The 288,358-nt window shown below is 39.2% G+C and overlaps 7 protein-coding genes, 1 long non-coding RNA gene and 1 other non-coding gene across 16 annotated transcripts; 6 read left to right on the forward strand and 3 right to left on the reverse strand.

Annotated features, from left to right (window-relative positions):
- Positions 1-837: 837 nt before the first annotated feature.
- dnajb14 (DnaJ heat shock protein family (Hsp40) member B14) lies at positions 838-47,065 on the forward strand (the record flags this gene model as incomplete). Its single annotated transcript, XM_052598865.1, has 7 exons — positions 838-1,037; positions 18,252-18,397; positions 18,483-18,671; positions 34,009-34,094; positions 38,949-39,058; positions 42,007-42,179; positions 46,873-47,065. Coding segments are annotated over 7 exons (1,029 nt in total), but the record flags the coding sequence as incomplete, so codon positions are not given.
- A 5,587-nt stretch (positions 47,066-52,652) lies between these two features.
- LOC128015250 (uncharacterized) lies at positions 52,653-141,711 on the reverse strand. Its single transcript, XR_008183853.1, has 2 exons — positions 141,476-141,711; positions 52,653-53,270 (listed from the first exon to the last, which is right to left on the reverse strand). It is a non-coding gene; the product is annotated as an uncharacterized LOC128015250 (long non-coding RNA).
- Positions 65,629-74,099, reverse strand: LOC128015180 (60S ribosomal protein L24). 2 transcript variants are annotated; one of them, XM_052598859.1, is made up of 6 exons: positions 74,021-74,098; positions 73,820-73,895; positions 71,938-72,048; positions 69,124-69,260; positions 66,036-66,099; positions 65,629-65,755 (listed from the first exon to the last, which is right to left on the reverse strand). In XM_052598859.1, the coding sequence occupies exons 1-6, from the start codon at positions 74,023-74,025 to the stop codon at positions 65,675-65,677; spliced, it is 474 nt and encodes a 157-aa protein (XP_052454819.1). In that variant the 5' UTR covers positions 74,026-74,098; the 3' UTR covers positions 65,629-65,674. The 2 variants fall into 2 exon arrangements, with proteins under 2 accessions (XP_052454819.1, XP_052454817.1); XM_052598857.1 differs by lacking the exon at positions 65,629-65,755 and having other exon boundaries at positions 66,058-66,703; positions 74,021-74,099.
- LOC128021306 (small nucleolar RNA SNORA17) lies at positions 65,838-65,972 on the reverse strand. Its single transcript, XR_008185516.1, has one exon. It is a non-coding gene; the product is annotated as a small nucleolar RNA SNORA17 (small nucleolar RNA).
- Positions 73,975-131,161, forward strand: LOC128015112 (centrosomal protein of 97 kDa). 5 transcript variants are annotated; one of them, XM_052598805.1, is made up of 12 exons: positions 73,975-74,064; positions 74,189-74,306; positions 75,083-75,228; positions 75,327-75,485; positions 75,593-75,694; positions 75,855-75,968; positions 95,194-95,360; positions 96,754-96,918; positions 97,003-97,121; positions 126,732-126,826; positions 126,933-127,657; positions 130,039-131,161. In XM_052598805.1, exons 1-7 carry the CDS (start codon positions 73,990-73,992, stop codon positions 95,356-95,358), a joined length of 879 nt encoding a protein of 292 aa, XP_052454765.1. In that variant the 5' UTR covers positions 73,975-73,989; the 3' UTR covers positions 95,359-95,360; positions 96,754-96,918; positions 97,003-97,121; positions 126,732-126,826; positions 126,933-127,657; positions 130,039-131,161. The 5 variants fall into 5 exon arrangements, with proteins under 5 accessions (XP_052454765.1, XP_052454779.1, XP_052454773.1 ...); XM_052598819.1 differs by lacking the exon at positions 126,732-126,826 and having other exon boundaries at positions 127,582-127,657; XM_052598813.1 differs by lacking the exons at positions 96,754-96,918; positions 97,003-97,121.
- LOC128014958 (NF-kappa-B inhibitor zeta) lies at positions 132,306-140,504 on the forward strand. Of its 3 annotated transcripts, none has more exons than XM_052598745.1 (12): positions 132,306-132,568; positions 132,808-132,905; positions 133,033-133,066; positions 133,156-133,250; positions 133,740-134,101; positions 134,253-134,358; positions 134,523-134,669; positions 137,837-137,900; positions 138,014-138,183; positions 138,262-138,372; positions 138,458-138,625; positions 139,441-140,504. In XM_052598745.1, exons 1-12 carry the CDS (start codon positions 132,373-132,375, stop codon positions 139,483-139,485), a joined length of 1,596 nt encoding a protein of 531 aa, XP_052454705.1. In that variant the 5' UTR covers positions 132,306-132,372; the 3' UTR covers positions 139,486-140,504. The 3 variants fall into 3 exon arrangements, with proteins under 3 accessions (XP_052454705.1, XP_052454708.1, XP_052454711.1); XM_052598751.1 differs by having other exon boundaries at positions 132,423-132,568; positions 132,793-132,905; XM_052598748.1 differs by lacking the exons at positions 133,033-133,066; positions 133,156-133,250.
- Positions 141,712-191,058: 49,347 nt separating the features above from the next.
- Positions 191,059-193,521, forward strand: LOC128014942 (uncharacterized). The gene is made up of 2 exons (XM_052598731.1): positions 191,059-193,175; positions 193,264-193,521. Exon 1 carries the CDS (start codon positions 191,241-191,243, stop codon positions 193,050-193,052), a length of 1,812 nt encoding a protein of 603 aa, XP_052454691.1. The 5' UTR covers positions 191,059-191,240; the 3' UTR covers positions 193,053-193,175; positions 193,264-193,521.
- Positions 193,522-227,604: 34,083 nt separating this feature from the next.
- LOC128015060 (polycomb protein eed) lies at positions 227,605-231,292 on the forward strand. The gene is made up of 12 exons (XM_052598780.1): positions 227,605-227,773; positions 228,247-228,399; positions 228,694-228,786; positions 228,873-228,938; positions 229,080-229,205; positions 229,351-229,432; positions 229,506-229,597; positions 230,115-230,248; positions 230,341-230,446; positions 230,554-230,712; positions 230,839-230,912; positions 231,024-231,292. Exons 1-12 carry the CDS (start codon positions 227,657-227,659, stop codon positions 231,148-231,150), a joined length of 1,329 nt encoding a protein of 442 aa, XP_052454740.1. The 5' UTR covers positions 227,605-227,656; the 3' UTR covers positions 231,151-231,292.
- Positions 231,293-256,229: 24,937 nt separating this feature from the next.
- On the forward strand, positions 256,230-271,847 carry LOC128017616 (coiled-coil domain-containing protein 81-like). Its single transcript, XM_052603065.1, has 14 exons — positions 256,230-256,299; positions 256,417-256,478; positions 256,637-256,790; positions 256,974-257,227; positions 257,304-257,478; positions 257,861-257,942; positions 258,778-258,886; positions 258,983-259,129; positions 259,295-259,402; positions 259,495-259,664; positions 259,757-259,835; positions 270,982-271,202; positions 271,401-271,526; positions 271,672-271,847. The coding sequence occupies exons 1-14, from the start codon at positions 256,230-256,232 to the stop codon at positions 271,808-271,810; spliced, it is 1,896 nt and encodes a 631-aa protein (XP_052459025.1). The 3' UTR covers positions 271,811-271,847.
- Positions 271,848-288,358: the final 16,511 nt, after the last annotated feature.

Here is a 288,358-nt window from a genome sequence, read left to right on the forward strand (position 1 = left end):
TTTTTGGACATTCGGCGCGTTCTTTTGGGAAAGTATGCTTGAATTTGAAATATTCGATATTCCCGATATATTCAAATTTTACATCGTCGTCAAAATTATTCAGATTCTTTCGCTAATATTCGATATATCGCATAGCTCTAGTCTCCAGATTGTTGATTTAGGTTTATTGTTAGTGTAGATGGATAAAAGTACAGGAGAGTGGTTCTGATGTCATCATTTCAATTAATTGTTTTTAAAATACCCAGTAGCTCCCAGGTAGTGCATATGTTAATAATAGTGACCAGTAAGCCATCAATTATCCCCTTGACCAATAAGTATCGACCTTCTTTATCTGTCTTTTCAGATAGGTGCTCATAGCGGGTTTAGTGGGAAATTAGGATTGCCACCCCCCTTCGATATCCTAACTGGTAAAATGAGGAGAATACATGCTTATATGGGCATCTCTTTCATTTTTTGTGCTCCTCGTCCAATAAGTTTGTCTCCTGTAGCAGGGCTACATGAGCCTTTTCCTTTGTCAATTTAGACAATATTTTGGTTCTCTTTTGTGGATTTACCACCCGATTTACATTAAAGGAGAAGATGTTCAATAATTGATTAGTGTCTGTCATTATTCTGTGAAATATGGTAGGTCATTTTCAGGGGAATTTTTACTTTACAAATGACAGACATGGCCAATTCAATTGGAATTAAGATCAAAGACAACCTCCTCAATTATTACAAATGATACTAATCCCGTGCGAATATTTGAAAATGAAAATGTATGGAAACATGAATTTATTTAAATACTAAGAAGTGAAAAAATGTGGATTCATATCTACTATTAGTGTATTTAGTTAATTGTGTTTTTCATTGACAGTATTGTTGGAAGCCTTGCTGAGGAATGGTACTTCGACCGGGAACAGCACTGCATTTTGTAGGAAGGCATCAAATGAAACTGACCCCAGATCCCAAACCCGACATGAGACACAGAAACAGGACTCAGCAGCTGCAGACTTAACAAAAGGATTTACCAAGGAGCAAGCAGAAGGAGTACAGAGGCAAGTGATCTTGTGCATAAATTATTGGTGCCCAAGCACAGAAAGTACGATGATGGTACCTAATATTTTCCCAATGATTGTTATTTTCTTTTATTTTTTCAAGGTTTTGGGGCATTAGGGACCTTTAACTGCCTTAGGGACCTTAAAGCAGTTTAAAGCAAAGTCATTATTCTGTCATTATTTACTCAGTCACATTGTCCCAAACCTGTATTAATTTATTTCTTCTGCTCAACACAAAAGAAGATATTTTGAAAAATGTGGGTAATTTGGTTTGTGCCGATAGACGATAGAATCATGTATCGACATAAGCAGATGTCTCTGTCGATAGTCAAGACGATATTAGGCTCATTCTCCTATTAATGTATTAAATAATAATAATAACTATTATATATATATATATATATATATATATATATATATATATATATATATATATATATATTAGGGCTGTCAAATGATAAAAAATTTTAATCAAATTAATCAGAATTTTCAGTGGATTAATCATGATTAATCACTATTTGCAACTACACCTGAATCCTAACCATTTTTTTTTTCTGAAATGCATACCAAAAGATAAATAACAGGACACAGATACATAATTTTCATGTATTGTTTCATCATGTGGTTCTTTTTTTCTGAATTTCAAAATAACATTTACTTAGATCAAATTTCCCTGAGCACTATATCAAACCATGCCCTTTAACTACAGATAGTGTAAGAGTTTTAGGTGAACCAGTGGTTAAATATAGCCACATATACCACAATCTCTGCCACAATACTTCACGCCACAAGGCTTCAAGTGCCAGTAAAACCAAGTAAAAATGCATATGCTTTTCCAAACAGCTGTAATTTTCGCTGCATTGCATGTAGGAGTTCTGCGCATGCACAGTGTGAAACACAGGACGCTATAACACAGTGAGCCTCAAATCTGGCTCGCGAGATCCACTTTCCTGCGAAGTTTAGCTCTAACTCTAATCAAACACGCATGAGTTTGCTAATCAGTGTCTTTAGGATCATTAGTAAATCACAGGCAGGTGTGTTTAATTGGAGTCTGAGCTAAACTCTGCAAGAAACTGGATCTCGCGAGCCAGATTTGAGGATCACTGCTATAACAGGAAGAAGAAGCTCCAGCGTATCAACTACCAAAGTCGTCTCTGTTTATCGAGCTTGGCATGAATGTATTTGAGAGTAACTGGGGTAAAACCTTAAGCTTCTTCTGTGTTTTCGTTGCGGCGCTCGCCGCTGTTTTTTACTATCTTGAGAATTCAGAGATCGACGAGACTTTCCTGTAGTGATGTGTCGTTCTTGAACGATTCGTTCATTTTGAACGAATCTTTAATGTGACTCGGGAAGAACGAGTCGTCTCGGGGAGTGATTCGTTCAGTCGCGCATGCGCATTATTCTATGGGTTCTGTTCTAGTAGTAGTAATTCACCTGTCAGTCAATGCAGTCTTGAGGCGGAAAGAGAATTGATTAGTTCATAGTTCGGGTCTATCGGGTTTTTGACTCGTTCCTTGATCACGTGACAGCCCAATACGTTAAACCCAATGCAGCATGAGCCGGAAAGAGAATTGATTAGTTCATAGTTCGGGTCTATCGGGTTTTTGACTCGTTCCTCAATCCCGTGACAGCCCAATACGTTTAACCCAATGCAATATGAGCCGGAAAGAGAATTGATTAGTTCATCTCATGAGTCTTCGGGTCGAGTCGTTCTTAATCACGTGACAGACCCATACGCTAAAACCATAGACACTGACAGTAAAAGAATGCAGAGAATTGAATAGTTCATCTTTCGGTTCTTCGGGTTTTACGTTCTTTTGTACTGTGATGTGACAACATTGGCTAGATTAATTAGTTCATTTACAACTTTCCTTACAAAATGGGTGCGTAGTACTTATTTATTATTAGTATTATTTACTCTTACAGTAAAGTGATGCATTTCTGGTTTCAAATTGTTGTTTTTAATTTCTGTCATGGTGGTACTTTTCCATAACACTGAATGTGGAAATAAAGAGTTGGTTATGCTTAAAATGTTGATCTTTTTTCTGTCTGTTTGTTTGTTTTTGTTTAGTTGTGCAGTTATTAAATCAGATTGTCTGTTTAAACCATACTTTTGTAACATATGACACTTTATAAACATTAAAAACACTGTACATACTTTTGAATAGTTGTTTATTGTTTATTACAGAAAAGCTTTGTAACAAAAAGGACAACTATTCCAAAATAAATTAAAATAATAAAAATGTAAATAATTAAAAATTAAATTAAATTTAAAAGATAATAAAGCCACAGGGTCTAATAACCTTAACAAATGAACTTTAAAAGTACAATATAAAAAAAGAAAAACTAAATATTACACAACAAGTTATTCCCAAAATAATTTTAAACCATTTGAATAAAAAATAAATGAAAATTAAGAGATACTAAAGCTACGGAGCCTTATAACAATAACAAATTACCTTTTAAAATCACAACAACAAAAATATTGCACAACAAGCTAGTCTTTTTCTAAATAAATAAAAATAAATAAGCTTTAAAATAATTAACTATATTTTAAGTTAATTTAAACTATATTTGAAGTTAATTTAAATCTATATTTGTGGCTATATTTTTAGGACTTGCTTTAAGGCATGTTTACATTATTAAAAAAAAAAACAAGCTTGGATGGGCTGAGTCTGTGAGTTCTTCTATCTGAGATAATCTGCCCAGTTTTAGAAAAAAAAATTCAGATGGCACGGATGTGGCCACAATGCAAAGTTTTGTCTTTGTGACTTCAGAAAGGCTTGTGTATACTGGTGAACATCTCCTCCACCAGGCCAGAGGGTCTGATGTGCGGGGTAAGAGTGGCTCTGCAAGGTTGGCCATCATAGCATCTGAGGTCTTAGAAGAGGTAGCAGAAGGCCTCAAGCTTGCTACCCTCTCGTCAAAGTCTTCCCAAAACATGGCCCCTGCACTGGCAGTGCACCAGGATCTGAAACTCCTCACTCTGAGCTAGTTTAAAACTGTTAAAGCTGAAGTTATCATAACCTTAATGTCTTTAACATTTGTCTTTAACATTAATAATTCAAATTCAAAATGTTATTTGCTTTTAATGTATGTCATTATGTCCTTTTTTGAGCAATCTTCTTATACATATATTACACCAATATGTCAAGTCTGCCTAGGAAAAGCAATTATTATACCAGCAAACTCAAAATTGGAGTAAAAATGAACAAACTAGTCTATAAATACTTTTTATTGTAAGCTTGGATTATTATATTATTATATAGCCTAGTGTTTATTTACCGATAGACAGTCAAGAAGACAAATTAATCAAAATTGTATTTATAACAGGGTTTTATTTATTTATAAAATAATAACAAACCACAGATCCTCAACAAACAGTAACAAAAACACAGTGACAGAAATGTCAGAAATAGCGCATGGGGCTGTCACGTTATTAAGGAACGACTCAAACTCGACCCGAAAGACTCATGAGATGAACTAATCAATTCTCTTTCCGGCTCAAGACTGCGTTAGTTTTGCGTATGGGGCTGTCACGTGATTAAGGAACGAGTCAAACTTGACCCGAAAGACTCATGCGATGAACTAATCAATTCTCTTTCCGGCTCGAGACTGCGTTAGTTTTGCGTATGGGGCTGTCACGTGATTAAGGAACGAGTCAAACTCGACCCGAGACCCGAAAGACTCATGAGATGAACTAATCAATTCTCTTTCCGGCTCGAGACCGCGTTGGTTTCGCGTATGGGGCTGTCACGTGATTAAGGAACGAGTCAAACTCGACCCGAAAGACTCATGAGATGAACTAATCAATTCTCTTTCCGGCTCAAGACCGCGTTAGTTTTGCGTATGGGGCTGTCACGTGATTAAGGAACGAGTCAAACTCGACCCGAAAGACTCATGAGATGAACTAATCAATTCTCTTTCCGGCTCAAGACCGCGTTAGTTTTGCTAACGTCAAGGAATGACTTAAACCCGAAGACTTCTTGTCAGATAAGAGGTGAGATGAGCTAATCACAGACTGAAGACCCAGGTAAAGAATGAGTATTTTTTCTTTATCTCATAGCATTTTAGTTTTGTATTGTTTGTAGTGTGATCAACGTTTGCGTAAGTACTAGATGTGTTGGGGAGGTAGCACTTAATATTTTAATAACATTTTGCTAAAATGAACGATATGAACGAAATGACTCGAAAAAAGATTCGTTCATTTTGCTGAACGAGACTCAAAAGTCCGAGTCGGTAAAATGATCCGAACTTCCCATCACTACTTTCCTGACCTGCATAATTTGTCACACTGCGCATGCGTGAAATGCGTTAAAAAATTTGACGTAATTAACGACAAACAACTAATTAACGTTGTTAACGCGCTATTTTTGACAGCCCTAATATATATATATCTATCTATATATATATATATATATATATATATATATATATATAGATAGATATATATATATTAGATGTATATATTAGGCAGCCTTTTATAATTCGGCTATCAAACTGCCCGGCTATTTCACTTCAGCACTGCATTTCGTGAAAGAGGATAGTCGCTGAAGAAGTTGTAACGCTTTGACTCTGATAACTCGTTAAATCCATGAAATGAAAGAGATAGAAAATGAGGAGTTGGTGTCCCACACATTTAATGTCTGGTACACGGCAACATGCTCTTCTCATGCATGAGAGATTAACCCTTTCTTGGTGTTACAAATAAAGTAAAGACAAAATAACAAGGCGGCGGAGTGAACTTATCATCCATAGTGGGAATCATATTTTTTTCCTAAATTTCTTTTTATATATATTTTTCTAGACACGCAATAAACAATGAGAAATAGATAAGTTCAGTCTTCAAAAAAAACGGAGCAAACGGAAAGAGCGATCTATATTATAGCTTCATAAATTAAGCATACAGACAGTAGAAAGACAAAACATTTTGATGAAAATGCACCATATACAATTAATTATGTACATTAACAAAGATTCGTGTGAATATAATGTAATTTAAAAACTGTGAATGGCCCTTTGTGGCAGGGCAGGGTTTCTGTCAGCTACATTTAACCCTTTCGAGTCGATTAACGCATATATGTGTTTTGAGTCACTTTCTCCTGATAACCCCGAAAAGAACTTAAATTACACTCTCAGTTTTAATCGTACAGATAAGAGCAATACATCAATCGAATCTGTAAAGGGTCTAGTTTTTTTTTTTGATACAGACATAATAACAAAAAACCTTTGTGCACTTATAAATGCATTTCACATATTATTATAGCCAAGTTTGTGCTGATTACAGTTATATTAGACTTTACCCATTTAGATATTTATAAGAAACTGAAAAAAGCACAAATATCAGGGCATGACAAAACTTCTCCAGGCCCCAAAAATACCCTTAGACTCCAGAGGGTTAAATCTGGGTCTGAAGTTTCTTGCTCTTTTCAGCGTGCATCATCACATGTCTAAACCATGTACTGTAAAAAAAATTAACAAATGGACGTAGTGTCCGTGACGTCACCAGTAGACTCCTGAAGTGCGTTTTTGAAGCTTACTGTGCATTCACACCACCGGCTGTTGCCACTCTGCTCACAATGCTGCAGAAAGATTTGTAAGCGCTCAGACGCTCTGACGTAGATCAAATGCTTATTTTGTATTTAAAGCGGCCGCAAAGCAAACAAGCTTGTTGATCTCATGTAGACTAACCAAAAGGAGGGTAATGTTATAAGTTAACCTCATTAAATACTGTTGTGGACGAAGTATTAAAATCCTTTACCTAATAATGTATAAAGCACTGTAAAAATACTCTGATGCAAGTAAAAGTCTTGCATTGAAAATGCTACTTAAGTAAATATAATCCAGTATAAACATTACTTAATGTAAGTATAATCAGGGAAATTTGTTTAAAAGTAAACTGGGACTACAGTACTATTATTTATTATATCATTAGATTATTATTCCTATAACGTTACTGCACATCAGCAACTCACCAGTAAAATGAACAATCTCAGACACCTTGGTCCACGTATCACTTTTAATTATTTTTTTTTTTTTTATGTCCCTGTATGCAAACAGGGACACATCATAGATTATTGCAAACCCGGAACAGCAATAATCAACCTGTCCCCCATTGTGCTTGGGAACTAATTAGTGATGGCTGATTCGTGAACAAATCGCTCAATTTAACCGGTTCTTCTTAGTGAACCGGATGAACCAGTTCACCAAATCGAACTGAATCGTTTGGAATGGTTCACGTCTCCAATAAGCATTAATCCACAAATTACTTAAACTGTTAACTTTTTTAACGTGACTGACACTCCCTCTGAGTCCGAATAAACCAATATCCCAGAGTAATTCATTTACTCAAACAGTACACTGACTGAACTGCTGTGAAGACCAAACTGAAGATGAACGCCGAGCCGAGCCAAATAATGAACGAACACGCCCACTGCTGGAGCAGTTCTCGTTCTCGAGTCAAGAACCGGTTGCTTCGGTTTTCGGATCACCAGTACACTCAACTGAGAGTCGTTTCTGTCGGACACGTCCGAATTGAAAACCGATGAGCTGTTCTCGTTCTCGAGTCAAGAACCGGTTGCTTCGGTTTTCGGATCACCAGTACACTCAACAGAGTCGTTTCTGTCGGACGCGTCCGTATTGAGAACCGATGAGCTGATTCTCGTTCTCGAGTCATGAACCGGTTGCTTCGGTTTTTGGATCACCAGTACACTCAACCGAGAATCATTTCTGTCGGACGCGTCCGATTTGAAGTATTTTGTTAAACATCTGAAGTTGTGATAAAATAACTATATATATATATATATATATATATATATATATATATATATATATATATATATATATATATATATATATATATATATATATATATTTTAGATGAATGTTTCCAATCTGTATATTGTATATAATGTATAGGCTAAATGGGTTTTCAGGGAAGTTGGACAATAGTTAAGACTCTAAAGACTCTTGTGTTTAATAGGAATAAGGGATGATTTATGAAATATCTGTACTGTATTTATAGTTAATGATGACACATTCACAAATTGAGTTTGTAGTAAACAGAACATGGACACGAGTAGAGCAAGAACCGGTTGCATCGGTTTTTCGGATAATCAGTACACTGAACCGAAAACCTTTTCTTTCGGACACGTCCGATTCTAAAACCGAGGAGCTGATTATACTGCGCATGCGCGATTCAGCATGAAGCCAACTGACTCACAGCATGTCTGAACCGAAGTGATTCTTTTGGTGATTGAGTCTGATTCTGTGCTAATGTTATGAGCGCGGGTAATCTGAGGGCTTGGATGAAGGGAAATCTGGCAAAATGGATTATGTTTAGTAAGTGGGTCATGGTTTCTCCGCTGATGACACCTAATTTACTTTATATCTTCAAGACTTAAATCCTCATATGCACATTATTGCTGTTACTGTATTTGGGTGTTGTTGCAAAACTCAAATGTAAACCTTTCATGATTATGAGGTTTTTAACTGAATAAAGTTATGATTACTGACTTTATATATTTGAATGTTTGATAGACATGACGCCATTATGTAGTGCGTAAAAGAAACGCTGAACCGTTTTTTTCAACCGGTTTATTGAATTGAACCGTCCGAAAGAACCGGTTTGCGGAAAAGAATCGAACTTCCCATCACTAGAACTAATGTGGTCAGAGCTGCGTTCTCTGTAATCCTTTCAAGTGGTGGAATTCTACGTTCCGATTGGTTGCTGCCCAACCTTGTCATAGCTCATTACCATAAAGTTGCCCTGATTTCAACTCTCCTCGATGCTCTCAACGGCCAGGTCGCGTCGAGCAGCGGCGAGGAGCGGCACGGCGTGACTTGGTCGTTGAGAGCGTCGAGGAGAGTTGAAATCAGGCTTACATTGAAAATGAATGACTTCCGGCCACTTTGAGGCTCTCGACGCCGGCGGTGTGAACGCACAGTTAAAGTGTGCAGAGTGAGCCTTCGCCATCTTGGAATTACAGTTTTAGTCACTTCCTTGTTGGCTTCAGGAGAGAAAGCAGGAGATTAGTGCTCGGTCTAAAACCACTAGAGGCCGCTCTCACACAGTGTAATGAAAACAGACCTTTCTTAGCCACTACAGCAATGGACGGAAACTAGATCAACATGGATTTTTGCCATTACCCCAATTGTTCCAGCAATCAACTATCAGTGCCATAGTAAATGTTGAAATTACCACAGTCTAATAGCAAGTGTAATTTATTAAAATCATAAAACTTAAACCTTTCCACATCAATTTAATAAAAGTTTAACTTGTCTATGAAATGTTTTTTTCACACCATATTTTTTATTGTTACCAAATTCTGTGTTTTAGCATGTCTAATTATTTGAATGCATAAAACAACTCAAATAATTTTTTTCTTAAAGAAGCCTTTTTCCCCCTCAAAAATTCTGTGTGTATGTTTAATTTTTATTGTTATCAAGTCAAGGCATGAAATATACATTTAATTTCTTTTAATTACTGAAAATTAAGTTTTAAAATTAACTTTTTTGGCAAATAAAGGGGATTTACTGTTAAAATTAAAACATGGAAGAAATGTTGTGTGATTATTCCTTACAAAATAATTTGTTTCATTTTAGTAGTAGGAGTAGGCTATGTACATTCTACTAAAAATAGACTTCAAAACAAACCAGACTTTTTTGATGGGTTGCCATGAATACCTTTACAATGTTGTCACAATACCAAAATTATCGCTTCGATACCGATACCTAGTCAAGAATTGCAATTTCAATACTTTTTTTTCCTGAAAGGGGAAAATACACTCTCAAATATCATTGCTATGCTTTATTTTAAAACAGGGACAACATTCTAATCATATAACATGAACATATGAACAGCATATATGTTAAACATTTGAACAAAATATGAAATATCAAAATATTAAAAATAATTTAGAGCAATGACATTCAAGGTAAAGAAAGAATAAATTTAGCAGCATTGTCTCAGTTATCATAAAAAACAATAGTAATAAATTTATCTTGATTCTGAACTTTGAATAGAAATATGAACAGCGATTATATTAAACAATGTTTCTGAACTCAGAAGATTAAATGTTAAAAGATAAATATCAATTTAAGCAATGGCATTCAAGTAAAAAAAAAAAAAAGCAAATAAAATTTAGCAGCAATATTTCAGATATTGTTACTTATTCTGTCAGTTGTGCAACCTTTTCTTTCAGAGGAGAAAACTCAGCCAGTGAGCTTTAATAAGTGTAATCTTTTTCTGACAGTTGTGGACCGGCGGCCAAAGTATCACTTAGCCTAGTGATGCGCGGGTCCGTTTTTTTTCCAACCCGCAGGTCCCGCTTTTATGAAATGATTTGGCCCGCCCCAGCCCGCAAATAAAGTAAAATTTCTTTACCCACCCCGACCCGCGCATCAGGGACATCACGGAAGATATGTTGCTACTTAGACCTTCGTATTGTAACCTTATCAAAGAACCTAATAAAATCTGAAAATATATATTCCAAATATTTAAAATAGGCTATATGAAATTGCACTAGTGATCATTCGTCCGTGAACTAATCTTTTAGGTGAATGAATCGTTCTCGTTCACGGAACCCACTGACTTATATTTCTCGTTCACTAAAGTTCCTCCCTCCACAGCAGCTCGCGCGAGCGCAGCGCTATAGCAGCGCATGCGCAGCTCGTGAACAGCTCTGTGAAAGGTTTCATCCTGTCAAAGAGTTACTCAAGATGTGACGGAGCATGTGATTTGTTGAATGTAGTGAACGAATCCGCCCTTCACTGAACGAGATCGAGAGATCTTCTCATTCGTGAATGAGTTTAATGAACTGATACATCTCGTTTATGAACGAAATGAATGAGTATACAGGGTCAGTGAGCCAAGCATGTAAATCTCGATCAGCAATCGGCAGATACAAAGTGCAGTTATAGGTGCTGTGCAGATACGCTCGTTTTCATATTTGGCATACAGAACATAACTCCACGTTTAATCCCAGATTAATGTGAATATTATATATGAACTGTCTGACCAAACAATGTTAATTATGCAAGAAAACCATGTGCTTTGTTCATCTGAACAACTTATTTAAACTATTTAATGCGATTATGCACACATTTAAGTAAAGTCAAATCAGTTTAGTAAAGCCACTAATGCAGCCATCTCGCTTTAGTGCTTTTTTGCTGCTTGCGTGAGGAGAAAAAACAGACGTCCATAGGGAGGCACTAGAAGCAGGCGTTGCACACACCAACATAAAATACTTATCTTACAAATCTGGAACGCAGTCATTCTTTGAAGTATCGATACTAATAAATTTAGGAGTCGTGACGTTGCTCATTTTCCTATTAATTTATTAGATTAGAAAAATAACTATCAGAAACGGTTCTTGACTCGTGAACGAGTCAGTCTATTGTTCATTATTTGGCTCGGCTCGGTGTTCCTCTTCAGTTCTCTCTTCACAGCAGTTCAGTCAGTGTACTGTTTGAGTACATGAATTACTCCGGGATATTGGTCTGTTTTAACTCAGAGGGAGTGTCAGCCACATTAAAAAGTTAACCGCTTAAGTCATCTGTGGATTAATGCTTATTGGAGATGCGAACAGTTTCAAATGATTCAGTTCGATTTGGTGAACTGGTTCAAAAAGATCTGGTTACATCAAATGATTCATTCGCGAACCGGATATCACAAACTGCTTTGTTTTTAACTCTCTCTCACAACAGACATGGAAGAGAAGACAATGCTGAATAAAGTCATAGTTTTTGCTATTTTTGGACCAAAATGTATTTTCAATGCTTCAAAAAATTCTAAATGACCCTCTGATGTCACATGGATTACTTTTATGATGTTTTTCTTACCTTTCTGGACATGGACAGTAGACGTACACACAGCTTCAATGGAGGGTCTGAGAGCTCTCCGACTAAATCTAAAATATCTTAAATGGAGGTCTCACGGGTTTGGAACGACATGAGAGTGAGATATTAATTACATAATTATGATTTTTGGGTGAACAATCACTTTAAAGTACTATCTAAAAGCAAGCAAGTTGGTTAAACGAATATCAAAAAAAAAAAACTATGAATTTAAGCTTTAAAATTGCTCTTAAGTTATTTGCATTTTTAAAACACAGATTTATAGCACGCCAAGCAAACATAAGCACATAAATTTAAAAGAAGTTAAAAGAAGAAAATACATCTTTGAGACGAAAACACACAAGCTTATCTTATACGGTTACATTTGTTTTAAAAAAAATTATTTATACACTTATAACTTAAATAACCTTATTCAAAACTCAAAGGCACCCACACAACTGTACAAAATGAACATATTATAAACAAATAAAGAAAACTCAATATCCTTAACAATAATTAAATCTCTTTATTTAATATGATATAAAACATTGCTTACCTAAGTCATGATACTGTCTGGAAAAAAAAAACCACCGAATGACTAAAAGACTTCTCGAAGACGAAGCAGGAGAGGTTGAACTGACCAGTTTGGAGCCACCTAAGCAGCTGTACAGAAGCACATATTATGAACAAATACCATTCAGACCTTACGGTTAATTATTCTCATAGCCTGCATAGAACATTACCTGCCAGAGCGATTGCACTGTAGAGAGAAAAAAAAAACCTTGCGCTCGTCTGACACTTCTCATGCAACTCGAAGACGAAGCAGGAACACTGAACTGACCAGTTTGAAACCATCCAACCAGCTGTACAGAAGCACATATTGTGAACAAATACATTCAGACCCTACTGTTAATTATTCTCACAGCCTGCATATAACATTAAGTTAACTTACCTGCCAGAGCGATTGCACTGTCGAGGAAAAAAAAAAACTTGCGCTCGTCTGACACTTCTCATGCACCTCGAAGACGAAGTATGAAAACTGAAATGACCAGTTTGGAGCCACCTAAGCAGCTGTACAGAAGCACATATTGTAAACAAATACCATTCAGACCTTACTGTTAACTATTCTCATAGCCTGCATAGAACATTACCTGCCAGAGCGATTGCACTGTCGAGGAAAAAAAAACTTGCACTCGCCTGACACTTCTCAGGCAACTCGAAGACAAAGCATGAAATCTGAAATGACTAACTTGCCGCCACCTACACCTTTGTAAACATGTGCATATTGTGAACAAATTTCATTTAAATCATGGCTTAAATTGATACACAAAGAACCACCGATTACCGGAGTGATAACAATGACGGACCAACGTTAACTGGGCGCCGCCTGAGGCAACTCTAAAACGGCGTACAAAATCACATATTTAGAACAAACACATTTAAACTCTTATGGTAAATATTATATAAAGAACAGCACCTACCGGAGAGATTAATTTACACTGTCAGGCAGAAAAAATAGGCGACGTCTGACCTGAGGCAACAATAAGACCAGGCGGGAAAATTTAACTGACTAACTTGCTGCCACCTACAGTATTGTTCAAAATAATAGCAGTACAATGTGACTAACCAGAATAATCAAGGTTTTTAGTATATTTTTTTATTGCTACGTGGCAAACAAGTTACCAGTAGGTTCAGTAGATTCTCAGAAAACAAATGAGACCCAGCATTCATGATATGCACGCTCTTAAGGCTGTGCAATTGGGCAATTAGTTGAATTAGTTGAAAGGGGTGTGTTCAAAAAAATAGCAGTGTGGCATTCAATCACTGAGGTCATCAATTTTGTGAAGAAACAGGTGTGAATCAGGTGGCCCCTATTTAAGGATGAAGCCAACACTTGTTGAACATGCATTTGAAAGCTGAGGAAAATGGGTCGTTCAAGACATTGTTCAGAAGAACAGCGTACTTTGATTAAAAAGTTGATTAGAGAGGGGAAAACCTATAAAGAGGTGCAAAAAATGATAGGCTGTTCAGCTAAAATGATCTCCAATGCCTTAAAATGGAGAGCAAAACCAGAGAGACGTGGAAGAAAACGGAAGACAACCATCAAAATGGATAGAAGAATAACCAGAATGGCAAAGGCTCAGCCAATGATCACCTCCAGGATGATCAAATACAGTCTGGAGTTACCTGTAAGTACTGTGACAGTTAGAAGACGTCTGTGTGAAGCTAATCTATTTTCAAGAATCCCCCGCAAAGTCCCTCTGTTAAAAAAAAGGCATGTGCAGAAGAGGTTACAATTTGCCAAAGAACACATCAACTGGCCTAAAGAGAAATGGAGGAACATTTTGTGGACTGATGAGAGTAAAATTGTTCTTTTTGGGTCCAAGGGCCACAAGCAGTTTGTGAGACGACCCCCAAACTCTGAATTCAAGCCACAGTACACCGTGAAGACAGTGAAGCATGGAGGTGCAAGCATCATGATATGGGCATGTTTCTCCTACTATGGTGTTGGGCCTATTTATCGCATACCAGGGATCATGGATCAGTTTGCATATGTTAAAATACTTGAAGAGGTCATGTTGCCCTATGCTGAAGAGGACATGCCCTTGAAATGGTTGTTTCAACAAGACAATGACCCAAAACACACTAGTAAACGGGCAAAGTCTTGGTTCCAAACCAACAAAATTAATGTTATGGAGTGGCCAGCCCAATCTCCAGACCTTAATCCAATTGAGAACTTGTGGGGTGATATCAAAAATGCTGTTTCTGAAGCAAAACCAAGAAATGTGAATGAATTGTGGAATGTTGTTAAAGAATCATGGCGTGGAATAACAGCTGAGAGGTGCCACAAGTTGGTTGACTCCATGCCACACAGATGTCAAGCAGTTTTAAAAAACTGTGGTCATACAACTAAATATTAGTTTAGTGATTCACAGGATTGCTAAATCCCAGAAAAAAAAAATGTTTGTACAAAATAGTTTTGAGTTTGTACAGTCAAAGGTAGACACTGCTATTTTTTTGAACACACCCCTTTCAACTAATTGCCCAATTGCACAGCCTTAAGAGCGTGCATATCATGAATGCTGGGTCTTGTTTGTTTTCTGACAATCTACTGAACCTACTGGTAACTTGTTTGCCACGTAGCAATAAAAAATATACTAAAAACCTTGATTATTCTGGTTAGTCACATTGTACTGCTATTATTTTGAACAATACTGTATGTTGTACAAAAGCGCATATTGTGAATAAACTTCATTTAAATCATATCGTGAATTGATACACACAGAACTACACTTACCAGAGCGATCACAATGAGGGAATAAACAGAGGCCGCTTAAGGTGACTCGAAAATGAAACAGGAGAAAGTAAAATGGCGTTGTTTAAAAAAGCATTCGAACTACGCATGCTCATCATCCTTTGTTGGCAATACTAATAACCAACTTAAAGTTGTTAGTTGTTCTAACTTGAAATATTAATTTGGTGTAACAAATTGATCTAAATTCCAATTCAACTTACATTTCTGTGTTATCTCAACTTTTTTAGTGTTAAATTGTTGAATTAACTTTAAAAACTGAGTTTAAGTTGGAATTTTTACAGTGTGGTTCTCACGTAGTCCTTCTCTTAAAGACTGATCACTTAACTTATAACACACACTATGTGGTGATGATGTAGAATGATGTGAGAACCACTATGGATGATAAGTTCACTCTGCCGCCTTGTTATTATTTTCATGCACTCCGCACTATAATGTGATGCATGCAAAATACATAGTTTTGACCGATACAAAGTCTTCATCCACAAACAGACATACATCGTCCGCAGATATAAGGTATTTCATTGCACTTTAACAAGTAATCTGAACGGCATATATATGTGCAATATTTATTTATGTAAACGAACCCTCACTAACTGAGTTTAATGCCAGTTATGTTAGAATGCATCTCTTTCTTGTTTCTGTGGCGGTGCGTCGGTCTCGTTCTGTGGAGGCGCGGGGTCCGGAGCGCTGTATGACTGATGCATTAGTTCAGTACAACTTTACTCCAAATTTATGAACTTACCTGTTTTCAATGTTTTATATTTAACGTGTTCGTTTATGTCCAATATTAGTGTTAAACTGCTGGACTTCTAACTGGGAATCTACTATTGATTTTCATCACTGACTGATTTTGCAAACATTTAAACTGATACCTTCTGTGCGCAGATGCGTCAAATTTGTCACAGGACGCATGATATGACCGCACATATGACTATATTTGAACTAGCTGTTTTAAATATATGGAATTACATTTGCTTCAATAAAAATGAACGAAACTTTATAAAACCGTACGTAACTTTTTCAGAAACTATCAAAAATATGCCATTACAAAAGAAGAAAAACACAATGAAAATGAAAAAAATTAACATAGTTTCACAAATGTAACAGGCTCTTCAAATATGCTTCATTTTTGCTGAGCTTTTGAGTGACAGGTGCTCTCTGACCAGGAAGTACAGACGCCACTCAGTGGCGCCAGAGAGTGGCATGCATATTGGAAAGATCTTGCATTGATTTGTATTACTAAATATGTAAATAGTATTTGACATTCGATCGTCTCAGTCTGTAAAGATGAGATCTTGTCCTTCAAGGCAGCTTGAAGTAAGCTTGTGTTACTGAATGACAGTAATAACCCGCAACAACCTGTACCACACTGTAACATGAAAAACTTGTATCGATGTAATTGGGTACTTCAGTAACATAAGCTTACTTACCTGTGTATGAGCTTAATATAAATTTTTTGCCGTAGAGACCAGATTTAATCACCACGAAAGCTTTCAATATGCGCGGCACGCGCCACTGAGTGACGTCTGTACTTCCTGCAAGAGCACCTGTCCATCAAAAGCTCACTATCCAATCAGAGTAGATCACTGTTAACCCCGCCCCCACGAGAGGTTTGTGTCAAAACTCCAAACGAAAAAACGGCGAAGCAAAAGCAAAACCTGTGGCAATGCATACCGAATCCACGATCAGCGAAAACAAATCTTTGAAAAACATCAACAAAAATGAAGCATACTTGAAGGTCCGTGTATATTTTGGTCATTTGATTTTCTATTTAAAAATAAATAAAGATAAATGAGAAACGGTTTGATTTTCGAATTTTCGTTTTGTTTAAGAAACGGAAAACTAAAATTTAGCTGGATTTTTCGTATTTTTGTTTGTGGGTAAAAAATGAGATTATGCCTTAATATTTGTTTGAATGTGTGGGCGGCGCTGAATCGCCCCTTTCATCCTTTCTGTACTGCACCGACAAGCGGCAACCGCAAGCTCAGTTTATTAATCCTGCGGCTTCTTTGCTAGTGGTGCTTGCAAGCTTTATATATATATATATATATATATATATATATATATAATTTTTTTTTTTTTTTTGACCAAACAGAAATTAATTTATTCAATGACATTTTAACTTTACCGTAGGCCTATGATATACAATGACATGAAATATGCAGATTTTTAGCCTACTAATTTTATTCTATGCCTATTTAAGAAAAACCTCACAGGTAGCCTAACATGTTTTCATTTGCTATTACAAACAACAGCAACTGAAGCTTTATCTTGTAGAGTGTAGTCTGCTGCACTTCTCCGATCGGCGGATCCCGATCCACACCTTCCATCCCGATAACGGGAAAGAGCTTCAGCTCCGTCAGTTTGGGTCGTAAGACAGCCTACATAACATGAAAACCTTAGAGGTGCAGTGTTTCCCATCTGCACCTGCGCGGTTTAAAACAACAAATAGTTATGCTATGACAAGAACAGAGAGTCGCTGTCTTGCTCCACACATGCACGATAATATTGTGTATCGTTGATCTCATGGGTTGACGATATGACGATTTGAAAAATGACCATATCGCCCAACAATACTGTGCATGTTATATGATGCTAGTTTTACTCAAATAAAATGGTAAATTGCTCATGATGTGACTCTCAGAGCAGTTCTGGAGTTTTCATCCTCATTTAATGAATCAAGTGAATGAGAACTTAGTTTGGTACTCACATGCTGTGACAGACACTTTCTCTACGTGCACGCTCAGAAAACTGTTTATCAGAAGTTTAAACTAATAAAGTTTAAAAATGCATGATTTAAGCCCAATGAACATGATAATCAGAACCAAAATAGATATAATTTAATAATTTTAGCAGGTACGAGCTGTAATGACGCAGCCAGTGTTGCAAAGAATTGGGCTACTGTAACACTGTTGAAAATTCAAAGACACATTCTGGGGACACCAGAGACTTATTACATATTGTAAAAAGGGGCATAATATGTCTTTTTTTTTAAGATAAAATAAGATAAAATAGTTTCCCTCATAAGATTAACCATTTAAACTGCTTTTTGTTGTCTGTAGGATAAAGAAGTGTAAGAATTACTATGAGGTACTGGGTATCAGAAAAGATGCCAGCGATGAGGAACTGAAAAAGGCCTACAGAAAACTTGCTTTGAAATTCCACCCTGACAAAAACCATGCACCAGGAGCAACTGAGGCTTTTAAAAGTAACGCTGCCTTGAAACACTATATCCAATACATTGATGTACATAAAATATAAAACAACAAATGCTGTTTTTTTTCTTTCTCCAGAGATTGGAAATGCTTATACAGTGCTTAGTAACCCAGACATGAAGAGGCAGTATGATGTCAGTGGAGCAGAGGATCCCAACAGTTCAAGTTACAATACTCATGGAGGATTTGATTTCCACAGAGGTTTTGAGTCTGATATTACACCTGAAGAACTCTTTAACATGTTCTTTGGTGGAGGCTTCCCCTCATGTAAGCACTTTTGTATAGATCATAAGCAGATACGCATACTTTGCACTAGGGCTGTCAAAATTGCTCAAAAATGATGTTTGAATATTCCCTCTAAAAAATACAGGAATATTCGAACTATTCGAACATCTGGTTGCGCATGTTGTAAATAGGGTTGGGAATCTTCCGATTCCGGTTCCGGTTCCACCTAACGGTTCCGGTTCTTATTTCGGTTCCAAATCATTAAACAATTATTAAGAAATAGTGGTAAGGAAAATGCACAATACTCAACTACTCAATGCTCAATACTGTTTATTACTTACTGTCAACTTAAATTAAAGGTTGGTAATGTCAAAATGCAACATATATTACAGTGTAAAGATCTTCATAAGTAGGGTGGGATATTTTTTTGACATTTTCTGGTTCGGCTTCTGGTTTCATTTAAATGAACTATGTTTTTTACTATTTTACCTTCACTGAATGTAGCATTGCTGGAAGGTAGTAGGTAATGTTTAGTAATGCTAGTCCATCAATCAGCATGTGTTTCAAAGTTGTTGTTTTTTACAATATCAATAACATTTTGCTTTTCAAGCAGGAATAAGCGCCTAAATAGTCCCTTGAGGGCTGAGACACTTGTTAATTTCTCTTAATTAATGAATTATAAACGGTTAAATATTATAAACGTGTATACACACTCTCCATAAAGTCCCTATTTTACAAATAATAATGCAGTCAGGAGATGCTGTGATGCCATGAGTGGTTTCCACATTTTTAAACATTTAAAATGCATTAAAATAAATATTTCCTATCACTTTGTTTACCAGTCTTGAAATGACCTGTACACTAAATAATCTAACCCTCATACTTTCATAACAATAGCAGTCTATTTATTTAGTGGTCCAAGTTGAAGCCAGTATGTATATGAATGACAATATGGGACAAATATAATGTAATTTAGTGGCGGCACGTGCAGCGCGCTGCTGTTAGATGTACAGTCAGGCCGGTGACACACTGGCTGCGTTGTGTTTCTGTTGCGTGGCGCCTGCTTCGCTTTTTCTGTGTCTTTACACACCAGAATCGTGCCTGGCGCGCTGCTGCTACTGTGGGTGACATAGAGGGAGACAGCCGACAGACCTGGCTCTTGTCTTCATGACAAAAATATAAATATATATACGCGTTTTCCGCGCGGCTCGAGTGTGGCTGAGACTCGCGTCTCACGCAGGCAGTCTGCAAGCTCTAACCTGTTAACATGGGAGCCGAATTCAAAACGGACACGCCACGCAGCTGAGACGCTTGCGCCACGCATCCAGTGTATCGCCGGCGTCAGACAAAACGATGTGCAGTTATCAAAGGCGCGAGTGCACATATAGTCGTGGGAAACAATGTGTTCGGCAATTAAAGACGCGACAGCGCAACGAGTCTGTGGAATGTGCGTTATTGGAATCAATGTGCTCAGTAATTAAAGAGGCAGAGAGGTGTGTCTGTCATTAGGTTCGTGAAATTCTTTACGGGAAACGCCGAATATTCAGAACAGCGGCGCAAGGCTGCTCACAGCAATAGTATGTTCCTGCACAACCGGAGGCTGCAGATTCAGGACCGCAGATCTGGGCCGCAGTTCTAGGACCCTAGTTTTTCCTGACAGCGCCACCTTCCGTACTGGCCAATATAGCGATGGCTGCAGTTTCAGAAACGCAGTTCTAGTATCCTGTTGGTTTAGTTTGCAGTCACGTTACTTTGTATATAGCATCAATATATTAATCTCAGTAGCATGTTTTTAAATGTGATTTTTTTATTCAAAATGCAGCAGAGTTAAATTACTAAGTGTGCTTTGAGTCACAATTTTGTAAAATTGATGTATATCAATGTTAAAACAATTGTAAAAAATGAAGAACCTTAAAAGTCTTGAACTGTCTCTTGAATTATACAGTATATTGATTCACTTCCTTAAGGTGAATTAGCTCATTACCAGGTAAGTTAAAGTTGGAATCAGCATATGGAGTCACTAAATAACTGCCAATATTTTAAAAGTTGTTGAGAGGCAAGACAAGACACAAGAATGATTCAAGAATGTTTATATACATATACACACACACACACACACACACACACATATATATATATATATATATATATATATATATATATATATATATTATAGTTCAGACCAAAAGTTTGGACACACCTTCTCATTCAAAGAGTTTTCTTTATTTTCATTACTATGAAAATTGTAGAATCACACTGAAGGCATCAAGGTCTATTTGACCAAGAAGGAGAGTGATGGGGTGCTGCGGCAGATGACCTGGCCTCCACAGTCACTGGACCTGAACCCAATCGAGATAGTTTAGGGGTGAGCTGGACTGCAGACAGAAGGCAAAAGGTCCAACAAGTGCTAAGCATCTCTCGGGGAACTCCTTCAAGACTGTTGGAAGACCATTTCAGGTGACTACCTCTTGAAGCTAATCAAGAGAATGCCAAGAGTGTGCAAAGCAGTAATCAAAGCAAAAGGTGGCTACTTTGAAGAACCTAGAATATGACATATTTTCAGTTGTTTCACACTTTTTTGTTATGTATATAATTCCATATATAATTCCACATGTGTTAATTCATAGTTTTGATGCCTTCAGTGTGAATCTACAATTTTCATAGTCATGAAAATAAAGAAAACTCTTTGAATGAGAAGGTGTGTCCCAACTCTTGGTCTGTACAGTATATACATGTCATTTTTGTGACAACATCACAACAGCACCAAAGTGAACCCCTTTTCCATCAGTTGCTGCATGGATAGAATGGCTGTAGGCTTCAACTCTAGAGAAAGAGAGAGCGAGAGACAGAGAGAGATAAATAAGAAACATCTGTTTAACATATTCAACTGGAATATATATATATATATATATATATATATATATGTATATGTATATGTATGAAAAGTGAAAGTCCTTGCAGCATGTGGTGCATCTCTTCAATTCGGGCAGGGATTTCCCTTTTTGGATTGTTATATCTATCTTGAAAAAGAGAGAGTGTACTTGTTAGAATATTTTGAGATCATGAAAATATCCCTAGTGCCTTTTTTAATCATCTGTCCTACAATGAGCCTAATTAAATCCATAAAATCACTTCATATTGGCCATGCAAAACATGACAGAAACTAACACATGATAGCAATGTATAACTGTATGTGGAGTAGACCTGCAGATTAGGCCAAATTGTAACAAACTATTAAAATTGCCAAATGCCTAATTTATCATTGCAAAACAATGCCAAAACAACAGGCTAACACATACTGCAACTAGGCAGTCAGTGCAGTTTAATTATGAAATATATTTTATACATAAATATGGTAAAACAACGACTATTAAGCCAGTATTCACACTACTACATTAAGCTGCATGTAAATCTTACAAACCTTACAACAACCATGCTCTTGTCATCTGATATTTTAATTAATGTGCAGGCTAGATTCACTTATAATACTTCGTCATTAAAACACAATTAGGACTTATGAAATCATAGCCACGAATTAACGTCGTAGTACTTAATAAAAAATAGCTCACAAATTCTTAATTTGGTGGGAATTAATTATTAATTCATAGGTAGCAGTTCTCACTATGTAAACTTTGCACCGTTTAAACGTTATAAAATAAAACTTAATTAAATATCGATACTCACCGTCTGGTTGCTGTCCACGTCATCCTTCTTTAATTAGTGTTGATTCAGTACAGTAGGTGGCGCTGTCACAAAAATACTAGGGTCCTAAAGCTGCGGTCACAGAATTGCGGTCCTGTAACTGCAGCCTCCGGTTGTGCAGGAATACCCTTCTCGCTCACAGCGCTTGGTCACGTGTTGCACAAGAACCGTTTTTAGAACCGAAACTTAGAAAATGCTCACGGTTCTGGTTCTTTTCAAAGAACAAAACCGGTTCCGAATAAGAACCGGTTTTCGGTTCCCATCCCTAGTTGTAAATGACGCGCATTACGTCAATAACAGGCCAAAATAATAGAAAGAGACATATATACTTGTAAAGATAGTCTATTTACGTTTAAACATATATGACAACGTATTAACTACACAAAAACCAGGAAATCAACTAATGTCCAAGACTGTAGACCTCAAGCTCTCTCACCCTCACGTTCTCTGCGCATAATGGTTTAAATGAACAAACAAATTTTTGTGCAAGCAATTTAAGGTCGCAACTGTTGTCCCAAATATAGCAGGCTTCATTCAGTGATTGAAACAAATATTATTAATATTAATTGAAGCTTTACAGCATATAGAACTGACATTGAATGCTCAGAGTGAGCTGTGCTGTGTTAAACATGGAACTTTTCCTTGATATGAAACGATAAATAATCAAACCTCGGATCCATTGCTTGACAGAACTCCCCGAAGTGTGCCCCATCCATGATACTGATCGGTCTCATGTCCTTACAAATGAACTAAATTATTTTATCCGTTATGGCCTCTTGTCGTGTTCTAGACAAAGAGCTTGCGGCGGGCGATGCAAAGTAACGTTAAGTGTCAAGACGTGCCTGTTTAGCTGGAGTTCCACCCATTATGCCATGCTCATTTGGGTGCACATTTTTGAGATGTGAGGCTGTGATCTGTCCCTGAACCCTCAGGCGTGCTAGCGCGCCCACTTGCAAAACAGACAACAACGCTTCTACTACCGCAGGCCTTTTTTCCTTATTTTTTTTTTTTATTCGAATATTAATTTTCACCTTCGAAATTCGTTTTTTTTTTAACTATTCGAATACATATTCGAATTTAGAATATTCGTTGACAGCCCTACTTTGCACATATATATTTTCTTCACACAGATGGAGAAATCTGCACAACATTCACTTCTAAAAATTCTGGTTGGTAGGAGGGACTGTCAAGTCAAGTCACCTTTATTTATATAGCGCTTTAAACAAAATACATTGCGTCAAAGAAACTGAACAACATTCATTAGGAAAACAGTGCGTCAATAATGCAAAATGACAGTTAAAGGCAGTTCATCATTGAATTCAGTGATGTCATCTCTGTTCAGTTTAAATAGTGTCTGTGCATTTATTTGCAATCAAGTCAATGATATCGCTGTAGATGAAGTGACCCTAACTAAGCAAGCCAGGGGCAACAGTGGCAAGGAACCAAAACTCCATCGGTGACAGAATGGAGAAAAAACCTTGGGAGAAACCAGGCTCAGTTGGGGGGCCAGTTCTCCTCTGACCAGACAAAACCAGCAGTTCAATTCCAGGCTGCAGCAAAGTCAGATTGTGCAGAAGAATCATCTGTTTCTTGTGTTCTTGTCCTGGTGGTCGTCTGAGACAATGTCTTTACAGGGGACCTGTATCTGGGGCTCTAGTTGTCCTGGTCTCCGCTGTCTTTCAGGGATGTAGAGGTCCTTTCTAGGTGCTGATCCACCATATGGTCTGGATACGTACTGGATCCGGGTGACTGCAGTGACATTCTGATCTGGATACAGACTGGATCTGGTGGCTATGGTGACCTCGGAATAAGACAGAAACAGACTAATATTAGCGTAGATGCCATTCTTCTAATTATGTAGCAAGTACATTGGGTGTTATGGGAAGTGTTCCTGGTTGCGGTTTAGCTAATTAATGCAGCCTAAAAATCTTTTAACAGATTTGGATATTAAAAGCATATTAGTATGTTATGTGTAAGCCAGGTTAAAGAGATGGGTCTTTAATCTAGATTTAAACTGCAAGAGTGTGTCTGCCTCCCGAACAATGTTAGGTAGGTTATTCCAGAGTTTAGGCGTCAAATAGGAAAATGATCTTCCTCCCGCAGTTGATTTTGATATTCTAGGTATTATCAAAATGCCTGAGTTTTGAGAACGTAGTGGACGTAAAGGATTATAATGTAAAAGGAGCTCATTCAAATACTGAGGTGCTAAACCATTCAGGGCCATTCATATAAAATCTATACGATGTTTGAAGCTTTGATTGTGTTTACAGTGTGCAATATAACGTGTTCATGTTTCACGTGAAAAAAAACACTGTATTTTTCACACAATTCACCTATCTGTATACCGCTGTTTTCACTGTCATAAAAACGGGCTGATGACTTCCTTGTTCTTTAAGTCCCTCCTTCAGAAATACGTTATGAGTTCTGATTGTGCCAGTGGTTCCTGTGTTGTGATTCGACACCAGCTTAGCGCACGCGGCCCTCCTGGAAATGTGATTGGGCTGGTTTTGAGAAGCAAGTGGGCAGGAACATGTGCTGGAGATGTACTTATAATCACAGGAGATCGCATTCAATTTTTTTGCACAGCCCTAACATCTAGTTAACAAAGCTAAACAGTGTTGCCCTTTGTGAAATAAGTTACAAAAACTGTGGCGCACCAATTTAAATAATAAAATACACTTACCGGTTGTGGTCCATAAACAATGCCTTCTCCAGACAAAGAGGGAACTGCTCCATCTTTTAGGAATAATCTTTCTGCGAATCCGGCATTAAACTGATTGAGATTGAGAAAGCTGTCTTCAGCAAGCTGTCCTCAGAAAAATGTGCTTCACATAGTTTTACATTTGGATTATAATTTTCGGGAACCGAGTTAAACATAAATTGTAACCATTAATCTCCAAGTACAGCGTCCCTGGGAAGGCCAAACAAAGATGATTGGACTCCGAGATGAAAATAACAGCGTTTCGACGACATGGCAACAAACACAAAGGCAGCTCTTCCTCTTCTCTGTCGGAGCGCAACAAGGCCATGCCCCCCTGTTTGTGTATTCATGTGGGTGGAGGTTAGTCAAAAAACTGTTTTAGTGACATCATTACTGCAGGAACTAGAGGGATGTAGTCCAAACAGGTTGTTTTTTGTAGGCGAATTATGTTAAATAAAATATCTTGTTTGGCATTGAACTTATTGATATTATTTATACTCTAACAACAACATTACACTCTAACTAAAGTTTAAAACATGGGATCATGCAGAACGGGACCTTTAACATTTCTGCATTTGACATTGAGAGCATAGGCCGTAATTTAGATATATTTTTTAGATGGAAAAATGCAGTTTTACAAATGCTAGAAACATGGCTTTCTAAGGAAAGATTGCGATCAAATAGCACACCTAGGTTCCTAACTGATGACCAAGAATTGACAAAGCAGCCATCAAGACTTAGACAGTGTTCTAGGTTTTTACATGAAAAGTTTTTAGGTCCTATAATTAACACCTCTGTTTTTTCAGAATTTAGCAGTAAGAAATTATTTGTCATCCAGTTTTTTATATCCACTATGCATTCCATTAGTTTTTCAAATTGGTGTGTTTCACCGGGCCGCAAATAAATATAGAGCAGAGTATCATCAGCATTACAGTGAAAGCTAACACCATGTTTCCTGGTGATATCTCCCAAGGGTAACATATAAAGCGTGAAGAGTAGCGGCCCTAGTACTGAGCCTTGAGGTACTCCATACTGCACTTGTGATCGATATGATACCTCTTCATTCACTGCTACGAACTGATGGCGGTCATATAAGTATGATTTAAACCATGCTAATGCACTTCCATTAATGCCAACAAAGTGTTCAAGTCTATGCAAAAGAATGTTGTGGTCAATTGTGTCAAACGCAGCACTAAGATCCAATAGAACTAATAGAGATATACAACCATGATCAGATAATAATAAGGAGAGCAGTCTCAGTACTATGATACGGTCTAAATCCTGTCTGGAAATCCTCACATATACCATTTTTCTCTAAGAAGGAATATAATTGTGAGGATACCACCTCTTCTAGTATCTTGGACAGAAAAGGGAGATTCGACATTGGTCTATAATTTACTAGTTCTTTGGGGTCAAGTTGTGTTTTTTTTTTTAATGAGAGGCTTAATAACAGCCAGTTTGAAGGATTTGGGGACATATCCTAATGACAATGAGGAATTAATAATAGTCCGAAGAGGATCTATGTCTTTTGGAAGCACCTCTTTTAGGAGCTTAGATGGTATAGGGTCTAACATACATGTTGGTTTAGATGATTTAACAAGTTTATACAATTCTTTCTCTCCTATGGTAGAGAATGAGAGGAACTGTTCCTCAGGGGGTCTATAGTGCACTGTCTGATGCAATACTGTAGCTGACGCTGAATGGTTGCAATTTTATCTCTAATAGTATCGATTTTAGAAGTAGTTCATAAAGTCATTACTGCTGTGATGTTGGGAAATTTCAACACTTGTTGAGGCTTTATTTTTCGTTAATTTAGCCACTGTATTGAATAAATACCTGGGGTTATGTTTGTTTTCTTCTAAAAGAGAAGAAAAGTAATCGGATCTAGCAGTTTTTAATGCTTTTCTGTAGGATAGGTTACTTTACCGCCAAGCAATACGAAATACCTCTAGTTTTGTTTTCCTCGAGCTGCGCTCCATTTTTCGGGCTGCTCTCTTTAGGGTGCAAGTATGCTCATTATATCATGCTGTCATACTGGTTTCCTTAACCTTCCTTGAGCGTAAAGGAGCAACTGTATTTAAAATGCTAGAAAAAGAGAGAGTCCATAGTTTCTGTTACATCATCAAGTTGTTCTGAGGTTTTGGATATGCTAAGGAATTTGGGAATACATCAGGAAGATAACTTAAAAAGCAGTCTTTTGTGGTAGAAGTGATGGTTCTTCCATACTTGTAACAAGAAGTAGAATTTACAATTTTGGCTATATGAAGTTTGCACAAAACTAAATGATGATCTGAGATATCATCACTTGGCTGCGTAATTTCAACACTATCAACATCAATTCCATGTGACAGTATTAAATCTAGTGTATGATTTCGACAATGAGTAGGTCCTGAAACATGTGTTGTCTAACCCCAATAGAGTTCAGAATGTCTATAAATGCTGATCCCAGTGCATCTTTGTTATATGAAGCACCATTACTTCAAACGAGTTATACTTGAAGCTTTCCCTCTGAGAAATCCTGAAAGCGTTGTTATAAATTGAAGCAACACTTCCCCCTTTGCCTTTTTGACATGGCTCATGTTTATAACAGTAATCTTGGGGGATGGACTCATAATGTAATCATCAGGTTTTAGCCAGGTTTCTGTCAAACAGAGCACATTGTAGCAACAATCACTTTCTGGGGAATAATTAACTCAAATGAAGTGAATATTCATGAGTCTATGAATATAACATGCTTATTGCTTACAAATATTAAATTACCCAAAGAGGGAATATTTAATCATTTAAAGGTAACCTTTACTAGAATTAATTTAAGTTACTCTAGACAATCTGTTCGTCCAGCGAACTGGAAGCTAGACTTCCTTATCAAAATTCAATAAAAATACCCTTCTTACAAACTCCAAGAAATATTAATCTTCTGATCAGGAAAAAACAATATTTTCTTTGTCTGTACTACTAAGATTACTGAAATTAATTCATATAAAACAAAGCTCGTAGCATAGATCACACGATTCAGGGACTTCGATCTCAATGAGCAATAAAACAATTCAATTCAAGCAAATTATAGGATTTAATAAAAACAGACTAAAGAGTACATAACTACAATTCACATATGAGTATATAGCAAAACGAAAATACAATTTAAACAAGGTAAACGAACAAGAATAATAATGAGATAAATTAGAGAGAGAGATAGAGGGAGAGAAAGTGAAAGTGAAAACCAATCTCAGCGTGGCAATTTCAAACAGTTAACTTTGCAAGAGACCCCAAGTCATTGAATAATTTCACAAACATGGAATAGCCTAGACAACCTTAAACAGCAATTTTAGTTGCGATATAAGAAAGTACTTGCTTTGATCTGGCTCTTGTGTGTAGCTGCGCTCAAATTGTCCGTCCGTGCGGCCTCACCGCGGTTCTTTCCAGAGCAGATGATGCGTGAGCTTGATGGTTAACGCGAAGGTAAACTTTGCCAAAAGATGATTAGACTTAAGTTCGTTTGGCTCGTGAAGACAATTGAACGAAGACAAATATCCGAAGACAATAAAGAAAAACTAAAATGAAACGAAAAGTAAAGAAGAATAAATGGAGAACTTCTTGAAGTCCGGTTGCAAAGCTGGGAATCCTCTTTTCACTCTGGCGGAATGCCCAGAATACAGGTTTCCCTGAGCTTTTACGTAAAACCAGGTTTACACCTATTTTTCAGTATGAGCCAATGAAGTGTAAACAAACTGAGGCGGGAAAAATCTTCTTTGTTTGCTGATCTCCGCCCACTGGTCTAATTTATGGCAATGACAAAATTAAACATTTTTCTTAAGCAAGATCGTTCCTCTGAAACAATGCGTCCTTTTGTAATTTGCTATCAAGATTTGTTACAGTCGTGTTTTTATGATTATACAGACACCAAGAACTATGATTTTACCAATGAAGTATACAGAGATACAGAGTTATTCTTAACTAAATGCATATAAAGTTTGCATTAAACACACAGTAACATTTGTATATACCACTATGCCGCATACATACATTTGAGCACAAAAAGGGAGACATTAAAATACATTTAGATGTAGTTTTATTGGAAAAGGTCCATGGGCTAGTCAAAAATGCTTGTGCCTGTTTTTGAATGTGTGTGTGTCTGTTTCACTGGATTGTGTGATCGCTGCGAGTAAAAAGGGCGGGTGTTGGTCTTCCCTTTGAAGTTCGATATTGTATCTCTGGATAGTCTCCAAGGTGTTATAACTCTCATCCACGCCAGGACGTTGCCGTCATGGCGGCGCCCAGGGTGGTGAGTTATGTTGTAAGAGGGTTGTAAAACGAAGGTCCTTGTTTTTTCTTTAACTCACATTCTGGTCTTTGAGCGTAGAATGTGTCAAAGGGTCAGGATTCATTAATATGGAACAGATGGTTGAATACCATCCGCTCATTGGTGTTACGACATCTAGATTATGATCAGTGATCATATTATTTACAAAAAGTGTATTGGGATTAAAGAGGGCTGGGTGTTATAAAGTGGTGCATTGCACTCAATACACCTGTAGAAATTTGAAAACTGGTATAAATTTTGGATTATTACCTCAACCATGGTTATACATAGGTGATGTTGCAGTAATTAGAGATGTTCCGATACCCTTTTTCTCTCTCCGATACCGATTCCGATACCTGGGCTCAGGGTATCGGCCGATACCGAGTACTGATCCGATACCTGGGTGTGTATCTGTATATACAGCTGTATATATACTACTAACCCTGTGTAAATTGCTAGAATTATTTTATGGTGTGCTTCAGACTTATCCCTTAATAAAACATGAACAAATACATGGTGAACTACTGTATTTATTACAGTATTTTTATTATCTGACATGAATTTGACAGTAATATAATTTATTTTCTTAAGCGAAAAAGAACTTCAAATGTAGCCAAAAATCTAACCTCGGAAACTAAAAAAGGTATTTTAGTTTTACAATATAACTGTATATAAAACTGCAACAATTAAGTCTAGGAATATAAAAAAATGATATATTAAACAGATCTCTTTACAACAAAACAAGTAAAAATCAAGCAACCATCTAGGCATACTTATTATTATTAATAGAGACATATTATTATTACTATATAGATACATAGCTAAATTTACTGTAGGCTACAACAGTAGCTTAATATATTGTCAATTTACTCACATTAAACTGAACATTTATTTTGATGGGTTGCCATGAAGATATTTCAGTGTCTGTGTTTATGACAGTTTTCTCAAATGAAATGGTAAATTCTCATTAAGTGATGGTTTATGCGTTCGTGTCCTCATATAGTGACACACGGCAGAGGCTACAAAACAGTGAGCTCCCGCACATCTGCGCCCTTCACCCACAGAGATGTAGAATTTGCAGGAGTAATATTTAAATGGTATTTTGCAGTTTAATATTCACAGACACCAGTATATATTCGGCTACAGTCTGGAGCCCTGCACTTAGACTAACACGGAAGCGCCTGAACGCAGCTGCGGGTACCGAATATACTTGATATCAGCATCTCTGTAGTACCGGTAGTAAGTTCATCACATTTTTTAATTTTCAGCACCAATTTTTTGGTGAAGTACTTGTGGCATCCCTAGTTGCCGTTTTACTGTCTGGTTGGTCCAGTCTGAAATACTGCTAAACATCAGACATACTGCTTACCTCTGATCTTCACGGTCTGTTGGCAGTTTAGAATGCGATGAGCGATCCAGTCATATATAGATAAGTGCTGCTAACGAGCTTTAATTTCTGAAGATGAATTGAATCTAGGGATGTCCCAAGCCTATCTCAAGGATCATTATTTTAACTGATTAATTGGCTCTCCTAAACCTGCTCTTTATTTGACATTAGCTATCATGCAGGTGTTGCGTAGTAGGTTGTGTTATGCACCTTTAAGTGGGTTTGAAAACCACCATTAAAAGGAAAACAAAAAGCTCAAATTTGCATGTGTGACGTGAGAACCAGTGAGGTCTGTTGTAGAGCATTACACGTTTGAGCTTCTGTGTTCAGTATATTTGATGCAAACTTTTGTAACGATCACTCTTTAATGTATTGCTTACTTTTATCTGACATCTTATTATCTGAGATATTATAACACAAAGCATTTTTGGCAACTGTACATAATGTAAAAACTGCACATAATGTGATAAAAGTATTACATTATTAAGTAAAATGTTCATAATGTAATAATTTTCTCAAAACGTAATAAAAACTTGAGTCCATAATGTAATAATCATTTTTAAATGTAATAACAAATGTTCACATAATGTAATAGGTTATTCTATGATAAATTATTTGATTATGAAAAACTGTGGTAATTTATAATGTAATAACAGTTTATAAGGTACCAGCACATAATTTAAAACATTATTATGTTTACAATATCATAATTATCTTACAATATAATAAATTTAAGCACAAAACAATAATAGTTAAAAAAAATAAAAAAGAAACAAAATTAGGCTTATTAGGCTACATTGTGAACTTTTTTTTATAAAAAGCTTACTAATTTTGTGATTACGACATGCTTAATTTTTGAGACATCAGGCTTTTATACTGATGATTTCCCTGGTTAAAACCACTTATAGGCACAGATTTAATGCATGATTGTAAGATGTACTTTATTGGGTGGTTGTTCTGCAAGCTTAATGTAGCTCTTGTATGGGCTCTTCTGATCGCCCTGCCTCCTTCTCGCAAACTCTAACCCATCTACCTTGATGGCATACATATTTTATGGGGCTATTAACTAATTTACTCTCAGGCCGGTGACACACTGGCTGCGTGGCGTGAGCGTCGAGTGTCTGAAGCGTCCCAGAAGCATAGTGGCTGCCTTGCGTTTTCTGTGTCTTTACACACCAGAACCGTGCCTGGCGCGCTGCTGCTGTAGAGGGAGACCGTTGACAGACCAGGCTCTTGTTTTCATGACAACAATATCAACTTTTTTTTACACACCTACGCCTACTGATAAAGGACACCGTCAAAAGTATTGACGGCAAAATAGATTGTTTGACAGGTGCAATATTTGAAAATCGATAATTATTTATTTATCTTTTTAAATTACATTTATATCTTAATTTATGTCAACCTATAGACTTTCAAATATCAAAATATCATGAATTCATATGTATTTGTGTACAAAATGACATATAAACACATTTTCCTATTTTATTTTGTCTGGAAACGCTTCCAACACACGCGCGTGTCGCGGTAAAAATAGACGTCGGTTCTATTTCTAGCATGCACGCGTTTTACGCGTGTCACACGCAGGCGGTCTGTAAGCTCTAACCTGTTAACATGGGAGCCGAATTAAAAACCGACACGCCACGTGGCTGAGACGCTTGCGCCTCAGGCTGCAGTGTGTCGCCGGCCTCAGGCTGCTGTCCAATACCTCTTTAGCTTCTTTTGGGGGAGTTTAGGCTATATTCCAAGCATGGAGCCCTCCTTCGGTACAGCACACCAAAAATGCTTACTGTTTGCTCAATCCAATTTTATATACAGTAAGTGCAAACTTGTTAAGATGCTTTTATTAGTAATTTTAGAAAACAAACATAAAGCCAATTTTCAGTGTACCCAAACTCTTGGTGTACACATCAGCAGCATTTACATATGATGCCTCTTTGTCACTTGTCTAAGCAAAATCTTTGGTGCAATAAACGGTTTATTTTGATTAAATGACAGTATTTGTCTGTTCAAACTGTCATGAACATACCAATGCTAGTGTTTCCATTGCACTGTGCATGAAAATGGCTGGCCATTCAGATGTGCTCTTAGGTATGTTCCCAGAAATGCTGTGACTTGGTGGCACTGATGCACTGACTATTTTGCCAGTGACAGTGAATAGAAGAAAAAGAATCCAGACCTGGCTCTCTTACTCTATACTATTTTAATGGGTATTTGTGGCGAGTGGGGCGGGGCCGAGAGGCGTGGGAACGAGGAGTGAGGCCAGGTGTAGTGATTGGAGATGAGCTACACCTGCGCCCCACCGCCAGTATCGAGTCCCACGTAGGAGATGGAAGGATATAAAACTGGAGCGACGACCGTGAAGGACGAGAGAGGACCAGGCCTGGGACATTATTTTATGTGTTTGCTTTTTATTTGTGAGATTTGGCTGTTTTGTTTATTTTCGAATATTAAAATGATTTTTGATTGTGCGCCGGTTCCCGCCTCCTTCTTCCCGATGATTAAGAAGTTCATATCGTTACAGTATTGTTTGAAAATCATCATAGCAGATTGTTTGGCCTAATTCACTTTCCTTGACAATGGGTGTCAGAAATCATAATTAGGGTTATTATGACAAATAAGTAAAATGCAAATCAAATAATGAGACAAAAATGGGAATATTAATAAAAAAAGGGATATCAGCATTTTGGTAAGCAAATAGCATATTATACCACTCATTGTGAAAGTGAAAAGTGAAGTGAAATTGAAGTGACATTAAGCCAAGTATGGTGACCCATACTCAGAATTTGTGCTCTGCATTTAACCCATCCGAAATGCACACACACAGAGCAGTGAACACACACACACACACTGTGAGCACACACCCGGAGCAGTGGGCAGCCATTTATGCTGCGGCGCCCGGGGAGCAGTTGGGGGTTCGATGCCTTGAGCACCTAAGTCGTGGGATTGAAGGTGGAGAGAGAACTGTACATGCATTCCCCCCACCCACAATTCCGTCCGGCCCGAGACTAGAACTCACAACCCTTCGATTTGGAGTCCTACCCTCTAACCAGTAGGCCACGACTTCCCTCAGAAGTATTCCTGTGCACCGCAGTATTCCTGCTTTTGCATGAGCACCACCTACTGTCAGAATGTAATCCCCACAGGGACCCTAAACTACAGTAGTACCAGAAGCCAGTGGTGGAAATAGAGAAAAAAAATCTGATTAATTTGGAAAAAATATATATATATTTTATCACGTCTGGTTAGGTGTGTATGGAACTAAATATGGGATTTTGTGTTTCTTCAGCGAACACACATGAATTCACTAATGGCCGAACATCCAGTCACCATACGGATGAAACCAGAAGAGCGAGAGCAGAGGAGAGTGGAGATGTATGTATTTTTTTTTCTTGCTCAATCTTCATGAAAAAAATTTAATCTGAGCAATATTGTCAATAGTGCTGATATTTTTTGTATTAGTATGAGTGACTGTATTCACAGAAATTACAGCAAAGCTGTATCCATGAACCCCCCAGAATCGGCCGGGACATCTGGCTATATTTGAGTGAATGATTGCATTCCCTTTTGATACTTTACTCGTACTGCGTCGCTGAAATGCTATGGGGAACTAGCACAATTATGCTGTGCTGTGGTAGAGGAATGACTTGTTTGTAAACTTTCCTTAAGCACCCAAGGGGCTCGGAGGGACAAATATATAGTAGGCTAAGCCCTTTATGTGGCAACGGGTAAAACTCAGAGGTCAAGCCCGTCCTGGGCAATTGTTCCAACAAAAACTCCTACAGCATCGGCGCATTGGGAGGGCAGACAGCGTACAAGAAGTAAAGCTGTTCTAGTGAGTTTGAGTGTGTTATGGCCAAACTCTACTCAAAGCTAGTCCTGCCTTCTTGCAGGTGCATGCCAACTATGCAGAAAAGACCCTAGCCTGTAGCCTCCTAGCCTCCTGGAACCCATCATAAAGCAGACAACCAAGTTTGTCCTGCCCACCAGCTGGCCAGCTATACTGTAGGTGCGTGAAAAGCTGCTAAAGCTGCTACATAGACTTTGAGAGTGGATGGGAAACAACCCTTATCCAGCAACTCTTGGAGAAAGGACAGTATCAATGATATGTCACAGGAATATGAGGTGGCCGAACATTTAAGTGTTTAGACATCTTGTAGATGGGGCCCTAGCCTGAGAAATTATATTTAGAATGCTCTTATCAAGAGGCCAAAGGTGCAGAGCCCAAAGCTCAGGCACAGGTTGCCATAGCATTGTGTTCACCTGAGAGAGGAGGTCCTATCTCAGGGGAATGGGCCATTAGATTAGATTAGATTACATTGACTTTATTGTCATTGCACATGTAAGGTACAAGGTAACAAAATGCAGTTAGCATCTAACCAGAAATGCAAAAGCAGTAAGTTACGGATATACATTGTCTATAGTATATTACAAATGTAGAATAAAGATACAGATAAGGCTATGGACATAATTTAAAGATTTTTAAATACTATCAGCATGATATACAGATACTTGTACTTTGAACATTCAGATGGAATATATAATAAGTGTATGTAGACTATAAGCAGAAACTATGAACATCATTTACACTAGTGCAATGGACAGTAATAAAAAGTGCATAGAAAAATATTCCATGGAGCTGTAAAGAGCAGCCAAGGCAGCTCCTTGTATCAATGTTGGTTCCTCCAGAGCCAGGCCACTAGGAAAAATTTGTGAGCATGTCTGCTCCTTGGTTCAACCTGCCCAGCACATGCGTTGCTCTTAGAGAACACAAGTTGAGCTGTGCCCATTCCAAAAGGTGCCCCACCAGAATGAAGTGGTGCTTTGAGGAAAGCCCTCTAATATGAGCCCGTCATCGAGGTAATTTAGAATGCAAATTCCCATCTGTCTCAGAGGGGAAGGACCCACATCCATGTGCTTTGTAAAAGTGTGAGGAGCCAGGGACAGTCCGAATGGAAGGACCGTATATTGATATGCCTATCTGGATGTGAGTCTTTTAGATCCAAAGAAAATAACCAATCCCCTGGGCATATCTGTGAGAGGATATGTTTCATTGTAGTCATCCTAAATAGAGATCCTTTTTGGGGATGAGGAAGTAATAGCTTTAAAGCCTGACTCACTCTGGGTTGGAGGGAACATCTCAGCGGTTCCTTTTGCCAGTAAAATCATCACCTTGGAGTGCAGGACATGTGTGCCTTTGCTCTGTACCGAGGTGGTAAGCAGAGCAATATATTTGGCCTGGAGCCCTGATGCTTAGGAAATGGGTAGCACTGTCGAGACTCAGGCTTTGGTGGAGGATGCGTCATAGGAGGCACAGGCTTCAGGGATGGCTGATTCGACGCTGCTGGAGCTCTTTGGCAGGAAATGTGTTAGGGCTGTGCAAAAAATCGAATGAGATTTTCATGCACATCTCATCAATAAAGACGCTCCTTTAATTAGAAGTATATCTCCAGCACGTGTGTTCAGATCAGGGTTGCCATGTTTTCACAACAAATCCTTCCCTGTTGCTTCTCAAAACTAGTCCAAAACTAATCGCGATTCCAGGAGGTTCCCAGATAAAAAATTGTTTCCCGGGATTAAAATATAAGGGTTTTTTTTGGCATGGTTGTCTTGGTAAAATTCGCATTTTAGGGGCTAAATATCACGTTATTGGTATTGGGGTTGCTTCAAACCGCGGACATGAAAAACAACCACAGACTTGGCAACACTGGTTCAGGTGCAGCGGCAGTTACTACACAGAGCCGTAGTCTACCGACAACTAACACAAAATCGCTTTCAAAATCGACAAAGAATCGCCTGCGATTTTAACATCGATTTTGTGTAAATTGTCAGTGAATTACGTCTCTGTGTAGTAAATGCCAACCAGTGTTGCCAAGTCTGTGGTTTTTCGTGTCCGCGGGTCGAAGCGACAATATGAATAACATGATATTTAGCCCCTAAAATGCAAATTTTACCAAGGCAACCATGCCATAAAACTTAAATTTTAACCCCGGAAAGCTATTTTTATCGGGGAACCTCCTGGAAACGCGATTCGGCTAGTTTTGGACTAGTTTTGAGAAGCAACTTCGCAGGATTTGTTGTGAAAACCTGGCAACCCTGATCTGAACGCACGTGCTGGAGATATACTTCTAATTACAGGAGTCTTTACTGATGAGATGTGCATGAAAATCGCATTAGATTTTTTGCACAGCGCTAAAATGTGTGCTGCGCAGCAGTGAAGCGTTTAGCAAAGCCTTCGACTGCACATCCAAACAGGCCAGTAAGACAGACTGGGAAGTCAAGGAAGGGGACTTTATCCGTGTCTTTAATCTCTGACAAGGTCAACCATAAGTAGAGCTCAAGCACCACCATCAATCTGGTGATTGAACTGCCAATTGCCTTAGCTGTGGTCTTTGTGCCGCATAGGGCTAAGTCAGTCGCACTGAGCTGTTCCTTGAAAACTGTGGAATCTGGCCCAGACTCATCCAAGACCTGGAGGACCGCCACTGAATAAAGTGTGGAGGCCATCTGACTAGCAAATGCGTACGCTAATCCAGCAGCGATAGGAAATGTTTTCCTGCACAGTTTGGAGGGATGAGTGGCTTTTCGCTTTCCATCTGATGGCCATGGGCAGGGAGAGTTGCGTAGCCACACACTTGTCCAAGGGAGGCAGCTTCTTGTAACCTCTTGCTTCAGCACCATCTACGGAGTGAGGGCAGATGAAGTTGAAGTTTGCAGGTGGGCTGAGTAGGAGGCGCACCACAATCTGGTGACCTCATCATGGACCTCCAGGAAAAACGGAAAGGTTTGCTGATGAGGGGCTTGATGGTGCCCTGGTAGGAACCATTTGTCCAGGCAGCTGCGAGTGGGCTCTTCCAGATGGCCAATGGGGAAAAACCTTGACCACTGCTGCTGCAATGCTAAAGGCAGTGGGAAGAAGCGGCAAATCTGCTAAACAGAAAGGTTGCTGGCCAGCTTTATGTCTTGTATATCAGCAAAGAATGTCGTTGTCACTGAAAGTGAAGAAATCTGAGGATCCTATGCCAGAATGCCCACTTATATAGCCAGATGACCCCACCTATTCTGGCAGGTTTCATGGCCATAGGCTTGTGCAGCTCCGCTGCGCCATTGTTTTTTTTTTTTTTTTTTTTTTTTCAATGGCCGTGCAGTTACACTGTTATTAAAAAAGGCTTTAGTAAACTGAGAAAAATATAAGTTTTCTCCATAGCTTCTTAGTGACGCAGTTTGAGTGAAGTATCGAAAGGCAATGATTGTTTAAACAAAATACAGGGGTTTTATGACTAATGACACGTCATTATGAGGCACCCATTCTTCAGTTTTTGATTAAGTGTCTATTGGTGAGCACCTAGCCACATTGTTTCACACTGCACATGTTTGTCAGTAAGGTTTCAGAACCCTTGTTAAAAGTGTTGCTAACAACCTATCTAAATTACAAGTGTGAAACATTTCTCCACCTGGGGTTAAAAGCAGGGTTTAGAACAACAATAACTTGGTCTAAAGGGTTGTGTGAAAAGCCTACTTACTGTAGAATAATTTTATTATTATTATTATTAAAAACTATTTATCATGCTAGGGTTTGTTTGAGTTGCTTGATATAAGGGTTTGGGTATTAATACGCATTTCCTAATTCAATTCAATTCCATTTCAAACTTTTTGTATATATTTCAGTGTCCAATATGACTACAGATGGACAAATTCTCTTTCTGCTTACACTGTAAATATCCCAGGATAGTGTTTAAGACCTATTCAAACCAGTAACTCATTTTAATACTCATTAAATAACCAACTTAAAAGAGTAATTTAAGAAATTGGATTATACGATTACATTGTTTTCTTTTGTGTATACAATTTTTTATCATGTCACTGAAGATTTAGTTCTGCTTAGAAACTTCAAAAAAATTATAAACAGAACCTTATAACATTATGAAAGCATAAAAAAATAAATGAACAGCACAGCCTATCCACAAGTAAGTTAGCTAAGCAGTATGAAGGAATATCTGCAGGGCATAAAGTGTTGTTGAAAAATATTTTCACACAGCCATTGATAATAGCCATAAAGTAAAATGTTGACCTTGGGATTTTTGATTTCTGTATTAGAATATTTAAATAAAAGGTTCAATTAAATAAAGATCACAATTAAGCTGAAAATCTGTATTTTTTACACAGTCCTATATGAATTTTCATTCTGCTATTCTTGTGTAATGACTGATGCTGGTGTCTGTTCTTTAGGGTGGGTTCTCCATGTTTATTCAACTTATGCCAATCGTTGTGCTGGTCTTGGTCTCAATCCTCAGCCAGCTGCTGGTGTCCACACCACCTTATAGCCTGTACTCCAGACCGTATGTCATAATAACTTATTATACATGCCTCACAATACCTTACAGTTTACACTTTAGATAATGGGTAATTATGCCTTATGTTATATGCCTAACAATTTGCTGAATTTCACATGATCACAAATAACTTATAATGTAAGTCATTACAGTTTATGGCCTTCACCTGCCTGTATGCACTCCTGACAATGCTAGACATGCTCCTGACAATGCTAGACATGCTCCTGACAAGATAGCAGATGTTGTCCTTGGGATCTCCTGTCAGACCTGGATCAGGGCATCAGTGAGACCCTGGACAAGTCTCTACCTCTAGGCTTCAGGTGCTCCGTTACATAACATCCCAAAAGTTTTAAATTGGATTTAGGTTTGGGGAATGTGAGGGCCAGTCAATGGCATAAATGTCTTTATCATCCAGAAACTGCCTACACACTCTGACCAGATGAGAACGGGGATTGTCATGCACAAGGAGGAATCCAGGGCCTGCTGCACCAGTCTAAGTTCTGACAGTGGCTCTGAGGATTTTAACCCGGTGCATGACAGCTGTAAGGGTACTGTTGGCTAGTATGTGGTGGTCTGTGTGATCCTCCAAGGATATTCCTCCCTAGACCATTAGTAATCCACTGCCAAACCGGTCATGCTGGATGATGTTGCAGGCAGCTAAATGTTCCCCATGGAATCTTGAGACTGTTCACATCTGTCACATGCTGTGTTGAACCTGCTCACATCTGTGAAGAGAATGGGGCACCCATATCGGACCTGCCAATTCAGGTGTTCTCAGGCAATGGTAATGGAGTTGCACAGTTCTGGGGCTGTGAAAACAGGTCCCACAAGAGCAGGGCTTCGTTAACAGCTATTAATTAATTATAATTAGATCATAGATTTAAATAAATAAATAAAAATCTTATATTAAAAAGTGTAATTTATCATGTTTATAAGCGCAGCACTGTTTCTGCTGTTCCTAAAGTACCACCTAACCAGCTCAATTTAACAATACTGTAACAATAACTGTGATTATTTTGATCACTATAATCATGATATGTAATTTACATGCAGCTTTATCACTAATAACAGTAGCTATGTAAAAAGTATTCTGATAAAAACTTCAAAACGGATAAAAAAAGAAAGTGGTTACACTTTATCCTAAGGTCCAAAAGCGGTGGGGGTCATGTTCTAAAAAGACTAGAATCCTTAAAAAAAAAAACTTAAAGGATGTTGGGCCCCTGTGTCTGTTTCTGACATTGTGGTCAAAAACATGCACACCAGTACCCTGTTGGAGGTCATTTTAAAGGGCTCTGGTAGAACTCCACTTGTTCCTCCTCACAAAAAGTCCTGGTGCTGGTTTGTTGCCCTTTTATGGCCCATCTCCCAATATCACCTCTATGGTTTTGAAACAGCGGGGAGACACAACAAACCTTCTTGCAACGGCACATATGGAAACTCCATCCTGCATAAGCTGGACTACCTATGCAGCCAGATTAGGTTGCAGATACTGTCTCGTGCCACAAGTAGGGACAAGGACCCTAACAAAACACAAAACTAGAGACAAATCAGGATAAGGAAAGAGCTATTGCCTGTGACCTGCAAAACCATTCCCTTTTTGGGGGGTTGTCTGGCTATAGCCTCTGTAGTAACCTTTGTTGCCACTTTCATTTGCCCCAAAGCAGGAGAAACTGATACACAATCACTTATGCATTCTAACAGAATCATATCCCTGAAGTTTAACTGACTTTGTGTTATACAGTGCTGATTAGGTGTTCCTTTAATTTTTTTTTTGCAGTGTTTATATATATCTGTGTGTGTGTGTGTGTGTGTGTGTGTGTGTGTGTGTGTGTGTGTGTGTGTGTGTGTGTGTGTGTGTGTGTGTGTGTGTGTGTGTGTGTGTGTGTGTGTGTGTGTGTGTGTGTGTGTGTGTGTGTGTGTGTGTGTGTAGTGTTATATAGTGTTCCTGTAGCTCAATTGGTAGAGCGTTGCATTATCAAACGTAATGTTGGGGGTTTGATTCCCCTGGAACACATGATAGGTAAAAATTGATAGCCTGAATGCACTGTAAGTCGCTTTGGATAAAAGCGTCTGCTAAATGCATACATATATACATTTATTTATTCATGTATTTATTTATATATATATATATATGTGTGTGTGTATGTATGTATGTATATGTATATATGTGTGTATATGTATATATGTGTCAAGATGAAACCCATATTTTCTGTTTCAAACTGTCAATTAGCATCTTTAGGTTATAATAACATAAAACAATTCAAATCCAGATTTAGATTTTCAGAGATTTATTATAAAACACTTTCCCTAAATACGTCAATTTTACAAATTCAGTTATTTTGTCTTGTGTAGTATTTCTTTTTTTCATGATCCCTCTTATTTATGAACATTTAGCATATTCTGTAAGGGGTATGTAAATTTATGTGCACAATTGTGTATTTACAGGTGCTGGCCATATAATTATATACCATCAAAAAGTTGATTTATTTCACTAATTCCTTTCAAAAAGTGAAACTTGTATATTCATTAATTACACACAGACTGATATAGTTCAAATGTTTCATTTCTTTTAATTTTGATGATTATAATTGAGAACTAAGGAAAATCAAAAATTCAGTATCTCAGAAAATTTGAATATTGTGAAAAGGTTCAATATTGAAGACGTGGTACAGCACTCAAATCAGCTAATTAACTCAAAACACCTGCAAACACAGTATATATATGTGTGTGTGTGTGTGTGTCTTAAATATTATTATCTTTTGGCCCCTAATAAAAATAATCCTAACAAATACAATAGGTTTTCAACAGTGGGGCTTGGCCCACAAATAATAATATTAAAAAAAGAAAATCTGACTAATAAAATGAGGTTCTAGTGCTTTTAAATTCCAGAGTGTTTTTTCATACTGTGTATTAAAACTGTGTAATAGATGTAATCTCTGCTCCTTCACATCCAGGTCCACAGGACAGACTGTTAAAAGGCAAACAGAGAACCTGCATGTGGACTATTTTGTCACCAGAGATTTCAAATCAGAATATAAGGGATCAGCTTTGCTAAAGATTGAGAAGAGTGTAGAAGAGGATTATGTTTCTAATATACGAAACAACTGCTGGAGGGAAAGACAGACAAGTATGTGCCATTATTTCATCTTTATCATTACATTGTTCTATTGGCTGTTTATTTACACACATTAAAAGATGGATATGCTTGAATATGTTCGAGGTCCTAATTAAAAGTATTTTAAAACGATGTTTCATATAAACTCAGCAAAAAAAAAAAAAGCCATGCTGGATATTAGGTTTTGGGCCAAAGTTGTTTTGGGAGTTGTCTGGCCATAGATCCTACATTTCAATGTAATGATATTAGAGCCACTTCTTTATCAATCTTGCTTTGTGACATGGTCCTCCATCATGCTGGAAAATGCACAGATCATCATTCCAGATTGCTCATGGATAGTGGGAAGAAGTCACTCTTGCAGGGCATTTTGATAACATTCTTTATTCATGGCAGTAATTTTGGGTGGAGACCAAAGAGCCCACTCCCTTATTTAAAAATCAACCTCACACGGATGGTCTCAGGATGCTTCACTGTTGGCACAACACTGGACTCATGGTACCATTCACTTTCTCCGAACAATCGATTTACAGATGTCCCATACAGTCGGAAGGTAGCTTCATCACAGAAAATAACTTTGCATCAGTCTTCTGCTGTCAAGTTCTTGTACTTCCTGCAGAATTTCAGTTCGTCCTTGATGTTTTTCTTGGAGATAAGTGGCCTCTCTGCTGCCCTTCTTGACACCAGGCCATTGTACAAATGTCTTTGCCTCACTGTGCATGCAGATGCTCTCACACAAACCTGCTGCCATGCCTGGGCTAGCTCTGCACTGGTGGTGACACGATTCCATAGCTGAATTTTCAGGAGGAGATGATCCCTGGCACTTGCTGGTAGAGCTGTGCAATTAATCACATGTGATTGTCATACACAACTAATAAATACTACTAATCATGAAACCGGCTTTACTGACGAGATGCGCATGACAATCACATGCGATTAATTGCTCAGCCCTACTTGCTCGACACTCTTCCTGAGACTTCTTCACTCAAGTCGAACCTCTCTCCTTGAAGTTCTTGAGGATCCGGTAAATGGTTCCTTTAGGTGCAATATTCTTTGTAGCAATTCTCTTGCATGTGAGACCATTTGATGCAAAGCGATGATGGCTGCATTTTAAATAAAATGATGATGGCTGTCTTTTTGGAGGTAACCATTGCTAACAAAAACATGATTGAAAGCACTTCTTCCCTTCTTATATCGCAATCAGTATGCTCTTATAATCTAATTATATGATTTTTTTAGTTTTTTCCAATGAAGCTTTTAGCAATTATTAAAAAAGGCATCTGATCACTCTACACAATGATTTATAAACTTTGTGAATGAACACCACAACTGTTTAAGCAGCAAACTTTGCAAAACATAAAATTTATGTCACTGGCAAAACTTTTGACCAAATTCTCCATCACTAAAATGGATTTCTGTTAATTGCAGTGAGTCTGCGATGGTTATCTGTCAACTGGAAATTAGGGGAACAGAAACATTCTGCCAGCACACCAAAAATCACCCCCGACATGGCTGAAGCTTCTCTGTGACAACATATGCCGTTCACATCATTTACAGTCGGGTTATTAACAGAGAACACAGAGCAGGAGTCAGATTTTGGTGAATGATTGCGGCTGTTAATAATAATTCTACTCATTCCCGCAGGTTCTGTGCTTAGAACACGATGACAGAAGATGGAGTGTATCATTTGCAAGTGCTTTTGAGTCTTGAGGACTCACTCACACATTTTTATATGTTATATTTATATATATATATATATATACAGTACAGACCAAAAGTTCCGAAACATTACTGTTTTTAATGTTTTTGAAAGAAGTTTCTTCTGCTCATCAAGCCTGCATTTATTTGATCAAAAATACAGAAAAAAATTTAATATTGTGATATATTATTACAATTTAAAAGAATTGTTTTTAAATGTATTATACTTTAAATTATCATTTATTTCTGTGATACAAAACTGAATTTTTAGGATCATTATCACATGATCCGTTAGAAATCATTCTAATATGATGATTCATTATCAAAGTTGGAAACAGTTCTGCTGCTTAATATTTTTTCAGAACATGTGATACTTTTTTAGGATACTTTGATGAATAAAAAGTAAAAAAAAAAAAAAAAAAAAAAAAAAAGAAGAAACAATGATTTTAAAATATAAATATTTTGGAATAACAATATACACTACTGGTCAGTAATTTTTTTTTCTTTCTTTTTAAAAAAATAAATAAAATCAATACTTTTATTCAGCAAGGATGTGTTAAATTGATAAAAGTGATAGTAAAGAAAATATATTATTAGAATATATATTATTATACTTTTTTTAATAAATGCAGTTCTTTTTAACCTTTTATTCATCAAATATTTTAGACAGCAGAATTGTTTGCAACACTCATAATAAATCAGAATATTAGAATGATTTCTAAATGATCATGTGATAGACTGGATGTTACATGTGACACTGAAGGCTGGAGTAATGAAGCTGAAAATTCAGCTTTGCATCACAGGAATAATTTTTTTTTTAAGTATATTCAAATATAAAACTATTATTTTAAGTTGTAATAATATTTCACAATATTACAGTTTTTTTCTGTATTTTTGATCAAATAAATGCAGGCTTGATGAGCAGAAGAAACTTATTTCAAAAACAACAAAAATAGTAATGTTTCCAAACTTTTGGTCTGTACTGTATATACATATAGATTTTACAGGTGTTTCTCATGCTCATCAAAGCTGCATTTATTTCATAAAAAATAAAGGAAAACGTTTAATATTTTGAAATATTATGATGAAAAATATTTTTTTTCTAATTTATTACACATGACAAGATTACAGATTTATTCCTGTGATGCAAAGCTGAATTTTCAGCATCATTACTCCAGTCTTTAATGTGACATGATCCTTCAGGTGATTTATTATAAGTGATGTAAGTGATGTGTATCAGTGGTTTTTTTTATTTATTTTTTTTAACCTTTATTTTACAAGGAAGTCTCATTGAGATCAAAAATCTCTTTTACAAGAGAGACCTGGCCAAGGTAGCAGCCATACATAAACAACATATTAAAATGCTACATACAAGGTAGCAACCATACATAACACAACAAAGCTAAAAACATACACACATCCAATCATTCAAAAATCATTCAAATACAAAGACCTCTAAAGAAAAACAACTACATGTCTCCATCACATTTTTTAAGATGGTCTTAAATGCATTAATTGATATACACGTTTCTAGTTTAAGATCTTTTTGGAAATTATTCCATGCCCATGGTGCATAGTATGAAGCAACGTTCCCACGGTGTATATATGTATACACGTGTATATATGTATACACGTGTATATATATATATATATATATATATATATATATATATATATATATATATATATATGTGTATTGATATATATATATATATATATATGATACTGTATTTTAAAAATCCAGATAAGCTTTACAGATCTTTATGGAATGGAATTAAATAATTTTCATACAATTATTGCACATGCACCTATGTAAAAGACACTTACGGTTTACAGGCAATAAGCAAGTAAAGTCACATTTACAATACCTATAGTAAAAAGACCTTTCACACTGAAAAACAGTAGAATTAAGAATAGCCCTGCTGCTGTGAGGCGTGAGGATTGCAGATGTGGCCAGAGTAATAAATTTCAAAGTCTATAAATATAACAGCTGCAGGGAGACAGGAAGGTAATCTGATCATAATTGCAGTATCAAACCACCTGTAACGATGTGTCCACCCCAGCCATGTTTGAGAACTTGCCTTGATGGAGGAGAGTGATAATATCTCTCAGCAAGAACTGGCAAATATCTTGCAGTCTATGAGGACGAGATGCATTGTATTACATAAAGCAGCTGGTAGACACTGCACACACAAGATACTTGACTGTGACTTTTGATATTGACATCCACCCCACCTTTGTTAAGGGACCCATTGTTCCATTTCAGTGTGATAAATCCCTTTAAGACGTGTTCAGTTTATGTCTCAGTTGTTTTAACTTTTTATGTTAAAACCAATATGTACACGTTGTACACATGCAGCTGAAAGTAGAGGGCATTTTTTTTTTTTTTTTTTTTTTTTTTTTTTTTGCTGAGTTTATATGGGAAACCATTGTTTAAAAGAGTAAATAAAGTACATTAAATGGCCAGTTTATACTTTTTCAGCATATAAAAGTCGACTTTAAAAAATCAGATATCGTTCAACCCCTAGTAAGGACATTGTTAAAATTGTCCATGTAGCATCTGTGGTTCAACCGTAATTTTATGAAGCTATGAGAATACTTTTTGTGCACAAACAAAACAAAAATAAACACGTTTACGAGCGTACAACAACCTTCTGCTCGAAAACAAGGTGCAGTTACTCAGGAAGGTACTCTCATGAGTGCCAGAAGGTAGACTGACACGGAAGAGAAGAAATTGCTGAATAAAGGTGTTATTTTTGTTTGCACAAAAAAGCATTCTTGTAGTTTCATAAAATAACGGTTGAGTCACTGATGTCACATGTCAATAGACTATTTTAGCAATGTCCTTACTACCTTTCTCTTCAAAAATATCTTAATTTGTGTTCCGAAGATGAGTATTCGGAACAACATGAGGGTAAGTAATTAACGATAGAATTTAAATTTTTATATGAACTATCCCTTTAATGTACATGTAAATGTAATATTTTGTTCACCATGTCATCATTTTCAGAAACAGACCTACTGTATGCTGCTAAGGTTTACAGAGACGAAAGATTACAGCGGAAGGCTGAGCTCATGACCATGGAGAACTGCAAAGAGCTGGATAGATTAAATGATCTGTTCCGTGGAGGATAAACCTGAAACTAAAATTAATGGACATTTATGAAAACAAAATACCATAGGTATAAATGTAATATATATATATATATATATATATATAATATATATATATATATATATATATAATTTTTTTTTTTTTTTTTTTTTTTTTTTGTGGCTTTTTCTATTCTTACAGAAAAGAAAACATTTGACTAATGAGAGAGTTTAAAAGTCCCTCATCTTCCACTGGAATATACTTTGCTTCAAGGTTTTTCAAATCAACTGAGAAAAAAAATATAATTTTTACCTAGCAATCCATTTTTAATCTGTTTTTCTTTTATGCCAGACTAATTCGTGAAAAATGATCTTAGATGCTCTACACTTGAAAATAACCTTTTTTTCTTTCTTTCTTCATGACTTCTTGAACCCAAACATTTGAATTTTATTGCCTATGTTTCATTGTAGCTCTCCTTGTTAAGATCTTAAGTGCTACTAACTTGAAGTGACCACTATTTTGAATCTTGATGAAACTTAAATTGTACAAATAAAATAAAAACATTTAAACAGAGGACTACTCTTGTTTCTCTTTGGAACACAAATAAAGGTATTTTTAATATTCTCCTAGTTTTGTCCATCAACTGGAACAATAAACAAAACACCAATACACAGCAACCACAATAGTCTTATGCTTACACTGCAAGGTTTTAGGAAAGCACCCCTAAAAATAATCTGATAATTTATCAAACATGGACTTGAATATTTTACATCAAAATTAAACAGCAACAATGATTTGTTTATTAAGTATTTCCTTCTCAAATTCTGGATAAACTTTACTCACTTACGTGTGCCACTTTAAATGTACTGCAGTGTCAATGTGAGAATTGCTTTGACCTTGAAATGGTTAAAAATATAGTAGTGTTCTAGTGTAGTAAAGTCACAAGTCACATTTTGATAAATATGCATGATTATATTTTTTAATTAAACTGTGTAGTCAACCTGTAACGATTTCTTCATTAGGCTATGTAAGATATTTTAAGACGGGGCTATTCAATTAGTTTCATTTGAGGGCTGAATTATTGAATAAAACATTTGAAGGGGGCCAATTGGTGGTTGGGAGCCATTTCAATTTCTTTATGGGGGATCTATAAAATAATGAATTAAAATTAAATGCATATTCAGGAGTAAAATTTATTAATTTACTTACAGCAATGTCTATGAAAGGTTAACATTTGTGCTGTCTGTCAATAATAATAATTAAAAAAAATTAATCGCACATTTTCTTTAATCGTGACTGATTATTAATATATTGTCATAATTTCACACTGAACCTCCAAATGAATGTAGAAACAACATAAAAATTTAATATTTTAAATAAATGTTTAATGACATCTCTTTACCAAGTTTTTATTAAAAATTTTGATAATACTGCTGATGATGTCTCTATTAAACCCCTCTTCCTCTCAATTTTAGCCATTAATTATAGCCTTCCAACATTACAGTATAATTGAAAAGTGTTATTTTACATTTACAGTATGTAGGCTTTGAAAAAAATGTATCAACTATTAATTTAAGTAAATGTAAAACAATCTTCACATAAGCTATAAATTGTATATGCATAAACTATATAGATTAATCTTTATTCAAGCTACAAAAGTCAATCAGTGACTAGAACAGTCGAGTGATTTCTCTTTTTCATTTCCGTGACTTTCATCAATGACATATTTCAGCAAGTTTCACTTTAAAAGCAGCACTGTCTCTTTAAAATCTGACGCGCACGATCCATATCTGACACATATGTGTTTTCCTTTCTCGAGGTGGTACCTCAACATTACGTCAGCTTTGACATATATGGGAACTCCTCCCTGCTTCACTTTTGCTGAAATCTTATGGGGACAGCTGGCCAATACGGCTTGGGCATCGTGACATCATTACTTGGCGTGGCTGCCATGTTGATTGCCTCCTTTACTGCTACTCGGGCTACTGCGCAGTGTTTAGACGTACTCGCTCTTATCCGTGTGTCTTAATTTGATTAGTTAAAAATCTATTTCAACCATGGTGAACTGTTGCTGTATTGTCGGGTGTAATAGCTCAAAACATCGCCATGGGGAAAAAATGAGAATGGATTAACTTTCCACTGCTTTCCTGCTTGGAAGCATGACCACTGAGACCATAACATCTGAATATTAATTTATATAGCCTAAGTCAACATTGAAAATAAGGGAAATTTTCCGGGTTACTCATCCAAAATAGGGGAAATTTCAACATTCATCTTTCTGTTGCTATCCCTCTGCTGACAGCAAAAATTCATACTACTACAAAACTGCTGCATTAACTAACATTAAGCGATTTGTAAAGCTAGGTCTAACGTGACTTTGCTTACAGATTGGCATGAAATCGTGCTCTCACAACAACCAAGCTATCTTAAAAAAAGGCCAACACGCTAAGGTTGCTTTCAAGTAAGCAAAATTATGCTTTGAAAACATCTGTTTCACTGGAAGGGCAAGGGGGTAGCAACAGGACAACAGTACAGAGAGTGACAGGTCCGATGGAAGGGCTCACGGGATATTTTACAGGAAAATACTAAAATGGGAAGACAGTGGGAAAAGAACTCAAATACGTAAGAACCCCTCAAAAAACGGGAGGGTTTACAACTACTAACTATACTTTTGAAACACATAGTTAAAAGTCCATGTGTGAATGGTTAGCACTAATGGTTACTAAACTAGTAGCTAGGAGGAGCACAGCTTACCTTTGTCCATGTTACTGTATAATGTTTGCCGGTTCTATGATTTGCAGCTCCTGAATCCATCCATTTGTGAACTGCACATGAGACTCCAATGATTTGTAGCTTCGGAACTATTCTGAAGTGTAGGTACTCACAAAACAAACAAGGTAGCCGAAGATATCTGTAATGCAAAAGTGCGGCAGCAAGTCGTCGTTGGTGCTCCACTCTTTGTTGGGAATTTCATGTGGATCCAAACCGTTAATAGTGCCGTTGGCCGCCACGTCCCAGGATGCAACGCGGCACCCAAGTCCTATGCAAATACTGACAGATCAGCGGGCAGTATAAAATGCATGGGCATGAAAATGACATCTCTGGGTCTCACTTGCCAAGCACCTGATGAGCCTGTTAAAAGTAGCTGGACTCGTGGCTCCTCCAGTCGAGCTACTGCCAGGCCGCATCGAGCCATGCAGCATTTCTCCAAGACGCAGAAAGTGTGCCAAGGTGATGAGCCATGTGATGCACTGTCGCTCACTCCAGTCATCATCTGCGAGGTTCCACTCTTCTGCCCCTCGCCAGGCTCTAAGACCATAGACAGTAAAAGAAATGGACACAGCGACCCCATTGGAACTCAATTGAAAGCCCATTTTTAGCAATTTTTAGCACTTCCGTTTCTGACGCGCAGACTCAAACTAAGCCTGATGACGTCAGCAACCTGTCTGACAGATGTAGATCTTCTAGTAGCTGTGCGTGCAAACTGCCATCGTTAATCTTGCAGAGACGGCGAACTTGAGCGGGGAGTTCTTTGGCGTGAGTGAGCAGGAGTAAGTATTCTGATTAATTATTTTGTATAGTATTTTAAAATGTAACGCCAGTACGCCATATTAAGTTAATTGCCTGCGAGCTTCTCCTCCTGTCTGTACAGTAATTTCTCTACTATGCAACAGAGAGTCGAGTGGTTATGACGCAATCGTTAGCTTATTTTTACAAAAACTATTTCTACGGGGCCATAATGTAACATAGAAGGTAATGGAGCCCTTTATACATTGTCGTGTATCTTTAGAAATAAATAATGGACAAATGGAGTCTTTAAACGCCTCAGATGTAAAGTTATTAGCTTTCAAAGTGACGCCAAAATGAATGCAAAGTCAATGGGATGCTAACGCAAGTGAAGTTCTGCTACAAGATGGCAGCTCGTGGCCGACTTCAACTTCCAGTCGACTTCCTTGCCGCCTGTCTAAGACCGGCTAGACAGCCCGCCGTGGCACCCTGCTCCAAACCGGATGTTTACACGAGCTCAAGTAAAACATTCATGTCACATCTATAGTATTTTTATGCAATACCTTAAATCAAGCAGCATTACTTTGGATCAAATACATGCAGGCTTGATGAGCAAGAAGATACTTCTTTAAAAACAATGTTACTGTTCAGAAATGTTTGACTGGTAGTGTATATTGTGAATAAAATGGTTTATCCAAAAATAAAACATCTAATCACTTAACTTTATTTTGTTTCTTATCCATATTATACATTTACGAAAGGAGATGTTATGCAAAATTGTGTCCTTCAGTTAATTTTCATATAGTAACTTAATGGTAAATAAGGTTTCTCTATCATCTCATTTTGTGTCAAATATATTTATTTGTATAAATTAATTGTAATTACATAATATTATTTCCTGAACCTGAAGTGATTAGAATATCTTTTATTTATTTGTAATGTAAAACATTATTTTAACTAATTGCAAGAGCTGAATAAACAATCAAATTCTGTTGATTAATCAGCAAATTAATCTATGATTAGTCGATTAATAGACTATCAAAATAATCGTTTGTTGCAGCCCTGTCCTCGGCCACCGAGCCGTCTCCCTGATGGACCGATAAAGTGGAAGAGAAAGCGCGGGAGGCCCTGCCCCCAAGCGCCATGTTCAAATGCATCATGGCCCCCATGTTTCTACGGGCGATGATTGCTATGTGTGTTTAAATGCTGTTTGTGTGAGTTCCACAATAGGGCTTGGGCGCCACGGTGCATTCTGGGACATGGCGGCCATGTTGATGCGATTATGTGTTGCGCTATTACACCCCACAATACAGCAATGGTTTACCATAGTTGAAATAGATTTTTAATTAATCAAATTAAGACACACGGCTGAGAGGGAGTTCATCTAAACACTGCGCAGTAGTCCGAGTAGCAGTAAAGGAGGCCATAAACATGACGGCCATGCCAAGTAATGACGTCACTACGCCCAAGCCCTATAGAGGCATGTATACAATCAACAAAAGAGCTTTTTCTTCCTCTTGCACACACTGTGTCACTCGCCCTGTCTCAAAGCAGCGCAGAGCCACAACCCATGATTATAATGGCCTCTCGAGGTTGCGAGAGTGCCAACACTACAAAACACGGTGTCACTCGCCCTGTTCAAATGCATCATGTCCCCCGTGTTCCTACGGCCGACGATTGCTGTGTGTTTAAATGCTGTTTGTGTGAGTTTCACAATAGAAACATGTATCCAAATTCATCAAGAGTTTTTCCTTCCTCCTGCACCCAGCACTGTGTCACTCGCCCTGATTAAGAGCAGCGCAGAGCCACAACCCATGATTATAATGGCCTCTCGAGGGTGCAAGAGTGCCACACCATACAATGCCCACCGCCAACCGCCCTCCCGCCAGTGCTTCTAGCTTCATGGGGTCGGGGCCCCGGTCAAAACAAGCCATCAATGGCTATGGTGGCCTTAGAGCTAACGCCTCCGCTGTCTCATTTCATGGATGCTAGGAGGGCTTTCCTGGGCATTTTCAACATGGATCCTGGGATTAATTCGCCATTGTTGTAAAACCCCTGGTTTTTCATTAAAACTAAAATTGAAACAATATTTGACATAGCCTTGTCTATATTTTTTATCAAAGTATGGCGCTGCCGCTCCCATAAAAAGTTACTTCAAATTAGATGTGCGTCTGAAAATACACTCAAAGTCAAAAGTCAAAGTCACCTTTATTTATATAGCGCTTTAAACAAAATACATTGCGTCAAAGCAACTGAACAACATTCATTTGGAAAACAGTGTCTCAATAATGCAAAATGATAGCTAAAGGCAGTTCATCATTGAATTCAGTTATGTCATCTCTGTTCAGTTAAATAGTGTATGTGCATTTATTTGCAACCAAGTCAACGATATCGCTGTAGATGAAGTGACCCCAACTAAGCAAGCCAGAGGCGACAGCGGCAAGGAACCGAAACTCCATCGGTGACGGAATGGAGAAAAAAACCTTGGGAGAAACCAGGCTCAGTTGGGGGGCCAGTTCTCCTCTGACCAGACGAAACCAGTATTTCAATTCCAGGCTGCAGCAAAGTCAGATTGTGCAGAAGAATCATCTGTTTCCTGTGGTCTTGTCCTGGTGGTCCTCTGAGACAAGGCCTTTACAGGGGATCTGTATCTGGGGCTCTAGTTGTCCTGGTCTCCGCTGTCTTTCAGGGCAGTAGAGGTCCTTTCTAGGTGCTGATCCACCATCTGGTCTGGATACGTACTGGATCCGGGTGACTGCAGTGATCCTCTGATCTGGACACAGACTGGATCTGGTGGCCACGGTGACCTCGGAACAAGAAAGAAACAGACAAATATAGATGCAATTCTTCTAATGATGTAGCAAGTACATAGGGTGTTATGTGAAGTGTTTCCGGTTCCGGCACAGCAGCGAGGAACAGGTGGCAGATCAGCGCTGGAGAGCCGAAGCGTCCGAAGACAATGCACAGGTGAGTCGAGACAGCCGCCTGGTTGATGTGGACTACGGAGTACGAGAGGCAAAGCAGGGGGGGGGGGGGACAAAAAAAGAACAGCAGGTCGACTAGATAGAGAAAAGACACAAAAACCGGAGTCAGGCAAACTATGACAAGCAGCAAGAAGCTTACTTTAGCAACGCTTACGGACTGACACAAGATAGCAAACACAAGGGTATGATAAAGGGAAGATAATCAGAGTAAGACAGGGTGCAGGTGAGGGAGAAAACGTTAACAGGGATAACAAGAGGGGCGGAGAAAACATAAGTCAATAGTGAAACACCTGGCGAGCCAGCAAAACCCAAATCATGTGCTCCAGGACAGAAAAGGCCTCAGCCCCCACTGAGATCATGACAGGTTCTAGTAAGAACTTTAAAGCGCTCAAGTGCGCCACACACTGTTTTCTGAAGGAATTTACAGACTGCGGGCGCGACGTCGCTGTGTGATTGGCTGGCAGAGTGATCCTTCCTCATTATTTTACCTCACGATGATGGTAAGATAATATTTCTTTGTTTTATGATTGTTTGGTGCACCTAATTTACTGCTACTGAATAAGTGTTTATCTTAGAATTGGACAGTCACTTTTATTATAATCTTGGTCTGTCAATAGTTGTTTTTTTTAATAGAGGGTTTTCACCGACGTCACGTTCTGGGCGGTAACCCGGATGTGCGGCCATTGTGGAGGTACTCGGTGTAAAAAACTGAACGGAGTGCAATGGAGTATTGTGTGCTTTGGATACTCTAAGTGAATGTAGCCATGTCTAAACAACCGAAGAGTTCAACAAAATGTACCCAAGATGCAAAGGCATGTAGGGAAGGACTTGGACCACAAGAAAAGGCGCGATATTTCGAGAAATTACGATTTATTGGCGGTGCAGATCCCTACGAGTTAGCTCCCTCTTCTTGGATCCGTGACGACCCGGTGATTCTTCCTTCATATTCATATTCTTCCTTGCATATCCCGATATAGTCAACTACCTGGTTTTCTCGCCGAGCCCATACACAGCGGAAGACCTTAAATCCTACAAGGGTTTGGAGGCTTATAACCAGATGGTGTGTGGATGGGTGAGGGAGACGCAGTACCAAGTTATCAACAACCGTTTTGTTGTAAAGGCCAAAGTAAGTAATGCAATAACGTCTTTAATCAACCTATACTTAACTGTATGATATCATTGCGATACTCAAGGTGTAGCCAAGTGACTCTCAATCATGTTTTTTTTTTTTTTTTTTCATTTCCAAAGACTCCCAGTTTGCTATCTACACTGTACACTGAGTTAGTTTCATAGTATTTTATTCTATCATATAAATGCACATGTACAATCTGACACCCCAAAAAAACCACACACTATTATTCTTGAGCTGTCTTATTAGTACAACCTGAAACACGGCAATAATTAACCATTTTCCTTGACGACGTTCGGGATATACTTCAGTGCCAGTGCTTTGTTGTGATGTGGAGTGCCTCCAACATGGCCGACTTCCAGTCTGATGACTCGCCGTGAAAACCCTCTATCTTATGATGCTAGCTCACTATCGTATTGTTAGTTGTAAATTAGCCATGTAAAGTAGTTCTGAGAAAAAATGCTAGCTTTTGTTGTTCTGTATCATAGCAACCAAAGCGTTTCAACCACTGATCTATAATATAGATATCATATATAGATCAGTGGTCTCAACTGAAAAAAAACGGAGCCCACAAAAAGCGTTCTCAAGCGTTCACACGTGGGTATTTTCAGCAGAGCGCCTGGCTTTTTCAGCTGCCTAAAAACGCTTTGGTGGACACGGGGCCTAACTGCTCAAAAACAGTGTTAATTTAATTAAGGACATTATTACTGATGAACATGTTCACCAGGTGAAGGCTTTTTTGTGTCAACGATGACAAAGCAGGGTTGCTAACCCTCACAAATTGTGCGTTAGACACACATGCATTGATTATTACGCCGTAGATAAACATGCAGATCAACCGTTTTTGTTATGAATTGTATCCTATTTTCCGTTATTATGTATTATTTAAGTATTAATGTATTATTTAAGGCTAAATGGAGAAAAAGAGCTCCTCCAAGAGGAAAGAGCAAGAGGGGGCCTCCAAGAGCTTTGACACCATTCGAACACTGTCACCTCTGATATTCTCTCCAGTTCAAACGCAGACCTCCCCGCTTCAATGGCATGGTCCCGTCAATAACTTTGCCCCAAAACCTTCCTGTTCTGAGACAGGAAGTTGTCAGTTTGCCTAAGAAGGGAGCGATAGAGCGAAATCTCCCCTCAGATCGAGCATAATGCGCATCTTGAATTATCTGGACGACTGGCTGATTTTAGCCCACTCAAGAGATGTGCTAATCAGTCACGTGGAAACAATGCTTCACCATTTGGATACGCTGGGACTGGATGTGAATATGCAGAAGAGCGTTTTTTTACAGAGTCAGACTATAACATATCTGGGAATATGTTTGGACTCGATGGCGATGCGAGCCCATCTCTCTCTAGAGCGTATAGAGGCAATTTCATCAACTCCGTGTCGTTTTCAGACCGGGCAGGTCATTTTCACTGAGGGAATTTCAGAGGCTTCTGGGACTGATGGCACGTGTACTTTCGGTGAGTAAAGTTTTATTCATAATGTTATAAACAGTTAAACAGTAGTTACCATGTCTGTTAACTCTGTGTTTTGGTTTATAAGGTTTATGCAGTTGTCACCACAAACGCTGTTGACTCTGTGTTTAACTTTCATGCTTGAGTGCTTTATTGCATTGTGTCTGCCCTGTTCAGGGCAGCCTTTGAGTTATTGCATGAAGATATGCTAATTTTGTTAGGGTCGGAGCAGATCTCATTGGTCTAGTTCCGCCTATCAGATGCTAGCACTCTTAGCGACACGGCCATTGGCAAGAACTGTCTTGCTTATGTGTGGGGGTGATTGACCCCGTTCAGGGCTTATCTCACTGCTCTCACGGCGGGATTGAATACAGTTCCCATATACGTCATAGCTGACATAATGTCGAGTTACCGCCTCTAGAAGGGAACATCTCTGGTTACTATCGTAACCTTGGTTCCCTGAGAGGCGGGAATGAGACATTACATTAGCCACCGTGGTCGCTGTTTGACCAGCTGTGCTAGCGTTCAGCCTGATTCTGACGTAATTTTCACGCCCATGCATTTCATACTGCCAGCTGACCTGTCAGTATTTGCATGCTTTGCCTCAATTGGCTAGCTGTCCCCAGCTGGTGTTAGCCCATAAGATTTCAGCAAAAGTGAAGAAGGGAGGAGTCCCCATATACGTTGTTAATGGAGATGATGATTTTGCAATTGTACTGTCTTGATTAATGCTTAATTTGCTATAAACAGATATACTGTAACCTAAGTAATAATAATGCTTTTGCTTAAGTACAAAGATGTAACCCTGTGATTAATGCTAAATGGAAAATGTATTGTGTAACTTCACTAACATTAAGAAAACTGCTTACTTTCATGAAATGTATGTAGTGACTGATTTAGAGTAGAAACACTTATGTATTAGAAATAGTTTTTATGATAAATGGACAATATAGTAGTTAAGGTGTATTTCACAGATGGTTGAGAGGAAAAAGAAGAGGAAAAGGACTAAAGCAATGCGAAGTTAACAACTGAAAGTCTCGGCAGAGGAGTTGGCAGCACTCCAGGTGATAACATCAGAAGAACCAGCGTTTGACGTCTGGGTATAAAAGACTGAGAGAGAGACTCGACGGACGGATACTGAAGAAGCACAGTATCCCTCGACGCCTGATACCAGCTGATTATACCTTGATTTTGTAACTTTACTATTGTACGTTGATATAACTTTTGTTAACTTGTATTTTATTATTGACAAGTTATGGTCTGCAAGAGTAGTAATTTAAGATCCGTAAGCAAGAACTGACCACAGGGAAGTCTACTGAGCAAGTTGTAAGTATTTTTGAAATGCTTATAGGTTTGTCCAGGGTCGACTTTCCTTACCTACCTGAGAATAATAAAGAAACAGGTAAAAGGTGTATAGATAAAGGAGACACCATAAAACAACGTCATAGCTGACGTAATGTCTCATTCCTGCCTCCCAGGGAACCGAGTTTACGATAGTAACTGTAGACATTTTTTTCTACCAACTCTTTGCAATTGTTTTGAACTTTATAACTAATTTAAGGCCGTGCTTACAAAATCACTCACCAGTGCTCAACTCAACAGTGCATTTTGACCAGGAGCGTCATTAGGCCCTTTTTAGGGGGGCTTAAAAAATATTTTTGAATAATTAATTTGTGATCACTTAAGTCCCCTTTAAAAACTCATTTGATATGGTGGCAAGTTCCGGCTCCTCACCTGATCTGAGTCTGCATGGATTCAGTGCATTTTTCAATCCGCAGGGGTGCCGAGCAGAGTGAACATCAGAGAGTACAAGGTGTGTGCATTTATTGATAGATTGCTATGATATGACATCTTCATCTGTGAATACACGTTTCGGTTTCTCATCCAATTCCAATACATCTTCGTTGCGTTCACCTTCAGCCCTTATCACAGTGTTGTTTTTTCTTCCAACAAAATTGAAGCGATTAACACCCATGAAAACATACATTAGAAAAAGATCATGATTTATTTTAATTGACTTTTTAAAATTTAAAACATATTGTGTATTTTGGCATTACATTATGCAACCATGCATGGAAATGATTAAAGACACATTGTCTGAAAGCACTAAATGGCACAGAGAGAGAAACATCATGTGGAGTTATTTTGTTTTGTATTATTAAATATAAAATAATTAATCATTAGTGTATCATGATACATATAATTGAGTTTTATTTTTTTAAACCCTTGTGCGTTGTTCAAATTCACTACCCTTTCGTAATGTTCGGAATGAATTTGCCCAGTGTATTGTTGAGTTTTTTAAAATATGTGTCAAAATGAGATTTGTCACCAAAAATCATTCCATTTGTTGAAACACAAAGTAAGTTGTGGCCAAAATAAGACTCAACTTTACCCCCTATTGGACGAAAATGTCCCCAAAAAAGGGGGACGTAACATAACATATAACATAAGGGTTAAAAGGATAGTTCAACCAAAAATTAAAATGATGTCATTAATGACTCACCCTCATGTTGTTCCAAACCCGTGAGACCTCCTTTCATCTTCAGAACAGTTTAAGATATTTTAGATTTAGTCCGAGAGCTTTCAGTCCCTCCATTGAAACTGTGTGTACGGTATACTGTCCATGTCCAGTTGAAAACAGATGAGAGAAAAGAGAGGTCTTCATCCCTCTTGGGGTGGTGTAACCTTTCTGTCTAGAAATACTGCACATAGTTTAGTTTCTGCTAGCCGCAGAATGGCATCTACGATAATATTAGTCTGTTTCTCTCTTATTCTGAGGTCACTATATCAGATGGTCACTGCAGTCACCCAGATCCAGTACCGTAATTTTCGGACTATAAGTTGCACCGAAGTATAAGTCGCATTTATTTAGAACCAAGAACCAAGAAATAACATTACGCTCTATGTTTTCAGGGAGAGGCTACAGGAGCACTGAGCAGCATAGAGCGCCCATTCGCGGCTGTAGACGGTAATGTTTTCTCTTGGTTTATGTCAAATTAATTTTGATAAATAAGTCGCACCTGACTATAAGGGCAGGACAAGCCAAACTATGAAAAAAAGTGCGACTTATAGTCGGTACATATTCATTAGGGCTGCTCCGATCACGATCGGCCGATCGTTATGCGCATCTCGTCAGTTAAGCCGGTTCTCTAATCAGCGGTAAATTCCATCAGGTGCGTAATTTCACATAGAGCAGCTGTTACTACACAGAGCCAATGTTAACTGAGAAGCTGCGCTGTCGGGTCTCGGGACTAATCACCTGCCTTTTTGGTGTGTGTGTGTGTTTGTATCACTTGTCAGCTCACCGCGTCTACCTGTTTGAGTTTTCCCCGCCCTCCTTGTTTCTGTGTTGTGAACCTTAATTGCTCGCCACATGTTTTCTATGTTCTTCTAATTTTTTCCCTTTATCATTCCCTGTGTTTCTCTGTCTATTGTCAGACTGTTGTTACTCGTTTCAATAGCTCCGATCTTCTAGCTGTTCTTGGCACTCACCTTTGTCGTGTCTTGTCCTCAGGCTCCAGTGTGTTTAGCTGATTTCTCTGCCCCCTGTTCTTACAAAGCGCAGAGCTCTTGGAGGCTTCCTGTCCTCATCACTCCGGTCTCAGCGGTCATACGAATTACCGTGGAGCGTTACTCATCGGCTGTGATTCATATGCTTCGACTATTCATTCAGTCACTACGAGTAATCCAGTGAACGTGACTCATCTGCTCTGACTCCTCTGCTTTAAATAAAGCCTTGTGTAAACCCGCATTTGAATCCTGCCCATTTCTCCTGACACTGCGCAAATCCACATTCATTTTCAGCGTTTATCTGCGCATCTTCTTAGTTAACAACGGCTCTGTGTAGTAACAGCTGCTCTATGTGAAATCACGCACCTGATGGAATTTATCGCTGATTAGAGAACCGGCTTTACTGACGAGATGCGCATTAATGATCGGCCGATCATGATTGGAGCAGCCCTAATATTCAGCCCTGATGGATCAGGACCTAGAATGCCCTAAATGTCAGCGAACACCAGAACAACTAGATGAGCCACAGAGACAAATCCACAGTCAAAACCTTGTCTCCTAGACGGCAACAGATGATTCTTCTGCACAATCTGACTTTGCTGCAGCATGGAATTGAACTGCTGGTTTCGTCTGGGCAGAGAAGAACTGGCTCCCTGACTGAGCCTGGTTTCTCCCAAGGTTTTTTCAGGAAGTGAATGCTTTACGCTGCAATGAACTGCAATTGTCCAAGATGGCGGCAAGCAGGTGTTATGTGCAAATAGTTCTCCTACTTATCAGTGTTTTTTTTTTTATCTTATTTTATTGTGAGAAGGAATCTACTGAAGGACATTTTAAATTTTGGATGCAAGAAAGTGGAAACGTAAAAAAGTTTTTCGGTTTTGGCTCAAATATTGTTTATTATACGTTCATTTGCCACTCGTGGTCAGTTCCGTGTATGAGGAAGAGTGGAGCAAATAGAAATCGGAGATATAAGGGGACTATTATATTCCTGGGTTTACTTCTGTCCGGTGATATACATCAATGTCCCGGTCCCATCTTGAGAGATAATCAACAGCGAAGCCTTGTCAATTCTAAGTCTTATTTGGATGTGCTGAGTGCGTCCGGCCAGGAGGATCGACGATCTGGGGCTATTGTGGGTTGGAATTATATTGCTGAACATTGGGAGAATTTAACTTCTCTGCATGGTGATTCTAGAGATGTGTCACGGCAGGAGGTGATTCATCATGTTGCTGGAACTGAGGCCTGCAGGTTGGTTGATGCATTTTCATGCCCGGAGCACGAGGACTACCAGCTGTATGAACAGGTTTTGTTAAAGCAACACAAGCATCTGGATGAGCCAGTTAGCTCATTTCGGGAGGATGTTGCTTATGGTATTGACTTAAGGAAGACCTCAAATGGTCTAATTATTGCTCATTTAAATGTTAGGAGCTTACTTCCAAAGATCTCTGAGATATGACTGCTATGTTCTCAGCTCAAGTTGTCGGTACTAGGGTGTAGTGAAACTTGGTTGGACGGTTCGATTCTGGATTCTGAAATTGAAATAAATTACAATTTGATAAGAAGAGATAGAAATCGTAAAGGTGCCGGTGTTTGTGTATTTGTCAGATTGGATTTGACGTTTAATAATAGAAATTATTTGGTCAGTGCTGCTATTGAGGCCGTGTGGGTGGACATTTTATTACCTAAGAGTAAGCCCATTTTAGTTTGGTCATTTTATCGTCCTCCGGATCAGAGGGATTTTTATGAATTGTTGGAGGGGGTCTTAAATTATTGTTTGAAACACCATGATTCCAAAGTTATAATTTGTGGTGATTTAAATACAGATATGTTAAAAAGTGACTCTTTAATGTATAAGTCTTTTAAAAAAATGTTTTAATTTTTTTTTGTTTTGAAACAAATAATTTCAATGCCAACTAGAATTACACCAAAAACTAAGTCTGTTATTGATGTGATATTACTATCTGACACACAGAAGATAGGCAGTAGTGGTGTTATGGACTGTTGTATAAGTGATCATTCTTATATATATAGTGCAGAAGACAAAATACCCCAAAGCTATGGGGTGTGCTAAAGAATTTAGGTTATTCAAATGATTCTAAGGAAAAGTCTCCAAATACAGGGTTCCCACTCTTTCATAAACACCAGATTCAAGGACTTTCAAAGACTTTTTAAAGCACCATTTTATTAAATCAAGCTCCTTTGAAATTCACACCCCCGGCGCATAACATCATGAAAGAACTTACTGTACTTACACTTAATATTTACATTAAGAAATGTCAGAGTAATAATGATTTTTTTAATGTGAAGGTTTTATAAAATTAAACCGTTTTAGACAGTCGTGTTTAAAGGACTTGAAATCCATTAAATTCAATACTGGTAATATTCAAATGCAGTTTCTGATATATTGATTAAAAAATGAATTACACTAGTTTTTAAAGAGTTTTTAAATTAAGAATTAATTTATCTCAGCTTTTTTATATATATAAAAAGCTGTTAAATGTTTAATAATATAGTAAAACCTGGTAACATTAAAAATTTGTACATTCACTTGTTATAGACGTGCAGGGGCGTAGCCATCTTTTCAGAGGGGGACAGAAATTACACACACACACACACTACAATATAAAACATTACAATATAACATTTCTGTAATCAATATAGCCTACCAGTCTATAGATTTTGAATAGTAAGATTTTTTATGTTTTTAAAGAAGTCTCTTCTGCTCACCAAACCTGCATTTATTTGATCCAAAGTACAGCAAAAGCAATTGTGAAATATTTTTACAATTTAAAATAACTGTTTTCTATTTGAATTTATTGTAAATTGTAATTTATTCCTGTGATCAAAGCTGAATTTTCAGCATCATTACTCCAGTCTTCAGTGTCATATCCTTCAGAAATCAGTCTAATATGATGATTTGCTGATGATCAAGATTTAAAACAGATGAGTAAATTTTCAGTATTCTTTGATGAATAGAAGGATCCAAATTCAGCATTTATGTGAAAAAAAAAAAGCTTTCGCAACATTATACACTATACCATTCAAAAGCTTAGAGTCTGTTTTTTGTCTTTTGTGTTTTTTGGAAAATAAATTATAGAAATGAATACTTTTATTTAAAAAGGTTTTAAAAACAAAAGTGATGATAAAGACATCATTTTACAAAAGATTTCTATTTCAGATAGAAATTTTCTATTCATCAAAGAAACCTTAAAAAAATTATACTCCGTTCTTTTCAAAATTATCATAAGTGTTTTTTAGCAGCAAATCAGAATATAATATAAAATATATAATAGTAATATAAAGTGGTGGGACATGTCCCCGCATAATCTAAGCCCCTGGAGACGTGTTAAAATTATTTTGTAAATCTTTTTTTATTGTAAATCCTATTGAATTTGCACTTTCCCGGCATTGAGGCTGATAGGCTAATTATAACTGCTTCTCCATAGGTTAATGCGCTAGACTTTGGGATTGGGTTCCCGCAGGATGCAAAACTCGCGGTTAGGGTTATATGTTTTTGACAGAAGCACATATCGGACAAAAAAAATATATCGGATAAAAAAAATAGCAGCACAAACAAAACTGATTTCATATAAATAATTCAAGCACTTTCAAGGACCTATGTTGGTTTTCAAGTACTTTCCAGGCCTTGAATCCATATGTCTGAAATTCAAGTACTTTCAAGAAGCGTGGGAACCCTGCAAATATCAACCTAAAGGTGGAGGTTTTCATTTCTAATCCAAAGGAGGTTGCTGAAACTTTTAATCATTATTTCACATCATTAGCTAATAAACTATATAACCAACTTCCAAAGAGGCCTGATTTTTATAACAAGACACAAGTGAAATTTTTTTATGGGAAGCGTGGAATTATTCAAGATTATTTTAAGTTGAAACCAGTAAATTAAGTGAGGTTTTTAAATGTTTAAATGAAATAAAAACAAATAAAGCTTCTGGGATTGATAATATTCCTGCAAAATTTTGATGAGAATTCTCTTAGGTGGGTTCAGTCCTACCTTGATGATAGATGCCAGAGGGTAGACATTAAAGGTATTTTGTCTAGTCCTTTATTTATTAACTGTGGAGTTCCTCAAGGGAGTATTTTAGGTCCCTTATTTTTTCTTTTATATATAAATGATCTTAAAGCAGCATGCTCAGAGGAACTTATTCTGTATGCAGATGATGCAGCGGTTTTAATATCTCATCAGGATGAGGGGGTCATTGAAGAAAAGATGACTTTGCAGCTAGAGGTGATGTCTAAATGGTTTTTAGTTAATAAACTATCCCTTACATGCAGGAAAGACTGAGGCCATTCTTTTTGCATCTAAAGTGAAATTAAAAAAGGATGACACCTTTTTAATTTAGATAAATGGTAAGGCCATAGAGGTAAAATCTGTAGTAAACTATTTGGGCTGTTTAATAGATAATAAATTAACAGGTGATTTGATGGCTAGAAAGGCATTTATAAAAATGTGGTAAAATTAAGTTTTTAGCGAGGCAAGCCAGTTTATTAGACATTCACTCTTTACCATTATTAGCAGGTGCCTTGATTCAACCTCATTTTGATTATGCTTCCTCCTTTTGGTATAATAGTTGTTCCCAAGTTTTGAAGAATAAATTGCAAAAGGCTCAAAATAAATTAGTTCGGATAATTTTAAAAGTACATTCTAAAGTGATGTGACATTCAGCCAAGTATGGTGACCCATACTCAGAATTTGTGCTCTGCATTTAACCCATCCGACGTGCACACACACAGAGCAGTGAACACACACACACACACTGTGAACACACACCCGGAGCAGTGGGCAGCCATTTATGCTGCGGTGCTCGGGGAGCAGTTGGGGGTACGATGCCTTGCTCAAGGGCAACTAAGTCGTGGTATTGAGGATGGCGAGAGAACTGTACATGCACTCCCCCCACCCACAATTCCTGCTGGCCCGAGACTCGAACTCACAACCCTTCGATTGTGAGTCTGACTCTCTAACCATTAGGCCACGACTTCCCACGAATGCCCCCCTAGGGCGCATTTACATAGTGAAAGTTTTAAGGAGTTGGGGATATTGACTGAGGAAAAAAGGGTGATATTTAAAAAAATGGGTCTGACAGATAGGATTGTCAATAATGTGGTTCCAAGTCATTAAAAAAAAAAAAAAGTTTTATATGGTGAGTCAGCAGCATTCATATAAAACTAGTGGTAGAGATTTTAATATTTGTCCATGTAAATTTAACAGGTTGTTGTTGAAAAATAATTTTTTATATACGAGTGCTATAGCATGGAATAAATTACCAGTTTCAATAAAGGGAGTAAGATTTTTTGAGTTGTAAAAGAATGGTAAAAAGTTGGCTGTTTGGTGAGGGTAGTTAGTGTTTTGTGGTGATTTTATTGTAAATTGTGTCATTTTTTTGGGATGTTTATTGTCAGTTGTGATTTGTATTTTTTGGTGAATTATCTCTACTATATTGTTAAAAATTATTTTTTTTATTGAGGTGATAAATTACAATTAGGAGATACTGTTGTTCTGTCTATTCTGCACGTACACATAACCTTTATATTAACATCGAGGGCCGCAATGGAAACAAGCCAAGGGCTTAATTATGTTTTTATCCTCAACAGTTTTTTCTAAAGTGAATGGAATACTTGTATTTTGTACAAATTTATAAACTTGTCAAATAAATTTCAATTCAATTCTCCATTCTGTCATTGGAGTTTTGGTCCTTAGTCCAGATGTGCAATAATTCTGGACAATTGCTTGTTGTTGCGGAGCAGACAATCAGCGTCCCCTTCCGGTAGTATAAATATTTCATAAGTCCGGATTGTTCAGACAAAGTTTAACAGGCTTTAAGGCGAAAGTTTACTTCGGCCGTCCGTGTCAGTGAACAAGTCTTCACTTTTGACACAGGCTTCACTACAGCATCAGACTCAAGAGTATTTACACTGGAAGCCCATGTACAGCGGCTCCAAAGCAACATTTCTTCACAAGGACCAAATATAAATTTGTTTTTAGAGTCAGTCAGTTTAGTTATAAACATGAAAGTTTTAAAGTCTTTAAAAGAACATTGAAATCAATACTTCAAAAACTCAAGGTTTATAGTAAAACTTTTATTAATACACAAAACACTAAATCATTAACTTAGCGCTTGCCACCAACACGAGGAGCGCTGACCTTCATGGGCTTGGCAATTTTCTGTTTGGATGCAGCTTTAACAGGGGCCTAAAAACAACACAAACATGTTACTGACTATGAATTCAATGACTAGATATTCAAACAAGGATTTTTATTCGTTTTGCAATCATGTGTAGGACTATAAATGACACTGAGCACTCATTATTAAAAGGGTACTAGTTGTAGACTTAGTCCTTCTACTCTATGCCACCTTATGACACAGAAGCAACAGAATCAGTCACACTGCAACGCCTCAAGGGGCAAAGAACAAACACACCTAGCTCATAGACTTATGGTTTTGAATTTTTGTACAAAACCCTCATCTTACCTTGGCGCTCTGGGTGGGTTGTTTCTTAGTTGCCTGCTTAGCTTTCTTGGCCTCTTTTGCAGCTCTGAAAGATCAGATCAAAAATACAGTTAGAAAGAAAATGTTCAGTTTTTGTTGCACTTGTCTCAATTTGTAACATGTTACAATGCTGTTTAAGGCTGAAATTAGGGCTGGCCGATAATCTGATAGTGATAATTTTCACAATATAATTTTCTTTGATAAAACGATTTGAGGAGTTAGATGTTTGATAATGTTTATGCACCAAAAACCGAACAAAACGGAACTCCTTTGAATCACTCCACATGGACCGTTTATCTGCTCAGATTATATTTCAAACTACTTCGCTACACAAGCTTACTAGAGAAGGTGCATTTACTTGGTCATGCAACACTAATGGTGCATTTCCACTACACCGTATCAGCTCACCTTGACGCGACTCGGTTCTGAGCGAGCTGAGGCGATACTAAAATGTAACATGAAAACACAGCAGACTGCTGATTGGTCAGAAAGAATAGTCACTATTCACTGCGTCATCATTGCATGCGCCAGACAGAGTATCCTGGATAACCAGCCAGCAGGGTTTCGTTTTGCTGCCCTCTGCCTCTCCAGAAACGTTTGTCTTCTTGCTGTGAGAAACGGCCACATCCCAAGTTTTTCCGGAAGTGCGCCTGCGTACACAAACTACATTGTAATCATTCGCTGTCATGTAATTTGTGTGGAAGTATTTCGAAATCTGTGCGCAGGACATGGACAGCCATTCAGCACTAGAAGTGCAGACCTACAAGTCTAAGGCACAGATTGCAGGAAGCGAACAGCCGACTGCACAAAATAAGAGCTCACTGCGTGAGCATACTGTACCTGTCCACGCCTCCATAAGCGGAGACAGTGAAGGGATGTTTAGCTCAACTTCTCGCGTGTTGGATGAGAAACGAAGCAGACTAAACTGTGACACAACTGAAATGCTTTTTTTTTTTTTTGTATAAAGTAAAACTTGCATACACGTTTGAAAAGCCAGAAGTAAACGTCAGTTCTGTATAGAATTCATATTTTTATTTTACCTTATAATTACATCAACTTAATTTTATTTAAAAATCACCTTGTGCAGCACAATGAAAAAGTGTTTCATTCTTCCAATTTAAACATTTTAGAGCAATGATTCACATCTAAATTATTTACTTGAGCCAAAGTTAAAAAAAATATATAGATGTGAATCATTGCCCTATTTTTTTTTTATTATTATTATTATTGGACGTATGAAACACTTTTCTTCTTTTATTCGTACCAACATTATTTGATCTTAACATTTTGGAATAATTTTGTTTTTGTTTCCATGTATGAATTGTTTTTTTTAATATGACAATGAACAAGCTGCATTGTCAAAGTAGCAAAGCTTAACCCTGTGTGAGCATGCAGTGGCAGCGCAGTCACTTGACACCCCCCCCCCCAAAAAACAAAAATCAAACGAGCAACATCAATTCAGTATCTACTATTTCCTGAATATTATTAAATTTGATATGGCCGCCCCCGATGACATCATAATGTGTAAACTAAAAGAATATACTTACACCCCACATAAACATTTGGCAAACATTTTCCTAATTTACAGTAAACCTCCATTTTTAAGCCCTTTCAAGCCACAAGCTTTTGAAATCTTGATGTCAAAATCCAGCATTTTTTCCAAAACAAAACCTGGCGCCTAAAGGGTTAAACTTGAAAAATAAATATTTGACATTTTACGTGAAATAATCTTAAGAATTTTAGGTCTTCTAAAATTTAATAACTGATTGAAAAGTTTTTGATTTTGAATTCTACAGCCAAAACCCTTTTGTAACTTACACATGACCCCACAATGAAATCTGAAGAGTGTAAAAAAAACAACAACAACAACTTGAAATTAAAGGGGGGGGGGTGAAATGCTCGTTTTCACTCAATATCATGTTAATCTTGAGTACCTATAGAGTAGTACTGCATCCTTCATAACTCCAAAAAGTCTTTAGTTTTATTATATTCATAAGAGAAAGATAGTCTGTACCGATTTTTCCCAGAAAAACACGACCGGCTGGAGGCGTGACGTGTGGGCGGAGCTAAAGAATCACGAGCGCCAGTAGGCTTTTGCGTTGAGAGCGTTTGGAAGTTGTGCCATTACCGTGAGGAAAAAAAACTGTCATCCAAAATAAACCATGGCTAACAGTCAGATTCAGCCGTTTATTTATGATCCAGAATCAGATCCTGAGGCTGAAACTGAACGAGACCAGCAGCAGCAACAACTCGCTCCGAGCGGGGCTCGAACCCGGGTCTCCGGCATGGGAGGCGGACGCACTAACAAGGAGGCAGAGATATTTCAAGCAGTTTTACTCCCCGCCTGCGGTTCCAACACACGTTTTCATTGGGATTGCATCATCCTTAAGAAATAAACGATACGCAAAACCGTCGTCAAACTGGGCCTTGTTTGTAAAACAAGCATCTTCGAAATGCAGGGAACAAACAAAAACACTTGCACAACTCCGTTGATGCTCTGTAAAAATAAACTACATCCACTGGTCCCTTAATGCTGTTTTTTTTTTTGGTAATCTGTGCAGGGTTGTCTTGCCCTGGCAACCAAAAACACACTTCTTTTGTGACTTTTCGCGATGCTCTCGCTCTGATCAGTGAATGAATGTCTGTGCTCAGCCTCTCAGTGCTCTGCTATACGGGAGCGCGCGCTCTTCCGGGAGACGTGCCCTTAGGACCCATACAAGGAAATTCCGCTCCATCCAATGTCACACAGAGCCATACTCGAAAAAAACTTTCCTAAACTTGTGACAAACCGGAAGGAGTATTTTTGGAACAAAAATACTCCTTCAAACGTACAACTTAATTTTTGAAACTTTGTCCATGTTTAGCATGGGAATCCAACTCGTTAACAGTGTAAAAAACTCAGTATGCATGAAATAGCATTTCACCCCCCCTTTAACATATTACATTTGAAAAATCTTTAAAAGTTAATAGAAAGTAATTTCACTGAAAGGTTATAAAAAAAAAAAAAAAAATTGTACCCTGGTGGTCCAGGGTCCTCAAATAAAGGAAGGGCAGAGAAAAACTTGATCACCTGATGGCCTGCTCCCTCTGCGCTTTACGCACTTCTGGCTTCTGGTTCCTCTTGGCCAGAATCTCAGCCAGTGAGGCACCAGTGATGGCCCGCTGGAACTTAACTGCACGACGGGAGCGCTTCTTAGCCACCTCTTCCTAAAGTAGCAAAAAGACATTGGAAAATGTTCAATTAAATGTAATTTATGAGTGATATAAATGACTGCTGCACATATGAAAGAACAGAGAACTCCTCCCCACACACTCTCTAGGTCTCCAAGCAAAGCACTCTTTCCTCCCCCCTCCCTCGGACATATGAATAAAAATCAACTAAAATGATGGTTTAAGGTCAGAAGGCTGAATCCTTATTTCATGTGGTGGATTTGGAGAATGTTCTTCCCGAATTCTCTCAAAAAACCTTTTCTTCTGATAAACATTCTTTGTGACCATTTTTAAGACTTGCACAAATAAAATACCATATGAGCAGGGTAGGGCAATGTCTATTATTAAACCGTAAAATTCCATATTAAACCGTAAAATTACCGTAAAAAACATTTACAGTTTAGATACAAGTTTTAAAATAAACTTTACATTTCAGCCTTTAAACCACTGTTAAGAAAATGGATGAGTCAAAAGTATTCATTATTATATTAATTTAAACTATTATCATCAATAATCATATCAATTAAATTTGGGTTGTGCAATATTGACAAAAATATAATATTTTGGGATTTTATCAATAACGATAATTAAAAAATATTTTGCTGAGTGTGTTATTGTGCTGATATCTCAAAGGAACACTCCACTTTTGTTGTAAATAGGCGAGTTGAAAATGAGCCTAGTGTTATACAGTTTGAGTTTTACTGTTTTTGAATCCATTCAGGCAATCACCGGGTCTGGCAGTAGCACTTTTAGCTTAGCATAGATCATTGAATGTGATTAGACTGTTCGCATTTCGCTCAAAAATGACCAAAGAGTTTCTATACATTTCTTTTTCTATTTGAAACTTGACTCTTCTTTAGTTAAATCGTGAACAAAGACAGACAAAAAATAAAAAGTTGTGATTTTCCAGGCCGATAGGTTCAGGAATTATACTCTCATTCTGGCGTAATATCAAGGACTTTTGCTGCCAAACCACGTGTTAGTCCCTATAGGACTATTCTTGTCTATTTTTTTAATGGTTTAATAAGTAGTTTAAGTTAAAAAAAAAGTTAAAAAATAATAGATTTTGCTTTTATTTAAAATTTATTGCCAGTATTGGGCTCACAGATAATGTTGGTAGGATACTTTTTACTGTGTGTGTATGAATGACTGTCAGCCACCACCGAAGACCATCTTTGACCCATGAAAACTCTGAAGCATAAAACCATTGTCTTCAAAGTTAAGGAATCAAGCCATGTCCTAGTTCAATTTCATTCATAGGAGTTTGAGATGCCTTCACCTAGGATGTTACTGAGGGCTAATAGATGTTTCCCTGCATTACCTATTAGATCCCACAACCAGGCACATGTACTTGGTGGAATCAATAAAAGTTACATCTGAATGAGCGGCTGAAAGTTAATTTATAAGAGAATAACCACTGTATTCATTAAATATTTACCTGTCTGTCTCTAAAATCTCTAAAGCTCAAAAATTGTATCATTAGACACAAGATACCATTAACACTGCCAGTAATTGAACTCTTCTGACAGGATGCAATATGTGACGCTTTGCTGAAGGGTTAGAGAAGCATATATTAAGCCGCGTTTCCACCGCAGGAACTTTACCCAGGAGCTAGGGACTTTGGCCTGGTACTCTGTGTGTTTCCAACGCAGGAACCAGGAACTAAAAGTTCCAGGTAAAAAAAATGCCCCTCAGAAAGTCCCTGCTGGCGAGGTGGTACTTTTACAAAGTTCCGGAACTTTCGGGGGAGGGACTTTGGCGCTAAACATCCTGATTGGTTGAGTTCATGCAGCATTGGTTGAGTTCAACCACCATTTATTCGGATCAATATTTTCAAAATATTACTGATATTGTTTCATGAAATGTAATTTTAAAAGTATTTCAGGCGAGAATGTAGTTGTTTAAAACTCAAATCTATGGTTTATTTATGAAGACAGCGCCTATTTAAAAATGTGTTTCGCCGATCTCGTAGACAGTGAGCTCCACTCGATCAGCGGGAGCTCAGTCCTCATGTATCCGCAGAGAGCAGCTTCATCTCGGCTAGACCTTCTGATATGTGCCGCTGGCTCTGATGTGTCTTTAGGGGTTAAACAAAATATAATTCAGCTGCGGGTTGAATCTAACAGGTTTTCTTTGGTCTGTATTCAATTTATCTAGATGTTAAAATGAAAATAAAAAAGGCAAATTTATATAATATTTCGTTTCATTGTAATGGCTGCATATACACATATCCCTGAACCAAGTACATTTCTGCAGCTGTTATTATGCTTAAATGAAAACCAAAGGAGGCAGTGGTATTTGATATCCTATTTCGTTTTATTGTACATATACAGTAAGGAAAATTGCAGTATCCAAGACGAGCTGACTGAGGTTATCAAGTAAGCTGCTGTTTATAGATTTGTCGTGGACATCACACTCCTGAGACAAATACACAAAGTCTGAACTAACTACCGAGGATGCACGTCCAAAATCAGCGTACTTTTTTTTTTTTTTAATCAGCGTACTTTGTATTGAGAAACGCACGCAGACCTACGTCACCAGTCTATTTGTCTAATCTTCCCGGTACTTTACACCGCGGTGGAAACGCAGAAAGCAACAGGTCTGGGGGGAATAAAGTTCCTGGTACAAATGTCCCGGGTAATTTCGGTGGAAACGCGGCATTAGGCAAACTTACAGACTGGCCCTTCTTGTGTTTGCGCCGGTACAGAACAGTCCAATTGATCTGTCTGGGGTTCCTCTTGGACAGGAAAGCAGACTCACATTTAGCATTCAGGAACTGGAAAACCTGCAGAAGAAGAGGATTTACATGAATCAACATTAATACAATAATAAAACCACACTGACATTAGATTTATTCAGTTTATACAGTCAAATATGTGACCCTGGAACACAGAACCAGTCTTAAGTCGCTGGGGTATATTTTTAAGCAATAGCCAAAAATACATTGTGTCAAAATTACAGATTTTTCTTTTATGCCAAAAATCATTAGGATATCAAGTAAAGATCATGTTTCCATAAAGATATTTTGTAAATTTCCTTCCGTAAATGTTAACTTCTGATTAGTAATATGTATTGCTAAGAATTCAGAAGCTCTAGATGTTAAAATGAAAATAAAAAAGGCAAATTTATATAATATTTCGTTTCATTGTAATGGCTGCATATACACATATCCCTGAACCAAGTACATTTCTGCAGCTGTTATTATGCTTAAATGAAAACCAAAGGAGGCAGTGGTATTTGATATCCTATTTCGTTTTATTGTACATATACAGTAAGGAAAATTGCAGTATCCAAGACGAGCTGACTGAGGTTATCAAGTAAGCTGCTGTTTATAAATTTGTCGTGGACATCACACTCCTGAGACGAATACACAAAGTCTGAACTAACTACCGAGGATGCACGTCCAAAATCAGCGTACTTTTTTTTTTTTTTTTTTTAAATCAGCGGTACTTTGTATTGAGAAACGCGCGCAGTTTGAGAGTAAAGGTAGACATTTATATGCAATACAAAAGAAAGTGGGAAAGGGTAGAAAAAGAGGAAGAAATAGAAGGGAGGAAAGTATAATTACAAGACTAAGGGTGGGACATACCGGTTTGAATAAAACATTACATTTAATATCTAAGCATCCAACGGGTTTGTGTGAGAAATGTGGACAAAGTGAAACTGTACAACATGTGTTTATTAATTGTAATGGTTATGATGAAGAAAGAGAAGTGCTAAGAGAAGAATTATGGAAGAATGAAGGGAAAGAGTTAACATTAAAGAATATATTAGACTCAGATATAGGAAATAGTATGGTTAATGTGTTGTTTCAGTTTTTAAATAATACTGGTTTAATGAAGAGAATGTAGGATTAATATGTATCTAGGCTTATAGAGAGAGGTAGAAGATGTGGATGAAGTATAGTGTGAGACAGTGTAAGTAAAACTGGAGGTAAATAAGGTTGCGGATGGGTAGTGGGAGTTAAAGGGAAGTGGGGTGGAAGCTGGAGGAGCTGAACATGCAGCGCCAGTGGGTTTTTTTTCATTTTATCTTATTATTATTTATTTTTTTGAGGGGGGAGGGGGGGGGAGGGGTGTGCTTATAAATGTTAAGAGATAGGAATGTTTCTGATCCAAGCTACCGGATGATGGCAATAATGCACTGTTAAGTGCGGTTGCCAATAAAAACGAAAGAAGAAGAAGTTGAAAGTGATGTGTATCTAATTATGGTGTCCAGTATTCAGAATTTGTGCTCTGCGATTAACCCATAGAAATACATAGACACAGCAGTGATCAGTGAACAAATACCCGGAGAAGTGGGCATCTATTTTTGCTGTGGAGCCAGGGGAGCAGTTGAGGATCCAGTGCCTTTGCTTAGTCGTAGTATTGAAGGTGGAAGAGAGAGCAGTACAAACACTCCGTCCTCTAACCATTAGGCCAAGACTGTCCCCGTAAATAAACAAACAGACGATTGCCGGACATAAATGTTCACATCGCAACAGGTTGTAAGGAACCCATACAACGATCGACACAGAATAGCAGTAAAATAAAATACACCTAACGTTATAGTTTTACCTTTCCGTCGATCCTGGCGTACCGCCGACCATGGCCGGGATAGATTTTATATCCACTAAAACTGCACAGCTCGACCCTACACGTCAAAAATAACAGTTATTATATATACATCATATTTATTATTAACACGTGAAGACTTTAACAAGCGCTTTCCCCAGATAACTTCTAAGATGTTTATGGATGGACAGAGACTACACTCACTTCATGGCGGCGTTTCTGACAGGGAAGAGAAAAAGGAATTGTGGGTAAGCGGTTTATAAAGGAACTAGTTTTCCAAATGCAAACTATTTTTTCAAGCTAAACACAGACTTCATATAGCAATACAACCAGCGTTCTTGTAAAAATATATTAAATTATTATAATTTCCAGATTATTTTATCCAATCAAATAGACGATTGTTGCCTGGCGGTGATACAAGCGGGAACTATAGCGGCGTCTGACGAAGATCACATCGCTGATCCATTGTTCCAGATGTCAAATTACGAAGGTATGCTCAATAAAACCCGATTATTCCAAACGACTGATTTGATGGACATCTTACACTGAAATATTTAAATTGCAGACATACACCATGTTGCCGTTGTGTGTGCGGATTGTATTTTTTTAACATGCAGGGTGTAATGTTGAGCTCGTGACGAACTTGACAGCTTATCTGTCCTAATGTGCAGACATCTGCTGTCATATCACTGATTAGCTGACATGATTTCATTTACAAATCTGCTCTTTATAAGACCTGACCTGTCAATATGGTGTTTATTCGTACTGGAATCTGTGAATGCGCGTTATTCTGTCTGTCAAGATAAGCTCAGATCCAGGTTCTAGTAGACAAAAGCAGATTTGAGTTAATACACAGAAAGGTAAGTCACCCTGTCTCTTTAATACGTATAACTGACATTAATAAACCTCTGTACATTTTATTTGACTCTTCCTTTGGTTTCTTTTACATTTAAAGTGTGTTGTAAGTGCAGATATCTCTTGTTCATGTAACTTAAAGGGTAAGTTCACCCAGATAGCAAAATTATGTCATTAATAACATACCCTCATGTTGTTCCAAACCCGTAAGACCTCTTTTTATAATGGAGAGACTGAGAGTTCTTGGACTAAATCTAAAATATCTTAAACTGTGTTCCGAAGATAAAAGGAGGTCTTACGGGTTTGGAACAACATGAGGGTATGTTATTAATGACATAATTTTGCTATCTGGGTGAACCAACCCTTTAACGTGAGCATATTTTTGTTTTGTTCCTTGCTGTTATTATTCAGGTCCAGGTTTATTAGACCTTTCCAGTCAGAGCCTCCACAAACTGGATCCGAAGTTTTTCAGTCACGGGGAGTCACACACTCTTATTCTGGACCAAAACAACATTATTAAGCTGGAGCACCTAGAGTGTAATCAAGTTCTTAAGCAGGTATGTTGGATTCACGCCTACAACAACACCACAACTTACACCTCTCATTAGTATAAATGTTTTCTGTGAAATGTCTGTAACCAACTGTCTTTCAACAGCTGTCTGTGGCAAGCAACCGTCTGGTACGCATGATGGGTGTTTCAAAGCTGATTCATTTACAAACTCTGAATCTCCCAAACAACAGTATCGGCTATATTGAGGGACTGAAGGACATGGTTAATCTGAAATGGCTCAATCTAGCTGGAAATAACATAAAGGTGATTTTCACAGTACATGCATTTATCATATATTTAATTGAAAATGAGGCTGACAATGTTTCCTGGCCTCTTCTGACTCCGTTTCACAAATGTGTGTGTTTGTCCAGGTCATTGGGCAGCTCAACAATTGTGTTTCCCTTCAACATCTTGATATGTCAGATAATAATATTGCTCACATAGGAGACCTCACAAAGCTCTCAGCATTAAAGGTATTTGCCATTTGTCTTGAAAACAATTCATTTGTAAGTCTCTCTATATGTTATTTATAAGTTTAAATGTAATGTGTAAATTTATAAGATTGCTGACCCAACTTACAGAAAATAATCTTATCCTGTGATTGATATTTAAGTCCTGTCTCACCCTTTTCAGACTCTTCTTCTTCATGGAAACATCATCACGACTCTACGTACTGTTCCTGCCCACCTGCCAGCAAACGTAACTGTCCTGTCGCTAGCAGAGAATGAGATCAGAGACCTGGCTGAGGTAAAGTGCAACAGAAAGACAATGGAAACAACTTAACAATTGTGCTAGCAAAGTACTAGCAACACAAACCACCCTACATTTTCTTTCTTTTTCAAGAAGCCTTTTTACTTGGATATATATATATATATATATATATATATATATATATATATATATATGGAAGAAATTATCATTTAATGTCTAATTTATTTTGTGTAATTTTTTTTTGTATATTAAAATGTATTTTAAAATGTTCACGATTAATCATGACCATTTGTGTAAATCCACACATAAATTATTTTCATGAGAATCAAAGCAATTTAAGAAACCACCTTTATATTTCTGAAGCACAGTACTACCATGTGTTCTTCAGATTCAGATTCTACTTGCAGGAAGAACAGGATGAGTTAAGGTGGGCGTACACGATGCAATTCTGAAACTCAGAACGTTGTGAGCCCTTGCACATGTCACGATTAAGTTTATCCGAAAATCATACGGGGGCAGTCACACATGACACAAAATTACTATGATTTTACAAATGCTGACATCAGCATTACGTTTCACACCATTCATAAAAATATGGATTCTGAGGATGAAATAGTTTTCTTTGTGGCAGCTATGGCTTGTGACGTCCAAAAACAAGAAACAAAGACATGGATAAAGACAAAGAGAATGGCTGAAAAGCATCGACTCTCTGTTCTTCATAAACAACTCGAGGTTAGAAGGCTATTTCTGAATTTCTGCTTGTTTTGCGGAAATACGACAGGTATATCACTCATAAAGCTGAACAGCAAATTTTGCACAATTTGAAATAACAAATAAAAAATAGAGCTGTATAATTAACAAAAAATTCTATATACATTATTTTTTGTCATCTTCTGATTGGTCAACTTCAGATGGATCACCAAATCATCTCGTTCAACCGTACATACGGCACATACGTTTTTTTTTGACATGTTTGAAAATTATCGTGAGGTTTGGAGGTGCTCGTAACGTTCTAGGATCGACCCATAATTTCACACAGTACGAGCCGTGACCATGTTGTCACGGTTGGTAACCGTGGCCTCAGGCTTTGCACTATGTGGGTGGAGTTTGTGTGTGTCTCGAGTCAGCACTGAATGTTTCTTGTGGGCGTCTCTGTTAATTGTTCATCTACACCAGCTGCTACTCATTACCCGATCCCTATATTGCCCTGTCTTTCGTCTTGTGTTTGTCAGAGCATTGTTTGCAGTCCCTGTGTTTATGCCTGGTCTCTCGTTCCTGTTCTCTGTGTTCTTCTCGTCGTTGGATCGTCTTTGTCTTCAGAACCCCGTCCACTCCTGCCTCGGATATCACCCTTCACCTCCACGACTCGCTCATCTCAGTCCCTGTGTCACGCTGTCCTGCTGCCTCTCCTCACCGCCACTTCCTGGATCACCATCGGACATTGTCACTCCCCGGATTGCTATTAGACTTCACCGCACCTACCTATCATCCTGTTTTATGTTACTTGTTTGTTTGATTGCTTCATTAAATACTATTGACTTGCTCCCCTTCTTCAGACGTTACAGAATGCTCTGACCCAACATGGAAGCAGCAAGTTCCACATCACTCTCGGATTTTATTCACCACAGCGTCACCTGCCAGGATCAGCAGCAGGAAAGCATCGTCAACACCGGATGCACTTATGTTCCTGCATGGGTTGGTCGACCGTGTTCACAAGGAGATCTTCCTTCTCGAGTTGCCAGCCGGCCTCAACAGACTCATCAACTTGGCGCTCCGTGTGGATGCTCGTATTGACCGACTGGGGGCACAGGCATGTCACATATGTATTCCAGGCACCCCTGAGACTGGCAACTCGAGCAGGGAGATCATGGCTGGTCCCATTGTCGATCACGAACCAATGCAGGTGGGTAGAGCTTGACTGACCCGGGAGAAGAGTACGTATCCAGACCAGATGGTGGATCAGCACCTAGAAAGGACCTCTACTGCCCTGAAAGACAGCGGAGACCAGGACAACTAGAGCCCCAGATACAGATCCCCTGTAAAGACCTTGTCTCAGAGGACCACCAGGACAAGACCACAGGAAACAGATGATTCTTCTGCACAATCTGACTTTGCTGCAGCCTGGAATTGAACTACTGGTTTCGTCTGGTCAGAGGACAACTGGCCCCCCAACTGAGCCTGGTTTCTCCCAAGGTTTTTTTCTCCATTCTGTCACCGATGGAGTTTCGGTTCCTTGCCGCTGTCGCCTCTGGCTTGCTTAGTTGGGGTCACTTCATCTACAGCGATATCATTGACTTGATTGCAAATAAAAACAGACACTATTTAAACTGAACAGAGATGACATAACTGAATTCAATGATGAACTGCCTTTAACTATCATTTTGCATTATTGAGACACTGTTTTCCAAATGAATGTTGTTCAGTGCTTTGACGCAATGTATTTTGTTTAAAGCACTATATAAATAAAGGTGATTGATTGATTGATTGATTGAGAGAGAGAGGCGGAGGTCCCGAAGACTATGCCTGTATTGCGGTGGCTCTGGACATCTGCTTTCCTGCCCGGTAAAAGAGTCAGGCCGGTAGTAAGATTGAGGCTACTATCGGGTGGGATCTCTACTGGGTAGTCCTCAACATCATCAACTCTCCTTCCGGTGAAACTGAGGTGGGCCAACAATACTCACACCTGTCACACCTTTCTGGACTCAGGAGCCACTATCACTTTCACACCAGATTACCGTCAGCGCACTCAATGGCCAGGAACTGCCTCACATCACCCACACCACAGGACCCATAACTCTCCTCACCTCTGGCAACCACACCGAAACCCTCCCTTCCTCCTCACGGACTCCCCTGTGGCACCCATCATCTTTGTGGAGTGAACATTGTCATGAGTCTTGTCTGGTTTCTGCTTGTCCTGCTGTGTCTGTTTCTGCTTTTCAGAAGGAGGGTACTGTTCTGTCAAACGTGCCCACAGAGTACCTGGACCTGAAGGAAGTGTTCAGTAAGTCCCGCGCTGCTTCTCTCCCTCCGCATCGTCCCTATGACTGTGCCATAGAGTTAGTTCCAGGTAAGTCCCCGCCTAAAGGCAAGCTTTACTCTCTTTCCATTCCGGAGAGGGAGGCCATGGAGAAATATATTTCTGATTCTCTAGCATCGAGGTTCATCTGCCCTTCCTCTTCTCAAGCGGAGGCGGGATTTTTTTTTTTTGGTAAGAAGGATGGTTCCCTGTGACCTTCTATTGATTACCGAGAGCTCAACAACATCACAGTAAAGAATACGTATCCTTTGACGTTGATGTCTTCAGCATTCGAGAGGTTACATGAAGCATCCGTCTTCAAAAAACTGGATTTACGCAATGCTTATCATTTCAAATGATTTGATCCGCATTAGGAAGGGGGAAGAGTGGAAAACCGCTTTTAACCACCCTAGAGGGCACTATGAATACTTGTTGATGCCGTTTGGGCTCTCCAACTCGCCAGGGGTTTTCCAAGCACTCGTTAATGACGTGATGAGAGACATGGTGGATCAGTTCATATGTTTACCTGGATGACATACTGATTTTTTCCTCGTCTCTCCAGGAACACGTGCAACACGTGAGACGAGTGCTCTAGAGATTACTAGAAAATGGGCTTTTTGTCAAGGCGGAGAAATGACCTCCCCCAGTACTGTGTTCAGGTGGACTAATACAGCCGAAACTGTATTTTCCAACCTCAAGAGCTGCTTCGTTTCGGCTCCCATCTTAGTAGCCCCTGATCCCAACGTCAGTTCGTGGTGGAGGTCGACGCATCACATGTAGGAGTAGATGAAGTTTTTTCCTAACGCGCTGCCTCAGACGACAAGATGCATCCGTGTGTGTTCTTTTCTCATAATTTATCTCCTGCCAAACGTAATTATGAAGTGGTTACAGAGAGTTGTTTGCCGTCAAATTAGCATTGGAGGAGTGGTGTTATTGGTTGGAGGGGTCAGGGTACCTTTCATTGTCTGGAATGATCACAAGAACTTAGAATATATTAGAACTGCGAAAAGACTCAACTCCAGGCAGGCTCGGTGGGCACTTTTTTTCGGTCGCTTTGATTTTTCCCTATCGTACCGCTCAGTTTCCTATAACGTCAAACCTGATTATTTGTCACTTCTTTTTATCCTTCCGAATGCTCGGTGACTCCCGAGTGTATTTTACCTGAGAGTACAGTCATCTCATCACTCATATGGGAGGTCGAGTCGAAGGTCAAGACCGCCTTAGAAGGGGTAACGCCTCCGCCCAGGGGCCCACTGAATCGGTTGTTCGCCCTCCCGCCCTCTTATGGCATGACAGTCGGTTTGACCGTAGTGGACAGACAGAAGTTACTGTAATTGATCACTTCTTCCGGGTACATGGCCTCCTGGTAGACTTGGTTTCCCAATTTGTGTCCAAGTTTTGGAAAGAGCTTTGTAAATTATTAGGAGCGATGGTTAGTCTGTCTTCGGGTTATCATCTACAGAGCAACGGTCCGTCTGAGCGGGCCAACCAATATTTGGAGAGAACGTTGCGATGTTTAGTCTCCAAGAATCCTTCTTCCTGGAGTCAACAACTCTATGGTTGAGTACGCATATAACTCGCTACCAGTGTCAGCTATTGTCCCCTCTGCCCATGCTTTTGTCCAGAGGTGCCACCGCACGTGGTGAGAGTGAGGGTGCGCACCAAGGCCAAGGCCAATCGCCACAGGTCTAAGCCTCCTCTATACATTGTGGGTCAAAAAAAGTGGCGCATTCTACCAACAACATTTCGCTACGTTCCGTCTCTAATAAGTTAGCTCCCAAATTTATTGGCCCTTTCCTGTCACCAAGATTATTAGTCCAGTGACAGTCAAACCTCTGTTTTATTGACAAATTAACCCACCCACCCCGGTTCCCCTATGTCCGCGACTTGTAGATGGGGAACCCACCTATTTGGTCAATCGTATTCTGGACTCGAGGCAGAGGGGGCAAGGATTCCAGTACTTGGTGGACTGGGAGTGTTAAGGTCCGGAGGAGAGGAGTTGGGTACCTGTTAGGGCCATACTGGATCACTCCCTGACTGATGATTACAATCGTCAGGTAGGGTTGTCTGGGAATGCCAGGAGGCGTTCCTAGAGGTGAGGGTACTGTCACGGCTGATAACCGTGGCCTCGGGCTTGAGTTTGTGTGTCTCGCGTCAGCACTGATTGTTTCTTGTGGGCGTCTCCATTAATTGTTCATCTACACCAGCTGCTACTCATTATCCAATCCCTACTTATTGCCCTTTCTTTCGTCTTGTGAGTGTCTGAGCATTGTTTGCAGTCCCTGTGTTTATGCCTGGTCTCTCGTTCCTGTTTTCTGTGTTGTTCTTGTCGTTGGATCGTCTTTGTCTTCGGAAACCCATCCACTCCTCACCTGTAACGCATATCATCCTTCACCTCCACGACTCGCCCATCTCAGTCCCTGTGTCATGCTCTCATGCTGCCTCTCCTCACCGCCACTTCCTGGATCACCATCGGACATTGTCACTCCCCGGATTGCTATCAGACTTCGCCGCACCTACCTATCATCCTGTTTTATGTTACTTGTTTGTTTGATTGCTTCATTAAATACTATTGACTTGCACTTGCTTCCTCACCTTCTTCCGACATTACACATGTGAACATCTGTGATTTTCACCAGAGATAAAAAAAATTGTCTGCGAACTCGAACCTCAGCAAAAATCGCACCATGTTCGCCTGCCTTAAAAGGAATAGACAAGCAGTTAGGATTTTTTTATTTAACCCCACTTAAAATTATCAGTTGTACCAGAATTTTTTTTTATTTCATCCAGTAATATTATTAGAGAAAAAAAACTTCACAGGATAGATATTTGCTGGAAAACAGTGCCATATGAGAAAAAAACATAATTGATAACCCTCACATTAATAGATACTATGAGCAGAGATGTATAGTAACGAAGTAGAACTACTTCACTACTGTACTTAAGTACTAAAAGGCGGTATCTGTACTTTACTAGAGTATTATTTTTTGCTCCTACTTCCACTTTTACTTCAGTACATATTTTCGCTGAGTTTAATACTTTTACTCCGATATTTTTTTTTATGTGCTGCATCGTTACTCGTTACAATTATAAAAATGTTACGAATCATTCCATTACAAACCACTGCCAGAACTGTAGATGGCATGGCAGGTTTGATGAAGCTGGCACATCATTGAGCGAATCAAGCGATTTAAGGAGACTGCGCATGCTGACTGAACTGCTGTGAAGAGAGAAATGATCACCGAGCCGAGCCAGATAATGACTCGTTCACGAGTCAAGAACCGGTTGCATCGGTTCTCGGATGACCGGTAACGTTAGTTCTTTCTGACAGTTCGATTCAATAAACCAGTTGAAGAAAACAGTTCACCGATTCTTTTGCGCTCGACGCAATGGCGTCATTGGCGTTGACTGCACATGGGCTCATAACATTAACACAGAATTAGTTCAGAATCAATCACCAAAAGAATCAGTTCGGTTCAGACGCTCTGTGTGTCGGTTTGTTTCACGCTAAATCACACATGCGCAGTATCATCAGCTCCTCGGTTCACGAATCGGACGCGTCTGACAGAAACGGTTCTTGACTCGTGAACAAGTCATTATCTGGCTCGGCTCGGTGTTCATCTTCAGTTCTCTCTTCACAGCAGTTCAGTCAGTGTACTGTTTGAGTCAATGAATTACTCCTGTATATTGGTTTGTTTTAACTCAGAGGGAGTGTCAGACACATTAAACAAGTTAACAGCTTAATTCATCTGTGGATTAATGCGTATTGGAGACGTGAACCGTTTAAAACGATTCAGTTCGATTTGATGAACTGTTTCAAAAAGATCCGGTTACATTCGTTCGCGAACTGGATATCACAAACTGCTTTGTTGTCTTACAACAGACACGGAAGAGAAGACAATGCTGAATAAAGTCGTAGTTTTCGCTATTTTTGGACCAAAATGTATTTTCGATGCTTCAAAAAATTCTAAATGACCCTCTGATGTCTTATGGGTTTGAAACAACATGAGGGTAAGTTATTAATGACATAATTTTGCAAATTGGGCTAACTGACCCTAGTAACCGTTTTTTGTTTACGAGAAGTTACAGTCAAAGGAATTGTGGTTGTCCTTTAGGTTAATCATTTGAAATAGTAAAAACAATATGTTCAAACTTTTGACTACTTTCTTTAATAGCTACATAACACAATACTTCTACTTTTACTTTCAGTACTTGAGTAGTACATTTTAAAATAGACTACTTGCAATACTTAAGTACAAAAAATGTTGAATACTTTAGTACTTCTACTTAAGTGTGGTGCTTAAAGAGCACTTCAACTTCTACTCAAGTCACTTTTTTGATAGAGCACTTGTACTTTTACTCAAGTATGGGTCTCTAGTACTTTATACATCTCTGACTATGAGTGCCAGTCTTGCAGTGTAAACAAAATCTAGATTACATTATGTGATGTATTTCAGTTAGAGTAATTCTCCATATCAATGTTCAGTACATTAAAAAGTACCAGATGTTTAAGTTTGCTTGGCATACAACCAGATTAATAAATGCAAGGTTCAGTGACAAACAATAGAGCAAGTGAATGTTATGTCAACTAGCCTGAACATCTCACTTGGGTGCGGGACTATTGTTAAAGAGTTAGTTCACCTAAAAATTTTAATTAGGACATAAATTACTCACCCTCAAGGCATCCTAGGTTTATATGACTTTCTTCTTCTTCTGAAATAAAAAGTGCCCATTCATTTAAAAAAAAGGGTATCATATGGCTCTGGTGGGTAAACAAAGGCCGCTTTCAGCATCAATGCATTTATTTAAGAAAAATAACCATATTTAAAATGTAATAATCAATTTAATCTAGCTTGCGCTCACTGTTGCAAATGGAAGCAGTTCTGGGCGGATGATGTACAGTATGAGGTCGTCTTTGCGCATTTGCTGCTCAGAAGTGACAAACATGGAAGTGCAGGGGAGAGATCAAAACAACACTAATTAGAAGTACAAAACAATGATTTGTAAAGAAGAATGTCAGAGGAGAGGCCAAGAGGAGACTGATTTTCCTTTGCTAAATTAAGGAAACTTTGCTTCCTTTGCTCCTGTTAACAAACGTTGGTTTTCACGAGACTCGCTAGTGCATGCACAACACTGACCTCATACGTCATCTTCCCGGAGCTGCTTCCATTTACAAATGTTGGCGAAAGCTATATTTCAGTGATTCTTAGGTGCAAATTAGAATGTAGTGGAAAAGTTCATTTATTTCATTTATTCAACTTAAATTGTGAAACTTGTTTATTAAATTCTTGGGATGCACGATATATCGGCCACCATATCGGTATCGGCCGATAAATGTAAATTTTTCTGTTAACATTATCAAACCGATGAAAGAATTTGGCCGATATCTTAGAGCCGATAAATAATGCATTATTTCCTGCAGTGACACTTCAGATACACACTATTCACCATGATGGTTTTTAATTGCTTGAAATATTATTGGAATTACTTCGAATGAAAATACATTGAATTGCAACATGTGCAGGGCAAGTCTGTCATATTATAATGAGATCATTAGCTACTATAAAATAATTTAACAGAATCTTTGTTCGCCCATGTTTTAGCGCGTTGTTAAGGAAAGTGTGCATCACCAACGGATCAACACATGACTAGCACAGTTAAGTTTGTATGTGCATTTACAGTCTTTTGTGCAATTGTACGTTAGAATAATGTGTGTTTATTTTATGCATATACATTTTTCTCATAAAGAATGTGTTTGGTTAAGCTATATAGAGGGTAAACAGAGCACGCTTCAGTTTGATGGTGATCATCTTTAGTTCAGCAGATGATATATAATATATAAAACATTATATATATATAAAACATATATATATATGTGTATATATATATATATATATATATATATATATATATATACATATATATATATATATATATATATATACATATATATATACATAGATATGTAAAACATTATAATGAGTATTATTATCATTCCGTGTTTCAGCGCATTGTTTCGGGAAGAGCAAAGAGCAAATCCACAATAGAAGTTACACATTCTGATTAGCACGTAATATTATATTTATGTTGTATAAATATCTGAATATATGGTGCATTCCCCTGTGTTAAATAAGCTTGGCAGCACTTCAGTTTACCGGTGTTCATTCAGCTCTTTAGCTTCAGCACACACAGCTTGTGCACAACAGCAATGCACAACATTAATAACTATAATTGGGAATGTCATAAACATAATAGAATAGAGAATTATACCGTAATTATTATTATTATTATATTTTTATTATTATTTGGGTTTATTTGCCATGTTTCAGCATATTGTTACAGGAAGAGCCAAGAGCGTGTCCATGACACATCTGACTATTTAGGGTTTTGTAGCGTGGGTGCATTGCAGTATTGGAAATAGGCTACTTCTGTTTAAAACCGTGAAGGGTAGCCAGTGAATATCATACAAGTAACGAGCAAACTTTATGCAAGTAAAACTTAAGCTGGGGAACGTCTTTCCCCATCATAGTGAAAGTAAAAAGTGACGCCGCTTTCGGCATCTGACGATGCACACATTAACAGCGTGTATTCGCTCAGAGATGACGACAGACGAATCTCCTAATCTGGTATATAGATTCTTTATAGGGTTCAGGTTTGGTGAGTTTGCTGGCCAGTCAAGCACACCAACACCATGGTCATTTTGCTTTTGGCAGTGTGGGCAGGTGCAAAATCCTGCTTTAAAATAAAATCAGCATCTTCAAAAAGCTGGTCAGCAGAAGGAAGCATGAATTGCTCCAAAATTTCTAGGTAAATGGTAAATAGGTGCAGTGACTTTGGTTTTCAAAAAACACAATTAAACTAACACCAGCAGATGCCATTGCACCACAAATCATCACAGACTGTGGAAACTTAACACTGGACTTCAAGCAACTTGGGCTTATGAGCTTTTCCACCCTTCAACCAGACTCTAGGACCTTGTTTTCCAAATGAAATACAAAACATGCTCTCATCTGAAAAGAGGACTTTAGACTACTGGGCAGCAGTCTAGTTCTTCTTCTCCTTAGCCCAGGTATGATGCCTCTGATGTTGTCTGTGGTTCAGGAGTGGCTTAACAAGAGGAATACAACAACTGTAGCTAAATTCCTTGACATGTCTGTATGCCTTGACCCCAGCCTCAGTCCATTCCTTGTGAAGTTCACTCAAATTCTTGAATCGATATTGCTTGACAATCCTCATGTGGCTGCATTTTTTCTTCCACACTTTTTCCTTCCACTCGACTTTCTGTTAACATTCTTGGATACAGCTGTGAACAGCCAGCTTCTTTGGCAATACATATTTGTGGCTTACCCACCTTGTGAAGGGTGTCAATGATTGTTTTCTGGACAGCTGTCAGATCAGCAGTCTTCCCCATGATTGTGTAGCCTAGTGAACCAAACTGAGAGACCATTTTGAAGGCTTAGGAAACCTCTGCAGGTGTTTTGAGTTGATTAGCTGTTTGGCATGTCACCATAATCTAATTTGTAGAGATAGTGAATTGGTGGGCTTTTGTTAAATATGAGCCAAAATCATCACAATTAAAAGGACCAAAAACTTAAACTACTTCAGTATGTGTGCATTGAATTTATTTAATACACAAGTTTCACAATTTGAGTTGAATTACTGAAATAAATGAACTTTTCCACGACTTTCTAATTTATTGAGATGCACCTGTATGTTTTGAATATGAATATTTTACCTACAAAAACACATTGACTCACTACAGGAGGCTTTTGTTCACACCCAGGAGCCTTGTGAAACACTTATTTTTTAATGGATGGGCACTTTTTATTTTACTTCTTTTGGATTGTTCAACTGCAACACCTGCTGACTGCATTGCTGACTGCTGAATTTTTACTATAACTTTGACTGGATTCTTCTGAAAGAAGAAAGTCATATACATGTCATATACAGTATTGTTCAAAATAATAGCAGTACAATGTGACTAACCAGAATAATCAAGGTTTTTAGTATATTTTTTATTGCTACGTGGCAAACAAGTTACCAGTAGGTTCAGTAGATTGTCAGAAAACAAACAAGACCCAGCATTCATGATATGCACGCTCTTAAGGCTGTGCAATTGGGCAATTAGTTGAAAGGGGTGTGTTCAAAAAAATAGCAGTGTCTACCTTTGACTGTACAAACTCAAAACTATTTTGTACAAACATTTTTTTTTTCTGGGATTTAGCAATCCTGTGAATCACTAAACTAATATTTAGTTGTATGACCACAGTTTTTTAAAACTGCTTGACATCTGTGTGGCATGGAGTCAACCAACTTGTGGCACCTCTCAGCTGTTATTCCACTCCATGATTCTTTAACAACATTCCACAATTCATTCACATTTCTTGGTTTTGCTTCAGAAACAGCATTTTTGATATCACCCCACAAGTTCTCAATTGGATTAAGGTCTGGAGATTGGGCTGGCCACTCCATAACATTAATTTTGTTGGTTTGGAACCAAGACTTTGCCCGTTTACTAGTGTGTTTTGGGTCATTGTCTTGTTGAAACAACCATTTCAAGGGCATGTCCTCTTCAGCATAAGGCAACATGACCTCTTCAAGTATTTTAACATATGCAAACTGATCCATGATCCCTGGTATGCGATAAATAGGCCCAACACCATAGTAGGAGAAACATGCCCATATCATGATGCTTGCACCTCCATGCTTCACTGTCTTCACTGTGTACTGTGGCTTGAATTCAGAGTTTGGGGGTCGTCTCACAAACTGCCTGTGGCCCTTGGACCCAAAAAGAACAATTTTACTCTCATCAGTCCACAAAATGTTCCTCCATTTCTCTTTAGGCCAGTTGATGTGTTCTTTGGCAAATTGTAACCTCTTCTGCACATGCCTTTTTTTTAACAGAGGGACTTTGCGGGGGATTCTTGAAAATAGATTAGCTTCACACAGACGTCTTCTAACTGTCACAGTACTTACAGGTAACTCCAGACTGTCTTTGATCATCCTGGAGGTGATCATTGGCTGAGCCTTTGCCATTCTGGTTATTCTTCTATCCATTTTGATGGTTGTCTTCCGTTTTCTTCCACGTCTCTCTGGTTTTGCTCTCCATTTTAAGGCATTGGAGATCATTTTAGCTGAACAGCCTATCATTTTTTGCACCTCTTTATAGGTTTTCCCCTCTCTAATCAACTTTTTAATCAAAGTACGCTGTTCTTCTGAACAATGTCTTGAACGACCCATTTTCCTCAGCTTTCAAATGCATGTTCAGCAAGTGTTGGCTTCATCCTTAAATAGGGGCCACCTGATTCACACCTGTTTCTTCACAAAATTGATGACCTCAGTGATTGAATGCCACACTGCTATTTTTTTGAACACACCCCTTTCAACTAATTCAACTAATTGCCCAATTGCACAGCCTTAAGAGCGTGCATATCATGAATGCTGGGTCTCATTTGTTTTCTGAGAATCTACTGAACCTACTGGTAACTTGTTTGCCACGTAGCAATAAAAAAATATACGAAAAACCTTGATTATTCTGGTTAGTCACATTGTACTGCTATTATTTTGAACAATACTGTACATATACAGTTATATAAAGTCATATAAATTTTACGATGCCTTGAGGGCGAGTAATTTATGGACTAATTTTCATTTTTGGGTGAACTAACTCCTTAATAGAGGACCGCACCCAAGTGAGATGTTCAAGCTAGTTGACATAACATACATTTGCTCTATTGTATGTCACTGAACATTGCATTTATTAATCTGGTGTATGCCAAGCAAACTTAAACATCTGGTACTTTATAATGTACTGAACACTGATATTGAGAATTACTCTAACTGAAATACATCACATAATGTTATCTAAATTTTGTTTACACTGCAAGACTGGCACTCATATTATCCGTTAATGTGAGGGTTATCAATTATGTTTTTTTCTCATATGACACTGTTTTCTTGAAGTGCTTGAAGTTCGTGAATTATTATTATTTATTTTTTTAAAGGCCTGGGAAACCCTTGAAAATATCCATATTTATGAAAAGTTACTTGAAAAGTCCCTCAATATTTAAAAGGCAGTATATGTAAAGTTAGTGCTCATTTTGTTTTCGATAAAAACATTTTTTTTTTCTCTCAAAATTAATCATTTAGCACATCTGATATAAATACAGAGCTGTTTCTCCTGGCTTTTAGCAGTGTAAGTGATCTCATATCAGTAAAAAGTTGATTTTGTGGTGAAACCTTTTATAGTGCTTGCATTATATTGTTCAGTCTTTTACTGCATGTGGTATTTATTTGGGTTTCATTTGGGAACTCAAATAAAGTCTGAGGTGCTTTGTGTTGCATGGTTATCATTTAAAAGTGTGGAGCGCTGCATCTCAGCAGTTCGGTCCACAAACTCTTCCTCTGCATATACTGTGAAAGTTAAAAACCCCAAAACAGAGTTTGCATGTGTCAAAATATTCAAATTACATGGATTTAAACATCTTTGAATCACACTGTAAAGTGAAGCATGGCCAGGCCATTGGTGCCCTCCGAAGGTATTTGTTGTAATACAAAATGTACTTAAAGGTGCTTTATGTAAGACTTTGACTCTACTAAAGCATAAAAATACTGTGGCGGGTTGAAGAAGGACACGACGCAAGGATGCAGGTAAGTTCCCAAAGGGTGGATTTTATTAGTGAAAAGGCGGTGGAAGGGGGTTGGCGTGAGGCGGTTTGGTGCTTGGTGCTCGGCTTCCTCTTGAAATCCTCTTCACCGCTGTGCAGTGTGGGTCCGTGCTCTCCCATGTGTGATGGGGCTGGCGGTCACACACTGCTCTCTGTAGAAACAATAGAAGATTGGGTAAGCCGAGTCTTGTGGAGACATCTCTCACCTCTGCGTTGGTTTGCTGGGTTTATGTAGCCAGAGCTTGATGGGGCGCAGGTGTGGCCACTCAGCCCGTGACAAGCAGGTGCAGGTGTTACTGCTCGGTTTCCAGGGTGACGCTGATGAGAGCATGTCGTCCTGTTCCTGTGGAGAAGCAGGGAGATCGGGGGAGGGTGGGGAGTGGACCCTGACAGACCTGCGAAATCTGACCATATTCGGGACCATATCCGTCGGCATTTGCATTGGCCGTCCCCGCTCGGATTTGCACGGTGAAGTTGAAGTCCTGGATAGCGGGGAACCACTGATTCACCCTGACATTTGTCTCCTTCACTCGGGCCATCCACTGTAGGGGAGCGTCGACGGTTACGAGCGTGAAGTGGCGGCCCAGGGAGGTAATACATGAGCTCCAGGACTGCCCACTCTCTCTACTGTGGCGTATCGTTCCTCTGCGGGGGTCAGCTTTCGGTTTATGTAGATCACCAGGTGTTCCTCACTATTGTGGCCCTGGGATAGAATGGCTCCCAATCCGGTGTCGGATGCGTCCGTCTGCAGCAGGAAGGGGCGGTTGAAGTGGGGGGCTCGGAGCACCTGCTCTGACGTGAGGGCTGACTTTATCCGTTGGAAGGCCGCCTCTGTCTCGGGGGTCCAAGGGATCTTCTCCGGCTGCCCCTTCCTGGTCAGGTCTGTCAGGGGAGAAGCTAAGAAGGAGAAGTTAGGGATAAAGCAGCGGTAGTACCCCGCCAACCCCAAAAAGGCCTGTACCTGAGTTTTCGAAGTTGGCCGTGGCGTGGAGAGGATAGCTGCCACCTTCTTCTCTTGCAGTCTTATCAGGCCGCGTCCCACCTGGTACCCCAGGTACTTAGCTTCAGCGAGGGCCATGTGACACTTCCGCGGGTTGGCGGTCAGGCCAGCCCAGCGTAGTTCCAACAACACCCTCCGCAGCCACTTCAGATTTTCCTCCCAAGTCTCTGAATGTATGACGACATCATCGCGTATGCTTGGTGCGGACGCAGGAGGACGTCCATCAGTCGCTGGAAGATGGCCAGAGCTCCATTTAGGCCGAAGGGAAGGACCCGGTACTGCCAGTGACCACTTGGGGTCAAGAAGGCTGTCTTGGTAGTTTTTTACAGTATCAGTAACATTTTGTTTTTCAAGCAAGAATAAGCTGGTTGGCCAAATAGTCCCTTGAGGGCTGAGACACTTGTTAATTTCCCTAAATGACTGAAATATAAACTGTTATACTTGTAACCTTATACACACACACACACCATAAAGACCCTATTTTTCAAATAATAATGTAGTCAGGAGATGGTGTGATGCAGTGGTTTCCACATTTTTAAACATTTAAACATAAACTATTTTCTATAACTTTGTTTATCACTCTTGAAATGACCTGTACATTAACACTAGAACTACCAAGGCAGTCATTTTGACCGTTTTAAAGATTTGCAATGTAGTAACTTTGTTGAAATAAAACCCATATAACTACAGTTCCATGACTTTTCTTAAATTAATGTAAATTTTATTTTAACATTGTTATTTTATTAAAATTACAAAACACAAAAGAGTTCTGAGTATTTCTACCTTGAATGGCCATAGCGGTCAATTTGACCGCACATATTAAAGGCGTTGTATCTCCTCAGCGATTTTTCCCACCGTTAAAGATGTGCGTAGCTGTTGCCTAGCAACCTTTTTCTGTCAGTTTTGTATGCTTTTGCTAAGCTAAAACTTAGCTTTACCGTCAAAATGGCAACAAGAAAGAAAATGATTGTCACTGAGGTTTTATCCTTGCTTGAGAACATTGATGATACAGAGTCTGATGGATTAGCAGAGAGCGATGTCTCTTGGTCTCTTGACAGTTCATCTGACACTGATTCTGAGAGTGATTCAGAGTTTATTATCTGTCCTAATATAACAGAACTATTTATTCATTCTAGATTTCATTAGAGGCTGCATAAAATTGTTTCCGATTCGTGTGGTCCAAACATTTCCGATAATGCTGAAGCATTGTAAACTCCAAAAGCCAAATGTATTGAATAAAGACAGAAGTAATCATTTCCAAAATTCACAATATGTTTTTATCTAACGAAATATTCTGCTTCATTTTATATTTGTTGACATTTTGACTTTCAAAAACAACATTTTAACTGCGGTGAAAAACTTAGATCTCCAGCTTGTCGGATGCAAATTGCGGAAAGCAAATTGGGGCATGCACTTTTGTGGGAGGTCTAGTAGCTCTTACACAATAATATCACGAACATATTATATTATGTATGCTTAAATTACCCCACATTTTTCATAAAACATGACCATAGAAGCTTTGAAGTAAATATAACATGACAAAAATGACATTCACTGCTGTCTGGTATGAACAGTCAAAATAACCGCTATTGGCAGTTCTAGTAGTTATAGAATTCCGGTAGTGCTAGTGTTAAATAATATAACCCTCATACTTACATAACAGTTTACTCTTTTTATTTAGTCTTATTATTTACTGGTCGTAGTTGAAGTCAGTATGTATATTAATTATAGAATGGGACAAATATAATATAATTTAGTGGCGGCAGGTGCTGCGTTCTGCCGGTACATGTACAGTCAGACAAAATGACGTGAACAGTTATTAGAGGCGCAAGTGTGCATACAGTCGAGGGAAATGATGTGTTCGTTAGTTAAAGACACAATGCGATGCGGCACAGCGCTTCTGTTGAATGTGCGTCATTGGAATCAATGTGCTCATTAATTAAAGAGGCAGGGTGGCGTTTCTGTTATTTGCTTTGTGACATCCTTTACGGCAAATGCTGAACCGTCAGAACACCGGCTGATGGCTGCTCACAGGATTTGGTCACGTGTCGCACCAGAACCATTTTCAGAACCGAAACGTAGAAATTGCTCATGGTTCCGGTTCTTTTCAAAGAACATAACCGTTTCTGAATAAGAACCGGTTCTCGGTTCCCAACCCTAGTCAGCAGCACTAAATTCTTAAATGTGCACATCACAGAGGAACTCACCTATACTACCAACACCATCTCACCTCCTCCACCCCCCCAACCTTTCCACATCACGGAAAAACTGTCTGAAACATTCAAACCATTTTTGTGAAATTCTCCTCTATGCAAACTAGACACTTTTCATACAATGCTGTAAGTACATAATCCCACAAAAGACTTAGTAAAATTTGTGTTTACATGCTCATGTACAAATCATCTTGCATTGTTCCCCAGCCAGCTTCTTGACTTACAATGTTTCTCTTTGCACATGTACAGTATTATGTGAAGCATTCGTATAGTCTATTACTTATATGTTTTTTTCAGTCTATGTACAAAGGTACATAGTAGGTAAACATTTATATATAGTATATTCATATTCAAAATCTGTTAGTAGATTAGTTGTGTATAGGGACAGTGTTTATGTGTTGCATTTGTACAGTCTGTATTTTTTTAGCTTATGTATAGGTAAACGTTTATATACAGTATAGCATATTTATAGTCACAATCTCTCAGTAGGTTAGTTGTGTATACTGTTTTACTAAATTGTTTTATGTCTGTATTTATGTAGCACCTTGGTCCTGTGGGCCACAACATTTCGTCCAACTGTATGTCCACACATGTAGCGGGATAACAATACAGCTTATCTTGAACTTGAACTCGAACTTGAAAATGTCCTTCATTTTGTTTGCACTAATAAATGCTGCTGCCTGCCAGCTGCAAACACCAATAAAACATTGTTCCATATTTTTCTATATCATCATAATTTTCAATAAAGTTATCACTTCTTATAATTCAAGGAAAAATATTCTCTGGCCATGAAAACATTATCCTATCATTATAATGAATTTAGTTTCTCAAAGTAAACAGCGTGTAGCTAAAGATCAGACACTTCATTGACTCGTAATGTGAGCGGTTCAGAGGCAATCATGAATATATATTGGTTTTTAATAATTGAACTAATAATACATCAAACTACAAATCACACGGAGTAAATACGCGTACGACAATACAGACAGTAAACTTTGTACAAGACATAACGGAATACAAATGAGGGAGAGAGAGAGAATGAATGAGAGAGAAAGGACGAGAGAGAGGTGAGAGAGAGAGAGAGAGAGCATGATCACAGACTAAGCTCAGTTATGCAAACTCACAGACAGTAACCCTTGAAAGATAACAACGAAATCCAATCATAGGCAAACTTTAAACAGCATTTAAATCTCCATAGAAAATGATACTTGCAGGTGTCTCTTGTGATGCTTTGTGCGTGGTCTTTTGAAACCAGCGTGCGTGTGCTGGAGCAGCGTGGTCCTTTGTGGCCCAAGGCCGCTCAGAAGGACGAGCAGGGTCCGAGGCGTGGAAGCGAATAAGAACTAAGAGTGAGAGAGGGAGGGACTTCCTGGGTCAGCTCTTATGGCTTGAAATGGTTCACGCCTCTGTTCGCGTGAACAACCAATGAACGTCCGCGACGTGAAGCGGGAAAAAGTTCCTTTGTCTCTGTGGAAGCACCCACTCTGGCTTATAGCATTTCAGTAGTGATATTTTAGCAAGTTCGTAATTCCAGATAAATACATTTTTCATTAATTTACTTTATATAAGTGAGTCCGTCAAAGCATGACGATTAAATAGATATGAAAAATAACATATATAAAGGATCAAAACATGAAGTTACATTCAAATGCAGAATTACACACATTTAAAGTTTGATTTAAACACACGATATAAACTGCAGATACTCCAATTTATATGGGGAAACATCTAATGCACCAAAAAAAGCAATACTTAATACATTGAGAATACAATTGAGTATATTTTACCATTCTCTTTCTAATAGTTAGCTTTCCTGTCCTGTTTGTTAGGTCATAAAGTTTTACGACCTGGTCAGGAGTAGGGTTACAGAATCATGACTCTATTTGAGAACCTTAAAATGAGGAGAAACATTTCCAATTTACAAGTCAGCAAAATTATAATCCTCGCATAACAAGCAACGCACAAACATATTCAAAATACATATTATTAATAAAATGACGAAGGTGAAAAACTTTAAGACAGGTTTGTTTGTGTGTGTGTGCTTATGTGTGTGTGTGTGTGTTGTGGAATGTGTTTCGTTTCTCCTTTGAGGCTGCTCACGGGTATCCCTGGACAGTCTCAATAGGTGTAATAACTGTCACACACGGCAGGATGTTACCGACTTCACGGCGCCCCAAATGGTGAATTATGTTGTAAAACGAAGGTCCTTGTTTACTCACGTTCTGGTCTTTGAGTGCAGAATGTGTTAGAGTCAGGATTCATTAATATGGAACAGATGGCTGAAATACCATCAGCTCATTAGTGTAACAATTTTGTTAAGTAGATTTTGGTGTTTATTTGTTTTCTTTGTGTATCTCATTTCCAGGTGTCATATTTAGCTCCACAGCACAGTCTAGAGCATCTGTCCATCATGAGTAACCCATGTGTCATGGCCACACCGTCTCTGCCTGGCTGTGATTATCGCCCGTATGTGGTGAGCTGGTGTCTCAGTTTGAAGGTGTTGGATGGATTTGTGGTTTCACAGAAATAGGGGTAAGTTAGATGACTTTTTCAGTACAAAAATTACAGTCCATGTTTAAATATGTGTTTAACTGTTGTGCTACAAATCATTTTGTATTTGACAGTACTTTAAGAAATGTACTCTTCTAATCTTACAGGGCTAGCATTAGCTGTTTACTTGTCTCAAACCTTTTCGGGTAGTGGACCACATCAACAATACAACAAAAACTTGCAGACTATATAATATCTTGGTTCTGAGGGATTTCACCAACATCTAAACAATTATCTAGCATTTCAAGTAGTGTACAAATTATCCTCAGTTTCTGTCGCATATGTTTATTCAACCCCATTTTCACCAACCCTTACATTTCTAAGACTGTCCAGTGTTTCCCATACATTTATGTATTTGTGGTGGCCCACAAATAATTTTTCAATTGGATTTTTCAAAAAGGCTTTGACTACATTGAATAAACATGAGCACTCCATGTTTAAAAATTTCTTTTCATCTTTCCTATAGACCCTTTTAGTGCCGACATCACAATTACGTCACAGCATTATCTGGAAGCAAAATAATGGAATAACTGGAGGCGGCCAGTACAAATGAGCCAAGGTCGGCTACATAAGGAGCTTAAAATGTCTTCTTTAAGTGTCAGAATGGATGGAGTACACAGTCAAACAAATTTGAGTACAAATTTTATTGCATACCGATTGCCATTGCCAGACAAAAAAAAACTATGAAAGCTGTGGTTAAATGTAGTAAAACAAGCAGACTGGACAGAAACAGACACAAAAAATGCTCACGTTTGCAGTGCACGTTTAATATCAGTTAAGGTTAAATAAACTATTGTCTTTTGTTGGTTTGGATTATGGTTTGGTTCTGTGTCTAAAGATTTCTCTTTAGATGCATGCCCACCTAATCAGGAATTGGGGAACGAGTTAACTAACGACCAGAGGCTAAACATAAAGGAAACCGTTTGTGTCGTCTCACTTTCTGCAATTGCCATAAGTGCAGGGAACAGTGAAGTCCCATTTTATGTGTCAGTTGTGTGTTCAAGTAGTTGCATTTGCTTACAATTGGCACTGTTAGTATAAGCATCTCTCAGTTTCTGTTTAGTATACATACTCTGATCTGGTAGGTGTGTCAAGCCATTCCTGTCAGATTGTTTATCCATTGAGTGAGTGTGTATGAGAAAGCAAATCTGGTTCCTTCCTTTAAAGTTAACATTTTCAAATAACAATTGTGGTCGCAGACAGTGTATGACATTACATATTCAGATAAAATAAAATTTTCTGTGCCGCCGCAAAGTATATGTCTGTGGGAAACACTGACCACCGCTTGAAATCCACTGATTTATGTGATATGGAACCTTGGGAAAGCAGCTGTATTACTACTAATGACAACACTGTCTGTCTACAATGTCTCTAGGCTAAAAGGAGAATGGCTCTACAGTCAAGGTAAAGGCCGTATGTTTTGCCCCGGACAGCACACACAGCTGGTCCAATATTTGGCATCCACGTGTCCCCTGACAGCCACAACTGCCTTGGAGTCAGCAGAGGATGCTAAATATGATAGAATCCTCAACAAACAAAGGTAGCATCCAAAACAAACCATTTAAACTACAGCAAATTCTGGTTTGTGGAGCTACACTAATCATCAGTATGTGTGTGTCTACAGACAGCATCAAAAACAGCTGCAGCAAACCCGTCACTGCTGCTCGTGTCCATCCAGCCCCACACATCTAGATGTACGGCGCATCCTTAAGAACATAGAAGGGGATGTCATCACTCAGGCAGGTCAGATGACAGACTCAAGGAGGAATTCACTAAAGCCTTTGTCAGCACAATTGTCTGCATCTCTTTCACTCGCAGACAGCAGTCCAGTTTGTGAGTGCAGTGCTGACATGGCACCGGGTCTCCAATGTTTAATTGAAGTCACAGATTCCTTTCTGTAGGCATTTTTCCACATACAAAATGATTCAATTTAGGCCTGGGCAATAAATCGATTTTATCGATTAACACGAATGTGTAGTTTGAAATGGCTGCCGTAGTTCGAAAAGGGGCTCAACCCTTCCCCCGCGTATAAAAACATGCTGCCAAGCAGAGCATGTGAGTGAAATGGAGTGTTGTGACGCTCTGCTACGTTTTCCGCTCTATGAATGTGCGCTCCACTCAGTCACTCAGCCGCACAAGCAAGCGCTCCGTTAATATTTTGCTCACCCTCTCCATAAACCAATTCACGCTCCGATCCTGCTCCAAAATAAAATGTCTTGGATAATTGTCTAAAATGATGCATGCTGATAAATAGCTATTTACATTTTTCTTAATTTTATTAATTGTATTAGGCTAATTAAAATGTATTCAATATATTAATCTAACCTTAGTAAACATAGTTTACCTAAAATGCAAAAACTGAAAAAGTGCATTTGATTTTCGTTCACTTTATTTCTAAGAAAATAGCTGCCGTTGTTGTGCAATAGAACATTCAAAACAGGCTTGTTAAAACACAAACTCACATACACACACAAGATGAAATGTGCGTAGATCTTTACAAAATACACCTGGATTATAAAGCCTGTGAAAAGCACACACAAGATAAAATGCACTTAAAGAACGCTTAGATTATGGACTGGGTTGAGCGAGCGGCTGAGCGGAGTGGAGCGGAATCTTCAGAAAGGCGCTCTTATGGAAATATTACCGCTCCGCTCACATGCTCTGCTGAGGAGTGAGAGAGATGTTTCACCCTACGAAATGAACAAGACCACGGCAGCACAAGCACCGCCGACAAAAAGCAACCTGGAGCAGTGTTACTCGTTGTGCAACTCGCCAAGCTTTACTTTTGTGGCTCGCCTGGCAGTAAATTATACAGTTATATGATATTGAAACTGTAGTGATGAGGGGGAGGGAGGAACACCACAGATAGGTGCAAGACGAATGATCAAAACCAAAACAAAACACCATGTGCACACGAAATGCAGACATATACAGAAACACACCGAAGAATGGGGTGATCAGACAGCGGACATGACAGTACCCCCCCTCCGACGGATGCCACCAGGTGCCGCAGGAAGGGGCTCACCTCGTCGCCGGTAGAAGTCCTCGACAAGTGTCCGATCCAAGATGTCCCGGGCCAGAACCCAGCTCCTCTGGGCCATAGCCCTCCCAGTCCACAAGATATTGAAAGCCCCGACCCCTACGTCGGACATCTAGCAACTTCCGCACCGTATAGACCGGGGAGTCATCCACTAGACGGTGGGGAGGGGGGGTTGGGGCAGATGGAACAAGAGGGGAATGGAACACAGGTTTAACCCTGGAAACATGGAAAACAGGTTGCACCCGACCAAGCGTGGTAGGGAGCTTGAGCTACACCGCCGCCGGACTCAGGACCTTGGTGATCTGGTATGAGCCAATGAACCTGGATGCCAACTTGCGTGAGGCTACCCTGAGAGGCAGGTCCTTGGTGGAGAGCCATACCCTTTGACCACACACATAGCGGGGAGCAGGAGTCCGGTGACGGTCGGCCGCTGCTTTAGTCCGCCTATAAGCCTAGGCCAAGGCCGCCTTAGCCCTCTTCCAGGTGCGTCGACACTGTCGGACAAAGGCCAAAGCAGACGGGACCACAGCTTCGGGTTCCTGTGTGGGAAACAAGGGAGGTTGATAACGACAACACTGGAATGGGGACATACCTGTGGCAGAAGCCGGAAGGGAGTTATGGGTGTATTCTACCCAGGACAGCTGTTGACACCAGGAGCTGGGATTGTGGGATGCCAGGCAGCGAAGAGTACGTTCCAAATCCTGGTTTGCCCGCTCGGACTGCCCGTTGGTCTGGGGATGGAATCCTGAAGACAGACTCGTAGAGGCCCCGATCTGCCGACAGAACTCCAAAACCTCCAAAACCGAGAGACAAACTGGGGACCCCTATCAAAGACCACATTGACCGGAAGACCATGAATCCGGAATACATGATCAACCATCACCTGAGCAGTCTCTTTGGCTGAGGGGAGCTTGGGAAGGGGAATGAAATGGGCCGCCTTAGAGAAACGGTCCACCACCGTAAGAATGACGGGGTTACCCTTAGATTCTGGAAGGCCAGTGACAAAATCAAGGGCAAAATGTGACCAGGGGCGGGAAGGGATGGGCAACGGGTGGAGCAGACCAACGGGAGGCGCATTGGAAGTCTTGTTTTGAGCTCACACCGAGCAGGCAGCCACGACCTGCCTGACATCCTTGGCCATGGATGGCCACCAGAATCGCTGACGGATGGCAGCCAGAGACCTCCGGACTCCTGGATGACAGACTAGCCTAGACGAGTGACCCCACTGGATGACTTCAGAGCACAACTTGGTGGGAACAAACAGATTACCTGGTGGACCCACACAGGCCCCATAAGTAGGGCCTCCTCTACTCATTTCTCAGAGTGTCCCAAGAGAGGGATGCCACCACCACCCCTTTGGGCAAGATGGTGTCTGTTGACTCCTCTCCCCCAGGAGCCTCGAAGAGATGAGAAAGAGCATCGGGCTTAACATTTTTGGACCCGGGCCTGTAAGACAGCGTGAAATTGAACCGGCCAAAGAAGAGTGCCCAGCGACCCTGTCGGGAGCTCAGCCTCCTGGCCGAACGGATATACTCTAGGTTTTTGTGATCTGTCCAGACCAGGAAGGGCCGAGCTGCGCCCTCTAACCAGTGACGCCACTGCCCAAAGCCAGCATGACCGCCAACAACTCCCGATTACCTATGTCGTAATTCTGTTCTGGGGGACTCAGGCGATGGGAGAAGAAGGCGCAGGGATGCACCTTTCCATCCCCGTGCAACCGCTGAGATAGGACCGCGCCCACACCGACATCGGGACTTTAATTTATCAAAGACCTCCTGTGCCCCAGTATTCCACTTGAACGGTACCTTGGGAGAGGTGAGTGCCGTTAAAGGTGCAGCAATCTGACCAAAGTTCCGGATGAACCACCGATAGAAGTTGGCAAACCCCAGGAACCGCTGCAGAGCTTTACGAGAGTCAGGAGCTGGCCACTCGGCAATGGCCCTTACCTTACAGGGGTCCGCTTTGATCCCCCCCGCAGAAACAACGAACCCCAGGAACGGAACTGACTGGGCATGGAAGACACACTTTTCCGCCTTAACATAGAGCTGGTTCTCCAGCAGTCGTTGTAACACCTGGCAAACATGCTGAGTGTGTACCAGCAGAGATGGGGAAAATATCAAGATATACGAAGACAAAGCGTTTCACCATGTCTCTCAACACGTCGTTAACCAGGGCCTGGAAGACAGCTGGGGCATTGGTCAGACCGAATGGTAGGACCCGGTGTAGCAGAAATGAGTCGAACCAGACAAATTAAAGAGTCTATCAGAGCTGTGTGCATTGAAACGAGAGCCAAACTCCTCAGGAAGTCATAAATCAGTTCTAGTGCCACAAGAACCAAGCAAGATAACCAACCAACCAACTTGTTCACACAACAGCTTTCAACATTAAGACCAATAGAACAATTATTGACAATTTTAATTCGAAGAAGAGATTGTCAAATTTATTGTTCGTGATTGAAATGCAACGCTGGACATCACATGTAAACCCAGGAGATCAAGTTAAATACTTGCATTGACTTCCCCCACCCAGCAGAACCAGACTGAAATTCCTAAGGGGGAAGGGCTTTAAACCTTTGTCTTCACAGAAAAGTCCCTTTGCCAGAGAATGGCAAAGAAACTGCTTTTTGTACATTATATATGGACCAGAATGAACTCAAAAAGACTTATAAATGAATCATTCCATTGCTTAACTCCATATTCATTTATGTGTAACCCACACATTTGACTATCATGTATAATCACTTATTGTGTATGTCTTTTGATAACTATAGGATACATAGTCATGTCTAGTATTGATATAATCGAATTTTCTTGCTTGATATTGTCCTGACAATCATTTATTTGTAAAATATATCATAATCGTGTTATAGGAATCATGTCCAAAATTAGACCCTGTGAGGCAAGAACCACATGCTTGGTAAGATAAACAAATGATTTATGATACCCCCCGAGCCAAGACCATATCTGATTGGTCAAGGCAACATTTGAGGGGTGGCCAACAAGGAAGTTTAAATACTTTGGACACCATGAAATTTTGCTTTTAGTCTGCTTTTAGTTCCAGCCTTGCTTGTGCTATCAGTCATGCTATTAGTCATGCCTGCTCTTAGCTTTTAGCTTGTAGCTTTGCTACCTAGCTTTAGCTTGTAGCATCTAGCCATGCGGTTAGTCATCATTGTTCTTTGAGCGCGGTTCCAGCGTGCCTGCCTGCTGCTACTATGCCACGCTGAGAAGGAACACAACCTAGTCTCGTCAAACTTTATTTCTTTTCTTTTCCGTTTGAGAGTTTCGTGTTCTGAGTTAAGTTTTGTAACGTCGACTCTCCGACGCCTGACCTCGGATGCCCGTTCAACTTCGACCAGTGCACACGACTCTGCACTTTCAGCCAACACCCAACAACCACGGGCTTCCCAAGACGTCACTTCACTACTGAACTTCCAGCCAATCAGCGACACCGGGATACCCCTTTCAACGGGAGTCCCTTTCACAGCAAACGAAGGCAACGTATTCCCAGATATTTGTTGCGCTGGTGTATCTAACATAATTTTAACCCCATTGAGGAACTCAATGCGAGCGCTAATTACGTGATTGATGGTTGTTCATGTTTATGCAATTTAACGTATTGCTGTGAACTTGGGATTCCATATTTCCATTCTCTTAAACTCATCTTTCCCTAACTTTCGACCTTCCTGCAACTTGTGTGAATGTGTGTGTGCGTGCGTTTATGTGTTAGATTGAGTTCCGTTACACCGGTACTCAAAGTGTCCCGTGGGTGTGTTGAAAGCTGTCTTCCACTCATCCCCCTCACGTATGCGAATTAGGTGATAGGCATTCCGAAGGTCTAGCTTGGTGAAGACCTTGGCTCCCTGCAATAGCTCAAAGGCAGACGACATAAGAGGCAAGGGGTACCTGTTTTTAATAGTGATGTCATTCAGGCCTCGATAATCTATACAAGGACGCAAGGAGCCTTCCTTCTTCTTGACAAAGAAGAACCCAGCACCCGCAGGAGATGAAGAGGGTCGGATGAGACTGGCTTTGAGGGATTCATTAATATATTTGTCCATGGCCTTTCTTTCAGGGCCTGAAAGGGAAAACAAGTGACCCTTGGGCATAGAAGTGCCTGGGAGGAGCTCAATGGCACAATCATAAGGGCGATGTGGAGGTAAGGAGGTGGCCCGGGACTTACTAAACACCTGGCACAGGTCGTGGTACTCCACCTGGACCCCCTTCAAATCAGCAACCTCCACCGGCAAGACAGGACACACAGACACAGGAAAAGAGGCAGCACCCAAACAAGACGCAAGACAAAACTTACTCCAAGACAAGACAACGTTGCTGGACCAATCCACGTGAGGGCCATGTTGCACCAACCATGAGTGCCCCAGAACTATGGGAGCACTCAGGGATTCAAGAAGGTGCAGCGTGGTCACCTCACGGTGATTGCCCGAGACTATAAGATTGACAGGGGGAGTAGCATAGGAGATAGTGGTGATTAAAGTGCCATTCAATGAATGGGCAGGAATAGGTTCAGGAAGAGGAATGGAAGGAATTTCCCAACGGTTGGCTAGAGAGAGGTCCAAAAAGTTGCCCTCAGCTCCCGAGTCAACCAGTGCTGTACAGGAGTTAAGGACATCACCAAACTGAATGGAGACAGGAAGGAGAGTGCGAGAGGAGGGGGGATCCAATAAAGGGGTAACGCTCACCAGGATCCCTCTCTTTACTGGTGAGCCTTGACTTTTAGCAGACAGCCTGCTGCGAAGTGACCTGATTTGCCGCAATACAGACATGGCCCTAGGGCGAGGCGTTGTGTAGTGTATTTTCGTCTTCCATGGATCTGAGGAATCACACTATCTCAGGGTTTTGTTTCCATAAGAAAGATTTTATTTTCAAGAGAAAATAAAACCGAGAAAGCTCTGCAGAACAGTCTGACGAGTCTGTGTCGGTTCTCTATTTTATACATTGCTTCTGAATGCGTGCCCATGTTCAATACATTTCATACATATGGTTCTGTTTATTAACTCTTACCTTTTATGGCTGTGTCTCCAGCTTGCTTTTAGGATGTACAATTTATTTTAAGTGAAACGAGGAGGCCTAATCATATATTTTGTCTTATGTCAAAACAGGACATCCAACTTTACTATATGCTGTATTTTGGTAATGTCTGCACCAAGGAGGTCTCATCATATATTTTGTCTAATGTCCAAATAGAGTGTGCAGCTGCACCATATACTATACCCCTGCACTCTCTGCACATTCCATTCTCACGCAGGCCTCTACATACTGTCAAATGCATGATTATAACAGTAGAATAACTTGATACATAAATGGCTAGATTCACATTGATTATGCCTGATTAGTTTACATATTGACCAATAAAAATCTTCCACATTCTCCCCTTTGAGACTTAATAAGTCTCACATTTGATTATTTTTATCCAGAGTGCTACTCCATAATCCAGTCATATTAGTTACACTACCTAGTGACTAAATAAGTCACATTGTATTATTACAAGTGACTAGATTATGAAATTCCACTCTGAGGGATCACTGGACCAAACATCTCTCTCCTAATTTGACAAGGAGTGAGTAAAAGATCAAGTCTCCCTAACCCGTAATTAAAGATAAAACAATGTTCAGCACTTCAGCACACATGTAGAATCCAAGAGGAATAAACATCAAAACATAAAGAATGTAACATCACAAATAGCTCTCTGCTCCCAAGTATTTTGATCTCAGTAGCAGTCCCATCACTCTCTCATTCCATCTTCACCAGGGAGACTCTTTGCGAGTCGTTGCAATGGTCTTTCCCTCGTTGGCAAGGGTGGGTCGTTACTAGCACGCCCTTCATCCCTCACTTCATGCTGTGTGGAGTTGTTGAATCTGGTTGGAGTATTTTAAGGTTAGAGATGTGAACTCAGGTGTCACTCTGTAACCGTTTTGCTGATTAATGCCAGGCTCTCTTGAGATCATAACTGCACCCTCACTGGTTCTCTTTGATGGAGCGAAGCATTCCTTGGCCTTACTAGAACTGCTGTCATCTGTAAATGGAAAACTTCAGAGATTTTTGTTAGTGTTATCAAGCATGCTAATTTGCTCATCTTGCTATTCGTCCTTCTTGGTGTGACCTGTGGAGATGTAATGTGGGTTGAGGGCTGTCTTGGCCCCTTTTTGAGTTTTCACAATTCCAGTGCTGTCCTTATAATGAGAAAAGGGTGAATACCCATTTGTTTATAATATAACAAAGAACTTGGTTTTACTCAGTTTTTAGCATCCTTACTATTTTTCAATTCATTTCAATTTTATTCTCAACAATTTGCTTATTCAGTTATCTCTTTGTTTTGTAAACTGAGTTCCACTATATTAATGGATAATTTATCTAGGCCTATCTTGCTCAGTAGCATAGGCCTTTTGACCTGGAAAACACTCAACCCACTGTATTTTAATAGTCAGAAAGACAATATTTCATCCTTTTGACACAATCAGGTCCATCATGATATGCTGAAAAGAAAGTTAGATGTGGGGTGGACAGAGCAAGCTTGCTTTGCTCTGCCTTCCCGTGTTATACGCTGCGCATGTTTGGCACTGTTTTTCTTTCTGCCACAACAAAGACCTAGGTACAGACCAGGAAATTTAACCAAATTCATTCATAGTCATTATTTTACTGGGCATAAGTTTGCCCTGTGGGCCCACATTCATATTTGTATACAGCTGTTTTGGCAAATTGATTGAATTGCCTCAGTGTCTCGTCAGACACTCTCTTTCATGCCATACAACACCATCATTCATACTTTTTCACACACTTTCACTCCCCTTTTTGGCCAAAAACTTATTTTTATTTAAATTACCTTTTTTTTTTTTTCATTTCTTTTTCCAAAATCTCATAGATGAATTTGTTTAGAATATTAGGCCTAGGCATTGGGCATTTAAGAGAGCCAATTATAATTTCTCAAATGGCACTTTCTAATTTAAAGTTTAGTCAAATACTTTTTTGTTATTGCTCATGAGCAACTTTGAGAACCGGATTGGAGATCTCTGCATAATCTAGGATCCATGGCCATCAACATTTCCATCTTGTTATCCCCAGTGATGACAGTATATGTGATTTCATGATTTTGGATCTTTGGAATAATTTTTTATTCAATATTATTTTATTCAGTTTTACCTTAGAAAATGACAAAATGGAGTGACCAATATTTAAATTTTTTCAACCAAATATATTTTTCCTATTGTGCATTTAGATACCCTTTTTTTTTTTCAAAGAGCTCAGCATTGTTGTCAAATATTCAGTTGTGCTTTCCCCCAGTTGGTTAATGAAACAGCCTTACTCTGCCAAATCCAGCTCCATGTTTATCTGATTGGTGAGTCAAGTACTCACTTCTGTCTGTCAAAATTATTATTTCTTTCAGACATAAGGCTGAACTGGAACCTATTGAAAAGCAGATTGAGAGAGTTAGTTAAAACACAGAATTTAAAGAAGTGCTGTGAGACAAGTGAATAACCAAGATTGAAACATAGTAAATAAGATAATGAAATAAAATAATTAACATTTGAAGCAGTCTCTATAGTGTTCGTTGTATATTCAGCACCTGTGCACTGAAGGGATGAAAGTCTTTCTGGTTAGATCATCAGCCTGGGCTGTTGTACTGGGTCATCAGTCTGTGATGGCACTCAAAGACCTGATGTTGTGGTGTACGGTCTCCGTTGTTACTCTGCTTCTTCTCAGTCTGGCTTCTGGTTGCTTTCTGCCAGAGTTTTGCATTTCATAATGTTCTTTTCACCCTCAGGAAAAGTCTCAAGTGAAAGATTCACCTTTTCCTGCTTTAATTTCAGTCTTTCTCCTTGCTGAAAAGTGTTCTTCTCTTTCAGGAGGCGAGGGGAACATCCATCAGCCCCTCCCTCTTCTTCTCTCTGTAGCTGTGTTTGCTGCTTTGCCATTCCTCGACAGACACCAGTTCATTGCTTCCCTTTGTCAAGGCACTGTTCCAGAAGTCATCTGAAATTTGCACACTCAGAGACTGCATTAATCAAATGCACCTATGTAACTTCTGACCAAATTGTTTCTGAGCAGTCAGCTATTTTTCTAATTTTCACTTTTCCACCTCCTCTTTCAGTGGTCCCTTAATAAAAACAAAATCATCTGGTTGAAAACAGCAGTTATCTTATTCTTTGTTAGTGAAGCAAGTTCTTCATTGCAGGAAAATAGCAAGCATTTTTTCTTCTTTGCAAAATGCAGAAATCAGCTACCTTTATTATCTAAGTATACTGAAATAAAATAAAATAAACCTTCCTTTTATAACAGCATGACATGTGTATGGTAAAATAAAGACTTCAATCATAATTTTTCTTCTAAATTTGCATACATGATTCAGAATAATCTGGTATTGGTGAATTAATGTTTCCTAACCAACATAAAATAATTCCTATTATTGTAAATAAAATAATTAAATTTAATTCTTTAAACAACTAGTTCCCTTCCTATTGAATCCAAATGTCTATTAACTTGGTCACCCAATCTTGCTTTCATTCCACATTGCACAAGTTATTAATTTCATTTTTTACATTTACACAAGCCCAATCTCTGAAACTCTGTAATGGATTAACTTGCATACTGTGTCCCAGGGATAACAAGATACACATTTTAGATGTCTTCACATATTAGATATTAAGTTTTAAGCACGTGCATCTTTTAAATTCATATATTAAGACAAGTTATGAAATAATGAATGCATATCTTATTTTAATTAATTTATTATTATTTCTATATTCCACCATATCTGCTATCTCTATATACATAAATACAGAGTACTCTACACTCCTCTTGAGTGACCTGTCAGCTCTACTCGCTCTTTCACTGATCCTTTTATTATCAAGGCTCATCATACATTCATCCCTCTCAAGTGGATCTGGGTCGAGTCCAATCCTAGACCAGGTCACACCGAAGTGACGGTCCAGGAACGGTGCTCAACCCTTACCCACCCAATACGGAATTTATTTGTTCATACATTCATCATCGTTCACACATTCATTCGTACGGACACAGTTACATCCACACAACAAAACACAGCTCTTCCTAGAGCGTCCTTAAGGGCCCACCTATTCTGACCTTCGAGAATTTTCACTATATACTTTCTCAAAGCGGTATCCGTGGGGCTTTTCCTCGTGATTCCTTAACTAATCTGCTTATCCGTTTATCACTGTCCTTACCTAGGCCCAGCTATCCAATAAACACAGACCATTGCATACAATGTCTTTCTGCCTACACTATCCAGATTAAAATCAGGCCTTTTCTAAAAGACCTTTCAGTAAACCAAATATATGTATGCAGTTTTCTTCTGGAAACAAAACCCCCCATTTTTATTTATTTAATTAATTCTAAATTTGGTAGAGCAGATTTTAAGTGACCTTACCGCTCAGAACTGACCAGTCAACAACACACACTAATTATATAAGCAAAAATGCTTACCTTATTCTATGGTGGCCACCACTGTGTGTGTGTGTTGCTCATCAGTCAGCTCAAAAGCAGTCGTCCACTCTGCTGCTCCTTTCCTGTCCCATCTGGGGTGCCAAATGTAGTGTATTTTCGTCTTCCATGGATCTGAGGAATCACACTATCTCAGGGTTTTGTTTCCATAAGAAAGATTTTATTTTCAAGAGAAAATAAAACTGAGAAAGCTCTGCAGAACAGTCTGACGAGTCTGTGTCGGTTCTCTATTTTATACATTGCTTCTGAAGGCGTGCCCATGTTCAATACATTTCATACATATGGTTCTGTTTATTAACTCTTTTACCTTTTATGGCTGTGTCTCCAGCTTGCTTTTAGGATGTACAATTTATTTTAAGTGAAACGAGGAGGCCTGATCATATATTTTGTCTTATGTCAAAACAGGACATCCAACTTTACTATATGCTGTATTTTGGTAATGTCTGCACCAAGGAGGTCTCATCATATATTTTGTCTAATGTCCAAATAGAGTGTGCAGCTGCACCATATACTATACCCCTGCACTCTCTGAACATTCCATTCTCACGCAGGCCTCTACATACAGTCAAATGCATGATTATAACAGTAAAATAACTTGATACATAAATGGCTAGATTCACATTGATTATGCCTGATTAGTTTACATATTGACCAATAAAAATCTTCCACAGTTGCTGCTTCTGTTGAGGAGTGAGCCGAAGGCACCCCACCTGCATAGGCTCAGGCTCAGTGGTTTCTGTGGGGGAAACAGATCGGGGCTCAGGCTCATGGCGAGAAATATGGTGAACTGCACCACCCTGAGCAGCCTCTCGTTGCAGCTCTTGGATGCGGTTGGTCAGCTCAGCCACTTGGTTGGCTAGAAACTCCACCTCCCTTGTGGTATTCGTGAGTCTGGCTTCGTGTTGGCCCAAAAGAACACCCTGCTGGGTGACTGCGGTTCTGACAGAATCTGCACCCGCTAGCCAATCGTTCTGTCAGGAACACAACTGGACACAGATGCAGGTTACAGTGCGAGACCAATTTATTCAAAAAATTCAAAAAAAGAAAAACTCCCTCCAACGAACAGAAACAGGCCGGGAAATGAGGAAAAAGGTCCAACAGAAAAATAAGAGACTTTAATATCCTTGTATAAACACCCGGCAGGGGGCGCCCAACGGTGCGGCTGCATAGAGAGCGGAGAGGGGAGGAAGCCACGAGAGAGCCAGAGACGGAGCAAACAAAAAACTCTTCTGAAAAATGCCGGTGCCCGGTCTAGGAAATGAGAGAGGGGAAAAATAGAAAAACAAAACAAAAACCAATAGCAGCAAACAATGGCATGACTATTATACACAGGGACTATTGAGGAACAACGATCTGGCACCGATAGGCACGACAGACGGGAATAAATAGAGCAAGAGATGAACAGACATTGAATTCAGGTGAGTGGAGTCAAACAATTAGAAGCGGAAACTGTAGTGATGAGGGGGGGGGAGGAACGCCACAGATAGGTTGAAGACGAACGATCAAAACCAAAACAAAACACCATGTGCACACGAAATGCAGACATATACAGAAACACATCGAAGAATGGGGTGATCAGACAGCGGACATGACATATATATATATATATATATATATATATATATATATATATATATATATATATATATATAGGTCTTTCCAGCATTAAGATAATACTGCTTTTTTATCATCTTGTTATAAATTTGACTGGTAAATGATAAAGAGTGGTAGCCCCTTTTGTATTGCATTGCATTGCATATCAGGGATGACAGATTGATGAAAAGACATGCTATTTATGACTAGATGTAACTTTTAATACTTTGTGGTAAAAGTGTCTCTCTGATTGACTTTGCCCTATTAGTGCAGCTCCAGTGAATAAAACAAATAAATAGTGAAGATCACTGACAGTCTTACAAACATTTACAAACTGTATCCAGTGTGATAAGTATGTTATGTTACATTTTATGTTATGTAATGTTTTCACATTTACAATGGCGGGGCCTGCCATCTTGTCTTTATGGCTTGTTGTTTGTGATTGAACTTTAACCTCAATGGGGAAATCCAGATCAAATCCCAGAAGGTAAAATCAAAACAACATAAAATTAAAACTTAAAGCATATTTATTACAGTTTATTTATAATGATACTGGAGAGAGATATAAAAGCAAAAGCCTTCTCTTGGTGTAATGTTAAATCAGATTTAATGAAAGTCACTGTGGCATTTCCACAAGATTTGGTGCTAGGCCACAAATTGTTTGTACTGTATATAAATGAAAAATTTAAAGTGTCTAAAATATTACAAAATGTTTTTTTTGCTGATGAGACAAATTTATATTGTTTAGGGATAATTTTGGAACCGTTTCTGAATGCAGTGGAAATTGAACAATTTGTTTTAAAAGAGTGTATGAAAATAGATTTCTGGGTGTTATAATTTAACATAAATTATGGTGGGCACCACATATAAATAATGTAATTATGTAATAATGTAATAATGTCTGAATCTATTGCAGTAATAAACCCCCCCAATTTTTTTTTTTTTTTTTTTTTTTTATCAAATCTTATTATATACACTCATTGGCCACTTTATTAGGCACACCTGTTCGATTGCTTGGTAACACAAATTTCTTATCAGCCAATCACATAGCAGCAACTCAATGCATTTAGGCATCTAGATGTGGTGAAGATGACTTTCTGAAGTTCAAACCAAGCATCATAATAGGGAAGAAAGGGGATTTAAGTAACTTTGAACATGGAATGGTTGTTGGTGCCAGACGGGCAGAATATTTTAAAAAGTTCTGATTAACTGGGATTTTCATGCACAACCATCTCTAGGGTTACAAAGAATGGTCCGGAAAAGAGAAAATCCAGTCAGTGGAAGTTGTGTGAATGAAAATGCCTTGTTGATGTTAAAGGTCTGAGGAGAATAGGCAGACTGGTTAGAGATGATATAAAGGCAACAGTAACACAAATAACCACTCATCCAATGTCTGCAGAATACCATCTCTGAATGCACAAAATGTCAAACCCTGAAGCAGATGGGCTACAGCAGCAGAAGACCACACCAGGTGCCACTCTTGTCAACTAAGAACAGGAAATGGAGGCTACAATTCGCACATGCTTACCAAGATTGCACAATAGAAGATTGGAAAAACGTTGCCTGGTCTGATGAGTCTCGATTTCTGCTGCAACATTCAGATGGTTTGGTCAGAATTTGGCATAAAGAACTTGAAAACATGGATCCCTCTTTCCATGGTTCAGGCTGGTGGTGGTGGTGTATTGGTGTGGGGGATATTTTCTTGGCACACTTTGGGCCTCTTAGTACCAATTGAGCATCTTACAAACTGTCAAGCTGTCTAGTCTTTGCTTCCCTGGGTGTCCACTAGTGGGCTCACTTCCCCTTAGGCACTTCACCATAGGCACTACAATTCCCACTAGCCTTGTCCCTTCATCACAGTAATTGCACTCCGGTTAATTGCACCAGGTGTCTTCACTTATTAGTCATTAGCCTTCCTATACTTACCCGTCTTTTCCTGTTTGTCTTTATGGAGTCCTTACTTTCCATTTCATGTCGTAACCAGTCTTCTCGTCTCCCGAGTTCCTCACCTTCCGAGTTCCTGTTCCTGTTCCCTTCCTGTTCCTTCTTTGTTTGTATGTTTGGACTGTTTTCTGGTTTTGACCCTGGTTTGTTTTGGATTACGTTTTGGATTACCCTAATAAAAACATACCTGCACTTGGATCTCTCTCTCACTGTGTTTCACTGGGTCCCGAACGTCACAGAAGGACTCCATCAAGACAACGATCCAGCGGTATGTCTTTTGATGTTTCCCGTTCCCCAGCCAGGATGGTGGAGCGGAGAGCTAAATATTTAAAGTTAAATATTTTCAAGCCCAGCGCCAATGCCCAGGATGGCCGCCGGTCCAGCGCCACTGCCCAAAATGGCCACCGGTCCAGCGACACGGCCCAAGATGGCCGCCAGTCCAGAGACATGGCACAAGATGGCTGCTTACCCAGCGCCTCTGCACGGGATGACAGCCACAGCTGACCCTCCAGAGTCGAGTCAGGTTCCCGTTGACCCTCCAGAGTTGAATCAGGTTCCCGTTGACCCTCCAGAGTTGACCCTCCAGAGTCGAGTCAGGTTCCCGTTGACCCTCCAGAGTCGAGTCAGGTTCCCGGGGACCCTCCAGAGTCGAGTCAGATGCTCGTGGACCCTCCAGAGTCGAGTCAGGTGCTCAGTGACCCTCTAGAGTAAGGGCTAGTCACCGTTAACCTTCCGGAGTCAGGGCTAGTCACCGTTGACCTTCCAGAGTCAGGTGGGCTTCTGTCTCGACCACAAGTCTGCAAGCATTATTACCGTGCGTGCACTTGCATTAACTGCGCGCTCTGCTTCTAACGACAGAGAGAGAGAGATCGCTTTTTTTGGCTCACACTTTTCTTTTATTAATTTTACAAGTTGCAAGTTACAAAAAACACAAGCAGTGTCTGATCACGGCCGGGTATTCTCCGAGTCCGATGACTCAGACTCCTAAACTTTTCTAAAAACAGTAAGTTTCCTTCAGACATGCATTTCTATAAACTTTTAACCCTAAATAAATCGAATTGAATTTGTTTAGCATCTCAATCGGTTTGAATCATCACATATTTGAATTGATTTTCAACCGGCTTGCAGTTAATCGTTATATCTCTAGTCAAGTCAAGTCACCTTTATTTATATAGCGTTTAGACAAAATACATTGAGTCAAAGCAATTGAACAACATTCATTAGGAAAACAGTGTGTCAATAATGCAAAATGACAGTTAAAGGCAGTTCATCATTGAATTCAGTGATGTTATCTCTGTTCAGTTTAAATAGTGTCTGTGCCACTGATCTATATATATATGACTGGATCACTCATCGCATTCTAAACTGCCAACAGGCAGTGAAAGCCACTGGAAGTGTTCGATCCGCCATTTTACTAATCCCTACCAGCAGAGAGCACCATTGAGTTACATTCAAAACGCTGTCCTAAAATAACTCGATTTGAAGCAAATCAGTCAAACGGGACTCGTTTTTATGTTATGTGTAATAAATTAATGTTTATTTCAGATGTTATCTGCAGTGTTTATGATCTTTTGGGGCAGGATAAGTGATATATTTAAATCGTTTAGGTGGGTGTGTCTGCTGCGCACTGATGACACAGGTAACTGATCCAACACAAAATATACCTTATTTCTATATGAACATAATTATTCAGGAATTATTAAACATGAACGTATTAGTATCAGAAATGGATTTTAATTTATTACAATGAATAATACAATTATGTTGTTAATATTGCTTTATAATTAAATGAAAAGCTTAACTTACTATCTGGGAAATAAAGCTTTATGTCTTTAAATCCATACTGTATATACCTTATTTTTCGGACTGTAAGTCGCACCTGAGTATAAGTCGCATCAGTCCAAAAATACATCATGATGAGGAAAAAAACATATATAAGTCGCACTGGACTATAAGTTGCATTTATTTAGAACCAAGAACCAAGAGAAAACATTACCGTCTAAAGCCGCGAGAGGGCGCTCTATGTTTTCAGTGGTAGACTACAGGAGCACTGAGCAGCATAGAGCGCCCTCTCGCGGCTGTAGACGGTAATGTTTTCTCTTGGTTCATGTCAAATTAATTTTGATAAATAAGTCACATCTGACTATAAGTCGCAGGACCAGCCAAACTATGAAAAAAAGTGTGACTTATAGTCCGGAAAATACGGTAGTCAGTTCTTTCTCTGAATAAATTCAGACTTCAGAACGAACACTTTGTCTTTGTTATATGTGTTGAGGTCGTGTCCGTCTGATGTTCATCATGTTCATGCTCACTACTGTAATGAATGTAGCTTTTTAATAAGTAGGGGAAATTCCCGACACTTAAAAAATAACCGTTTACATGCCTAGGGTGTTTGCATTGTAATAATGTACAGAGATACTTCATATTTATAAACGCTGACTTTTTAGGTGATGTTTTCTCATTACAATCATACAAATTCCTATTAATTCAATGGAATGTTTACGCACACTAGGGATTACCAATATGGCGGCATGGCAGCTTCACTTTAATGATGTCATGAGCAATCCAGTTCTATATTATAGATCAGTGGTCTGTGCATTAATTTGCTATCAAGTCAACGATATCGCTGTAGATGAAGTGACCCCAACTAAGCAAGCCAGAGGCGACAGCGGCAAGGAACCGAAACTCCATCGGTGACAGAATGGAGAAAAAAAACCTTGGGAGAAACCAGGCTCAGTTGGGGGGCCAGTTCTCCTCTGACCAGATGAAACCAGCAGTTCAATTCCAGGCTGCAGCAAAGTCAGATTGTGCAAAAGAATCTTGGGTATAATATGTCACAGTTTGCTTATACTCACTTACATAAATGTATTTGTGTCCTGTACCTACTAGTAAAATATGTATATCAAAAATTATATCTGGAGTCTGGATAATTTTTGGTTTGACTGTGCTTAAATTCTTGTTAAAACTACAAAGTAATGAAGTCAAGAGCAGTGAGTGATTTTTCTTTCATTTTCTTGGATTAACATTACAGCAGCCAGTAGCTAAATTAGGCGCGGTCACTTTAAGAGACGATGAACGCATCTTTTTCCTCAACTGTTTACTTTCACTTAAGAAATAACTGACAAATAAATAAGTTTTTTCGAGCATGCTTTCCAAGGCGGGTATTTTGACACATTTTGTATGTATTTGTCGGCACAAGAGCAAAAAGAAGCAAATTCGGTGTACAAGCGTTTTGAGACGCCTTTCTCAGCGTGAGCCCTAAACACCTAAACACTGTGGTACTGAATTGGGCTCTTTCACATCCTTTTGTTTGTTCAAAACTGCGATTAGTATTTGTCCGTTCATGTGCTGGAGGGACTGTCCGTGATACGCGACTCTCTCATACCGATTGTTAGCGATGGGCTTGAGCCAGCTACTAAATGCACCTTCTTCAAGCCATAGATCGTTTAAGGTACATTTTCCCATTGTGAGAGCCAGGATGATTTCAATTAATTTAAGCAGTGACTCATTATGATACAGTATGTTCGGAGTTCGCGCTGGTTTCTTTGAAAGTCCTTCTGACAAGTCTGTATGCTGCCGCATGGACCTTGTAGTTCTGCAACGCTGTGATACCAGTGTGATACCACCCAGATTCCTCATACAGAACTACAACAGGTGAAACAAATGAATGCCATTGCCGCTGCGAGCACATTTTGATGGAAGAACAAATTAATGGACTAGCATATCAATTTAAGACGTGGCTAAATGTTTTTTATGACCTTGTATGGAAAATCCAGACATTTTTATGACTTTTTATGGCCTTAAATTCTTATTGTTAAATTTATTACTTTTTATGACCCCGCGGAAACCCTGGTTTGTTGATTCAAGGTTAGCATCATCTGGGGTCCTCTGAGGGTCAGCATCATCTCTTCTCAGGTGTTCTGGATCCAGACTGGAGCTTGTGTAAATCCTAGTCCTGTGGCAAAACATAGAAACAAAATAGAGACATCATTAGCATAGCTGCTGATCCAACAAAGTAAAATTAGCTTAACCCAAGCTAATGAATAAAAATGCACATTTGATCAGATGCAACTACACTAACAATTTAAAAGATACATTATTCGTATGCTTGGCGAAAGAGATGTGTTTTTAATCTAGATTTAAACAGAGACAGTGTGTCTGAACCCCGAACATTATCAGGAAGGCTATTCCAGAGTTTGGGAGCCAAATGTGAGAAAGCTCTACCTCCTTTAGTGGACTTTGCTAGCCTTGGAACTACCAAAAGTCCAGCGTTTTTTCTGACCTTAGGGTGCGTGATGGGTTGTAGCGTGGTAGACTGTAAAATTGGGGTAATATGATCATATTTTCTTGACCTCGTAAGGACTCTAGCTGCTGCATTTTGGACTACCTGTAGCTTGTTTATTGACGAAGCAGGATAACCACCTAGAAGTGCATTACAGTAGTCCAGTCTAGAGGTCATAAATGCATGAACTAGCTTTTCTAGGCTTAGCTTGGCAATGTTTCCAAGATGGAAGAATGCAGTTTTTGTAACATTGGAAATATGATTTTTAAAAGACAAATTGCTGTCTAATATAACACCCAGATTTCTGACTGTAGAGGAAGTAACAGTACATCCGTCTAGTTGCAGATTGTAATCTAAAAGATTCTGTGTAGTGTTTTTTGGTCCAATAATTAATATCTCTGTCTTATCCGAATTTAATTGGAGAAAATTATTTGTCATCCAATCTTTTACATTTTTAACACACTCTGTTAGCTTAGATAATTGGGAAGTTTCATCTGGTCTTGTTGAGATATATAGCTGAGTATCATCAGCATAACAGTGGAAGCTAATTCAGTATTTTCTAATAATATTACCAAGGGGCAACATGTATATTGAAAATAGAAGGGGACCTAGGACGGATCCTTGTGGCACTCCATATTTTACTGATGATAAATGAGATGACACCCCATTTAAGTAAACAAAATGGTAGCGATCGGACAGGTAGGATCTAAACCATCTTAGAGCCTGCCCTTGAATACCTGTATAGTTTTGTAATCTATCTATGAGTATGTCATGATCTATGGTGTCAAACACAGCACTAAGATCAAGTAAGACTAGAAATGAGATGCAGCCTTGATCTGATGCAAGGAACAGGTCATTTGTCATTTTAACAAGTGCAGTTTCTGTGCTATGGTGGGGCCTAAAACCTGACTGAAATTCTTCATACAGATCATTTTTATGCAGGAAGGTGCTCAATTGAGCAGACACAACTTTTTCTAAAATTTTAGACATAAATGGAAGATTTGAAATAGGCCTATAATTTGCCAGTACACTAGGATCTAGTTTTGGTTTCTTAATAAGAGGCTTGATAACCGCCAGCTTGAATGGTTTTGGGACATGACCTAAAGATAACGACGAGTTAAAGGGGGGGTGAAATGCTATTTCATGCATACTGAGTTTTTTACACTGTTAAAGAGTTGGATTCCCATGCTAAACATGGGCAAAGTTTCAAAAATTAAGTTGTACGTTTGAAGGAGTATTTCTGTTCCAAAAATACTACTTCCGGTTTGTCACAAGATTCGGAAAGTTTTTTTTCGAGTATGGCTCTGTGTGATGTTAGATGGAGCGGAATTTCCTTATATGGGTCCTGAGGGCACGTCTGCCGGAAGAGCGCGCGCTCCCGTATAGCACAGCACTGAGAGCACAACAGACTTCACTGATCAGAGCGAGAGCGTCGCGAAATGTCACAAAAGGAGTGTGTTTTTGGTTGCCAGGGCAAGACAACCCTGCACAGATTACCAAAAGAGAAACAGCATTAAGGGACCAGTGGATGGAGTTTATTTTTACAGAGCATCAACGGAGTTGTGCAAGTGTTTGTGTTTGTTCCCCTGCATTTCGAAGATGCTTGTTTTACAAACAAGGTCCAGTTTGATGCCGGATTTGCACATCGTTTATTTCTTAAGGATAATGCAGTCCCAACGAAGAAGGGTCACGATCGTGTGTTGGAACCGCATGCGGTGATTTAAAACTGCTTCAAATATCTCTGTGTTATTAACTTAGCTATCGGCGTGTAAGCACATCAAGTAAACAACATGCGATGTTGTCATCAAACTGCACGAGTAAAACTGCTTCAAATATCTCTGTGTTGTTAACTTAGCTATCGCCGTGTAAGCACATCAAGTAAACAACATGCGATGTTGTCATCAAACTGCACGAGTAAAACTGCTTCAAATATCTCTGTGTTGTTAACTTAGCTATCGGCGCGTAAGCACATCAAGTAAACAACATACGATGTTGTCATCAAACTGCACTTTCCACATGTACAGCTTAAAAAAAAAAAAAGATGACAAAGTGGAACTTAGTCATTTTCCAAAACCGCTAAGCAAATATATACAGTTTCAGTACGTTACATACCACATAGAGACTGATTGCTGATGCTGCTCTTGTTCAATTTCAGCCTCTGGATCGGATTCTGGATCATAAATATACGCTGAATCTGACTGTTAGCCATGGTTTGTTTTGGTTGGTTTTGTCCTCACGGTGTCACAGCTTCCAGACGCGCTCAACACAAAAGCCTACTGGTGCTCGTGATTCTTTAGCTCCGCCCACACGTCACGCCTCCAGCCACTCGTGTTTTTCCGGGAAAAATCGGTACAGACTATCTTTCTCTTATGAATATAATAAAACTAAAGACTTTTTGGAGTTATGAAGGATGCAGTACTACTCTATAGGTACTCAAGATTAACAGGATATTGAGTGAAAACGAGCATTTCACCCCCCCTTTAATGATATTGAGAAGCGGTTCTTCGGCTACAGGTAACAGTTCTTTCAGTAATTTAGTGGGTACAGGATCTAATAAACATGTTGTTGGTTTAGATACAGTGATAAGTTTATTTAGCTCTTCCTGTCCTATATTTGTAAAGCACTGCAAGTTTATCTTTGGGTGCGATGGATGAAACTGAAGTATTATACGCTGTAGAATCTACATTCGCTATTGTATTTCTAATGTTATCTATTTTATCAGTGAAGAAATTCATAAAGTCATTACTATTTAACGTTGGTGGAATATTTGAATCAGGTGGCGTCTGGTAATTTGTTAACTTAGCCACTGTGCTAAATAAAAACCTTGGATTGTTTTGGTTATTTTCAATGAGTTTGTGTATATGCTCTGCCCTAGCAGTTTTTAGAGCCTGTCTATAGCTGGACATACTGTTTTTCCATGCAATTCTAAAAACTTCTAAGTTAGTTTTTCTCCATTTGCATTCAAGACTATGAGTTACTTTCTTGAGAGAGTGAGTATTACTGTTATACCATGGTACAGTACGTTTTTCTCTAACCTTTAGGGTTTGGGTATCCCTTGAAGATACCCTAGGAATCTTCATACAGTGAACTACTAGTGAAATAGATAGATATAAATATTTTATCTATCTATATATAAAATTGGGAACAAAAATTATTCAGCACCTTATAAAGCACCATTTATTGCTTATGTGTTTTTTTCTGAATTGCTAATGCAAGCTTTTCACACCACAGTCTGAACAAAATGAAGCATTGCTTGGTAATTGGTCAACAAAGTATTGATAGTTGTGTAAATATTGTCATAATAACAGTTGTCTGTAGTTTTGGTTGATTATGTACATATCTATCAAAGTTATGACATTATCAAGACAAATTTGTTCTGACATAGTTTAACTCTAAGTTCTTGTCATATTTTATAACCATTTTAGAAGCAATATCAAATAAACTAATAACGTGAGAAATGTTCAAGGTGTCTGATTTGATTGTATATTACATTTTTACATTGAAGACTATCCAGTGCTATTTTACATTTAATTATTCGGTTTCTGTACCTTGACACCTACAAACTTGAAAAAAACTTAAACATTGTGTAAATAGCAAAAAGAAATAAAAATGAACGAACATATAAATTAAACAATTTCAAACAGGGCCCACTGGTACAACCTTCACTGGGTCCCCGCTGACCCCAGCTACGGCCCTGCCTGTGGGTGTTGAATACTGTGACCAAACACCAATAACACTTGTTATTTTGGAAAGTAATGCCATAAAATAATTGTTACTTTACAATGTAACTTTATAATGTTACAATTGTTAAAGGTCACGTTTTACGCACTTTTTTGAAGCTTTGATTGTGTTTACAATGAGCAATATAACATGTGTTCATGTTTCGCGTGTAAAAAAAACACCGTATTTTTCACACAATTCACCTATCTGTATACTGCTGTTTTCACTGTCACAAAAACGGGCTGATGTCTTCCTTGTTCTATGAAGCCTCTCCTTCAGAAATACGTAACGGGTTCTGATTGGGCCAGCGGTTCCTGTGTTGTGACGTGACAGCAGCTGAGAGCAGGCTGCCCTCCTGGTAATGCGATTGGGCTAGAACGCACGTGCTGGAGATGTATTTATAGTCACAGGAGGAGCGTTTTTACTGACGAGATGCGCATGAAAACCGCATTCGTTTTTTTGCACAGCCCTTACAAGTAGTTAACAAAGCTAAACAGCGTTGCCCTTTGTGTAATAAGTTACAGAAACTGTTAAACGCACCAACTTAAATAATAAAATACACTTACCGGTTGTGGTCCATAAACAACGCCTTCTCCAGACAAAGAGGGAAGTGCTCCATCTTTCAAGAATAATCTTTGTGCAAATCCAGCATTAAACTGATTGAGATTGAGAAAGTTGTCCTCAGCAAGCTGTCTTCACCAAAATGAGCTGCACATAGTTTTACATGTGAATTATAATTTTCGGGAACCGAGTTAAACATAAATTGTAATCATTAATCTCAAAGTACAGCGTTCCTGGGAAGCCCAAACAAAGATGATTGGACTCAGAGATGAAAAAAACAGCGTTTCAACAACACGGCGACAAACACAAACAGCTCTTCCTTCTTCTCCGTCGGAGCGCAACAAGACCACGCCCCCTGTTTGTGAATTCATGTGGGCGGTGGTTAGTCAAAAAAACTGTTTTAGTGACGTTATTACGGCAGGAACTAGAGGGATGTAGTCCAAACGCGTCGTTTTTTAGGCAAATTCTGTTAAATTAAATATCTCGCTTGGCATTGAACTTTGAGCTTTAGAATTTTACAGATATTATTTATACTCTAACAACAACATTACACACTAACTAAAGTTTAAAACATGGAATCACGAAGAAGGGGACCTTTAAGTGTTCCTGTGTTCTTAATACTCAAGAAATAGAAGGTGAAGACTTCAGTTTCTTAATCTTAAGAAATAATAGAATAACTCTTTAAATAATAAAGCGTGTTACTTTCAATGAAAGTCAATAATAAAAAAAGACATTTGAAAGGAATTTTAATGACTGAAGTTATTTATCGTATATCGTGTAGGTCATAAATTCAAATCCTAATGGTCATAAAAAGGTCTTAAAAAGTCTTAAATTTGACTTATTATACCCTGCAGAAACCCTGAAAAAAAAAACAGAACTAACAATTATTGCTAAATGTGTGACTGCATCATATAATAACTATTAATTACTAATATTGATAGTTCATCGTCTAGCTGACTACGTCTTGTATTATTATTATTTTTTTTTTTTTTCTAAAATCCTGTCAAACGTGCACAAACTACTAGCTACTACTAAATACTGTAGAAACATAATTTTCTGTAAAGTTGCTTTGTAACGATTTGTATTGTAAAAAGCGCTATACAAATAAACTTGAATTGAATTGAATTGAATTGAAAAAGAATCATCTGTTTCCTGTGGTCTTGTCCTGGTGGTCGTCTGAGAAAAGGTCTTTACAGGGGATCTGTATTTAGGGCTCTAGTTGTCCTGGACTCCGCTGTCTTTCAGGGCTGTAGAGGTCCTTTCTACATAGGCGCCGATTCACCATCTGGTCTGGATACATACTGGATCCGGGTGACTGCAATGACCCTCGGATCTGGTGGCTACAGTGACCTCGGAATGAGAGAAAAACAGACTAATATTAGCGTACATGCCATTCTTCTAATGATGTAGCAAGCACATAGAGTGTTATGGGAAGTGTTCCCGGTTCCGGTTTACCTAATTAATGCAGCCTAAAAATGTAACGGATTTGGATATTAGAAGCATATTATTGTGTGTTGTGAGTTCGTGTGGGTAAGGAAGAGGACAAGGGGTCGGCTGGACTGCTGACGTATATTTATTAACATAAAATAAAACAAACGTTTTCTAACACCATATGGTGACTTCTATTTTGCTGCGTTCACTCGGTGCTTTCGCTTTCCGGCTTCCGGTTTCCGGTCTCGGCTTCCGTCAGCAGTCCCACTCTCTCTCACTTGCTTCCGTCTTTCCTGGCGTTTTATACCCTCTCCACGCCAATTACTAGAACAAGAAACAGGTGATAATAATTTCTGCCCAAACCACTCACTTACCGCTCGTCTCCTGATCCTCTCTCCCGCTGCAGACTTCGCTAAACCACGCCCCCCCCCGCCACATACCCCCACCACCCGACTCAGGCTGGGGAGCCGTCCGGCCTGCAGACCACCCCCCCACATCCCCCCCCCCCCCTCGGTTCTGGAGAGGAAGTCAGCCACCGCCATCTGAACACCCGGCCTGTGGACCACCTTGAATTTAAAAAACTGAAGAGCTAGATACCAAGGAGTGATCCACGCGTTGGTATCCTTCATGCGGTGGAGCCACTGCAGCGGAGCCGATGGCCAGGCATTCTTTTTCAATGGTGCTGTACTTAGCCTCTCTCTTTGAGAGCTTGCGGCTAATGTACAGCACCGGCCGTTCCTCCCCCTCTATCTCCTGGGACAGGACAGCCCCCTGTCCGACGCGTCTGTCTGCAACAGAAAAGGGAGAGAAAAGTCAGGAGAGTGTAATAACGGCCCGCCACATAGAGCAGCCTTGACCTGGGTAAAAGCCTGCTGACACGGCTCCGTCCACTGGACCGTATCTGGCACCTCCTTTTTAGTGAGGTCAGTCAAGGGGCTGGTGAGGTCCGAATAATTAGGAATAAACCGCCTATAATATCCCGCCAGCCCCAAGAACTGCCTCACCTCCTTTTTGGTCTTGGGACGTGGGCAGGTCGCAATAGCGGCTGTCTTATCAATTTGGGGACGCACCTGTCAAGGCCCCAAGTGTAAGCCCAGATACCTTACTTCCACTCGCCCAATCGCACACTTATTTGGGTTGGCCGTGAGGCCCGCTCCTCTCAGCGACCTCAGAACAGCCCTCAGATGCTGCATATGCTGCTGCCAATCATTACTGAATATAATGATATCATCCAGGTAGGCAGCCGCATATGCAGCATGGGGCCGCAAGATTCTATCCATGAGGCGCTGAAAGGTTGCAGGCGCCCCGAACAAGCCAAAGGGAAGGGTAACAAATTGGTGTAAACCAAACGGTGTTGTGAAAGCTGTTTTTTCTCGGGATAATGGAGACAAGGGGATCTGCCAATAACCCTTCATTAAGTCCAATATTGAATAAAAGCGAGCCGTGCCTAACCGATCAAGCAACTCGTCAACCAGCGGCATTGGATACGCGTCGAACTTCGACACAGCATTCACCTTGCGATAATCCACACAGAACCAGACTAAGCTGTCCGTTTTCGGAACTAAAACTATCGGGCTCGCCCAGTTACTGTTGGATTCTTCTATTACCCCCATGTCAAGCATAGCGCCTAATTCAGCCTGAACTACTTTTTTCTTGTGCTCAGGTAAGCGATACGGCCGGCTGCGAACTACCACGCCCGGCTCGGTCTCAATATGGTGCTGAAAAAGGTTAGTACGGCCCGGTAGGGGCGAAAAGACATCGGCAAAATCTGCCTGTAACTTCGTTAAATCAGTGAGTTGGCACGGCGAGAGGTGATCTCCACCTGGAGCCAGGGCGAGGGATTGTGGTTTGAGAGTCGCCTCTGGTCCGAGATCATCCTCCCCCCCAATCACCGTTGCCAACATCACTGATTCCGCCTCATTCCATTTTTTCAGGAGATTGAGATGGTAAACCTGATGCGACCCGTTCCTATCGGACCGTATTACCTCATAATCGAGATCCCCGACTTGGCGTGCGACCTCAAACGGCCCCTGCCACTTAGCCAATAATTTAGAGCTCGACGTTGGGAGTAATACAAGTACTTTCTCTCCCGGTGAAAATTTGCGTTTCCTAATTCCCCTGTTATACAGCCGACTCTGGCGGTCCTGGGCTTGCAATAAATTCTCCCTTGATAGCCGCCCCAATGTGTGGAGTTTTGTTCTCAAGTCCAGTACGTATTGAATTTCGTTTTTGCCCTGAGATGGTCCCTCCTCCCAAGTTTCTCTCAGAACGTCAAGCACCCCCCGGGGCTGGCGTCCATAGAGAAGCTCGAAGGGGGAAAACCCCGTGGAGGCTTGTGGGACCTCTCGCACAGCGAATAACAAGGGCTCTAGCCACCTATCCCAATTTTTGGCGTCTTCCTGAACGAACTTACGGATCATGGATTTAAGAGTGCGATTAAATCGTTCGACCAGGCCGTCCGTTTGTGGGTGATAGACGCTCGTTCGAATCGACTTAATGCCCAACAATCCGTATAGTTCGCGTAGCGTATGTGACATAAACGCCGTGCCTTGATCAGTAAGGATTTCTTTCGGAACCCCCACCCGGGAGATAAGACGAAACAGGGCATCCGCAACACTTTTAGCGGAAATGTTGCGGAGGCCCACTGCTTCAGGATATCGTGTTGCATAATCAACTATGACTAATGCAAAGCGATGTCCTCTTGTCGATCGCTCTAATGGCCCGATGAGGTCCATACCAATTCTTTCGAAGGGGGCCTGCATTAATGGGAGAGGGCACAACGGCGCTTTTGGGGCGGCCGGTGGGTTCACCAACTGACATTCTGGACAAGAGGCGCACCACCTGCGCACGTTGTCATGAATGCCCGGCCAGAAGAATCGGGTCATGAGGCGATTTAGTGTGGCTGCCTGTCCCAAATGGCCCGCCATAGGATTAGAATGAGCCGCATGGAAAAGCATTTCCCTGCGGCTCTTTGGAACTAACAACTGGGTTGTATTTACTTTTGTCTGAGCGTCTTGGGTCACTCGATACAACCGGTCTTTTAAAATGGCAAAATAGGGATAGGAGAGCGGAAGGGCCAGTCAGAGAGGCTGGCCATGTTTTAGTGTCTCATCCTGAGACTGCTCCAGGGGAAAGTCATCGTGCTCAGAGAGAGTTAGTCTCCCGATTCCGCTTGGTTGCCCTGAAGCCGGCCTCAGCGGTCCTGGCTCAGTTTCCCCCACCTGCACCCGCGCGGTCTCCTTCCGTGCCTTATTTCCCCAAGAGGCATCCGCACATAACGACCCCAATAAAACCGTAAACGCGGGCCAATTCGTCCCCAAAATTACTGGATGCCGGAGGTGGGGACTAACCGCCACCTCCACACTATGTTTTTGTCCCCGAAATTGAATCCAAATTGGGACGACCGGATATTCCACCACATCCCCGTGTACACACCGCACCTTAACCACGCGGCTTGTATCCAACGCCCCCGGTTGAACCAGGCTTTGATGGATTGAGGTTTGGTTGCATCCTGAATCCACCAAGGCCGGATATGTACCCCCCTTGATACTCACGGGTATTTGGTACTCGCCAGCCTGACCGGGGGTGGCCCGTGGGTCGTCCGGGACCCGGACCATTATCTCCACCTCCATCACTGGACACCTGTCCACGAAATGCTCCGGGTCCCCGCAACGCCAACAAGCCAGCCCAGACCTAGCCGCCGCCCCAATGGCAGGGAGTGGAGAGGGGAATTGGCGTGGAGAGAGCGGAGAGACGGAAGTACTGTCCCCTCCCGCAGCCCCGAGGCCCGCCCCCCTGGTCGTGGCCCTTGTATTCGCGAAGCGGCCTTGGTCCGTCCCGCTCCGCCCCCCGGGGCGGGACACGAGGAGGGCCAGGTGGACGGGACCTAGGGAGAGGGACAGGGCGAGAGAGAGAAGGGGGAGAGAGAGAAGGGGAGAGAGAGTTAGTAGGTGGGGGTGTGCCGACCCCTGGGCACGCCACCATGTGGTCCTCCGCCAGGTGGATGGCCGATTCCAGCGCGGGGCGGTGGCACTAGACCCACTCGGCCGTCTTCTTGGGGAGCCGAGTGATGAACTGCTCCAGCACCACCAGATCGACGACACGCTCCACGTCGCTTCCCTCGGCCAGTAGCCACTTGCGGCAGGAGTCCCGGAGCTGTTGGGCCAACGCGAAGGGTCGGCCGGCCACGCCCAAGTCCAGGGAGCGGAAGCGTTGCCGGTGTTGTTCGGGCGATCGGCCGACCCGCTGGAGGATGGCCCTCTTCAGGTCGTCGAAGACCAGGAGGTTCGCCACTGGAAGTTGTTGTGCGGCCACCTGGGCCTCGCCGGAGAGCAGGGGAATGAGGCGCACCGGCCAATGCTCACGGGGCCACCCGCAGACCTCGGCCGCCTTCTCAAAAAGTTCCAGGAAGGCCTCCGGATCATCCTGGGCCCCCATCTTGTGCAGTGGCAGGTGCATGGCGGGCGGCCCGGCGGCCTCAGCGCGAACCTCCCGATCGAACCAGCCCCGGAACCTCTCGCGGTCCTCCTGCTGGGCCTGGACGATGGCCTGGAACCGTCGCTCCTGATCGGTCCTCAGATCCAGCAGCGCCTGCTGTTGCTCGCGGTGGAGGACCACGAGGGAAGAGATAATGTCCGCAAGCGGCGTGGAGGACGGGCTTTGCATGGCGGCGGCGTGTGTTATATGTTAAAGAGATGGGTCTTTAATCTAGATTTAAACTGCAAGACTGTGTCTGCCTCCCAAACAATGTTAGGTAGGTTATTCCAGAGTTTAGGCGCCAAATAGAAAAAGGATCTGCTGCCCGCAGTTGATTTTGATATTCTAGGTATTATCAAATTGCCTGAGTTTTGAGAACGCAGTGGACGTGGAGGATTATAATGTAACCTGAGATAATTATAACTTAATATAAATAATTTGTGTATGTAATATTGTGTAATATTATAATAACTATTGTATTAACCTCTGAAATATGTACCTTTGTAATTATGTATGCACATTTTGAAAAAGAAATTCTGTTTATTATGCATAAATTAAATCCAATGAGAAACGTTATGCTCATTAGACAAATATGTAAAAAGGGTAAGTAAATATTTTTTCCCCCGGTTTTTTTTTTTTTTTTTGTCATTAGGTATATTTATTTATTTAATAAAAAAATTGTTTGTGAGGACTGAAATAAAATTTGTTGTTATTGAATGTACATAATTTTTTTAATGAATCAGGCACTAGTTCATCCTTAATGAATCTCCCCTTCTTTGTCTTTAATGTCAGTTTCTCCTGTAGTGATTCATTGTCTATTATGATTATAGATATGGATCCAGGAATTCAGGTAAACACGTGGACGGGCTCTGTGTCTCCACCCATGGTTGCTGCTGCCAGGCTTCCACCTGCTACTGAAGACATGGTAACTCTGGAGGATGTGTATACTGATGAGGAGAAGCTTCATTGTAGTCTGTTGTCCTCCGAGTCTGCTTTTCTCCTCTTTAACACTGCTGTTCATCCTGCTTCAGCTACTGACAGCGGTGAAGAAGAGTCTGATGATTCTCTGGCTCCTCCCACATCCACTCAGTACCACCCATCCAAGGAAGAGTCAGTAGATAGAGCTGTCATCACTCTGACATATGGATCAGATAATGTTGACAGAATTGACAGAATAATTGACAGAACTGCCTGCTCCGACATTAACAGGCAGCAGCATGCATTAAATGCTGATGCTGTGTTACACAACAGTACTGTAGAGGATTCCAATTGGACTGGGATACAGAAAGCTGCTGTGCTGCAGTGTGAAATAAAACGATGTGAACCACATGATGCAACTGTAAGGATTCAGTCTTGGTGGAGGGGACACAGGACACGGTACTGTCACCCACAAGCCAAAGAAGTGCGAGCTGAGATCCGCTTGCGTAGGATGCAGGATCACATTGTTCACTTGACCGTAGAACTGGTGAAACAATTCACTGTTCAATACCTCATGTTTGCCCATCATGTTATAAGGTGTAAAGGAAGGAAAGGGATTCAGTTTTATCTTAATGGTCCTGAATCATTCTGGTACATTTGTTAAACACTGTTTTCTGATTAGTTCAAACAATAAAACAACTTCAGCAATAACGTAAGCTTAAACTGTGTGAATCATTTTGCTGTAACTATTATGTATTGCAGAGTGCGCAAGCAACAAGAAGAAGATCAACTACAGAGACGTGTGCAAGAAGAAGCTGTGAAGTTCCTGTGGAAGCAGGTCAGTATGAAGATGACCATAATATATGGTCATGACTAATAACTACTAATGTTATCACTGTAAGGCCAATATTATCAAGGGTTCCTGGGGGTTTGGAAAAGTATGGAATTTGATTTAAGTATTTTCCAGGTCTGGAAAAGTCTGGAAAAAAGAAAGCAGAGTATATAAATATATTTTTGTTTCCAGACTTTTGCCTCCATTTTTTTTTTTTTTTAAATAATAGAAAATTCAGAATTCAGTGAAAATAAATGTATAGTACAAGAAGAGAGGTTTCATGGCAGCTGTTTAGTGCTTCCAAATATGACTGAATGAATTCAAAGTGCACTTATTCATTGTACAAAATGCAGGTTATAAGCATTTTGGGATTCTTCACACTATATTCTTAGCGCCCTATTACATAACTTCAAAATAAAATAAAAATATACAGACTTTTATATGTCCACAAGAAACCATTGAATTTAGCATATAGGACAATGCACACTGAGCCACCTATTATACCATCAGCCCGTTTTCAGGATGTGCCTTTAAATAGACCTAAGGTCTTGAAATATGACATGCTGCCCTAATAAAAGCCAATTCTTAAACAAGGTTTTTTCTATTTTTTATTTTTATTTATTTATTTATTTTTAAGTACATGTCTTTTTTTTATAGACTCTTGAACTTGGCAAATTGTATGCCATCATCCTTGATATTAGAGGTACTTCCGTAAGATAGGGCTGGGCGGTATATCAAGTTTGTACGATAAAACAATATTTTACTTATAAGCGATTCGATATGAGGCAATACCATTGATGTCAATATACAGTAGTTTGATACGAGCACATCTGAAAATAGAGAGGACACAGACTGAAATACTGTGGAGAAAGTGCATAATCCAGGTTGTTCTAAACAACAAGCTTCATATTAAGGCCTTTAAAAAGTGGTAAGATATAGTTTACAGTTTTGTTTGGATATTAGTTTAAGCGGCTCTGCCCGTCATATGCTCTGATAGAAAGGTTGCGTGTGCTGCTGACAGAGACACAGTTTTAATGTGTTTGAGATGTTCTGTTTAATGCATAACTTACATTTCACAGGTATATTCTCCATCTGTAAATGTTAGAAAGCCTTGGAAATATTTCCAAAAGTGCATGAGCCTTCTGCTTCGCGATTCTCTGCTAAACTGCACAAACTGCAGTGAACGAGAGCTGCTGCATGGGACAAAAAAGATGGAGCACAATTAAATAGGAGTGCAGTAATTCTAACAGATTTTTGATTTTAGATTGCAATGTTAGAATGAAATGTGTTCTGTATGCTGATTGGCCAGCTATCCAGTGCGTTGTGATTGACTGAATACCTCAAGTGTGTGACGGAAATGTTACGCCCCTTAATATACTGTGATGCCATGTCCCGGAGCAATGAGAGACAAACAATAAAACCCATTTCAAAAAAGGCATTTGTTGCATCCAGTGGGGACATAATTGATTATAATGACTTGTACTGTCTTTTTCGCATTGCGTATTGCACTGCGTAATCAAAACCATCTCTGCATTTGTGATCTGAGAAACGTAAAACAACAAGCACTACTCTACACTGCTCAAAACTCACGTTTGAGTCATCAGTGGCAAATTATTTAAATATGAATCAGAAGTGCCAGACTGTCCTTGCAAAGTTGGAATTGCCTTACTTTATAGAAACAGACACTGGCATTGTAGGTTACTTTTACTGGAAACAGTCCTTGTCCTCCGTAAAATGCACTGTACACATCTGAATAATAGTTTTGCTTTCACCGCGAAGCACAACATTTGAGCAGTTATGCAGATCTTCCCACATCATGAAGTAGACGTGCCCCACCGTTAAAAAAAAATAAATAAATTGAGCAGGTTAATTCTGTTCATAATTCTGTAAAGAGCGCTGTTAATTCATGTGCATCAATGCTATTGTCTTATTTATAGTAAGATGGCATTTATGTTATCTAAGAGGGCACGCTAAGCATTCCCATGCACATGTCAATAGTTTCTCAAGGGCACAAAAAAGGTTCTTGTGTGCATGTAAAAGTCTGTATTTTTTATTTGTTAATTTTTTTTTTTTTTTTTTTTTAGGGACTCTGTATGTTGTCACTTTGAGTAAATCAATGAAAAAACCCTGAGAAAATAAATATTTACAGACTGTACTGTATACCAAATATAAATCTGAAAATAATGCTCTATTAACCATTTATGTTAAATATGGACTGAAAATCTACTGAGAGGTTTGGAAATTTGAGTCTGGAAAAGTAAGGAATTTTAAAAAGGAAAATGTATAGAAACCCTGATTGTAAAATAAATGACAAATCACATAAGTGCCTATGAATCATCAAAATATACAATTTTCACTTTTGTCTTCGTGCTCTCTCTGTCAAACAGCTCCAGGTCATGCTGGAGTGGCAGTCGTCTATTAACGAGCAGCTCAATGTGGCAAAGAGTATTGCATTAGATCCCAGCATTCCTGCAGCAACTCCTATCCATACTGAAATCTCCATCCCTGAGTCTGGTTTTCATTCCCCTGGAGAGCTACAGGCAGCACTGGACAACAGCCTGAGCAGCACAGCCACGACTGGATCTCCAGAAACAGTGTGCTCTATTGGGCCTCTGATGGCAGCCATTGGGGACAGTCATTCTGGCAGTCTGTTAGAGCAGTATCTCTCATCTATTCAAGGACAGGACATGGAGGAGGAAGAGGATAAAGGACCGGGTGACAGAACATGAACACTTCAAGAGCCATCTGATTTCTCTCCTCATGGTAAAGACAAGCCATTGTCCTGCCCTTTTCCGACAGGCTAAAAGGTAGCAGAGAAGGTCTCATTGCCTGCTCTATCAGACTGATGTGTCCCAACCTTTCTTGAAGATCGTATTCTAACTTTTTTCACTGAACTTCAGTAGACACATAGACACACCTTTTATCTTCATATTACACATAATGTATGTTCTCAGCAGTCAGACACCTATTGAACAAGATATGATTAATTCAGTTTTTTTTTAAATGACTTGCGGCTGATGCCGCTTTTCTTTCTAACCATGAAGTACAGAATACATTTACACTGTTGGGAAATCAGTATACAGCTTTCTGTTAGAGTCGTTGAAGTATTTACATATTTACATACCCGGAGTGCCAAGGTCTTTCAGTGCACTTACCAGTTGACTTGTTTCCTTTTAAATGTACAACCTGGACACCACAACCAGAAGTAGCCTTGAACTGTAGAGAAGTATGCAGGTATGTGAAATAAATGTGAATTGACATGATAGTCTGCTCCAGTTTCAACCATTTGAAAGCTGAATAGCCTTTATTGTAAATTTTTATATGTGTATATCTGGATATTTACAGTATGTGCTGCAACAAGTGGTCAGTGTGGCATAAGTGTTTTATATATATATATATATATATATATATATATATATGTGTGTGTGTGTGTGTGTGTGTGTGTGTGTGTGTGTGTGTGTGTGTTATATATTTAAAAAATCTTTTTTGCAAATAAAGTTTTACTTTGACCATTGTGGTAATTTCCATCATTACTTTAGCACACAGTTAAAAGACATGTATTTATTTGTTTTCTGCACCAAAATTGAATGTTTTGATTATATTTTAATTGTTCACTTTAGAAGTAATTTTATAAAGTATGAAATGCTAACTTCATATTACTTTGTGAACCATGTTCATTAGAAAATTCTCAATGTTGTCATTTTTCAATGGTTCAAAAAAAAGCTATTGTATGAAATATTCACAATTTCGCTCATCAGTTTTACAGAATACACACTGTATAAAAATATATATATATATATATATATATATATATATATATATATATATATATATATATATATATATATATATATAAATATTGCTTCAGATTCTTTAACAGCACCCCATGGCACAATATGCAGAGCAGGGGGTCCCCAGAACCAGGATTAAGATCCACTTCTCTTATTAAGACAAGTACCTCAAGATGGAGCTCATTATCCAAGTTTACAATATAAACATACTTTTTTATCTAAAGACCAAATGAATCCTAATAATTTCATTTTAAGGCAAAAAAATAAAATAAAATAATAAATGCAATCAATTAAATGGCAGCTTGGTAGTGTTTTATTTTGAATGAATCCGGTCCGTTCAAGGCGGGGGCCCCTCACACGCAATATATATTTATATTAATATATATTAGATCTAAGCAAATTATTCTAACCTTAGTACGAAGTAAACAAATATAGGCTACATATAACCTGTTGATATTCAACGTGGCATAACACCGCATCTTATAACACCGTATATATATATATATATATACACTATAAAATATTTTATCAATATTTATAATAATAATGATAATATTTTATCCGTTTACCTCTAAACGGTTCTAAATGAGATTACGTTACTCGCACAAATACCATCTCACAGATGAAATGTCAACATTAAACACTTTAAATTGTTTTAATTTTACATTTTTACTTAATGCCACCTAGAGAATCAAACATACAATTGGGAAATATATTCCATAGAGTAACGTTTTCTTTTTTTATGTACTCAAATATAAATTTTATCTTTAATACCTTATTGACGTCTGTACGTTTAATTATAGCTCTTTTGTTTGAAGGAGTGCCCTGACATCACGAATCACGTCACTCGCAAATAAGTTCTCGAGTCAGTCAACGTTGCGTCGCGTCATTCAGAGCAAACGCTCGTACGCGAGTCACAGCAAGAAAAAAATGATCATTGATAGAGTTTCTGAGGGCTACTCGGGTCTTCTGGACCGGGACAGCGATGTTATGACAAGTCCGGTCCACCTGTTGTCGTTCTACGGATATTCATCTCCATCAGAACCGAATCTGTCGGTCGGATCTCCGAGCTCTGATTCGGAACAGAGCTGGAGCAATGCGGGTAGCCCCCAAAACAGCGTCAACGGTAGGAAGAAAAAGAATAATTATGAGACTATTTTATTTATTAACCAAACTGAATTGGTGTATTTACTTTGACCGTATAAAGAAAAAAACAATGTTAATGAATAAAATCTATGGTGTTAGATAGACGGGCAAAAGACACACGACGTGTGTAATCATTTGATAATGTTTTCAGTAGGTTTCAGAGGACCGTAATTAAACTAATTAAAATGACTAACGTTTAATTAGTATTTCCCTTCTAAGTGGAAGAACACAGCGCGCGGAAACTGAGTCGGTATCAAGGTGTGCGCGTCAAGAACACTGTCAAAGAGCTGATCATGCAGAAACGCCAAGAGATTCAGGTACATATAATATTACATTATGTTGTATTTCATAATGGGCTATGTCACACATGACTTGCTCCATCAGATTTTAATGAATCCACAATTCTGTATTTCTTATTATATTACATTATGTAAATCTCCACAGGCTCAGCAATGTCAAATTGAAACTGAATGTCCAGGTAAATACATGTATGCAGTTATGATTTGTATATAGTAACAGGGAGATGGCAAAAGTTACTGGGGAAAAAAAAGTTCTGTTTCATTACAGCCATAACGCATGTGCTGCAGAGAACAAAGAGGGAAGTGGAGAATGTCTCTCTCTCTACTGTGAAACGACCGCGAGTCACAGACGCAAACGTCCTAGTATGTTTTGCTCTTCATTTGTCTGATGATTTTTATATCATTGTTTCCCACTCACTAGAGTTTCACTGGTTTCTGAGGTATTTCAAAACAGTGAGATCTTCTAGAATTCTATTTGAAAAGACTTGTGGGGATTTGTTTTTCTATGCTGTACAGTTTAATAAGAATCATGGCATTTCTCAACACCAGTTCTTGAGATCCACCTCTCAGAATGTTTTAGAGGAGTTGAGAAACACTGGGGTAGAGCGAAGGTGATTCTAGACTTTCTCAAATCAGAAGAGATAATCTGTTGACCAAACTTACAGTCTTGTGAGGTTCTGAACTTTCTAAAGCTACAGTCGGTCCTGAGACTCTTCATGTTATGTTTTGTTGCTATTGTGCTGGGGTTTGATATAGAGTTTCCTGCTCAAATCTGCATAGAGCTTCATAACCCTTTTTCAAGAGCTGTTCAGAATACACAATACCAAGTTTTAAACCACTTGTCTCTCCTAGTCTCTGTGTGACCAAGGTGAGAACATGTTTTGTGACACTGAGATGTTGGAGGATATTGGTGACGTCCTGTCCAAAGAGCGGCTCTCCATTGAATCTGTGACAGTGAGAGGATGCCCAGTGCCGGTGTGTTGTCCACCTCAAGATTTGTACACTGATGCTGAAAGCCCCATTTACACAGTCTGCCATCTGTTGCCGTCCATGGAGAACATGTATACTTACTCCATCCCATCATGCGCGCCCAACCTCAATATGACTGCTGCACCCCCAGTGTCCTTTTTTGAATGGCAGATAAAGCACGAGGAGGAGAAACTGGCTGCTTTGAGCTATGTGGATCTCACCACTAGAGATGGGGATGGAGACACGTGAGTACACTTTCATACATTTTTTTACATAATAATCTTCAAATCTCAACTGTCTATGGATTGATTCACAAATGGCAAAACTCAGTTAGGCTATTCTATTGGTTCTTGAGAGGAACATAGCATTAATCATTGATGGTTGACTGATTCTCAGGTTCTTGCACATCGCGGTGGCCCAAGGCAGAAGAGCTCTGGCGTATGTCCTTGGCAGGAAAATGGCTGCCATCGGCATGCTGGATATAAAAGAACACAACAACCAGGTATAGCCAAAAAAAAACGTTCCCGTTTGACCAGTGGGTCAAAGCAAACCTTTAAATCTTGCTGATTTTCGAACACTGAAATGAACACACCTGTGCACACTCCGTCATTAACATAAACAGAAAAATGCGATTACTCATTTGACCTCATACTTCCTCCACTCAAGAGTGCCTTCCAAGTCAGTGTTGCTGCAGATCAACACCTGATTGCACAAGACCTGCTTTTACTAGGAGCTGAAATCAACACCATGGACTGTTGGGGCCGATCCCCATTACACGTGTGTGCCGAGAAGGGCCACACCTCGACAATGCAGGTACCATTTCCTGTTTACTCCCTTTCCCTGAATGGATTTCATTGGTTTCCTCCCTTGTTGTTGGATTTGTATGTTATGTATTGTTGTCAGTCGATCACATTGAAAGGCCCTTTTCAATATCATTTCACATCTTGAGGTGTTTTCACACTCACTGGAACCTCAACCACTAGATTTTCATATTTTTAACTCTGAACAGGGTCTCTGCGGGTCCTTAAAAAGACTTAAATTTAGTTCTATAAAATTTAAGGCCATAAAAAGTCTTAAATGGTACAAGAAAGTTATGATTTCAAGAGGTCTTAAATTACGCGACGGAAAGAATAATTCTCACCTGAAAAAATACTATAGTAATTTATAGTAAATAGTATAGTGTTTTTGAACAATGCTATAGTAAAGTACTTGAATTAATTTGTTGTGGTAATTCTATAGTTGCTGTGATATAACAACCATTCTAATATAAACAAATTACCTTTCTACAACTACAGTATAGGGTATAATATACTTAAATACTCTGTTTACTGTAGTAAAAACTAAAGTATATCACAGTATTACGGTTTATCAGTTCACCATTCTGAAAATCATCTCAATATACATTTAAATTAAATTAAATTAAATTGTGTTACTTAATGAAAATAATGATTGATATTAATAGTTTGAATTAATATAATAATTTATACATTGGACTCATCCATTTTCTTAATAATGGTTTAAAAGCTGAAATGTGATTATAATTTTATAAAACATTTTGTTTTTGTTAAAAACCTGTATCTGAACTGTAAATTTAATGATTAATATGTTACCATAGATATTGCCCTACCCCACTCATATGCTATTCATTTTATGCAGATCTTAAAAGTCTTAAATTTGAGCTTCAGATAGCCTGTTTGAAGAAGCTCCTGCACCTCACTCACTTCAGACATTCCTATTTGTTTGATTAGACATTGTGTGCAAAACATTTAATTCATGATATCCAACAATTTGATAAGTCTTTTTCTCTACTGCCACTATTTTTAAACTACCATCTGTCTAAATCAGTGCACGTGATCTCTGTACAACAGCTACTAATAAAACTAATAAACCTGTGTATTCAGCATGATAACAGCAACGAGACTCACTGCAGGAGATCTGAAGTCTACACTTAAAAATCAGACTTAAACAGACTGGATATGACCCACGAACGTGTGAGCAGGAAAAAAAAGTGCATGGATTCTGATATTGTCAGATCGGTTTCAGGCCTCATTCATATGTGGAAATAGATATGAATTGCATACATGCATTTTTGTCTGCCAGATAAGTGGACAGATCAGATATTCCCGTCAATGCGAGTAGTTCATCACTGAAAAAGCAATGGTGGTCATTGATGTCGACTCATGTGAATGCTCATCCAGGTCAGTACGCAGTATTGATGTTTTCCTATGGAACTGGGCTATTTTTACACTGTTACCCACTGTTGGGAACATTACTTTAAAAAAGTAATTAGTTATAGTTACTCACTACTTGTTCAAGAAAGTAACTGAGTTAGTAACTGAATTACTCTATCATCAAAGTAACTCGTTACCTGGGAAAGTAACCATTTGCGTTACTGTATTAAAAAAAAAAAAAGTTGCTATATGTCAAACAATGTTTTTTTTTTTTTTTTTTTGAGCAGTTTTCACAAGTCAGTTGAAATGAGTAGAGCAGACAGGTGTTCATACATAACTTTCGATATTTATTGCACGTCAACAGACAGCAAGATTTTTATCCTGTACTTCAAGTATTATCTTTGTAAGAAAAGTGTTTTTGGCCACTAGCTTTGTAGATGCGTGTCACACATTACATGTACACATTACATGCACGTTCTTGCCTTTGACCGCAATGAATTTGAAGTAGTGCTTATATCTCCACCTTGAAAATGCCAATTTTTCATCGGATTACTCGCCATTTCTGCTGCTGCTGCTAATCTCTGTTTAGCTGTTGCATCGCGTGTGTTTGTGTGTGTGTGTTTGGCGCCGCTGGCGCGTGTGCTGTAGGGGTGGGCGGATCGATCTAAATATCGATAGTATCGATACCAACACTGGTATTGGTATCGGATCGATACAATTGTAATTTAATCAATATTTTAATTTAAATATCTCTCATCTACGTTCATTATACTTTGCTCGTGTCTTCTACCTCTACAATCCTGAGCATCTGTGTAAAAAAACTGTCTCTGATTGGCATGAAACACATGACTCTGCCTTAGCCAATTATAATCGCTTATCTCGTTATTAACCCACCTCCTCACTCGCTGTGTGAGCCAGGGCTGCGTTCGGATTGCATAGTTTATTAAATCAATGCATAGTAACGCACCGCATTTAACGTCCAGTAATGTAAACGGCGTTATAACGACGGGAAAAGTAATTAGTTAGATTACCCTGTTACTGAAAAAATAACGTCGTTACCTAACGCAGTTCTTTTAAAAGGCGTTATTCCAAACACTGCGTTACCACAGGTTGTTACAGTGATCTGTCCCAATTTTGATGGTGGGGGGAGTCAGGCTGGAGGGGAGGACTGTGTAAAAACGTGATTGGACGAGTTTTGAATAGCAGTTGGGCTTGTTTTGTTTTGTAGACTTGGTTCATCTTTAAAAGAAGATGTAAGCTGGTCATCACCAAAAAAAAATATACACAGTTGTTGAATAACTAGTTGACTATTCATCAACCATAGCCCATCCCTGAAGTCATTAAGTTTATGTACAGTACAGTATTTCCTTGTTAACCTGGGCATGCATCTGTTAGCCACTGTTTTTCCTCTCATCATTTTCTCATCATCTATCAACAGTCCATGTCTATCATTTAATCAAATGCTCCATGTTTATTTAACCATCCGTTCACTGACTTCCTCATAACATGCTTGACTAATATGCATTTCCTCAAAAAAGAGGCACGCAACACAGGCAAAAAAATTCCCTTAACTGGCTGCACAAAACAACATCCTTTTATAAGACTGGAAAACAAAATGCCTGTGTTTCTGTCAGCCACTAACTGTTGACAGATCATGGCACGTAACCATCTCTGCAATCGTTAACGCTACCACTCTCATGCAGAATCCCTCCCTTCTCCCAGAATTCCACAGTGTGGTACATGTTGAGATCTGTTTTCTTGTAGATCTTTCTTGGGCTTGTAAGTACCGAACTCATTGTTTTCCTTCAGGCCATCCAGAATTCCATGCAGACTAGTGGGCGACAAGTCAACCTGGAGGTGGTCAACTATGATGGTCAGTGTCTTGTAGAAACAAGATAATTTGTCCTAATTAAGGAAGTATTTTATTAAATAAATACATCAACAGTTGATGTTACAGCACATTCAAAAACATGCGTGTGTTTGTAGGACTTACGCCTCTCCATGTTGCAGTCCTGTCCCACAATGCTGTAGTGCAGGAGCTGTGCTGTCACGAGACGCCCCCCTCTGCTCAGAATCTGGCTCTGCTGCAGAAGAGGAAGCTACTTGGGGATTGTATCAGCACTTTGTTGCTCATGGGTGCATCGCTGGAAACGAAGGTGAACATGGTTCTGTTGCCACTTAAGGTGTCATTGTGTCTGTTGTTCTAGACTACATAATGACCTTGTTTCAAACAGGACCGCAAAAGTGGCCGCACCGCTCTGCATATGGCTGCTGAAGAGGCTAACATTGAGCTTCTGCGCCTTTTTCTGGATCAGACCAACTCCTTCTCTATCATAAACGTAAAGGTTAGTGAGCAGTGTTGTGTGGCACGCTGACCTGATGGAAGTCAGCCCTAGGGCTTGATATGACCTCTCACTGTGTGATTGACAGGCATTCAGTGGAAACACAGCGCTGCACATGGCCAGCGCTCTACAAGGCCGCCAGGCTCAAGTAGACGCGGTTCGATTACTGCTGAGAAGAGGAGCCGATCCCAGTGCCAAGAACCTGGAGAATGAGCAACCGGCCCAGCTAGTGCCCGACGGTCCGCTGGGTGACCAGGTAAGAGAACTCCAGCTAGTTTGATCTCTACACTAGAGAAGGGCATTTGTCATGTCTTCCTTTTTGAGAACTGGAAAGCTAAGTAAAGCGATTAATTTATTAACTGAGGGGACGGGGCTATGGATTTCATGGAGTAAATAATTATGAGACACTTTTAATGAAAACTTTTATAACATTTTTGATGAGAATATGATGGAGGATAAAACAAAATATGCTAGTTATTAAAAATGCATCCATATTTTTTATTTTATTTTTGAAAGATTGCGATTGAAAGCATATGAAACACATGTCAGTAATGTTTGGCATTGTCGTTTGAACTGTGAGAACTGAAGCTGAAGTGAATGTGAACTTTGGTAAACTGAGTCGCTTTTTTAGCTTGTTAATTTCCTGATCGAAATCCTTCTTATATGATATTAATCAGATAAATACACAACATAAATGTAAAACTGCAACTTTCAGTAAGTCCATTTATACAAAATGGAATACACAAGTAAACTTTTAAACTTTTTTTATGTGTAACTCCTATTGTGCATGTACTCTCATGGCTGCATATTAGTTCCTAAGACCTGCTTTTGAATAGTCATGCAGTGTTAATTTATTAATTATTAATTATTTATTAATTTAATTTCATGTTAATTTTTTTTTTAATTTAAATTTTTAATTTAAATTTAGTGTTAAACAAGAGAGGGCAAGACTGGAGTAACGTTAAGGAAACCAATTTGAACAGTTTACGCAAAGAGCCTCAGGCTCTCTGCATGACTCACTGATCCCATAGATATTTCCAGTGATCCTTTTTTTCTCTGTAATTTCCACAGGTGCGTCGGATCCTGAGAGGTAAAGGAGCACAGTCCCGGTCATGAGCGACCATCCCATTCTTCCCTTCAGAATCGCTGTCAGTCAGGCAGTCCGGTCTGTGTACAGATTCATTTGCCACTTCAGGCAGATGTTGGTTGTTTCTGTGAAACAGTTTTATCATTGTTCACTACTGAGTAGTAGACGGTACAGGAAAGTGAGAGCAACAGTTCAGAGAAGCTACCTGATATTAGAAGAGGAATCCAGTGTTATGAGGAACTTCAAGAAGGAGTATTCAGAAAGTAATAATAAATGAAAGCTAGAGCGTTAAAGAGAAAGAAAATTAAGTCTTACTGTCATCCAGATTCACTGGATTGAACAGTGATTCATCTCTTGTTCAGTAGCAGATCTGAAGTGTTGCATTTGGCTGTGGTGTGTAAAAGGTTGTAAACTATAATCTCTAAACAATGTAACTACATCCGTATTGTTGTTATTATTATTATTATTATTATTACTCTTATGTGTATTTTGTCAGAAGGTTTGCAAGTTAAACATTATGAACAGACTTTAACTGAGATTGTAATCAGTAACTTTAAACCTGTTACACCAGAACGTTCATGTTTGTTGGCTTAAGGCGTGTTTCAGCACGTTATTTTGGGACTTTCTTCCATCAATAATTAACTTTTTGTGCTGGCATGTGACTCTAGAAGTCATCTAATTATCTTGAATTATTATTCCGATTTTTTTTATTATTTTTTTATTGTAACTGCTCTTCTCAGAATCAACACTAAAACCCACATAAAAATAGGGTTAAAGGTGATTATTTATGAAGACATAGAGATTATTTTAGTGCATTTTAACTGCTCATATTAAACAAATCTGCATGATATTGCTGATGTATATGTCTTTGTGGTGATGGGATAAGTATACTGTATATTGTTATTTTGTGTATATATTATATAATTCTGCATTATTTTTCCATTGTGCTTCATTAGTGTTTTAGTGTTTCCTTTGCAGTTCACTTGATATTCTGTGAGTTTGAATAACCAGCTGTAATTCAGTCTCAAATAAAGTTTCCTTGTTCGTGTCTGCTGTTCTCATGAGAATTTCAGTCATGCCAGGAGGATGAAACAGAGCTAGAATCGTATTTCGGAATAGTGTCAAAATAAGAGAAGAAAACTAATCCAAGACCAGGAAATATCACACTGTTCAGAACAAGTGTACATCGAAGTACAACTTACAGGAACTAATGGAAAAGACCAGAAGATTGCAATAACAACAGCAGAGAAGTTGCAATAACAACAACAGAGTCTTTACTCATTTTCAAAAGAACATCTAAAGACTCATCTTTTTCAACAGCACTTAACCAACTAATACTAGCACTTTTTCTTTCTTGTCTTTTAATTTATAAAAACTAAAAAATACATGGCTATGCATTCAATAGTCAAGTCAAGTCACCTTTATTTTTATAGTGCTTTAAACTAAATACATTGCGTCAAAGCAACTGAACAACATTCATCAGGAAAACAGTGTCAATAATGCAAAATGATAGTTAAAGGCAGTTCATCATTGAATTCAGTGATGTCATCTCTGTTCAGTTGAAATAGTGTCTGTGCATTTATTTGCCATCAAGTCAACGATATCGCTGTAGATGAAGTGACCCCAACTAAGCAAGCCAGAGGCGACAGTGGCAAGGAACCGAAACTCCATTGGTGACAGAATGGAGAAAAAAACCTTGGGAGAAACCAGGCTCAGTTGGGGAGCCAGTTCTCCTCTGACCAGACGAAAACCAGTAGTTCAATTCCAGGCTGCAGCAAAGTCAGATTGTGCAGAAGAATCATCTGTTTCCAGTGGTCTTGTCCTGGTGGTCATCTGAGACAAGGTCTTTACAGGGGATCTGTATCTGGGGCTCTAGTTGTCCTGGTCTCGGCTGTCTTTCAGGGATGTAGAGGTCTTTCTAGGTGCTGATCCACCATCTGGTCTGGATATGTATTGGATCCGGGTGACTGCAGTGACCCTCTGATCTGGATACAGACTGGATCTGGTGGCTACGGTGACCTCGGAATAAGAGAGAAACAGACTAATATTAGCGTAGATGCCATTCTTCTAATGATGTAGCAAGTACATCGGGTGTTATGGGAAGTGTTCCCGGTTCTGGTTTACCTAATTAATGCAGCCTAAAAATCCTTTAACGGATTTGGATATTAAAAGTATATTAGTATGTTATGTGTGTAAGCCAGGTTAAAGAGATGGGTCTTTAATCTAGATTTAAACTGCGAGAGTGTGTCTGCCTCCCGAACAATGTTAGGTAGGTTATTCCAGAGTTTAGGCGCCAAATAGGAAAAGGATCTGCCACCCGCAGTTGATTTTGATATTCTAGGTATTATCAAATTGCCTGAGTTTTGAGAATTTAGCGGACGTAGAGGATTATAATGTAAAAGGAGCTCATTCAAATACTGAGGTGCTAAACCATTCAGGGCTTTATAAGTAATAAGCAATATTTTAAAATCTATACGATGTTTGATACGGAGCCACTGAAGGGTTGACAGGACCAGGCTAATATGGTCATACTTCCTGGTTCTAGTAAGAACTCTTGCTGCTGCATTTTGGACTAGCTGTAGTGTGTTTACTAAGCGTGCAGAACAACCACCCAATAAAGCATTACAATAATCTAACCTTGAGGTCATAAATGCATGGATTAACATTTCTGCATTCGACATTGAGAGCATAGGCCGTCATTTAGATACATTTTTGAGATGGAAAAATGCAGTTTTACAAATGCTAGAAATGTGGCTTTCTAAGGAAAGATTGCGATCAAATAGCATACCTAGGTTCCTAACAGATGACAAAGAATTGACAGAGCAACCATCAAGTCTTAGACAGTGTTTTAGGTTATTACATGTAGAGTTTTTAGGTCCTATAATTAACACCTTTATTCAAATTGGTGTGTTTCACCGGGCCACGAAGAAATATAGAGCTGAGTATCATCAGCATAACACTGAAAGCTAACACCATTTTTCCTGGTGATATCTCCCAAGGGTAACATATAAAGCGTGAAAAGTAGCGACCCTAGTACTGAGCCTTGAGGTACTCCATACTGCACTTGTGATTGATATGATACATCTTCATTCACTGCTACGAACTGATGGCGGTCGTATAAGTACGATTTAAACCATGCTAATGCACTTCCATTAATGCCAACAAAGTGTTCAAGTCTATGCAAAAGAATGTTTTGGTCAATTGTGTCAAATGCAGCACTAAGATCCAGTAAAACTAATAGAGAGATACAACCACAATCAGATGATAAGAGCAGGTCATTTTTGATGAGGCTTAATAATAGCCAGTTTGAAGGTTTTGGGGACATATCCTAATGACAATGAGGAATTAATAATAGTCAGAAGAGGATCTATGACTTCTGGAAGCACCTCTTTTAGGAGCTTAGATGGTAATAGGGTCTAACATACATGTTGTTGGTTTAGATGATTTTTCAAGTTTGTACAATTATTCCTCTCCTATAGTAAAGAATGAGAGGAACTGTTCCTCAGGGGGTCTATAGTGCACTGTCTGATGTGATACTGTAGCTGACGGCTGAATGGTTGCAATTTTATCTCTAATAGTATCGATTTTAGAAGTAAAGTAAACGGATCAAGCAGTTTTTAATGCTTTTCTGTAGGATAGCTTACTTTCCCGCCAAGCAATACATTTAACTCTATTTTTGTTTTCCTCCAGCTGCGCTCCATTTTTCGGGCTGCTCTCTTTAGGGTGCAGGTATGCTCATTATATTTATACTAGAGTAACTGAGACTTGTCATGGCACTTGTATACTGTTGTTGTTCTCTTGTTGACCTGACTGCTTCTATTTTTCTCATTTGTAAGTCGCTTTGGATAAAAATGATTAAATGTAACAATAGTAATGTGAATGATGGCTGTCCATTATTGGCACAATGATTACCTGTTACAGTGTTTACCAGGTTAAGCATTTGTCATGGTCATGATCATCTGCAACTAAACTTTGACCTTTAAATGTAATATTGAGGCACATGTTTTTGACTATGTTGTATATATTTTAGGCTGTGATGGTTTTTTGATTAGCTTTTCATTGAAACATCTGATTAGTTTTAAATGGTCTAACTAATATTGCATTTGTTAGTGCTACTGACAGTTATTTGTAATGTAATGTTTAAATATTGTGTGCACTTGCCCGGGACTGTAGATGGAAATTAGCATTCGCTAACTCTTGTACAAAACATCTTTTCATAAGATTAATGTATTTTGTACATTGTCCCTGACAAATAAACTAATTAAATAAATAAATTCATTTATAATCATAACAATGACTAACATGCCACATTAATATACATACACTAGGCACACAGAAGACACTGAGAATAGATTAAAAAAGTATATCCCAGAAAATTCCCCTTACATATGTAAGATGACCATTTATATAAGAGGAAAGCACAATATGTCATTGTGTAACAGATGGTAGATTTCCTCATATTCTGATTGTGGAGAATCTGGTAAAAACTCTATAGAGGACTTTTGGGAACCAACAAAAGTTTTAAATCATCAGCTATAAACTACTTCTGCAATTGCTTAGCAAAAATGATTAGCGGCCTACAAACTCCATTGAGAGTGTTGAAGCTGACTTCTGCTGATAAAACTGCAAACTATTTTCTTCATTAAAAACCACATCTCTGACTCCTTGTCTTTGTTCATCATACCTGGTCCTTGAGTTTTAATTGTTAATTCCCCTATAGTCAATGGTGTTATGAGGAAATTCAGGAAGGAGTATTCAGAAAGTAATAAAAAATGAAAGACACGGCGTTAAAGATAAATAGTAATTTCTTTTCAGTTCTTACACATCACATTGCGGCATGATTACTGTTTTTCTTGTGTATATAAATAACCAGTATAGAAACATAAAACCACAATATTCTCAGTTCAGTGAACCTCAAGTTTCATTAACCTGAACCAGGACTCACATCAGAAATCCCCTCATACTGAACAACATTTTGTATTCCCTGTCAATGTTTTTATTTGTTTACATGCACATTGTTTAATTTCAAAAGTAAAAAGAAAAAGATACAAGCACGACAAAGATTATTCAAATAAAGATCAGTGAAGGTTCTGTGAACCTGTTAATTCCCTACAACCTGTCACGATCATCAGCTGGAGTGCCCATGAACTCCTATAGAGGGCACTCCACTCATTCCACATCACCACAAGGTGTTCCCCATTACCACTCCCCTATATTATGGAAGCATATGGGTAGCATTATTCAATTTGGGATGTAATATGCAAAATGACAATGCAATATGTAAAATGGCAATGCATTTCTGTATTTACATTTACATTTTCCAATACATTTGTGCAACGTTTGGTGCAAAATGAAAATGAAAATGAAATTACATAAGTTTAATTTGCCATTTCATAGACCAGTTTTAATATGTAAAATGAATACTAATTTTAACGCTTTATAAGTTGCAAAATTAAAATGAAAATGTATTTCAGAAATGATTAGATATGTCTAACACGTTCAAGCAAAAACTGTGGCAAAATGATCATTTAAATGCTATTTTTCTTAAATGCATTAACACTCACAGTCAAGACACTTACGATTGCATTTTCATTCAATGACCCGCAATGAATGTAGCAAAATTCAAAGTGCACATTGAAAATGCATTCCGAGCCGATCACATCTCCGCCCCCTCCCGCCCTGTCAATCACTGCTTGAACAAGGCGGGACTTACAGAAGGTCAAGAGACTGAAGTGAGAGAAAATGGACAAGACAGTTGGCCTGTGTACGTTTTGATCATTTCGGTTTATGGCTTCAATATTTCATTCGAACTTGTGGGCGGAGCTGAAACGCTGCTTTCATCTGATTGGTCGAATCGCTCCGCTTTCAGCTTGGTCTTTTTATTCTTTCAGACAAGAATAAGAATCAGTGCGAGTGAAGCACTGTAATGTCTGAAACCACCGCTCACTGTTAATTAGCATAATATTTTAATCAGATGTAGCTGGGCACACAATTTGTGCTGCTGAGACCTGCAAGAGACCCCGTTAAAATATTGTCCCACTGATAAATACAGTGCAAATAGTTCTGTCTCCTTGGATAACAGTGAAGTGGAAATAAATATAGTTAAATATATGAAATAAAATTAAATAGGATTTTTTGGGAAGGTAAGTCTGGCCAGTTATACAAGCAACACGAGTCGGAAGAGTCTGAAGATCTGAGCTGAATTGGGTGAAACAAGTTCTAGTCTGTGTCAATTACTCTCATAAATAATAATAATAATAATAATGTTAACTGTATTTTTTGGTATAAGTTACATCAGTCCAAAAATACGCCATGACGAGGAAAAAAAACATATATAAGTTGCACTGGACTATAAGTTACATTTATTCAGGACCAAGAGAAAACATTACCGTCTACAGCCGCGAGAGGGCGCTCTGGGGTAGGCTAAAGCAGCACTGAGCAGCATAGAGCTAATTTTACTATTTTTATTTAGGAATTTAACTATATTAATTTTTTCAATTATTTATTAATGTCACACTTAAACATGACTTAAAAGATTGAGAGTGGTTCATCCGATTCGACCAATAAGATGAAAGCAGCGTTTCAGCTCCGCCCACAAGTCCGAATGAAATATTGAAGCCATAAACCGAAATCATCAAAACATACACGGACCAACTGTCTTGTCCATGTTCTCTCACTTGAATCCTCTTCTTGAGATTTGAGTCTCTGACCTTCTGTAAGTCCCGCCTTGTTCAAGCAGTGATTGACAGGGCAGAAGGGGGCGGAGATGTGATCGGCTCGGAATGCATTTTCAATGTGCACTTTGAATTTTGCTACATTCATTGCGGGTCATTGAATGAAAATGCAATCGTAAGTGTCTTGACTGTGAGTGTTAATGCATTTAAGAAAAATAGCATTTAAAGGATCATTTTGCCACAGTTTTTGCTTGAACATGTTAGAGATATATAATCATTTCTGTAATACATTTTCATTTTAATTTTGCAACTTATAAAGCGTTAAAATTAATATTCATTTTACATATTAAAACTGGTGTAGGAAATGGCAAATTAAAATTATGTAATTTAATTTTCGTTTTCATTTTGCACCAAACGTTGCACAAATGTATTGGAAAATGTAAATGTAAATACAGAAATGCATTGCCATTTTACATATTACATTGTCATTTTGCATATTACATCCCAAATTGAATAATGCTACCCATATGCTTCCATACTATATGACCTGTGTTTGGACTCTCATTTAGTGCAAAGTCTTGTTTAGTTCTATCTGGCATTTCCGAGCATTTTTCCCTGTGGTTGTTCCTTCCGTATTTGACTTTGGATTGTGTATACTGACTTTAATTCTCTGTTGCCTGCCCCGACCTCTGCTTGTTACTGTTGCTGATTCTGGATATCCCTGACATACCTGACGCTGTTTTCTCTGATCATTGCCTGTTTGACCATTCTCTTATTAAACCACTGTATATGTATCTGAACATCTCTGACTCCTTGTTACACAACCACAGTTTCATTGATCTGTGCTGTTTAAATAATAATCAGTAATAATTAAGACCAATTTAAGATTCAACCACTAATTGACCGATTGCTCATTCACTTTTCTCAATACTTGCCCTCATTGTCTATGCTGGTATCAAAAACTTTTTTTTAATAATGTTATTATTAACAACTAGTACATGTGCAGATCAAACTCAAGACATTATCATACTAAAACTAGTAAAGCTTTATGCATTACACATTCCAGGTGTGTCTGTTTAGTGTCATTTAAGTGTGCAGTAAAAACACAATACAAACATGTTGGACCTGTCTGATGTGGCACGCTAGTGTCTTGAAGAATTCAAGCAGTTTTACATCTGATTTTTTATTTTAATTAATAACTTAATATTTCCCAACTTGGTTATTTTTTGTTGCACATTAAATAAAAGCACATGCCAGAATATAATTTTGTGCATCTGAATCAGCTCCCGAGCTCCCGAGCTTGCAAATCAGTATATAGTGTACACAAATTCGGTCACTGGTAAGTTCCCTGACTCATTCATTGCACATTGGGACAGTGATCAATCAAATTCCAGTGACAAGATTAAATAAAACGTCAACGGACAACATAGTTGAACATCATCACTGGTATTAATAAACAACAGGAAGGAACAATAAAATTTTTATATTATAATTTTTTTCTCTTTAAACACATCATTCTGTTTCATGTTCTTACATCATTTCAGCTGAATATTAATTATAAATGTTAATTAGATGTGTTCTTTACCTGTCTAGCGATGTGTGTTTATGTTGAACTATACAAAGTTGAATGTGTTTATGTGTTTATGTTGATCTATTCATAAACAGCTTGTATCACTCCAAAGAGAAAGTATAATTTGAAATAGCATCATCCTTTACAATTCTATAAAAATGTAACAAAAATGAACAGGAATGCTTTAGCAGAGTTTAATCCTTTTGGGTCTGATCCGATTTCAACCTCTTATTTCAGACTTCTGACTCATTTTGGATATATTGTTATTCCATTTGAGTGTGTATAATTGTACATTTGCGTGTCTGTGAGTGTGTGCGAGTGGATGTGTCTGTTTTGATGTTTTAGAGTGTAACCCTTTCCTTGCGGTCCACTTTTTTACTGCATTGTGGTTGAATTATTTATTTAATTTTACATATTTGCTGTGTTACAGTAACACCAGTTTATAGGTGTTTGTGTGTGTAAGTGTGTGTGTGTGCACATGTGTGAGTGGGTGTGCCAGTTTTGCACTCTTGATGTTTTAGAGTTTCACCCCTTAATTGCTGAGTACTTTTTTCTACACTGTGGCTTTTGCACACAAAAATTAGCTAAATTCCCATTTTATTTCCTATATCTGGTCATTTTTGACTGGAGACCAAGAGTGTGATTTGTACGACCAAAAAGCGAAAAAGCGAAACATTTTCTATTTTTCTATTTTTTGTGTACACTATTTTCGTACTCAGTTTACATGCTTGAGGCAGTTTGTAACATGAGTGACTTTGTTATAACTTACGTTATAGATTTAGGAACAACATACTTGGCTGACAAGCTAATAATTAACATTATTAACAGAGTGGGATGCTGCATTTAAGAAAAATACAGGAAGGTTTCTCTAAAGTCTTTCTAATCACACTGATTTTAATTAAAACATAATTTGGAATATTTGTATTTAATATTTAATTATTTAATATTAATTAATTATTATTATTATTATTCTATAGTAATTGAGTTATTTATTACATCTGATTGGCAAATACAACACATACAGTACAAACTCAACCCATGATAATCAAACATACTGATTGAGTTACACAAGTCAGTAACACCCAGGACTCAGCTGATCTCAGCTCTGTTGTCAGGCATTATTGTGAGAAGAACACTGTCTCAATGGCTCTGGTTCATGCTGAAATTACAGTATGGGAACTCCCACTTCCTCCTGCAGATGCTGTTGTATATCCTGTCCAATTCATATTCCCAGCACTGATGTGTCATCCCACAATTGCTGTCTTTTTATAGATTATTCATGACATAAAAACACAAAAACCAAACATCTGATTTGTCAAACAATAATGTCACAATGACAAATTTCATAATTCAGATGATTTATTCTGATGTTTTGGTCATGTCAATGACTTCAATTTTTAAGATGAAAGGAAGAAATATTACATTTTATACAGTTAACTGATAAACACACATAAAGACAGTTTAGTCACCTATCAAATATGCTGACCCTTTACACTGCGACGTTCTGGAATCTCCGTGGCCAGTCAGAGAATGAATGCTGTTACACAATAGTGCAATAGAAACTTACGTAAATGAGAGGCTCAACCGTCCTTCTGAAAGTGAATGTTGTTTTTCATGTACATTTGAATGATGTTCCCACCCTGATATCAGTCATTTTGGGGTGTTGCAACATGATGTTATGATACAAATATCACTAGTTCACAATACAGCTCAAAGTAGCTTTACAGAAAATCACACTGATTAAACTGAGCAGTTTAGAGCTATTCTTACATGATTATTTTAACTCTTCAAGATTGAGTAAATGTCTCTTTGTCAGTGACAATCCGACCAAGAAGACAGGAAGAAACTTGCTGCTACTGGATTTAACATTGAGAAAAGCCTTTCTAAAACATCATGGTGTCTGGACGGCAATTTACAAATCAATTCTGTGGCTGAATGCCACAAAGTTTAATTTTTGACCAAACTATGCAAGCATCACATCTGAGAAACTGTGACTGCCATTTTTAAATGAAATACTCCTGTGTTCAGACAGACTGAGATCAACATCTAAATCTTCTAACACTGTTTGGCATGCTAGATATTGCATAACCAAATGTGTCTCAGCGTGTTAGTAATGTCAGAAATCTGTTCATTCTTGATTTTTGTGTCTAACATTATTCTCCCTCATACTGGGTCTTCATCAGATTGTCGCATTGAAGAACAAGAGAGTCAGATTGTTCTACAATAGGAATATAAATGTGTCTGTTTAATGCAGCCAAAGTTAAATACAATTAATAAAGACACTAAACATTCCCAGATCATGTGTTCTAATAGAACTGGTTGATGTGAACACTCATAAATGGGTAAGAAATAGATACTTAAGTGATTCATGTCGGCCAAACATGAAACAAGTTTGTAAGAAGTAAAGGACAAGGATTAACACTGGTTAAAAATCAAGACAACAAAGACTCCAAACAGTCAGTGCTAATGATATCTGACCAATGATTTATCACTCCGCAACATGATCAGTCACTAGTGTTTGTGTTTAATTAGAATGAAAAACACATATACTGATGGAAGTCAAAGGTAAGTTTCCACATTTGAGACTGTTTGAGTGACAGTCCTGAAGTTTAATTTACACTTGAACCTACATTAAAAATTAATCATCTATAAACTTTTATTTGAAAGTCTTTGCTTAAAGACAAACCTATAGCCTATTATATAACACTGATTACAATGTGCTTAAATTGGTGACCTATCGAAAACTGTGACCAGGGGTCACTGTTCGGCAAATATTTGTGCGGGATTAGTGCAGAGTGCAGACTATAGATATGTATGTAAATGCCTCATTGGTAACTGTTTCTATAGTCCACTATATGTAAGCAGTCTGTCATATTGGAAGGGTCAACGTGACATCATTCACCATAATAATCAATGAATATTCTAAGATGCCACAATTCTTACATATATATTGAAAGGAGTCAAATTATTTCCTTATGAAATTAATTCCTTGTAAAGCCAACAAACTCAGGAACTCGCAAAAAAAAAAAAAAAAAAAAAAAGAGAACAAAAAACACCTCTCCCCTTGCTCCCTCTTCTCTTCTCTTCTCTTCCCTTCCTGCCTATGCTTTTCCCCTCTCACTCTTCTCATTTGAAAGCAAGATTATCCATATGCCCCATGTGTTATATACATGTTATATGTTGTGAGCCATGTTTGGTATCCTTTTAAAGGTCTTTGTGTGATTGGTAAAATTGTCTTAATTTCACATTAGTTACTTATATTATTAGCAATATTGAAAACTTTTGTAGAATTGTGTTTCGCTGAGGAAGGGCTATGTCTATCTTTCTATCTATCTCTGAGCCAGGTGTGACCCTGGGGCCACAAGAAACTAAAAAACCCAAAGTTTTATGTTTTTTTATAACTGATTTGAAGATTTCTTTATTTCTGGTCTGAGTATATAAGGGAAGTGACAAAACATTATTTTTGGAATCTGTAGTTAAGAAAACCCCCATGCTGTGTTTTAGAGTCTCTGGAGCTATGCACCAGAACTCTTGTTGCTGTGTGTCTCTCTGCGGTCAGGTATGATTAAAATATGTAATTGTGTTAAACACAAGTTAAGTTTATTCTCTCTCTCTTTTTTTTAATGGTTTTATTTTCACTTATAATGCATGAAATATATATATATACACATAACATTACAACCTTCTTTTTTCTTATACAAAAACAGAAAACAGAAAACCTAACTAAATGCTATTTGCATTGCCTTACAAGGGACCACAGACACTACTGGTGCCAGGACCAGAGCACCTTCACAAGCACCGTATTTGCACTTCTTTGCTTAAATTAATTACCCTCCGGGGATATTTTTACTGTCACCTACACCTTGTGTCTGTGTCAAGTCAAGTCAAGTCACCTTTATTTATATAGCGTTTTAAACAAAATACATTGCGTCAAAGCAACTGAACAACATTCATTAGGAAAACAGTGTGTCAATAATGCAAAATGATAGTTAAAGGCAGTTAATCATTGAATTCAATGATGTCATCTCTTTTCAGTTAAATAGTGTCTGTGCATTTATCAGAATCAGAATCAGAATGAGCTTTATTGCCAGGTATGTTCACACATACAAGGAATTTGTTTTCATGACAGAAGCTCCGCAGTGCAACATAACAGCGACAGAACACAATAAGGAATAAAAAAAAAACAAATAAGTGGGTAAGGAATGACAATATACAAATTGACAATGTATGGCAGGTATATTACAATGAGCATTTATGTATGTACATGTATATTATGTGCAAAAAATTAAGTGTATGCTAAGTATGTGTTTTAGATAAATAAGTTGTTACGTGTTCAAAGATGTTAAACGGGATGATTGCGCAACACTTGCGTGAGTTACTGTTGCTATGAAAGCAAGCAGAAAAAAACAACCAGAAAGACCAGACTTCAATAATACAAGACGTTTAATCTTTAGTGGATGCAGTTACCAGGACCAAAACAAACAATATAAAATGTGAAAATATTAATAAAGAATAGAATACAAGAGTGTCGCCAAAGTAATTAAACAATCAAAACATAAATACCATAGCTAGTTTACCCAACCTCTAAACTAACTAGCAAAGTAAAATGTAGAAATAAACCCCGAAATCTTCAGCGGATTCGCCGCCTTAGATAAACTATTCTAACTAACAAACATAAATACAACAGTGGCGATCACTCTCCGCCTAGCTAACAATTCCAACAAACTGCCTACCGTTGGTTCACGCTGTACATTCCACAATCGGCAGAATAAACTCAGTAGCAACACATTAAATGCGCTAAACAGATTATGTTACACGTACAAGCAAATACAACGTTAGAGTTAACAAACACGAAGGAGTATTACTCACATCAGAGAGACTAGGCATAACTCAAACATTAACAACAGTTCATGACTTTGGAGCAGAGGAACAGATCAATTCACATGAGCTGGCTGAAATCCGGCAAAAGAACAATCTTCCATGCTTCTTGTGAATGGGCCTTTTAAACCCGGCAGCGCGCCATCGGATTGGTCCACCAGCTTCTATGACGTGTGTGATAGTAACGACACACCTGCCGACCAACCAATGAGCACCACCTGAAAGTAATGAACACACACACAAAGACAAAGAGAAACACAAGTCCACGTGGGACGTAACACTTCCCCCCTAAAAAAGAAAAAATATTTTTTTTTTCATCCTGCAAGATGTACAAGGGCACATTAGCCTAAGCTCTGGATAAAGCGTCCGCAATTATATTATCCGAACCTTTCTTGTGTTCAATTACTAAATTGTACCCTTGTACCATTAAAGACCAACGCATCAGCCTCTGATTCTGGTTATACATGCGACCTAAAAACACTAGAGGATTGTGATCCGTGAAAACGATTACAGGCAAAATGGTTGAACTCACATATACATCAAAGTACTGTAACGCCAATAGTAAGGCCAATGTTTCCTTTTCAATCGTAGAGTAGTTCAATTGATGTTTATTGAACTTACGTGAGAAGTAACATACTGGATGGTCAATACCCTGAGCGTCTTCTTGCACCAGCACTGCCCCCGCACCAACAGAACTTGCGTCGATTTCAAGTTTGAAAGCTCGTTCAACATCAGGAGCTGATAAAACAGGTGTGCTACATAGTAAAGCTTTGACATTATCAAAGGCATTCTGACACTCATCGTTCCATAGAAAAGTGCATGAAGGGCTAAGGAGTGACGTCAGAGGATTGGCCACAGTAGAAAAATTCTTGCAGAAACTCCGGTAATAACCGGCCATCCCAAGGAATCTACGAAGTTCCTTACGCGTAGCAGGAACTGGAAACTCTGCAATTGCAGTCACTTTTGCCTCTATTGGTCTTACCTGTCCTTGACCCACTTCTTTGCCCAAATACGTAACTGTAGCTTGACCAAATTCACATTTGGCCAAATTTAATGTCAGTGAAGCTTTATCCAGGCGGTCAAATACCTCTCTCAACGTTGAGACATGTGCGGACCAATTAGGTGAATAAATTACAAGATCATCCAAATACGCACTACAGTTTCGGACACCCGCGAGCACAATATTAATAAGCCTTTGAAATGTGGCTGGGGCATTGCGCATGCCGAACGCCATAACGCAATATTGCAGGAAATCATCTTGGGTCACAAAAGCAGAAATTTCAGATGCACGTGACGTTAAAGGCACCTGCCAGTAACCTTTCAGTAAATCTAATTTACTGACAAATTTAGCGGACCCCAGATTGTCCACACAGTCCTCCATACGAGGTAGGGGAAAACAATCAGGAACAGTTACTGCGTTTACCTTTCGATAATCCGTGCAAAATCTAGCGGATCCATCACTCTTAGTCACAAGCAAACACGGAGAACTCCATGGGCTAAAACTCTGCTTAGCTAGACCATTTTCACACAAATACTCAACTTCAGATCTCATCACAGAACGTTTAAAAACATTCATTCTATAAGCAGGTTGCTTGATAGGGGCGGCATTACCCACGTCAATGTCATGTTGCAGAATAGTAGTACGAGAAGGAACATCATTAAATAACGAAGGAAAGTCATGAATTACTTTTTTCACGTCATTTCTATGAGACTCGGACAGATGAGACAAATGAGAATCTAAATCAGCCAGCACCTCAGAGTTCTTCAACCTGGCGCACTGCTGATATGTGTGTCGTACCAAAACTCCATCATCCTCCTTGTCCTGCAAAGCAGTGGAATCCAATGTCTCGCACGCAAGCGCAGCAGCACAAGATGTACTCGACTCATTAACTTTCAGAACATCTTGCGATGACTCTCTAACATGATATGCCTTCAGCATATTTACATGACACACACGTGATTTCTTTCGGCGATCTGGAGTACCAATCACGTAATCAGTGTCACTCATTTTTCTAATCACTTCATACGGACCTGAAAATCGTGCCGACAAGGCAGAGCCAACTACAGGCAATAAAACAAGCACCTGATCACCCTCCTTAAAATGCCGTTGAACAGTTTTACGGTCGAATTTGTTCTTCATTGCCACCTGAGCTTTTAGTAATGATTCTCGTGCCATTGTACAAGCCTTGTGCAGTCGCTCACGAAATTTACTCACGTAATCCAGCACCGTGGTTGTAGCACTCGACTGGCTAGCTAGAATATCTTCTTTAAGCATCTTTAAAGGACCCCTCACAGTATGACCGAAAACAAGGTCAGCAGGACTAAATCCCAAACTATCTTGTACTGCTTCTCTAGCAGCAAACAAAACTAAAGGTATCCCCTCGTCCCAGTCTTTACTCGTATCCATACAATACCGGCGTAACATCGCTTTCATGGTCTGATGAAACCGTTCCAAAGCTCCTTGGCTCTCTGGATGGTAGGCACTCGAAATTCTGTGAGAAATGTTCAAAGTCTTTAACACTTGTGTAAAAATCTTTGCCAAAAAATTGGTACCTTGATCAGACTGCACAATCTTCGGTAATCCAAACATTGAAAAGAATTTTACAAGCGCGTTGCTAATCACCGGTGCCGTAATTTTCCTCAGTGGTATCGCTTCGGGAAAACGCGTCGCTGTACACATTATTGTTAACAAGTATTGATTACCAGATCTTGATTTAGGTAGGGGGCCAACACAGTCCACAATAACATGCTCAAAAGGCTCTCCCATCACTGGTATAGGAACAAGCGGTGCGCGCGGAATCACCTGGTTTGGCTTACCTGAAAATTGACATGTCACACATGTTCTACAAAATTTGGCCACATCAGCCTTCATTCTGGGCCAAAAAAAGTGTCTCAGAATTCGATGGTACGTTTTCTTAATACCTAAATGCCCAGACAAATCATGATCATGAGCCAGCGATAGTACTAAATGTCTATAACACGTAGGAATGACGATTTGGACCACAGAAGTCCAATCCGAATCACCCCCAACATCCGCACACCACCAACGCATCAGCAACCCATTCTGCATATAGTAAGCATTTCTCCTCTTCCGTGCCGCCTCCACAGAAACGACAGAGGAAAAACACTTTTGCAGAGAAAAATCATCCTTTTGAGCTGCGATAATTTTCTCACTAGTGACTTGTAATTCTAAATCATTTGGCTTCAAAACAATGACTTTGTCATCGGGCTTACCGATCTCAGCCAGCAGAACATCGTTCCCAACCGTAGGTACCATGAAAGTGGAGGATAAATCGTCTGCATCAGCAAATTTACGAGCTTGTGCTCGTGTCACAGCACAAACAGAAAAAACCTCAGGGAAGTTCTCTAACAATTCATCAGTGTTATCCGACAAAACAGGTTTATCACAGACTTCCAGCAGAGGAAATATTTTACCTCCTGCTATATCATTACCAAGAATGAAGTTCACTCCATGCACTGGTAAACTATCACGCACTCCAACTTTCACAAGTCCTGAAAACAAATCAGATTTCAAATAAAGTTGATGCAAAGGAACCTTCATAGTACTCATTTCGAGACCACGTACTAGCACGTGACTTCCGCAAAAAGTAAGCTCAGAGAATGGTAATGTATCAGCCACTATAAACGACTGCATCGCCCCTGTATCCCGCAACATAGTCACCTTGACTTGATCCAGAGGTTGTTCACTAACAGACACAAATCCTTCCATCAGGAAAGGCTGATAACTAACACCCAAGTCATCACGACTCTCACAGTCCGTGCGCTCAACAGTCTTAACAAAGGCGACACTTTTAGTACTGGCACCCTGCTCCTTGCGTTTTAAAACCAAACAGTCAGCAATAAGGTGTCCCGACTTACGACAGTAAAAACATTCCCTCCCTTCCTTAGCTTTTGGAATATTTTTCGAACGCCATTGATCTTTCGAAACAGCAGGAACAGACAAAACCTTTTCAGTACGAGCAGGAGTAAAAACACCCTTGTGAGTCAGCATAAACTCATCAGCACAAACAGACGCCTGGGACAATGATGTCACCTTTTGCTCATTAAGATATACCACAATACGCTCAGGAGTACAATTTTTAAATTCCTCTAACAAAACCAACTCACGTAAAGCATGAAAATCTGACACTTTATTCGATGTGCACCACCTATCAAACAGCATACTCTTTTCTCGTGCAAATTCAACGAACGTTTGATCTGAAACTTTCCTATGATTCCTAAATCGCTGCCTGTATGCCTCCGGTACGAGCTCATAAGCCCTCAAAATTGCGGTTTTAATAACATCATAGTCTAAATTATCTTCCAAAGATAGTGCAGCACATACTTCTTGAGCTTTTCCCGTTAACTTACATTGGAGCAGCAACGGCCACACATCCCTAGACCAATGAAGCATGGAGGCAACTCTCTCAAATACATTAAAGTATGAGTCAACTTCAGCCTCTCTGAATTGTGGAACAAGAGAAATGTGTTTACTCACGTCAAATGTACTTGAACTCGCACCTGACGCAACAGCAGCCGACTGCACAGGTTGATCAGATGACACAGAGAGCAGACGGGGAACCGGTGTGTCTCGGGCTACTCTTAACTCCAACTCACGCAACCTGACTTGTGTGTCCGCCTCTATTTCCAGACGGCGGACTTGAAGTTGCAAATCGAACTGAGCTCTACGATCCTCTGCCCTCTCGCGCTCTTCCCGTTGGGCTCTTGCCAAACGTACTCGGAGGCGCGCCTCATCTCCAGACCCAGTCAGAGTCGGAGAAAAAGGTTCGAAGGGCGGCAAGACTGCCTTGGCTTCGGCACCCTCCGCCTCCCCAGTCTCATTCTCATCCTCTTTACTTGAGGGGCAAACTTCAGAGCTCAGAGGATGAATCTCAGATCCGTCAGCCAGCTTCAACACACCTAAATTCCTCAACTCCTGTACTACCACGTTTTTAATTTCACGCTTAAGCTGCTGTTTAGAAACTTTAATTTGAAAATGATCAGCAATGCTCAATAAATCATCCTTCCTACACTTATCTAGTTGTTCAACAGTTGGTGCACTCGCAAAACTAACCAGATCAAAATCAGCCATTCTAATTAAACTTTCCACCACAAACACCAAACTCCAAAGTAACCTCATAAATGGTTTTATAGGGTCCAAAACCTGCACTCCCTTTTCATACAAATACCTCGCTCATGGTTGCTCCACCTGCACACAGCAACAGCACTCACAAAACTCATCCCAAGAGAGAGAGAAAATATCCCATTAAAGGAATATCCCACCGCTGCCACCACCAAATGTTACGTGTTCAAAGATGTTAAACGGGATGATTGCGCAACACTTGCGTGAGTTACTGTTGCTATGAAAGCAAGCAGAAAAAAACAACCAGAAAGACCAGACTTCAATAATACAAGACGTTTAATCTTTAGTGGATGCAGTTACCAGGACCAAAACAAACAATATAAAATGTGAAAATATTAATAAAGAATAGAATACAAGAGTGTCGCCAAAGTAATTAAACAATCAAAACATAAATACCATAGCTAGTTTACCCAACCTCTAAACTAACTAGCAAAGTAAAATGTAGAAATAAACCCCGAAATCTTCAGCGGATTCGCCGCCTTAGATAAACTATTCTAACTAACAAACATAAATACAACAGTGGCGATCACTCTCCGCATAGCTAACAATTCCAACAAACTGCCTACCGTTGGTTCACGCTGTACATTCCACAATCGGCAGAATAAACTCAGTAGCAACACATTAAATGCGCTAAACAGATTATGTTACACGTACAAGCAAATACAACGTTAGAGTTAACAAACACGAAGGAGTATTACTCACATCAGAGAGACTAGGCATAACTCAAACATTAACAACAGTTCATGACTTTGGAGCAGAGGAACAGATCAATTCACATGAGCTGGCTGAAATCTGGCAAAAGAACAATCTTCCGTGCTTCTTGTGAATGGGCCTTTTAAACCCGGCAGCGCGCCATCGGATTGGTCCACCAGCTTCTATGACGTGTGTGATAGTAACGACACACCTGCCGACCAACCAATGAGCACCACCTGAAAGTAATGAACACACACACAAAGACAAAGAGAAACACAAGTCCACGTGGGACGTAACAAAGTGTATGTGTATATAAATATAAATAGTGTAGTGTGTTTCACAGTTATTATCAGCTGTTCATAATATGGATTGCCTGAGGGAAGAGACTGTTCCTGTGTCTGTCGTTTTGGTGTTCAGAGCTCTGTAGCAGCTCTGCTGGGCCTTTTTCACAATGGACTCGATGTGAATGTCCCACTTCAGGTCCTGAGAGATAGTGGTGCCCAGGAACCTGAATGACTCCACTGCAGTCACAGTGCTGTTCATGATAGTGAGTGGGGGAAGTGCAGGGGGGTTTCTCCTGAAGTCCACGATCATCTCCACTGTTTTGAGCATGTTAAGCTCCAGGTTGTTGAGAGTGCACCAGACAGCCAGCTCTTTAACCTCCTGTCTGTAAGCAGACTCGTCACCGTCCTGAATGAGGCCGATGAGTGTGGTGTCATCTGCAAACTTCAGGAGCTTGACAGAGGGGTCCTTAGATGTGCAATCGTTAGTGTACAGGAAGAAGAGCAGTGGGGAGAGAACACAGCCCTGGAGAGCTCCGGTGCTGATTGTACGGGTACTGGATCTCTATTTTCCTAGACTCACTAGCTGCTGCCTGTCTGTCAGGAAGCTGTTGATCCACTGACAGATGGAGGTGGGCACAGAGAGCTGAGTTAGTTTGGGCAGGAGGAGGTTTGGGATGACCGTGTTAAAGGCAGAGCTGTCTAGGTGTTGCAGAACATAATGCAGTCCGATGTACACTGCATTGTCCACAGACCTGTTTGCTCTGTAGGCAAGCTGAAGAGGATCTAGCAAGGGTCCAGTGATGTCTTTCAGGTGGGCCAGCACCAGTTTTTCAAATTACTTCATGACAACAGCCATTAGAGCCACAGGCCTGTAGTCATTTAGTCCTGTAATTTTGGATTTATTTGGGATGGGGATGATGGTGGAGCGTTTGAAGCATGAAGGGACTTCGCACAGCTCCAGCGACCTGTTGAAGATCTGTGTGAAGATGGGGGCCAGCTGGTCAGCACAGGATTTCAGACAGGCTGGTGTAACACAATCTGGGCCTGGTGCTTTTTTCCTTTTCTGCTTCCGGAAGACCTGGCGCACCGCATCCTCGCTTATCTGAATTGCAGGTGTGGGGGAGAGGGTGGATGCAGGAGGCGTGAATGGTGAGAGCGCTTGATTGGAGAGGTGTTCAGGTCGGATGGCAGGAGTTGTGAATGGTGTGAATGGTTGATTGGAGATGTGTTCAGGGCGCGTCATGTAAGCATCTTCTTTGGCCTGACGGAGCTGTCTGAGTTTTGCAGTGAACCACGGTTTTTCATTGTTGTAATTTAGTTGAGTCCTGGTAGGAATGCATATATCCTCACAGAAACTGATATAAGATGTTACAGTCTCTGTGAGTTCATCAAGATCTGTGGCAGCAGCTTCAAAAACACTCCAATCAGTGAGGTCAAAACAAGATTGTAAATCCTGCTCTGCTTCATTAGTCCATCTTTTTACAGTCTTTAATACAGGTTTAGCTGATTTTAGTTTCTGCCTGTAGGTCGGTATAAGGTGAACCAGAAGGTGATCAGAAAGTCCCAAAGCTGCTCGTGGAAAAGAGTGAAATGCATCCTTTATTGTTGTGTAACAGTGATCCAATATAATACTGTCTCTTGTGGGACATGTGATGTGCTGTCTGTATTTTGGCAGTTCACGGGAGAGATTGGCTTTATTAAAGTCCCCAAGAATTATTAAAATGGAGTCCGGGTGTTGTTGTTCTATCTCTGTGATCTGCTCAGCGAGTTTCTGTAAAGCTGAGCTCACGTGCTCTTGCGGAGGATTGTAAAGACTCACCAGAATGAACTAATGAAACTCCCGAGGCGAATAGAACAGCTTGCAGTTAATAAAGAGTGTTTCAAGATTTGAGCAGCACATCTTCTTTAACACGGTTACATCTGTACACCACCGTTCATTGATGTAAAAGCATGTCCCCGAGGCCGCGCGATTTCCCCGTTGATTCTGCTTTGCGATCCACTCTAAACAGCTGAAAGTCCGGCAGATGGAGCTCGCTGTCCGGTATGGTGTCATTCAGCTAAGTTTCCGTGAAACACAGAGCAGCAGAGTGTGAGAAATCCTTATTTGTCCGATAGAGCAGAAGCAGTTCGTCCGTTTTGTTGGGTAGAGAGTGGAGATTTGCCAGATGGATGCTGGACAACAGCGTTCGAAATCTGCGTTTTCTGAGTCTCATGAGCTCTTTTTCCCCGTCTGCGCATCCTCTTGAAGCGTGTGATCAGTTAAGCCGCTTTGCCGACAAGAATGTCCAGCAAAACATCAGAATAGTCGAAAACCGGTGATATATCGGGAGATGTGTATTGCCGAATGTCCAGCAATTGATGTCCAGTCTAACAAAAACACAAAAACAACTGCAGAGCAGGTCACGGAGGCAGCCATCCTTTATCAGCGCCAGCATGAAAGGGACAACGATCACTGCAATCAAGTCAACGATATCGCTGTAGATGAAGTGACCCCAACTAAGCAAGCCAGAGGCGACAGCGGCAATGAACCGAAACTCCATCGGTGACAGAATGGAGAAAAAAACCTTGGGAGAAACCAGGTTCAGTTGGGGAGCCAGTTCTCTGACCAGACGAAACCAGTAGTTTAATTCCAGGTTGCAGCAAAGTCAGATTGTGCAGAAGAATCATCTGTTTCCTGTGGTCTTGTCCTCGTGGTCCTCTGAGACAAGGTCTTTACAGGTGATCTGTATCTGGGGCTCTAGTTGTCCTGGTCTCCGCTGTCTTTCAGGGGAGTAGAGGTCCTTTCTAGGTGCTGATCCACCATCTGGTCTGGATACGTACTGGATCCGGGTGACTGCAGTGACCCTCTGATCTGGATACAGACTGGATCTGGTGGCTACGGTGACTTTGGAATAAGAGAGAAACAGACAAATATTAGCATAGATGCCATTCTTCTAATGATGTAGCAAGTACATAGGGTGTTATGGGAAGTGTTTCCGGTTTTGGTTTACCTAATTAATGCAGCCTAAAAATCCTTTAACGGATTTGGATATTAAAAGCATATTAGTATGTTATGTGTAAGCCAGGTTAAAGAGATGGGTCTTTAATCTAGATTTAAACTGCAAGAGTGTGTCTGCCTCCCGAACAAGGATCTGCCACCCGCAGTTGATTTTGATATTCTAGGTATAATTGCCTGAGTTTTGAGAACATAGCGGATGTAGAGGATTATAATGTAAAAGGAGGGCATTCAAATACTGAGGTGCTAAACCATTCAGGGCTTTATAAGTAATAAGCAATATTTAAAATCTATACGATGTTTGATAGGGAGCCAGTGCAGTGTTGACAGGACCAGGCTAATATGTTCATACTTCCTGGTTTTAGTAAGAACTCTTGCTGCTGCATTTTGGACTAGCTGTAGTTTGTTTACTAAACGTGCAGAAAAACCACCCAATAAAGCATTACAATAATCTAACCTTGAGGTCATAAATTCATGGATTAGCATTTCTGCATTTGACATTGAGAGCATAGGCCGTAATTTAGATATATTTTTGAGATGGAAAAATGCAGTTTTACGAATGCTAGAAACATGGCTTTTTAAGGAAAGATTGCGATCAAATAGCACACCTAGGTTCCTAACTGATGACAGAGAATTGACAGAGCAGCCATCAAGTCTTAGACAGTGTTCTAGGTTATCACAAGCAGAGTTTTTAGGTCCTATAATTAATACCTCTTTTTTTTCAGAATTTAGCAGTAAGAAATTACTCGTCATCCAGTTTTTTATATCAACTATGCATTCCATTAGTTTTTCAAATTGGTGTGTTTCACCAGGCTGCGAAGAAATATAGAGCTGAGTATCATCAGCATAACAGTGAAAGCTAACACCATGTTTCCTGATGATATCTCCCAAGGGTAACATATAAAGTGTGAAGAGTAGCGGCCCTAGTACTGAGCCTTGAGGTACTCCATACTGCACTTGTGATCGATATGATACATCTTCATTCACTGCTACAAACTCATGGCGGCCATATAAGTACGATTTAAACCATGCTAATGCACTTCCATTAATGCCAACAAAGTGTTCAAGTCTATGCAAAAGAATGTCTATATGATTTCGACAATAAGTAGGTCCTGAAATGTGTCCTCATTCACCTCACCACAGATGGTGGAGAATGTGGGCATATGAGGGTGAATGAAGACACCAGAAGATAATTCCAGATTTCTTGTCTCTTGGAATTTGTTTTTGCTTGTAGGGTTGCCGCTCTCTCTCCCAGACAATGGAGGAGATTATACACTTCCTCACTGAGCTCTCAGCTCGCCAAGAGCCATTCAAGGAGAGACTGGCCCCTCTGCAAGAATATACTGACCGGAAGTGTTGGGAAAGTTACTCTGAAAATGTAATCAAATTACTGATTAGTGATTACTCATTTTAAAAGTAAACACATTACTGTTCTGATTACTTTATTTCAAAAGTAATTAGTAATTAGTTACATTACTAGTTACATTACTTTTTTTCTCTATGAAATTTATGAAATCCCAGCATGCATGCTCCTGATAAATATTTGTTATTAAAGCATCAGCATTCACAGAACACTGTTATTTTTAACTAAAGCAAACAGCTGCTGCGTGCATGGTTTGGCAGAATACAAGCAAAAAGCGCTGCATTTATTATCTTTAAAATTCATCTCAGTTCATCGCAATCTCACAAATCTCTGTTACAACACAATAAATATATGCATAATTCATATTTCATAATGTCTACAATCCGTGTGTTATAACAAGAGGAATCGTGAGCATGCAAATTTCAGCATTGCATTGCTCAATGCTGCAAACACGTTACAGCCTAAATAGAAACTCTGCATACACTTGTGATTGATTATCATTTATATTTTAATTTAGTTCATGTTGGTTTTGTGCAATAGATGAATAAAAGTTTATTTGGTTTAGATATTTTTTGTTTAGATATTTCTATTTTACTGGAGTCCCATGAATCATTTTATTCTCCCCCCCCCCCACACACACGAGTCTCTGCACTCTGCCTATCAAGTCTTGTCCCACGCGCTGCACTATGTTGCGTTAGGTCTCGAGGAAGAAGGTTTCTAATCCACTGGCACTTGACTTCATAGTGCAATTTTTTTGTTTTTTGCCTTTTGACAGTGCCTTTTTACAATCTCTAGATTATAAAACACTGAATTCTGTCAGCAATGTAACACAGCAGTAACATATAGAGACCTTGAATTGTAACTATCCTCTAATTACTATTTTGAAAATTATAACACGTTAGATTATGCCGTTACTAGAAAAAATAGTCAAATTACAGTAACGTTTTACTAAGTAATGGATTACTGCCCAACATTGCTGACCGGGTAATTGAGCAGCTACAGCCCAGTGCATAGTGGTACTTTCCCCTCCCAGATGCCGCCAGCAAAACACACCTGTTCCTGTTCAATCTGATGGACCAGGATGATGTTGAGGCTTACCTCCATACATTTGAGGTCATTGCTGCCCAGCTGTTGGAAGCTATGGAGTTAGCTCAAGCATCGTTCGCTTGTGATGCCGGAGAGAGAGGGCCTGGCACCCCTAAGGGTGATGGATGAAGGTGTTTGCTTAAGGGCAGCACGTGCATGACCCTATGCCCACCGAAACCCAGGATCACCAAGCGTGGGTGGCTGGTATCGGACTTCATCATGCAGTACCTACCGCCATCCAGGCACGAGTGGTGAAGGTGGATGGCAAGGCGGTTAAAGCTCTGCTCGAAGGAAAGTTCGGTCACGCTGGTCGTCGTTAAACACCGGCCACAACAGAAGACTGTTCTCCCCATCACCTGCGTCCACAGAGATACACGGTTCATCGCCTGCATCGTACATATCTCTGCAACACCCGGGAATTGGCCGGTGGAAGTTGTCATTTTCCAGGACTTCCCGGATCCGCTCTTGCTGGGATGAGACTGGCCAGGGTTTGACCAGCTGTTGTCCAAAGCCATGCAGCCAGCCACCCCAACTCGGGAGCGCTGAGGGAGGAGACGTGGAGGACCGCCCACCAGACAGCCCATCCTGCTGGCCACCGACAGCAAAAGAGAGGATGAGTCTCAAAATTCCCTTTTGCCTAATGTCTTTCTTGATGTGTTCCAACAGGCTACGACTGGATGAGTGGATCCGCCACTGCTGGGAACAAGTCCGGCAGGTTGAAGATGAGGCACCCCAGCACCCCCCCCCCACCTACTTTCTTGTGAAAAAGTGCCTGCTGTACTGTGTCGCCCCCAGGCAGGGGGAGGATAAACTACTGCTTGTGGTACCTAAAACCAGGACAGAAGCGGTCATCAAGCTGACACACTCCCATCCTATGGCTGGCCACTGGGAGCGGCAAACACTGTCCACCGGATAAGGGATCATTTCCACTAGCCAGGTTTGGACACAGAAGTAAAACGCTTTTGTCAAAGCTGCCCTATATGCCACCAAACATCTCCACGTCATCCTCCCCCCAGCCTATTAATACAGCTGCCTGTCATTGAGGTGCCATAGCATTCACTAAGGACATATTCAAGTCCAAGATGACAAGCTTGATGACAAGTCCAGATCCAGACGTTGAACAAAGTTCAGTTGGCAGAGATTTGAACAGTTTACTCCTCTTTGACAAATCTGTAAATGTGGAGGGGCAAAAAAATTGATGTGTGAAAATCCGGGGAAACCGGGAAATGAAAAATATAATACCGTGAATGACAGGTGAAGACCCTCCAAACTTATACTATAAAGAGTAAACTCCATTGTATGGAAGATGCAATTGAGAATGCAGTAAGGGACACAATCCATGGTAATCTCCCATAAACTTTTGATATTAAGCAAAGCTTGGTGATCGTAGGTGAGCACTGAGACTGCATGGAACAATTGCAAAATCGTGAATAAAACAAACAGCACAGATGTCAGATGAACAAGTGCTCCAAACTGAGACCAACATGAAACAGTGAGACAGCAGCCATCTTGGAATCTGGGATTGTTCCAGCTGACTCAGGGATGTCTTCAATGGTCTCAGCCAATCTAGGGGTAACGGCACTGGAACAATAGGAATTGACTTGGGAATTTCAGGACCTACCTTGAACACCTCTGCCTCTGAGGACTTGATTGACTTGAGGGTTAACTGGAACTATCTCAGAGGCAGGTGCAACTCTCAAGGCCATCCTCTTCTGTCTCAGTGTATGACTCAGCGGGAGTCACGACACTTCGAACAATAAGTCAGTGTCAGTAGTGTCAGAAATTCCCATGAAGGGCAACTGATTTTCAGGGTTTTTAATTTCTGTACCTTTTGTAGGTCATCTTTAATGTTCAAGTCATCAAATAAATCAGAATGATATTACAATAGGCTGTTTATAAATTAAATCAGTATTCAGAGATATAGAACCTGTATCTAAAGATGCTTTTAGATGTACAGTAGGGCTGTCAAATTTTTTTCGAATATTCGTCTAATTTAAAATAAAAATCCACAGAAATGTTGCATTCAAATTTTAGGTGTCCGTTAAGGAGGCTGCTTTAAGGCCCGCCCCGGGTATACATCACATTCAGCATTTTTTTCCGTCTCACACACAGCCTCGTCCGCACAGCTTTCAGAATAACTGACGAGCTGGACAAAGAGTATCACTTCTGTCTCATCATTCACCTCGTGCATGCCTCTATTGCGCAAGAGGGCTCACGTACAGCCGCACATCCGTCCACGCGGTCTCAAAAAGTGGCTGCATGCGGATGCGGTGAGTGGCTGTCCGCGAGCCCTCTTGGTCAAATTATACTTTGGCCTTTATCAGTGGTGTACGAGATGGAATGGCAATATAAGTGTCACCGCATTATAATGTTTTTGTTAACCTATACAGTTGAAGCAACTAGATGTAGCGCTGCAGCGATGTACATTCAAAATATTGCGGAAAAAAGAATGTGAAGAAAATCTTGTTTACGTCAAAACTGAAACCAAGCCATTCACACAGAATGCATATTTCTAGAGAGGGATCTCTTCTATCACCATTGCATTCGTGTCTCACACAACAGAGCCGCATGTTTAGAAAGCCATGTAAAATTAAGCTGGGTTAATTTATTTTTTTTTTTTTTAAACATACCTTGAGACTTTATGATGGGTTTTCCCTAGGGCTGGGACAATGCGTCGAGGTCATCGATGACGTTGACGCAAAAAATACGTCGACGCAAAATATGCACATCGATTCGTCGACCTGTTTTTATTTCTCTAAAAAACGTTTGCAAAACGTTTACCTTATATGCGCTGAATATACGCGATGGCCGGATCAACATTCTGTCCAACGTTATATAACCAATCCAGAGCGCTGTCTTGCTCTCTCTGACTCTCTTTCTCTCCCTCGTGTATATTAAAGGGGGGGTGAAATGCTATTTCATGCATACTGAGTTTTTTACACTGTTAAAGAGTTGGATTCCCATGCTAAACATGGACAAAGTTTCAAAAATTAAGTTGTACGTTTGAAGGAGTATTTTTGTTCCAAAAATACTCCTTCCGGTTTGTCACAAGTTTCAGAAAGTTTTTTTCGAGTATGGCTCTGTGTGACGTTAGATGTAGCGGAATTTCCTTATATGGGTCCTAAGGGCACGTCTGCCGGAAGAGCGCGCGCTCCCGTATAGCAGAGCACTGAGAGGCTGAGCACAGACAATCACTGATCAGAGCGAGAGCATCGCGAAATGTCACAAAAGGAGTGTGTTTTTGGTTGCCAGGGCAAGACAACCCTTCACAGATTACCAAAGAAAAAACAGCATTAAGGGACCAGTGGGTGGAGTTTATTTTACAGAGCATCAACGGAGTTGTGCAAGTGTTTGTGTTTGTTCCCTGCATTTCGAAGATGCTTGTTTTACAAACAAGGCCCAGTTTGACGATGGATTTGCGTATCGTTTATTTCTTAAGGATGATGCAATCCCAACGAAAAAGGGTCACGATCGTGTGTTGGAACCGTGTGAGTAAAACTGCTTAAAATATCTCTGCCTCCTTGTTAGTGCGTCCGCCTCCCATGCCTGAGACCCGAGTTTGAGCCCCGCTCGGAGCGAGTCGTTGCTGCTGCTGCTCTTGTTCAGTTTCAGCCTCGGGATCTGATTCTGGATCATAAATAAACGGCTGAATCTGACTGTTAGCCATGGTTTGTTTTGGATGATGTTTTTTTCCTCACGGTAATGTCACAGCTTCCAAACGCTCTCAACGCAAAAGCCTACTGACGCTCGTGATTCTTTAGCTCCGCCCACACGTCACGCCTCCAGTAGGTCCTGTTTTTCCGGGAAAAATCGGTACAGACTATCTTTCTCTTATGAATATAATAAAACTAAAAACTTTTTGGAGTTATGAAGGATGCAGTACTACTCTATAGGTACTCAAGATTAACAGGATATTGAGTGAAAATGAGCATTTCACCCCCCCTTTAACCAAAATCATTAGACACGATAGAAAAGGGCGGAACCGCCAAAGTTTCACGTGGAGCATTCTGATATTTTTTTTTTTCTCCACGACAGGCTCCCACTGTAAAATGTTTTTTTTTTTTTTTTGGAAAAGCACTCTCTGTATTAGCTTAAAGCCCTCAAGTTTACATTGGTTACTGTATTCTTTCAATTGCTCTAAACAGGTATTTTGGGTGACCTTTTTTATTGAATGCTAGACATCAAGTTGTTATTTTTATCTGAAAGAAGAACTTTTTTTTCAGTAAGCTAGGCCCTATGTGTTCAGTAAGCTTGTTTCAGTAAGCTATGTGTTTTCAAGGCTTCAAGGTTTTATTGAATGCTATCTTTATACAAGTGCAAGGTAATGCATTCTTAGTCGGTCTTTTATTTTGTAATTTTAAGAGCAATAAACATATATTGCAATGCAATGTTAAGGAATTCATGTTTTTTTCATTCAGATGTGTAAATCAACATGTATAAATTGTTAGTAGTCAATTAATGGGGAGATAATCGAAATCGGAAAAAATTAATCGTTAGATTAATCGATGCATCGAAAAAAATAATCACTAGATCAATCGTTTAAAAAATAATCGTTTATCCCAGCCCTAGTTTTCCCCATCACACTCATGTTTAAATGAAAAATCTCTGTACTCTGTGTGATCAGCTTTCAACCCTTTGAGTTAAACTATGCATGCACATGATGCTGTTTATAGTTCTTTAAGCTACTTAATTACAATTTGTTTATAAACATTATTTTAAATATTAAAATATATTTTCTTATGCTTTGAACAAACGGGTATTAGTAATATTTTGCCCAATCCGCCCTCTTGTGGACCCAGAAGAGAAGCCAAAAGCTTCCCTTCACCCTAAATGAAATTATGCATTTTAAATTAGAATATAATTAGAATTTTGATCATATTTAATTGCAAATTCGAAATTAGTTTTTCAGCCATTTTGACAGCCCTAATTTACAGTTTAATGCTCATCAGATGGTTTTATGTGCATTTACATAACAATTACAAATGTATAAATTAGATTAATGCTTTATACAGCATTTTTAATATGGAAATATAAATAAACAGAATAAAATTGTATTCATTCTGATCATTCAACATGCTCCATTCATTCATTTAGGAATAAAATCAAATGGCTGTCTATAATAATTGGTCATTTAATTGTTTTCAATAATAATGGGTATTTCAAAGACTCTGATTCATTCAGGAATGAAACACCACTCTATGTGCCTGCTGGTGCCAAATTATGTGTCACAGTGTCTAGTCTATGTATCCCTGGATGTCCACTAGAGGTCTCACTTCCCCATATTGCCACCCCACTTCTGTACGGCATTTCACACAAGCCTTTATCTGGACTAATCACTTCATTGCAGACAGCTGTTCCCACTCACATTGTTTGCACCTGTCTATATATACCCTGGTTGTTTCTGTCATTGTCATGGAGTCTTTGTGTAATGTCACCCTGCTTTTTCGTGTTCCCTGGTTTATGTTCGTGTTTTAGACTGATTAACTGGATTTTGACCTTTGCCTGGCTGGATTTATGATTCTGGATTTACCCAAATAAACACTGCTTTTTTATTTTGTGTGTGCATATTGTGAAAGAAGGACTCCATCATACCCAGATCCAGTGGTGTGGGATTTGAAATCCATTCCCCAGCCACCATGGAGGAGCGGAGGGTGAGATTCTTAAATTTAACCACCCTTCATCAAAGGGGGAGTGAGGTGGGTGGTCTAGCTCAAGGGTTTTGGACCATGGCAGTAGGGCTGGGGTATAACAATGAGGCACTGAAGGACTTGTTTAATCACTGCCTGGATGACCCTTTGCCTCAATGGGAGATGAAGGGGCTGGAGATCCTGGACTTTTGGGGCTTCACCAATTACCTACACTATCATAATCAGTGGGATACACCAGCCACACCTGTCTCTCCAGACACGATGGGCGACTCTATGCTTGTGCCTCCAGAAAAGATTGCCGCCCGCCCAGCGCCACTGCCCAAGATGGCCGCCAGACCAGCACCACTGCACAAGATGGCCGCCAGCCCAGAGCCACTGCACAAGATGGCCGCCAGCCCAGAGCCACTGCACAAGATGACCACCAGCCCAGAGCCACTGCACAAGATGGCCGCCAGTCCAGCGCCACTGCACAAAATGGCCGCCAGCCCCACACCACTAGACAAGATGGCCGCCAATCCAGAGTCAAGTCAGGCCACATGGATGCTCCAGAGTGGAGTCAAGTCCCCGTTCACTTTCTAGAGTCGAGTCAGGTCCCCGTTGACTTTCCAGAGTCCGGTCAAGTCACCATTAACACCCATGAGTCAAGTTAAACCTCACAAGTCAAGTCAAGTCACCGTTGATCTCCGTGAACAGGGTCAAGTCACAGTTGGTCTTTATGAGCCCAGTCAAATCACTATCGTTCTTCCAGAACTTCATCACGTCTCTGCTGAACTTCCAGAGCCTCGTCACATCCTGTCTGTTGCACCCAGCAATGTTCTCTCAGCCTGTTATATTGCTGTCAAGGAGACTGTTACGGCTGTGGAACCTCCAGAGGTGGCGGCAACTGCTGCAAAACCTTCAGAGGCCATCTACCCTCTCATCACGGAGGCCGCCATTAACCTGTTCATGGTCTCTGTTTCAGTCCTACCTGACCAGACTTGTTTTCCTGTGCTGTCGGCTCGGCTGTGCTGGTCCTCTTCTCTGCCTGGTGGGCTTCTGTCTCGTCTGCTCGGCTGTGGTGGTCCTCTGCGCTGCCCTGGTGGGCTTCTGTCTCGTCAGCTCGGCGGTGTTGGTCCTCGGCTCCGCCCTGGTGGGTTTCTGTCGCATCAGCTCGGCGGTGTTGGTCTTCGGCTCCGCCCTAGTGGGCTTCTGTCTCACCTGCACGGCTGTGGTGGTCCTCTGCTCCACCCTGGTGGGCTTTGGTCCCGTCTGCTCGGATGTGGTACGCTCCAGTTCCAGATGTGCCGCCCCGGTTCCCTTCCATGGACCTGGCCCCCCATCCCTCCTCCTGATCCTCCACCATTCCACCTCCCTCCTGGTCTCTTTGGTTTGTTTTTTTGTGTTTTCAGTGGAGCATCTGGAAGCTGCTAGTGTCTGATCTGTGTATCCCTGGATGTCCACTAGAGGTCTCACTTCCCCATTGCGCCACCCCACTTCTGTACGGCAATTCACACAAGCCTTGATCTGGACTAATCACTTCATTGCACACAGCAATGGGCCAGTCGCATTTCCACTGTCACTTCCGGGGGTTGATCGTGCCTCGTCGGGGCTTCCTCTGGGCCAACGGCCAGGGTTTTCATTAACGTTACCATAGAAAACATGATAAATGCAACCACTTGGAGAAATCAGACGTCAGCTTCTTATTCTATATCACAATTGTGTATTTATTTAGTAACATATTTTATCTGTCGTCTTGTCTGAGAGTTTAGCTCAATGTAGCATTGCCTATCATCAAAATATAATAGCCTAATGATTTTTGTTCGAAAGCTTTTATAAAAATAAAGAGTCTGCGCTGCGGATCATTTCAGACAGCTAACAGCTATAACACTAGCAATAAACACTTTTTTTTGTAAGTTGAGCTCAAAACTCACTTTCAGTTAGCAGGAGTCTTTGGAATAACCTCATCTGATGTGGATTATAATCACCATACAAGGCAGAAATATTTATAAACAATGCAAAAGACTGTGCACGCTAAACATTAACATTACCATAGTAAACATGGTAAATATGACCGCTTGAAGAAATCAGATGTCAGCTTCTTATTCTCTATCACAATCGTGTAATAACTTATATTATCTGTCATAAGTCTTGTCTCGAGAGTTTAGCTTCATGTAGCCTATCATAGAAATATAATAATGTTTTATGTTCGGGAGCTTTTATAAAAACAGAGATATTATCATTCATTCTAAATGTGACGTAAAGGCTACTGTAGCTACAAATAAACAGAAACAGACTTGACAGAATAAAGCAGGCTATTTTCATAAGCGTTAAAAATAAATAAATAAAATATAAATACATTTATTTCTGTCTGATTAAATAAAAACATTGATGCTTTTGAATTTAAATATTTAAAGCATGCAAACAAACTTTTATCACGTTCGTTTTATGATTGCGCATGTTCCAGTGACTTATTTCTTAGTTTACTCATAACTTCTCTTTGTTGCTGAAATGATGGGGTTTCGTGACGTTGTTCTGAGAGATGTGTAAAGGGCGTGTTTTAGTGACGCGCAGCATACTTCAGGCCCTGAATGTGGAAAAGCTGCGCTATTTTGGCCTCATGCTACTTGCTTTAAGCCCTGGCTCGCACTGTCCCGACAGTGGAAATGCGGCTATGGAGTCCTTGTGTAATGTCACCCTGTTTTTTCGTGTTCCCTGGTTTATGTTCGTGTTTCTTGTTTTGGACTGATTACCTGGATTTTTACCTTTGCCTGGCTGGATTTATGATTCTGGATTTACCCAAATAAACACTGCTTTTGGATCACCTGTTTTTGTGTGCGTATCATGACATATTGTCACACTGATAAATACAGTCCAAATAGTTCCATCTCTTCAGATAAAAGTGAAGTGGAAATAAAAAATAAACAATAGACTGAACAGTTCCATGATAATATGTCTGTTACATTTACCATGGGTGTTTGACATCAATAAATAATTGTGAAAATTAATATAGTAAAATGTATTAAATAAATTAGGAATATTCGTTTTATTACATAATAAAATTAGTTGATGTTTCTCTTTTTAGACTACTTTGTTGGGCTTGAGAAAGCGAACATATATTTTAACATTATTATTATTATTTATTATGAAAGTAATTGACACCGACTAAAACTTTAATGTTTCACAAAATTCGAGAAGGGTCTGGCTGCAGACTTGCACTTGCACTCTCAGACTTGCACTCTCAGACACTTGTGCTTCCGCTAGCGACGTCACTTGCAGTCTTTATTATTATTATTATTATTTCTTCTATTTATTGATAACTTTTTTGTTTGAATCTTTCAACATTTTACAACAGTAGCCAGGTGGTGAAGACAAGAAAAAAGAAACTAAATTACAATGTCACTTGCAATCGCTACTTGCATTCTCAGACTTGCACTCTCAGACACTTGTGCTTCCACTAGCGACGTCACTTGCAGTCTTTATTTTTTATTTTTATTTTTTGTTCTATTTATTTATAAGTTTTTGTTTGAATCTCTATACATTTTACATCAGTAGCCAGGTGGTTAAGACAAGACTAAATTACAATGTCACTTGCAATTGCTACTTGCACTCTCCGCTACCTGTGACGTCACTTGCAATCAACACAAATGCATGTTGCAGTCTATTTGTTGCATGTTGTGCATGTTGCCAATGGAAACAAGACGCTGTGGTGGTGGTGATTAAACTATTAAAACTAAATTAGTAGGCCTACTACTATAAAGAAAGTCTTTCATTAAGTGTTTTCCTCCTATAGAAAAAAACAAACACTTAATATAGCATAATGTATTAGGATATGTTAAGTTCAATTAAAAGACCAAATTCGATATATAGTTATTATTTAACGTACAACAAGGCAAGCAGATGGCTATGAACACAATGCGAACGCTTAATGTGGCCTAATAACAGACTAAGATGATAAAGACAATTCAGTAGGCATAGCCTATATGTCTTGTTGTTGACTCAAAGTATATACAGACCAGCAAATATGAACGTGCATTATGAAATGCATTAAGTGATTTTAAAAGGATCAACTCCGTACAGGCAAGCAGAAGAGTACTGAACGTAGTGCGTTAAATTGCACATTAAACGTTTTCCTCCTATAGAAAATCATTCTAAATAAAACACACAATGTAGCTTAATGGACAAAGACAGTGATATAAACGAGTTGTAGACAGTTTATTCTATATGGAAAAATGCTTAACGCGGAACTTTGCGCGTTGCGTTTATTCACCACCACAGCTTCTTGTCTCCATTGGCAACATGCACGATTTGTGTCGATTGCAAGTGTCGCAGGTAGCAGAGAGTGCAAGTAGCGATTGCAAGTGACATTGTAATTTAGTAAAAATTTTTCTTGTCTTCCCACCTGGCTACTGTTATAAAATTTTGGGAAATTCAAACAAAACGAAAAAAAAATAAAATAAAATAAAAAATAAAGACTGCAAGTGACATCACTAGCAGAAGTGCAAGTGTCTGAGAGTGCAAGTCTGAGAATGCAAGTCAGAGAGTGCAAGTTCAAGTCTACAGCCAGACCCTTCTTCTTCTTCTTTTTTTTTTAACGGCGGTTGGCATCCAGCTTAATGGTGCATTACCGCCACCCAGCCAGACCCTCTTGGAAAATTCAGCTCAGATCTTCAGACTCGTCTGACTCGCATTGCTGTATAACTGGTCAGGCCTTAATACTTAATGTCCACTAGAGGGGCAACAGGTTTAAAAAAAAATCCAGTCTACTCTTTTTACTGTTTACATCAGTTTAAATGACAAATAAATACATGACTTTCATGTGTACAGCCATGAATATGCCATATCTGTGTACAAGAATAAACTTCACACTTCAAGCTGTACAACTACTTAAAACTTCCCATTCCCATCCAAATGTATTTTAAGATATAGTTTATTCACACTGGTTTATGCATTTAATGTTTGTCCATCTAGAACTTTTATTTTTCATGAGCTGTATATTTTAAGATGTACTAGGTGTTGATAAATCACATTCACTGAATTCAAGAGCTAATGTCAGAGCTTTTCGTCTTGCTCCTGGAGGACCAGTGTCCTTCAAAGTTTAGCTATCCAAATAAACACACCTAAGCTAAGCAAGGTCTTCAGGATCAGTAGCAATGTCAAAACAAGTGTTTTGGAGCTGAACTCTGCAGAACATGGTTCTCCAGGTTCAGGAAAGGGTTTTAAATCTATAAATGTATTTGTACCGTTGGGTGTCTGCTGTCACGACCAGGATACAGGAAGACACGGAGAGAGATCCAAATGCGGGTATGTCATTTATTGGGGGTAATCCAGAGAGTAAACAGTCCATGCAGGGGTCATAACCAAAGATCAATCCAGACATAAACAGACAAGAACACAAGGCAAAAACAAGACTAGAACGGACGTGAATAATCAAACAAGAACTCAGTGCCACATACTAAGACAGATAGGGTATAAATACACAGGGGGATCACAAACGCTAATGGGGAATAGACTGAGTGCAATGATTAATGACCAGTGACAGCTGAGTGTAATGATTAGACAGAGGTAGTGGGGAATGAGGTACATGAAGTGACAGACACCGTGGGGAAGGAGGACATCTAGTGGTTACCCAGGGACACAAACCAGACACTGTGACATTCTGCATGAAGAGGTGTACGTCTTTAAATACAATGGAAAATGTAATCTGTAAAAAGTTGATGACAAAATCTTCAGATTTGCATTTATGGCACTGCCTTGAGTTTTCCATCCATTGGTCAATAAGGACCTTGCACCCCACCACACTCCTGCTAGCTGTGAACATTAACTGCAGCTGGTGCCAAATAAAAATTATTGTGTTTTGGAAAACAGCAAGTCTAATGTAAAATAGAGGGCCACACACTTACACTGAATGTAGCATTGAATAGACTGAACATGAGCAATACCCATGTAACTGTTTAAGCAACATATTTGTTCCTTCTAGTTTACTGTGTTTAGGTTAGAATATTTAAAGATGCTAACAGAAGTTGCAAATACAGAAGTCACAGAAGTTGCAGGCCTATCCAAAGTTCTTCAAGTCACTGAGAGTTTTGTGTAACAGTATGCATTTTCCCACTTCCTGAAGTTACATCTAATATTCCAATGTTCTTGAAGCCACTAAGAGATTTGTGTAATTCTGTGTAGAACAGTTTGCATTTTTTTCCACTTCCTGCAGTAAAATTTGTTCAGTCAGTAAGGTCCAAGCAGAGTATGTGCAAATGTGATAGTTTTGTGAAGATTCCGGAAAGGGTTTTAATGCCAGTCAGACGAGTCTAAAGATCTGTGCTGAATTTGGTGAAACATTGAAGTTCTATTCAATTACTCTCATAATAAATAATAACAATGTTTAAATATATGATGGCTTTCTCAAGCCCAACAAAGAAGACTAACAAGAGAAACATCAACCAATTTAGAATGTAATGAAACTAATAAAATTATGGCATGAAAAAATCACAATTCACAATTATTATATCACAAGTCACAGCAGAACGAATTATGTGCCCACATCTGATCAATTATTATGTTAATTAACAGTGAGTGGGGGTTCCAGACATTACTCTTATGAGTAATGTCTAAAATATTCTGCCTAAAAGAATGAAAAGAGTGATTCGACCAATCAGATGAGAGGAGTGTTTCAGTGCCGCCCATAAGTGCAATGAAATATTGAAGCCATACATTTTTAAACCTCAAAATAACGGAGAAATGAAGCAAAAATCTAATTTTCCGTCTGTTAAACTAAACGGAAAAACGAATAAACGAGCCATTTTTCCATTTCTTGTTATTACATTCTAAATAGGAAATTAAATTATCAAAACGTACATGGGTCTGTACATGGGTCTGTACATGGGTCTGTACATGGGTCTTGCTGAAACGCTGGTTTCATCTGATTTTTTTGAATTGCTCTGCCTTCAGCACGGTCTTTTCATTCTTTCAGACAGAATACAAGTCTATTGTGTAATGTCTGAAACCACCACTCACTGTTAATTTGCATAATATTTGAATAATATGTTCCTGGGCACATAATTTGCGCTGCTTTGATTTGGAAGTGACCCGTTTAAATTATTTCTATTATAGTATTGTATGAATACTGTCCCACGGATAAATACGGTGCAAATAGTTCTGTATCCATGGATAAAAGTGAAGTGGAAATAGAAATAAAAAATAGACTGAATAGTTCCATAATAATATGTCTGTAACATTTACCACTCTTTTAAGTCTAAAGGCACTGTAGGTGTGTGTGACGTTAATAAATAATTGTGAAAATTAATAAAGTTACATTTATGAAATAAATTAGTTATATTAATTTTATCACATACTAAATTGGTTTTATGTTTTCTTTGTTGGGTTTGAGTAAGCTAACATATATTTAAACAATATTATTATTTATTATGAGAGTAATTGACACGACTAGAACTTTAATGTTTCAACAAATTCAGCTCAGACCTTCAGACTCCTCTGACTCACGTTGCTTTAGAACTGGTTTACATCAGTTTAAATGACAAATAAATATATGAATTTCATGTGTACTGCCATGAATATGCCATATGTGTGTACAGGAATAAACTTCACACTTCAAGCTGTACAACTACTTAAAACTTCCCATTCCCATCCAAATGTCCATCCATCCATCCATCATCTTCCGCTTATCCGGGGCCGGGTCGCGGGGGCGACAGTCTAAGCACAGACGCCCAAACTTCCCTCTTCCTAGCCACTTCCTCCAGCTCTTCCGGGGGAACCCAGAGGTGTTCCCAGGCCAGCCAGGAGACATAGTCCCTCCAGCGTGTCCTAGGTCTTCCCCGAGGCCTCCTCCCGGTGGGACGTGCCTGGAACACCTCCCTGGGAAGGTGCCCAGGAGGCATCCAAAATAGATGCCCGAGCCACCTCAGCTGGCTCCTCTCGATGTGGAGGAGCAACGGCTCTACTCTGAGCTCCTCCTGAGTGACCGAGCTTCTCACCCTATCTTTAAGGGAGCGCCCAGCCACCCTACAGAGAAAGCTCATTTCGGCCACTTGTATTCGTGATCTTGTCCTTTTGGTCATGACCCACAGCTCATGACTCATGACCATAGGGTTTTTTTTTTTTTTTTTTTGCCTTACAGCTCAGCTCCTTCTTCACCACGACAGACCGGTACAGTGACCGCATTACAGCAGAAGCTGCACCGATCCGTCTGTCAATCTCCCGTTCCATCCTTCCCTCACTTGTGAACAAGACCCCAAGATACCTGAACTCCTCCACTTGAGGCAGGAACTCTCCACCAACCTGAAGTGGGCAATCCTCCCTTTTCCGACTGAGAACCATGGCCTCGGACTTGGAGGTGCTGATTCTCATCCCAGCCGCTTCACACTCGGCTGCAAACCATCCCAGTGCTCGCTGAAGGTCCTGGTCTGAGGAGGCCAACACAACAACATCATCCGCAAAAAGCAGCAACGAAATTGTATGGTCCCCAAACCGGACACTCTCCAGCCCTAGGCTGCGCCTAAAAATTCTGTCCATAAATTATGAACAGAACCGGTGACAAAGGGCAGCCCTGCCGGAGTCCAACATGCACCAGGAACAGGTCTGACTTACTGCCGGCAATACGAACCAAGCTCTTGCTCCGGTCGTACAGGGACCGAATAGCCCTAAGCAGGGGGCCACCAACCCCATACTCCCAGAGCACCCTCCACAGAATGCCGCGAGGAACTTGGTCGAATGCCACACTGTTCCTCCTGAATCCAAGGTTCCACTATCGGCTGAATTCTCCTCTCCAGTACCATGGCATAAACTTTCATGGGGAGGCTGAGAAGTGTGATCCCCCTATAGTTGGAACACACTCTCCGGTCCCCCTTCTTGAAAAGAGGGACCACCAGCCCAGTATGCCAGTCCAGAGGTACTGTCCCCAACCACCATGCGATGTTGCAGAGGCGAGTCAGCCAAGACAGACCCACAACATCCAGAGACTTGAGGTACTCAGGGCGGATTTCATCCACCCCTGGTGCCTTGCCACCGAGGAGCTTTTTAACTACCTCGATGACTTCAGCCTGGGTGATGGACGAGTCCTCCTCCGAGTCCCCAGCCACTGCTTCCTCAACGGAAGACAAGTCGGTGGGAGTGAGGAGATCCTCGAAGTATTCCTTCCACCGCCCGACGATATCCCCAGTTGAGGTCAACAGGTGCCCATCTCCACTGTAAACAGTGTTGGTAGGGCACTGCTTCCCCCTCCTGAGGCGTCGAACGGTTTGCCAGAATCTCTTCGAGGCCAACCGATAGTCTTTCTCCATGGCCTCACCGAACTCCTAGGCCCAATTTTTTTGCCTCGAAGACTACCCCAGCTGCAGTCCGCTTGACCTGCCGGTACCTGTCAGCTGCCTCCGGAGTCCCACAAGCCATCCAGGCCCGATAGGACTCCTTCCTTAGCTTGATGGCATCCCTTACTTCCGGTGTCCACCACCGGGTTTGGGGATTTCCACCTCGACAGGCAACGGAGACCTTACGGCCACAGCTCCGAGCAGCCGCAGTGACAATGGAGGGGGAGAACATGGTCCACTCGGACTCAATATCTCCAGACTCCCTCGGGATCCGGTGGGAGTTGAAGATCTCTTTGACAGGGGGCTCAGCCAAACGTTCCCAACAGACCCTCACAGTACGTTTTGGGTCTGCCGAGTCTGTCCAGCTTCCTCCCCTGCCATCGGATCCAACTCACCACCAGGTGGTGATCAGTTGACAGCTCCGCCCCTCTCTTCACCCGAGTGTCCAAGACATATGGCCGAAGTTCTGATGACACGACCACAAAATAGATCATCGACCTCTGGCCTAGGGTGTCCTGGTGCCACGTGCACTGATGGACACCCTTATGCTTGAATATGGTGTTCGTTGTGGACAAACCGTGGTTAATACAGAAATCCAATACACAGCTCGGGTTCAGATCAGGGGCGCCGTTCCATTTTCAGATGCAATGGAAAAAAACAAAAAAAAAATAGCCTAGATTAGGCCCATGCAGGCTCTGCTCTGAAGTATATAATACTTGTAATTACTGTTAACCCAGAGTAACACATTTTAAAGGATTAATCACCTTTTTTAATTTGCTGCATGTTTTCTTTCTTACTTTATTTTTTAGGATGCTAAAGAATAAATTAAGTTTGTGAGAGAAAAAAAAATATATGAGTCATGTATAGGTTTAATTTTAATGTATTTATTTTTGTTTGCTGCATGTTTTTATTTTTTATATTGTATAATTCATGTATAAATTTTATTACATTTAGAAATAATAACGGCTGGCCTAACAATGTTATCATGTACAAACAGGATATATTTAATTTCCTTCACTTTACAACAAATCCTTTAACAAATATATCAGAGCAAAACAAGAATTAAAAATATAGAATTCTAATCAATAAATATAATTGCAGTATATAATAATATAGGCTTAGCTATAAACAAACAAAAAATAAAAATAATTGAAAGCTAGCATAAGGTAAGGTTGGGCTTTCTCATTCTCTCACTCGGGAGAAATCCGTTTCCATATTCTTGATGTTGCCCATTTGCAGCTTAAGTATTATTCATGAGGTAAAATAGGCTTTGTTATTCACGCATGTTTCAGTATCCATGGAAAAAAATCATAATTAACAATATGTGGAGTAAGTGGATGTGACGAACCGTGTACCAGAGAGACACAGGAGATAGTAGATCCAATCGCAAGTATTTATTGATGGGTAATCCAATTCTTGGTCGAACAAGCAGAGGTCAAAGCCAAACCGACAGTCCAAAAATAAACAAACAAATAAACAAGAAGGGAACAGGACCGGCGGAGGATCAGGGGGAGGGACGGTGGGCCAGGTCCATTAGGAGGAAACAGAAATAAAGACACAGACAGAAGAACAACAAAAAATAAATACAAAAACACAAGTCCAAGAAGGACATCACGTGATGCCCACCAGGGCGGAGCAGAAGACCACCACAACCGTGTGGTCAGGGCGGAAGCCCCCCAGGGCGGAACAGAAGACCACCACGTCCGTGTGGTCGAACCAGACGCCCCCCAGGGTGGAGCAGAAGACCACCACATCCTTGTGGTCGAGGCAGACGGACCCCAGGGCGGAGCAGAAGACCATCACATCCATGCGGTCAGGGCGGAAGCCCCCAGGGTGGAACAGAAGACCACCACGTCCGTGTGGTCGAACCAGACGCCCCCCAGGGCGGAGCAGAAGACCACCACATCCATGTGGTCAAGGCAGAAAGCCCCCAGGGCAGAGCAGAAGACCACCACATCCATGCGGCCGGACCAACAGGAGGACAAGTCTGGTTGGGCAAGTCTGAAACATAGAACATGAACATGTTAAGGGTAGCCTCCGTGGCCACAACAAGAACAGTCGGGTGCTCAGAGAGATCGACTGAGACAAGACGAGTCTCTGGAAGTTCCGCAGAGGATTATTGGTGACTTGCATTTGTTCATGAAGATCATTGGTGACTTGTATTTGTTCATGAAGATCAACGGTGACTTGCCTTTGTTCATGAAGATCAGTGATGACTTGCCTTTGTTCATGAAGATCACTGGTGACTTGAATTCTCCCATGAAGATCCCCGGTGACTTGACTCTGTCCTTGAAGATCACCAGTGACTTGACTCTGTCCTTGAAGATCACCAGTGACTTGACTCTGAAAGGTCAACGGTGACTAGCCTTGACTCTGGAAAGTCCATGGCAACTAGCCTTGACTTTGGAAGGTCAATGGTGACTAGTCCTGACTCTCGAAGGTCGACGGTGACTAGCCCTGACTCTGGAGGGTCCATGAGCACCTGACTCGACTCTGGAGGGTCCACGAGCACCTGATCCGACTTAGGAGGGTCAACCGGAACCTGACTCAACTCTGGAAAGTCAAAGGGCACCTGACTCGACTCAGGAGGATCAACTGGAACGTGACTCGACTCTTGATGGTCAACAGGAGCCTGACTCGACTCTGGATAGTCAACTGGAATCTGACTCAACTCTGGAAGGTCAACATGAACCTGACTCGACTCTGGATAGTCAACTTGAACCTGACTCAACTCTGAAGGGTCAACTGGAACCTGACTCAACTCTGGAAAATCAACGGGCACCTGACTCGACTCTGGAAGGTCATCAGGAACCAGCCCTGACTCTGGAAGGTCAACAGTGACTAACCTTGACTCTGGAAGGTCGACGGTGACTAACTCTGACTCTGGAGGGTCCATGAGCACCTGACTCGACTCTGGAGGGTCCACGAGCACCTGACTCGACTTTGGAGGGTCAACCAGAACCTGACTCAACTCTGGAAAGTCAACGGGCACCTGACTCGACTCTGGAAGGTCAACAGGAATCTGACTTGATTCAGGAGGATCAACTGGAATGTGACTCGACTCAGTGTTTTCTCTACTTCCTGTTGGCCTTCTGTAGCTAATCGTAGCTCTGTGTAGCTGTTTTTATTTTATTTTTTCTCTAGAATCTTTATCTTACTATCACTGTCTGTTTGTTTGTTTGTTTTTTAAAGTGGTAAAATATAACTTAATTCACACCATATTTCTGATATTATCGATCAATCCTATCAGATTAACTTTGATCGTTCACTTTTCCGTGAGTGCAGTACACCTGCAAAGCGTTAGCACTCGTTAGCTTGTCATTAGCATTTTCTTTTCTCCTCTCCTCTCTCTCGCTCCAGTTTTTCACAAGTTCATCAAACAACCGCAGTAAGAATATTTCATCAAGCACGGTGAGTAATGGCTTCGCCTGCTATCGTTATTTGCACCTCTTGCCACATGTACAGTTTATCTATCTCTGTCGCTGATGAGGGATTCACATGTGATAAATGCAGGGAAATGGTTAGGCTGACAGAGAAGATTTCAGAATTAGAGACACGCATCCAAAGTTCCGGAAACAGAGCCCCTGCAGCAGGGCAACTGGGTGACGGTGAGGCAGCGTAGTCGTGGGTCAAAACACCGCTCTTCTGTTCCGATCAAAAAATTAAACAGGTTCTCCCCACTCAGTGTTGCACCCACTGAGAAACCTGATGAAAGTGCTCTAGTTATTGGTGATTCTATTGTACGGAACGTGAATATAGAGACACCAGCCACCATAGTCAAATGTTTACCGGGAGCCAGAGAGCCTGACATCTTGGCAAATTTAAAAGTGCTGGCAAATGCTAAACATAAATACAGTAAGATTGTTATTCATGCTGGCGCTAATGATGTTAAAAATAACATTAAAGAGGTGTGTGAACTTGCAAGCACGGTGTCAGACACTGTAATATGCTCTGGTCCCCTCCCTGCTTACCGTGGTGATGAGATGCATAGCAGATTGTCATCACTCAATGGCTGGATGTCTAAGTGGTGCCGACAGTATAACATAGGTTTCATAGACAATTGGATGAGCTTTTGGGGCAGACCTGACCTGTTTAAAAGAGATGGTCTTCATCCCTCCTGGGGTGGCACCACTCTTCTCTCTAGAAATATGGCAAATAGTCTTAGAGTTCATACTTGACTAACTGGGGCCCAGGTCGGGACGCAGACAGACTGGCTAAAACGACCGTCTGCTAGCTGCCTTCCGTCACAGAGGTCAGCTAATTCTCAGCACATAGAGACTCTTTCACCTAGATATCACACTATAGAGACTGGGTCTGTTCCCCGAACTAGAAAATACAAAAAACATCCAAACCAAGTTAAGATTAACAATTTAATTGAGGTTCAACAAATAAAAACCAGATGCAATATGGATAAACAAATGATAAAGCTTGGCTTATTGAATATCAGATCCCTTTCAACGAAAACACTTTTTGTAAATAATATGATAACTGATCATAATATAGATGTGCTCTGTTTGACAGAAACCTGGCTAAAACCTGATGATTACATTATTTTAAATGAGTCCACCCCCCCAAGATTACTGTTATAAACACGAGCCATGTCTAAAAGGCAAAGGGGGAAGAGTTGCTTCAATTTATAACAAAGTTTTCAGAATTTTTCAGAGGGCAGGCTTCAAGTATAACTTGTTTGAAGTAATGGTGCTACATATAAAATCATCCAGAGAAACAAATGTTAATGATATATCCCCTGTTATGTTTGTACTGGCTACTGTATACAGGCCACAAGGCCCCCATACAGACTTTATTAAAGAGTTTGGTGATTTTACATCCGAGTTAGTTCAGATAAAGTTTTAATAGTTGGTGATTTTAATAGCCATGTCGATAATGAAATAGATGCATTGGGATCAGCATTTATAGACATTCTGAACTCTATTGGTGTTAGACAACATGTTTCAGGACCTACTCATTGTCGAAATCATACTCTAGATTTAATACTGTCACTAGATTTAATACACTGGCTACCAGTAGCTGCTCGCATCAAATTCAAGGTACTGATGCTTGCCTACAAGACAACCACTGGCACGGCACCAACTTACCTAAACTCACTGGTTAAATCCTATGTGCCCTCCAGAAGCTTGCGCTCTGCAAGTGAACAACGCCTTGTGGTGCCATCCCAAAGAAATTCAAAATCACTCTCACGGACCTTTTCCTGGACTGTGCCCAGCTGGTGGAATGACCTCCCAATCTCAATTCGTACAGCGGAGTCTTTACTCACTTTCAAGAAACATCTAAAGACTCATCTTTTTCGCCTGCACTTAACCTACTAACACCAGTACTTTTCCTTTTCTTGTCTTTTTCATTTAATTAAAAAAAAAAAAAAAAAAAAAATTATATACACCTGGCTATGCGTTCTATACTAGACTAACTGAGACTTGTCATGGCACTTGTATTCTGTTGTTGTTCTCTTGTTGACCTGACTGCTTCTATTGTTCTCATTTGTAAGTCGCTTTGGATAAAAGCGTCTGCTAAATGATTAAATGTAAATGTAAATGTACATGGAATTGATGTTGATAGTGTTGAAATTATTCAGCCAAGTGATGATATCTCAGATTATTATTTAGTTCTGTGCAAACTTCATATAGCCAAAATTGTAAATTCTACTTCTTGTTACAAGTATCGAAGAACCATTACTTCTACCACAAAATACTTTTTAAGTTATCTTCCTGATGTATCAAAATTCCTTATATATATATATATAATGAGCATACTCGCACCCTAAAGAGAGCAGCCCGAAAAATTGAGCGCAGCTGGAGGAAAACAAAACTAGAGGTATTTCGTATTGCTTGGCAGGAAAGTAACATATCCTACAGAAAAGCATTAAAAACTGCTAGATCTGATTACTTTTCTTCTCTTTTTGAAGAAAACAAACATAACCCCAGGTATTTATTCAATACAGTGGCTAAATTAACGAAAAATAAAGCCTCAACAATTGTTGACATTTCCCAACACCACAGCAGTAATGACTTTATGAACTACTTTACTTCTAAAATCGATACTATTAGAGATAAAATTGCAACCATTCAGCCGTCAGCTACAGTATCACATCAGACAGTGCACTATAGACCCCCTGAGGAACAGTTCCACTCATTCTCTACTATAGGAGAGGAAGAATTGTATAAACTTGTTAAATCATCTAAACCAACAACATGTATGTTAGACCCTATACCATCTAAGCTCCTAAAAGAGGTGCTTCCAGAAGTCATAGGTCCTCTTTTGACTATTATTAATTCCTCATTGTCATTAGGATATGTCCCCAAAACCTTCAAACTGGCTGTTATTAAGCCTCTCATAAAAAAAAAAACACAACTTGACCCCAAAGAAGTAGTTAATTATAGACCAATCTCGAATCTCCCTTTTCTGTCCAAGATACTAGAAAAGGTGGTATCCTCACAATTATATTCCTTCTTAGAGAAAAATGGTATATGTGAGGATTTCCAGTCAGGATTTAGACCGTATTTCAGTACTAAGACTGCTCTCCTTAGAGTTACAAATGATCTGCTCTTATCATCTGATCGTGGGTGTATCTCTCTATTAGTTTTATTGGATCTTAGTGCTGCGTTTGACACAATTGACCACAGCATTCTTTTGCATAGACTTGAACACTTTGTTGGCATCAGTGGAAGTGCATTAGCATCATTTAAATCGTACTTATATGACCGCCATCAGTTCGTAGCAGTGAATGAAGATGTATCATATCGATCACAAGTGCAGTATGGAGTACCTCAAGGCTCAGTACTAGGGCCGCTACTCTTCACGCTTTATATGTTACCCTTGGGAGATATCATCAGGAAACATGGTGTTAGCTTTCACTGTTATGCTGATTTTACTCAGCTCTATATTTCTTCGCAGCCCGGTGAAACACACCAATTTGAAAAACGAATGGAATGCATAGTCGATATAAAAAATTGGATGAAAAGTAATTTCTAACTGCTAAATTCACAAAAAACAGAGGTGTTAATTATAGGACCTAAAAACTCTGCTTGTAATAACCTAGAACACAGTCTAAGACTTGATGGTTGCTCTGTCAATTCTTCGTCATCAGTTAAGAACCTAGGTGTGCTATTTGATCCCAATCTTTCCTTAGAAAGCCACGTTTCTAGCATTTGTAAAACTGCATTTTTCCATCTCAAAAATATATCTAAATTACGGCCTATGCTCTCAATGTCAAATGCAGAAATGTTAATCCATGCATTTATGACTGCAAGGTTAGATTATTGTAATGCTTTATTGAGCGGTTGTTCTGCACGCTTAGTAAACAAACTACAGCTAGTCCAAAATGCAGCAGCAAGAGTTCTTACTAGAACCAGGAAGTATGATCATATTAGCCCGGTCCTGCCATCGCTGCACTGGCTCCCTATCAAACATTGTATAGATTTTAAAATTAAATTATTAAAATATTGCTTATTACTTATAAAGCCCTGAATGGTTTAGCACCTCAGTATTTGAATGACCTCCTTTTACATTATACTCCTCTACGTCCGCTACGTTCTCAAAACTCAGGCAATTTGATAATACCTAGAATATCAAAATCAACTGCGGGCGGCAGGTCCTTTTCCTATTTGGCGCCTAAACTCTGGAATAACCTACCTAACATTGTTCAGGAGGAAGACACACTCTTGCAGTTTAAATCTAGATTAAAGACCCATCTCTTTAACCTGGCATACACATAACATACTAATATGCTTTTAATATCCAAATCCGTTAAAGGATTTTTAGGCTGCATTAATTAGGTAAACCGGAAACACTTCACATAACACCCTATGTACCTTCTACATCATTAGAAGTGTAGCAGAAATGAGTCAAATCAGACAAATCAAAGAGTCTATCAGAGCTGTGTGCATTGAAACATGAGCTGAATTCCTCAGGAAGTCATAAATCAGTTCTAGTGCCACAAGAACCAAGCAAGATAACCAACCAACCAACTTGTTCACACAACAGCTTTGGAATGCAACGCTGGACATCACATGTAAACCCAGGAGATCAAGTTAAATACTTGCATTGACTTCCCCCCCCAGCCAGTGAAACCAGACTGAAATTCCTAAGGGGGAAGGGCTTTAAACCTTTGTCTTCACAGAAAAGTCCTTTGCCAGAGAATGGCAAAGAAACCCTTTTTATACATTATATATGGACCAGAATGAACTCAAAAAAGACTTATGAATGAATCATTCCATTGCTTAACTCCATATTCATTTACGTGTAACCCACACATTTGACTATCATGTATAATCACTTATTGTGTATGTCTTTTGATAACTATAGGATACATAGTCATGTCTAGTATTGAAATAATCGCATTTTCTTGCTTGATATTGTCCTGACAATCATTTATTTGTAAAATATATCATAATCATGTTATAGGAATCATGTCCAAAATTAGACCCTGTGAGGCAAGAACCACATGCTTGGTAAGATAAACAAATGATTTATGATACCCACCCCAAGAACATATCTGATTGGTCAAGGCAACATTTGAGGGGTGGCCAACAGGAAAGTTTAAATACTTTGGATACGATTAAATTTTTGCTTTTAGTTCTAGTCTAGCTGCTGCTATTAGCCATGTCGGCTTTTAGTCTAGCATTGCTTGTGCTATCAGTCATGTGGGCTTTTAGTCTGCTTTTAGTTCCAGCCTTGCTCGTGCTATCAGTCATGCCTGCTCTTAGCTTTTAGCTTGTAGCTTTGCTACCTAGCTTTAGCTATAAGCATCTAGCCATGCGGTTAGTCGTCATTGTTCTTTGAGCGCGGTTCCAGCGTGCCTGCCTACTGCTTCTATGCCACAATGAGAAGGAACACAACCTAGTCTCGTCAAACTTTATTTATTTTCTTTTCCGTTTGAGTTTCGTGTTCTGAGTTAAGTTTTGTAACGTCGAGTCTCCGACGCCTGACCTCGGATGCCCGTTCAACTTCAACCAGCGCCCACGACTCTGCACTTTCAGTCAACGCCCAACAACCACGGGCTTCCCAAGACGTCACTTCACTACTGAACTTCCAGCCAATCAGCGACACCGGGATACCCCTTTCAACGGGAGTTCCTTTCACAGGAAACTAAGGCAACGTATCCCCAGATATTTGTTGTGCTGGTGTATCTAGTATAATTTTAGTCACATTGAGGAACTCAATGCAAGGGCTAATTACGTGATTGATGGTTGTTCATGTCTATGCAATTTAACGTATTGCTGTAAACTTGGGATTCCATATTTCCATTCTCTTAAACTCATCTTTCCCTAACTTTCGACCTTCTTGCAACTTGTGTGAATGTGTGTGTGCATGCGTTTATGTGTCTTAGATTTATCTAATAAAGCCTTATTCATATTGAAAAGAGAAGTATCTTGTGTTTTGTGCTTACAAGTTAATGTCTTAAACTGCCGATCTTGTTACTGAATTGATAGTGGTTTCACTATAGTTTGGATATTAGTATCCAGCGCAGATTTGATGTTAAACGGCTCGTTCACTGAACCGCAGGCGCGTCTCCGTGAACAGCCGTGAAACAGTGATTCTGTTCAAATTCCCTTTAAAATCTTAAATGATTCCCTTTGAGCTAAATTGACCTGTTTCCCTTACATTTATAATGGTGGAGAAAATGCGGGCAGTTTAATCTAAATTGTGAGCATAAACCAAGTTATATAATCTTTGATTTTGCTAAAGGAATGAAAGATGAGAAGCATGCGAGACCTGAGTATGTGTGTGTGTGTGTTTGCGTGACGTAAGCAGCGCGCGCCCTCCCGCTTGAATGAAAGGAACTAGAGGAGACTTTAACTCGAGTCCGTCTCCCCTTTGTTAACAGCAGTAAGTGAACTTAAAAGTAAACATCTGAGATCGTACAATAAGGTAGAAATTGAGCGTGTTCCTCATTTGTTTAATGCCTTGTTTTATAGCTGATTTGATTTCACTGCGTGTTCCAGTGTCTCAAACGCTATCTCAGTCACTGTTTGCTGAACGGAGCTAAACTGTTAGTGTTTCAAAAGGGATATAAATCGGTGAATAAAGAATAGTTTTGAGCGGGTTCCTCAATCTATGTATCAAAGTCCCCGTATTCATATTTCATATAGTTTAATTGCCAGTGCGTGTTCCACTGCCGAATCAAATTCGATATTTGACTCCCCTAAGTTAAACATTAGAAAATAATGTATGCCTGTCTGTGTCCGTTCACAAAGTGAATGCAATCTCGCGTAACACTGCATGTGTCCGAGAGTAATTTGAATGGGAGTGTTTGAAAAGCTTGATCAAGTAAATTTTAACCGTGTACCAACAGCGAAGGAAAACTTTTATGTTTGTGTCCAGAAAAACTGGCACGGAGAATCAAATTGCTGAGATTGATATAATAACTACAGCAGGAAGCTGCTATTTGAATTAAGATAAATTTAACTCTATACAAACTGAGAGTTTAAGTGCCACATCGCAAAACCAACTGAAAGGCGGTGTTGTTATTTGTACAGTGTTGAAATGAGCCGACATTTAATGTAACATGCTTAACTGTATTTGCAACAATGCAACGATTCATGTGCTAATCCTCTAGAATGTGTTTTGGTTGCCATAGTGACGACCGTGACCCGGAAGCCTAACGTACTTCCGGAGCAACTCTGAACTGTGCATGCGCAGCGCACAAACTCTGCGGTGTCGCTAAGCTAACGAAACCATTGCATTTACATTGAAGTCTATACTAAAGCCACTAGCCTCAAAGGTTAACCGTTAGCATTACCATCCAGTGGTAGAATAATGTGTGTTTGGGCAACGCTGACGTGATTTAACCATTTTAAACATCTTAACTAACACTTGTTAGTCTCTTTCTTTTTATCGCTCTCTTTTCTCACTAGACCACTTATTTTCATTTTACTAGAAAGGGAAATACAGACTCACAATTATTAATTGTCAAATTGAAATTTAATTGAAACATTAAATTTATTTGGAAGCATTTAAAATTTCCCTCAGATCGTTTCATATGATCTTTTATTTCTAGTATTCTCTTTTGGGTCTAATTATTTTAGGAATGAATAAGCCTTGAACTTTGGAAGTTAAAGTAAACTTATTCTTCCTAATTTATTTATCACCCATCTGAATATATGCTATTCAGACCTTTACTTATTTGAATGCGCTTTACCCCTCTTCCTGTTTTGGTTATACACTTAACCACTATTGTTTTACTTATTGATTTCCTCTTTTTAATTTCATTTTTGCATATTTTGCCCATTTATAAAAATTTTTAATTTTCCTATTTCTTACCATTTCTTTTGTGTATCCTAGCCTGGGAACGACAAACCTGAGCCCTAAAAGGAGACATTGTTATCCCTCACTACGAGTTCAAATAAATTAGAAAGACAACTCTCTTTCACTTAAAGTTTATTTTGTTTGATTAGTTGTGTAGCAACTAACACAACGCTCTCCTTGTAGTTGAGATAACCGCTACTGAGACTTACCATCTCCTTCCTCTCTCTCCTTTACTTTCCTCTTCTCTTTTTACATTTGTAGGACATGTAAGAACCATCAATCAATTCTAAGTGAAGTAAATACACAATCGTGCCAAAGACGACGAATCATCCTTATGAATTTGATTGTAATCATCCTCTCATTTGTTCTTCCTAACCTCCCTACATTTGGAAACGCAATCCAAGTTTTAGCATCTCATCCAACTTTGAGATCAATTTAATAGAGATACGTGTTGAACAACTGTCGCCTTCGCAGCCTCCCTGGTGCGCGGTCCAACTGAAAGGTGTACGGTGTCAATCCTGTCAGACTAAGAAAAGAGATATCAGAATTATTATTGTATTCTTTTGTCCAAAGCAAGAAATATAATAATAGTGTTTACGTTTTTGATAACATTTAATTGGAAAAAATAATTTTCCCCATTTGAAAAACAGAAATTTTGCTTGTCATTTGAATTTGTTTTTCACCTCTTTCACCTTTTTTTCCTCTTCCTCATTAGAGTGACAAAGTCTTCGCATCTCTAGTCTACTTAGACACCCTGAGACCAACACAGTCATCACCACATTTCACTAGTGGTTCACAATCACTGATACAACACTTAGTTGTCCCACCACACATAGGCTTTTACTCCACACAGATCTGTGTCAGTCTCTCTTCTCCCCAGCGTGCCAACATGCCGCAGACTGCAGACCCCATTTCCCATGGGGAAGATGTGAACATTTGGCTGAGAGGCATAACAGACAGCCTCACTCCAAAGACATTTGAACTGTTATTATTTTTAATAATAATCCTAATCCTGAGAAGATTCCTGACACAAGATTCAAGCCAGAACAACAACCACGAGGAGCTAGTCAAGATCACGAGCTCACTAAGCTATGCCTTCACAACCCAGCTGAAACTGAGCGACAAGCACATCACCCACCTTCAAGAGGAGCTGACACGTGCTCAACATCGCATAGACAAGCTGGAAGTGAAAGTTCAAGATCAACTCAAAGCACCCAGCGAGAGGGAGCAGGATACAACAGAACAAGTTATGAAGCTCCAAGCAGCCCTGGCAGCAGCTCAGCTCGACCAGCAACATGCAACGGCTGCTCAGAAAGACCTGGTAAACAGACTCCAGTATGCCGAACAGCTACTGGAGAAAGCCAAGATAGACATCAGAAACAAGAATTCTGAAAATAGTGCTTTGAAAGACCACCTTGAAAGGTACAGCACTGAAATGGACAATCTGACCCAACAACTAGATGATACCAACGATGAGCTCTACATGGTCAGAAAAGAACTCCAAAATGCTTACAAGCACAAACAAGAGCCAAGGAAAGAGAAACCTCTCTTAGCCTCATCACTGCTGAGCAGAGCAGAGTCCCACGTCCAAGAACTGGCATATGATGAAAGGAGCGAAGGGCCACAACCCAAAACCTCACCTGCCTTCGCCACACAACCCTTTTCTGCCAACGAAAGAAAACCTCCCGTCCAAGGCCTTGGAGCTGCACACGGGATGACCATCAAAGACCTCAACAAGCTGTCTAAAAACATCAGCAGGTTCAACCCGAACTCCACAGAGAGCCCCGACATCCAAGCTTATCTGCGAGATATCGAATTTCACCTGGAAGTGAGACCTCATGTGACTGACAGAGACTGGTTATACCTCCTTAGAGCCACGTCCAGCTCCGAGGTACGAAACTTTCCAGATCGACAGCCCAGTCAAACCAAGTCAAACTACCAGCGACTTCGTGAACTCCTGATTAAAGAGTTTACAGACCCAGAGTCTGAACATGGACTGTTAACTGCCTTGGAAACCAAACAAGGTCGTCAAGAGACTCCACAAGCTTATTACAACCGACTCCGACAAGCCTACTTTGGTGCACACAACAACTCTGACCTTGAAGAGGATGTGAACTTCAAAACCCTCTTCCTAAAGAATCTGCACCCTGGAGTCAGTCACCATCTAGGTGTCATGGCCTGTCCGAACTCCATGACCATCCAACAGTTGCGTGACCTAACACAGAAGGCCTATAACAAGCAGAAGTTGGCCTCAAAGAAAGGTAACAAAACATCCACACTCTTGAACTCTGTCAACAAAGACTCAAGCCTTGCACTGGACGCCACCCAGTGGCATCACAACACCAGAGTCTTCCATCAAGAGCACAGAGAACGTGACGCCCATATCCACGACCGCTTTCAGCCCAACTGCTGGAAAAATCCATGGGACCAGCCACGCTTCTCAAGAAACCAAAAGGATAACATCTGGAAACCTAACCAGATATCCAAAGGTAATCAGCTGACTCATCCAAGAGCAACCCGTGTGGGTAAGCGACAACAAAACCCACCTCAGCACCACTCAGACATGCACAGTGCTGAGTATGCACAAGAACATAACCGCTTACCATTAGAAGACACGGAACAAGTCATGGAACAACTAAGAGAGTTCCTTCAAGACAATTTACATGCATATGACCACAAAGTTGAGTCGTGCTCGCTGTGACCAGCGACAGAACGGAAGGCCGGTGATCACCTGGTGCACCACATCAGAGATGACAAGCACCTGTTCAACAACGACCCAGAACGAACAAGTCTTTCACGGCCAACTGTTGATGAAAAATCTGAGGTACTAAAGGACATCACCTCAGTCACTAACAAACTGTCAAATGAACTCCAACTCCAAGTTCCAAATTCCCTGTCTGTGCAACAGCAAGCACCAGAGCACAGAAGGTCAGAAAGTCTGCTACAGCCAGAAGGCATCACAAGAAGAATGCAACATAGGAGACAAGTTTTGCAACTCAGCTTCACACAGCCATGCCAAACTGCCTCCGACTGTCTGCCAAAGAACCTCCTGCCTTGCTGGACTGACCCCTCATTAGACCATGGACACGCCCTCATCCAAGCCAAGGATGCAGAGAGCCAGTCTTCAGTGACATGCTAGAAAAAGGGGGAGACAACACAGACTTGAACAGATCTGATCACACATGCACTACACCAGTAACACACAACATTACCTACACCCAGAGGTAAACACATCTACTGATAACACAGTCAACAAACATATTCTTCCCACAGGTAGAATATCCAACTTTTAGTGTAACAAAGTTACACATACCCACCATGAAGAAACGTGCAGCCATCCTCACAATAGGTAGAACACCTGACACTAAGTTAAGGTTCATGACACACTAGCTGCACCTGACATCCTAGCTCAATAGTAGTTGTAACCCATGCTAGGAAAACCCACAGCAGCCTTGTTTTGTTTTGTTCTTCTTCTACCTATCCTTCTCCTTCCCCTCTTTCCTGAGTAGGTGAAATGCCTAGACACCCTGCGAGGGTCGAAGGTCTGATATTAGGATTGACTCGCAACACCTAATATCCGCCAGCCACTCTAAACTGAATGGAAGCCAGAGAGCTCCATGCATGATAGGTCAATTCATTGAATTGAAAATGAAATTACTAGAAAACTAATGGTAAACATGTAAAGTAAGACAACCTAGAAGAACCAAACAAAGTTAACCACAAATTTGATTGATGAATCAAAATAAAAACAATTTCCAAGACGATCTAAACTATCCTCAATGTGCTAAACTACATTGACTAATTGAACTTAACCACGTGTACCTAAATAACCTGATGCCTGCACCAGTACAGTAACTGTCATGGAGGTGTTGTCTTGCTGTTTGCTGTGTTTGTCTGCTTCTTCTGCCTTTGTTTCTCCAGCGATCGACGATGTCTTCACCTAAACACCTCGCCGATCGAAAGGGGGATATATGTAGCAGAAATGAGTCAAATCAGACAAATCAAAGAGTCTATCAGAGCTGTGTGCATTGAAACATGAGCTGAATTCCTCAGGAAGTCATAAATCAGTTCTAGTGCCACAAGAACCAAGCAAGATAACCAACCAACCAACTTGTTCACACAACAGCTTTCAACATTAACACCAATAGAACAATTATTGACAATTTTAATTCGAAGAAGAGATTGTCAAATTTATTGTTCGTGATTGTAATGCAACGCTGGACATCACATGTAAACCCAGGAGATCAAGTTAAATACTTGCATTGACTTCCCCCCCCAGCCAGTGAAACCAGACTGAAATTCCTAAGGGGGAAGGGCTTTAAACCTTTGTCTTCACAGAAAAGTCCTTTGCCAGAGAATGGCAAAGAAACCCTTTTTATACATTATATATGGACCAGAATGAACTCAAAAAAGACTTATGAATGAATCATTCCATTGCTTAACTCCATATTCATTTACGTGTAACCCACACATTTGACTATCATGTATAATCACTTATTGTGTATGTCTTTTGATAACTATAGGATACATAGTCATGTCTAGTATTGAAATAATCGCATTTTCTTGCTTGATATTGTCCTGACAATCATTTATTTGTAAAATATATCATAATCATGTTATAGGAATCATGTCCAAAATTAGACCCTGTGAGGCAAGAACCACATGCTTGGTAAGATAAACAAATGATTTATGATACCCACCCCAAGAACATATCTGATTGGTCAAGGCAACATTTGAGGGGTGGCCAACAGGAAAGTTTAAATACTTTGGATACGATTAAATTTTTGCTTTTAGTTCTAGTCTAGCTGCTGCTATTAGCCATGTCGGCTTTTAGTCTAGCATTGCTTGTGCTATCAGTCATGCGGGCTTTTAGTCTGCTTTTAGTTCCAGCCTTGCTCGTGCTATCAGTCATGCCTGCTCTTAGCTTTTAGCTTGTAGCTTTGCTACCTAGCTTTAGCTATAAGCATCTAGCCATGCGGTTAGTCGTCATTGTTCTTTGAGCGCGGTTCCAGCGTGCCTGCCTACTGCTTCTATGCCACAATGAGAAGGAACACAACCTAGTCTCGTCAAACTTTATTTATTTTCTTTTCCGTTTGAGTTTCGTGTTCTGAGTTAAGTTTTGTAACGTCGAGTCTCCGACGCCTGACCTCGGATGCCCGTTCAACTTCAACCAGCGCCCACGACTCTGCACTTTCAGTCAACGCCCAACAACCACGGGCTTCCCAAGACGTCACTTCACTACTGAACTTCCAGCCAATCAGCGACACCGGGATACCCCTTTCAACGGGAGTTCCTTTCACAGGAAACTAAGGCAACGTATCCCCAGATATTTGTTGTGCTGGTGTATCTAGTATAATTTTAGTCACATTGAGGAACTCAATGCAAGGGCTAATTACGTGATTGATGGTTGTTCATGTCTATGCAATTTAACGTATTGCTGTAAACTTGGGATTCCATATTTCCATTCTCTTAAACTCATCTTTCCCTAACTTTCGACCTTCCTGCAACTTGTGTGAATGTGTGTGTGCGTGCGTTTATGTGTCTTAGATTTATCTAATAAAGCCTTATTCATATTGAAAAGAGAAGTATCTTGTGTTTTGTGCTTACAAGTTAATGTCTTAAACTGCCGATCTTGTTACTGTGCTAATTGATAGTGGTTTCACTATAGTTTGGATATTAGTATCCAGCGCAGATTTGATGTTAAACGGCTCGTTCACTGAACCGCAGGCGCGTCTCCGTGAACAGCCGTGAAACAGTGATTCTGTTCAAATTCCCTTTAAAATCTTAAATGATTCCCTTTGAGCTAAATTGACCTGTTTCCCTTACAGAAGAATGGAATCTACACTAATATTTGTCTGTTTCTCTCTTGTTCCGAGGTCACCGTGGCCACCAGATTCAGTCTGTATCCAGATCAGAGGGTCACTGCAGTCACCCGGATCCAGTACGTATCCAGACATGATGGTGGATCAGCACCTAAAAAGGACCTCTACTCCCCTGAAAGACAGCGGAGACCAGGACAACTAGAGCCCCAGATACAGTTCCCCTGTAAATACCTTGTCCCAGAGGACCACCAGGACAAGACCACAGGAAACAGATGACTCTTCTGCACAATCTGACTTTGCTGCAGCCTGGAATTGAACTACTGGTTTCATCTGGTCAGAGGAGAACTGGCCCTCCAACTGAGCCTAGTTTCTCCCAAGGTTTTTTTCTCCATTCTGTCACCGATGGAGTTTCGGTTCCTTGCCACTGTCGCCTCTGGCTTGCTTAGTTGCTTAGATATCATTGACTTGATTGCAAATAAATGCACAGACACTATTTAAACTGAACAGAGATGACATAACTGAATTCAATGATGAACTGCCTTTAACTACCATTTTGCATTATTGAGACACTGTTTTCTAAATGAATGTTGTTCAGTGCTTTGACGCAATGTATTTTGTTTAAAGCGCTATATAAATAAAGGTGATTGATTGATTGATTGATTGATGGTCAACAGGAGCCTGACTCGACTCTGGATAGTCAACAGGAACCTGACTCGACTCTGGATAGTCAACTGGAACCTGACTCAACTCTGGAGGGTCAACTGGAACCTGACTCAACTCTGTAGGGTCAACGGGAATATGACTCAACTCTGGAGGGTCAACCAGAACCTGACTCAACTCTGGAGGGTCAACGGGAACCTGACTCAACTCTGGAGGGTCAACGGGAATATGACTCGACTCTGGAAGGTCAACCGGAACCTGACTCAACTCTGGAGAGTCAACGGGAACCTGACTCAACTCAGGAAAGCCCACTGTAGCTGCCATCCTCTGCAGTGGCTCCGGGCTGGTGGCCACCTTGTGCAGTGGCGCTGGGTTGGTGGCCATCTTGTACTGTGGTGCTGGCTCAGCAGACGTGATGTGAACAGTCTCTGGATCGGCAGACGTGACGTGAACACTCCTGGGAATCTCTAGGATCTTTGACAGCATGAAGAAATAATCCACCGTGGCGCTGGGCTGGTGATCACTTTGTGCTTAGGCACTGTGCTAGCGTCAATCTTGCCTCGTGGCGCTGGGCTGACGGCCATCTTGTGCAGTGTTGCTGGACCTGCGGCCATCATGGGCAGTGGTGCTGGGCCAGCGGCCATTCTGGGCAGTGGCTCTGGGCTGGCGGCCATCTTGTGCTGTGGTGCTGGGCTGGCGTCCATCTTGCCTCGTGGCACTGAGCTGGCGGCCATCTTGTGCTGTGGTGTTGGGTTGGCTTCCATCTTGCCTTGTGGTGCTGGGTTGGCGGCCATCCAGTGCAATGGTGCTGGGTCGGCGGCCATTCTGCGCTGCGGCGCTGGGCTGGCGGCCAGCTTGTGCAGCGGCACTGGACTGTCAGCCATCTTGTGCAGCGGCGCTGGCTCGGAAGACTTGCGCCTCCTTTCCCCTCTCCGTCCACAATGGTGTGACGGCGGTTCCCATCCGAACTCAGGGTCGACGGGGGGCCATATTGGAGAGTGATGCCAGACCTCTTCTCGACCACTCACTCCTGAGCGACCTCCCCTGGTCCCACGAAACACGACCAGGCGAGTACCCTCGAAACCATTCCTCACCTGCTCTGTGAATGGGGAGGAAATATGAATAGACATATCTCATGGATCTCTTTTTGATGGAGTCCTTCTGTGTCAAATCGTGTACCAGAGAGACACAGGAGATAGTAGATCCAATCGCAAGTATTTATTGATGGGTAATCCAATTCTTGGTCGAACAAACAGAGGTCAAAGCCAAACAGACAGTCCAAAAATAAACAAACAAATAAACAAGAAGGGAACAGGAAAATGAACTCGGAATACGAGAGGTTAGGGTCAATCTCGGGAGACGAGAAGATGAAGGGGCATCTCGGATGACGAGAAGGCTGATAACACGAAGGGTAAAGACTCCATACAAATGAGCCAGTTCTACAGCAACGTGAGTCAGAGGAGTCTGAAGGTCTGAGATGAATTTGGTGGAACATTAAAGTTCTAGTCGGTGCCAATTACTTTCATAATAAATAATAATAATGTTTAAATATATGTTGGCTTTCTCAAACCCAACAAAGAAGACTAAGAAAAGAAACATCAACCAATTTAGTATGTGATAAAACTAATATTCCTAATTTAATTCATAAATTTAACTTCATTAATTTTCACAATTATTTATTAATGTCACACACACCTACAGTGCCTTTTGACTTAAAAGACGAGAGTGGTAAATGTTACAGACATATTATCATGGAACTGTTCAGTCTATTTTTTGTTTTTATTTCCACTTCACTTTTATCCATGGAGACAGAACTATTTGCACCATATTTATCAGTGGCACAATATTCATACAATACTGTAACCTAAAAATAATTTAAAGGGGTAACTTGCAAGTCACAGCAGTATGAATTATGTGCCCATCAATATCTGATTCAAATATTATGGTAATTAATGGTGAGTGGTGGTTTCAGACATTACTCAATAGACTCTTATTCTGTCTGAAAGAATGAAAAGACAGAGCTGAATGCGGAGCGATTCGACCAATCAGATGAGAGTGTTCCAGCGCCGCCCACAAGTGCGAATGAAATATTGAAGCCAAATCCATTTGTAAACCTCAAAAAAAAAAAAAAAGAGAAATCGAGCCAAAATCTAATTTTCCGTTTGTCAAACTAAACAGAAAAATGAATAAAAGAGCCATTTTTCCATTTCTTGTTATTGCATTCTAAATAAGAAATGAAATGATCAAAACGTACATGGACCTGAATCAGGGTATCTTCCGTCCATTTCAAATCCGTTTCAAATTAAAAAACAGAAAACGAAAAACTCAAGAGGATTCAAGTGAGAGAACATGAATTAAATAACGAGAAATGGAAAAATGGCTCGTTTATTCGTTATTCCATCTAGGTTAACAAACGGAAAATGAGTTTTTGACTTGATTTCTCATTTTGTCGTTTTGGGTTTAAAAAACGGCTTATGGCTTCAATATTTCATTCGCACTTGTGGGCGGAGCTGAAACGCTCCTTTCATCTGATTGGTCGGATCGCTCCGCCTTCAACTCGAGCTTACATTCTTTCAGAATAAGAGTCTTATAAGAGTAGTGTCTGAAACCACCGCTCACTGTTAATTAACATAATATTTGAGTCAGATGTTGCTGCGCACATAATTCGTGCTGCTGTGACTTGCAAGTCACGCCTTTAAATTATTTCTAGGTTATAGTATTGTATGAATATTGTCCCACTGTAAATACAGTGCAAATAGTTTTGTCTCCTTGGATAAAAGTGAAGTGGAAATAAAAATCAATAATAGACTGAACAGTTCCATGATAATATGACTGTAACATTTACCACTCTCATCTTTTAAGTCAAAAGGCACTAGGTAGGTGTGTGTGACATTAATAATTAATTGGGAAAATTACTATAGTTAAATTTATGAAATAAATTAGTAATATTCATTTATTACATACTAAATTGAATGGTTTTTCTTTTAGTCTTCTTTGTTGGCCTTGAGAAAGCCGACATATATTTGAACATTATTATCATTTATTATGAGAGTAATTGACAACGACTAAAATTTTAATGTTTCACCAAATTTCCTTCTCAAAAAATCCTAGTGACTTTCATTATCTGAGCAATGAAGGTCTTACACTTAATGTCCACTAGAGGGGGAGACAGGATTTCTATTTACGTAAAATGGCAAATAAATACATTAATTTCATGTGTACTATCATGAATATGCCATATCTGTGTACAAGAATAAACTTCACACTTCAAGCTGTACTTTAAAACTCCCCATTCTGGCTTTTTAACCTACCTCCAAATGTATTTTAATATATTTTTTATCCACACTGGTTTATGCATTTAATGTTTGTCCATCTAGATCTTTTATTTTTCATGAGCTGTACATTTTAAGATGTACTCAGTGTTGATAAATCACATGCACTGAATGTAAATGCTAATGTCAGGACTCTCAGTCCTCCTCTTGGATGGCCAGTGTCCTGCAAAGTTTAGCTACCCCAAATAAACACAACTAAGCTAAGCAAGGTCTTCAGGATCAGTAGCAATGTCCAAGCAAGTGTGTTGGAACTGAACTCTGCAGAACATGGTTCTCCCGGTTCAGGACTGGGTTTTAAATCTATAAATGAATTTGTACAGTTGGGTGTCTGCATGCAGAGGTGTACTTCAGTAAGTACAATGTAAACTGTAATCTATAAAGACAAATCTTCAGATAAGCATTAAGGCCACTGCCTTGAGGTCTCCATCCATTGGTCAAAACAGACCTCGCACCCCACCACACTCCTGTTAGCTGTCAACATTAATTGCGGCTGGTGCCAAATAAAAATTATTATGTATCCCTTGTGCATTGTTCAAATTCACTACCCTTTCGTTATGTTCGGGATGAAAACATTCACTCAATTAAACCGCTATAAGCATTAGATACAATTTTTTTCCCCTAATTTATTGTTGGTGGATGTTTTTTTTTTCACTGACTTCCATTATAATTACATTTTTGATTGCAAAGCCATGAAACATAATCATGCATTCTTGATTGTTTGTGGTTTTCTCTGTTGGAAAGAGGTAAAATTTGTTATTTTTTACAGTTGATCACTAGGTGGGACCATCAACCCTTTAGATAGGCCTGTGCAAAAAAAAAAAAAGCTTAGTTTCTGACTTGTATATAGAGTTATGTGGAGTATAACAGCAAATTATATTGTGTGTATGTGTGTAGGAGAGAGAGAGAGAGAAAGAGAGAGAGAGACCTTTGCGCACTTACCTTGATGTATTTGAGAAAATCTAAATGTACACCTCAGCTCTCAGAACTACATGGATTAAACAAAAGTGTATTTATGCACCTGCTGCCTTTTAATGGTGGTGATAAGTATAGACTAAACAAAAACATGGATTTAAACACTTGCATGCCATCCTTCTGGTCATTTGATGGTGAGAAGAGCAGCAAGCAATACGAGAAAGGGCTTGACTTGAACCAGAGTTTTAGAAATGATTATGCAGCTTGACCCCTCCAGCGAGTTGCTGCTTATTTGAAGTTGGTATTGCATTTTGGTCCATAATCAATTATGTTCAAAGTAGTTTTTTTTTATAAGATTTAAAGGTTTTAAACTGGCTTCACCATCAAGAAAAGACAAGCATTTCACACATAGGCCCTCCGTTCTTTTCACCATCAAAAGTCAGCAGGTGCATAAACACACTTCTTTTTTTTTATTGTTTAGTCCATGTAGTTCTGAGAGCATGAGGTGCATATTTGGATTTTTTCAGGTACATCAAGGTAAGTAAACAAAGGTCTCTCTCACTCACTCTCTCTCTCTCTCTCTCTCTCAAACACACACACACACACACTATAATTTGCTGTTAAACTCCAAATAACTCTATATACAGGCCAGAAACTAAGCCTTTTTTTGCACAGGCCTAAAGGGTTAATGGTCCCACCTAGTGATCAACTGTAAAAATAACAAATGTTACCTCTTTCCAACAGGGAAAACTACCAACAATCAAGAGTGCATGATTATATGGTGTCATGGCTTTGCAATCAAAAAATGTCGTTATAATGGAAGTCAATGGGACAAAAACAGCCACCAACAATAAATGAGGGAGAAAAAATTTAAATCTAATGCTGCACAAAACTAACAATACATCAAAGCTAATCTACAGTTACTAATCTTTGACATGCCCAAGACTGTCATAAAAGGTAAAAAAAAATATCCAGTCCACAATTACTTTTTATATTGAAAATATGTCATTTTGTGTGTGTTTTTTCTTCCCAAATCAGTGACATAATTTATGAACTTGTTAATTAAAGAGTTAAAATCTTGGATTTTTTTTAACATTTGGTAGTTTGATCAGGACTGAGGGTGATTAATAGATTTATGCAAAAAAAAAAAAAAATCTTTATCTGAGACATTTTTACAGCATTTTAATTTACTGGGTGTTTTCATCCCAAACATAACAAAAGGGTATTGAATTTACCCACAGTATACTGTTGAGTTTTTGAAAAATTTCAAGCATTTTCCCAAAATAAGTGTCAAAATAAGATTTGTCACCAATCATTCCATTAGCTGCAACACAGAGAAAGTTGTGGCCAAAATAAGACTCAACTTTACCCCCTAGTGGACGAAAACGTCCCCAACAACGCATATGGGTTATTATGTAACAGCAAGTCATTTGTGCAAGTACATTTGACTTGCAGTTTTTCCAAAACTTAATCATTTTTATTTGGTACCAGCTGCAGTAGTTAATGTTGTTTTATATTATACAGCTATCATTGAGCTAAGGTATACCCCCCTACCACACCATCTATCATTGAAGAACCTGTGTTACACAGATATGGCATATTCATGGTAGTACACATGAAATTAATGTATTTATCTGTCATTTAAACTTACATAAACAGAAATCCTGTCTCCCCCTCTAGTGGACCTTAAGTGTAAGACCTTCATCGCTCAGATAATGAAAGTCACTAGGATTTTTTGAGAAGGAAAAAGTCTGACCAGTTACAGCAACGAGTCAAACGAGTCTGAAGATCTGAGCTGAATTTAGTGAAACAATAAAATTTTAGTCGTTGTCAATTACTCTCATAATAAATGATAATAATGTTCAAATATATGTTGGCTTTCTCAAGGCCAACAAAGAAGACTAAAAGAGAAACATCATTCAATTTTGTCTGTAATAAAACTAATAATTCTAATTTATTTAATAAATTTAACTATATTAATTTCCACAATTAATTATTAATGTCACACACACCTACCTAGTGCCATTAGACTTAAAAGATGAGAGTGGTAAATGTTACAGACATATTATCATGGAAATGTTCAGTCTATTATTGATTTTTATTTCCACTTCACTTTTATCCCAGGAGACAAAACTATTTGCACTGTATTTACAGTGGGACAATATTCATACAATACTATAACCTAGAAATAATTTAAAGGGGTGACTTGCAAGTCGCAAAAACGCGAATTATGTGTCTACATCTGGTTTCAGATATTGCTCTTGTAAGACTCTTATTCTGAAAGACTGAGGAGACCGAGTTGAAGGCGGAGCGATCCGACCAATCAGATGAAAGGAGCGTTTCAGGGTATCTTCCGTCCATTCCAAATCCGTTTTAAATTAAAAAACAGAAAACCAAAGACTCAAGAGGATTCAAGTGAGAGAACATGAATTAAATAACGAGAAATGGAAAAATGGTTCGTTTATTCGTTATTCCATCTAGGTAAACAAACGGAAAATGAGTTTTTGACTTGATTTCTCATTTTGTCGTTTGGGGTTTAAAAAACGGTTTATGGCTTCAACATTTCATTCGCACTTGTGGGCGGAGCTGAAACGCTCCTTTCATCTGATTGGTCGGATCGCTCCGCCTTCAACTCGGTCTCCTCAGTCTTTCAGAATAAGAGTCTTACAAGAGCAATATCTGAAACCAGATGTAGACACATAATTCGCGTTTTTGCGACTTGCAAGTCACCCCTTTAAATTATTTCTAGGTTATAGTATTGTATGAATATTGTCCCACTGTAAATACAGTGCAAATAGTTTTGTCTCCTGGGATAAAAGTGAAGTGGAAATAAAAATCAATAATAGACTGAACATTTCCATGATAATATGTCTGTAACATTTACCACTCTCATCTTTTAAGTCTAATGGCACTAGGTAGGTGTGTGTGACATTAATAATTAATTGTGGAAATTAATATAGTTAAATTTATTAAATAAATTAGAATTATTAGTTTTATTACAGACAAAATTGAATGATGTTTCTCTTTTAGTCTTCTTTGTTGGCCTTGAGAAAGCCAACATATATTTGAACATTATTATCATTTATTATGAGAGTAATTGACAACGACTAAAATTTTATTGTTTCACTAAATTCAGCTCAGATCTTCAGACTCGTTTGACTCGTTGCTGTAACTGGTCAGACTTTTTCCTTCTCAAAAAATCCTAGTGACTTTCATTATCTGAGCGATGAAGGTCTTACACTTAAGGTCCACTAGAGGGGGAGACAGGATTTCTGTTTATGTAAGTTTAAATGACAGATAAATACATTAATTTCATGTGTACTACCATGAATATGCCATATCTGTGTAACACAGGTTCTTCAATGATAGATGGGGTGGTAGGGGGGTATACCTTAGCTCAATGATAGCTGTATAATATAAAACAACATTAACTACTGCAGCTGGTACCAAATAAAAATGATTAAGTTTTGGAAAAACTGCAAGTCAAATGTACTTGCACAAATGACTTGCTGTTACATAATACCCCATATGCGTTGTTGGGGACGTTTTCGTCCACTAGGGGGTAAAGTTGAGTCTTATTTTGGCCACAACTTTCTCTGTGTTGCAGCTAATGGAATGATTACAGTTTACATTGTACTTACTGAAGTACACCTCTGCATGCAGACACCCAACTGTACAAATTCATTTATAGATTTAAAACCCAGTCCTGAACCGGGAGAACCATGTTCTGCAGAGTTCAGTTCCAACACACTTGCTTGGACATTGCTACTGATCCTGAAGACCTTGCTTAGCTTAGTTGTGTTTATTTGGGGTAGCTAAACTTTGCAGGACACTGGCCATCCAAGAGGAGGACTGAGAGTCCTGACATTAGCATTTACATTCAGTGCATGTGATTTATCAACACTGAGTACATCTTAAAATGTACAGCTCATGAAAAATAAAAGATCTAGATGGACAAACATTAAATGCATAAACCAGTGTGGATAAAAAATATATTAAAATACATTTGGAGGTAGGTTAAAAAGCCAGAATGGGGAGTTTTAAAGTACAGCTTGAAGTGTGAAGTTTATTCTTGTACACAGATATGGCATATTCATGATAGTACACATGAAATTAATGTATTTATTTGCCATTTTACGTAAATAGAAATCCTGTCTCCCCCTCTAGTGGACATTAAGTGTAAGACCTTCATTGCTCAGATAATGAAAGTCACTAGGATTTTTTGAGAAGGAAATTTGGTGAAACATTAAAATTTTAGTCGTTGTCAATTACTCTCATAATAAATGATAATAATGTTCAAATATATGTCGGCTTTCTCAAGGCCAACAAAGAAGACTAAAAGAAAAACCATTCAATTTAGTATGTAATAAATGAATATTACTAATTTATTTCATAAATTTAACTATAGTAATTTTCCCAATTAATTATTAATGTCACACACACCTACCTAGTGCCTTTTGACTTAAAAGATGAGAGTGGTAAATGTTACAGTCATATTATCATGGAACTGTTCAGTCTATTATTGATTTTTATTTCCACTTCACTTTTATCCAAGGAGACAAAACTATTTGCACTGTATTTACAGTGGGACAATATTCATACAATACTATAACCTAGAAATAATTTAAAGGCGTGACTTGCAAGTCACAGCAGCACGAATTATGTGCGCAGCAACATCTGACTCAAATATTATGTTAATTAACAGTGAGCGGTGGTTTCAGACACTACTCTTATAAGACTCTTATTCTGAAAGAATGTAAGCTCGAGTTGAAGGCGGAGCGATCCGACCAATCAGATGAAAGGAGCGTTTCAGCTCCGCCCACAAGTGCGAATGAAATATTGAAGCCATAAGCCGTTTTTTAAACCCAAAACGACAAAATGAGAAATCAAGTCAAAAACTCATTTTCCGTTTGTTAACCTAGATGGAATAACGAATAAACGAGCCATTTTTCCATTTCTCGTTATTTAATTCATGTTCTCTCACTTGAATCCTCTTGAGTTTTTCGTTTTCTGTTTTTTAATTTGAAACGGATTTGAAATGGACGGAAGATACCCTGATTAATCATCAATCAATGATTGAAACAATCAATCAGATGAAAGGAGCGTTTCAGGGTATCTTCCGTCCATTCCAAATCCGTTTCAAATTAAAAAACAGAAAACGAAAAACTCAAGAGGATTCAAGTGAGAGAACATGAATTAAATAACGAGAAATGGAAAAATGGCTCGTTTATTCGTTATTCCATCTAGGTTAACAAACGGAAAATGAGTTTTTGACTTGATTTCTCATTTTGTCGTTTTGGGTTTAAAAAACGGCTTATGGCTTCAATATTTCATTCGCACTTGTGGGCGGAGCTGAAACGCTCCTTTCATCTGATTGGTCGGATCGCTCCGCCTTCAACTCGGGCTCCTCAGTCTTTCAGAATAAGAGTCTTACAAGAGCAATATCTGAAACCAGATGTAGACACATAATTCGCGTTGTTGCGACTTGCAAGTCACCCCTTTAAATTATTTCTAGGTTATAGTATTGAATGAATATTGTCCCACTGTAAATACAGTGCAAATAGTTCTGTCTCCTGGGATAAAAGTGAAGTGGAAATAAAAATCAATACTAGACTGAACATTTCTATGATAATATGTCTGTAACATTTACCACTCTCATCTTTTAAGTCTAATGGCACTAGGTAGGTGTGTGTGACATTAATAATTAATTGTGGAAATTAATATAGTTAAATTTATTAAATAAATTAGAATTATTAGTTTTATTACAGACAAAATTGAATGATGTTTCTCTTTTAGTCTTCTTTGTTGGCCTTGACAACGACTAAAATTTTATTGTTTCACCAAATTCAGCTCAGATCTTCAGACTCGTTTGACTCGTTGCTGTAACTGGTCAGACTTTTTCCTTCTCAAAAAATCCTAGTGACTTTCATTATCTGAGCGATGAAGGTCTTACACTTAAGGTCCACTAGAGGGGGAGACAGGATTTCTGTTTATGTAAGTTTAAATGACAGATAAATACATTAATTTCATGTGTACTACCATGAATATGCCATATCTGTGTAACACAGGTTCTTCAATGATAGATGGGGTGGTAGGGGGGTATACCTTAGCTCAATGATAGCTGTATAATATAAAACAACATTAACTACTGCAGCTGGTACCAAATAAAAATGATTAAGTTTTGGAAAAACTGCAAGTCAAATGTACTTGCACAAATGACTTGCTGTTACATAATACCCCATATGCGTTGTTGGGGACGTTTTCGTCCACTAGGGGGTAAAGTTGAGTCTTATTTTGGCCACAACTTTCTCTGTGTTGCAGCTAATGGAATGATTGGTGACAAATCTTATTTTGACACTTATTTTGGGAAAATGCTTGAAATTTTTCAAAAACTCAACAGTATACTGTGGGTAAATTCACTACCCTTTTGTTATGTTTGGGATGAAAACACCCAGTAAATTAAAATGCTGTAAAAATGTCTCAGATAAAGATTTTTTTTTTTTTTTTGCATAAATCTATTAATCACCCTCAGTCCTGATCAAACTACCAAATGTTAAAAAAAATCCAAGATTTTAACTCTTTAATTAACAAGTTCATAAATTATGTCACTGATTTGGGAAGAAAAAACACACACAAAATGACATATTTTCAATATAAAAAGTAATTGTGGACTGGATATTTTTTTTTACCTTTTATGACAGTCTTGGGCATGTCAAAGATTAGTAACTGTAGATTAGCTTTGATGTATTGTTAGTTTTGTGCAGCATTAGATTTAAATTTTTTCTCCCTCATTTATTGTTGGTGGCTGTTTTTGTCCCATTGACTTCCATTATAACGACATTTTTTGATTGCAAAGCCATGACACCATATAATCATGCACTCTTGATTGTTGGTAGTTTTCCCTGTTGGAAAGAGGTAACATTTGTTATTTTTACAGTTGATCACTAGGTGGGACCATTAACCCTTTAGGCCTGTGCAAAAAAAGGCTTAGTTTCTGGCCTGTATATAGAGTTATTTGGAGTTTAACAGCAAATTATAGTGTGTGTGTGTGTGTGTTTGAGAGAGAGAGAGAGAGAGAGAGTGAGTGAGAGAGACCTTTGTTTACTTACCTTGATGTACCTGAAAAAATCCAAATATGCACCTCATGCTCTCAGAACTACATGGACTAAACAATAAAAAAAAGAAGTGTGTTTATGCACCTGCTGACTTTTGATGGTGAAAAGAACGGAGGGCCTATGTGTGAAATGCTTGTCTTTTCTTGATGGTGAAGCCAGTTTAAAACCTTTAAATCTTATAAAAAAAAACTACTTTGAACATAATTGATTATGGACCAAAATGCAATACCAACTTCAAATAAGCAGCAACTCGCTGGAGGGGTCAAGCTGCATAATCATTTCTAAAACTCTGGTTCAAGTCAAGCCCTTTCTCGTATTGCTTGCTGCTCTTCTCACCATCAAATGACCAGAAGGATGGCATGCAAGTGTTTAAATCCATGTTTTTGTTTAGTCTATACTTATCACCACCATTAAAAGGCAGCAGGTGCATAAATAAACTTTTGTTTAATCCATGTAGTTCTGAGAGCTGAGGTGTACATTTAGATTTTCTCAAATACATCAAGGTAAGTGCGCAAAGGTCTCTCTCTCTCTTTCTCTCTCTCTCTCTCCTACACACATACACACAATATAATTTGCTGTTATACTCCACATAACTCTATATACAAGTCAGAAACTAAGCTTTTTTTTTGCACAGGCCTATCTAAAGGGTTGATGGTCCCACCTAGTGATCAACTGTAAAAAATAACAAATTTTACCTCTTTCCAACAGAGAAAACCACAAACAATCAAGAATGCATGATTATGTTTCATGGCTTTGCAATCAAAAATGTAATTATAATGGAAGTCAGTGAAAAAAAAAACATCCACCAACAATAAATTAGGGGAAAAAAATTGTATCTAATGCTTATAGCGGTTTAATTGAGTGAATGTTTTCATCCCGAACATAACGAAAGGGTAGTGAATTTGAACAATGCACAAGGGATACATAATAATTTTTATTTGGCACCAGCCGCAATTAATGTTGACAGCTAGCAGGAGTGTGGTGGGGTGCGAGGTCTGTTTTGACCAATGGATGGAGACCTCAAGGCAGTGGCCTTAATGCTTATCTGAAGATTTGTCTTTATAGATTACAGTTTACATTGTACTTACTGAAGTACACCTCTGCATGCAGACACCCAACTGTACAAATTCATTTATAGATTTAAAACCCAGTCCTGAACCGGGAGAACCATGTTCTGCAGAGTTCAGTTTCAACACACTTGCTTGGACATTGCTACTGATCCTGAAGACCTTGCTTAGCTTAGGTGTGTTTATTTGGGGTAGCTAAACTTTTCAGGACACTGGCCGTCCAAGAGGAGGACAGAGAGTCCTGACATTAGCATTTACATTCAGTGCATGTGATTTATCAACACTGAGTACATCTTAAAATGTACAGCTCATGAAAAATGGACAAACAGATGGACAAATGGACAAACATTAAATGCATAAACCAGTGTGAATAAAAAATATATTAAAATACATTTGGAGGTATGTTGAAAAAGCCAGAATGGGAAGTTTTAAAGTACAGCTTGAAGTGTGAAGTTTATTCGTGTACACAGATATGGCATATTCATGGTAGTACACATGAAATTAATGTATTTATTTGCCATTTTACGTAAATAGAAATCCTGTATCCCCCTCTAGTGGACATTAAGTGTAAGACCTTCATTGCTCAGATAATGAAAATCACTAGGATTTTTTGAGAAGGAAATTTGGTGAAACATTAAAATTTTAGTCGTTGTCAATTACTCTCATAATAAATGATAATAATGTTCAAATATATGTTGGCTTTCTCAAGGCCAACAAAGAAGACTAAAAGAAAAACCATTCAATTTAGTATGTAATAAAACGAATATTACTAATTTATTTCATAAATTTAACTATAGTAATTTTCCCAATTAATTATTAATGTCACACACACCTACCTAGTGCCTTTTGACTTAAAAGATGAGAGTGGTAAATGTTACAGACATATTATCATGGAACTGTTCAGTCTATTATTGATTTTTATTTCCACTTCACTTTTATCCCAGGAGACAGAACTATTTGCACTGTATTTACAGTGGGACAATATTCATACAATACTATAACCTAGAAATAATTTAAAGGCGTGACTTGCAAGTCACAGCAGCACGAATTATGTGCGCAGCAACATCTGACTCAAATATTATGTTAACTAACAGTGAGCGGTGGTTTCAGACACTACTCTTATAAGACTCTTATTCTGAAAGAATGAAAGATCGAGTTGAAGGCGGAGCGATCCGACCAATCAGATGAAAGGAGCGTTTCAGCTCCGCCCACAAGTGCGAATGAAATATTGAAGCCATAAGCCGTTTTTTAAACCCAAAACGACAAAATGAGAAATCAAGTCAAAAACTAATTTTCCGTTTGTTAACCTAGATGGAATAACGAATAAACGAGCCATTTTTCAATTTCTCGTTATTTAATTCATGTTCTCTCACTTGAATCCTCTTGAGTTTTTCGTTTTCTGTTTTTTAATTTGAAACGGATTTGGAATGGACGGAAGATACCCTGATTATACACGGACCATCAGGGTATCTTCCGTCCATTCCAAATCCGTTTTAAATTAAAAAACAGAAAAGGAAAGACTCAAGAGGATTCAAGAGAGAGAACATGAATTAAATAACGAGAAATGGAAAAATGGCTCGTTTATTCGTTATTCCATCTAGGTTAACAAACGGAAAATGAGTTTTTGATTTGATTTCTCATTTTGTCGTTTGGGGTTTAAAAAACGGTTTATGGCTTCAATATTTCATTCGCACTGGTGGGCGGTACTGAAACGCTCCTTTCATCTGATTAGTCTAATTGCTCCGCCTTCAACTCGATCTTACATTCTTTCAGAATAAGAGTCTTATAAGAGTAGCGTCTGAAACCACCGCTCACTGTTAATTAACATAATATTTGAGTCAGATGTTGCTGCGCACATAATTCGTGCTGATGTGACTTGCAAGTCACGCCTTTAAATTATTTCTAGGTTATAGTATTGTATGAATATTGTCCCACTGTAAATACAGTGCAAATAGTTTTGTCTCCTTGGATAAAAGTGAAGAGGAAATAAAAATCAATAATAGACTGAACAGTTCCATGATAATATGTCTGTAACATTTACCACTCTCATCTTTTAAGTCAAAAGGCACTAGGTAGGTGTGTGTGACATTAATAATTAATTGGGAAAAATACTATAGTTAAATTTATGAAATAAATTAGTAATATTCGTTTTATTCCATACTAAATTGAATGGTTTTTCTTTTAGTCTTCTTTGTTGGCCTTGAGAAACATTATTTAAAACATTACTATCATTTATTATGAGAGTAATTGACAACGACTAAAATTTTAATGTTTCACCAAATTTCCTTCTCAAAAAATCCTAGTGACTTTCATTATCTGAGCAATGAAGGTCTTACACTTAATATCCACTAGAGGGGGAGACAGGATTTCTATTTACGTAAAATGGCAAATAAATACATTAATTTCATGTGTACTACCATGAATATGCCATATCTGTGTACACGAATAAACTTCACACTTCAAGCTGTACTTTAAAACTTCCCATTCTGGCTTTTTCAACCTACCTCCAAATGTATTTTAATATATTTTTTATTCACACTGGTTTATTCATTTAATGTTTGTCCATCTAGAACTTTTATTTTTCATGAGCTGTACATTTTAAGATGTACACAGTGTTGATAAATCACATGCACTGAATGTAAATGCTAATGTCAGGACTCTCAGTCCTCCTCTTGGATGGCCAGTGTCCTGCAAAGTTTAGCTACCCCAAATAAACACACCTAAGCTAAGCAAGGTCTTCAGGATCAGTAGCAATGTCCAAGTAAGTGTGTTGGAACTGAACTCTGCAGAACATGGTTCTCCCGTGTCAGGACTGGGTTTTAAATCTATAAATGAATTTGTACAGTTGGGTGTCTGCATGCAGAGGTGTACTTCAGTAAGTAAGTACAATGTAAACTGTAATCTATAAAGACAAATCTTCAGATAAGCATTAAGGCCACTGCCTTGAGGTCTCCATCCATTGGTCAAAACAGACCTCGCACCCCACCACACTCCTGCTAGCTGTCAACATTAATTGCGGTTGGTGCCAAATAAAAATTATTATGTATCCCTTGTGCATTGTTCAAATTCACTACCCTTTCGTTATGTTCGGGATGAAAACATTCACTCAATTAAACTGCTATAAGCATTAGATAAAAAATTTTTTCCCCTAATTTATTGTTGGTGGATGTTTTTTTTTCACTGACTTCCATTATAATTACATTTTTGATTGCAAAGCCATGAAACATAATCATGCATTCTTTATTGTTTGTGGTTTTCCCTGTTGGGAAGAGGTAAAATTTGTTCTTTTTTACAGTTGATCACTAGGTGGGACCATCAACCCTTTAGATAGGCCTGTGCAAAAAAAAGCTTAGTATCTGACTTGTATATAGAGTTATGTGGAGTATAACAGCAAATTATATTGTGTGTATGTGTGTAGGAGAGAGAGAGAGAGAGAGACTTTTGCGCACTTACCTTGATGTATTTGAGAAAATCTAAATGTACACCTCAGCTCTCAGAACTACATGGAGTAAACAAAAGTGTATTTATGCACCTGCTGCCTTTTAATGGTGGTGATAAGTATAGACTAAACAAAAACAGTACATGGATTTAAACACTTGCATGCCATCCTTCTGGTCATTTGATGGTGAGAAGAGCAGCAAGCAATACGAGAAAGGGCTTGACTTGAACCAGAGTTTTAGAAATGATTATGCAGCTTGACCCCTCCAGCGAGTTGCTGCTTATTTGAAGTTGGTATTGCATTTTGGTCCATAATCAATTATGTTCAAAGTAGTTTTTTTATAAGATTTAAAGGTTTTAAACTGGCTTCACCATCAAGAAAAGACAAGTATTTCACACATAGGCCCTCCGTTCTTTTCACCATCAAAAGTCAGCAGGTGCATAAACACACTTCTTTTTTTTATTGTTTAGTCCATGTAGTTCTGAGAGCATGAGGTGCATATTTGGATTTTTTCAGATACATCAAGGTAAGTAAACAAAGGTCTCTCCCACACTCTCTCTCTCTCTCTCAAACACACACACACACACACACACACTATAATTTGCTGTTAAACTCCATATAACTCTATATACAGGCCAGAAACTAAGCCTTTTTTTGCACAGGCCTAAAGGGTTAATGGTCCCACCTAGTGATCAACTGTAAAAATAACAAATGTTACCTCTTCCCAACAGGGGAAACCACCAACAATCAAGAGTGCATGATTATATGGTGTCATGGCTTTGCAATCAAAAAATGTCGTTATAATGGAAGTCAATGGGACAAAAACAGCCACCAACAATAAATCAGGGAGAAAAAATTAAAATCTAATGCTGCACAAAACTAACAATACATCAAATTTAATCTACAGTTACTAATCTTTGACATGCCCAAGACTGTCATAAAAGGTAAAAAAAAATATCCAGTCCACAATTACTTTTTATATTGAAAATATGTCATTTTGTGTGTGTTTTTTCTTCCCAAATCAGTGACATAATTTATGAACTTGGTAATTAAAGAGTTAAAATCTTGGATTTTCTTTTTAAACATTTGGTAGTTTTGATCAGGACTGAGGGTGATTAATAGATTTATGCAAAAAAAAAAATCTTTATCTGAGACATTTTTACAGCATTTTAATTTAGTGGGTGTTTTCATCCCAAACATAACAAAAGGGTAGTGAATTTACCCACAGTATACTGTTGAGTTTTTGAAAAATTTCAAGCATTTTCCCAAAATAAGTGTAAAAATAAGATTTGTCACCAATCATTCCATTAGCTGCAACACAGAGAAAGTTGTGGCCAAAATAAGACTCAACTTTACCCCCTAGTGGACGAAAACGTCCCCAACAACGCATATGGGGTACTATGTAACAGCAAGTCATTTGTGCAAGTACATTTGACTTGCAGTTTTTCCAAAACTTAATCATTTTTATTTGGTACCAGCTGCAGTAGTTAATGTTGTTTTATATTATACAGCTATCATTGAGCTAAGGTATACCCCCCTACCACCCCATCTATCATTGAAGAACCTGTGTTACACATATATGGCATATTCATGGTAGTACACATGAAATTAATGTATTTATCTGTCATTTAAACTTACATAAACAGAAATCCTGTCTCCTCCTCTAGTGGACCTTAAGTGTAAGACCTTCATCGCTCAGATAATGAAAGTCACTAGGATTTTTTGAGAAGGAAAAAGTCTGACCAGTTACAGCAACGAGTCAAACGAGTCTGAAGATCTGAGCTGAATTTGGTGAAACAATAAAATTTTAGTCGTTGTCAAGGCCAACAAAGAAGACTAAAAGAGAAACATCATTCAATTTTGTCTGTAATAAAACTAATAATTCTAATTTATTTAATAAATTTAACTATATTAATTTCCACAATTAATTATTAATGTCACACACAGCTACCTAGTGCCATTAGACTTAAAAGATGAGAGTGGTAAATGTTACAGACATATTATCATGGAAATGTTCAGTCTATTATTGATTTTTATTTCCACTTCACTTTTATCCCAGGAGACAGAACTATTTGCACTGTATTTAAAGTGGGACAATATTCATACAATACTATAACCTAGAAATAATTTAAAGGGGTGACTTGCAAGTCGCAACAACGCGAATTATGTGTCTACATCTGGTTTCAGATATTGCTCTTGTAAGACTCTTATTCTGAAAGACTGAGGAGACCGAGTTGAAGGCGGAGCGATCCGACCAATCAGATGAAAGGAGCGTTTCAGCTCCGCCCACAAGTGCGAATGAAATATTCAAGCCATAAGCCGTTTTTTAAACCCAAAACTACAAAACGAGAAATCAAGTCAAAAACTCATTTTCCGTTTGTTAACGTAGATGGAATAACGAATAAACGAGCCATTTTTCCATTTCTCGTTATTTAATTCATGTTCTCTCACTTGAATCCTCTTGAGTTTTTCGTTTTTTTGTTTTTTAATTTGAAACGGATTTGGAATGGACGGAAGATACCCTGATTCCCCTTTCATCCGTTTTGTACTGCATGCACAAGCAGCAACTGAGTCAATATATAATCGAGGGAGTTTTCATGTCCATGAGATTTTTCTCGCAAACATGCTTATTAAAATACAATTTTAAAAGTCTTCAGTGTTCTTCATGATCTTGTCTTTACAAATTCCATAGTTAATTATTATGGAAATAATCATTTATTTATAAAAATTTACTAGATATCCCTAAAATGTCAACTAAATAACCGTCCGAAATGAATTACAACCACAATCTCATTACTTAAAAAAACATTTTAAAAACTTATTCAAAAACAGTTTTAATTATATTATTTACATTAAGTTGAGGTAATTGTGAACAATGTGTCTTTTTGGGCAATATGTCACATTTTCAATAGAAATTGGCAAATTGAATATGTGTCCGAGAAGTCGCTGTCATCTAAGTTACCCATAGCAAATACACCCCTCAAGGAAGAGTGTGTTTTCCAAATCACATGATCTGCTCCACATGATGTCATTTCCTCATGAAGAGAAAACTAGCAAGACTCCAAGGTATGTTCTCCCTCCACATTTTCTGTTATTTCACCTGAAGTAGTGCTTGGGGCAAATGTGTACTTATCATATGTCAACAATGTTACTACAATGAATTCATAAATAACTTTGAATTTCAATTTTACTCAGTTGTACATATAATATTTAGAAGAACCTCTCCCTAAAATGCCATGTGGTGTCTGGTGCTAGGCAACCATTTTGATTTTATCCCTAAAAACAGCAAAAATGTCAACTAGGTTACCAGTCACCTATGTTACTCTTCCAAGGTAACTGAGTTGACTAAGAGTAACATAGTTGACATTCATTACATGTTCTTATAGTTTTCAGCAGTTCATTTAATATTCTAATTGTACAGTAACTATAAAATACTTTGCAATAAATATTATAAAATTATAAACTTGTTTTCAGGCAAATCCCTGTGTTCAACAAGGCAGATTCTGCAATGCCAGTGTTACCAAGCTCAGGCCTTCGTCTTCAAAGTCAACTCTGCTGTTCCTGCATTGCACCAAGAACAACTAGACCTTGAAGTACAGTGGGATAGAGATGACATTGTTGGTCAGTGGTGTGTCATCAGATATGACGATGAGGTTTACCCTGGAACCATTGTTGAAGTGAGTGAGACACATGTTCATGTTAAGTACCTGCACAGAGTGGGACACAATCGTTACTATTGGCCAATGCGAGAGGATGCACTCTGGTATCCATTTGAGGATGTGCTCAGGTTGATTCCTGCCCCACAGCACGTGACAGCACGTCATGTTGAAATAAAAAGAGATGTGTGGGAAAATATTGCCAAATCATATCTTCATGGCTAAGATATTGCGCGCACACACACACATGCTAACAAACACGTGGCACAAGCACACGGTCAAGCACACACACATATAGACACCAGGGGCCCGTTCTTCGTACGTCGCTTATTACATCCGAGATCAAATGACACATCCAAGATGATATCATCATGCTAATCCTGATCCGGCTAATTGGGTTCTTCGAACACACCTGTTGTGTATGATTAGTATCGCTGGATTGAGTTATCTGAGATAATTGCGCGTTCATGTGTTGTCTTAAAAGGGGATAGGTATCGATACTCGAAACCATGATCAGCATTGCAGCGATTGGCTGGTGGCAAGACGGCAATGTAATGACGTCATATAATTTAAAACGACACCTGACGAAAAACTTGACAAATTTCTGGACTTTTATAAGGAAACAGCCAAGCGAACAAACTACATAAATGTTATAATAGATACATGAGACAGATAAAAGATACATGTTTTTATTTTATTATAATTTTTTAGAATTTAGATTCGCAATTTATAATAGTTTTGCAGTCTTTACGTTTTTATTTCAATGTAGAAATTATCTATTTATTTCATTTTATTTTTGGACTGATTTGTTACGTGACAGCATTAAAGAAAGTTTCTTAAGGGTCAATATCATGTTATCTGCATCTCCTGCGCTCCATCAAGCCACTCTTATAATAGCAGTCATCACTCAAAATAATGCACGACTCTATTATCTGTATAGCATGTGTGTATGGCTCTAATACAATTATGAAGTAATACTTTTATGACAAATAAATATTTCAGTGAGTAAAACTGGCTGTGTCTATAGTAGGCTGTTATGGACTACACAGCATTTTTTATATTATTTTTAAATAATTTTTTTAATGATTATTATTTTAAATTATTGTCCCTGGATCAGTACGATACTCTTGTAATACAGTAGCAGTGGTAGCAGACATATTTTGAGTATCAGTTCTGGTTGAAAAGAAGCGATCTAATCCTGTTTACATGAAATAAGCCTGCTCCCGAGCAGGTTTAAGCTTACGGACCTGTTGCTATGACAACAGCTCCGGGATGAGCTTCGAAGAACCAAACGATCCAAGATCACGCCAAATCATCAACAATCAAATCCAGCTAACTGAGTTAGCCACGTACGAAGAACAGGCCCCAGACGTGTATAGTCCAGGTACCAGAAAGTAAAAATCCTGCCATGATTTTGGATCTGCCTCTACATCTAGAACAGGTGTTTTCACTAACGAGCTCATCTACCTGGTAGAGGAGCTGGTTTAGTGATGGTTGGAACAGCTGCTGGACAGGATTTCTACTTTCTGGCACCTGGACTATACACCTCTGATACACACACACACACACACACACACACACACAGACACACATGCACATGCATAATTGGCTATGTTCTTGGGTTAGAAAATGGGGAGTGTGTTCTGTCTCCGCCGGTTTCTTGGGTGCCTGGAAGTAGGAGGGTATGCCAATGTTTTACTTGGGTTCTGACATATAAATGTTTTTGAGATACAACTGTTTGCACTATTACAATTTTGATCCAATGCAGCACACTTATTCTGTTAACCAACAGAATAAAACACTATTTGGTTATTCGAAAACAACAACAACAAAAGTATCAAAAACAGCACTTACACAAAAATTCAACCATGTAAACATTTTGAAAATCTTGTTTGTGGAATGAAATACAGTAATGTATTATATTGAACAAAAAATAACACTGCAATAAGTTAGGATCTCTTGCTTATGATATATGTGCTTGTTAATAAAGTTGTGATTGATCCTTGTAAACTGATGTGCGTCTGTATTTCTCCTTTTATGTCATGGAATATTCAACAGGTCTTGATTAAATGCAATAAAAGATTAGCTAACATATAATAATTGATATAGTTTAAGATTGTTTTTTTAAAAATACATCATCCTTCTTTGTCATGTCAACTATGTTACTTTTGTCAACTATGATACTGAGCTGTCAATTAAGTTACCATTATATTTTTTAATATATATATATATTTCAATGGTTCTCTAATCTCCAAGTAAATATTTAGAAACTGAGTAGCTGTCAAATATATACCTCAACATAATTTCATCAATAAAATTATCATGAATCAAGCACTTTGGAAACAAAATATACAGACCGTTTACTTCAGTACTTGAAATTTGGGGTTTCAATTGAACAAAATGTGTATTTTCTTAATTAATTGGGTATTTTAATTGAAAAGGTAGGTAAATAGACACACATTCTTCCAAGAGTAATGATTTTTTTAAATGTCTGCCATTTACTTAAAGTTAAAACTTATAGGTTTTGTCCATAACATAGTTGACCAAATAATGAGTAAACTTCTTGTTTTTAAAGCTAAATATCTGAAATCAATTATCCCTGAGCTTGGCAATGACTAAAAACAAAATATTTCAGGGATGATTTATCAGGGAAGATAATAATATTTTGTAAATAAATATATTTTTTCCCAGAATTATTCAAACTCAAAATCTCCCACAATTATATATTGACCCAACTGCAAGCTCAGTTTATTTTCACCAGGAGAGAAGCGGCAGACAGCAGAGTTTATTAATCCTGCGAATTCTTTGCTAGTGGTGCTTGTAAATTAAAATAAGTTAAGTTTTCCCCGTAATTAGTCTTCTTTAAATGTTTTAATTATAGGCTATAGGCTACACTGTAAAAAATTCCTGTAAATTTACATGGAAATTTAACAGCAAATTGCTGTTTCCATGTAATAACAGCATTTTGCTTTTTTTTACAATGCATTATGGGAAGACTTGTTCACTTCGGGTTGCGTGGTCGATCAACAACAATTTGACACTGTTATTTAACAGTACTATACCCTATTTTCATCCAATGAGCACAAGGCGCCAGTTTGGAATATCAGATTGAGGTAGGTTTGCAACGATTTATTATTTTATTATCTTTAAATGACCTATTACTTTAAAATATAACATCTTAAACTTCTAATAAAGCTTCTGTGATTTAAATCAGATGCCTCAATTAAATTATGTGTTTTAACTAACGTTATAGGCAAATAATTGGTCGACCGATCCCAGACTGCCATCATACAGCCATCTTTATTACACAACACAGGTAAGAATCCCTAATTTTCATCCAACCTGCATATTTTACCAAACTTTATCCAAATAATATGAATGGGAATGAACGAAATCAATCTTTTTTTCTTTTGTGTTATGTGCACATTTCAGTCCATGAGATAGAGACATAGACAATAATTTATCTGCCGGTATAACTTAATTTGCCGCTCAGCGCTTAATTTAATCGCCCTTTTAAGTAGCCTAGCCTACTTATAAAATAACAATATAAAGATCCAGTGCATCCGGTTAGTGAACGGTTAAGATTTGCAGGCACACTCATAACATGTGTGTAGGATAAGTTAGTCAAGCATACACGTGAATAATGAAGTTTGAGTTTTGAGTGTTTATGAAACGGGCACATGTACAATTTATTTATTTATTGTCAGTAAATGGTAGTGAGGAACATTTTAAATTCTTGTAATTACTAGGTCAACAAACCGCTGCTGGCTTGATCGCAAAAAAATAATAGCAGCAACAGCGTCTTGCACTGCATCTGTTTCAGACATTTTAACGAAAATCTATGGCTTCGGTAGTTATTAACTAGATAATTCAGTATTTTTTTTTCTTCTGTCGTAATGTTAACGTGCGCATTCAGTCCATGAGAGACATCTAGAGACATAGACAAATCTGCCGCTCCGCGCTTATTTTAATCGCCCTGTTATCAACTTAGGCTACTTATAATTAAAATAGCAATATCCAGTGAATCCGGTTAGTGAACAGGTAAGATTTGCATGCACATTCAAAACGCGTGTGTAGACTACTGCCAAGCATGCAAGTGACTTATGAAGTTTGAGTTTTACGAGTAAAACTCGAATTTAATTTCGAATTACGAGTGTTTATGAAACGGGCTTTTTTGTAAGTAAATGGTAAGTGAGGTATGAACAACATTTTAAATTCTTGTCTAATTAGCTACTGTAAAGGTGCCTTTTCAAACCGCTGCTGACTTTATTGGAGCTACTAATAGCAGCATAACAGCGTCTTGCACTGCATCTGTTTCAGCCATTTTATAACGTATTTTAACGAGAATCGATGGCTTCGGTAGTTATTATCTAGATCTGTTCTTTACAACATGTTTCATTGTCAGCTCATTGTCAAGTTCAACCAAACATGATAGTCCTCTCATCATTTACTCCCATCAAAATATAATATTTTTTTGAATATGTTCCTGTTCTGAGTACAAAAAGCCTTTTACCTCTGTAGAATATTATCAACGTTATCAGCAAGTATCACGTTAAGATTAGTCAGTTGTCTTAAATTGTTATCTTTGACAATAGATGTCTGCCACTCCTGCTGACCTCGAAAAGATGGGGAACCTGCCTGTGAGTCCTCGTTTGATCCTGCTTGGTAAGTATATCATATTAGACATGTCTGCAATTTATTTTACAAAAAAAGTTTTACTATTATGAAAGGATTCACATTTAAGTGCTTCATTCTAGAGTTTACTGTCTTTGAATCATGTTTTATTACACTGTGCTGGTTTGAATTTGAGGACATTTTTATTAATCAAAGACAAGTTTGAGTCTTTACAAAAAAATCACTACACTTTATTGTATTGTACACTTTTTTTCCCTCTCGGAGGCTGGCTTAGCATTAAAGGAGAACTCCGGCGCAAAATCAAAAAAAAAAACCAAATCCCAGAGAACATTCGACTTGGTACCAATGTGTTACTACACCCGAGGTTCATCTTGCACCGGAGTTCTCCTTTAAGTTAAAAACAGACTAAAACAACCTTTCTTTTTCCTTTTTTTATTTTTATAGAGATATTGTAGGTTTTGTTAAATTGTAAGACATGACATTGTGTGCATTTTTTCAGGTTATAAAATAATGTACTAATTTCTAACTACCTTTTCTACACTAAACTCTCCAGAGATCATAGAATAACCATTAATTTATCCATTCCTTTATGATCCAGGTGTTAATCCGGGCCAATGGATGAAACAATGGATGATCAGCCTCGAAGGCCAAATAATCTGCGAGGGTGTGCAGCCAACCTTTATCTCTGGACTTGCTGCATTGTTCTCTTCGTATTACATTTTTAATTTGCAGTACCAAGAGGAAGCAGCATCCACACTAGAATTCCTTCAAAGGTAACAAGTTTGGACTTATTTTATTTATTTCTAATTAATATGTTAGTATTAGTATGGTGACAATAGAATCCTCAAGCCATCCTTACTTTCTTCTTTGAGCCGAACACAGTCGGAGTTATAAAGAGAAAATAATATTCTGGCTTCCCAGCTTTGCAATGGCATTGAATAGATCCCGAGTTTTTGAAGCTCCAAAAACCGCATCCATCCATCATAAAATCCATACGACTCCAGGGGGTTAATGAAGTGAAGCGATGGTTTTTTGTAAGAAAAATATCCATGTTTATAACTTTTATCAGCTATAATCACTGGCTTCCAGAAACAGCCGTACGCGAGTTCCAGATAGTGTCGAGTTCCGGCAGAAGAATGACCTTTGACCCGACATATGAAATCTTATATCAAAGTCCTATTTTTTCAAAACGTCTTAAGCCCTATTCGGACGGGACTAGCTTCACAGTGAGATTTGAATCCTGTCCGAATCTGCCATGTCTGTCTTTTTCTCACACGACCTCTGTAAAAATTCCAGAGCAAATGACCTACTGTTTTTCGTCAAACTCGAGGGTCCTCAGATTAATCTAATCCTGTCCGAATGCGAATGTCTGTGATTGCCAAAAAAGTTTTTTTCCAAAACGCTTTTTCTTGTGTGTTTTAGTCAACGTGAACTACCATAAAATCTCTCGCCGGTATTCAAGTTTCTGCTTGTTGCGCACCGATAATGGATGTAGATGTGACGCATTCGTCAGTTCAAACCTAAGCTTTCGCTACGTCTTCGCCATACGTCCTACGTCATGCGTCAGGTCAGAGGTCACCCTTCCGCCAGAACTCAACTCAATTATGAACACGCATATGGTCATGCCATGATTATATTTTATAAATTTATAAAATAAAGATATCTTTCTTAAAAAAAGGCATGGCTTTCCTTATTAGACATTTATTAACCCCACTGGATACATATCGATTACTTTTATGCGTTATTGATGCGTTTATTGGAGCTTCAAAAACTTTACAAATCTGGGAAGGATGTTATGCATTATGGCTGGAAGAAGAAAGCCATATACACTTATGGTTTGAGGGTGAGTAAATTATGGGATAAATTATTGTTTGGGATTAACTATTCCTTTTAAATCATTGTTCACTGAAGATATTATCCTCTTATTTTTCAGACATTTTTGCATTTTGATGGGTGCTTAATTGTATGCACTGAATAGTACTTGACTAGTATTTTTTTATTTGCCTATTTTAGTTTACAATAATTGAGCAGAATTTATCTGGTGTTGTATCAGAATAATAAAAAAAAAAATACTAACTTGTCTTTATTCCTTTTTTGTAATCCATGACAAAAATAATGTGCAGGGTTATAATAGCATTTAGAATTGAAATAATTGGGGTTTCATTGTAAAAACTAATACTGTAAAAAAACAGTTAACTACTGGCAGCTGTGGTTGCCATTATCATACTGTAAAAATACGGTGTGTTACTGTTTTTGAAATTAACAGCTAAATACTGTTTTGACAACTACAGCATATAGCTGTTAAATACCAGGCTGTAAAATTACAGTTTTATACTGTAGTTGTCAAAACGGTATTTAGCTGTTAATTTCAAAAACAGTAACACACCGTATTTTAACAGTATGATAATGGCAACCACAGCTGCCAGTATTTTACTGTTTTTTTATAGGATTATTTTTTACAGTGTACTTAGAATTATGAACTGAATTCACGAATTCCAGATAATGAGTTCAGACTGGAAACACTGCACCTCTGGTTGATTTCATTTGAATTACATAGGCCTAAATATAAAATTATTGTTATTATTATTCTATTTAAATGGCTTATTTTAAAAGTAGGCATGTCCAGCTAGACATGGTTCGTCTGATGCATGAGCCTGGTTCAATTCTGACGTTTCAGAAAGAAGTTAATGTAGACCGAGATGGCAGAAAGCACATCCTGTTGAGTTTTGTAAGGTTTTCATGTTATTCAGGGTGTCTTACGACCCAAACTGACGTAGCTGAAGCTCTTTCCTCTTGTTATCGGGATGGAAGCTGTGGATCGGGATCCGCCGATCGGAGAAGTGCAGCAGACTACACTCTACAAGATAAAGCTTCAGTTGCTGTTGTTTGTATAGCAAATGAAAACATGTTAGGCTGTGAGGTTTTTCTTAAGCAGGCATAGAATAAAATTAGAAGGCTAAATAAAATCTGCACATTTCATGTCATTGTAGATCTTACAGTAAAATTCAAATGTCATTGAATAAATTAATTTCTGTTTGGTCAAAAAAAAAAAAAAAAAAAAAAAAAAAATATATATATATATATATATATATATATATAGCTCTTATGGAGATTAAGTCTCGGTCCGCCTACAACAGGAGACCCACTGCCTGTTTGAATAGAGCTCTGGAGCGCACGCCGCCCTGGCGATTTATGTACGAGACCACAGACATGTTGTCGGTTTGAATCAGTACATGTTTCCGCTCCAATTTTGACTGAAAGGCTTGCAGGGATATTAGGACACCGCTTCCATTATTCCAAACGGTTTATGTGCCACCTTCTCTGTGACTCTGACCACAGGCCCAGACGCACTGCTCCCCAGTCTAGATTCGCAGAGAAAAGAACTCCTGGGCTGAACATATCCGGGCTGTTCCACGGTCTCAGAGTGCTGACGCAACTGTGAATGACCGTATGTGCTTGTGGACCGAAGACCACGTCCTCGGCGGAACTCGAGTTACAGCCAAAACTGTAGTGGCCGCAATGTAGCAGACCCAGATGGCACACCGAAGAAGCTGCCGCCATCATGAAATGCTCTAGAGAGAGATGGGCTCGCATCGCCATCGAGTCCAAACATATTCCCAGATATGTTACAGTCTGACTTGTAAAAACACGCTCTTCTGCATATTCACACGCAGTCCCAGCGTATCCAAACGGCGAAGCATTGTTTCCACGTGACTGAAAGCACATCTCTTGAATGGGCTAAAATCAGCCAATCGTCCAGATAATTCAACATGCACATTCCGCTCGATCTGAGGGGAAATTTCGCTCTAACGCTCTCTCTCGAGCAGACTGAGAACTTCCTGTCGCAGAACAGGACGGTTTTGGGGCAAAGTCAGTGACGGGACCACGCCATTGAAGCTGGGAGGTCTGTGTTTGAATTGGAGAGAATATCCGTCGTGAATTATTCCCAGTATCCACGGTGAAACGCCCGGGATAGCCCTCTTACCGTCCATGAGATGACACCGCGGACACGTTACCTCTACAGCCACTGATGGCTTATTTTGATCAGGGCCCTGCCCCCGCGAGGCTGGAAGCATTGGCGGGAGGGCGGGCGCGTCGCGTAATGGTGTGACATTCTTGTACCATCGAGAGGCCATTATAATCATGGACTGTGGCTCTGCGCTGTTTGAGACAGGACGAGTGACACAATGTTGGGTGTAAGAATTTGTATACATGCTTCTATAGTACAATTTTTACTCACAAAAACATCATATAAACACATATAGCAATCATCACCCATAGTGATGTGGGAGACATGATGCATGTGTCTTTGTGGTGTTGGCATTCTCGCTCCTTCGCGAGGCCATTATAATCATAGATTGTGGCTCTGCACTGTTCTGAGACAGGTCGAGTGACACAGTGATGAGTGTAAGAGGAAGTAAAGCTCTTTCGTTGATTGTATAATGCTTTTATTGTGGAACTCACACAAACAGCATTTAAACAGACATAGCAATCGTCACCCGAAGAAAAATGGGGGACATGATGCATCTGAACATGGAGGGTGACACCGTGTTTATGTGGTGTTGGCACTCTCGCTAGGCCATTATAATCATGGGTTGTGGTTTAGCGCTGCTATGAGACAGGGCAAGTGACACAGTGTTGAGTGTAAGAGAAGAAAAGCTCTTTTGTTGATTGTGTACATGCTTCTATTGTGGAACTCACACAAACGGCATTTAAACACACATAGCAATCGTCGCCCGAAGGAAATGGGGGACATGATGCATTTGAACATGGCGCTTGGGGGCAGGGCCTCCCACGCACTCACTCTTTCACCGTCAGGGAGACGGCTCGATGGCGTGCTGGCTCTCTCCGGGTGCGGGGTCCTCAACTGACCCTGACGTTTCCTTCCAGGCTCTTACCATTGCTGGTTTCGGCCGAAACGAGTGTCCGGTTCAGAGCGGGTTGCCACTGTGGGCTATTTAGCTGGTTTTAGAGCCTGACGAGGTGCATAAGAACCTCGCAGAAGAAGACTGGAGTGAGCGGCGGGGCATCACGTGGCTCATCGCCTTGGCGCGCTTTCTGCATCTCTGAGAAAAGCTCCATGACGTCATCAATGAGGCCGGAGGGAGCAACTGGAACGTTTAGGGGCGTCTTATGGTCCGCGTCTTTCAGGACAGCTAGGGTAAGCCATAGGTGCCTGTAAGGACGACCATGAGCCCCATGAAACGGCTGAGCAGAGCGCTAGTAGCCATCAGCGCGAGATCATTTGCCGCGCGCAGATCCCTGATGACGTCAGCGCTACTGTGCCGCCGTCTGCCTGAAACACCTTGAGTATTGCCCTGGCATGAAGAACAGAAGCGGTCTTCCCACAGAAGTATAGGCTTTGTTCGTCTAAGGGCCGTAAACTGCACGGCTTGGAAGGCAGGCTGTGGTCTGAACCAAATGCAGAGGTAGACGGGCACAGGTGTCCGGTAACGGTCTCCTCGACGGGGGGAGGGTTTCAGCCCCATCCTCGTGCGTGAACATGGCCTGCGTAGCAGAGTGGGTGCGCGCCGATTGGGGTGCAGCCCACGACTTCACCATGAGCTCTTGCACGGCTCAATGCTGTCTGGTAGCAGCTTGACTGGAGGAGCCACGAGTCCAGTTACCTTTCACAGGCTCGTCAGGTGCGTTGTAAGTGAGACCCAGCTCCGTGACGGCCTTTCCGATGACCCTGATGAGCTCCTCCTGGGCATATCAAAGGCAGCAAAGGATACATCTATGCTGCCTTCAAAAATCGGCCAGATGAAGGCATCTCAGGAGACAGGAAGTGAAGCTAACATTGAATTCGGACGTGCCTTAATGCCTCACGGCCTTGGAATGCGTCCTCCGAAGGCAGCATTTTTCAGTTTTCGGATGCAGCCACAGACAGGTTGGTCACGTGACCCGGACGTAATAGTAAATATGGCCTATCAAAATAAAAGCCAAGCTTTTAGAACGGTCATAATCATAGATATACATAATAAAGGCCTTATGTATATATATGGTCATAATATGCAGCGCTAACGTTATACCAGAGTAACGTTAGAAGAAGAAAAATCATTTAATAAATAGCCTTATATAAACCTGGACCGGAATAAATATGTTAGCAACAGTAGTTTATTACAGCTATTTAATATCGTGCCTATCCAGACATCACCAGTCACGTTTAATGAGCGCATTGTTTGGCTCAATACAGTTGGTAATATAGGTTAACCTAAGAACTTATTGTGTGTGCAGAGTTGTTACTGTTAGCGCTATATTATATAATTAAATTTATATTCAATGTGGTTTCCACCGTAATGGATAACTGTTCCCCCTTTCTACCAGCAGGTGGCAGTATTTAAATGACTGACTGTATGGTGTCTTTGGTAACTGTTTTAAATCAAGATTACTGATACAGATGTATTTATTGTTGTTCATTTTATTTTGTTTTTATTTGCCTAGTTATCATCATCATCATCATCATTCACCCAGCCCAGAGTTAAACCTGCTTCTGTTTTAACCTTTTTTTATAAAAAAACAAAAAACAAACTATCAAAACATACACGGACCCCGAAGACTCCCTCTGCTGTCGGTCAGAATTATAGCATTTGTCGTGCTGATTTGCAGCAGTATGACATGAGAGCATACGATTTGCTTTCCGGCAGTGTGCCATTGCTGGAGGAAGATGCGGAGGAAGATGTCTGAATCTCATGCCGAGGCGGGAAACGAGATGCCGAATAACAAAAAACAGAAATTAAGCAGTGATGAAAACAGCAACCCTGATCTGTCTGGAGACGACAATGTACGTTAATCGTGCACCGAATGTGTTTAATATGTGTATTTTTGCAGCTTTTCACGAATGAAGTTTCTCTTTGTCTCTCATCGCGTGTTTCTTATTAGCGTTAAATTATCTTTCGTTTACGCTGCTCAGTGTTTTTCATCATGATTTTAATGGACATTTAACATGCCCTGTGTTGTTATGTTATTAAACACACAGACGTGATTGTGTCATTGTTAAGAAGAAAGACCAGAATAATCTGACTACCTTCAATTAGTGTAGGTTTCATGATTGATGATGATTAAAACCAATAATAATAATAATATAAAGCATGACAGGTTTCTGTTAAGAGTTTATGTGAATACATTTGTTTCGGCCTCCATCGTGTGATCTGCTCTGGATCAGTCTATAAATTAAAAGTGTTTATTAAATTCTGCTCACATCGACTAAAGCGTGTTAATTCATAGTTTAACAATCGAATGTTTTCGATTTATCAGGATGATGCTGTCAGCATTGAAAGTGGCACCAACATGGAGCGACCCGACACTCCCACAAATACAGCCAATGCCCCGGGCAGGAAGAGCTGGGGCAAAGGCAAGTGGAAGTCCAAGAAATGCAAATATTCCTTCAAGTGTGTCAACAGTCTGAGGGTAAGAACAGAGCTTGTCTTATTATTGGGAGATGTGAGGGTCTGTAGTGCTTATTTTGGAAAAAAGTGTAACAGCTAACTTTGATTACGTGAGGCACTTCATACAATCATACAATGTCCTCTGGTCTCCTTCCCTGCATACCACCAAAGCAGCGGCATTAACATTAGCCATTAACACTTCTTTTTGGCTTAAGCTTGCAGGCTTGCCTTTCTGTGGCTTTGGTAAGAAAGCCTGTGGTGTTTGTGTAGTGAATACTTGTGATGGCACTTTGATAGAGTTTTTTGTGATGTACAGGAGGATCATGGGCAGCCTTTATTTGGAGTGCAGTTTAACTGGCACAGTAAAGAGGGAGACCCACTGGTGTTTGCAACCGTTGGAAGCAACAGAGTGAGTGAAACTCAAGACTGTTAATGTTATTCATTAAACACTGTTTCTGCAGACTCCTTCATGGTGGGTGTATCTTGTTCTTGCAGGTCACTTTATATGAGTGTCATTCTCAAGGAGAGATTCGTCTCCTGCAGTCATATGTAGATGCTGATGTATCCTTTTCAGACACAGAGAATAAACTCGTTAAATGGTTGGGTTTTATCTTTGAGCAATGTCATTCTGCCTCTTTAAATCTGCCGCTGCAGATTTGGGCCAGTGTCTTTTGTTATTCCTTTGATTGTTGCACTGCCTAGGCAGATGAAAACTTCTACACTTGTGCTTGGACCTTCGACACGGGCACAAGTCACCCGCTGCTGGCTGTGGCGGGGTCACGCGGCATCATTCGCATCATCAACCACATCACCATGCAGTGTGTCAAAGTGAGTTTTGGAAGTTGCCACAACGAATTGAATGTCAATGCAATGCATATTGAATTGCTATTATTTGAAACAACCTTACCTGCATTAGTGTGCGACTGCTGCTACTCCAAACAAGTTTATGCAGATTTTTTCATTTTATCTGCAGCATTATGTCGGCCATGGAAATGCAATCAATGAACTCAAATTTCATCCAAGGGATCCAAACCTTTTGCTGTCAGTTAGTAAAGGTAATGACCTTAAAACCAACACATACACATCGTTTAGAGCATGTTATTTCATAATTTGCTGTATGTTTGTCAGATCATGCACTGCGCCTTTGGAACATTCAGACAGACACTCTGGTGGCCATCTTTGGAGGTGTTGAAGGCCATCGTGATGAGGTCTTGAGTGCGGTGAGTTTAATGAGGCTTTGGCTGGTTGATGTTAAACTTAATTCATGGAGTATCATTGGTATTCTTGATCAGATTCACTTTTGTCACACTGCAGTTTGATTGTAATCATTATAGTTATTGTCTAATTCTAATAAATACTTCTGCTCATGCACAATTTCTCAAACTGGGGTTCATGAGTACAAAAAAGTAAATTGTCACATATTGCTGGACTTTAGATTTAGCAATCCTCCTATGCGTTTAGCCCCCCCCCCCATAGAATAATATATATATATATATATATATATATATATATATATATATATATACAGAATCTGAATTAAAATGTGTTTGATTTAAGCCTATATAAATATATAAATAAATAAATGGAAAACAAAAACAACGAAAAGAAACTGCTGGCTGACCCCTAGAGGGGTGGGGAAAACGTCTGTGGTCATTACCGCCCACAACTATACCGCCCATCACATTAGGCAGATGAAAAGTGTCTTTTTGTCACAAAATGTTTCTGTTGTGTTTTTAGGATTTTGACCTTCTTGGTGAGAAGATCATGTCCTGTGGGATGGATCATTCCTTGAAACTGTGGAGAATCAACTCTGAGAGGATGCAGAAAGCAATACGTGGTTCATATGAGTATAACCCCAGCAAAACCAACCGGTGAGTCCTCACTATTGCTCTTCATTGGGTTGTTCAGCAGTCTGTGTGTTTAGTATGTGGATTTAACAAGTCCTTTCACCATACATTTTTAGGCCTTTTGTGTCTCAGAAGATTCATTTCCCAGACTTTTCTACACGAGATATTCACAGGAACTATGTGGACTGTGTCCGCTGGCTTGGTGATTTGATTCTTTCAAAGGTACTTTTAGTAACACAAGAGCCAAAAACAGTAGTCATTATTAGTTACTCCGCAATAATGCTTATCATTTGTTAACTCACCATCATTCTTTTTCGGTCATATTTCAGTCATGTGAAAATGCTATTGTGTGTTGGAAACCTGGGAAAATGGAAGACGATATTGACCACATCAAACCGAATGAGTCTAATGTGACCATTCTGGGCCGCTTTGATTACAGTCAGTGTGACATTTGGTACATGCGTTTCTCGATGGACTTCTGGCAGAAGGTATGAGGTTCTTGATAGACATTCATTGTTTCATTGTGCACTAACGAACAATGTCATTAAATAGCATTAGTAAGAACATCTTATGTTAGCACAAGAATGAAGAGTGTGTATCTTTAATTTTCTCAGATGTTAGCTCTTGGAAATCAAGTCGGGAAGCTCTATGTTTGGGATCTGGAAGTAGAAGATTCTCATAAAGCAAAGTAATAATACATGTTTGTCGGGCATTTGTGCTTGAACTATCCACAACACCATATACAGCTTAATTTACCAGCATTGTACTTTTTAAATTCTGCCTTCTGTTTTGCATTCAGGTGTACCACACTTACCCTCCCTAAATGCACGTCGGCCATCAGGCAGACCAGTTTCAGCAGGGACAGCAGTATTCTTATCGCAGTGTGTGACGACGCATCGATCTGGCGCTGGGACCGACTGCGCTGATTTTTTTCATGTCATTGATTGTTGAAATTATTGATCAACGGGTTCTGTAGTCTTTGCTTTTGCCTTTTTCTGGATTTTGCTTTTGTCTTTTTTCCTTGCCATTCTCTTGTCTGACTTTAATAAAATCTATTTTTCTAATCTATTCCTTTCTCCCTTTTAAATTGTTGTGAAATTGTTTACATAAACCCAACACTTTTTCACATCAGATTTTTAAAGGGGACCTATTATGCAAAATTAACTTTTATAAGTTGTTTGAACACAGATGTGTATCCACAGTGTGTGTGAACAACCAGCCTATAATGGTTCTGGTAAAAATCCACCAATTTCTTTTTTTATTATCTCCATAAATCATATTCTCTCCAAATGAACGGTTCCAGTTTTACCCATAACTGTGCGTTCACACTGCCAGTGTCGAGTGTAAAAAAATCGCTCTGACCGCCCTGCTCACAATGCTGCAGAAGGATTAATGAGTGCTCTGACGTAGATCGAATGCTTATCTTGTATTTAAAGTGGCCGCAAAGCAAACAAACTTGTTAAACTTGTGCAGACTAACCACAATGAGGGTAACATTAAAAAGTCAACCTCATTAAATATTGTTGTGGATGAAGTATTAAGGTCCATTACCTAATAACCCTTTTGAAAATTAACCATGGTTTTACTACAAATAAAAACAAAAACCATGGTAACCACAAATTAACCATTGTTTTGCTATATTAACCATAGTTTAACCACTGTATTTGTAGTAAATATGTGGTTATACAAATAGTAGTCAACATGCCAAAAAACCATGGGTTGCTACAGTTTTAAATTATTTGTAAGGAAATGTATAAAGCACTATAAAAATACTCTGATGCAAGTAAAAGTCCTGCATAGAAAATGTTACTTGGTTAAATATAATCAAGTATAAACTACTTAATGTACGTATAAAGGAAATTTGTTAAAAAGTAAACTGGGACTACTGTAGACTAGTATTATAGTAGTAGTATATCATTAGATTATTCTTCTTCTATTGTTACCCAGCCAACACACCCACGCAGTGGCGGCTCCAGACAATTTTGATTGGGGGGGCAATGGGGGGTCCTGGTCATTTCAAGGGGGGTCTCATGAAAACCAACAAAAAATACAGTGCACCAACTAATAAGTAATAACTGCATATTACTGCTACTAAACAACAAAAACAACACAGCACATCAACTACTTTGTTTATAATTAATTAATCAATTGCAGTTTGCAAACAATATGCTCAAACTTTAAAGGGTTGGACCTAATCAATAAGTCCACCTTAAATATAGATACAAAACATAAAAAACTGATACACTGGAATATAGTGATTCATATTATTATTACTGTTGTAGTTGTTGTTGCCTAAAATCGAACACCTTTGCAATGTAAACAAATGACAGGCTACATTTGTTATTCATATCCTTCACACTGCACTTGGATGTCAGGTATATTATGCATTTTTTTATTGCCATTGATATTTTTTACATTTATTTCCAGAGAGATATTATTGAGTTTACAGGCTAATGTGGTCTTGCTGTTGTAAACACTGTTGCTATTGTAGAAAAAAAATAATATTTGCGTCACATTTAAAATGTAATTATATTTTAATTCATTTCTGAATAGTTTTTATTTTTAATTATAATGATAATTCAGAGAATGAGAAAATCTGAATAAGCCTTACCAGTGTTGTGATAATTATTTTTAAGGCACTCTATTTGTTAAAAAATAAATAAGTAACGTTAGTTTAATATAATAATAGTGTAGTCAAATAACATAAAAAAGACCAGACCCCTCGATGTCTGTGAAACTTTTCTCCCTCAAACAGCACTCTAGCGTTACTTCTACACACAGCAACATATCTGCATGTTCTCACATCACATCGTTCTTGTAAAATAACAATAAGTAAATAAACATCAAAATCACTTCGCTGAGAATGAAACACCACTTACCAGCTGCCGCTGTGTTGAAAATATCCTTTAGCAATTAAAAAATGCGCGTCGGATGAGGTCGTCGTAAGGTGAAAGGTCATCATGTTGGTCATTTTATTTACAGCTAAATTATTATTAATAAATTGTACTAATATTATGATTGGGCGTGGGCAGGCATTCACAAAAGGGAATGTTATTACAAAAAAAATCGAGGAGATTTTGCTTTGACAAAAGGGCACTTAAGGGGCAAAGAAGCAGGTGCTCAAGTGAACCGGTTCTTTCGGACAGTTCGATCAAATAAAACTAGTTGGGGAAAAAAAACGGTTCACCGGTTGTTTTGCGCTCGATGTAATGTCATTCGCGACGACTGCCCTTCTTTCAAGCCTTCGATTTACCTGCGCTCATAACACTAGCACAGAATCAGTTCAGAATCAATCATAAAAATAATCAGTTCAGGCGAGCTGTGAGTCAGTCTGCTTCACGCTGAATCACACATGCGCAGTATCACCAGCTCCTCGGTTCTCGAATCGGACGCGTCTGTCAGAAACGATTCTCGTTCAGTGTAAGAATAAATGTAGAATAATTATTATTTATTATTATTCTGCGTAGTTTGAAGATATTTTTATTATATTTATCCCGGATATATATATATATATATATATATATATATATATATATATAAAATCAGGAAGAGGGTGGGGGGTCAAATGGGGGGTCAAGGCCGGTGCACCCACGTGGGGCCCAAAGGGGTTGCACCTGAGCTCATATCTGGGGCCCACCTGGGACCCCAGATATGAAGGGTTAATGATGTGGCCCAGATCGTACTTATCTACGTCTCTTATGGGTCACAATTGATATATATATATATGGGCTACCATATTTTTTGGTTTGGGTTTCTTATTTTACAGAAAACCCCCAAATACAAACATTCCATGTAATCCACTAAACGGTAAATTCAAGTCAAGTCACCTTTATTTATATAGCGCAGTGATCCTCAAATCTGGCTCGGGAGATCCACTTTCCTGCGAAGTTTAGTTCTAACCCTAATCAAACACGCATGAGTTTGCTAATCAGTGTCTTCAGGATCATCAGAAAATCGTAGGCAGGTGTGTTTAATTGGAGTCGGAGCTAAACTCTGCAGGAAACTGGATCTCGCGAGCAAGATTTGAGGATCACTGATATAGCGCTTTAAACAAAATACATTGCATCAAAGCAACTGAAAAACATTCATTAGGAAAACAGCGTGTCAATAATGCAAAATGACAGTTAAAGGCAGTTCATCATTGAATTCAGTGACGTCATCTCTGTTCAGTTTAAATAGTGGCTGTGCATTTATTTGCAATCAAGACAAGTGACCCCAACTAAGCAAGCCAGAGGCGACAACGGCAAGGAACCATTGGTGACAGAATGCAGAAAAAAAAAACCTTGGGAGAAACCATGCTCAGTTGGGGGGCCAGTTCTCCTCTGACCAGACAAAACCAGTAGTTCAATTCCAGGCTGCAGCAAAGTCAGATTGTGCAGAAGAATCATCTGTTTCCTGTGGTCTTGTCCTGGTGGTCATCTGAGACAAGTTCTTTAGAGGGGATCTGTATCTCTAGTTGTCCTGGTCTCCGCTGTCTTTCAGGGATGTAGAGGTCTTTCTAGGTGCTGATCCACCATCTGGTCTGGATACGTACTGGATCCGGGTGACTGCAGTGACCCTCTGATCTGGATACAGACTGGATCTGGTGGCTGCGGTGACCTCGGAATAAGAGAGAAACAGACTAATATTAGCGTAGATGCCATTCTTCTAATGATGTAGCAAGTACATCGGGTGGTATGGGAAGTGTTCCCGGTTCACCTAATTAATACAGCCTAAAAATCCTTTAATGGATTTTGATATTAAAAGCATATGTTATGTGTCAGCCAGGTTAAAGAGATGGGTCTTTAATCCTAATTTAAACTGCAAGAGTGTGTCTTTCTCCCGAACAATATTAGGTAGGTTATTCCAGAGTTTAGGCACCAAATAGGAAAAGGATCTGCTGCCCACAGTTGATTTTGATATTCTAGGTATTATCAAATTGCCTGAGTTTTGAGAACATAGGGGACGTAGAGGATTATAATGTAAAAGGAGCTCATTCAAATACTGAGGAGCTAAACCATTCAGGGCTTTAGAAGTAATAAGCAATATTTTGAAATCTATACGATGTTTGATAGTGAGCCAGTGCAGTGTTGACAGGACTGGGCTAATATGGTCATACTTCCTGGTTCTAGTAAGAACTCTTGCTGCTGCATTTTGGACTAGCTGTAGTATGTTTACTAAGCGTGCAGAACAACCACCCAATAAAGCATTACAATAATCTAACCTTGAGGTCATAAATGCATGGATTAACATTCCTGCATTTGACATTGAGAACATAGGCTGTAATTTAGATATATTTTTGAGATGGAAAAATGCAGTTTTACAAGTGCTAGAAACCTGGCTTTCTAAGGAAAGATTGCGATCAAATAGCACACCTAGCATCCTAACATTTGACGAAGAATTGACAGAGCAGCAATCAAGTCTTAGACAGTGTTTCTAGGTTATTACGAACAGTTTTTAGGTCCTATAATTAATAACTCTGTTTTTTCAGAATTTAGCAGTAAGAAATTACTCGTCATCCAGTTTGTTTTATATCGACTATGCATTCCATTAGTTTTTCATTGGTGCATTTCACCGGGCCGTGAAGAAATATAGAGCCGAGTATCATCAGCATAACAGTGTAAGCTAACACCATGTTTCCTGATGATATCTCCCAAGGGTAACATACAAAGCGTGAAGAGTAGCGGCCCTAGTTCTGAGCCTTGAGGTACTCCATACTGCGATCAATATGATACATCTTCATTAACTGCTACGAACTGATGGCGGTCACATAAGTATGATTTAAACCATGATAATGCACTTCCATTAACACCAACAAAGTGTTCAAGTTGATGCAAAAGAATGTTGTGGTCAATTGTGTCAAACGCAGCACTAAGATCCAATAAAACAAATAGAGAGTAACAATCACGATCAGATGATAGGAGCAGGGATGGGTAGTATTTCAGATACATGTATTTAAAATACGTATTTGCAATACAAAATACTATTTTGTATTTTGTTTTTTAAAGCCTTTGGAAAAATCAAATGTAATTTGTATTTAAATACATTTAAAACGAGTATTTTTGTATTTTCAACATTCATCCACGTGACCCGCAGTACAACCCAGCCTTGGATCGGCAACTTTTCTGGAATAAAGTGAGGATGTGCTACTTGTTGATTAAAGTAGCTTGTCAAATGTGTTTGAATCATTAAGGTTACTGCATGTTAGGGATAGACCAACGCTACTTTTGCTTCATCGAAGGGTAACGCCCCTTTTTGGGGGAAAACAAACGGATTCCTGATACAGAACTCGCTCCAGGGACCTTTTGTTTTTCAGTGTTTCTGATGTGTACAGGCCTGTCAGACACAATTACAAACAGATATTGTATAATATTTATAATGTTTAGTCCTAGCCTGCGAATATTTCAAACTTAAAATCAGTTAACAGCCAAGGTAGCATGCCTAACGAGAGCTAACTTTAATCACGCTACTAGCAGCTTCGTATTTCTAACTACAACAAAACTGTCAATAGCTTAAATAAAGTGAAATATGATTCAAGTAAACCACCATGTAAACCAGACATGGCCTCATCGTCTAGTTTATCATACTGTGAGTGTGTTAATGACAAAAATAGGCTACTTGGTGATTCCACGAGATAATGGTAACGTTAGATGTCCATATTTGGCCACTGCATGGGGTTATTAATCCAGTTTTCGACAATTTCAAAGGGAAACCTCTGTAAACACCGTATCCAGTAGCTTCTTTAAATACCTCTCACGGTCCTCGGCCCGCAAAGAGAGTGTGTATGTATCTGCCATTTTTGCTATCAAGAAATTAGAGCGAGTTCTGGGGGTATTCCAGAAAGCAGGTTATGTGACATACCTGGGTATGTTTAAGAGTAAGTAAGCGGATAACCTCAAATTTCGGTTCCAAAAACGGAGGTTACTTTCAGGGTATGTTAGTAGTCATAGCAACTCACTCTCTGAACTTAACCTGCTCCAGAGCAGGTTATGTTCCAGGGTTAGATCACTTCAGCGAGCCTTCAGTGGGCGTGACAGAACATTATATAATATTACAAAACATTATATAATATTACAATATGTAATATAGCCTATTATATATATATATATATATATATATATATATATATATATATATATATATATATATATATATATGATATGTTAATGAGGAAGCGCTAATATAAGTAATAAATAAGGTAATATATTATTCTAATATGATTATTTCTTTTATTGGCATATATAAGAGTTATCTATAAATTATGTATTAAGACGTATACATAAATTATAAAACACAATGACAAGGTCATGTTTAACTTATATATATTTTATTTATTACATGTAATATCTCACACATGGAGTGGTATTTTCTATAATTTCTAAATTCTAAATCAAAATACATATCTGATATGACTTAATGTATAATTAGCATAAAACAAACAATATAATTTACATTCTCAAGGATTAAAGATTAAATGGAAATAAAAATAAAAATGATTGCACATCCATCAATTAGTTGGCGATATGCACTAAGAATGTAAACAACTAATGAACAAAAGAAGAAGAAAGAAACAGCTTGGTGCGCTTTTTCTTAGCGTCCGTTTCTATAGTGACTCGTCGATTCGTCACTCTGTTGAGAATGTCTTGAGTCTTAACCAGGAACATACTCTGAGTTGAATGAACTTACTCCCGGTAGCGTTTTTGGAACCACATACCTCGAGTAAGCAAGGTTTGGGGTTAATCAACCGAGAGTTCAGGGTTTAGTTCACGGTAAGTTAACCCTGCTTTCTGGAATACACCCCTGTATCAGGGGAATCCGTTTGTTTTCCCCCAAAAAAGGGCGTTAACCTTCGATGACGCAAAAGTAGCATTGGTCTATGGGTGATATCATATGACAATATCATAGATTCGTAGCAATGGTATAAATTGTGAATCGATGGAACTTTTTCTAAATCTTTTACATAGGACTTTCCGCTTTCTCTTAAGCTTTGTGCAGTTGAAGCCTTGTTTATACTTTCCCAATTCGCACAGCTCTACCCATGAACCTGCTTACTGAGTGCGCTCCTCAGTAAACCTACAAGGCTTTAATGCTTGACGTGCTCTCCGTTGTATTATTCTGTGAAACGACAGAAGGCGACTCTGAGTAATTGTTCTCCAAACCACGAAAAAGCAGCGATGAGAGGAAGTAGTTTGCCGAATAATTTGTCAAACATCTCTTATACTATGTCAAACACTCGTCTCATGAGAAGTTTGTGAATAAATGGATTTCTTCACATGTAAACTGATTAGGTTGGGAGTCATTTTGACAACAAGTAAAAAAGTTTTTTTGTACACTTCTTAAGCCCTAACCAAATAATCAAGGTAAAACCAGTAAACTTGAAATTGTGACTTGTGACATTAGAACAAAACATATTTATATGATAACATATGTATAACACTAAATTGAACAATACTGTGTTATATATGTTTTTTAATTCATTAAGTATTTTATTTCAATTAACGAATGTATTAAACACCTACCACTACTTTATTCATTATTTCTGCTATGCAGGCTCATTTTGTAAATGTAATAATTTTAAATTTTACAAACATGGTGCTTTATGAAAGTGTAACTGGAAACATTTCCAAATTGTGATTGTGTTTACCCATCTATGCAAATGTTTGTTTATGTAGAGATTGTATAATTAGGTTAATCATTGTCTGTCTACATCAGTTTAGTGTAGTGATTGTGTGCATTTGTGAGGACAATGATGAAAGATACACTACACTTTTTTTTATTTTTTTTAGTTTTATTGTTCACCAAAAAAATTGTGCCAAATGATTTCTAATTAAAAAAAATATTTTAGATAAACTTTATATTTTCTAATTATGTATATGGAAACAAATAAACTTTACATTAAACAAATATAAAAGTTACTATACTACTTGCGTAAAAAAAAAAAAAAAAAGCATCAAAAGAGTTTGAAATTCAGTTTTTGCTGTGGTATCAAAACTGATATTGATAATTGTGAAACCATGCCATATATTGTTACTGTAAAGTGAAATTAAGATTTTGGTCATATCACCCATCAAATTTCCACCAACTAGTTCAACTGGGCAGGTTATCAGCAATATTGGATGACAAATACTTTAAGATTGTGAAACAATCAGAACTGGGCCACACTGGAACGCCAGTCTGTCACATTGGCTTTTAATGATGTTGATAAAACATAATAAAAGTTAGTTTTTGTAGTTTTTTTTATTTCTTACACTGCAGGGGAAGGAAAGAGGTATATAAAATTAAAACGAAAGTTTCTAAGCAGTTGCACACATCTAAATGCTTTTTGGCATTCAGAATAGGCCCAGATAGATTTCAGCCTAATAGGAATACCTGCACTGAATCTTCAATTTCACATGTATTTTGTGTATTTTCAAAATACAAAACACTGTATTTGTATTTAAATACATTTTTCCACACAGTATTTTGTATTTGTATTTAAATACATTTTTCCACACAGTATTTTGTATTTGTATTTTAAATACGTTTCCATGTATTTATGCCCATCTCTGGATAGGAGCAGGTAAATTTGTAACTGTAATGGTATTCAATGAACAGAAATCAGTAGTTCATGCTTTACTTTATTAAGCAATGTTTAATTTAAGCATGACTATTAGGACTTGTACATTTACAACTTAAAACACATTTGTTAAAAAAAATAAAAATAAAAAAATTTGTCATTAATCACTCACCCTCATGTTGTTCCAAACTCGTAAGACCTTCTTTCACCTTCAGAACACAAATTAAGATAGTTTTGATTAAATCAGAGAGCTCTCTGACAACTGTAGTCACATAGACTATTTTAAGGATGTTTTTATTAACGTTCTAGGATTTGAAAATGTTAGGTAAATTGCGGTCTATGAGAGTTGTCTGTCAGAGAGCTCTCGGATTTCATAAAAAAAAAAAAAGAAACCTTAAATTGTGTTCTGAGGGTGAACAAAAGGTCTTGCGGGTTTGGAACATCATAAGAGTGAGATATTAATGACAGAATTAAAATTTTGGGGTGAAATAGCCCTTTAAAACTCCTGAAAAACGTTTTGGTAAAACTTGTATTGTTTTTATATGCATATCTGAAATCTCTAAAATACAGGTTTTTCACAAAACATTAGTGCAGCTCCTCACAATCAGGGTATCTTCCGTCCATTCCAAATCCGTTTCAAATTAAAAAACAGAAAACGAAAAACTCAAGAGGATTCAAGTGAGAGAACATGAATTCAATAACGAGAAATGGAAAAATGGCTCGTTTATTCGTTATTCCATCTAGGTAAACAAACGGAAAATTAGTTTTTGACTTGAATTCTCATTTTGTCGTTTGGGGTTTAAAAAACGGTTTATGGCTTCAATATTTCATACGCACTTGTGGGCGGAGCTGAAACGCTCCTTTCATCTGATTGGTCGAATCGCTCCGCCTTCAACTCGATCTTACATTCTTTCAGAATAAGAGTCTTATAAGAGTAGTGTCTGAAACCACCGCTCACTGTTAATTAACATAATATTTGAGTCAGATGTTGCTGCGCACATAATTCGTGCTGCTGTGACTTGCAAGTCACGCCTTTAAATTATTTCTAGGTTATAGTATTGTATGAATATTGTCCCACTGTAAATACAGTGCAAATAGTTTTGTCTCCTTGGATAAAAGTGAAGTGGAAATAAAAATCAATAATAGACTGAACAGTTCCATGATAATATGTCTGTAACATTTACCACTCTCGTCTTTTAAGTCTAAAGGCACTAGGTAGGTGTGTGTGACATTAATAATTAATTGGGAAAATTAATATAGTTAAATTTATGAAATAAAGTAGTAATATTAGTTTTATTCCATACTAAATTGAATGATATTATTCTTTTAGTCTTCTTTGTTGGCCTTGAGAAAGCCGACATATATTTGAACATTATTATCATTTATTATGAGAGTAATTGACAACGACTAAAATTGTATTGTTTCACCAAATTCAGCTCAGATCTTCAGACTCGTTTGACTCGTCGCTGTAACTGGTCAGACTTTGTCCTTCTCAAAAAATCCTAGTGACTTTCATTATCTGAACAATGAAGGTCTTACACTTAAGGTCCACTAGAGGGGGAGACAGGATTTCTGTTTATGTAAGTTTAAATGACAGATAAATACATGAATTTCATGTGTAACACAGGTTCTTCAATGATAGATGGTGTGGTAGGGGGGTATGCCTTAGCTCAATGATAGCTGTATAATATAAAACAACATTAACTACTGCAGCTGGTGCCAAATAAAAGTTTTGGAAAACTGCAAGTCAAATGTACTTGCACAAATGACTTGCTGTTACATAGTACCCCATATGCGTTGTTGGGGACGTTTTCGTCCACTAGGGGTTAAAGTTGAGTCTTTTGGCCACAACTTTCTCTGTGTTGCAGCTAATGGAATGATTGGTGACAAATCTTATTTTGACACTTATTTTGGGAAAATGCTTGACATTTTTCAAAAACTCAACAGTATACTGTGGGTAAATTCACTACCCTTTTGTTATGTTCGGGATGAAAACACCCACTAAATTAAAATGCTGTAAAAATGTCTCAGATAAAGATTTTTTTATTTTGTTTTGCATAAATCTATTAATCACCCTCAGTCCTGATCAAAACTACCAAATGTTTAAAAAGAAAACCCAAGATTTTAACTCTTTAATTACCAAGTTCATAAATGATGTCACTGATTTGGGAAGAAACACACAAAATGACATATTTTCAATATAAAAAGTAATTGTGGACTGGATATTTTTTTTACCTTTTATGACAGTCTTGGGCATGTCAAAGATTAGTAACTGTAGATTGGCTTTGATGTATTGTTAGTTTTTGTGCAGCATTAGATTAATTTTTTCTCCCTCATTTATTGTTGGTGGCTGTTTTTGCCCCATTGACTTCCATTATAACGACATTTTTTGATGCTAAGCCATGACACCATATAATCATGCACTCTTGATTGTTGGTGGTTTTCCCTGTTGGGAAGAGGTAACATTTGTTATTTTTACAGTTGATCACTAGGTGGGACCATTAACCCTTTAGATGGGCCTGTGCAAAAAAAAGGCTTAGTTTCTGGCCTGTATATGGAGTTATATGGAGTTTAACAGCAAATTATAGTGTGTGTGTGTGTGTGTGTTTGAGAGAGAGAGAGAGAGAAAGAGAGAGAGAGAGGGTGAGAGAGACCTTTGTGCACTTACCTTGATGTATCTGAAAAAACCAACAGGGAAAACCACAAACAATCAAGAATGCATGATTATGTGTCATGGCTTTGCAATCAAAAATGTAATTATAATGGAAGTCAGTGAAAAAAACATCCACCAACAATAAATTAGGGGAATTATTTTTTTTTTTTATCTAATGCTTACAGCAGTTTAATTGAGTGAATGTTTTCATCCCAAACATAACGAAAGGGTAGTGAATTTGAACAATGCACAAGGGATACATAATAATTTTTATTTGGCACCAGCCGCAGTTAATGTTGAAAGCTAGCAGGAGTGTGGTGGGGTGCGAGGTCTGTTTTGACCAATGGATGGAAACCTCAAAGCAGTGGCCTAAATGCTTATCTGAAGAATTTGTCTTTATAGATTACAGTTTACATTGTACTTACTGAAGTACACCTCTGCATGCAGACACCCAACTGTACAAATTCATTTATAGATTTAAAACTCAGTCCTGAACCGGGAGAACCATGTTCTGCAGAGTTCAGTTCCAACACACTTACTTGGACATTGCTACTGATCCTGAAGACCTTGCTTAGCTTAGGTGTGTTTATTTGGGGTAGCTAAACTTTGCAGGACACTGGCCATCTAGGAGGAGGACTGAGAGTCCTGACATTAGCATTTACATTCAGTGCATGTGATTTATCAACACCGAGTACATCTTAAAATGTACAGCTCATAAAAAATAAAAGATCTAGATGGACAAACATTAAATGCATAAACCAGTGTGAATAAAAAATAAACCTTAAAATAAATTTGGAGGTAGGTTGAAAAAGCCAAAATGGGAAGTTTTAAGTACAGCTTGAAGTGTGAAGTTTATTCGTGTACACAGATATGGCATATTCATGGTAGTACACATGAAATTCATGTATTTATTTGCCATTTTACGTAAATAGAAATCCTGTCTCCCCCTCTAGTGGACATTTAGTGTAAGACCTTCATTGCTCAGATAATGAAAGTCACTAGGATTTTTTGAGAAGGAAATTTGGTGAAACATTAAAATTTTAATCGTTGTCAATTACTCTCATAATAAATGATAATAATGTTCAAATATATGTCGGCTTTCTCAAGGCCAACAAAGAAGACTAAAAGAAAAACCATTCAATTTAGTATGGAATAAAACTAATATTACAAATTTATTTAATAAATTTAACTATATTAATTTTCCCAATTAATTATTAATGTCACACACACCTACCTAGTGCCTTTTGACTTAAAAGATGAGAGTGGTAAATGTTACAGACATATTATCATGGAACTGTTCAGTCTATTATTGATTTTTATTTCCACTTCACTTTTATGCAAGGAGACAGGTTCGCATTGTATTTACAGTGTATTAATATTCATAGAATACTATAACCTAGAAATAATTTAAAGGCGTGACTTGCAAGTCACAGCAGCACGAATTATGTGCGCAGCAACATCTGACTCAAATATTATGTTAATTAACAGTGAGCGGTGGTTTCAGACACTACTCTTATAAGACTCTTATTCTGAAAGAATGTAAGATCGAGTTGAAGGCGGAGCGATTCGACCAATCAGATGAAAGGAGCGTTTCAGCTCCGCCCACAAGTGCGTATGAAATATTGAAGCCATAAACCGTTTTTTAAACCCCAAACGACAAAATGAGAAATCAAGTCAAAAACTCATTTTCCGTTTGTTAACCTAGATGGAATAACGAATAAACGAGCCATTTTTCCATTTCTCATTATTGAATTCATGTTCTCTCACTTGAATCCTCTTGAGTTTTTCGTTTTCTGATTTTTAATTGGAAACGGATTTGGAATGGACGGAAGATACCCTGATTCCTCACTCACCCAAGGCCCTTTGAAGAAAAAAAAAAAACAATCATTGTGCCACTTTTTTTATTCCCTTTTTTCACAGTTCAAACAGATGTGTCAAGTTACCCTTTGGTGCCCCACATCAGGTCGATATGGATCAGGGGTTTCCTGGAACACTCCCAGCACTGCACATACAGGCTGTGCAAAATGTACATTTGACAAACTTTTTATACTTTTGAAGTAATTTCCAGTCAGTGTTAATTTCGTTGACTAAATATTTTCGTCATTATTTTCGTCACGAATATATTTTTGCGGACGAAAACGAAACGAAAACTAAAAAAGAAGGCACTGATGGAGACTAAAACTATGACTAAATTGATTGACATTATCGTCAACGAATAAAGGACGAGACGAAAATAGACTGTGACGAAAATCAAATCAGCAGACGGGAGAGATGCGAGGAATGAACAAAAGAACCGGCAAAATGGAACAGGCGAGACTGCATGAGAGAAGAGAACCAATCAGAGCCTGACTTATTGAGACGTGAAGCGAAGGTTTTCAGTTTTTAAATGAGCTCCCGGGAAGTCGGCATTTGAAGAGGTGATGTCTAAAAGAGCGACAAAATGTCCACAGCTCACTTCACGTTTGACGACGAACAAAACAAAACAAACTGTAAAGCACGCGGAGAGCTCATTCGTGGCAAGAACACAACCAATTTGAAAAGACATTTACAGACGAGCCACCTGGACATTTTCTCAAATATAATTTCACAACGATGTTCTTTTGTTTATTGAGCTAAGCAAAATTGGAAGACTGCAATGCGTAGATGTTGCAGCATTAAATATTACGAACTGAAAAGTACTGTAAAATAGCCCCTTCTTCAAGTTAGATGAGAGCACAATACTAATACGTAATATGATACATACATTTGATTAATACTAATGTTTAGTATATTTTATAATGTTCTACTTGTTGACAATATCACAAATGTTTCTATATTAGTCATGTAAAACGTGAATGTTCACATCCTATCATTATACATACTAATCTAGCAATATTGTAGTATTTAAAACATACAATATTGCTAGACAAATGAATACCTTATAAAATCTTGTTACTTTTTTTATCCACCCAACTTATTAAATAGTTACTTTAAATGTATGCACTTATTGTTCAGCTCAGCTGTAAGCTTTAAGGTCCTGGACTTAACTTTATTTTTCTTTTATTGATGGTCAATTGGCAGCTAGTTATTGTTTTACATTATCATGACAGTGTTTGTTGCTGCATAGAAGCTTTTGAATCGAAATAAAGACACAGTTGTGTTGAAATAAAGTTGAATTTGTGTTTTATATATTTAGGTTAAGTTTGTTTCCTATACCAGCTGTAAAAAATTGTCTAGTAAATCTGTTATTGATTTTAGTCTTATTTTAGTCGACTAAAATACCAAGCAATTTTAGTCGACTAAAATAAGACTAAAATTAAAACAAATCAGATGACTAAAACTTGACTAAAACTAAAAAGAATTATAGTCAAAAGACTAAGACTAAAACTAAATTAAAATTTCGTGTCAAAATTAACACTGTTTCCAGTGAGAAATTGGTATTGTACTAATTAAATATTCACTTTGTCACCAATGATTTCTCTCTTTTGTTGTAGATCATTAAACTATTACCTCATTAGTTTGTCCAAAAACAGTTTTGTGAGGTACCTTATGAGGTCACACTGCACAATCTTCAAAGTACCGTATTTTCTGGACTAAAAGGTCGCACTTTTTTTTTTTTTCATAGTTTGGCTGTCCTGTGACTCATAGTCAGGGGCGACTTATCAAAATTAATTTGACATGAACCCAGAAAAATGAACCAAGAGAAAACATTACCATCTACAGCCGCCCTCTCGCCGTGAAAAATACGGTAGTCAGATCACAGCTTTTTCAGACTGCATGACTATCTGGGGTATCGTTCAGACACTGTTCAGTCTGCATGCTGGACAGGGGGTTACATATTGCATGACTTTTCAATAGGAACAAAATTGCTGACAACTCTGTCCTTTCTACAAACTATGTTTCACAACAAAACACGTCAGAAGTGTCAAGGAAATAACAAGATCACGACTGTGTGACCGGAGTTCTCATGTGAGACCAAATAGTCTGTGCACTGATTTGTGAAAAGTATAAAAAGAAAAAAAAACATGATAATTAAGTGATAGTCTCTCTATTTTCACTCGGGTGAACGAGCACCGATATGCCTATGATGACAGGCATTTGCAATTTTGCCGAACCTGTCGGAGACTGTCGATCGGCCCTAAAATTGTGTAGTATGAACTCTGCATTAGTGTAAACACTGCCATGTTGTTGCCTGATAGGGCAGTGAGGCAACAAGTCAGTTTTCAGGTGCAGCCTTTGTATGTCTCCCTAATCGAATACACACAATTCATTTTATTAGCTCATAAGTACAAACTGTAAGACTGGAAGTAGATGTGTAGTGCTGTGGGTTCCCAGGACAAGTTTAAAAACCCATGATAAATGTAGCCATGACAAAACTAAGTGAACAGATCATGTCCCCTCCCGGTCACTGTATGTAATAGCACACAAATGGTAAAACATTTTAGAATCATTCTTGTCTTTTTAAATTTTGTATTCCCGTTAAATCTTAATTCATATCTTAAGACTTTTACCTATCTTGCTCTCCAACACGTGCCCTTGCAGTATATCATTTCCTCCCGTCCCTGGCAATTATTAGACACTTTGACACTGCTTTTTCTGCCTATCTTCTGGTAATTGGGTTTGTAAGGGCACTTTTTCAAGCTACCTGTAAAATACATAAAGAGCATTAAAGTGAGATTAAATTACATATTTGAGCTCTTGCAACAAAGGAGTTCTCAACTTTGACATTTTTCAGGAAATACAATAGCAGTATCGAATTTAATTCTGTCACACACAAATGGTTTCGGTGTATTTTTGTGTGTGACTGCCTTCGTATATTTTCGGATAAACTCAATCGTGACATGAGCAAGGGCTCACGAATTTCTGACCAACCGCCTTAACTGAGATGTTTGTTAAACACTATGCTTTGAAAACAATCTTTCTCATTAAGATTTTCATATTTGAATATATTGTATGAAATTATTAAGTTCTTACCTTGAATATAATGACATTAAAAATCACAGAGAAATTACAGCAGAATGACGAAGAGTGATGGCGCCTGGATTCAGGAGGAGGGGTGGGGGATGGGATAAAGGGAGAAAAGAGCACAGAAAAATTAGTCTAGATGGAAATGGGGTCCACGCGCACCCCCCGGCTTTTTTTATGCCACCTGATTTTTTTAAATCCTTAAAGGCAGGGTAGGTAAAAAATTTATAAACAACTTTCTTCCAAATTCGTTTAAACTTTCTATATATATCAATGCATAATTAAAATGTAAGTACTCTGATAAAAAGAGTATAAAAATCGAGTGACTCGAGTTTAATCTGTATTAAACACAGCTCATTATTTCCATTCGGGACGAAACATAGGATAGGCTTAGGCGACTGTCACTCTCTCGCAACCATGGCAACCACACTTTTGCCACACATGACCTGCCCACTTTCGCGCGTACGTTTGATTTGAGGAATTCAAGAGGCACGGATCCTAGGAATACCAAAACAATTGTAGAGAAACAGCAAGCAAAATTCACAGTACCGGCCTATGCAGTTAGTGAAGGCAAACCAGGCAAAAAAAGGAAGACAGTAACAGTACAAGAAAAGGCAATGAACAAAAATCTTTGGATAAACAAAGAAATAAAACGTGAGTTAATATCGGTGTGGCTTTCCAGCGATGCGAGAACTGAGGGAACTCAAGGGGCTGAAAAGTGACTCCTTGATGGCTCTATTTCTGCTGGACAGGTAAATATTTATTTTTGTATTTTGATCATACATATTTTTTTTTTTATTTTTTCATGAAGCATGTGTCATTAGCACACGTAGCTGCATAATATAGCTAACATAACATTACTTAGCGAGCCGTAGTAGAGACGATAAATAATCTATAGGCCTAGCTCAAGATGATAGCTATAGCGTGGCTTTGGAAGGAGCCCAGAAGGGAGGGGGTGGAGTGAATGGAAATAATGAGCTGTCTTTAAAACAGTCGTGAGAGGTCTACAGACACTCGATTTTTATACTTTCTTTTTCAGAGTACTTACATTTTAATTATGTATTGATATATAAATAAAGTTTAAACAAATTTTGAAAAAAAGTTTTTTATATATTTTTTACCTACCCTGCCTTTAAAGTGTCTATTTTCATAATCTGCCAGGTGCCAAGCTGAAATAATGTCCCAAAGGGTTCTTTTTTAACCCTTTGCTGCACCCGACCGGAACCCGAAAAATAAAATTATATAGAAAGTGGCATAACATTAGAAGTAAACAACATACAGAGACAAATGAACACATTTTCCCATACAATTCTGACCCCAGGAATTTAATGGAATGGTTATTTTTGACATTTGACAACATATTGACCTTATTTCTGGACAAAAATAGCAAAAAATGGCCAAAGATGTGTAGAGGATCAACTATTTTTTTTCGTTTTCTCAAGCGCATAGGGTGATTTTTTTTCCACAACATATTATTTCTTTATCATTCAAGTGTCTATTTTAAGATTAAATTGGGTATCAAGCTGAAATAATGTCCAAAATGCTTATTTCAACCCGTTGCACCAAATTGTTATTTGTCATGTTTTATAACATCTTGACCATCTGTGGTCAAAAAGAGCAAAAAAAAGTTCATTTGACAGTGTTTTTATTATACTTGGCAGTCTGAAATAGGATTTATTTTAACCTTTTACTTCACCTATCCTGAACCTGAAGATATTTAAAATAGTTTTAATTTTTAAGTTAACAAAACAAAGCAAATTAACTTAAATTTTAATAAATAAATAACTACAGAAAAAAAAATCCAAAAAGGTCCAAAAAGTTGACTGAGCATAAACTGTAAGTTTTTGAATTTTGGGGCTTTGCATTTGGCAGTTGATGGTCGTCGGTTCATACCAGCAGATCGCCATCTCCCACTGCTCTCTCTTTTGGAAAAATTTCAGTAAGTATTGGAAACTATAATTAAAATATACCTTTGTAGTCATAACTTAAAGTGATTTTTCAACAGTTTTTACTATAGTAGCTTAGTTGGTAGCTACTAGCTAAAGTTTTTTTTTTTTTTTTTTTTCAGGCTCAATACTTCATACATACTTACCGAGGGGAAAATTAAACATTGTAACACAGCTGAAGTGCCTCCAAAGAGGATTCGTTCCCTAACACGTATTTTACATGTCTCAACTCTTTCTGAGTATGGTAATTTTACAACACTCAACACATGCAGGTGGGGAGGGCAAGCAAGAAGCCATCATATCTACACAGTATATGAGATATGAGACTCTGTGAAGACGTCAGTTCACCATACCACATGAGGGATATTTGTGAACAGGTTCCATTGAAATTAGAGGACTTGTCTTTGGATACAATTGGCTATCACCAATACTGCTAAAAAAGCTTTACAGGGAAAATACACTCACCTAAAGTATTATTAGGAACACCATACTAACACTGTGTTTGACCCCCTTTCGTATTCAGAACTGCCTTAATTATACGTGGCATTGATTCAACAAGGTGCTGAAAGCATTCTTTAGAGATTTTGGCCCATATTGATAGGATAGCATCTTGCATTTGATGGAGATTTGTGGGATTCACATCCAGGGCACGAAGCTCCCGTTCCATCACATACCAAAGATTGGGTTGAGATCTGGTGACTGTGGGGGCCATTTTAGTACAGTGATCTCGTTTTCAAGAAACCAATTTGAAATTATTCAAGCTTTGTGACATGGTGTATTATCCTTCTGAAAGTAGCCATCAGAGGATGGGTACATGGTGGTCATAAAGGGATGGACATGGTCAGAAACAATGCTCAGGTAGGCCGTGGCATTTAAACGATGCCCAACTGGCACTAAACGGCCTAAAGTGTGCCAAGAAAACATCCCCCACACCATTACACCACCACCACCAGCCTGCACAGTGGTAACAAGGCATGATGGATCCATGTTCTCATTCTGTTTACGTCAAATTCTGACTCTACAATCTGAAAGTCTCAACAGAAATCTAGACTCATCAGACCAGGCAACATTTTTCCAGTCTTCAACTGTCCAATTTTGGTGAGCTCATGCAAATTGTAGCCTCTTTTCCTATTTGTAGTGGAGATGAGTGGTACCTGGTGGGGTCTTCTGCTGTTGTAGCCCATCCGCCTCGAGGTTGTGCATATTGTGGCTTCACAAATGCTTTGGTGCATACCTCGGTTGTAACGAGTGGTTATTTCAGTCAAAGTTGCTCTTCTATCAGCTTGAATCAGTCAGCCCATTCTCCTCTGACTTCTAGCATCAAAAAGGCATTTTCGCCCACAGGACTGCCACATACTGGATGTTTTTCCCTTTTCACACCATTCTTTGTAAACCCTAGAAATGGTTGCCCGTGAAAATCCAAGTAACTGAGCAGATTGTGAAATACTCAGACCGGCCCGCCTGGCACCAATAACCATGCCACGCTCAAAATTGCTTAAATCACCTTTCTTTCCCATTCTGACATTCAGTTTGGAGTTCAGGAGATTGTAATGACAAGGACCACACCCCTAAATGCATTGAAACAACTGCCATGTGATTGGTTGATTAGATAATTGCATTAATGAGAAATTGAACAGGTGTACCTAATAATCCTTTAGGTGAATGTAGATTGTTTACAAGTGTCAAAGGCTTCTATATCTGGTGAATCATTATCATTGAAAAGGGACTCTGCACCATGTCAAATCACTGTCAGTTCAATCTGAAGGAACTGCAAGAAGGTGTTCCTCTTTGTTTCCCAATCAGTGCATTTTCTGTGACAAAGTAAACTCCAAATTCAAGGGCAAAACTGAAGAGCTTACAAAGTTTCAGAGTTGGAAACACAAGGAACCAGGCTTGAAAGTTATTGAACCTAGGGCACAGGAATTAAAGAAAGAGGCTTTTTATCACAAGGTGCAGGGCAAGGACCTATTTGTAATGGAAGCTAAGTATCATCCATCATGCAGAAACAACTTCAACACAGAGTACCAAACCCATGAGCGTGGAAGGGAGAGAGTAGAAAAGGCAGCAGACAACACTGACAGCCTGCAGGCCCAGAAGATAGCAGCACATAACAAGCCATATTGTGTGGTAAAGGATTAAATTCTTAGGAATGTGACTGAATGCAAAGAGGTTGTCCAGCTAAGATCCATCTGCAACTTGTACATGAAGACATTGGAAAATCAAGGTTTTCCTAATCCTGAATATCGCAGTGAGAAATTGACAAGACGGTTACAGGGAGACAAGAAATCTCTCATGAACTCACATTCTCCAAGGTGCAACAACATGAATGTATTAAGTCGAATCTCATATACAGCTCAGCATTACTGTAGTTGAAGCAGTTGGATGTGCATACAAACTTGGAACAGCTGACCAACTTCAAGAAGCAGCACTCACCCTCCACCCTCCAAAGAGTCAAATGAAGCTACCATCGACACCTCTATCGAAGCAAATAGGTGAGTTATAAGTTAACTTACTGCTTTCGAGGTCCTAGATTGTCAATGCTGAACTCTTTTTGATACAGGCATTTGATTTTGATATTTACTAAAGCAATTTTCTGTCTTTCTAGCTCACATCCATCCTTTCACATCTAGGACACTCAGAAACATATGACTTCAGTATGAAACTTGAAACAGCAATGACAGAAAAGACAGAAAGACAGAAAAAATTGCTTTAGTAAATATCAAAATCAAATACCTGTATCAAAAAGAGTCTGTGTCTTCTCGCACTTTTCGCCAACAAGTGTCCCAGTCACCAATGAGCTCGGAAATTGTACAAGATGCTCTGGAAGAAGCATGTCCATCTTCACAGCATCTAGCTCCTGTGCTGTCGAGGGCCATGGTAGCTCCTTTGGCTCTTTGAATGCCTTTATAATGTGAGAATGGAGGGTGGGTGCTGCTTCTTGAAGTTGGTCAGCTGTTCCAAGTTTGTATGCACATCCAACTGCTTCAACTACAGTAATGCTGAGCTGTATATGAGGTTAGACTTAATACACCCATGTTCTTGCACCTTGGAGAATGTGAGTTCATGAGAGATGTCTTTAGCCCTATTCGGACGGGACTAGTTTTACAGGGGGTCGTTAGAGAAATCTGCGTTTCACAGACGTACTTGGTGATTTTAATCCCGTCCGAATCTGCCACGTCTGTGTTTTTCTCACACAACCTCTGTGATAATTCCAGAGCAAATTACCTACCGTTTTTCAGCAAACTCAGTGATCCTCTGAGAAAACTAATCCCGTCCGAATGCGAATGTCTGTGATTGCCGGTGATATTTTATTTCACAACGCGTTTCCTTGTGTGTTTTGGCCAACGTGATTACCGTAGATGCTCTTACCGCGTGGATGTTTGATATATTTGCTTAGCGGCAAATAAATAATAATAAAAAAATACTACAAATAATAAAATCAAGAGCAAGATCGCATAAACTGTTAATACCGGCTATTTTAATATCAGCATCAGGTAAGATTACTCACGTTCATTTATGTACTCAGTTACATAATGTTTTAATTAAATTTAATAAAATAAAAAAAAGGAAAACAAGTTAAACTAAAGGAACCACACATTAACATGGTTTTGCTATACTAGCCATTTAGTATTTATTGTGTAATAATTCTAATGGCAATCATTCTGAATGAATGCAATGCACGCATACAGAGCGCGTGATCTCTGTGACGCACAAATCAGACCCTCCCACCTCTGTAATAAACACGGAGATACTAGTCCCGTCCGAATTGGTACATGAAAATCACAGACGTCAGGTGGGAAGAATCGAAACTCAAACGTAGTTTAGAAAACTAGTCCCGTCCGAATAGTGCTTTTGTCTCCCTGTAACTGTCTTGTAAATTTCTCACTGCGGTATTCAGGACTAGGAAAACCTTGATTTTCCAATGTCTACATGTACAAGTTGCACATGGATCTTAGCTGGACAACCTCTTTGCATTCATCACATTCCTAAGAATTTAATCCTTTACAACACAATATGACTTGTTATGTGCTGCTATCTTCTGGGCCTGCAGGCTGTCAGTGTTGTCTGCTGCCTTTTCTACTCTCTCCCTTCCACGCTCATGGGTTTGTTACTCTGTGTTGAAGTTGTTTCTGCATGATGGATGATACTTAGCTTCCATTGCAAAAAGGTCCTTGCCCTACACCTTGCGATAAAGAGCCTTTTTCTATAATTCCTGTGACCTAGGTTCAATAACTTTCCAGGCTGGTTCCTTGTGTTTCCAACTCTGAAACTTTGTAAGCTCTTCAGTCTTGCCCTTGAACTTGGAGTTTGCTTTGTCACAGAAAATGCACTGATTGGGAAACAAGAAGGAACACCTTCTTGGAGCTCCTTTAGATTGAACTGACAGTGATTTGACATGGCGCAGAGAGTCCCTTTTCAATGATAATGATTCACCAGATGTATAAGCCTTTGACACTTGTAAACAATTTATTTTCCCTGTAAAGCTTTTATAGCAATATTGGTGATAGCCAATTGTATCCAAAGACAAGTCCTTTAATTTAAATGGAATCTGTTCACAAATATCCCTCATGTGGTATGGTGAACTGATGTCTTCACAGAGTCTCATATCTCATATCCCCCACCCAACTAAGATACCAACACTGCTAGTCAAGAATACAGGTTCGATTTCCGAAAGCCTGTGATTATACTAAAAACTGTTGAAAAATCACTTTAAGTTATGACTACAAAGGTATATCTTAATTATAGTTTCAAATACTTACTGAAATTTTTCCAAAAGAGAGAGCAGTGGGAGATGGCGATCTGCAGGTACGAACTGACGACCACCAACTGCCAACTGCAAAGCCCCAAAATTCAAAAACTTGCAGTTTAGCTCAGTCAACTTTTTGGACCTTTTTTAAGTTAAATTGCTTTGTTTTGTTAACTTCAAAAGTAAAACTATTTTAAATATCTTCAGGTTCAGGATAGGTGAAGTAAAAGATTCAAATAAACCCTATTTCAGGCTGTTAAGTATAATAAAAACGCTGTCAAATGAACTTTTTTTTGCTCTTTTTGACCACAGATGTTATAAAACATGACAAATAACAATTTCTGGTGTCAGAATTGTATTGAAAAATTGTTTACATCAAAAGTTATGTCACTTTAAATCATATTTAGATTTTTCAGGTTTGGTGCAAAGGGTTAAAAATAAAGCATTTTGGAAATAATTTCAGCTTGGTACCCAACGGGAGCTTCGTGCCCTGGATGTGAATCCCACAAATCTCCATCAAATGCAAGATGCTATCCTATCAATATGGGCCAAAATCTCTAAAGAATGCTTTCAGCACCTTGTTGAATCAATGCCACGTATAATTAAGGCAGTTCTGAATACGAAAGGGGGTCAAACACAGTGTTAGTATGGTGTTCCTAATAATACTTTAGGTGAGTGTATTTTCCCTGTAAAGCTTTTTTAGCAGTATTGGTGATAGCCAATTGTATCCAAAGACAAGTCCTCTAATTTCAATGGAACCTGTTCACAAATATCCCTCATGTGGTATGGTGAACTGACGTCTTCACAGAGTCTCATATCTCATATACTGTGTAGATATGATGGCTTCTTGCTTGCCCTCCCCACCTGCATGTGTTGAGTGTTGTAAAATTACCATACTCAGAAAGAGTTGAGACATGTAAAATACGTGTTAGGGAACGAATCCTCTTTGGAGGCACTTCAGCTGTGTTACAATGTTTAATTTTCCCCTCGGTAAGTATGTATGAAGTATTGAGCCTGAAAAAAAAAAAAAAAAAAAACTTTAGCTAGTAGCTACCAACTAAGCTACTATAGTAAAAACTGTTGAAAAATCACTTTAAGTTATGACTACAAAGGTATATTTTAATTATAGTTTCCAATACTTACTGAAATTTTTCCAAAAGAGAGAGCAGTGGGAGATGGCGATCTGCTGGTATGAACCGACGACCATCAACTGCCAAATGCAAAGCCCCAAAATTCAAAAACTTACAGTTTATGCTCAGTCAACTTTTTGGACCTTTTTGGATTTTTTTTTTCTGTAGTTATTTATTTATTAAAATTTAAGTTAATTTGCTTTGTTTTGTTAACTTAAAAATTAAAACTATTTTAAATATCTTCAGGTTCAGGATAGGTGAAGTAAAAGGTTAAAATAAATCCTATTTCAGACTGCCAAGTATAATAAAAACACTGTCAAATGAACTTTTTTTTGCTCTTTTTGACCACAGATGGTCAAGATGTTATAAAACATGACAAATAACAATTTGGTGCAACGGGTTGAAATAAGCATTTTGGACATTATTTCAGCTTGATACCCAATTTAATCTTAAAATAGACACTTGAATGATAAAGAAATAACAGGTTGTGGAAAAAAAAATCACCATATGCGCTTGAAAAAATAGTTGATCCTCTACACATCTTTGGCCATTTTTTGCTATTTTTGTCCAGAAATAATGTCAATATGTTGTCAAATGTCAAAAATAACCATTCCATTAAATTGTATGAATATTAAATATTATGAATAGTAGTAAAAACAACAATAAACTAAGCATAATGTCATAATGTCTAAAACATACATTTTTTTAAATCGTTTATATTTCAGTGACAACTAATATTTTCTGAGTTGCTTTAACGCGAAACAGGAAACTCACAAATATTCATGTATGCTCTGTTCAGCGTCACCGAAAATCTCAGAAACCGAATATTTCGGAACACCGGAAGATTAGGGCCACTTTTTTTGTCCCAGTCGAGTCAGCCCCTGGACATAGTAAGTAACGCCGTTGGTAGGCGCATCTATAGCAACAGATTTGCATACACGAACACGAGCACAAAGCGTTCTTTACTTTTATTAGCAGTAGCACCAGTTGTTCTACACTACACTTGTTCTATACTGAGTGGTGTACGCTATTGTATCCTGCTTCTGTCATGATGGCTCAAATAGCAATTTCTGAATATGAACGCAATCATCTGTCGACTCTCTCGAGACTTTCTGACGATGGTAAGTTCTAACTAATCATCACTACTGGATTAACAGTAATTAATGTATACAATATAAACACACGTCTGTATGGAGCGAGAGTGTCACATTTCACTCGTTTTGCCTGTTTTCTCACAGATATCGATCATATTTGGTCGCTTGTGTCCTGTTTTATTGAGAAACAGATGCTCATGCGAAAGGTACGAACGAACCATGCTCTTACTCTCGGGTTTATGAGTGAATGAGATTCTTAGGTTCGTCTATTTTCTAATCTAATATCCTCATTGTTTTTATGTTTGTGAATTGAAAGGTTGTCATTGCGCATTCCTGTTGACATTCTATAATTCGTGTGTTTTAGGGGGTTTATATCTTCGGTTTAGGGACTTTCACGTTCTGCCAGGAGAAACTGAACCTCGGGAACAAACATATTCTCATACAGAGACCCATTTTCATCCTGTCAGAGAAACTCTCTCAGTATTATGGATTTAAACAGATCAAACAACAGGTTACAGGTCAGAACAAACAACCAAACAATAATTGCTGTTCATATGCATTTAGCCTACAATAAATTAAGCTCATATACTATAATAGCATAGAATTTGGGCATTGTTTTTCACTATCCTACTAACTCTTTTGATTGAAATGTGCCCAAATGTTTGGCATGTAGTGTAGATGTAATGAAACTGTCTCGTTAGATGCGCCGGTGGTGCCGCTCAACTTCTCAGCTCTGAGCGTGGAGAGCCCTCATAAGCGAGACGTTCTGGAGGGATGCGTGCGTGAAACTGTTCAACTGCTGGTCCGTGCCGCATCAACACGACAGTCTGTCTTTCATACTTTTCCTGGTATCGGAGTTCTTACATTCCGGGAAAGCCGAGTAAATGTGCTGTTCTACCGTGATTTTATCTCAACCTTAGAGAGCACTGGGAAACTTCCATCCGCTTTAACCAACGTGAGTCACAGTGACTGAGACTTGATAATGTCTTAACTTTATGAAATCAGTTTAACTATTCTGTGTTGATTTGCAGAGACCGGAAACAAGTAATTCTAGTGTATCAGAGAGACTCTTCAATAAGCTGCCACGACCTGCAACCATTAGTGGCATCAGACTTCCCAGAATATCTGCAGGAGAACCACTGAGAAAAGAGCCATGGACTGAGCTTTCAGGTTCCCATCAGACTGATGATGATGATGATGGACTGGGTTTGTAAAAAGGAGATATGGGGTTATGATTTCAGTTTAAATAAATTCATTATAACCAAACTAATGGACTTTTGTAAAGAACTGCTATAACAGGGCCAGCACAAAGGGGAGTTATTTGTGAGCCTTGCCTCTAAAGGGAGTTGCTGTAAACCCCCACCCTCCTCAACGCTCATATGAAAGTTAATTCATAAGATGGCAGATTGCATGCTATCCCCTAAAAATATAGATGAAATAAATATAAAACACCCCCAACGCCCTCTACCCCCCAGATATAGGTGCCCTGGCTCTGTATCTGTATCCCCTCTGTGACCTGGCTCTGTAGCCGGGGCTCTGCTATAACAACTGTATTACACTCACTCTTGTTTAATTATATCTGCAACAGAGAATCAGCAGCAAGCAGACAGAGTGACTGTGATTGACCTCACAGATGGGTTGGAGGACAAACGTTTGTCAAACACTGACAGGTAGATTTCAACAGAAGACTAAGAGAGAGAGAGTATTCAGCTGGCTAAACATTATAAATATAATCATTATAATATTTTCCAATGACTTAAAACTACATTTAAACCGAAAAAACATTCACAGAAACTGTCCAGTCTTTGTTAAAATTCCTCCTGGGTGGGAAAACTAGTTACAAATCTCCTGGGTTATACGGCTCTTTCCTCATAGGGTGGTTTGTTTTCATTCAGAGTTGCCTAACAGCATCATGACTGATGAAAGAAAAGGCGCTCAGATATATCATATGACAAACCCTAGCAAAGACGCTCAGAATAGAGGCTTTATGTTACCGTGTCATTCATGCCCACAAGCTCTGGAGGAGAAAGTTGTCATTGGGTGTAATGTAAGACTAGCTTTTCTAACTGAAATGTGTGCTTTTACCAGTGTAACTGCTTTAGTGAAACTCACTGAGGATGGAGACTGTCAGCAATGTTTCATCTCTCAGTAGACAAGCATTAAACATTCACACGCCTCTCATAGTGTTATATCACAACGTGTGACTGAAGGAATTGAGCTTCAGATTTGGATTTAAGAATTTGTTTGGCCTAGTGGTCTTATGGTAAAAAATTTAATGATAATAATCAAATATATTATTAAGAATAAATGTATTACTAAGTCACTAAAACAGCTGTGTTAGGTACTTGTATCACCCAACAGACAGACTGAATGGATTTTTTTAAAGTATCTTCCTTTTGGTTCATGCTTTTTCAACAGTTTCTGTTTGTATTTGTTTTTAAATAAAGAATACAGGAGTGTTAGATTATCAAGAGAAATCTGACACTTTCTCTGTTATAAACATAGAGATGTCGAGGTCTCATTGCCACTAGGTGGCGCAATCAACATCACAACAGTAAAGAGAAGTGCCACAGATGTGAATATGATGTTTTGTGACCACAGACGTGCCGGACAGGTGAACCTTCTTCACATCCATTCTTTGCATTTGTCTCTTTTAGCTCTTGAAATCAAGTTTGGTCTTACTGAAACATGGATCTTTTGTGTTTTACAGGAGTTGTGTTATGTCTGCATGCAGAGAGCACAGAGAAATGTTCCTTTATACCAGTCTGATGAGAGGAGAAAAGCAGAGCAGGAACAAGAACGAGTTTTAATGCTTTATGAACATCAGAAAGATCAACAGTATTTCCAGAAAGTTGAGGTGCCTAAACTAACACAATCATTTCCTAAAGGACTCCTTTCAATAGGAATCACATTATACTTACATAAAACTTATACTTATCCTGACAGAAAAAATTGTGAGCACAGCACATTTGAGAGTTAGCATGACAGATGCAGTGATCAGGTGTGTTTCCATCACTGACAGATGGACAAACAAAAGAAGTGGGAAGACAGCCAGAAGGTAGCAGCGTTTAATCTGGCTGTTGCAGAAGCTCAGAGAAACAAAAAGGCTGCCGCAACTAGCCAATCACACGTGAGTGTAAACATGCCACCCAGGATGTCAGCTGGATCTGTGTGTTTTATTGTTTTTTTGTTTATTGGTTATGTGATGTGTGGGCTTTTTAGGGCTCAAACATGTTTGCGGGTCGACCCTGTACTCCAGACCGTCTGTCGCAGCAGAGACACTGCTTGCAGGAGCTGATGCAAGAGGCTGCCAGACGCAGACAGATGCAGTCGCAGATGCAACAGGAACAACAGCGACTAAACAAATTGCATCTGCTGCATCTTACTGAAGAGTGAGTGCATTCGCTTCCTGTGTATCATCATCTCAGCACTGTATAAATGTGTGATGTAAGTATGATGTGATTTTATGTGATGTTTGCATCAGGATTGCATTAAAACAGTCCCAGCAGCTTCATGAGAAACACGAGATGGCCAAGAAGTACCGAAAGGCACTTGAAACACAAGTGAGTGACTTAATTTTGTTAAGTTTGTGCAGGAGATCAAGATAAAACTGCTTAATATATGTGCTGAATTTGCTGAAACAGAACAATTTGGACTGCTCTATGTCTAAACTAGTGCTGTCAAAATTAGCGCGTTAACGCATTCGATTAATTTGAAATATTTAACGCGTTAAAAAAAAATAACGCAATTAACGCGGTTGCAGTTTTTTTTATTTCCAGTTGTGGCCTATGTGTGTTCAACGTGCAAAGAAATATGGATAAGACCAAGGAAGGACTTTTAGACGGAAAGTTTCAGTATAAAACTCTGCCGGATTACTCTTCAGTCTGCCACAAGAAACATTAGGCTACTCTTCATTCAGTCTGCCACAAGAAACAGCAGCGTTAAAATCGTGAACTCAAATGTCATTGTTTAAAAAAAAAAAAACAATGACTGTAACAGTGCGTAAATCAGACCTTTCTGTAACGCTAACGTTAATAAGCTTAAACGAAAATAAGGAAATAATTGTGTAGCGGAGTATTTTTTGTACACAGTGCCGCGAACTGTCAATCACTCCTGTGCGCGTGCATCACTGTCCTCCTCGCAGCTGCAGCAACTTGCGCTCTCTCTCTTCATCAAGCTTTAAAACAAAAAGGGGACAAAAAGATCATATTGTCTTTGTGCATAGGCTATAGATTAATTAGATAAATTAATATCTAAATTTGTGCCTTGCCGTCTACGGTATTTTTTAGAACTTAGAAAAAAGATGCTGCAGCCAATGAACAGCCAGCGGGGCCTGGCTGCAGGACGACTCAACCTCCGCAGACAGTTTTTAATGTTTATCAGACAATAAATACTCAAGATTTTGCTTTAGTATAACTCACAACGAGTTTCACACACCTTCTCCGGCCACGTTGAGTTGTTGACACTAACAGTGGGAAAAGTAACACATGCGCTATTCACTTGTATAACTTAAGGGTGAATGGGTAATGTAGTTTCTGCTCTGGGTGGGATGAATTAGGAAGCTTGCATTGTGAAGGGCGCTCTGAAAATCGGCAGTGCAGGTAAAAGATTAAAACCTTTATTAAAACAGATGTCCAAATGAGCGTACCGGTACGCTAAAAGCACGTTCTGGGCGCACGGAGAGGTGGCGGTACGCTCAAGAGCTATATTTGGAAGTGACGGTACTGAGTACTGGTGCGTACCGGCCCACTTAAAGCACTGGCAATGACTATACTTTGGAATTTTTTTGCAGTCCACTTAGAATTCAACATGGAAATCATTTTTGTTTTTTATTGGCATTGATTGTTTTGAAATTCAAATGGTACTTACATGCCTGTGTTTTTATTTCTGTAATAAATATGGCTTTCAAGCCAACAGTTAATTTGGAGGATATTGATGGTTTATTGCAGGTATGTTGTTTACATGAGAAAATCTGTGTTACAAGTTAAACAAAAATTCCAATAAACAATCATATTTTGAATTTAAATAGTTTCTTTGTCTTGAGTTTACATTAATTATTTACATTTTACATTTACATATCCAAAAAGTTCCAGTCTTTTAATTGCGATTAATCGCGATTAATTTTAAAAAATTGTGCGATTAATTAGTTAATTTTTTTTAATCGATTGACAGCACTAGTCTAAACATAAAAATGGTGAAAGAAATAGTGATAACTAGCATGAACACTGACAGCTGAGTGCATCATTCGCTCCTTAAACATTTGTTCATTTAGCAAACTTATGAGTGAGAAAAATTTCAAGCCATTTTCTCATTTCAAGGTGGCGCGGTTAGATGCAGCGGCTACTCTGGTTTCCAAAAACTGTGATTTTTTGTCTTTTAGTCTCATTTCCTCATCTTCGTACAGTCTGACCTTATCACAAAACCATCAGATAAACACTTGCAAATACATCTATGATCAACAGAGCCTTTTGGTAATCGGTAGTGTGTACAAACAACAGCTTTCACTGAAGACTAATGAGAAGCTAAGAGGCCTCTTGCCTGCTGCTGAAGCCGAACCCCGAGACAGCGGCCTTGCCTACTAATGCTGCCCGCACAATATGGCGACACCGGTGGTGTGAGAGGGAACAGAAGCGCGGCAAGCATGGAGGCACATGAGCTAGACTAAGGGCTAACCCCACTAGACCAGCGATTCCATCACTCATGCTCTCAAATTTTCTAAACTGAAACAGCTAAACGACAGCTTCCCAGACTCTGCTATGCAGCTACATGGACTTGCCTGCTATCGAGCGGGCAAAGACAAAGAACTGTCTGGTAAGGCTCGCGAGGGTGGTTTATGTGTGTACGTCAACAAAGAGTGGTGTAATAATGCTGTGGTAGTGTCAAAACACTGTTCATAGCTGGTGGAGTTTATGTTTGTGAAGTGTCCACTGTTCTATCTGCCGCCGGGGGTTCACAGCCATTGTTATTGTCACAGTTTACACCCGCCCCCCATGCTAAACGCAAAGGACTCACTTTGCGAGGTGTATAACACCATAAGTGAACAACAAACAAGAAACCCTGATGGCTTTTTCAGAATAGCAGGTGACTTCAACCACACATACTTAAAGACAGTTTTGCCAAAGTTCTACCAACATGTGGACTTTGCAACAAGGGGAAAAAACACACTGGATCTTGTTTATACAACAGAAAAGAGCACGTACAAGGCTGTACCCCGACCCCACCTCGGGTACTTGGATCGCATCTCTGTTATGCTTGTTCAAACATATAAACCACTTCTGAAACTCATCAAACTGGTTCAACAAACGTATCACAGATGATGCTAACTCAACATTAAAGGACTGTTTTCAGTGCACAGACTGGAACATGTTTAATTTGGCAGCAACCGACAACAACCTCACACAGACATGCAGGAATACACTGAAACTGTGAGTGCCTATATCACAAAGTGCACTGATGTTGGTTGTGACAGTCACCAAGACCATCAGCACATGTGCAAACCAAAAGCTATGGATGACAAAAGAGGTTAGTGGGCCGCTAAAGACCAAATATGAAGCATTCAGATCAGGAGATAAAGTAGCCAATCTATCCTGTGGCATCAAAAATGCAAAACGGTCAAATGCTCAAAAAATCAACTATCATTTCACAGAGAGCAGAGACACACTGAGCTTGTGGCAAGCCCTTCCCCAGACTGTAGGACCTTGGTTTCCAAATGAAATACAAAACTTGCTCTGATCTGAAAAAAGGACTTTGGACTACTGGTTAACAGTCCAGTTCTTCTTCTCCTTAGCCCAGGTAAGATGCCTCTGACTTTGTCTGAGGTTCTGGAGTGGCTTAACAAGAGGAATACGATAACTGTAGCCAATTCCTTGACACATCTGTATGCCTTGACCCCAGCCTCAGTCCATCCCTTGTGAAGTTCACTCAAATTATTCAATCAATTTTGCTTGACAGTCCTCATAAAGCTGGGGTTCTCACGGTTGGTTGTGCATCTTTTTCTTCCACACTTTTTCCATCCACTCAACTTTTTGTTAACATGCTTGGATACAGCACTCTGTGAACAGCCAGCTTCTTTGGCAGTTAATGTTTGTGGCTTACCCACCTTGTGAATAGGGATGTCCCGATCTGATCCACGACATCAGTATTGTTCAGATACTATCCCAGAATGCTAGATTGGAGATCGGAGAAAAAAATATGATCCAATACCTATGACATCTATCCAACACAAACCATGGGAAAATCTAGCTTAAACCATCACCTAAATGCTTGAATATTAGCATTTCCCTTGCTGCGACATCCAGTTAAGCATGCAGCCTGTCACGTGATAACAGTAGTATTTTAACCTTAAAGAAGAAAAAAGTCCAATGGTCAAATGCAAAATTTGCAACGCAGATGTTTCGAGGGGTGGCAGTGCTGTTCAGTGGCGTGCACAAGGGGCTTGAGCCCCTGGCCCTTTGAGGTCTGATGCTAAAGTGCTCTTGTGGTCCAATCTGTGATTTCTTCCGAGGAACAGGGGGTGCGATATTGCATTTGAAAAAGTGTTGTTGTGTTATGCTGCAGTTCACATTCTTGTGATGAAACAGAGGGGTCCAGAGACGAAAAGCAGGTACAGTCTTTTTAATGAGCAAAATAGGAAACACCACAAGGCTGATAAATAGAACTAAATAGTTAGGGTAACCCAGTAGTGAGTCGTTGCTTGCTTCTTTCCAAAACAGTAACTGAAGGTATCAGCCCCATATCCGGGCAGCTCTAGAACAGAGAGATCTGGACAACTGGCGAGATGAGGAGCCCTCTGCTACTCTCAATGGAGGCCACTGGGTACAGCATAGAAGAGGCAAAACAGCAGCAAAAACTGAGGCTCGACATGCAAAGACAGGACAGGTTAAGACAAGACGGTAAATAACTTCTAAGAAGTCACAGTTACAATCTGCTACGTGCATCAAGGCCAAACAATACCCGACAACACAGACATGAAAGAGAGAGCTAGATATAGCGAGGGCAAAAGAGGTAAATAGAGAACAGGTGTGATGATCTATCAGCATTCGGTTCACTCTGTCATCTTATCACAGACAGAAATTTCCTTCCGACGAAGAGATTTATACCGGGGATTTTTCAGATCTGCCGCATTTTTGCCAGATCCATGATCACTCCTATCCCGCCTAACATGACTGCTGAGCACCAACAAGCGTCATCGCGTCAGCTGCTCTTCTCGCCATGCCACACGTTGTGACCAATGGACCGTGCAAAGCCCCGAGCTCGCCTCACATCATCCCGTCTAAGACCAGGCTCTCTTCGAGTGCTGGATTGAAGCAGCAGCAGGCATTCAACCAGCCTGGGCCGGACCCCAGTTCTCACCACAGCAAGCCTCTCTCGCTTCGCGTTTCAGTTTGAGGCTGCCTCCACTAGCGGCAAAGACTGTGCATTGTAGTGATATGTCGTTCGTGAACGAATCTTTCTTTTTGAACGAATCTTTTAAGTGAACGAATCGTTCTCATTCACATACTCACTGAAGTTCCTCCCTCCACAGCGGCGCAATGCTGTTAGCAGTGCATGCGCAGCTCGGTGAACCGGGTAGCTCCGTGAACTGCTTCATCCTGTCAAAGAGTTACTCAACCTCGAGCCAATAGCCTTAGAGTATGACATGTCACATAGCGTGTGATTTGTTGAACAAATACGCCCTTCACTGAGTGAGTTTCATATGAGTCTTCGTGAACGAAATGACTGAACCAGTGTCATTAGTGAACGAATTGAATAAACTGACACTTGTCGTTCATGGATAAAATGACTGAACTGATACCCATGTCGTTCGCGAACGAGTTGATTGATTTAGTACATCTCATTTGTGAATGAAATGACTAAACTGGTACACATGGCGTACGTGAACGAGTTGAATGAATGGATGCATGTCTTTCGTGAATGAAAATAAACGGGTACATAGCTTATCTCATTTGTAAACAAAAATTAATGAGAGTAAACCGGGTCAATTTGGCCATTTAGCATGTCAATCTTGCAAAATGCAAATACGCTTGTTTTCATATTTAGCATACAAAACATAACTGCACATTTAATCCCCGATTTATGAATGTGAATATATAGGCTAATATATGTACTGTCTGACCAAACAATTAAAAACTATTTATGCGAGAAAACCTTGTGTTTTTTTTCATCTGAACAACTTAAATAAAATGTATATATTGAATGTGATTATGCACACATTGTAATAAAGCCAAATCAGTTTTTGTAACAAGTGAATATGTTCATTGACTTAAGACATAACACATATGACACTTTTTCACAAGTGTGAGTAAATTTTCTGTTGTCTTTTTAGGACTGTAATATGAAAAGCATGCTAAGTAAATATCTTTAGAAACCGCTTGAATTTGAATAACACAATTGACGTTACTGCTAAAGACATGTCTATTGATACAATGTTTTACAGAACTAAACATGCTTCATTGTTTTCAATTCCTCTATTTCCATAGTCCATACTACAACAGGAAAACAGCATCCCAAATTTATCCGCTCTGGAGGCAGTTTAAAAAGGCCTGAAGGCCAAAACGATAGGAAAAGATGTTTTTCCAACCGGAACGTATTAATGCGGACAAGGCTTGAGCAATTGTCAAATCAGGCAACCAATTGCTAAGCTGGCAACACAGTAGGCTACCCAGACATTTTTAGCTTGCCTCATCAAATGTTACTAACCTTTCTACTTTGCCGCAGCCAACAACTACAGCAGCCGAAGCAAGCACGAAGCTACTTTTACTTGCAACTCTGGCCTGCACATCCCATTAATTCCATCCTGTTACTAACCCCCTTTTTCTTTTCAGTGTCCTCCAGCTCACGTAGCATACATTAGCATAAGGCTGCCTCTGCTAGCAGTGCAGGCTACACAGGTTCTTCAAGACATCACACATCCAAGCCCCTTCACACGACCCACATCAAATGTGAGGCCGCCTCCATTCGTAAACACGCCCACAACTCTTCCGCTCCCTCATGCTACTCACCATTTTTCTTTTCAGTGGCCTCCAGCTCCAGATTTTCTCAGAAGGCAAAGGGCACCAAGACCTATTTGTGGTCAGACCGATTATATATCAAAGAAGTTCAACGCCAGCTCATTCACTCAAACTCGTTATCTGCCATAGTTAACTCTCCTAACATCCCCATATCTATCTATAACGGCCCATCCTCACTCCAGCCATCCCAGCAGTGCCCGCCCCCGCAGGAGCCTTTTTTCCATATTTCCTCTCTGCTGCAGAAGTGTCTGCTCCCGCAGGAGCCTTTCCTGTATCTCCTCACCGCCACAGCAGCATCTGCTCCTGCAGGAAACCCCTCTGTATCTCCCCACCGCCGCAGCAGTGTCCGCTCCCGCAGGAGCCTCAAAAAAAAAAAAAAATCTCTGATTCATCTATACTTGATAGCAAAACTAGCGCTTACTTCATTAAGTAAAGTAAGATAAACCAAGAAAGTAAAAGCCACCACATGTCAAATTGTTTATGTTCATTCTCCTATTCAACCTCATCAGGCTCGCTTTTCTTATGTCCAACTCCGGAACGTTCAATCTAAATTCGCGCTCGACCCTCTCTTCGTCAACGACTTTTGGTAAAAAAAAACAAAAAAAAAAAAACACGTACAACTGATCCTTGCTTATTCAGGCCTACCCGCAGAAAATTTCACAGGCACTCATTTTGCATCAGGGCAGCAACTTCAGCAGCTCAAAAAGGGCCTCTCACAAAATTAGATAGAGGCCCTCAGTTGTTGGTCATCAGACATTTTTAAAAATTACATCAGGTATGATCAACTCCACTTCAATAAAGGCAGCACATGTAGCCCTGATCGGTAAAAAATTTCAGCGTTTTAAATCATGTTGTTTACTTCATTAATTGGAGGCTCTCCTTCCCAATACAGTCAGCTATCGCTTCTTTGGTCAAAGTAAGGGCCCTCCAGCCGTTGTTACAAATCTCCTCACCTATTCAGCATCGGACAGGGCTCTCCCTTCCGGTGCAGCAGGGCAGTGGCTCCCTTCGGTCACAGTATGATCCTTTCGTCTGTCATTGAGGTGCGCTGCTTGCTCAGTGGCGGACAGGGTTCTCCCTCCTGTTGCAGCAAAGCCACAGGCCTTCATTGTGACAGCCCTCCATCCGATGCATCAAATCACGCCTCGTATCCAGTCTCAAGGGGGAGTCTCCCTTCCGGTGCAGCAGAGTGCAGCTCCCTTTGGACGCAATGAGAGTCACTTCATCAGTCGCGTTTTCTTGCTTACTCCGCATTGGACGGGGCTCCCCTCCTGGTGCAGCAGACCCATCGACTCCCTTCGGTCGCAGGGTCATTCTTCAGTCTGTCGTTCTGAGTATGATGCATACTCGGCAGTGGACGGAGGATCTCCCTCCCGGTGCAGCAGAGCCGTTGGCTCCCTTCGGTCACAGTGGGAGCCCTCCATCCGATGCATCAAACACGTCTCATATTCAGTCAAAAGGGGGACTCTCCCTTCCGGTGCAGCAGAGCCGCAGCTCCCTTCGGACACCGCGAGAGTCCCTCCATCAGTCACATTTTACTGCTTATTCAGGATCGGACAGGGCTCTCCCTTCCAGTGCAGCAGGGACGTGGCTCCCTTCGGTCGCTGTGAGAGCCCTTCATCAGAAGCTTCAAATCATTCCTTCCAGTGCAGCAGAGTTGCAGCTCCCTTCGGACACAGCAAGAGTCCCTCCACCAGTCGTGTTCCATTTTGCGTCAATCAGGGCTCTCCCCTCCGGTGCAGCAGGGCCGTGGCTCCCTTCGGTCGCAGTGTGATCCCTCCTGTCATTTTGAGTCATGCTGCATGCTCTACAGCAGACAGGGTTCCAACTCCCGATGTAGCAGAGTCACGGGCTCCCTTCGGATGCTGTGAGAGCCCTCCGAGGCTTAAAACCATGCCTCTTATCAACTCGCAATGGGGGACTCCCCCTTCCGGTGCAGCAGAGCCGCAGCTCCCTTCGGACACCGCGAGAGTCCCTCCATCAGTCACATTTTACTGCTTATTCAGGATCGGACAGGGCTCTCCCTTCCAGTGCAGCAGGGACGTGGCTCCCTTCGGTCGCTGTGAGAGCCCTTCATCAGAAGCTTCAAATCATTCCTTCCAGTGCAGCAGAGTTGCAGCTCCCTTCGGACACAGCAAGAGTCCCTCCACCAGTCGTGTTCCATTTTGCGTCAATCAGGGCTCTCCCCTCCGGTGCAGCAGGGCCGTGGCTCCCTTCGGTCGCAGTGTGATCCCTCCTGTCATTTTGAGTCATGCTGCATGCTCTACAGCAGACAGGGTTCCAACTCCCGATGTAGCAGAGTCACGGGCTCCCTTCGGATGCTGTGAGAGCCCTCCGAGGCTTAAAACCATGCCTCTTATCAACTCGCAATGGGGGACTCCCCCTTCCGGTGCAGCAGAGCCGCAGCTCCCTTCAGATGCAGCGGGAGTCCCTCCATCATTCGTGTCTCTTTGCATTCTCAGCATCGGACTAGGGCTCCTCTTCCGGTGTAGCAGACCCATGACTCCCTTCGGTCATAGGGTGAACTCCCTTCATCTGAGTTATGTCGTATGCTCAATGTTGGATAGTCTTCTCCCTCCCGGTGGAGTAGAGCCACTGGCTCCCTTCGGTTGCATTAGGAGTCCTTCATCTGACACGCCAAACCCTGCTTCAATGCTCATTGCCTATTCAGCATCTGATGGGGCTCTCCCTTCCGGTGCAGCAGACCCACGGTTCCCTTTGGTCGCAGTGTGAATCCCCCATCTGAGTTATGTCGCATGATCAATGGCAGCCAGGGATCTCCTTCCCAATGGTACAGCCGCTGGCTCCCTTCGGTCACAGTGAAAGTTTAAACTTCTTCTGGGGAGTTCTTTGGGTTCGGGCCCTCCCCCAGGACAGCGCGCCAAAATATGCTTACTATTCGCTTTCAGATTAGATGTAAGGGTGAACTCGTGAATTATAAAAAATGCATTTCACAGTGAAGACAGTAGACAAGCGATGCACACGTCTCCCGCCATTCCCGTATCCGCATGCATGCTCGCTCTCACCTCATGTTTGCGGCTGATGGCCTACTGCAAATGATCATAACTGATGGAGAACTTTGCCCGGGGAAAGACAACAGTAGTCCGGCGCCGAGATAAGGAAAAGAAAAAAGCACAAGATGAGGCCAGTTTATCACTTTTAGGTACTTTTATAATCCTGTTTATCTTTTTTGGATTTTGATAACATTAAGTTAATAAAGTGTTTTAATATCGGTGATAATATCACTGCCACATCTGCCTTAATATTCTATTACAGTTTCAATGTTCCATTTAATAAATTGTATTCAAATATCCAATTAATCTGTCACAATTAATATGAGGTAGATTGCCTGGGGGAAGACACTGTTCTTGTGCCTGGTTGTCCTGGTATTTGCGGCTCTGAAGTGCCGGCCAGATGTCAAAAAGGGGATAACTTGGATGTGAGGGATCCAGAAAGATTTTCTGAGCCCTTTCCCTCACTCTTGATGTATACAGTTCTTAAAGGGTGGGCAGGGGAGCACCAATAATCCTTTTAGCAGTCCGAACCATTCTCTTTAGTCTTCCCATGTCTGATTTTGTAGCTGAACAAAACCAGACAGTTATCGAAGAGCACAAGACAGACTCAGTGACTTCTGAGTAGAACTGTTTCAGCAGCTCCTGTTTCAGGTTTAACTTCCTCAGTTAGCGAAGGATGTACAGCCTTTGTTGGGCCTTTTTAACAGTTGAGTCAATGTGATTGCCCTACTTCAGGTCCTGAGAGATGGTGGTTCCCAGGAATCTGAATGATATCACTGCCATCACAGTTCTGTCTATGATGGTGAGTGGGGGGGGGGGGGGTGCCGGGGGGTTTCTCCTGAAGTCCACTATCATCTCCACTGTTATGAGCATGTTCAGCTCCAACCTCTTGTCTGTAAGCAGATTCATCACCGTCCTGGATGAGACAGCTGACTGTAGTGTCATCTGAAAACTTCAGGAGCTTGACAGAGGAGCCGTTGTGCAATCGTTGGTGTACAGGGAGAAGAGCAGTCGGTAGAGAACACATCCCTGAGGGGCACCAGTGTTGGTGGAGCGCTGTTTGACACAAATTTCCCCAAGGCTCACTAACTTTTTCCTATCTGTCAGAAAGCTGGTGATCCACTGACAGATAGAGCTAGAAAACAGAGAGCTGGGTTAGTTTGGTCAGGAGGACTTGTGGGAGGATGGTGTTGAAAGCTGAACTAAAGTACAAAAACAGGATCTTGTCCAGATTTTGCAGGATAAAGTGCAGTCCCATGTTAACTGCATCATCCAATGACCTGTTTGCGCGTTAAGCAAACTGCAGGGGGTCAAGTGATGTCCTTCAGATAAGCCAGAACCGGTTTAACGTTCAACTGGATCAACTAAACGCTGGATTTTCAAAAGTATATGAAATATTTAGAGGTTGTGGCATATAATCTTTAAAATACGGCAAAGAGTTTTACACACCGGTAAATGTGACGATGAACGAAACGAACTGTGATTGGTTGTTTGACATGTCAGTCAAACAGCCTCATTGGGGGGCCTTGGCCAGTGAAAGAGACTAAAGAGTTGGCTCTATCACTTCCCACCTATAGCTGGTGTGTGTCACTGGTGCCGTTTTACATTTGTGTTTCATTCTCATTTTGATATGAATGGTAATATATCTCCTGAACTTTTTGTTTTTCTGTTTGTGTCTGATTTAGATGGAATGTCGCTGGTCAGATATCTCTCAGTGTTTTGACACGCAGCCTGTGTTTGGGCTGATGGACTCCAATCCAGCAACTTTAGCAGAGCAGAGACAGAGAGCACAGAATATCGCTCAAGAACTTATCAATACAGCCAACAGCAGGAGGAGGGAAATGCTGAAAAAACGCTTGAATGAGCAGAAGAGTGGAAGAGAAATACTGCAAAGAGACCACAAAGAGTGAGTAAAGATATCCAATAATGACATCACATCTCCAAAAAAACAAGCACATAAAAAGCATTAATCCTGAGAGAAGAATTAGTTCTTGTCATTTAAGCAAATGCATGTGTCTCAAAATTGCACCATAGTCTGTTTGTTTGATGAATTCGATTGAAAATGGTTAAAGTCTCTTTCGTCGTTGTAACCATATGTTTGCAGAATGTTAAAAGAGCGAATCCATCATGATGAGAAGCTGCGATTCCTGCGGGCCACATGTGAAGAGAACTGGCAGCGCAGCGCTGACCTCAAACACCTACGAGACCAGGAGGAACTGAACGTCAGGAGGTACGAGAAACAAAATGATAGTTGATTAAATGTATAGTTGGAACAATGATGTGAAGATTGTCTTCAAGAATGTAATGAGCAATCAACACACAAAGCCAGAGTCATTTGTAGCAGGTGTCTGTAAATGTGATAATGTGTCCTCCAGGTTTGGTGGTCAAACTCTGACAGACCAACTTGGAAAATATGAGCGATGCAGCCAATGCAAATGCAACACTGCCAACTGTGGTAAGACCAACATCTTCAGAGACATGAATTATGTTGCTGGATCTCGATTAATGCTGTAAATCTTGGATTTCAACCAAGATAATAAAAGATAATAAAGATGAGCAAAATAACTTGACCAGTGTATCTTTTTTATATGAATTATGTGAGCTTTACATTTATCTTTTCAACAAATAACATCAATGAAGATAAAGAATTTGACAAACGTGCAAATGCCATTTTGTGCTTATCTGAAATTTTTTGAGCAGAACTTTAGGGGGTCATATGATGTTGCTAAAAATAACTTAATTTTTTATTATTTGGTGTAATGCAATGTTTATGCAGTTTAGGGTTGAAAAAACACATTATTTCCACATACTGGACATCACTGTTTCTCCTCTATGCCCCGCCTTTCTTTTTTACAAGGTTCATTGGTCTGGAAAGCAAGGTGTGCTCTGACTGGCCAAATATCCTGGGCGTTGTGATTGGCCAAATGCCTCAAGCGTGTGACAGAAATGTTACGCCCCTCACCATATTGTTATGGCCCGTCCAGGTCAGGACACTGGCGCACAGGACAAAAACAATAAAAGCCATTACAAGCGAGGAATTTGTTGCATCCAGTGGGTGTCACAGTGTCTGGTCTGTTGACGTCTCACAAGGTAGTCGCTGACCCAGCGCCACAGCACAAGATGGCCACCGGCCCAGCGCCACTGCAAAAGATGGCCACCGGTCCTGTGCCACTGCACAAGATGGCAGCCACAGGTGACCGTCCAGAGTTAAGTCAGGTCCCCACTGACCAGGTCTCCGTGGTCCCCCCAGAGTCGAGTCAGGTCCCCGTGGTCCCCCCAGAGTCGAGTCAGGTCCCCGTGGTCCCTCCAGCAGGGCTTAAAGTATTCCGGCACTGTGCCGGATCCCCTGTGTGTGGTCGTGAGGAAAAAAAAAAATATAATCATTTTTGAGAGCCTGTGTATGTGGCTTAATATTTTCAAGCGAATTTATTTCACCCACCAATCATATGAGATGAACGTAGCTTTAACTAACGTTACAAGCCTATCAGAAGCAGAGTGTCCTTGCAACACAGTACACAGTACGTAAATGTCACGTTAGCGTTGTCGGAGGGAAAAAAATGGAGCGCAAGATTATGAAGCTTGGGGATGATCTCCTAGACTCCTAGCAATAGATAAAGGACTCAAAAATAAATGGCGCTGGGCGTGGATTGAAGAAAGTAGAGAACCCGTAACCTGTGTTTTTCCAACCTTAAACCTGTGAAAGTGCATTGGAACTGCACAGACTTCCCACCCGTAAACTCATACTAGATCGATGTACTCCGAGTTCTGACGTCACACAGCACGCAAAACAACAATGACAGCCCCTACGGATAATAAATCAACGTGCGAGTTACATCATACAGTGTTTTTTTTTTCTTTTTTTTTGGATGGTTATATTTAGGGTTGGGTATCGAAACCTGGTGCCAATATGGCACCGATACCTATGGAACCATTATGCACTGAACTGAATCAGAATGCAGATTTCGGTGCCTCATTTCGGTGTCACTTAATGCCTGAGCAATCGATTGAAATATTTGTCCTGGTTTCATATGAAAACGGCGTCATTCATCTCCTCACTGTCTTTCAGCGCGCTCTTCAATCTGCAGACCACGTCGGCACTGAAACAGAAAGGACACAAGGTGTGTGTTTATCGATATATTAAGGTTAAGATTATTTTATCTCTATCTGTACAGTTCTTTTTCATGAATACGGTTTACAAACTGAGAGAGATTGAGAGAGCAATCGGTTTCCCATCTACTGTAAAGTTTTCACTGCTTTCCCGTCCCATTTTTAATGGTGAAATGATGCATCCCGTATCAAATCAATACGTGACATGATTTGTCCCGTATTTTACAAAGGCCAATACATATTTTAATAAACTAAAAGTATTCTGCACTGTTTATAATACTTATAGCAATTATAATGAAATCAGTTACATAAGTATTATAGTCTAGATCGAAATTGGGGTCCACGCGCATCCCCAGGCTTTTTTTATGCCACCTGATTTTTTAAAATCCTTAAAGTGTCTATTTTCATAATCTGCAAAGTGCCAAGCTGAAATAATGTCCAAAAGGGTTCTTTTTTAACCCTTTGCTGCACCCGACTGGAACCCGAAAAATCAAAAAATTATATAGAAAGTGGCATAACATTAGAAGTAAACAACATACAGAGACAAATGAACAAATTTTCCCATACAATTCTGACCCCAGAAATTTAATGGAATGGTTATTTTTGACATTTGACAACATATTGACCTTATTTCTGGACAAAAATGGCCAAAGATGTGTAGAGGATCAACTATTTTTTCGTTTTCTCAAGCGCATTGGGTGAATTTTTTTTTTTTTTTTTTCACAGCCTGTTATTTCTTTATCATTCAAGTGTCTATTTTAAGGTTAAATTGGGTACCAAGCTGAAATAATGTCCAAAATGTTTAATTTTTAACCCTTTGCACCAAACTGAAAAATCTAAATATGATTTAAAGGTGCCATCTGTAATGTTTGGCAAAAAAAAATCAAGTCATACTCCACATTCCATAACAGATGGGGGCAGTATGCCTCAATAAGGTGAATTGGTCTACTCTAGAGTGACAAACGAGAAACGGCATAGTCTCTGTGCTCTGCCCCTACTTTCACAACAACACTACAGCCATAGCCGAAGCCTAACTGTGCGTTCACACCGCCGGCGTCTAGAGCGTCAAAAATCGCTCTTGCTGCTCTGCTCACGACGCTGCAGAAAGATTTGTGAGCGCTCAGAAGCTCTAATGTAGATTGAATGCTTATTTTGTATTTAAAGTGGCCGCAAAGCAAACAAGCTTGTTGATCTCGTGCAGACTAACCACAAGGAGTTATAACCTCATTAAATATTGTTGTGGACGAAATATTAGGATCCTTTACTTAAAATGAACAATCTCAGACACCTTGGTCCACGTATCACTTTTAATTAATTTTTTTATGTCCCTATAGGCAAACAGAGACACATCATAGATTAATACAAATGCTAAACAGCAATAATCAACCTGTCCTTTATTCCGCTTGAGAACTAATGTGCCAACTCTCAAGCATTCACCGTGAGACACACGCAATTGACTCTTTTCACACGCTTTCACGCCACACATCAATTTTTTCACGCACAGAAAAACCACGAAGCAAAGAGGACACGGAGACCAACAGACTAGACAGAGCAGGTTAGTTATGATACATAGGGCTGTGCAAAAAATCGAATGCGATTTTCATGCACCTCTCATCAGTAAAGACGCTCCTGTAATTAGAAGTATATCTCCAGCATGTGCATTCAGATCAGGGTTGCCAGGTTTTCACAACAAACCCTGCCCAGTTGCTTCTTAAAACTAGTCCAAAACTAGCCCAATCGCGTTTCCGGGAGGTTCCCCGATAAAAATTGCTTCCCGGGGTTAAAATATACATTTTTGGGAAGGGTTTCCCTGGTAAAATTAGCAGCTAATTTTAGGGGCTAAATATCACATTATTGGTATTGGGATTGCTTCAAACCGCGGACATGAAAAACAACCGCAGACTTGGCAACACTGGTTCAGGTGGAGCGGCAGTAACTGCACAGAGCCTTAGTCTACCGACAACTAACACAAAATCGCTTTCAAAATCGACAAAGAGTCACCTGCGATTTTAACATCAATGTTGTGTAGATTGTCAGTGAATTACGGCTCTGTGTAGTAAATGCCAACCAGTGTTGCCAAGTCTGTGGTGGTTGTTTTTCATGTCCGCTGGTCACAGCGACCCCAATACAAATAACGTGATATTTAGCCCCTAAAATGCGAATTATACCAAGGCAACCCTGCTAAAAAAAACTATATTTTAACCCCGAGAAGCAATGTTTTATCGGGGAACCTTCTGGAAGTGACATTGGGCTAGTTTTGAGAAGCAACTGGGAAGGATTTGTTGTGAAAATCTGGCAATCCTGATCTGAACACACGTGCTGGAGATATACTCCTAATTACAGGAGCGTCTTTACTGATGAGATGTACATGAGTAAAGACATGCACAGCCCTATATAATAAAATGGGTAACGTTAAGTTATAGCTAGCTAATTATCAAAAGCAGCTACGGTTAGCCATCGCTAACATTAGCACGTTTATCGAACAGCCTTCGATACATTTCTATGTTATAACTTCCCGAAAACAAATACACAAACATATAAAACAAACTTCTTCAAAAATCTAACTTGCAAGTTCTGAGTCGAACCTCATTTCTTTCAGGTCCATCAGTTGTCTCCAGCGATTAAAAGCAGTGCCGATGTTTACTCTGGTATTCTTATCGGATTTGATTTGTGATTCCGAGCGCGGTTGTTTCCCTGTAGCGGGTGTTGGTCTCTTGCCAAGGGCTTCAGCTATCCTTCCGCTCTCTTCTCTGAACTGGAAGTAGTGGGCTGTACTTTCCACACGATTGACATCAGGTCCAGGTACGCCCTGCGAGTTATTCGTGTATTGCAGGTTGGCTGGTGGTTATGTCGCCCGCATACCGCCTCCCACGGCCGAAACTGGTATTACAACACCTGCCGGGCCGGGGCTAGTAACATTTTTTTAATGACATCATCACCCTTATTTCTTCTCATTCTTTTGATGCGTGTAGGTCATGTTATGGATATTTTTACCTCAATTTCTGCATATGGCACCTTTAAAGTGACATAACTTTTGATGTAAACAACTCACAGAGACAATTGGACACATTTTTCAATACAATTCTGACCCCAGAAATTGTTATTTGTCATGTTTTATAACATCTTTATCATCTGTGGTCAAAAATAGAGCAAAAAAAGTTCATTTGACAGCGTTTTTATTATACTTAGCAGCCTAAAATAGGGTTTATTTGAACCTTTTACTTAACCTATCCTGAACCTGAAGATATTTAAAATAGTTTTACTTTTGAAGTAAACAAAACAAAGCAAATTAACTTAAATTTAAAAAAAAAAAAAAAAAAAGAACTACAGAAAAAATCCAAAAAGGTCCAAAAAGTTGACTGAGCATAAACTGCAAGTTTTTGAATTTTGGGGTTTTGCAGTTGGCAGTTGGTGGTCATCGGTTCATACCTGCAGATCACCATCTCCCACTGCTCTCTCTTTTGGAAAAATTTCAGTAAGTATTTGAAACTATAATTAAGATATACCTTTGTAGTCATAACTTAAAGTGATTTTTCACAGGCTTTCGGAAATCGAATCTGTATTCTTGACTAGCAGTGTTGGTAGCTTAGTTGATAGCTAGTAGCTAAAGTTGTTTTTGTTTTTTCAGGCTCAATACTTCATACATACTCACCGAGGGGAAAATTAAACATTGTAACACAGCTGAAGTGCCTCCAAAGAAGATTCTTTCCCTAACACGTATTTTACATGTCTCAACTCTTTCTGAGTATGGTAATTTTACAACACTCAACACATGCAGGTGGGGAGGGCAAGCAAGAAGCACAGTATATGAGATATGAGACTCTGTAAAGTCGTCAGTTCACCATACCACATGAGGGATATTTGTGAACAGGTTCCATTGAAATTAGAGGACTTGTCTTTGGATACAATTGGCTATCACCAATATTGCTATAAAAGCTTTACAGGGAAAATACACTCACCTAAAGGATTATTAGGAACACGATACTAACACTGTGTTTGACCCCCTTTCGCATTCAGAATTGCCTTAATTTAATGCGGCATTGATTCAACAAGGTGCTGAAAGCATTCTTTAGAGATGTTGGCCCATACTGATAGGATAGCATCTTGCATTTGATGGAGATTTGTGGGATGCACATCCAGGGCACGAAGCTCCCGTTCCACCACATTCCAAAGATTGGGTTGAGATTTGGTGACTGTGGGGGCCATTTTAGTACAGTGAACTCATTTACATGTTCAAGAAAACAATTTGAAATGATTTGAGCTTTGTGACATGGTGCATTGTCCTGCTGGAAGTAGCCATCGGAGGATGGGTACATGGTGGTCATAAAGGGATGGACATGGTCAGAAACAATGCTCAGGTAGGCCGTGGCATTTAAACGATGCCCAACTGGCACTAAGGGGCCTACATTTTGCCAAGAAAACATCCCCCACACCATTACACCACCAGCCAGCCAGCCCAGTGGTAACAAGGCATGATGGATCCATGTTCTCATTCTGTTTACGCCAAATTCTGACTCTACAATCTGAAAGTCTCAACAGAAATCGAGACTCATCATACCAGGCAACATTTTTCCAGTCTTCAACTGTCCAATTTTGGTGAGCTCATGCAAATTGTAGCCTCTTTTTCCTATTTGTAGTGGAGATGAGTGGTACCCGGTGGGGTCTTCTGCTGTTGTAGCCCATCCGCCTCAAGGTTGTGCGTGTTCTCCTCTGACCTCTAGCATCAACAAGGCATTTTCGACCACAGGACTGCCACATACTGGATGTTTTTCCCTTTTCACACCATTCTTTGTAAACCCTAGAAATGGTTGCCCGTGAAAATCCAAGTAACTGAGCAGATTGTGAAATACTCAGACCAGCACGTCTGGCACCAACAACCATGCCACGCTCAAAATTGCTTAAACTCAACTTTATAATGTGAGAATGGAGGGTGGGTGCTGCTTCTTGAAGTTGGTCAGCTGTTCCAAGTTTGTATGCACATCCAACTGCTTCATCTACAGTAATGCTGAGCTGTATATGAGGTTCAACTTAATACACTCATATTCTCCAAGGTGCAACAACATGAGTTCATGAGAGATGTCTTTGTCTCCCTGTAACAGTCTTGCCAATTTCTCACTGCAATATTCAGGATTAGGAAAACCTTGATTTTCCAATGTCTTCATGTACAAGTTACACATGAAAAATACTAAAAATAACTTTAAAGAGTTAAAAATAACTAAAAATAACTTTAAAGAGGTGTGTGAACTTGCAAGCACGATGTCAGACACTGTAATATGCTCTGGTCCCCTCCCTGCTTACCGTGGTGACGAGATGCACAGCAGATTGTCATCACTCAATGGCTGGATGTCTAAGTGGTGCCCACAGAATAACATAGGTTTCATAGACAATTGGACGAGCTTTTGGGGCAGACCTGACCTGTTTAAAAGAGATGGTCTTCATCCCTCCTGGGGTGGCGCCACTCTTCTGTCTAGAAATATGGCACATAGTCTTAGTGTTTATACTTGACTAACTGGGGCCCAGGTCAGGAAGCAGACAGACTGGCTAAACCGACCGTCTGCTAGCTGCCTCCCGTCACAGAGGTCAGTTAATTCTCAGCACATAGACACTCTTTCACCTAGATATCACACTATAGATACTGTGTCTGTTCCCCGAACTAGAAAATACAAAAAACGTCCAAACCAAGTTAAGGTTAACAATTTAATTGAGGTTCAACAAATAAAAAACAAATGCAATATGGATAAACAAATGATAAAGATTGGCTTATTGAATATCATATCCATTTCTACGAAAACACTTTTTGTAAATAATATGATAACTGATCATAATATAGATGTGCTCTGTTTGACAGAAACTTGGCTAAAACCTGATGATTACATTATTTTAAATGAGTCCACCCCCCAAGATTACTGTTATAAACATGAGCCGCGTCTAAAAGGCAAATGGGGAGGAGTTGCTTCAATTTATAACAACGTTTTCAGGATTCTCAGAGGGCAGGCTTCAAGTATAACTCGTTTGAAGTAATGGTGCTTCATATAACATTATCCAGAGAAACCAATGTTAATGATAAATCCCCTGTTATGTTTGTACTGGCTACTGTATACAGGCCACAAGGGCACCATACAGACTTTATTAAAGAGTTTGGTGATTTTACATCCGAGTTAGTTCTGGCTGCAGATAAAGTTTTAATAGTTGGTGATTTTAATATCCATGTCGATAATGAAAAAGATGCATTGGGATCAGCATTTATAGACATTCTGAACTCTATTGGTGTTAGACAACATGTTTCAGGACCTACTCATTGTCGAAATCATACTCTAGATTTAATACTGTCACATGGAATTGATGTTGATAGTGTTGAAATTATTCAGCCAAGCGATGATATCTCAGATCATTATTTAGTTCTGTGTAAACTTCATATAGCCAAAATTGTAAATTCTACTTCTTGTTACAAGTATCGAAGAACCATCACTTCTACCACAAAAGACTGCTTTTTAAGTTATCTTCCTGATGTATCCAGATTCCTTAGCATATCCAAAACCTCAGAACAACTTGATGATGTAACAGAAACTATGGACTCTCTCTTTTCTATCAGTTTAAATACAGTTGCTCCTTTACGCTTAAGGACGGTTAAGGAAAACAGTTTGACACCATGGTATAATGAGCATACTCGCACCCTAAAGAGAGCAGCCCGAAAAATGGAGCGCAGCTGGAGGAAAACAAAACTAGAGGTATTTCGTATTGCTTGGCGGGAAAGTATCATATCCTATAGAAAAGCATTAAAAACTGCTAGATCTGATTACTTTTCTTCTCTTTTTGAAGAAAACAAACATAACCCCAGGTATTTATTCAATACAGTGGCTAAATTAACGAAAAATAAAGCCTCAACAAGTGTTGACATTTCCCAACACCACAACAGTAATGACTTTATGAACTACTTTACTTCTAAAATCGATACTATTAGAGATAAAATTGCAACCATTCAGCCATCAGCTACAGTATCACATCAGACAGTGCACTATAGACCCCCTGAGGAACAGTTCCACTCATTCTCTACTATAGGAGAGGAAGAATTGTATAAACTTGTTAAATCATCTAAACCAACAACATGTATGTTAGACCCTATACCATCTAAGCTCCTAAAAGAGGTGCTTCCAGAAGTCATAGGTCCTCTTCTGACTATTATTAATTCCTCATTGTCATTAGGATATGTCCCCAAAACCTTCAAACTGGCATTATTTAGCCTCTCATAAAAAAACCACAACTTGACCCCAGAGAACTTGTTAATTATAGACCAATCTCGAATCTCCCTTTTCTGTCCAAGATACTAGAAAAGGTGGTATCCTCACAATTATATTCCTTCTTAGAGAAAAATGGTATATGTGAGGATTTCCAGTCAGGATTTAGACCGTATCATAGTACTGAGACTGCTCTCCTTAGAGTTACAAATGATCTGCTCTTATCATCTGATCGTGGGTGTATCTCTCTATTAGTTTTATTGGATCTTAGTGCTGCGTTTGACACAATTGACCACAACATTCTTTTGCATAGACTTGAACACTTTGTTGGCATCAGTGGAAGTGCTTTAGCATGGTTTAAATCGTACTTATATGACCGCCATCAGTTCGTAGCAGTGAATGAAGATGTATCATATCGATCACAAGTGCAGTATGGAGTACCTCAAGGCTCAGTACTAGGGCCGCTACTCTTCACGCTTTATATGTTACCCTTGGGAGATATCATCAGGAAACATGGTGTTAGCTTTCACTGTTATGCTGATGATACTCAGCTCTATATTTCCTCGCAGCCCGGTGAAACACACCAATTTGAAAAACTAATGTAATGCATAGTCGATATAAAAAATTGGATGACGAGTAATTTCTTACTGCTAAATTCAGAAAAAACAGAGGTGTTAATCATAGGGCCTAAAAACTCTGCTTGTAATAACCTATAACACTGTCTAAGACTTGATGGTTGCTCTGTCAATTCTTCGTCATCAGTTAGGAACATAGGTGTGCTACTTGATCGCAATCTTTCCTTAGAAAGCCACGTTTCTAGCATTTGTAAAACTGCATTTTTCCATCTCAAAAATATATCTAAATTACGGCCTATGCTCTCAATGTCAAATGCAGAAATGTTAATCCATGCATTTATGACTTCAAGGTTAGACTATTGTAATGCTTTATTGGGTGGTTGTTCTGCACGCTTGGTAAACAAACTACAACTAGTCCAAAATGCAGCAGCAAGAGTTCTTACTAGAACCAGGAAGTATGACCATATTAGCCCGGTCCTGTCCACACTGCACTGGCTCCCTATTAAACATTGTATAGATTTTAAAATATTGTTTATTACTTATAAAGCCCTGAATGGTTTAGCACCTCAGTATTTGAATGAGCTCCTTTTACATTATACTCCTCTACGTCCGCTACGTTCTCAAAGCTCAGGCAATTTGATAATACCTAAAATATCAAAATCAACTGCGGGCGGCAGATCCTTTGCCTATTTGGCGCCTAAACTCTGGAATAACCTACCTAACATTGTTCGGGAGGCAGACACACTCTTGCAGTTTAAATCTAGATTAAAGACCCATCTCTTTAACCTGGCATACACATAACATACTAATATGCTTTTAATATCCAAATCCGTTAAAGGATTTTTAGGCTGCATTAATTAGGTAAACCGGAACCGGAAACACTTCACATAACACCGTACTTTATACATCATTAGAAGAATGGCATCTACGCTAATATTTGTCTGTTTCTCTCTTGTTCCGAGGTCACCGTGGCCACCAGATCCAGTCTGTATCCAGATCAGAGGGTCACTGCAGTCACCCGGATCCAGACCAGATGGTGGATCAGCACCTAGAAAGGACCTCTACTGCCCTGAAAGACAGCGGAGACCAGGACAACTAGAGCCCCAGATACAGATCCCCTGTAAAGACCTTGTCTCAGAGGACCACCAGGACAAGACCACAGGAAACAGATGATTCTTCTGCACAATCTGAATTTGCTGCAGCCTGGAATTGAACTACTGGTTTCGTCTGGTCAGAGGAGAACTGGCCCCCCAACTGAGCCTGGTTTCTCCCAAGGTTTTTATCTCCATTCTGTCACCGATGGAGTTTCGGTTCCTTGCCGCTGTCGCCTCTGGCTTGCTTAGTTGGGGTCACTTCATCTACAGCGATATCATTGATTTGATTGCAAATAAATGCACAGACACTTTTTAAACTGAACAGAGATGACATCACTGAATTCAATGATGAACTGCCTTTAACTATCATTTTGCATTATTGAGACACTGTTTTCCAAATGAATGTTGTTCAGTGCTTTGACGCAATGTATTTTGTTTAAAGCACTATATAAATAAAGGTGACATGGATCTTAGCTGGACAACCTCTTTGCATTCAATCACATTCCTAAGAATGTAATCCTTTACCACACAATATGACTTGTTATGTGTTGCTATCTTCTGGGCCTGCAGGCTGTCAGTGTTGTCTGCTGCCTTTTCTACTCTCTCCCTTCCACGCTCATGGGTTTGGTACTCTGTGTTGAAGTTGTTTCTGCATGATGGATGATACTTAGCTTCCATTACAAATAGGTTTTTGCCCTGCACCTTGCGATAAAGAGCCTCTTTCTTTGATTCCTGTGCCCTAGTTTCAATAACTTTCCAGCCTGGTTACTTGTGTTTCCAACTCTGAAACTTTGTAAGCTATTCAGTCTTGCCCTTGAACTTGGAGTTTGCTTTGTCAAAAAAAATGCACAGATTGGGAAACAAGAAGGAACACCTTCTTGGAGCTCCTTCAGATTGAACTGACAGTGATTTGACATGGTGCAGAGAGTCCCTTTTCAATGATAATGATTCACCAGATGTAGAAGCCTTTGACACTTGTAAAATATTTATTTTCCCTGTAAAGCTTTTATAGCAATATTGGTAATGGCCAGTTGTATCCAAAGACAAGTCCTCTAATTTAAATGGAATCTGTTCACAAATATCCCCCATGTGGTATGGTGAACTGACGTCTTCACAGAGTCTCATATCTCATATCCCCCACCCAACTAAGCTACCAACACTGCTAGTCAAGAATACAGATTCGATTTCCAAAAGCCTGTGATTATAGTAAAACTGTTGAAAAATCACAGGTATATCTTAATTATAGTTTCAAATACTTACTGAAATTTTTCCAAAAGAGAGAGCAGTGGGAGATGGCGATCTGCAGGTATGAACCGATGACCACAACTGCCAACTGCAAAGCCTCAAAATTAAAAAAAATTTGCAGTCTATGCTCAGTCAACTTTTTGGACCTTTTTGAATTTTTTTCTGTAGTTTTATTTATTTATTTTATTATTATTTTTATTTATTTAAGTTAATTTGCTTTGTTTTGTTAACTTCAAAAGTAAAACAATTTTAAATATCTTCAGGTTCAGGATAGGTGAAGTAAAAGGTTCAAATAAACCCTATTTTAGGCTGCTAAGTATAATAAAAACACTGTCAAATGAACTTTTTGCTCTTTTTGACCACAGATGGTCAAGATGTTATAAAACATGACAAATAACAATTTCTGGGGTCAGAATTGTATTGAAAAATGTGTCCAATTGTCTCTGTGAGTTGTTTACATCAAAAGCTATGTCACTTTAAATCATATTTAGATTTTTCGGGTTTGGTGCAAAGGGTTAAAAATTAAGCATTTTGGACATTATTTCAGCTTGGTACCCAATTAAATCTTAAAATAGACACTTGAATGATAAAGAAATAATATGTTGTGGAAAAAAAATCACCCTATGCGCTTGAGAAAACGCAAAAATAGTTGATCCTCTACACATCTTTGGCCATTATTTGCTATTTTTGTCCAGAAATAAGGTCAATATGTTGTCAAATGTCAAAAACAACCATTCCATTAAATTGGGATCAGAATTGTATGGAAAAATGTGTTCATTTGTCTCTGTATGTTGTTTACTTCTAATGTTATGCCACTTTCTATATAATTTTTTGATTTTTCGGGTTCCGGTCGGTGCAGCAAAGGGTTAAAAAATAACCCTTTGCTGCACCCCATACCTACTCTGATTGATTCGATAATGTTTCATAGGCATACATGATAGGAAATGTGTGCGTAGTTATTGTACACTGTTAAAAATAATACACTATATTTACTTCATAATATTATGGCAACAGATTACAATCAATATTATTAATTAAATTTAACACATAATAATTAATTAAAATTAATCAAATGAGATGCTAAGAAAATAACCATTCAAAATAGGGCTGTCACTTTTGTGAAAAAATCGCTTTCGATTTTTAAGACATAAGTGTTCATCGAATCGATTGTAAAATCGATTTTCCATGTCTAAAAAAAGACTGTTTCCTTTTTCAACGTCAAATAACGGACGAACGTAAAGAGAGCACTGAAAACGCACAAGTCAGCAATATTTCTTATTTATTAGCATGAAGTTTCTGGCAGAATAACAAACAGCAACAGGAGTGCAACATTCTCGAAAAAAAAAAATATATATGCAGAGGGGACGACTGTCATAACAAAAGAAAAACATAATTGCAGGCTTCAACCCGGTGCATTTATGATTTAGGCATTTCAAAAATTATTTTAAATAATGATTCAATCCATTTCAAACAACTGTTCAAAAAATGAAACTTTAAATGGACTTTATAACAGGCCATGTGTGATTTTTTTTTTATTTTTTTTATTGAACGTAACCGACACTTAGGCTAGGCAGCACTAGGCAGGCATGAAACGCGCAAAAAGGTTAGGGCCATTACAAATTTATTGGACAGGAAAACAAGTCGATCAACATTTTCGGGGTCCAGAGCAGAGCGTTTTTTATTCACTATATGTCCAGCTGTTGAGAAGCCGCGCTCCGACCGCACTGATGTCCCAGGGACACTCGGGTACAGCTGCGCAAGGTGGGGGTATTACTGGCCGCTGTCAGCTTGCAATGGTCCTTTTCATAACTCAGAATCTCCTGTAACTAGATGCGCAAATGAGGCAAATTCGCGTCTACCATGCTGCGAGACCTCAAGACGCAGGTAAACGCGCCCTTACATTGACTTATCATTGAAATTATTCGCGCCAGATGTTCTATTGGCATTTGGTGTGAACGCAGCATAAGAGGACTGTCTAGCTTTCGCAACGCATAATGCACTTTCGGAATTCTTTATTTTCTTTTTCTGCTTGGTTGTGAGTTTTGTTACATCTATATTATTTTTTTAATTATTTAAAAATTAATAGTGTACATATTTGGTTAAAATCGATTTCCTATTTTCATTTTCAAAACTGTTTTTGGTTTGTCCGATCGATTGTGCAATCGATTTTAGAACTATAAGTGACAGCCTAATTCAAAATGAGTCAAATAGCACAAAAAAACCTTTCTTTGAGAGAAAAAAAACCCCCACTATGCTGATGAATACTATGTTTTGCATACCAGGCCAGTAGTTGGCAACTAAGAAACACATCGCAAAAATGTAATTCACAAATTCATGTTTTTCTTGATTACATGGAGATGATACAGGCATCGTGTTCAAAAGCTTATGTTTTCAAGCCCCCAAAACAGAGTTATTGAAGACAACTGATGTGAACAAATACAATCACTGAAGGAGAATAATCAAAATTTTGGTTACCACTACGGTGGTCAGTGTTTTTTTTAGTTGGGCTCTTGACCCTTAAACTATTAATAGGGCTTGGGCGCCAAGTTGAATTCTGGGACGTGGCGACCATGTTGCTGGCCTCACGAATGTAAACATACAGCAAGTTGAACGAGAAGAGCAGAGTTGGGAGAAAGAAAAAAGATGTTAAAATCGCGAAAAGGTTGTGGGATTTATAGGGATATGCTAAATGGATGTTTTTTTCCTCAGGGTAATGTCACAGCTTCCAAACGCTCTCAACGCAAAAGCCTACTGGCGCTCATGATTCTTTAGCTCCGCCCACACGTCACGCCTCCAGCCGGTCGTGTTTTTCCGGGAAAAATCGGTACAGACTATCTTCTAATTAATTGAAATCATTAAACTTGTTTAAGTGTAACATAAAATTACATTATTAGGGACACAATTATGTGCTTTCTATTTACATTTTTGTTGTTTAAACAAAATACATTGCGTCAAAGCAACTGAACAACATTCATTAGGAAAACAGTGTGTAAATAATGCAAAATGATAGTTAAAGGCAGTTCATCATTGAATTCAGTTATGCCATCTCTGTTCAGTTAATTAGTGTCTGTGCATTTATTTGCAATCAAGTCAACGATATCGCTGTAGATGAAGTGACCCCAACTAAGGAAGCCAGAGGCGACAGCGGCAATGAACCGAAACTCCATCAGTGACAGAATGGAGAAAAAAACCTTGGGAGAAACCAGGCTCAGTTGGGGGGCCAGTTCTCCTCTGACCAGACGAAACCTATATGTACCTATATGTTCACCTATAATAGTAAAATTAAAATCCATATCTGCTAGGCAACATAAATAAAAGTCCAAAATGTAGAAATGTACATTATTTATTTACTCAAGATCAATCAAATAGTACAAAACAAAAAATATAGTACAAGAACAAAAATAAGACAAAAAACCTCTAGGCAACATAAATAAAAGTCCAAAATATAGAAATGGACATTACGTATTTACAAGAACAATCAAATAGTACAAGAACAAAAATAAGACAAAAAACTGAGCAGAATTTTTTTTTTATCTTTATTATTCTTTGAAGGTCTGTCATGAAGCGCCTCATTATCCTCCTCCTCCTCCTCTTCCTCTTCCTTCCTGCACTATCCAATGACGTTTGATAGGGTGTCCGAGATTTTATTATTTTTTCCTCTATTTTTGTTCGGCGCACAAATGTTTTAGCGGATAGGAATTTTCGTCCACACGGATCTGGCGTTTTGGAAGAGTGAAACCGATGTTTTGAAACCGGGTCCCAGAGTGGACGCCACCTTTGCGTTTCTTCTCGACGGCGAATCCATACATTTTCTGACAATATGGCGTCATCAGCCCATGTCTCGCCCCTAGTCAAACACCACTACATCACGTAACAGCTACAAAAACATGAACAAACACTGAACGCTAACATTAACATGGATTAATAAATGTATTATTCCATGTTCGTTTGTGTACCACGCACAGCAAATCCATGTCTTCTCCATTTTTTATGTATCTCTGTGGCAGAATTACAGCACCACATGCTGGTCTGGCATGTAAAATACATCGGTTTTGTGTGGACGCGGATATTTCTTGAGATGAGGGAAAAAAAGATCAGGGGTCTGTCTCCGTGTGGACAGGGCTGAAGAAGTAACGGGTACTTATGGTTATGGATAGAAATGTAGAGGAGTAAAGAGTACAATATTTGCCTCTCAAATGTAGTTGAGTAAAGTCATGAGTACTCCCCAAAAATGATACTCGAGTAAAGTACAGATCCCTCAAAATTGTACTTAAGTACTGTACTCAAGTAAATGTACTCCGTTACTGTCCGGCTCTGTATATCATGTTAATATATTGCCATAGTTAAATTCCATAACATGTGATACCAATTTCACATGTTCGCACATACATAACTTCTTGCATAATTTTTCCGTTAATTCTTAGTTTTTGCCTTGATAATAGAAATTATCAGCTAGGCATCATGTATGACAGTCAAAAATGGGTTATGAGCTACAAAATGACCAGATCCTGCCATTAACTATATAGAAGACATATCTTGTATGTATAGGGCTTATATGTGGAAAAAAAAAGAAGCAATACAGGAGACCTATATTTCCTGTATATGCACATATATGCACCTCAATTTTGCCAATATGCGGCATATATACGCATATATGCAGCATATATGCAGTATATATACGCATATATGCAGTATATATACGCATATATGCAGTATATATATGGCATATATGCAGCATATATATTATCATATATGTGCATATACCTTATTTTTAGGACTATAAGTCGCACCTGAGTATAAGTCGCA

This window comes from Carassius gibelio, chromosome A1, assembly GCF_023724105.1.
Source record: "Carassius gibelio isolate Cgi1373 ecotype wild population from Czech Republic chromosome A1, carGib1.2-hapl.c, whole genome shotgun sequence".
NCBI lineage: Eukaryota > Metazoa > Chordata > Actinopteri > Cypriniformes > Cyprinidae > Carassius > Carassius gibelio.

Coding starts and splice junctions, on each gene's coding strand:
- LOC128017616 (XM_052603065.1), top strand. CDS start 256,230: ATGGCTCAAATAGCAATTTCTGAATATGAACGCAATCATCTGTCGACT. Junction 256,300..256,416: donor CTCGAGACTTTCTGACGATG/GTAAGTTCTAAC, acceptor GTTTTCTCACAG/ATATCGATCATATTTGGTCG. Junction 258,887..258,982: donor ACCACAGACGTGCCGGACAG/GTGAACCTTCTT, acceptor TGTGTTTTACAG/GAGTTGTGTTATGTCTGCAT.
- LOC128014942 (XM_052598731.1), top strand. CDS start 191,241: ATGCCGCAGACTGCAGACCCCATTTCCCATGGGGAAGATGTGAACATT.
- LOC128014958 (XM_052598745.1), top strand. CDS start 132,373: ATGATCATTGATAGAGTTTCTGAGGGCTACTCGGGTCTTCTGGACCGG. Junction 134,102..134,252: donor AGAGATGGGGATGGAGACAC/GTGAGTACACTT, acceptor ACTGATTCTCAG/GTTCTTGCACATCGCGGTGG. Junction 138,184..138,261: donor GTGCATCGCTGGAAACGAAG/GTGAACATGGTT, acceptor TGTTTCAAACAG/GACCGCAAAAGTGGCCGCAC.
- LOC128015060 (XM_052598780.1), top strand. CDS start 227,657: ATGCGGAGGAAGATGTCTGAATCTCATGCCGAGGCGGGAAACGAGATG. Junction 228,939..229,079: donor AGTCATATGTAGATGCTGAT/GTATCCTTTTCA, acceptor TGCACTGCCTAG/GCAGATGAAAACTTCTACAC. Junction 230,447..230,553: donor GTGATTTGATTCTTTCAAAG/GTACTTTTAGTA, acceptor GTCATATTTCAG/TCATGTGAAAATGCTATTGT.
- LOC128015112 (XM_052598805.1), top strand. CDS start 73,990: ATGTTTATGGATGGACAGAGACTACACTCACTTCATGGCGGCGTTTCT. Junction 75,486..75,592: donor TAGCTGGAAATAACATAAAG/GTGATTTTCACA, acceptor GTGTTTGTCCAG/GTCATTGGGCAGCTCAACAA. Junction 75,695..75,854: donor CAAAGCTCTCAGCATTAAAG/GTATTTGCCATT, acceptor CACCCTTTTCAG/ACTCTTCTTCTTCATGGAAA.
- LOC128015180 (XM_052598857.1), bottom strand. Junction 72,049..73,819: donor ACGCCAGGATCGACGGAAAG/GTAAAACTATAA, acceptor CTTCTTCTGCAG/GTTTTCCAGTTCCTGAATGC. Junction 69,261..71,937: donor AACACAAGAAGGGCCAGTCT/GTAAGTTTGCCT, acceptor TTGCTACTTTAG/GAAGAGGTGGCTAAGAAGCG.